The 279,195-nt window shown below is 40.2% G+C and overlaps 3 protein-coding genes across 6 annotated transcripts; 2 read left to right on the top strand and 1 right to left on the bottom strand.

Moving 5' to 3' along the window:
• Positions 1-2,012: 2,012 nt before the first annotated feature.
• On the top strand, positions 2,013-234,403 carry LOC131688597 (lachesin). Of its 2 annotated transcripts, none has more exons than XM_058972958.1 (10): positions 2,013-2,814; positions 37,889-38,317; positions 115,160-115,269; positions 126,617-126,802; positions 162,279-162,379; positions 184,771-184,862; positions 194,675-194,803; positions 197,861-197,980; positions 198,094-198,264; positions 216,024-234,403. In XM_058972958.1, exons 2-10 carry the CDS (start codon positions 38,242-38,244, stop codon positions 216,638-216,640), a joined length of 1,602 nt encoding a protein of 533 aa, XP_058828941.1. In that variant the 5' UTR covers positions 2,013-2,814; positions 37,889-38,241; the 3' UTR covers positions 216,641-234,403. The 2 variants fall into 2 exon arrangements, with proteins under 2 accessions (XP_058828941.1, XP_058828947.1); XM_058972964.1 differs by having other exon boundaries at positions 198,097-198,264.
• On the bottom strand, positions 128,563-131,779 carry LOC131688588 (scoloptoxin SSD14-like). The gene is made up of 4 exons (XM_058972946.1): positions 131,604-131,779; positions 130,755-131,543; positions 130,273-130,695; positions 128,563-130,215 (listed from the first exon to the last, which is right to left on the bottom strand). The coding sequence occupies exons 1-4, from the start codon at positions 131,606-131,608 to the stop codon at positions 129,708-129,710; spliced, it is 1,725 nt and encodes a 574-aa protein (XP_058828929.1). The 5' UTR covers positions 131,609-131,779; the 3' UTR covers positions 128,563-129,707.
• Positions 234,404-261,739: 27,336 nt separating the features above from the next.
• Positions 261,740-264,556, top strand: LOC131688608 (dynein regulatory complex subunit 4). 3 transcript variants are annotated; one of them, XM_058972977.1, is made up of 5 exons: positions 261,740-262,061; positions 262,122-262,238; positions 262,646-262,670; positions 263,126-264,160; positions 264,222-264,556. In XM_058972977.1, exons 2-5 carry the CDS (start codon positions 262,236-262,238, stop codon positions 264,515-264,517), a joined length of 1,359 nt encoding a protein of 452 aa, XP_058828960.1. In that variant the 5' UTR covers positions 261,740-262,061; positions 262,122-262,235; the 3' UTR covers positions 264,518-264,556. The 3 variants fall into 3 exon arrangements, with proteins under 3 accessions (XP_058828960.1, XP_058828978.1, XP_058828969.1); XM_058972995.1 differs by having other exon boundaries at positions 261,740-262,038; XM_058972986.1 differs by lacking the exon at positions 261,740-262,061 and having other exon boundaries at positions 262,076-262,238.
• The last annotated feature ends 14,639 nt before the right edge of the window (positions 264,557-279,195 follow it).

The following is a 279,195-nucleotide window of genomic DNA, read 5'->3' on the forward strand; positions in this document are numbered from 1 at the left end:
GTCCGGGCACTGCAAAGTCAAAAACCCATTGAGTCGGACATGTCTAGCTATCGCTCGTTACATTTCGATAACGCATTTTTTTAGCCTTGTTCCATAGAGAGCTCATCGATGTCTTTTTCGATAAAACATCGACAAACCGGCGCCAATAGTCCCTTTCTACGCATAAAGCGAACTTTTGAACTTGCTGTTTAAACCGAGTATCGGAAAAAGACACTGAAAATACTTACTGATTGAGACTCGAACAAAAGATGACTCATTCATGAGATAAATGATGCCAGGATGGTTCAATCTCACTTTTTAATTAAAATGGTTTCTTGGCGCTTACCTATGTTAATGTGATTCATAATTCTTTCGAAGACACCAAATCCACCCTATTGACATGTTTTGAGATATTTACTATTGAAACGTAGGTCAGAGTGGGACATTTGCAGTATTGACAGAACAAAAAAATTGTTGAATTTATTGAACTCTTCTATCTTAAAATAATAATTTTTTTATTAAAAAATCTTTGCTAGTTACTCAGTCTTATTTTGCATTACCGCGGATCGAATATTTCAAATGACGTCAGCAAAATCAAACGTGGGGGTTCTATTCAATCGAACTATATTCGTTGGAAAAAACAAACTGCCGTAATGCAGTTTTCAACCAATCACATTAAGTGCGAATTTTTTATAGGATTGCTTTTTCAATTTCAGTGAAATAGCGATTTGCACATGCATTTGCCATACTAATTTCCGTGTAAACTTTAAACGCTATGCGCAAATCCGGGAAGCAACCAATCTCCCTTAAAATTTGAACATTCATTTTTGTCCAAATAATGAACTCAAAAAGTGCTGCGTTTGGGAAAATGGCATAGGACTAGCCACTGGAATGGTTGACTCAACTTTTTATATTTGATCCATCGTACCAAAAAGGCAAACAGACAGATGAACGTTGTCATTGAAGACATGACTAGTCAAAGCAGACCCGTCGTAGGTTACTCGATAGGAGTCTGATTGAGAATAAGTGTTCATCGCATCTAGTAATGATACCGAACACAATTGCTCGTATTCAAGTATCTAAACCAGCCAAGAGACCTTGAAACGACCACGTCAGTGCTTCAGACAAGTCTTCGACGATCAAACTAGCCTCAGTGACCACACCGTCGATCTCCACCTCTCGTGAAGGTACATATACTCTAACATAAAGAGCTGATCGCAAATCACCGCGTTTGCTTGCTTCAAATCAAGCGAACGCAAATTTTGTTTGGTCTAATCTGAACCGTTGGGTTTCGGCTGAATATCGTTTTATCCTTTGCAATTTATATTACATAAAGTGATTTAACTTGGAGCCGGAATAGGACCATCCAAAAACCAGTCGTTCCTTCTTGGTAAGCCTTGTCACGACACTGGCTGGGGAAGATGTGGTTTGCGTTTACGCACTTTCGCTGTTAAGGAATTCGGATACGATGATGGTATCACAGTACTTTCGCCAACAAAGGTCCTACCAAAAACTGATTGCAACATAGCAGTACATGATTTCATATGCAAAAACGATGATTTGCAACCCACAGTACTTTTCAGCGATACTAACAAAGTTAAAGGGATACAGTGTCAAATTACAAATTGAGAGGATATTAAGTGGCACTCCTTGTAAAACGCTTTGAATCTTTGAACTATATTCCTTCTGAAATGAGATAAGTCGGGTAGAAAATTTGCTCAGTTTTTCAATGAATTCTTGCAAATAAAGATAAATAATCCATCCAAATTTTGTCACTGCTTCAAAACTTCAAAAAAGCTACCAATAAATCAAATCACAGCTAACCCGGCTCCGAAACCTAGCAACCCTGCCAGACATCAACAACACGAAGCTCGCTACCACACGCTGTCTCTCTCGGAAGCTCTCCGAAAGCGAACACCCTTCGCCGTTCGGCTACCATTCGTAAGCTTCCGCTCGCATCTGTTTCGTCTCGGCTACGTACAGCAGCGAGGTTGTGCTTCGAACAAACCAACCGCAGATGCAATGCCGGTTGCCTACCCTGCAAGCGTCGGACGGATAACCCGTCAGTAGTTGTTGAGTTGGCAGCGTTGATACCCAACCGGGATTTTGGGGCAGACCGCGCGCGTTCGGATGCTATTACTGTGTTCTAGTTCACAGGAACTGCTGTGGAAAGCCAGTTTCAGTTTCGTTACTTGACGTCGTTTAGATCTTGCTGGGATCGTGTGAGTGCGTGTGTGTTGTTGATAGTGTCTAGCTTTTTCCAATGGCCGATCGCAGTAAGCTGTGAGGAAAAGCTAGTGTAAAATATACTGAACAGAAGAAAGAAAAAAAAACTGACAGCCAAATGGTGCAACCGTGCGCTCCTCTAAAACAACAAGAAATAACAAGCAGTAAAAGTGCATTTTTCACTGTCAGCTCAGTGAAATGCGAAGAGTGAGGGTGCGAAATCCGAAGTGCTTATCAAGCTACATCGCATCCTAGTTGAATCCGTTGATAAGGGATGATGATGTTGTTTTTTTTCCTGTGCTGTTGATGATTATTACTTTATAATGGAGAAGTGGTGAGGAATTTCCGTGTGCCGGTTGTGAAACAACAGGAAAAAAAGTGACGTCGAGTCGGAAGAAAAATGAATTATTGGACGAAGAAGTGAAAATAAGTTGTTTCTGTGTTACCGGGGATTCGGTCCGAAAACAAAACACGAAAAAAAGAATAATAAGTTGCCAAACAAGCAGCTGTTCTGTGCCCCGGTGTGGTGCTTCTTCTGTTGCTCAATATTATTAAGTGGAGGAAGGAAAGCGGCTGCGAGAACGACGAGAAACGACGACCGAACAACCGGTGAGAAAAGCGAAGTAAATCAGAAAGTGGAAAAGCGTGAAAACAGTTTGCCATCCCGATCGTGTGTGTGTCGGGTGGGTTTATTGGGGGGTGAGAGACTAGAGCCGGGAAACACGCGGATGAGTTTCAATTGTTGTACGTGAGCAATAGGAAAAATTTATTTCATCGTTCTTTGTGATTTTTTTTTGGTTTTGTTCCATATTGTTGTTGCTCCCTGCCCCGCCGGGCAGAACGTTCGCGTTCTGAGTAATAAATGAAATTTGATATTGTATCATCAATCTTAATCACAAAGAAATTATGATTCTGCTTGGCTGTGGTGCGATGTAGTTGCAGTTGCTCAGGTAGGGGTCTAGCATGTTTTCCGCTGATGGAGTTCATTTTTTACCGAAGCACTGGCAGGACGATTTTTTTAAACTGTAGCCAATGTTAACGTTTTGCATGTATCGAAAGCGAAACAGATCCACTACGGTTATGATGAATGTCGACTTCTTAGAATTTCTTTGTGTCTAGAAAAAAAATCCTCAAAAAACCTGTTTCTTCCTAGGACGCAAATTGGATAAAATCTCATTTGTTTCCTAATTTTAATAAATCGAACTTTCTTGTTTTGACTTCGGCCCATCAGTAGCGGACAGACCGACTTGGTTGCTAGCTAGACACTAACTTCAAAAATTGCACCCTATTTGTGTTCCTCATTCTTTTGACATTGATTTTCTCATCGCCACATTTTCAATTACGCTTTGGTCTTATCGGTAAACCTGAACTTTTGTTCTTTCGGGATATCTGTCTTACCTAGTCATTAAATCATGCACATAAGTTATGTGATTGTTTTGGATTTAGTGGCGACCAAGTCGGTCTGTCAGGTACTGATGAATCACAATGGTTCCACTGCAGCAGATTTTATATTTAAGAATTCTTCACATTCAGTAATTGAAATACACTGAGATTAAAATTTTCGGACAAACGCTAATGCTGATTTCGCTTTTGGATTCGAGTTGCTTTAGGATCGATCTAGCGTTTAGAAAATCCATATAAAATGAATCTAGAGTGACTCGAATCTGACAACGAAATCAGATAAGTTCTAGCGAAGATCAGTGCAAATATTTTTTTAAATAGTTACCTATAATGATTCCATTTATTTTTACAATATCCACGAGCTGCTAGAACAGGGAATATTTCTAAAACTATTTGTAGCATATGAAATTGAACTTGCAACAAATACGGGCTTATAGTGAAGTAAGATATTCAGAAATATCAAATAATTTGTCTTTGCGAACATCTTTACCGAAGATCAAACATCTCTATTTATCGTATACCCGAAGTTATTGACCGTTGTTTGTGAATGACCCCTTAAAAGCTTTTACTCGACATAACTTCTTATATATCGTAGATAACGCTTCAGCATGTTCAAGGAAGTTGTTTGTCTTATCAAGATACATATCTTTCCAGAAGAGAGCATCGGCCAATCTCTTCCGACTTAGAAGTTATTGGGTAACTTTTGGTAAAATTAGTAAAAGTTTTAAAAGCATTAACAGAATTAATAGAATTCAATAGAGTTTGCTTGTTTCTCGTTGTCTCCAGTAGAGTTATAAATGATTAGAAACAAATTTCGTTTTTCAAAAAATGTCAAATATCTTCGAAAATACTCGGGATAAGAAAAATTATGCGTTAATAAAAATTGTGTATTTTGACGATTGAAATAACTTTGTAGACTATATGAAACCTGTAGGAATGCTGATAAAAAAGATATTTAAAAAAATATTCCTCCAAATATAACGTGCTATAACTTCTTAAGCATTTAAAAAAGAGACTTTTCCAAAGACGTTAGATAATTTTTTTTCTCAAAAAAAAATTGTTGAAAAATCTCACTTATAGGAGGATTAATCACGAAAATCATAGCAGCAAATGATAAACCTTTCTATTTTTGCTGAGTAGTGCGAAAACACTACTGACGTAAACTCAGCCGTTTTCCCGTTAACAACCAATCATTTGAAACTTTATTTTTCAAAATATGCCCAATTACTTTGAAAATACAGGAGATAAGTAATTGTTGTAATACATAAAGCTTTTCATTTTGATAATTCAAAGATTTTTACTGAACTTCTCGAACTTGTAAGAATGTTATTTCAAAAGTTATAATAATGAATTGGCTTTAAAGGGTGCAATAATGTCGAAGATATTAAATATAAAGACTTTGTGTCTTCAGTAAAGTTGTTGGCAGAGGCTTGCTCTGCAACTTTGCCGAAAACATAATTTTAAAATATGCACTTGCAAAGAATGTTGCCACATATATCTCACTTTTAGGGAGATTAATCTTTAAAATAACAGCACCATACGAAAGGGCTTATAGTGTCGACAAATTCCTCCGAAGACGTTATTGATCCAAATTCAACGATTTAGGCGTAATTAATAGATTTTGGCAAAAAAAACACTGTACAGTGGTGCTAATGTCGGTTCATATTCGTATTTTTCCCAAAAAAGAAAAATATTTAAATTTCTAACGAAATTTTTTCACGTAATTCCGAGTCATGTTCTAACAAATTTTGGGGAATATTCCCAAAATATTAGCGTAGTTTTCGAGAAACTCTCTAAAGTACCGTGCAAAACAGCCGAGCTACGTGCCAGTACACAACCAAACAATATTAGTAACTCATCAAAAAAACAGAAAGGAGTCTGAAAACTAGTCGCGTAGTCGCAAAACCCGAGCAAATTCTCATGGGTTTAAACACCATACAACCCCACAAAAATACCATGAATATGGTCCGCGCCAAATTTTACAACCATCAAAACACCATGAAATGGTCTGCAAAACCCATAAACACACCGGAATATGGTGTTTGAATGGGATCTTTCGGACCATAGTGATGGTGTTTTCATGGGTTGAACCCATTCCAGACACTATCAAAACACCATGCAGTGGGGGTGAATTTGGACCATGACCATGGGGGCATTATGGGCTTCTCGTTTGTTCGGGAAGCCATGTTTATTTGCTTAAAATGCTCGCCCGATTCCATCCTTTGTTATTCTAGGTCAAGGCACTGTTATCACACCCAAACAACATTAGTTACATATGAAAATCAGATTGATGTGTGTCATTCTACCGTGAAACGTTCAAGTAGCATAAAACTGTGAATCTTCCAACCGTGGTAAATTTTGATGTTTATGGCTCCTTTAACTATTGTCTATTTTTAACGGTAAATTTGCAATTGGTTTACATAAGTCCAGTCCAGTAAGTTTGCATTCAGACTTCTTCAGAATCACGACACTTGGACGAAGAACATATTGAAATAAATTTGCTGTCTAAAAACGTGTTTCGATTTCATTTTCTCATCAACAAATAAAACTTCTTCTCTCACGGAACATCGCAAATTAGAAATCGTTTAGTGTATTCATAAACGTTGCTTCCAATTTCCGGCTGATTCACAAAGAATACTCGAACTGTACTCAGCATACTGAATAGTAGCCATCTGATAGCAAAGTTTGCAACATTCAATTAGCGCATTCTGACTGCAGAATATTACAAACGTGCTTGGACAAATTCATTAAATATTTTACATTTTCGGATTCGCGACCGATCAAAAAGTTTGCAAGCTACGCCAATGCTGTTAGACATGTTTGGATGCGACCAGTCTTGTGCTTTAACCAATCAAAAAATGTTAAAGCTGAGTTCTTCGAACTGAGTTCGCCATGCGACTACTAATTTTGCGTCTCACGTATGACACTCCACTCTCAAGTGGTATTAGTGAGTTTACCGTTTCCACGACCCCTTTGGAAATGTTGAAAATTACCCGAAGATTCTGATCGCAAATTCATGTTGGTAGAGATCTGAGTTCGTAAATTTGCGATTACGATGTGTTACGGTATTTAACGTGTAGTTTAAATGACCAAAGCAGATGTATTTATTATCCGATATCGGCGGTCTAGATAGTTCGTTAGACACGGGTCAATTCGCCAACTTATGCATTGTACTGTCGGAGCAGCGAGTCTTATCTAACACCTCTTCCTTCCAGATCGTACAAATGTTCACCTAAAAATATGTTCCACTCGTTTTTTCGCGTTTTCTTCCCATTTTGACTACTCATTTGAATTGACGTAAAAGGCAACGAACTCGTTTAAATTTAAGAAATCTAATTCGTGTTTTTGATGCCAAATGGCTAAGAAATTAATGAAACGCCATGATTTGGTGCCACCTTAATTTTTTTTTGAAGAATGTCGCCACATTATGTTGAAATTTTCAAAATAAAATTCATCGTTTTCAGATTTGGTATCAGATTCAAAACATACATTGAACAAGGGAAATGTGTAATTTTGAATCTCTGCACACAACGGAGGTGCGGTTTCACTTAACTTCGGATACCCCTGATTTAAGTATGATGTTGATGTAGCAGTACGGAAATGTTGTTATTTTTAGAAACGACAAACATGGTTTGTAGATCTTGCTTTCGACAATTATATTCGAGTGGTAGATGCGAAGACAGCCCGCAGTATTCCATCGTTCATTACCCTTGGCCATGGTACTCATGCTCAGACAACTCCATTCACTAATAAGAATCAGATCGCTACGGGTAAATTTTGTCAGCATACTGGTCGATATGAAATCTCTTCCCTATCAGGCAGCTAAGGAGAACGTTGGGGACCACCAAACGGAACCAAGTAAAGCTATCTTCGATTGAAAAGTCCCTGGTAGAAAATTAGAATCGAAAATATTTATTTTTGTTTTAATATCATACAAATATGCATTGAATATTACTGTTCAGTTATCGCATTGAGCCGCATCAAGTAGATGGAATCTTTTTGAAAAAATGTCAGATTTTCCAAAACATGCATTTCTCGACTAACTTTGAATCCGTGGCGTAAAAGCCAACGGTCAAAAGTCCAGGTGTGCCGTTACCCGCCAACCATAGCTGTTGTGAATAGACAAAATTGCATTTAATTTTCATTTAAAACATTACTCACGTCAAAAAACTAGGAATATATGTAAATTCCCTCAACGGCTGAATTTACCGTTACTATCTGCCGATAGGCGTTGAGGGCAGACTTCAATATGCGTCCCCATAGCTCTATCCACCACCAAAGTCTGGCGATGTCTGAGCTAGCTAACGGGACGCAAACGGTGACAATAATATCTCAAGCCTGAACGCTAAAAATAGATAACGAGTGAGTTCTGTCTGAGAAGGGGCGATGACGATTTACTTATGAAAGGTATTTGGGGGTAGATGGGACTATTGGTATGTATTGGGGCTGTGGCGGTGGTCACTTTGATCATTTTGGTGATTTTTTTTACATTGGACATGTTTCTAAAACCTTAAAAAAAAGGCAAAAAAAACATGATTCACGTCAAAAACGAAGAATATATGACACAAATAGTGTCTCCGTTTCGAGAGTTGGCGTCAGTCCGGCGCTAGCTTAGTCATGTCACTAAGTTGATGTCGGATTCTGATGAGACGAAGTCGAAACATAAAATCCATAACTAATTTAGTTGTAGGGTTTGTGCCCTCTACGCCCAAATGTGGTTTTAACCTATTTTCTAGTTAGTGGTGAAACAAGAGCTTTTACATAAATTACTTACTAGGAATGCTTACTTTTACCGATGATATCTCAGTTGTTAACTAATCGAATTCAAATATTTCTTCACCACTAGAATTAAATTGCAATGGATGCCAGCCACAATGTCAGGAAAAACCGAAATTTCACAAAATTTTCAAAGTGATTTATTTATTATTTGATTTTTGCGGAAATATTAAATTTCATTCTTCCAGAAATTGCTGCTGGCATTAATAAAAATCGATTGGCAATGATGATGTTATAGCAATGCTCAACTGGCTGCATATAGCACTAACTGCAAAAACAGGGAACGGATCCATAAACAGAGTCATTTATGCGCAATCCTACGGGGCAGACAATCTGTTCCCTATGTTTAGTTCCAGCCAATTTCCACTGTTACTTCAGACACTGGCTGCTGGTTTGTGCCAGATAACAACAGAATAAAGCCGCAGAATTGTGTGAACAGTGAGAGAATTCCTATCCTGTGACTAGATGCTGGCGACCTACAACATCTAGTCCAAGTTGTAGTTTGAATGAGACCCTGATGGTCCTTCTCAACTCAGTGGCATTTGATGTCTATATAATAAAAGAAAAAATAAAAATAAAATGCATCAAATGGATACAATGACTACATATTATAAAATATAAATAACGAGTTCAATAAAAATAATGTAAGAAAACAACAAAATACTCCTTTGTACGTGGTCTGAACAATGGTGCTCCGTTGTGATAAGGTGTTTGAGATATAAAAACACGAAAAAGTAAAAAAAAAATAAAGCCAATCCTGAGAATTTTTCGTCACCTCATTTTGGTGCTCACTAACACATTTACACTTACAATTTCTATATGGTAAAGGTCATTGACAAACAAGAGAAATATAATTTGCTCTAGGAGGCTTCCCTGAGCAAGTCCTTGTAATGATTTTTCAATGTGATCATAGTCAGATTAAGGATTGGGAAAGTATAGCTGTATGAAAAATGAATTTAAAATCGTATGAGACAGTTGATTAGTCGGAACATATCTATATTCGCCACTAATTAGCATTGCTTTGGAGTTTTGGTATATTACTACAGTGCAGAACTGGGGACATTGTCAAAATCGGGATATATTTTTTCCATTTTTTTTTAATAAACCCAAGTTGTGAAAATATTATTTTTTAGTTCCCAGACATAGCCCCATAGCTATTTCTGATTATTTAGTAAAAATTTCCTTCCCTTGAGTGGGTCTTACAGTGCCAAATTGGGTTTGTTCGGTTTTGTTTGCATATTAGATATTGCTTGCTAGGCAGATTTAAAATTAAATTTAATTTTTCACAGTAGTCCTCAGTTATCGCAGTTTCGAATCAGTTCTATATTTTTGTAGCAGCTGGCGTCAAACCCTCCAAAATGCACCTTTTTCTGGTCTCCCGCGGGAAGCTACAAGCTACGAAATTATTTGAAGTTATTTGAAAAATATTTTAAAAAATCTGTAATTTCACTCATAAATTCTACCAATCCATTGATATGCATCATTAATGTTAATTTTGGAGGGCGCAATTCTTCAATTATGGATCCTTAATGCACCCAATAAATAGTCATTTTAAGTAATTTTTTTCCACTTCACATTTTGAAAAAGAATCATGAAATTACTCACTTAAAGTCATATAAAAAAGTGATCATATAAAACCTGAGCATTTAAAAAAATCTATTCTCTTTTCATTTCCCACAATTTATCCAGAAGTTGTTTCTGTGTAAATTGCGGGAATACAACTTGCGGGCTCACCATCTGTTTGTGGATTTCAAGGCAGCGTACGATCCCGTGAAACGGTAATGCTTGAATATGTCTTTGTCGCAGGTAATATTTGAATGTGTCCTTTCCACAGCTCTAATTAAGCTGAATTCGTATGCTGTTGGATTATGTCGAAATCAAGCACCAAAATAGCTGGAGAGGTATCCGTCTCGTAAGTGGCGTTAGATGGATTGAGACAGCGTGATGCATTCTCTAACACAAATTTTTAACTCGATCGGTGAAACTATATTTTTGCGCCCACGGTTTAAAGTTTACATGGGATTTTGTATGGGAAAAAAGTCTTTTGCAAATTAATTCTTCCAAGAGTCTCCCGTTATCTCCTAAAAATAAACAGATGTCTGATTTTTTTAAGAAATTTGTCAAGGAAACAAAGTCTAGAAGACTGCAAAACGATATGATGCTTGTGGAAAAAGTTATTAAGCAAAAACCGATTGATGCCCTGAAGATTGATGAAAATTTCACTTTTCATAGCATCACTGCTTCTGACGGTTTTATTATATACAAAAATTTTAACTTTCTTTTATTATGTACAAAAGAAGCCTCAATTTATAACTCAAAACCTTGCGAAGTGGCCAAATAGTATAGATAAACGATTTAGATACGTTAAGAGAGGATTAAAACAAAATTGCGTATAATTGGACAACCAACAGCAGTGGTGCTAGAAAAAATGAATATTTTTTCAATCGTCAGAGCATCAATTGGTTTTTGCTTAATAACTTTTTCCATAAGCATCAGATCGTTTCGTGGTTTTTGAGACTTTTTTTCTTTGTTAAATTTCCTATACAAGCCACATAACGATTTATTTTTAGGAAGCAATGGGCGACTCCTGGATGAATTATTTTGTAAAAGTTAACTTTCCCATACAAAATCCCATGTAAACTTTAAACAGTGGGCGCAAAAATATAGTTTCACCGATCGAGCTAAGAATTTGCACAGTTGTTCTAGGACCCAAATGGTACCTAAAAAGTTGCTCGGAGCTGGAACCTATTTTTTGTCCCACCCTAGTGGTCACATATTCATTTTTGAAAAGTAGAAAAATGATGAAAAACATTTGCGTCTAAGGCATGGGTCTCTAAAACTTACGATGAAAAGTTCTATTGAAGAAAATTAAACATTAAATTTCGTAAATATTGATCCATATCCCGAAATTCTGCATACATAGATCTCGCATATCTTCAACAATATATTCCGATATGATGGAACTGAACGCTGGTCGGTTCTATTTCTGTGATGTACACCTTTTCAACAATCATCACAAATGGATGGTCGAACCTTGCTGTGTTTGATGTCCATTACTGCAGTACAGAACAGTGGTATAATATTGAACTACACAATTTTTGCTAACATGCATTGAAATAACGCTCCTTTGCTTGTATTTCAAGAAAACATTCCACACGGGATTCGAGCATCCGGATAACTGTTCTTTGTATATTTTTGTAGTCTATATTGTGCACAAATTTGACGATGCCATGAGTAACGCAGAAGCACTTAAACCAAGTTTTTTGTCTTTATACATGAAGACATATGTGTTCAGTAGCTTACTGAGATTTGTCAGAGGTTTAATGGAGTTATTTTTTTTTTACTCGACAACGAATTAGACTGACGTGAAATATGCAATTAATATCTCGCAATACAATTACGTTTTGTGGCACTTCTAATTGAGAAAGTAAATGACAATCTTTTTCACCTCCATCGAGAGCCTCCGGTGGCTGTGCACTCGTGCCGAAAATTACATTTAAATGAAGTAGTCTTCTTGAAACGTAAAGTTCTTTTTTTAGCTTGAAAATTCAAGCTTACTTTTTACCGAACTCAACGTACTTCAACCGCACACACCCACACAGGAAACCATCGTCTGGCTTCTTACCGTAGGTCCATTGAGCTGGACTGGACTGTTTGCCGGTTACGATTCGAACCCTAGAAAATTGCAGTGCGGGGTAACAAAATGCACCAAGGAAAGAGCAACGTGACCCGAGAGGTAATTAATAGTAAAATGATGTGCGATGAAGTGTTTAGTGTTAGTGAAAATTCACCGAACTGTCTTGTTAAATTTTTGACTTGAGGGGATACTGCAATATTTTTTATTATATCGCATAATTTAAAAAAATGGATAGGTAGTGTTTGTGACATAACCGGAGTTTCGTGACTATACTTCGGGATGGTACTTCGAATCTAATGACATTCAACGGAATCATTGCATAAACTAAAATATGATAGTCAGTCCACGGAGACGGCCGCATTTTATTAATTGTCGTCGCTTTCGGTGTTGATAGGCAGCCTCCCGAAAAGAGTGCATCCGACAAGCTTGAAAAGCAGCACTGGACTAAAATCACAATGCTTTCTGTTCAAGATTTGTGGCTCGATGCCCAAAATTACCGGGAACCAGTTACGAACGAACTTCGTGCGAATGTTTTAAGATCGATTTTTTCCTTCTGTATGCTATCTTTCTACAATCGGCAAAAATAATGAAATTGACACAAATTATTCTAATCGCAATTCACCAGCCGCGCACAGCTCACAAATAGTTCTTTTTCAGTATTGTACAGTCCTTTGAGGAGTTTCTCCGTTCGCTCCAAACAGCTCCATACGAATGATGCTAGAAACAAATCTGTAGCGGAAGTATATTAATAACTTTTCATCATTTTAGTTTTCGGATGGTGCCCTATATTGAAGTCTCGGATCGAGATGTGCTGGAAACTTTTACTTTTACCGAGTAGTTTTCCAAATACTTTTCAAAGCACAAATTTTTCGTTATTAATGCATGTCATACAAACTCCAAAATCCAATACAATCTTTCTAAACATATTTTTGACAAATTGACTAATTCTATAACAAAAGGCGGCCAACTCCGTTTGCTTCAATACTGATGAGACGAAGTCGTAACTTAAATTCCACATCTACTTCCACTCGGGACTCACATTCCTTCGAACTAAACTTGTCGTGGGGAGACGCACTACTGCCGATGCTGATAGCAAGAGTACCTTTTTTCTCGACCTACCTATACGAGAAGAAGAGTGATGCACTTTGCATACCTGACCGATTGGTGGCTGGAGGAGTTGAAGTCCTTCCGAGAGAGAGAGAGAGAGAGAGAGAGAGAGAGAGAGAGAGAGAGAGTGTACAACCAGCCGCACAGTCTGAGATGGTGCTGGTTGAGGTGTGGACTCGTAAATAATTCATTGCACGTCACGTGAGATTTCCACCGAACCGGAATGGGAGCAGAAGTTCCAAGTCTGGATTTTTGGGATGCATTTCGGCTGCTTGCTATATTTGCCGAGGCGGGCCGCGGAGGTGTACGGATGCGACCGGGGAGAGAAAGATTTATTGTTTCGAGAAAGTTTTCCCTTTCTGAAATCTTCGAAGAATTCCTAATGAAATGCTGACAAGCTTCGGTTCGTTCGTCTATGGGGAACTTAAACATCTACCATAAGCATTTCAGGAACTCACGAAAAAAAATATTAAATTGCCTTCGCAGCATCATCATCAAAATCGATCGCTTTCGAAAGCGTTCAACGCCACTTGCCCCATCATTAGGCCAATAATAGCAGGACCATAAACATAATCGATTCGAGTTGAGGGAAATTTTGTGCTGCCTTTCGTTGATACAGTCTCTAGCCTGGTGCAGAAACGCACTTGCCTTTCCCGCGAGAATTTCGCCAGCCTGCGAAAGAAATAAAATCACTCATCTACGCGGCAATAAAAGTGGAAACTTTTCCCCTATTCAGCGCGATTCTCTTCCGTTGCTGCAATAGAGAACTGTGTTAGGGTTGGGATGCTTGAGACAAACTGACTGAAAACCCAGACCTTGGTCGCGTCTGGTTCATAATAAAAATAAAAGTTTTCCTAAAGCCCCCCCAGCCTTCTAAAAGCGTGAAACTACAACTGGTAGGAATGGGTAAACTTCTGTTTGCGTTAAAGCGACAGACATTCACGCTAACACCCACACATTCCGATCTACGGCAGTTTAATTGTCATAAATCATAGCGGGGGTGCGCTGGTCATTCAGCGGATGGACTTGAGAGTACGGAAGAATTCCAATGTCATGGTTTCGGAGTTGTTCTGTGTGTTCTAAAGTCGTGTCGGAAATATTCTTCCTGGTTGGAAACCACACAAGCAATTCAGAATGTCTGTTAGTTTTTAGTTTTAACTTTCATTGATTAGCGAATATGGCAATTAAACGTGCGCCAATTTGCCGATTTTGCAAATCGCTTGACAGATTACTTACTTTTATTACAATTTGAATACATTAGAGTGACAAGAAACCCATCCTTGAGACGATTTCCAGTTTCATCAACAATATCTGCTCCAAATTGGTAACATGTTTTCAACAAAGTTGTTTCAAATAACATTCTCAACAAGTTTGATGAGGACATCAAGTCTCCAATTATTTTTGGGAGTGTTATTTCTGCACAATTAGTAAAGATGCAGAACTAACGCTTCAGCAATTATGGATTAACTCTTTAAAAATAGTTGAAGACTTGATGTCTTCATCAAAGTTGTTGAGAATGTTATTTGAGACAACTTTGTTGAAGACATGTTACAAATTTGAAGCCAATACTCCTGAAATCGATTCAAGAATGGATCGATGGTGGTCACTCTTTTCGTGACACTCTAATTGTTTCTTAATTATGTTGACTTGAAAAATTACTTTTGAACATTCATTTCAAACTAAATGAAAAAATAGTGTTAATCAAAAGTATCATTTAAAAAAAATGGGTTGAGATTAGAACATAGAAAATAAACTGCACTAACAAATACTATAACCCACTTTACCATTTAACGCACAGTGTTCAGTATCTTCCGCAAAACTACATGCTGCTGCCCAACCAGCAATTTGTGCTCAACCAACTTCGATTGAAGTCAACGACCGTAACGATAGAGAATGGATTGACTTAAGTAGCAGCGGGCGAAGCTACAAATGGTTGCCCGTTAGGAAAACCCACCATAAACCATCCAATATATCATCGTGACGAGAATCTTTGTCATATTTCGTACATGGTGAAACTGTGTGCGACTTTGGATGTGATTTTCATGTGATTTTTCCCCACCCAATTTTATCACTAAAACAATTTATTATGCAAGAAAGTAGTCAAAGTCGTAGCTTTCATTAAAAATGGGTTTCATGTTGTGATCTGATAAACAAAATTTGACTTAAGAGATACTAACACTTACAATTTTAATTAAACAAAATCAATTTTCCCAGGCATCACCCAATCTCATTTGATTAAAAAAATGTCATAACACATGAACCAATAGAAATAGAAATTTTGTCTGTTCAGTAAATTTTGTTTAACTGCCTTGTTCGAAAATCTTTGGAAACATTTTTGTCTTCCCAAATACGATTTTGAGACCGTAGTGTGATAAAATTACACTGGCTTAAAAAAATTAATGTTTATCATCGGTTGTAAAGGTCTATTCCTAAATTCGTTTATTTGACACGGCGCGATCAAGCGTAAGCTTAGCTGAGCCGGCCGGTATTTTATTCACTGTATATATATAATTAACAAAAACGTAAAAACGTTTGTGTGTTTATTCTGGGTACGCATGTTTAAAGTTGGAAGTTCTTATTTGTTTCTTTCTCTTACAGGTCGCTTTGCAAATACCTGTTTATTGGCATTTATTGTGCTGGTTGTTGGTTTGGAGACACTAGACCAATTGCTGTTATTTCGTTGTTGGTACAGGAAAATAGTTTCGATCAGTTATTGATTGGGCAATTTATTGTGTTTCATCGACATCTGTTGAAAACAGTTTTTTTGTTCTGGTTGTAGTGGGTTGTTTTTTTTCATGACATCGGAGCATTGTTTTCCGAAATGTACCCTTTGGTTATTGAACTGGCACGTAGGATTCTGACCAGGGTAGGTGCATAGTGGAATTAAATGGTAGAAAAACATATGTAAAGTAGGTGCTTAGTGTTATTTACCAATCACAACTTAACAACACGAACGCCGTTGAGAGCACCATTGAAAAATTTTCCTGCAGTATCGTGTGTAACGGATTCCACTTCTCTGTATTTTGAGAAGAATTTTACAATATGTTCTGGTCTAATACGCGGCGCTAGTTCGTGTAGGCGAATGTTTATGTTTTAAATGTTACCTATACACAGTTTCTCACGTGGTGTAACTGTATGTATATCACTTCCTTGAGATTAAGATCTCTTTTCGCTTTTAGTAACAATCCAGCAGTACATGACTGTAGGTCAAAGAGGGTTTTGTAGGGGGTCCTCTCATATAATTGTGGCAAAAAGTACCTAATGTTTAATAATTTTTTTGAAGCAGTAAAATGAATTAGACATGTGCGCTATTCTGCAAAATATTTATTAAGGTGTCATCTATAAAATAAAAATTTTCGAGCGTAGGTGTCAAAAATGGCGTCCAAAATGGCGGCTTTCACAGAACAAGATTTTTCGAATCTGCGGGCATTCTCGTTTTTGAACCACTCAACCAATCTACATCAGGTTTCGCCCGCCTAAAAGAAGACAGCACTCTCGGGCGCTGTAACCTACAAAATCACAATATTTTAATCATTAACGAAAAATCATGCGAAAAACGATACTTTATTTTCAAGTGGCCGTCATTTTGTTTCTATATCGATTTTTTTCAGGTTTTTTTTAGGTTGGGGCGCCTCTACGGAATGTAATCTTCAAGATTGTTTTGGTTTGCTGCTTGTAGACGACGAATTGTGACCTGTATCTTGACTGCAGGTGAGGTCGGTTTTCAAAACTCCTTTTGTTGGAGCCGCCATTTTTGACACCTTGCACTCGAAATTTTTTATTTTGTGGATGAAACCCTAATAAACATTTGGCAGAATAGCGCACATGTCTAAGTCATTTTACTTGTTCAAAAAAAAAATAAACATTAGGTACTTTTTGCGCAATTATATAAGAGGACGACCTTAAAGTCAATCGAAATTATATTTTCCCGTTTTACTGGCAATTTCGTTTTTTGTGGCGGTTCCATTTCACTGCGCAGCCGGAGGCGACTATATAAAACTGTTCTTCGCTATTAATATATTAAGATCCCTCTTCTCGGACCTCCAGAAACCTGTTCACTACCCCCTTTATTTTCCGTCGACCACTGTCCGCACTATGTGCGTATCACCGTCCAGAGAGAACCCTAGATATCAGCCCATCAACACATATACCGGAATTAACGGCTTTATTTCCCTTCCAAAGGAAGACGTGAACACAGATTTTTCACCTCAGAAAATTTCAACAACCTACTGGGGTGATTGGCGGTCACTGAAGCACCGGTGCCGTCGTTTATCTGTAAGTTGTTGCTTTGCCGCGATGCGTGGGGCTCTGCAGCAAAACATTTCGGCTTAGTACAGTGGGTTTCAAATATTGTGTACCTGTCCTTCCGTTCATTTGTAGAAGGTAAAAGTAAAGTTTAAGCTGACGGAAGTTTTATGCAGTTCCATCATATACGACATTCCATAACGTGCAATGATTTAACAAAGTAAAACTACACGTCCTGCTTCCGCATACTTCCGAAAATCATCATCTTTCCTGGTTAGAATGCAAAGTAAAATTTGTTGACGTAAATTTGCCTTCAACAAACGTAAATTTCGATGCTTTTGCAAGCTAGCACAATATTGCGACAAAAGTTTTATAATTAGCCTACGATACAGTCCAAAATAGCAATGGACATTATATCGCATTTTATCGATTTTTTTAAATCAGAAAATTCGTTGTCAAGCATCGAACCGGAGAAGATCGGATGAATTAAATAAATTCTTTCAGGTAAAACGTCGGATTTTGGAAAAAGTCGTGATGTCCTTTAGTGTATGAACGAGGGGGGAGGATTACCCAAGTAACAATTTAAGTTTTGTAGCACGCTAGAAGTGCAATTTAAGTTTTATGAGCGGCTATAAAACTCCCATAAAACCTCAATTGTTACTAGGGTAGGTATCCTTGGTGAAAAAAATAACATACCCATGTCACGTCATCATGTCTCTTCAGTCCATTTTCAAACAATTATTCAACATTATTTTTCTGAATTTTTATTGTGAAATATTAAAAAAACTTCAGGAGGCACCTCGAAAAAATGCGTTTACACCACATCTTTAAATCACCAGGATCAATCGTTCTGAAATGTTGCACAGTTCTTCGTCACATCATTGCCCAAGTAAGCTTTTTAACAAATTTTTTGGCATTTTTTATTTGTTTTTGTGGTTTTATAGATTCTATTTATTTAATTCCTTTTATTCATTTTATTCATGTTAATCATTCTATTAAATTGATACATTTTATTGATTTTTGTCATTGTGTTCATTCTATTCTTTTTATTAATTTAATTGATTTTATTGGTTTTTATTCATTTTATTTTCATTATTCATTGTATTCATTCAGTTCATTTTATTGAGTTGTCCACTTCGTGCATTTTATTTAGTTTCTTCACTTTATTCATGTTATTAATTCTGTCCAGTTATTACTTTTATTCATTTTATCCAATTTGTTAATTTGACTCAACACAATTTATTTTTTAATTTTATAACGCTTTTTTTAATATTGTTTAATTTTCAATTGAATGAGCTGCGCTAATTTGGTTAATTTATTTTATTAATTTGATTTTTATTGATCATCAACTAATTTTTTGAAATTGTTTTTTTGCGCTTTAATATTTTTTTAATTTAATTTGCTTTATAAATTTTCTATAATTTATTCAGTTTATTAGAGGTTTTATGTGTGCAGTACTCGAAACTGGGGCCATCCTACCTCGAAATGGGGGAAAGCATATCTCACTTTTAGGGAGTTTAATCATTAAAATACTTAACACCATGTGAAAGGGCTTGTAATGTCCACAAATTCTTCCGAAGATGTCATTGACCCAAATTTAACGATTTAGGCGTAATCAATAGATGATTTTGACGTAAAAAACCTGTTTATATCAGTAAATGCTTGTTGAAATTGAAATTCTGCAGACACTCAGATCGATAGATTTTCGCATTTATAGCTCCGGTAGTGTAAAATGGTAGGTTTCTAAACGCAGGCACATATTGCTTGCCACGTCTAAATTTTTTGCTTGCGTCATTCCCTACGACAGCAGTGCTATATTGTGGACCTGGAAAAGTCTCTCTGCTTTTTATAGGTCGCTGGATCATTCTGAGGCTCGTTGCTCACCAAATCACGTATCGAGATTGATTTATTCTTTCTAATTGGAGATGGCTCTTGATTCAGTTTTAAGTTTGTCAAAAATCCGGATATTATCAGATCATCACCAGATTTTTTCTCTCAGAATTTTTTTATTTAACAGGGATCGTTGATGAACATACCCAAGATCAGTTGTCGTAAGTGCCTTTCTGGAGTAAAACATTTGGGGAAAGTTCCATGCCTTCAGCTGGACCAATTAAAAAAATATGCTCACACCTATTAGACAACATGGCTACATGGCTGGGAACCCTAGCGACATAAGGGAACCCAATCTCTGTTAGAATCCGAACCGTACACCGAAAATTTTATATCAGACTCACGGTTCGCGCGACCATTCAAGAACACACAAATAAATTACAAAATCATGTCAGCGTACAAACGTTAGAGCCCCTCGCGAATTCCCAAGCAACCTACGCCCACGAACTCGCAAACATGATTACACCCCGGTGATAAGGTGAACGTCTCAGCACTCATAAACTTACCAACGCGATCTCAAGCGTCAACCTACAAACTCCCGCGCTCGCGCCATCATGAGTCAGGATCGTCCGGAAGTCTCTATCCTCGGTACCAACAGTCTAGGTCCATGTTAATTAATAAAAAATAAAATTGAAAAAGTAAGAAGAAAATAACTCCCATATCCACTAGACAAAACGTTCCATGGCGACATGACCGGGAACTCTAGTGATATGGGGTAGCTCACTCCCTGTCAGAATGTGATCCGTACACCGAAAACTAAATATCAGAATGACGGTCCGCGAATATATGACTGGCCGCAGGGTTTCAAAATCGAATTTATACACGTGAAGTCACATACACGTCAACATACGAACGCTTAAGCCCTTCGCGATCATCTACGCACACCTATGCCCGCGATTGCGCAAACTTGTTAACACTCCGGTAATTATGTGAACGTTTTAGTACTTACGAAGTTACACACGTGGTCTCAAACGCGAACCCGCAAACGCGCGATCATGAATCGGTCACGTCCGGAAATCTGTAGCCTTCATTCTAGCAATTTAAGTCCATACATTCAGTTGGACCAATCGAAAAAATAGAGCTCATATCCACTAGACCACACGTTCTACGGCGACATGACTGGGAACTCTAATGATATGGATGAACCCACTTTCATCTGGAAACTGAACCGTACACAGAAAACTAAGTATCATATTCACGGTCCGCGCGCGATCATTCTAGAACACACGCGAATATGCGAAAGGCACACGGTTATGAAATAGAATTTATACACGCGAAGTTACATACACGTCAGCACACGCGCCATACAAACACACACGCGATCGAACACGATAACGTACAAATGCTCGCGCCCTTAGCGATGATACACGCGATCGCGAGTCCCTACGCCCGCACATACCTGAACCGTACAATGAATATCACATTCAGAATCACGGCCCGCTACAATTGGCCTAAAGCAGTGTTTTAGTGGGCGCGATTCACCTGTCTCGTCTGCAAATTGTAGTATGTGATTCTGACGGGGAACCCTTCCGAGAACATAGCTCTACAGCGCCAGTAGGACAACCGTCGAAAATAAAAAAAATGAAAGGATTTACTCGAATTCTACTTGGTTCGTCCGCCAGAGCCCAGCATACTACCAACTATCAATTTTCATATGAAGCTGATAAAATCGGGGGCTGATAAAATCGGGTCTCCACTATATCTCGCTTTTAGGAAGATTAAAAATCTCAATACAATATGAAAGGGATTGTAATGTCCTCTAATTCCTCCGAAGACGTCTTTGATCCAAATTTAACGATTTAGGTGTAAATAAATCGCACGATTTAAAAAAAACAATGTTCTCTGGTGCAAACGACACTGAATAAAATCAACATGATCAAGAAAAAATGGCGTTGGGATTACTAACTAATACTTACAGTACTAAACTAAAAAAGTAATGATAATTTGATTATCGTATCCCAGAAATAATTGATCGCGTACTGGCTGTTTATTACAGGAAGGTCAAAAAGGGTTGGTCGAACCCGTAAGCAGAAACACTTGCGTGATTTCCGTGGGTGTAAATAATTCAAATTCTCATTAGATCTTCTGAAGTTTCCTTCAGTGACTCAGGCTGGCTACCTTCGTCCACAGTCATTTTGTATACACTAAAAACAGTCAGCACAAGAACATGTTTTTCTGACTAAAAATGACGCATGACGAATTTAGAAATTCACGCAGTAAAACTTTTGTTTCCTGTTGTAGTAATCGGTTCAAATCCCTTGTATATACATTCGAAAAAGAACCTCCACAATTTAATATTCAACACTTGTTCCACACTGACAGTCAGCTAGGGTTCCATACCAATCAGTAGATAAGCCGGGGGTTTCCAGTAACAACCAGTCAGTCAGTGTACTCTCATGATGAATTCAGTGAAAACAATCTCTGACTTTATCCTGTTCCTTCCCCGAACTCTGGCGACAAAAATGGCATTAACGAATTTAAATCCGTCGACGAATTGCGTCATCATATGGATGAAGAGTTAAGTCTCGTGTAATATTCTGAGTGGAAACAGCCTTCGAGTCAGGGTAAAATTTCAACTTAATTAAGATAATTCTATCATAACTCCGGTTCAAGACGACTTTAATATGTAATTGAAACTTTGCGACATATACACAACTGTTATAGTGTAGGATTTTTTCAGAGGACATTTGCCATATTTGCTATGTCTAGACTGAATCTCCAGTAATCTCAACCGTAACAGTAAATCCCATTTTAAAAATTGTTGTAAAATTTACTGGTCTCTAACTCAGGAGAAATAAAAAGGGCAAATTTTAATTACCTAGTAGTAGGTAATGGAATTTAAGCGTGTAGTCTATAAATGATCAGAAAACTCAGCATGCCACGAAATTAAAAAAAAACTCAGTTACATGCTCCGACATCCATTCGTGAACAATCAGTAGTGGACAAATGCCAGTTCAGGCAAACAACACAAATAAAAAACAATCACGCTGCAGTTCGTAGCAAAGTCATTAAAAATCTCATATCTCCATTCGACTCATCACTGTTCAACGAGAGAAGCAGCAGCAGCAGCAGCCCTAAAATCATGGCCCCATTAGCATTCAACAACACACGAAAAAAAAGAACAGAAAATTCCGTATTCATTGCCTTCCAGCAGTTGGTTGTTTTTTTCCTCCTGTCGCCGGTTCCACTTCTAAGGGACGCCATAAACACTTGAGGAAGGGTAATGTCACTTGATGAAAATATTCATACCACCATCGTCGTTGTCGTTGTCGACCCTCACGCGAACCTCGACCGGAATGAAGCTTTTTTTGGCATCAACACCCGGTTGCCCGCTGCATATGCGGATTAATTCCGATGTCCTGCTGCCGGAGAGAGAGGACCATTCCCGTTTCCCAATAATATGTCGGTCCGTCCGTCCGGGAGGTGGAGGTGAGGTAAGACTATCCTCATTTCCGAGGGAAGCTAGGACTTTATTGGACCGCAGCCAAATGGGATTTTCGGCTAGTTGCCCGACAACAGAACCAGCCTGGCCCATTCTACTCCCGTTGGATCTAGTCGTGAGTTACGATGGAAGTCGTTATTAATTAAAATTAAAATTGTCATTACCAGTCCTGATGCAGTTTAAGATGGTCCACTACGGAAGCGGACTGAAGATATTAGATTTTTCCTAGTTTGCATGCCAAATATTTTAACTGTTGTTTACATTCGAAATTATCACATCAATCTGCCAGTCTAAAATTCTATCCGCCCAACACAGAAAAAAAGTTAGCCTCCGAAACGAATTGAAGTCACTTGTTTGCCTGCGTCCTACCCTCCCCCCGATTTGGGTGGGAATCCCCGCCAAAAAGCGGGAGCAATACTCCACCTTCTTTTCGCCGCCCCCAACCAGCGGCCAACCAACAGCCAGCAACAGCAACCGGCAGCAGTTTGATTCCCGTGCGCTCTACTACGGCGGCGGCGGCTCTTACGAATTCTTTGCTTCCACTGCCTTTGCTCTCCGAGAGGCGCACGCTACACGTTCAGTCTGTTCGGGGGAGTCTATTCTATATAGCTTTTTCTTCCTTTCGCCCTTTTCGTCCTCGTCGTCGTCGTCGGTACACTTTTTCAAGTTCTCCCATTCCGGTTTGCTCACTCCCACAACCGTCATATCATCGACCGGATCCTGCCACGGGTTGAGTAGCTTTCTCCTTCCGTCTCCCACCTACACAACCACATATGGCACTCGTCTAGTGCTCTTAGTAGGCAAATACTTCTCTGTCGGCGGTGGTGCTACTAGCTATCTATATGGACATGTATAAGAACTCCCACGTTATGCCACTTTCAGGCTCAGAGAAAAAAAATCGAAAAGAGAAATAAAAGAAAAACTCGGAAAAGCGCGCTGACACTTTCGTGCTTCTCGTGTGACTAAATATTGAATCAGTGATGTGGTGTGGGATGGCGAGTAAAAGGAAACCGCCGAAACCGAACAGTCGTGGTTTGCCGCCCCTGAACGGTGACCCTTCTTTTCATATTGGATGAAACCGTTTTCATCATCTTCGATGAGATGGGTTTCATTGAAAATGGTGCTGCACATATTTCTTCAATGGAAAAAGGTCATCGTAATTTGCTCAACATTATCGATAAGGAGTATGTCCGTGCAATCTTTAATTTTCGAAAGAGGATGACGATTAGTGATTGATCATTTGTCCGGAAAAATACAAAAATTTGGGACCAAGATTTAAGATTCTTCTAACTGGTTTTTGCCTTTCTCCTATAGAAAGGCTATGCAATCGCTCTGAAAATCGACTTTTTAACCGAGGCCCGGAGGGCTGAGTCTCTTATATCATTCGACTCAGTTCGTCGAGTTGGGCAAATGTTTGTGCGTGTGTGTGCGTAGGTGACACATGTATGTGACCAAAAATATGCACATCGGTTACTCAGAGATGGCTGAACCGATTTTTTCAAACTTCAAATGAAAGGTACAATGTTCCCATAGGCTGCTATAATTTCATTTAAATCCGACTTCCGGTTCCGGAGTTACAGGTTGAAGAGTGGGGTCACGCATGAAATTCCCATATAAATCGGGATCAGCATAGTATCTGAAAGATGCAAAACTTCATAAAATGTGTTCGAAAATATTTGAGTTTATAGTTTCAGCTAACTGATACCCAATCAAACCCACGTTGACCACATTTGACAAATTCGGCGGAACCAGAAGCTTCGGGAAAGTGGTTATGTTCCTGAGTTGAATTCACATCTGCTTCTCAGAAGTGTCTGACTCGATTTTCACAAAATCAGTTTCAAATGAAAGCTGGAATATTTCTATTGGATGCTATTAAATTTCCTTTGAATAGGAGTTCTGGTTCCTGTGTTACGAGTTGAAGTAAGCGGCCACATGCGGTAATCAATATATGTATGAATGATGCAAACATAATTAAAATGAGTTACAAATTGCTTGAAATTGTGGGCCGACGCTCTTATACCATTCGACTCACTTCGTTGAGTTCGGAAAACATGCGTATTCGTATGTGTGTATTTCTGTGTGTGACCAACAATTGCGCATCGGTTACTCGGAGATGAGCGAACAGATTTTCTCAAAACAAGTCTCAAATGAAAGATATAATATACAGTTTGGCGTAGTATCGTCCCTCACTTACCCTAGCACTTCCACCTTTCATACCCCCCCCCCCTTGGCCACCCTCGCACCAGCATTAGAGCATTGCAAAAAAACACTCATTTTTGAAATCTCAAAGACTTCTTATTGTGACAAATAGGAAAGTAAACTCACATGCCAAATTTCATATCATTTGGACAATTTTAGACCTCCGCCCACTTTGCTTGAAGTTTTTGACATTGGTTTCATGGGAAAATACAGTATGTACTACATTTATACGTTCACCCTAATTTCTAAGATTTTTTTCTATTCAAACAAACTGCACCAATTTTTTAGTGTTTGTTTTGAAGCTTAATCAACGATGTTTCTCGAAATTTAGAAGTCCTGGTGCATTTTATTCGTTTGTTATGGTAGTTTAAGTGAAAAAAGTGATGTCCCATATTTATAAGTTCATCTTACTTTTTGCCTTTCTCATATAGAAAGGTTATGCAATCAATCTGAACATCGTCAACCTAATCCCGGTCTATCCCCGCATCACACACCATCCTTCCTTAAACCCATCTTTTCTCATCAATTAACCCCCCCCCCCAAGGAAAATTTCCTTGTTCCTCCTAAATAAACTTCCCTAGTAGGCCTGTAAAACTAGTGAAAAATTTGGTTTGAAATGATTTTGAGTTTGAGTACTACTTTAAATTTGAAACTAAGTTAAAATTTGTAAACAAGCTGAAACTTTTTGGTGGGGTCCTGAAACCGCTGCTGGGTTCAATTTTTTCAGCTACGACACATAGCTTCTCAAGTTCGTGGTTGTCGATCCATTGTGTGTATGTGCAATACGTACTAAATATGTAATGGACATTTCCACCATTATATTGAACATAACCAGCCATGGAAACGTACACGAAAAAAACCAGTCATAAATTCATGAACAAAAGGTTACGATTTCGTGTACTGAACCTTTTACGAAAACCATGACCACGTTCCTGAAATTATGAATAATAAATCTCGAATTCATGAAACTATTTGTGTTTTCAAAAAACTAGTTCGCCCCGAATATATACACGGTGTTACATTAGAATGTTTGGTTAGGGTACTGTTATTGTTCCCTGGACATGTTTAGTTTTTGTTGTGATTCTAGTTCATGGTTTGGGAATATACAGCCGACAGTCAAATGATGTTCATGATTTCAAGAGCTTATTCGCGATTCATGTGATTTTTGTGCTATCTTATTCATGAGTTTACTATCGCATTTTTCTGTAAGGATTAAAATTCATGATTTCAGGATCTTAGTCGCGATTTTTGTAATTTCTATTCACGTTATTGTGATATTTTAGATATGAGTGGAGTGATTCATGTTCATGATTTCAGGGTCTAAGTCACGATTTTTGTAACTGCTGTTCATGTTATCGTAATATTTTAGTCATATATAGAGTAATTCATGTTCATAATTTCAGGATATTTGTCATTATTTTCATAATTTCTCTTCAAGTTATCGTAATGTTTTAATTTAAAACTTTCTTCCAAATTGGCACGAAGAGTAATATAACCAATGTTCATGATATCAGCAGTTTTACCATCGTATTACCATATATTATATTAACGTATACACTCAGGTTTTTTTTTACGCGGGGGATACGAGCCGCGTAAATGAAAACCGCGTAAATGAAAACCGCGTAAATTTCAAAATCCGCGTAAATGAAAACCGCGTAAATTTCAAAATCCGCGTAAATGAAGACCACTTAAATTTAAGAATCCGCGATAAAGGGAACCTCATTGATGGATACCGCGTAAATTTCAAAATCCGCGTAAATGAAAACCGCGTAAATTTTAAAATCCGCGTAAATGAAAACCGCGTAAATTTCAAAATCCGCGTAAAAAAACCGCGTAAAAAATACCGCGCAAAAAAAACCGCGTAAAAAAAACTTGAGTGTATAACCATCGTAAATTCTCTTCGTTTAATTGTGATCTATTAATTGTTGGTTACTATCGATTCTTTTATTCGGAATAACGTCGTGCTCAATAAAATTACTAAATTACAACTTACAAACGTGACAATATGAACTGGATCATAAAAATATGACTGATTCGCAATATCTTGTTCTGTAAATTATATCATGCACAATATTTGGGATTCTCAGCGCAGTTTTCGTTTTCTATCCAGACATCACCATTAACCTTATCAAACGAATAACGATGTTGGAGGTCCTAATAGTTTTTTTATATCTAATGCTCGTGTCATAAAACAGTGCATGGAATAAAAATGATGCCACGAATAATTCTCCAAATTATGTGAAACAGTTCACAGGAAAATTTCATTATGTTGCATGAAATTGTAAATGATTAGCGATATCTTCTAAATACCACTAGGCATACTGAACCACTTCACGAATACATGAATAATATTTAATGATTTCGTGAACTATTTCACAAAAATGAAGGTGAGTTGTGACTTATACTAGATATCATGTACCAGTTCACGAATACATGAATTATATTGGATATTGGATCGTGACATATATTAGGAATCACGAACCAGTTCACGAATACATGAAAAATATTTGATGATTTTGTGAACTAATTCACGAGCACGGATATTGAATCGTACCTAATATATTAGAGATCATGAATTAGTTTACGATAATTAAATGGATTCAAGAATACAATTTTGAATTTCGCGAAATCGTTTACGAGAACATATCCAGAATATTTTAATTTTGTGAACTAAGGCTCCTATATCTATGGAAATCATCATGACCTTTTGTTTTATGAATAATGTTCATAAATTTACAGTTACATTACAGTTACAGTTTACATAACGTAAAAACTCGATTGTTCTAGGATTCATGGCACTTTATTCACGATTTTGGGAACCATTTTTTTCCGTGTAGTTTGGATTAATGAGAAAGGCACAATTGCATCGCTAGGTGGATTAAAACAGGTTTTTTCGGTTATTGCAACCGGTTTCGAGATGTTTGAGACTTTATAAACAGATCGGATTTAGGATAACTTTTGTCGTCTTAGCTTTACGCGAAATTGAGTCAGGTTGTAACCCTAACTACTGTCAAAATAAATGGACTGACAGCCGTTGGAGTTAGAACCTGACTCAGTTTCGGAGCCAGACCAAAACGGTATTAGTTGCATAGTATGCAACCTTTTTTCCTAAAGGAGAGTACATTGAATGTACCTAATTGCGCTTAAGGCACAAAACCTAACTTAAAGAAGTTTCGCGTTCTACTCGTCAGTAACTGATACCAACTTGCTGTCAGTTAGACGATATATCCAAATTAACACCAAATTGGCGTCAGTTGGACATTAAATCCAAACATGTTGTGTGAGCTGTTTGAAATAAACGTCTAACTGGCGCCAATTTGGTGTTAATTTGGATATATCGTCTAACTGACAGCAAGTTGGTGTCAGTTACTGACGAGTAGAACACGAAACATTCAAATCCAACGTCATTAGTGCTACTATTTAGTGCAACGATCAACAACTGGTCGGCGTTATGTCAGAACTGTTTAAGTCGAAAAAGCGAGATAATCTACCTCGCAGGTTGATGGGATTGACGGTATTGTAAGCATCATTAAACCACAATAGCTTCAATATAGTTATCTAAATTTAAGGACCTTCGCTCGTTTTAGTTTCTATTTGCACCAAGTTCTACTGCCAGAGATTAATTAGTTCTCATGTTAATAATCCACCAATCATGATGACTACGCAGGATTTCTTTTATATAAAAGCCCGCTTCAAGATGTTGATTACAATACGCCTCGGTAGTGGTGTATCGAGGAGGCCGGGAGGGCTGATGTGAGCCTTTTTTCAGTTCAATACTTTTCCTCTCTTTACCAGCTCACAACCAACAACAAATAGATAATTGAGAAGGGATGTGCTATGGCTACATGACTGGGAACTACAGTTGATACGAGAGAACTCACTCCCTTCTAGCATCTGAACCGCACACCGATATTAAGTATCAGATTCACGTTTCGGGCGATCGTTCAAGACCACACGCAAATATGTGAATGGTAACACGGTCACAGAATCGAGTGTATACACGCGTAGTCACATACAGGCTAGCACACGCGAAAAACACGCTAAACATACAAACGTTTGAGCCCCTCGCGATTGTCCAAGCAGCCTGCGCCCACGATCTCGTAAACATCTCGTAACACCCGGTGATAAGGTGAACGTCTCAGCACTCATAAGCCAGATGTGAACAGATGCATTTTCGCTACAATTTATGATGTCTGTCAGTCGGTTCAAATTCGTTAGTTGGACAGAGGCTGTGGTCCAACCAGCGAATCACGGCTGTTGTTGTCGTATTAATAAGCTAAGTCGCTTGGTTTTGATGAGATCAGCTGGGAACTGCTATCTGCAGAAGTATACGCATTGTTTGGTTTGAGTGGGACGATGGTCGATACTTCATGTTAACCACAAATGGGTGATATTTGATTAAATGGGACATTCTACAAGTTAGGGCAGGAACACGTACATTCAAATTAGCGTATTCTCAATGCTTGATGCTGTGAGCTTCAATTTTCCGGGATTCAAGAAATAAATTAGTGATTTCCTGAAAAATCCCGGGAAAACGCCAAAACGTTTTGAAATCAAATTGATTGAAAAGTTTGTAAAACCGATTGATTGCATGTATAATTGTGAAAAAAGAATTGTCAGATATCGATTTAAGGGACTACAAATTATTCAATCATGCGAGAACTCGTCATTAAGTTTATGCAACGTTAACATCTTTTGATCGATTTTTATATAATTTTTAACCTGGATTAGGGAAACACTATTACCAGGCCCGTGCGCAGAAAATTCTCAAGGAAGGGGATTGATTTTTCTTCGTTCCTTATATAAGAAGGGTACAGAAACTTTCAAAAGTTGAAGATTTTTTTCCAGGGCCCAGAAAACTTGGCTCAACAAATTGGGACAATGCCTGTTATCGGAAAGTGCCGGATTCTTGTTTTGGTGGTTAGTAGTAAGCCTACCGACTAAACCTAAACCTCTTGTTCTTCCCAATCCTTATTTTTCCAGGGCCACTATTAGGTATTACATCAGGAGGGATTCTGCTCTTGCTCTTCTTATTTTGTGTCAATCGTTCGAGTTTTTTCCATTAATGCTGTTTCTTGCTTGCTGTCCAACCCTCGTTGTTTAACCGATCTGCTCAGGTCAGCTGCAAACATCATTACCTACCGAGACGCGAACCGATCCAAAGATACCGAACATAACGACTTACATCTCTTTACAACCAACTCCGCAGAGTCTCTTATCTTTCTTGGCGATACCCGTTCCTATTTATCTGATAGCTGGTGCTGAGAGTTTCCGGACGGCGGAATTTCTCCCGATACCTATGCTATTTAGTTCTCAGTCACTCTGGTGCAGAGATCACTTACGGTGAAAATTCGAGTTCGTGTTGTTCGTTTGTTATTTTTCCTCATTAGCTACTGTTGCTAGCTCGATCGACTCACAACTGTTGTTAATATCGAAACTCGTAGAGACATGAACCGATCCGGCGAAGCCGACAAACTTGACTTACATTCTTGTACAGCCACCTTGGCAGGGTTTCTTCTAAGAATTGTTTCTAGACTGACCGAGCTCAAACGGTGTTGTATGTGTCAAAACTAATATAATATTTTTCCTGATCAGGAAGTTAAGAGATTTTCAAAAGTGATTCAAGACGATCATGAGAGGAGTTTGAACCTCCAAAGCCCTCCCTTTGCGCACGGGCCTGACTATTACGATTAAGACGTGTACGGTAGAGCTATAACCTTCCATCTCCAGAGCTAAAACTTTTTATTTCTATGGATGTAATAAATATATGTATACATAGATGCAGACAAATTGCTACAAATTCTACTGATCGATGAAAGCTGAATTGTATACCCACATGTGCACAGAAGATGTTGACCTCAACCTTCCTAGTCAACGAATTTAGCGCAAAGACTGCGATATCTCAAATGCTTGCACCAATTTAACAGCAACTGTAAATTTTTATTCAGTTCAAGCGAAATCTTATCCCTGACTATTGTTTCTCATATAAGTAACTACAATTGCGCTTTGTTACTAAATTAAAAAAAAAATGAGGGGTTAGTAAGATTCAGTAGTTCTTAGTGATTTTTAATGTGTATTAATGAAACCTCATACAAATCACTGTATAAGTATCGAATTGGATTTGTTTACAGTTATTTGAAAAACAAAATTATGTCAAAATAGTGGAAATTGACAGGACTATTGCTGTTGGACCAAAACTTTTCTTATTTTTATAGCGTTTGCGGTCTCTAAAATCAATGCACTGATGAGTGTTTTTTTCAAAATTTGTATTGGATCGAAAACTGTATTTTTCGTGCTCTGTTTTTGAAACAAAAATCAGTTGACTTTGTTGAGAAATTCGACAATCTAGCTTGTACTTCCATGTCATTTGAAAAAATGGAATTTTTTTTACCGAAATTTCCGTATCCCGGGAATGATTCCCAGGACTGATGAATTCCGCAAAAATTTTGAGATCCCGGGAAATAAATTCCCGGGGTGGAAGTTCTAGTTGGTATCTGGAACTGTGGCTTTCGGCTGGCATGGTTCATTTTCATGTTTTTATGGATGTTGTGTGGAAGGAGTGTCATATTGTTGTTACGCGTTGACGACTCTTTTAATCTTCAGTGTAAGGCTTGTTCACAGAAGAAGAGCAAGCCTTGTACCTGAGAGATAGCTAATTGTATTTTTGCTCGACCAACCAGTCATATATAGTAAGATTTTTTTTTTGTGGAAACCTTTAAAATACTTTTACTATTCTAGTAGCTCATTCGAGGGATTCGTTCGGGTAAAAAAATTGAAGGTCTTCATCCTAAACAGTCAAGAAAACTTAACAAACGACACTGAGGTCTCTGAGGTATTAAATATTAGATTTAAAATATTTGGCAGAAAGATGTGTCGACAACACATCACACTCCAACCTCCTCTTCTATCGTTTTACATTTTCTTCATTTAGAATTCCTAGCATCACGTGAACACGGATCTTGAAAAAGATGCAAGCATACCTGGCAATCTCATTTTCATAGGATTGTTTGCCATACAGATGCATTAAACAATATTCAGTAACGTATATCTGTAATAGAGTAGTGAGTGTAGGGCCAAGTTCCTTCTGGTACAGTCGTTATTCGCACTTTTTAACTGGACCGCTTTTAGTTGGACAATCCTTAAAACAGCCAACCCCGTGCTTCAGCAGATTCGCACAAACCAAACTCGTCTAGATGGCCGCGCCGTCGATCTCAAGTTCTTTTGTAGATACTTACATACACGCGATCTACCTTCGAAAAACGGTCATCGCTAGTAATGACATTTGTTCGTTTGTTTTAGACTAGTTACCTCGAAAGGTTTATTAGGGCGAATCTTTGATATTTCCGTCAGAGTCAAATAGCGTTGTTGTTTCTTTGACTCGGAAAAGAATAGCAAAGGGGCCGAATGAGGACTATAGATACAATTTCAAGCAAATGAATCGATTTTATTTCAACATCCGTTTAAGCGTGACGGAAATCCTAGCAATAAAAGGTCATTTTCGAACGGGCCTACAGAACAGAAACAGAAATGAAGGAAACGGAAAGAGGAATGAAAGAGGGCGGCATTCAAAGCGAGTGAGCTGGATTGGACAAGAAGCCAGTTTGACCTACGGTTGACCGTCGATTCGAACGGAAAAGTGGTCTAAATGGATCTCCGTACAGTGAGAAGGATCTCAAGCGTGTCGTCTAAGCTTTCAAGAGGAATCCCAATAGAATAGAGAGTACTGTGGCGCACAAGATGCCTTCAACCAAATCTTTTGCGCAAGATTCCAAAAACGTGTAGGACAACACATGTACAATATTCAAGAGGCGCAAAATCGCTATAAACGACAAAATACTGAAAGGACGAATCGAACGCGGAAGTTCTACACTCAACTGTTGATGAAACCGCATTGCCTTGTTATGGATAACGAGACTTATGTGAAAGCAAATTTCCGACAGTTTCCTTTTCTTTACAGCTCGTCATATGTTCGACATTCCTGAGGAAGCTGGATAGCAGAATATGTCTAAGTTTGCTAAAAAAAAATGCATGATTTGGCAGGCAATTTGCTCGTGTGGAAAAACAGCACCATGTTTGTGATAACCGAAACGGTCAAATAGGCTTGAAAAAAATGACTCCGTAATGACTTCCACTTCGGAGATCTCACGATGACTACGTATTTCTGGCCGAATTTAATCTCGTGCTATTACTCGCCAGGTGAAGTAGTGCAAGGCTGAGGAGGTTGATTTCGTACCAAAGGATCACAATCCTTCGAACACACCGGTATTACTGCCAATTGTGACATACTCGGCCATCATGAGGCAGTCTAAATGTGTAACGCCGGCCCTAAAAATAACGTAAGTGCCCTAAATACAGGGTGCGTCGAACATACGCATTGTTGTGCTTGAGTGTTACGTTAATTACAATCAAGTGTAAAAACTGCCTAACACAACAGTTCAGAAATTAACTTATCGCTACAATTTACTTCACATAATTCGGATCGTTAAACGAAGTCGTCAGGAAAGCGTCGAGGACAGCTTACCAAAGACCAAACGATAATAATCATTTATCACATTCGTAGCTTGGGTATGCAATTGAATTGGACACATTGGACAGTAGACGCACCAAAGCAAGCCCAGTATACTCCCCTTCCACTTGTCACACAATCCAAAATCACGCGTTGATCATTTCGGTTTGGGCTCCAATTCATGGCACATTAATTACAACCCATCAACATTTCCAGGCAGCACATGGCGAGTGTCACCGTTCACCACCACGAGGAACACGGACGCTGTATTAAGCAGAATTTTGAGCACAAGTTCTATACTATCAATATGGATATGGAACTTCACTGAGTAGCTCAAGCCATAGTTGACCGATCGTTATCTGTGAAATTGGGAAACCTATCAACATGTCGGGAGTCCCTCGGGGAAGCAATCTTAGACCTTTTCTTTTTTTCTTGTACATCAATGATGCATTTGCTTCCCAATGTGCGTTTAAAATGTTTAAAACTATTGATTGATTCTTGTAACTCTCGATAACAAACAACATTTATTATCAAAAAACAATTGAATTTATACATATCGTCTACCATTCCACTTATCTGTCATTGTACGATACTTAAACGATCAAGCATAAGATACAGGTCAAACTAGCAAACCAAGATAAAATGTTCATCTTTGTACAGATTCGTAAACTTTTCTGACTGGTATCGCCTTGCGTGCGACAGCTAGATTATTCTCATGACCAGTCTCAAAACCGATTCCATGACATGTCACGAGACCAACCGACACGAAGCTTGGAAGCTAACCAGTTTGAGATATGGCACATTTTCAGCAGAGCGTGAATGTACGGGTGGTTTGACAGGTCGCGAAAAATGTACACAGGTTCCAACTATGGCTGAGACCATGTTGATCAGATTATAAGTGCAATAGCGTTCACTAAATCATCGAGGCATTGTTCTGGTTTTGAAATCATGGGTGTAGTTGAGTGTAGATAATTGTGATTACATGTTCACTCTATGTGTATCATGGCGAGGGGCTCGAGCGATTGTAAGTTAACATATTCAATCATGAGTGCTTTTTTTATCTTGCGTGTTCTAGCGTGTAACTTCGCTTGTATAGATTTGGTTTTTTATTAACTGATGTGCCCGTTTGCAGTTTCGCGTGTGGTCTTGAATGATCGCGCGGACCGCGAATATGATACTGAATTTTCAGCATTGATTTCAGATGCTAGAAGAGAGTGTGTTCGCCCATATCACTAGTCTCCGGTCGTGGAGCCATAGAACGTGTTGTCTAGTGGATATGAGCGATTTTTTTTAGTCTAACTGGTTCTATGTTGCTAGGGCCGAGATTAGATACTTTTTTTTATTAGTTTTCATGATCGTGCGAACACGAGCGTTTGTAGGTTCATCTTTGAAACCCCGTGTTTGAAATTTAATAAGTACTATATATTATCTGTTATCTATTCATATCATATCATGTCGTCCCATGTACGAACTCCAACCAGAAATGACCCATAGTGTTATTAAGATCGTAACACTAGCCATGTAACATACTGTATACTAGGAATCGTTACATACTGACCGCTCTCTATCAAATGATATTCATATTCTCACTATTTTGTAGTAACCTGAAGTAGCAATCTTGAATTTCAAAATGGCGCTAATCATGAATTTTCGATGTTTACTGACCACCTCCTTTCAATGACTGATATTGATAATTCTCACCATTTTGTGGATCCTAAAGTCGCCATGTTGGATTTCAAAATGGCGGTAATGGTCAATTTTGGATGTGTGCTGACCACCCCCTTTAAATAATATTCATATTCTTGATGGTTTTCATTGATTTGTGATAAATAATTTCTGAAACCATTTTTATTTTTTTTTCGAGAGTTGTCCTACTGGAGCTGTAGGGCTAGGTTCTCGGAAGGGCTCCCCGTCAGAATCACATACTACAATTTGCAGACGAGACAGGCGAATGGCGCCCACTAAAACACTGCATTAGGCTAATTGTAGCGGGCCGTGATTCAGAATGTGATATTCATTATACGGCTCAGGTAGGGACTCGCGATCGCGTGTATCATCGCGAAGAGCTCGAGCATTTGTACGTTAACGTGTTCAATCGCGTGTGCGTTTGTATGTCGCGTGTGCTAACGTGTATGTAACTTCACATGTATAAATTCTATTTTATAACCGTGTGCCTTTCGCATATTCGCGTGTGTTCTTGGATAATCGCTTGGATAATGGATTACTGAAACTCATCTTAGGATAAAAATGGAATATTTTCCCTTTCAGAGCAGAAGTTGTATTTTTTAACCCATTTTTACACTAAGGTTTTTTTTATCCCATTTCTGCTCTGACTGGAACTTGAACCGTTTTTGTTCGCAGTGAATTCTTAAACCACTCTTGCCTTTCAAATAAGCGTCAATCCGGCGCTAGCTTAGTTCTGTCACTAAGTTAGTGTTGGATTCTGATGAGACTGATTCCATAACTAATTGAAATAAGCAGTGTTCAAAATGTCCAACCAAAGAACTTTTATAATTTTGACATCGTCGAAATTGAAGCTACCACAATCTACCAGTTAAGGCAAATTTCGATTGAAGATTTTATGAAAATGCCTTACGCGTCTTCGCGCCCCACAGAATAAAGCGAAAATATTTATGCAAATCTTCGTTCGTCGCCATATCACGTAACTTAATATTTTTAGACCCCACCAGTAGCAATTGGTTCAGACTTGGGCTGAAATGAAATGCCGCAGTCAGGGGAAAAAAATGCTGTTATGGCATTTCGCCATAGAAAATATAAACACAATAAAACCTAGTGGAAACGCGTCAAGACTGCAGCAGCAGCAGCTATCATCTTGTAGGATACCAAATGCCAACCGCCGTTGTCGTTGTCGTCGCGTTTCGTCGTCAGTTCCCAGTCGAGTAGTGATTTTTCTCCCGCACTTGTTTGCGGATGTGTCACCGCAACAACTTTTCTCATTCGGAAAATTGATATTTTATCTCGTTTGTCCCCACGGGCACCCATCTGTTGTTGGTGGTTGACCTTGGTGTGTGTTTGTTTGTGAGGGGGGGAAATTGCAGTTTGGTTTTTCACTCGACTTGTAGAGCTGTAGCAGATTTTTAAAACCAACCAATCCAACCAAAAGAACTAGTTCACACTTTGTGACTAGATTTTTTTTTCGCCGAGTGCAGAGATGTTTGTTACTCTCGTACTCTTCTCAGTCACAGTGGCAAATGGCAAGCTGAACCCATTCGTGAAACGAGGAACGTGTTTATTTTCTTTAATTAGATCATTTTCACCCTGATCACATACAACACTCTTCTACGACGAGGACGGCGACAGCAACGACGGAGGGGTAGTTCATGCTGGGACGGAAAAATAAATGAGCTAACACACTGGAGTTGGGCAAGAGAAAGTGATTTCATCGTTGAAATGCGAAGAAAATTGTTCGTCGAGACGTGTTGTGGTGTTTTTTATTGTTGGAACGGCAGGGAGTCGTGCAATAAGACCTTTCAGTCATTTCAGAATGGGTACGTTTGTTAGGCTACTGGCTGTTATGGTGAAGCTGCAGTATTGCTTCACGTATTGCATTGCAAATTAAAATAATTCAAATCAAATCTTTCGTTACTGAGATATGGTCGCTTAAAGCTTTTGGGTTCTTTCTTTTTTGTTTTCCGTTGCGCATTGCATAAAGACTTTAATTTACATTCTGCGACAAGATGATATTGTTAACCGGTAAATTTTTTGTCGTCTGCAGCTGTAAATTGCCTGCCAGATAATAAGTTTTTGTGCAATTATCTCAAATTAAAATATCGCTGTAATGAAAATCTACAATCAGTCTTATCCAGCTGAGGAAAAAGTACTACATTTTCAATTTCAATGATATCCACTCACATCCTTACACTCATGACATCGTTCTTCGAAGATATATTCTCGACTCAGCAGGGGATCTAAACCAGACATTTTACACATTACAGTACATTTTCCTAATCCAGTCTTACAAACCATGGAAACTCCCTCCCGCTTCCAGTGAATGCCAAGGTTCGAGTGGCACAAATTAAATCCAATAAAATTCACCACGCTCATCCATCCATTCATCCATCTCAGATCCGTAAGACACGACCAGCAGCAGAAATCCATTCCCAGCGTGAGTCGAACCAAAGGCACACTGACACACGCACGCACACACGCACCGAAAGAGATTGAGTGTGTGCCGACATAAATCAAAGCGAGCGAACGGGAAGTAGTAGTCGGTACCACCAAGAGCCATAAAACATATCACTCAAGAATTGTTCGCCGAATTTCCAGCGGGGCACCACCATCACCACATAATTTAATTGGATGGCTCCCCGTAGGGGAGTGCGCCCAACCACCAACCGACCACTTTGAAAATCACGGTCGCAATTCTCAAGATGTTTTCCGGTCTCTCCCCAGCCCCCTCCCAAAAAGCTTCACACTCTCTGTCTCTGATTCCTTTCCTTTCCTTCATCTCTCGTTTCAGGATCCTGGCGGCGTACAGTGTGGCAGCGGCGATAAATTTCGATTAGACAATCGGTGATCCCGCGGGAGGTAAAGCCAAGTGATTTAGTGCAGTAATCTCATAATTGAGGCTAGCATAGATGGGGAAAAAAGCGGTGTGAATTTCTGTGAAGAAACTGCGATGGAGTGACTCGGGCAGCTCAAGCGTGGAGCGAAATTAGATCAGTTCAAGTTAAGTTGAGAAGCCTAGTTTGCTAGTTGGACGTGCCTGGAAAGTGTTGATACACACGGGAATCCAGTTTCCTTCCGGGTCAGAGCAGACGCGCGGTAGTGACAGTGAGAGTTTTGAGTGGAGAAAAAGTTTAAAACCCCAAAATGAGCCCGTCACTCAGAATTAGTTTGACATCGTCGGCGGTGCTGGTGCTGGCCTCCTTGCTGAATCTGGTGGAAGGTAAGTGTTTTATGTTTGACAGTTTATGACTGCTTTAAAATTAGAATTTTAAACGGGGTCAGCGTTGCCAGAAATATGCTTTACTTGAAATAGTTCTGAACCATTCTGAAGTGGTTACTAGTAACAATGTTTTAATCAGTCTAAAATCAGTTTAAAACTTCATTGTTCGGCTAATGTCCAATTATGACCGTGGAGATTTGTAAAGAATAATAGTTATAACAGTTCAATTTTACTTGAGATTTGGCCAGGAATTTGAAGCTGCAGGTGAAAATAGCTTCCAAACGTGACTGTACCAAAAATGGCTCAAATAGGTTGGAGTTGTAACTCGAACATGCTGGAGAATCTTAAGTCCAGGAAAACTATTTTTATCTGTAGCTTAAAATTGCTTGCCTAATCTTGAGTTTCTGATAAAAGCCATTATCGTTAATAAACTTAAACTTCAAAGTTTTCTGGTACCGTGATCAGATGATTGTTTTATGGCATTCTGTTTCTCGTCCTTTCATTTCGATGTTTCTTGCCATTGACGAGAGAGTATAGATAAACTTATGATCGGGCAGGATATCTGTGGCCGTAGTCAAAAACTAAAAAAGTCAAAAAACATCCGTCCGTGACACAAGCAGATGTTCCCGGTAAGTTAAATTTCGTTGGAGAATTTGCATAAAATCAGGCAAATTTCATCTGAACTCGGACCGAGAGATTCCTTCTGATATTCAGAGATTGATTCTAGATGAGCTTCGACAGCATCGATTTTTCGGAAAATTTTATTTCGTCCACCTACGCAAATCTCCTGCCAGATCATGAGTTTTGTTATAAATGAACGCTTATCGTGGTCAGGTACATAAGTGCGTTTCGACTTCGTCTCATCAGAAACCGACACTAATTTTTTGTCGTAATAGATTAGCGCCGACTTGACGCAAATCCCTAAACCTAAAACACACTTTGTGTTTCAATCTAACGGCTGGTCAAACGTGATGTCTCCAAAAGTGAGGATAAAAAGTGGGTAAACACCAAAATTTCTCACAAGGACGAAAATTTTTGGTAAAACAAGTCTTTGCACTTGAGGGGCACAAATCCTTACTTTTTACATGGATGCGTTTCGGCTTCACTGTGTCTTATCGGCATAAACAGAACTTCTGCTCGGACGAGACATCACGTTTGACCAGCCGTTCGATTGAAACACAAAGTGTGTTTTAGTTTTAGGGATTTGCGTCAAGTCGGCGCTAATCTATTACGACAAAAAGTTAGTGTCGGTTTCTGATGAGACGAAGTCGAAACGCACCCATGTAAAAAGTAATGATTTGTGCCCTTCAAGTGCAAAGACTTGTTTTATCAAAAATTTTCGTCCTTGTGAGAAATTTTCGTGTTTACCCAATTTTTATCCTTAGGGTGAAATATAGCATAGCGGTCAGGTAGTTTTCACCTTACCCAGAAAGATAATTTCCGTCAAAAAAATGATCAAAGAACCGTAATTTGCCAGAATCGTGTACTTAGAGATGAGAATTTCACCTAGAAAACTTTCCTAATACCGCAGCAGCAAATCGCTTGCCAAACAATAGATTTCGGTCGCTTCAAAAAGGTTCCTAAATCAATGCATTTCTTCGAACTGTGGTCAAAAAAATTTTGATCAATAAGATGATTTTAGTGCACAGTACAAATGAAAAGTTTTCGGTGCTAATCAGCGTAGCCGAGTGGAGGTAGGAGAGGGACGCTTGATATTCTACCTCGGTTTAGTGCAAAAAAGAGATAGTCTGATTACACCTAAGTTTGAATGAGTGTAGTGTGGTAGTGTAGGTAGTGGTAGACCGGTGTAGTGCACTGTCACAAACGAAAATGCCGTAAAACTTCAACAAGTTCAAGACCTGTGTGATCTGAGACGTATAATATAACAAGCTCTTTAAAAATATTATTTTGTTGAATTTTACATTGGAAATAAAGATGGTCCGAAAATTCAGAACTCTTCTACGCAACCCGTATTAACAAGGTCGCATGGTACAAACAGTCAGATTCACAACGAAGAATAGGTATTCCATCCGTCACAAGCGCCAACAAAGACCATCCAGGGGCTAACTAACCATGGCTCGATATCACCATGACCTGGCCAGAAATCAGAACTTTTGTACTAACGGGACATCATGTAGCGTGGTCCCAGGTTATTTGCAGCTGAGCATTGAACAAAAGTAGTGTTATTTTTTGGATTAACTCTATGGTTGCGACCGAGTCGGTTGGACTGCACTGATGAGACGTCGTCCTAACGTTAGTTCTAATATAAGTGTCTATTTTGCCCTACTCTACAAAATGGTTTCAATCAATTTTCTCCCTTATGAAGAGATGTCATAGCAGAGAACAAAGAACCGTTATTGTTATTTCTGCTTCGAGTATCAGTTGGATCAAAATTTGGGACGAAAAAGAAGAAAAATTGAATCATATTCATATAAAACTTTTGTCCAGAAAATGTAAATTATGTGCTCGAAATATTTTTTTTTCAATTCGTGTATTTAACACGCTTTGATGCCTAAACTTAAAGGAGTCATGGGCGATTTAGATATTTATAGAAAATGAATCAAAAATAACATTTTCAATGTGTTACCATCGAATTCGTCGCATGCATTTATTTCATTATGTTTCCAGTACAAGTGGGAAACTGTTCGTCATAAGTACGCAGCGTGGTTTGAGAATAGACAAATCCAGGTTCCAGCGTAACGAAGGAAGGAACGGGGTGTTTTAATCGCATTCTCACTACTCTTACACCGTTGACCTGGGAAAAAAATCTTCCATGTAGTCTCTACTACCAGAACGAAAATAACGATATATTTGTCCCGTTTGTTTTGCGAACTTTTCGTGACGGAAGCCTTCGATGGATGGAAACAGACTCAAGTAATTGCCGGCGACATAAGTTTACCAAGTATTGGCGTTTGCTACGATTAATGTGTTAAAAGGACTGTTGTATGGTCCATTCACTAAAAAAGAGAGACATCATTGGTTTGGGACACTGATTTTTTTTAAACATTTAGATTTCGCAAAATTTTTACTCGGCAAAATAATTTGAAATATCACACTAAACAGGAACTAATTCGAATCAAGTTCTTCGTTTATCTGGACGATTATCTAGATAGGATTAAACAATGCTCTATCGTTGCTTATTACCATAGGTACGATTGCATATTCACAATTCAGAAAAGTGAGCTCCGTTATAAATGAAACATCGAGGAGCTTTTCTCCTAGCATACACAAAAGGTTCTGCGTGGTAAACATGCAGTTGCTCGTTCTTTGCCACCTTTCATGAGCATGCAGTGTATTCAAGAAAAATAAATTGCCAAGGGTTGTTTCCCTAAACAAATTTTTGACTACACCACTATATAATTTATCAGAAAAAACTATTTAATTTTACATTCCCTATTCTTTTGAAAGATTTAAAAAAAACTCTTGAAACGGTGACGAACAGATGCTGCAAAAAAATTGTCAATAGGCAGAACTCGAACTAAAAGATACAGCTTCAAGCCCTGCTTCTAGACAATTTTTGAACGACATTTCGCGTTTAAAATTTCCTTTTTTTCAGTTGTTCAGTTGTTGTAAAAAAGCTCCAACTAATCAGATACGTCCGAGGCCAATACCTTATTATTGGTCTAGGAAACTGTTTTCGTCTACAGCTGTACATTTCTTGCCAGACTATGAGTTTTTTGTATTATTTTATAAGTGCATGCAAAATAAATTTAACGTGGAATAACTTGTGACGCAGTCTGATTTAACATTCGTCCTGAAAGCTACTGCAAATATCTGGGCTGATATTGTTTTTTATAGCTTATGGTTCAACTAAGAAAGGATCGAGAAACCGTCATCTCTGAAAACGAATAAAACAGTTTTTTTCACACCGTTGGAAAATTTTTCGCAATCGATCAATTATGGCTGCTTTAGAAGCTTTCTCAGCTGAACATTATGCTGTGTAAATAAAGATTATACTACCAAAAACAAGTTTATCCCCGAAATTGAAGCTCTAGTAGGCGACACAGTCATACATTTCGCTGGAGTATATTGATACGTTTTTCTCAATTTGTTCGTGTCCGGTGTACATTTGTGTTGTTCTGCTTTTATTAGTTTACTATTATTGATATTTTTTTGTTTCTGTTTCGCATTTATTAATTCTAATTTTTTTAATCCTATCTATTTATCGCCACATACAGAAGAAATGAACATTACGTTAATCCCAACTGGTAAACTTATAGATGCAACTAGTCTTAACATTTTAGTCGCTCTCCATGCATGTCTATTGATGTCTTTCCGTTATTTCGTCGCGTCATTTACACAATTGGTAATCAAAGAAGGCGACTAAAATGCTGCTGCTTGACATAACTTAAGAATAAAAAAATTTATAGATATACTTTCTATTGATTAAATAATATGTAACTTGAAAGAGCGATCAAAATAACGTCAGTTAGTCCTATTGCTAATGTATACGTTTTTGTTAAATGAAAATTTTTTTAGTCAGTATGACATGTTATTAACTCGATAGCCAGAAAATTCGTTTATTGTTTAGGATGCTTGCGCATAGTGATGATGCAAACGTCCATCACCTAATTTGGAACAGTTGAGATATAATTTTGACAAGCATTGAATTGATGGAATACTTAAGCAATACAAATCTGAACCTACTCCATCTAGGAATTCACCCGATGTGGCAGGTAAGAGATGTTAGATGTAACCTTCTGCTCCGACAGCATTACGCCTAAGTTGGCAAATTAGCTCGTATCGAACCGTCGTTTTCTGATCATAAACAAATATTTGAACGTTTCGCTAGGTAGATATCATCACATATTGCAATCCCCAATTACAAACTGGAAATAATTCGTGGAGGGTTTGGCGACTAGTTTGTATGAGTATTTTCCAACGGTCTCATCTCCAAGTATTGACGATTTTTAGAGTGATCGCATAACCTTTCTATATGAGAAAGGCAAAAATGTACCAAGGTCCAAAAAAATCAATTTTTGTCAAACATTATTTTTTCGAGTTTACATCAAATCTCAATGTATTTTAAAGTCATTTGGCATCAAAAATACAAATTTGATTTTGAAAATTTTTCATTTCAGTTTATATGGGAATTTGCTGTGTGATTGCACTCTTCAACTCGTAACTCCGGAACCGGAAGTCCAATCGATAAAAAATTCAATAGCAGCCGATGGGAAGGTTGTACCTTTCATTTAAGACTTTGTGCAAATCGGTCCAACCATCTCTGAGAAACAGAGGTCACATTTTTTTCCACATACACACATACATACACACACAGACATTTTCCGATCTCGACGAACTCAGTCGATTGGCATATGACACTCGGCCCTCCGGGTCGGGATTAGATTGACGAATTTTAGAGTGAATGAGAAAGGCAAAAACATTTTTAGCAAATGTTAAAAGTTATGCATTTTTTGGTGAGCAGTTCTATGTTTCTCAGACAATAAATCAATTTTAACTTTGCTTCCTATTATATAAAGACCCTTATTACAGTACATCTCTACAAAAACGAGATCAATTTGAAAATAAATCTGAGGATTATGATTGATTACAGAACTCTGGAATTTTCTATTGGAATGTTTTCAGGCAGGAATTATATATTGATGCTATTAGACAACTGTGAAATCAAGATCAATAGATCAGTTACATATCAGGACCCCATTCCAAAAATTTATCAAAGGTCCTCATGATGTTTACAACAACAGGATATCAATGTACGGATCAGATAATTGTTATTGTAATATTGAATTAAATCAGTCTGCATCAATAAATTTTCAACTTCAATCCAATATTTTTTTTTTGGGTGTATGGTGTTAACCCCCAAAACCTTCTCTTGGCTACGCCGTTGCTTGGAGTTATTTATTTCGCTTTTCATTTTCCGATATGTTTCAGATCGATCCGATGGTCATAAGTTAGAAAGAACAGTCAGAAGGTTCGCACAAATGAACATTTTTGCACTGATAAGTTATCAAGTTCCTTCCAGACAACTTGGAAGTGTTCGGTGATTATTTCTAGCGGTTGTAGATAGAAAAATGAAATACAAAATTAGATTTATCGAAATAATGTTTGGCATATTTCAATGGACTATTACTATATTGAACAATAAATAGGCGACAAAGAGTAATCCACAAACAACAAGCCATAACTTTTAAAGTATTCTAAATAGATATTTGAAGTCTTCAGTAAAGTTATTCGCAAAAGTAAGAGCTACAAATTTGCTGAAGGCATCATTTCGATATAATCACTCCCAAGAAAATTTGTGAAAATATCTCACTCATAGGGGGATTAATCAGCAAAAGCACAATACCAAAAGAAAGGGCATATTACCTCCATTAAATTCTCCGAAGATACTTTTGACCTAAAATAAGCCGTTTCGGCGTTAATAATAGATTACATGTTTTTGGTCATATTTCTGGCAATGGGAAATGATAAAAATCTTTCGTCCGCATTTAATGTTAAATATCTCTTTTGATAATAGTCCGATTTCAACAATCTATAGCTTGTTCGAAAGGTATTCGTTAAAGCTGTCTAAAAACATATAAATTGTTAATCTATATTGGCAATTTCGGCAGATAAGTTCAAAAAACTGCAAAAAACGCCATTTTTACGCATTCAAACATTCATATCTTGGTAACTAAACATCAGAATCAAAAACAAATTAATAGCGTTCATACTGTTTTTTAGTTCTTTCATTTAAAATTGGTTTGGATAAGATCGGTTCAGCCATTGCTGAGAAACACGAATGAGAATTTGTCCGTTACATACACACACACAGACACACACAGACATTGTCCCAAATCGTCGAGCTGAGTCGATTGGTATGTAAGACTCGGCCCTCCGGGCCTCGGAAAAAATCTTGAAAGTTTGAGCGAATTCTATACATTTCTTTTATAAGAAATGTGAAACATATTTTTTTGTGGACTACTTTACTCCAAAACTGGAGAACAAAAATTGAGTTTGTAGTTCAATTTTTTGTTGGCTTTTAACAAAATCAAAATATTCATTGTTTCACTGTTTTGCTTTCGTCATAATAGAACGTAGTATTTGGAATATTATTCATGAATACTTTCAATCATTGTGAACTAGTTCACGATTCCTAATATATTATTCACGAATCAGTATCCGTGCTCGAAAAATAGTTCACAAGATCATAAATATTATTCATATATTCGTAAATTGCTCCGTGATTCCTAGCACATGATTCACGATCTATCTTGAGTACTTATAATATTTAGAAGTATCCCTAATCATTTTCAATTTTATGCAACTCTCTGCACATGGTCATAAAATTTTCACGTGAACTTTTTTACAAAGTTTAGATTTTTTTTGCATTAAATAATATAAAGTTATATCCAGCTATCTGCGGCTTATAATAGGTGCGAGCAGCAGTTATAAGATTAGGACCTCGAACGTAGTTATTCCCTTGATAAGGTGATGATGGTGTGATGTCCGGACAGAAAACGAAAGTTGTGCTAGGCAACCAAAATGCATTGTGGAGCCACAAATCATTTTTGTGATGTAGTTCACAGTACAACATACCGCGAATCAGTCACACTTTTATGATCCAGTTCATATTGTCACGTTATTCCGAGTTGAAAAACCTGTTTTAATCCACCTAGAGCTGCAATTGTGCCTTTCTCATTTCTCCAAACTATGATATAATAGCTGGTTCGTACAATATAACATTATGGAAATCTCTTTCATTCTTATTACACTTGGCAAGTACATATATAAGAGCACCTTTTTGCATTCATTGCGGTATCGGTTTGAATCGGAGTTTTCTATGTGATCGCACTCCACAACCCGTAACTCCGGAGCCGGAAGTCGGATGGAGATGGAATTTAATATCAGTTTCCGGGGACGCGACACCTTTCATTTGAGACTAAGTTGATCAAATCGGTCTAGCCATTTTAGAGAAACCAATATAACCGTTATTCTGAATTTGGATACTTCAGGATCCGTCGATGGTGGCCAGTGTGACCAAAGAGCCTTTGAATGACTGTTGGGGACCTAGATCTACAAATTCAACAGTTGTGCACATTTTGGAAAAAAATCATCTTCTTACATTCATCGCAGAATTCGTTAGAATCGGGATTTGCTGCGTGATCGTACGTATCACCCTGTAATTCAGGAACCAGAACTCGGATCCACACAAAATTCAACAGCAGCTGATGGACCTTTCATTTAAAATCAAGTTTGTCAAAATCGGTTCAGAAAATTCCGAGAAACCGATGTGGACAAATCAACAAATTTTGTTTTGTAACCATACTCTTCAACTCGTAATCCGGATCAAGATGTCGGTTGAAAATGAAATTCAATAGCAACCTAGGGAATATTATACCTTTCATTTGAATCTTAGTTTGTAAAAATCGGTTCAGCCATCTCAGAGAAACCGATGTGGACATTTTGTTAACAAATCCGCACATACACACATACATACATACATGCATACATACATACATACATACACACATACATACACACAGATATTTTGCGATCTCGGCGAATTGAGTCGAATGTTATATGAGACTCGGCCCTCCGGGCCTCGGTTAGAAAGTCAGTTTTTGGAGCAATTGCATAACCTTTCTATATAAGAAAGGCAAAAGAATAATATTTAATTAGCTTAATAAGCATGAGTTCAATCCATACTATGTAGCATAATGAGTTCAATGTTATCTTCATGTGATTATAATTTGGAAAGGTTGGTGGAATGGGTTTGAACATGTAGGGAATGGGGGGTTAGTAGAGTGGGAGTGGAGGATGCATCAGAAATCCTTCATCTTATTTTGGTATACGGGGTGGATGAAGGAAATGCGGGCGTGAGGGTAGTCCAAGAGGAGGGGAGTGATGAAGGAGGGAGGTGCAAGGGCAAGGCGGAGGGGGGGGGGGGGCGGCGACGCAATACTCAACTGCATATTTTGCCTTCCATTTGAGACTTGGTTTGAGAAAATCGGTTCAGTCATCACCGATGAACCGATGTGACTTTAATTGTGGAATATGCCCGAAATTCCGGACTTCCGGAATCGTCGATAGTGGACAATATATTCAAAGAATGTTTGATTGGCAATCAGTGATCTAGATCTGCGATTAGAAGTAATTTGGTGACCATTTCAATAGTTTTTAGCCTCTGAGGTATTACGATTGTACCGATTTATATGGAAAATTCCAGTGTATCCTTACTAACACCCCTGTAACTCCGGAAGCAAGAGTCAGAACCGAATGAAATTCAGCAGCAGTCAATGGCATTACTGTATCTTTCATTTGAAATCAAGTTTGTAAAAATCGGTAGTGAATTCGTTGTGGAATGGGTGTGATATTAGTTTAGGAACTTGGCGGGTTCCCCGGGGGTGTCATGAACCGTCATAGGTGGCCAATGTGGTCAAAGCTGCTTTGATTGATCATTAGTGATCCAGACCCGCAAACTAGAGTAATGTTACATCAATTTTGATATGTTTTACATCATTTGAACATCATGGTGGTACCAGTTTATATGGGAATTTGCTGTGTGACCGCACTTTTCAACCCGTAACTCCGGAACCGGAAGTCGGATCAACTAAAAATTCAATAGCAGCTTATGGGAACGTTATACCTTTCAGATGAAACTAAGTTTGCGAAAATCGGTTCAGCCATCTCTGAGAAAATTGTGTGAGTTTAAATGACACACACACATACACACACACACACACACACATACATACACACACACAGACATTTGCCGATCTCGACGAACTGAATCGAATGGTGTATGACACTCGCCCCCCGGGCCTTGGTTAAAAAGTCGATTTTTACAGTGATTGCATAGCCTTTCTTTATATGAGAAAGACAAAAAACGATAGTAATTAAAAATAGCATATCACCTTGAAGCGAATAGAAATTACGAATATCATGATAAAATTACTGATATCATGAACATGTGTCACATTACTCCACGTGTTGAATTTGAAAGTGAGTTCAAAAGTGAATAAAATATCACGATTTGGTGAATCTAAATAACGAAACTCGTGACTAAGATCATGCAGTCATGAACATAAATCGCGCTCAGCCAAAAAAAAAATCCGACAGTAAACTAATCAACAAAATATCATGATAACGTAATGAGAAATTACGAAAATCGTGACGAAGCTCCTGAAATCATGAACATTGTTTAACTGTCGGTTCATTTAGTAGATATAGTTTATACAAACCAACACGAATCATAGCAAAACTTTACATGTCCAGTGAACAATCATAGTAACCCAACCAAACATTGGAACGTAACGCCATGTCTATTTTTGGCGCGAACTGGCTTTTTGGAAACATAGCTTCATGAACTTAGTTATGATTTTCGTAAGTCATTCAGTTCACGAAATTTTTTCGCGTGAATTTAACAGCGGATTTTTTCCCTTGTGGGAACCTTGATCCTTAAAAATATTTAAAGACTGTTGAAAATATTGGCTAAGTTCAAGCGATGTGTCCTTTGCCATGTGTTCGGATACAACCCACAAGCAAGTATCTTTTCACATTTATAGTCTGTGCAACGAAATTTTCATCGAAAAATAGATTCTGATTTGCTTCTAAAATCGGTTTCGGTGGACAATCGCACCGTGTGAAATAACAAAAGGAAAACGAGAAAAAGAATCGCTGCACAGCCAAAATGAAAATTTAATTAAAGCTTCTTAGAATATGATAGGATTACCGTTATGAAATAGTCGGCTGCAGCCATCTGATCCGGGAACATTATCGCGAGTAAACACAACCGGTACCGGTACCTGCTTGCCGGTAAGTTTGAGGGGGGCGAGTCAATAAATTTACCACCAAAATTTGCATTTAAGAAACTATCCGAAAACGAGTCAAGCCTAATTAGAAAGCAGCATCGGAATCGCCATAAGCTTATGCTAGAAATTACTATCTGAAGCTGTAGTACAATTAGTCTAACCCTGAAATGTGATATCAAACTTTTGCTTAAATTATTGTTCAACCAGCCCTGTCGCCATTCATATCCGAGTAATTCTTTGAAATATCCAATAAAATATTTTATAACGTTTTCATAATTCAGCCAATCCAGTAAAACCTATAAAAATCTCCCTCAATCAATTCATTATCACCAATCTCGAAGACAACTAGACTGAAAGCAGTTGAATTGAAAACAAAATGCGATTCAACCACAGCTGAGAAACCATCAATATTCATGACAGTCCCCCATCCCCTCGCGGCACCCGATCCGACAGACAAGACTGGCCGGGCTAGATCCCATAGACAGACGAACCTTCCAATGAACGAGTCAAAGCGGTCGGCCGGGTGCGGGGATCAATTTCAATTGGACCCAGCAGAAGCAGCTAACACGATGCGAGTTTAACTTTTTGTCACCCACTCAACCGACCGGCTGGTCGGCGACCAACGGGTCAGGGGTCAGAGGTGGAACAAGCGCGCACAAGAAAAAGTCCTTAAAAAGTAATCCCGCTAACGGGATGGTGACAATGAGTCAGTGGTTCGAAGGCGATTGGGAATCTCGATGAGCAGGAAGCAGTAACGATTCAATCGAAGTACGAAATCGGTAAAGTTTTGATTGATACCAACATTTTTTTTATTGCTTCGAGTGACTATCTGTTTCTTTGCGGTGGTTGAAGTTTTTCTTTTTCTTTTCAGCCACTTACGAAGCAATTTTCCGCTTCGATGCGGCGATGAGTGATAAGGATTTGTTACCTAGGGCAGCTGCGGTTATAGTAGCAATTTTGCAAGTAAAAACTAACTTGACTTTTCTGATTGTTGCTCTTTCCCAGTACGACATGATTCGAAACAATATTTTTCCAACTTATGCTGATTTCGTTTTTAGAGCGGAGTCGCTCTAGGTTCGCTCTGAGCTGTCACTTTTGTATGGATTTTGTAAATATTAGAGCGAACCTAGGGCGACTCTGATCTAAAACCGAAATCGGCATTAGTTTATGTTTTGTGACCCTTCGTTTGAACCCGCATTTTTCAACCACAGTCCAAATATTGAAGCAAGCCGACCCAGCTATAGCTATTAACCCTTTTAGCACGTGCCGAAACGATTCAACTGATGCTTTATGGCAACTGGAAATCCTAAATCAAAACCTCTCCGGAAAAATTGTCATTAACATAAACCATTCACTGTTCGGAGCTCTTATCTTCTGACCGCGTTCAATCCACCCCACTCCCCAGTTTAAGGTTCGTACGACGCTACACTGGGCTGGTCCCGGCCGGGCCGGGTAAGGGCAAAGCGATACGAAATGGTGCCCCAAATGTTTCAATTAAAACTCATTTTCAACTGAATTTATGGAAAATGAAACGTTTTATCAGTTGTACCTACTTCCTGCAATCAACCCTCCTCCAGCAGCCTGAGTTCCATGGGAAGTGAGCGGAATTGCTGGTTCGTTTCGTTATTACGGAAGCATAGCGGTATTATTTTATATGAACGAGACGAGACGTAGAGAGAGAGAAGGGTTAAACGTTTGACTAAGGTTGCTATCGGATTGTTCGGTAATTAGATCAGGATTAACTGGCTTGGCGAATTTGTTTGCCGGGGTTTCGCTTTTGGGGGGATGTGATTGATGTTGGTGGAATATAAGTTGGATTTGATATGAAATTAAATTTGGTCCGAGTACTGTAGCCGGTTATGTTTGAATAGTCTCAGAACTATTATTATTACTTTATTATCCTCAGGCAGTCGCATTTAGGTAACCATCTGAAGCTTTAAGATAATTTCGTTTGAATCGCAGAATGTGGTACACTTAGTGCACTGGGTGATTATCGAATAAGTTAGCACAGGTTTTTTTTATCAATCGACTCAGTGAACGATTCCAGAAACGGTTTCCTAAATTTAATATTGAGTTGCAGAATTTTTCTATTAATTTCCGTTTTCCCTGTTGGCTGCAAAACGGTCCGCTCATTCAGAACAATGCGCATATTTCCCGCATATTCAACATCGAATTCATTTGGACTCTAATGTAATCTTCTTCTTTATTCTAATGTCACAATCCTGTTTCATGGGTTTTGGGTAATAACCAATGGAAAACAGATTGTTCATAAAGCAAAACTGAATCCATGTATAAGATTCCTAATGTTGTGAAATAATTAACGGACAAATATGAAGAACTTTAAAAAAAACATCGTACACTCGGCCCGAAAACTATATTCTGAAAACAATCAATAAAATCAGTAATCCACACCTGGTTTATGATAAGTGCTGTGCACTAGTTAATTAATAAAAAAACATGGTACTGAGTTCAGGTGGAATTCAGGACTTGAGGCTCCCAACAAAACCGAATAAAGTTAAAAATTATACAAGTATGCCGGCCTTACGAAACAATAGAAATAACCTGCGCAAAATTGTTTGCAGAAATAATTAGAAAGTACCCAAAATAAAAGCAAAAACTGTAGAGAGAATTGCAGTGAAACAGTAGATATAATTGCATAAGTTGCCACTCTGTGATTGACCACAACTAATTAAGATTGCAAAATGTTCACTGCAACAGCATGCTTGGAACTAATATCATGAAGCACATTGTGCAATCTATATTGATCCCTGCATATGCCGATCAATACCGACGCCGGCCACGTCCGAATGCACTCAGACAAGACTATGCGTATTCCCCACGCACATTAAATACGATATGGACTAGTTCCTTAGATGGCCAAATAAACACTGAACAAGCAAAGAAATTAGTTTGCTTATAGTTCAAAGAAATTGGCACCAAACTGCGAATACGTGTTCGCTTACAATGCTATCAAAGCAAAGACCGTTTAAAATTGCGTGCTACAGAAAATGAGCTACTGCTTATTTGCAATGTTAAACTATATAGAACAAAATTGGTCATACCATGTAAGTAGTTCATGTGTAGTAAAACAGTAGAAATAATAGTGGGAAAATTAATTGTCGAAAACTGTAAAAATAAAATAAATAATAGTAAAGGGAATTAGAGGAAAACTAAGCTCAAATTTCAAAAATGTTGCGCCATTAAAAGCTTAATAAATGGTAGAAAAATAACAACTCACGCAATGGCAAAACTAAGAGTAAAAATATCTGGTTAAGTTGAAACTATTTTGGCTAAGTAGTCTTGTGTTGTCGAAACAACTTAAGTTTTGAGTACTTCGACGTTTCGATGCAGAATGGCATCATCTTCAGGGGATAATCTAATTGATTGTTCTTTGGTCTAAAGACATTAGGCTTAAAGGGCTCTTAACAAGAAACGACCCAGTAGATTTGTCCTGAAACTGCTGAGTCAAGATCCCCGTGCATGTAGAAGATAATACAGTTGAGGTTCAGCGAGAACAGCGATTTTCGAAAAATTTTCATGAAATGAAGAGTTTCTCTTCGTTAATAATGATAAATGGATAAATTCGGGTTTCGAGTTGTAAGAATGATTCGGAACCCTGCCATCTGGCTCAGCCTCGTTCTCAGACCACGCTGTATACTTATGACAATCAGTCCCCCACGTGTCAGTACTTCTGAGTAAAATATGAAGAAATGGATTTTGTGAAGCCGGATAGGCTGGATAGTACACGCCATTCCTTCGTTCGTGTCCATTGGTCCACGCACATGCTCAAGCAGCACTATTTACGCACGAGGATGAAACCGCCATCTGTCGGAACTGTACAGACTGTTTTTTCGGAAAGCCTTGTGCGAGAGTAGCTGAAAAGTATCAGCTGCATGCTTGGGGTTTAAACATTAAAATATTTTTTCTAATTGTTGAACGCAATAAAGAAACCAATTTGGTTCACAAACTAATCAAGTAGTTCACCGAATGAAGCTAACCTGTTAAATGACGGTCAATTACACTGTGGTATTTTTCTCACACATCCTAAAGAGATACCTTTTAGTCTTTGCAATCTGTTTGCGAATGGTCCAATATACAATCCCTAAATTGAAATACATGGAGAAATTTAAACATTTTTGAAAAGTTCACTGCAACAGAAGTGTAAATTTGAAACGATAGCAAACTCACATACGGCAAAGATAATGATTGCTTCGTATTAGGGAAACTGTGGGAATCACAAAAAAACAAAATTTATTCGCTTTTATTTTTCATTTTATCGTCAGCAAACCAAAACTTTTGTGCTTGCAGATATCACTCAGGATCGACTGCTTAGCTGCTTTAGGCGTTCATATAACTTGTGTGACTGTTTGGTTTTAGTGTCTAACTGGGGCAAATTTCGGTGTCAGTTGTTGACGAGATGAATTCCGAAACAACAAATCCACCCTCATCTAGGTTAGGTGCTTCCATTTTTTGGCATACCAGATCTTCTCAAAATAAGTTTTGTGTGCAGGGGTATAGGTAATCTTTCCGGAAAATGGTTTTCCGAGGAAAAACACGTGCAACGACAGGAAAACAGTAGCAAAATAGTAGAGGAATTCCACGAAGATCCGTCCGAAAATAAACAAAATCTTGACCGACCATCTTAGATTCCTATGAAACTTTACACATTTCATCGACATGGAAGACTAAAAATTTTCCACAATCAGTAAGATTGTTTTGACACAATACCAATTCTTCAAAAGGGCGTAAACATTTCTACGCGCAATAATTTTAAAATTTGTTTGTTCGATTACTGTATTTTATACAGCAAAACTTTCTGAGAACGAGTTTCAGACAATGAACATTTATATACGAAAAAAATATACACTGAAAAAATGTGTTATTTTTCACAAAATCAAAAAAAAATTAATTTGAATTGTAAAAAAACCCATTATTTCTATTTTTTATATTTTGTCAATAAAAACCTCAAGAGAAAAGAAACATTTTGAATGTGATTGTATCATGGAGAACTTATCGGTAAATTTTTTTTCTAACAATTACTTTATACACGTTTTTTTAAATTTCATACTAATTGACATACAACACTCTAATTTTAATGCAGAATATAATTCTAAGTCTTATTTTAAATCAAAATGTATTTAACAAAAATCTTCCAAAATGCGATAGTTTTCGAGATATTTGGAATTTTGGTGCAACAAAAACAGTTAATTCGTGTGATTATGCTCTTTTTTAAAGTTATTCGCGTTAGCCTATCATAAAATGTCAAATATCTACTGTTTATCGTTTTAAGGACGTAAAAGAAACCTTTTCAGTGTATTTAGATCATGGAGAAGCTTTCAATAAAAAAAAGTTTTCCTAATAACAACTTTTGACACATTTTTATAATTCATACTATTTGCAGTCAAATATACGATTTTCTTTTTGAATATGATTCTAAAAGATATTTTAAATCAAAATGCTTATAACAAAAATTTTCTGAAATGTAGTAGTTTTCGAGATATTTCAAATTTCGTTTTAATAACACAATTCTTTTGTTTTCTTACGACCGTTTCAGAAGTTATTCGCGTTTCTCCATCAACAATAATAACTTTTTCAAAAGGCCCATAACATTTCCTGTAACTTTCTCTTTGACATCAAGGTGATATTGTAAACCATTTAAAAGCTATACGAAAACAATCAAAATACTATTCAACCATGATTATGATTAAACTAAATAGTTCGATCATATTTTTTCGTATAGCTTTCAAATGGTTTCCAATATCACCTTAATGTCAAAGAGAAAGTTACAGGAAATGTTATGAGCCTTTTGTAAAACTTATTATTGGTGATGGAGAAACGCGAATAACTTCTGAAACGGTCGTAAGAAAACAAAAGAATTGTGTTGTCAAAACAAAATTTGAAATATCTTGAAAACTATCGCATTTTGGAAAATTTTTGTTAAATACATGTTGATTTAAAGTAAGACTAAGAATTATATTCTGTAATAAAATAACAGTTTTGTATGTCAATTAGTATGAGATTTAAAAACATGTACCAAGTTATTGTTAGAAAAACTTTTTTACCGAGAGGTTCTCCATCATGTAATTACATTCAAAATATATCTTCTCTCTTTAGGTTTCTGTTCCTAAAATATAAAAAATTGGTTTTTTTCTGATTTGAATTTTTAACACAAATTTTTGTTTTTGTAAAAAATGACACAACATTTTTTTCGGTGCATATTTTTTTCGTACATAAATATTCATTCCCTGAAACTCGTTCTCAGAAAGTTTTGCTGTATAAAATACAGTAATCGAACAAAAAAATTGAAATTAATGCACGTAGAAATGCTCACGCCCTTTTGAAAAATTGCTCTTGTATCAAAATATTGCAATTGTTAGAGAAAACAAATGGAGATTCATAAACCGAACACAACTTCAAAGTTTCGTTCGAATCGACGATGGTCATATTTTGTGGTCGGCTGGTTTCTCATGGAATCCCTCAGTAGACTCAGTAATATGAAAAAGCATGAGGAAATAGTTTAAAAATAGTAAAAAATACTAAGTGTACGAAAAAGCAACAAAAGTAGTAAAAGGAATAAATAGATTAGTAAACGGAAATTTAGTAGTAAGAAATTTGTTAAAGTTATGGGCATAGGGGATGAAAACTGTAATTTAAATATAAGAATTAGGGCATCGCAAAAAAAACATTTTTTTGAATTCTCAAAGGCCCCCCCTCTCATATTGTGACATATGTCAAAGTAAGCTCAGACGCCAAATTTCACATCATTTGGACAATTTTAGACCCCCGCCCACTTCGCTTGAAATTTTTTGAAATTGGTACTCTGGGAAAATATGGAGGAAAAATACATTAAGTGCTATAACTTTTGAAGTAGCAATCAGAAAATTACAATTTATACCTCTTTTGAAAGGAAATAATCTTATTATTTGAATGGAATTAATTTGGCTTCTAGAAAAATACGGGAAAGTGGGGTACTGGGTCATTTTGGTCCCAAAATCCCATATTTTTAATGATTTTTCTGCTCCGTGATGCAAATCATACATATTTTGTAGTTTTTCTGATGTGAAAAAATCTCAGAAATCCAACGGAACCCTTTTGACCTTAGTCCGAATACGAGAAGTTGGGGTTATAGGGCTTTTTGTCATTCATATTAAATTTTATCATTTTCTCATGCATATATCTCTATTATTCTTCAATCAATTTTCATAAAATGTAGCTTGTTGAACGTGTAAAATTCTGAGGAATAAAACAAAAATAAAAACATTAGAGGTAAAATTCAGAAACATACAACTTTTTGATATTTACTCTACAAATCTATTTTTTCATTGTTCGTCCTAATACCTTAACTTCCCCTATTTTACCAGGAATGAATTTTTTCTCATGTGGTCCCTAAGCATATTTTACACTAAAAGTAGTAAATTAAATAAGAATTTTGTTGTTAAATGGAGTTAATATGTGCGATTTTATGATAAAAATGTGAAATCGACACTATATGTCAGATGATTTGATGTTCCTGAATTTTACCGGTAACGAATCTATTTTTGTTATAATCCTAAGGATATTTCACATTCAACAAGGTATAGTTTATGAAAATTGAGTGAAGAATAATAGAGATATATGCACGAGCAAATGATGAAGTTTAATATGAATGACAAAAGTCCATTTAACCCCAACTTCTCGTATTCGGACAAAGGTCAAAAAGGCTCCGATCGATTTTTGAGATATTTTCGCATTAGAAAAACTACAAAATATGTATGATTTTCAACACGGAGCAGAAAAATCATTAAAAGTATGGGATTTTGGGACCAAAATGACCCAGTTCCCCACTTTCCCGTATTTTTCTAGAAAAAAAATATCTCGATTCAAATGCTAAGATTATTTCCTTTCAAAAGAAGTATAAATTGTAATTTTCTGATTGCTACTTCAAATGTTATAGCATTTAATGTATTTTTCCTCCATATTTTCCCATAGCACCAATTTCAAAGAATTTCAAGCGAAGTGGGCGGGGGTCTAAAATTGTCCAAATGATGTGAAATTTGGCATCTGAGCTTACTTTAACATTTGTCACAATATGAGAGGGGGGCCTTCGAGAATTAAAAAAAAAAAAAAATTTGCGATACCCTAATAAGAATACACAGATATGCAACATTTTTCCCAAAGGAAAATAATGAATAAACCAGTTTTCGCATAAGGACACAACACCTAACTTAGAAAAGTTGGATTTGAATGTTTCGTGTTCCATTCCTCAGTAACTGACACTAACTTGCTGCCAGTTAGACGATACATCCAAACTAGCATCACAATAGGTACCTGCATAATAGCAGGCGTTTGATTCTCATTCCCAAAGACAGTACATTTCCCTGCACTCGTCAGCGATCCGGAGCTTCTATGCTTGGCTAACCGAGACATCATTTGGTACCAGCCAGTTGCTTTGGGTATGTACACATGTTGTGTGAACTTTTTGGATTTAGTGTCCAACTTGGGCCAATTTTGGTGTTAGATTGGATATATCGTCTAACTGGTGGAATATTTATGGATTTTAAAAGAAATTAAATTCGGTCGAAGTGCTGTAACGGATAGTTTTGTGAGGATTGGTGCTTGGCATTGTTTAGCTTAACGTAGTCCTCGTATCAATCTACTAGGGTAAAATCGATATGAAGTTTAAACTTATACTAATCTGTACAAGATGGAATGGATCCCATTGGACTGTTGGAACTCTTTCTGATCGAAATTGTTAATTGTTTAAAAACTTTCCACTCATTCAGAACAATGCGCATTTTCCCGCATAGTATGTTTCAATGATATGAATAAAATCTCAAGCATTGCAAGACTATCAACTCACACTTCGTTGATTATCATCACCACTTAAGGCATTCTTCAGTCTACCGGCCCAAAATTCACTCTTTTTCGAACAACCCGAAGAAAAGTTGAACAACATTGTTCAAGATTCCTTACTCATCCCCTGTCCTTCTCTCTTTCAAACATCCTGCCACAACCCGAAACCATAGTTATGAATATTAATACACTTCAACGTGCACCAACGGTAGTAGCAGCACCAGCATCGGATTCCAACCGGATTGTCTTCATGCTAGATTTCTCCTGGCCACTATTTGACCCATCGTCGTATCAGCCGACGACCACGGCGCACAACAAGTGGAGAAGAAAATAGCACAACGAAAATAATTGGATCCGAAATTGAAGATGGATTGCGCTCGTCGAAAAACTGAAAACTATACAGATTCTAGGGCGGTCAAAATTGCAAACAAATTGGTACCGGAAAAGAAGCCAGCCGTACGGCTGGATCAACGCTACCGGTTGTCTTGAAAAAATCTACACCCACCCTAAATAAATAAATAAGTTGGATTGCTACGCGGCGCGCACCATCGGAATGGAACTGTTGAACAGTTTCCCGTTCTTGTGGCAATTTCGAACAGTTTTAATTTTCTTCACTCTCCTCCTTAGTGCCATACCGAAATTAGCCTAGGGTTTTCCCTGTCGCGGATGTTTGCCACTGTAGACGATCGTTACTCACAGTTTCTATTCGGGTTTGGATTGCGCGGGAAGTGGTTTGCCTGTATCTGAAAGAGATAGTATTTCACTGATTTTTTCGTAACTAACTGGGAAAATGGATTTTTTTTACCCTACTCAAGGTTTATTGGTAATGCAAAAATGGAGCGTGTCCATGGCTGGATGCAGAAAGTAAACTGAATTGCTCTCTTACAGCCCATAGATCCCGGAAATAATTCAGCTTTCGGTTTTGCTTCTTTAGATTTTTCGCCGATCTACGAATCGTTGCTCGTAATTCTATAGGAATGGAAAGATGATTGCGTTCTCAGACGTTGCCTAGGGCTTTATCAACCGGGAATAGTAGGTTGCTATTTCAAGTGAAAAGATTGTGTTCTTATCCATTTGCTGATTGCGGTCATTCCAGATACTCCAAAGGGCAAAAAATAAATCATAAATGTTGTGGCCTGTTGTAGAATCAATCGTTAGGCATTTTTTTTTCAATTTGATTTGTAATCTGCATGGTTACAAATGAAACCAGGAGTAATTTCAATTCTTTGTTTGAAAACTTGTGGCTTCGAGTTAAGAATGATTCGGAACCCTACCATCTGGCTCAACCCGTTCTCAGACCACGCAGTGTACTTATGACAATCAGTCCCCCACGTGTCAGTACTACTGTCTCACAATATGGAGAAGTGAATTTTGTGATGCTTGATAGGTTGGATAGTACGGGCCATTCCTTCGTTCGTGTCCATTGGTCCACGAACAGGTAATGCTCAAGCAGCACTATTTACGCACGAGGATGAAACCGTCACCTGTCGAACTGTACAGATTATGTTTTTTTTCGGAAAGCCTTGTGGGAGAGTAGCTGAAAAGTGTCAGCTGCATTCTCGGGTTTTTAAACATTAAAATATTTATCTCTTTAGGATGTGTGAGAACTTAGCAAAATTCTGAGATTAGAGATAATAACTGGTTCGATCATTGATTGAGTTACTACAAAGTATTTGAGTTGCTAATTGTGGATTTTATTTCTCGCTACACCTCACTAAGCACTCAACAAATCGTCGCTGTTGTGCTATCTTATGACAAACGCCATTTTGGGGTAAACTGAATTAGATATGTAACATTACTACTCTGAAAATTCTCTACAAAATGGCGTTTTCAGAATTTTGAAATTTTGCTTGGTTACTGAGTTATAGCGAAAAAAGTGATGAGAAATTGTCAGTTTTTTGATTTAAATCACTGTATCTTGGGATTCGCTTAAGTAATGTAGAAGTTTTAGATGTTTTTATATGTAAAAATGTGTGAGGAACACAATGGCATAATGATTTTTGAAATAAAAATACATGTATTGCGAGAAATATGCAGTTTTACTTTTAAATTGGCAATATTTCATATTTGGCAACACTGTAATTAAAAATTACTATTTTTTCTAGATTGCTTGCTCAATTTCCTTCAAAATGCATCTCATCGATTGTTTCTAGGCCGAATAAAGCCGAAGATATTAATAAAAGTTAATAATTGATGGTTTTTTCTATGGAAAATTTTCCATGCACAATTATGACACGCCATACAAATTTTGCCATCAATACACACCTACGACACGTGTGAGTGCGACTTTTGTTTACATTTATAGTGAAAACTCGCAACATAGTCAACGGAACTTCATGATATTTGAGAGTTTAATACAGAATAGATTGAAGCATTAATTATCTTCTGTGAATTGTTTTTACCATTTATAAGTTTCAAGATATTCAATCTCAAACTTTAAAAATCGTTTTTCTCGAAATGTGCTAAATGGCGCTTGTCATAAGATAGCACAACAGCGACGAAATACCAATCGAGTAAGTTATACTACCTTTATCATCCAGGAGATGGAGAAAGAGCATCAAACGGACGCTATCTATACCGGTCTGTCTGCTGCATTTGATAAATTTAACCACGACATTGCAATAGCGAAATTTAAGCGTCTTGGTTTTCACGGAAAAAGGTTACATTCTTACCTGGTAGGTCGCGAAATGTCAGTGAAAATAGGTGACACTATCTTTGAATCAATCATCACTCCCTCAGGCGTACCCCAAGGACGCCACTTTGGGCCTCACTTATTCCTGATGTACATCAATTACGTTAATGAAGTTATACTTCAACATTTGTAGCCAAAGAAATGTCCGGTTTCTGAAACAGCAGCTTGATATTTTCGCAAATTAATGTCGCTCGTAAACGAAAACCCTATTTCATTTAACTATTCGCTGCAAGGAATCAGTTTGAGGCGAACAACCTGTATTAAAGATCTTGGTGTCATACTTGATAGCAAATTGCGTTTTAGAAATCGCCCTGGGTTGCTGCGGACCCCCACGGACAAACATCGATTTTGTATGCTATCAATATGTTATTTTCAGTTTGTTAGGAAACAAGACTTAAAATTTCAATCTGCACTCGGAAAATATATGTTTCTTCGCGGACTCCAGGTTGAGAATCACTGGCATAGGATCATGGTGTCTGTAAAGAACGTCGCTAGCTTCGTTGCAAAGAAAAGTTCTTTGACGTCGAACTCTTTATGTCGCATAAATGTTTCATATAAATAACATTGATAAACCGTGCAAATAGCAAGGTACCTAGATTACTTCCTTGTGGCACGCTTGAAATATTGGCGAACGAGTTCGAATATTCAGGTCCAATCATTACGAAAGGTCTTTAATTTTTCTGATACCATTCGAACCAGCATGTGCAGTTCGAGGAGATACCGAGCTTCTCGAGATTTTTCAGCAGTTTCGTATGCGGATTTGTATATATAACATCTGTTTGTGACCCAGAATCCACGTAATGCGTGCATCACGCAACAAAAGAATTGGTGGCTACGACAGGACATATACTAAGTAAGGTTTTACCCATGACAGCAGTAGAGCAAGTGACATCAGTCGAAACTTGTAAAAATGGTCGTTTGACATGACATCAGTTCCATCCTGTTTCTACTCGCCCAAGTTTGCCTTAATTGGTTTGGAAATGTTTTCCCGCATTGTAGCGATTTTTTTTTAAGTTCGGATTCAGCCTTTCGCTCACATTTTGTAGGAACTTTCCTTAACCTTCTGTCACTCGCGCTAGTGCACTGAGTGCACGCCGCTATAAAAACACAGCGAAATCGTCTTAGAGCACCATTCGTTCACTGAGCCATTTGCGCAACTTCCGGAGGGTTAATCTATGGTCTGTCCATGAAGTACTCGAACCAGTTCGAATATGTTCATGCAAGTACTATATTACTATAGAATTGCGCAGGTCATGTCTGGTGATGCCATATGGCAACACACGCTGGAATTGGATTAAATAATGTAACAATCAAGAACACGCCAGATAACCTTTATTAATCTCATTCGACACCAGTTTATCCGTAGCAAACCATAACGCGGGTGGCGTCGTGAAAACTGTCGAAAAGAGGCAGCTTAAAACTGCAGGAGTGTTTGTTATTTGTTTTATGGGTGGAAATATCAACTGCGGCGTGAAAGAATAGTATATGATACAAAGTAAGTACCGGACGCTAGTAATTTGATTTGTGGGAGGCTGATACAAGATATTTACTTTTGGTTTTTGGTGACTATTATTTTTATATGTGGGCCCATATAAACCAATCGAAATTTTGGCTGTCTGAATTTCGGCTCAAATGCCACGACTGATTCCGATTCCGGAATCGATTGCTTCATTTGAGTCGGCATTCCGGGCGGAAATCGGCCAGAATTCCGTCTCGAATTTCGGATGGGTTTTACAGGAAATACTAATAATTCCAAACATGTGGGAGTTTTAGTTTGTAATCCATATTAAACACTTTAGGCTCGGGTCGTGTTTCGCAAAATTAAATTTTTTGGGGTTCGGGTGCGAAAACATCAAGAATCTTTGTGCTACATGATCACTTGAGTTCCATTATGAAGAACCCTTGAGTTTCCAAACCAAAGAGCCTAGATCAAAAGCCTTGAGTTCCAAAAGCAAGGGTCTTCGTGTTCTAATGACCTAGACATTGCGATCCAATATCAATGATGAATAAATAACGTTAAATTACGAAGATAATTGAGTTCCAAGATCGAGCATAGCGTTCCATGGTACTATGTTATTATTTTACTCTTTTACTCTTTTACTCTTTTACTCTTTTATTCTTTTACTCGTTTACTCTATACAGCTCCCGTAGGACAACTCGAAAAAAATTCAACCATTATTTTCATTTAAATGCGGTTCACAGGGAAACTGCAATTGACCTGCACACCAAGAATCGATTGTGAAGTCTGTCGAAACAGCAGACTAAGTTTCGCAAAGAAATGTAGTGTTGGCTGTGTTTTTTTTTTGCAATTTCTCTATTTTTAGCACATGGATCAAAACAGGGACTGTTACGTCACATTCAGGCGAACATTTCAACAAAAAGTCTCGCTACCGGTAGTTGAGTGCTAAGCGTGACTGCCACACACCCCAGTGGGTCTAAGTTCAATCCCAACCGAGGTCGTTGGGTTTTTTTCTGAGGTGAAAAATCTGGGTCAGGTCTTCCTTCGGAAGGGAAGTAAAGCCGTTGGACCCGGTCCATATGTTGATGGGCGTCGGTGATTGGCACTCAGTGCGGACAGAGGCCGATGGAAAAAAGTGAGAAAAAAAAACAAAAAGTTCTCGGAAATATGTATAAATAATCCTGGTCCTCGGTTGCACACAATCAGCGAGAGCGGTTTACCGTGAAGCCGACGACCTGTTCCAGGTCCTCTGTTGATCGTAATTTCGGCTGGGCTCTCTTCCGGCATTCGCGCTACACAATTACGGACGCGCTGCACAATTACGGACATGATGTAGCTGTAAGCAGATTTCTTTCTCAAGATTTAGTTCGTAGACTGTAGGTTTAATACGAGTTTGCTTAAAATCATTTGAAAATGTCTTTTTCAATAGCAAGGAAACTCATTTTCTGTAGCTCTCTAATTTCATTGCGCACCCGAAGGTAACCAAACTACATGGTTTGTGAAGTGGATAAGCAACAAAGCGGTAGTTAGAATTGATTGTTCGCTTTACTGATAGCAATAGCGTAACACAGCAACACAAATTACTTAACAGTGTGAAACAAGTAACATTTTCCGATAAAGCGGTAATAGATTCAAAGCATTTACAGCTTATTCACACCCCCGCGAGTGAATGGAAATTGACCCGTTGATCACCTCAGTGCGAGCAATTAAAACTCCATCGCTAATTTCCGCTGCATCTGCATCAGCATCATCATAGGCGTAGATACATAAATAGCTTCAAATAACAAACAACAGGATAATTTAATGAACCGCTTCGAAATAATTTAGCATCCTTCGCCAACGCTCGAATCGTATCCCTCGTTTGGTCAATAAATCAAACCCCATACGGTTTCCTCGCTTGATCCGCTCTCCCGACGACACCGGCTCTCGGAATATTGTTGGGTGAATCAGCCAACGCACGGATATAGATGCGTAATTTAGCATATGTTCATGTTTTTCCTACTGGACCAGAATACATGGAGGCGGGTTCCGACTACGTTTGGATGGTCGGTCGAGAACAAACCGAAACAAAATTGTTCAATTCATAAATTCGAACTGAAGGAAAGCTGTGTGCAGCAGTGTTGTCAGATTTGATTCTTTTTCCGAGATGAGTTCTAGTTGGCGCATTGGTTTTAATGACCTGAAACAGTCTAACAGCATCAAATGGCATCCCTTCCCCCCATTGATTTAAAATCCACCAGCTGCCCAGCTCCTTTCCAAACGGCAAACGGTCACGCGGTCTGACGCGGTTGGTGGTGGGACGATTCTGGGAATAGGACACGGTTCGACCTTTCAACTATTTGGCTGCAATCGCAAACATTTGCTTGCACTGTTCGTTACACTGAGTCGGCAGTTGGAATGGCCCCATGCCGCTGATGAGCTGGCTGGAAAAGGGCAGTGCAATGCCGGCCGGGCGGCGGAAAGCTAAATTGCTGTGGCCTCTATCCCCGGAATGTCGTCTGCGTCGTTGTGGCCGCCGCACTTGTCCTCGGTAATTTCTCTCAATTAAAATGAAATCAATTTATCACCGGTTGTCCATGGAAAAGCGGTTTGTTTGCGATTGTGTGTGTGAGTGTGTGTGTATGGAAGTGGCACCATATCGCGCCGGACCTTCCGGTTTTCGTTTTCTCTTTCCGAATTGTGCTGATTCACCGCCATGCACGTGCGGCTGGTGGCGGTGCATAATTTCATACGTACCACAGTTGGTCCCGTAAACCGAGCGAGGTCCATGTTGATGCGGTGGAGTTTGTGGTTCTGTTGATAGTCTGGCGAAATGAACTGCGAGTTCGTTCGGGGGTGGGTGGTCACGCACTTTCGGTTTCAATAAACGATTTACCTTGGGCCGGCGATGGATTCCGTATCGATTCCAGGTGGAATTTTCTACAACGTTGTCCAAGACAACCGTCTAACTGATCTAAAAATACACCACCGCACCGTACTGACGACAACAACAACAACAACACGATTGACATCTCGACCGGGACGGTAGTCAATGCACACTGATCATGGTAACAGTAGGCGGTGCGAGCTATAGATAGACCATCGTCCGCACGTGGTTTGACGGGTCCGGCTAGACACGGTGATTTGATTGCTAGCCAAGGGGTTAAGGCACTGATTTTGCTTCTCGGGACGAACGGGACCCCTAACGAGCGAACAATTGCATTTGGCGGAGTATCAACTGGCGAAATCTGGCATTCGACGCTGGAGTATAATTGAGTTTATTCAACCTTTGTACTGGGTCACCGAATAGGCTTTTGAAGGTCGAGGTGAAACATTAGTTAGGAAATTCCATTAACCGTTTCAAATTTATTTCCAAGATAGAACGCAATGCAGTTAGGAAGACCAAAAAAGCCGATTCAATTTCGAAACAGTTGTCGATACTAGTTTATCTCCGTGCAACGATCTACCCAGTCCCCGGCCCCTTAATGGGCTATGAATAAAAATCAATAATTCTTTATCTGCATTTTTCGGTCCAACGGAACCATTTTCTTTCTCGCCGGAGCTAGGAATGTATCTGTGTGGCACAGATACCGACCATATAGACAGCAAAAATCAGAAACTGGACCATGTCCGGCCAACAGTGAACGGTTTTATCGTCGTTGCCCGTCCGCACCGGAAGAGATATTAGTGCAGCAGCAGTCCCTCTCTCTCTCTCTCTCTCTCTCTCTCTCTCTCTCTCTGTCCGATGTCGGACCAAACGCGAGGACCGACCACCGCCTGGACCGATGATAAATGAGCCTACGGCAGAAAGATGTACCCAAAAGCAGTACGCTATTTTGACAATGTGCCAAAAGCTGAGGCGGCGGCCAGAAGAAGTTGCGATGTTATCGGCTCTCACTCGGTTCCAGAGTGTGGCTTCACACCCCTTGCGATATCTTGGGTTTTTTTGCTATCGACCGACGTACTGACGCGACCGTTCTGCCATTCCACTCGTTGTCGATGCCGGTCCGGGATGTGTTACAATGGGAACGTCATAAGCAAAATTGCTGGCTTGAAATGCAGTGAAGCATTATGACTATGCTTCTAAGATCGGAGACCACATATCTTTCCCTTTTGTTCACAAAGATTTCTTAAGGTTCAAGTTACCTTTTTTAAGCATGTGTTAGAATTGAACGCTTGGTAGTGTGCGTAGGAAAATTTGTGTTCAGCTTTGCCACCGGATTATCCATTTAAACCTTTTTAAAACTCTAAAAGAAGAATATCAGTCGATTTATTAGATCATCACGATTCAATTCATGCAAAATACCTGCTGGAAAAACCATCGGCTTAGCTAAATGGTGCTTTTGAAAAAGTGGCTGTGGTTTTTTCATTGCGCAGTTGTGTTGCGTACCCCAGCTCGGTGTGGTAGTGTGATAAAAAATCACAGCCACTTTTTCAAAAGCACCATCCAGCTAAGCCGATGGTTTTTCCAGCAGGTATTTTGCATGAATTGAATCGTGATGATATAATAAATCGACTGATATTCTTCTTTTAGAGTTTTGAAATGGTTTAAATGGATAATCTGGTGGCAAAGCTGAACACAATTTTTCTTACGCATACTACCAAGCCTTGAGGTAACTTGAACCTTAACAAGAGTTTACAAACAACGGCAATGGATATTTTCGTAATAAAATCCTGGCATATGAATGACATACAATTTAATCATGTCAGTTTAGTTTTCGTTCAGTTTATTGCAAATTCTAAGACAAAATATTTTTAAGAATACTTCGCGATGTTTTCTGATTGGCTGAAGAATGTGGGTTAGTTTTGTTTTCCGAAGCAGAACAGCAACGTGGAAACACTTGATGACGTCTCATTCGATGGCCTCCATAGCTGCAGTTTCAGCTTTCAGATAACGATTACGGTACCTTTCTGGTTTACTTCCGAACCAAAACTAAGGCTTTCAGTATCGTTGCGATATCGTGAGATTTGACAAACGCGATACTTGCCCGTAAACGATGGAACTAACCTTCGATTAGATAAACTGAGAGTAACTGTGAGTGACCTTAAGCAGATAGACAAGATTATTTGCTGCAAGCATTTCTCGCATCTACGTAGCTGCAAATGCAGTTGAAATCGATGGAGTACTCACCCAAATGGATCTGCTGAAGTGTGGGGATCAGATTTTTAAAGACCACGTGATTCCGTCAGTGAATCGCGGAAGATTAGAAAAGAAGGTATCCTTAATCGGCCTCGTTTCCTATTACTTTGGCCGGATCGGCTTTGCCAAATTTTTTCCTATTGGATCGGATTTGTATACCAGTTCGTCTCTTTGTACCGCGAGTCACGAAAAATTAGGACATACAGCTACTCATTGCAGCAACAAGGCACGTGAATCATGCAGATGATTGTTGTAGCAGAGATGCTGAAAAGTGTCCTTAATGTGGGGAGACCCCGCATAACCTCTTGAAATCCCCGCGTACAAATTGCGCGGGGAAAAACTGAAGCGTTCTCTTGAGGAATGCTCCAAGCAAAAATACTAAAAAGAGTTGCACAACCGGCCACGTCTGATCTCTATGATTTCTTGTTCAATGTAGAGTGCGACCCTGAAGACCACATTGAAGGCACATTCCGATCAGAATGCAATGACAAAATTATAATTGAATGAAATTCTCGTAGTAAGCTGTGTTATACATTCGATCTCGTTAGTAGTTAAAATAATAGGAAATTATAATTCATTCTTCCTCTAAGCTTCCTCGTAAAGGCCCAAGGAAGTCCCTACAGAGGAGGAATTGAAGAAGTATCATGCTATATTTTTCCACAGTGGAGAAAAGTTTGGGTTAAAACTATTTTTTCTCAACTAAGGAGAGAATTGTTACAATTAAATTAGTTATGGAATTTGCGTTTTGAACTTCGACTCGTCAGAATCCGACACCAACTTAGTGCCAGGACTAAGCTAGCACCGGATTGACGCTAGCTCCAAAAACGGAGACACTAGTTGTGTTCCTGGCCAAACTCTTGGCGAAGCATGATGTCCCGTAATAAAAAGGGTTCACCCAAATTTTTCACCTCAGGGAGAATTTGAATTATTTCTTAGAAAAATTGTAGGAGCTGATCATACACCCTTCGCAGGCACAACTTTCTCGGTTGCACACAGTGAGTAAGGAGTCTCTTCCAGGTTTTTTTTTTCTAAACATATCTTTCACGGCATTCGAGCTACATGACCAGTCTACTGTAGTCTGCAGTACTTTATCAGCCTGCCAAAGTCGCCATGTTTGTACATTTGGTACAGCTCCAGATAATTTATGCGCCTGTGCACAGTGGTCGGAAACCCCAAAAACATGAGCTTAATTCACTAAAAGCCGGCCCATCGAATATATTCACAGGATGTCTTTGGACGAATTGTTTGTAAGAACATTCCCCACAACCTGCTAAAAATTAAAATGAGACATGGCTTACTGCAATACTACCTTCCACACCACGCTGTGATGAAACACTCGACAGCACCACTACAAAGCTTCGTACCGTATTCGACGTATCATGCCGCTCGAAGTCCGGTATCTCGCTGAACGATGTCCTGCTTCCTGGTCCCACAATCCAGGACATCCAGGACGATTGTCCTCCGTTTTCGAATCCATCAGTTCGTGATATCTACGGACATTGAAAAAATGTACCGGCAGATTTTGGTCCATGCCATCGACCAACCGTTACAGCGAATTCTCTGGCGCAACGATCCCGAGGCTCCACTGAAGAGCTACCAGCTCCGCACCGTCACCTACGGCACAAGCAGTGCTCCATTTTTGGCAAATAGGGTGCTTCAGAAGCTCGCCGATGATGAAGGGCAACATTTTCCGCTGGCGGAACCCGCTGTCCGCCACGACTTCTACGTCGACAATTCACTATCCGATTCTGACGATGCTGAATCTCTCGCCGTTACCTGCAACCAGCTCATTGCAATGCTCGCTTGCGCAGGACTTCCTCTCCGACAATGGTCTTCGAATTGTCAAGCTATTCTTGATACCATTCCGTTGGAGCTCCGAGAGACGGAAATTCTACTCGATTTGGACCACGAGTCTTCCGTGACTGCACTTGGCGTTCGTTGGGAGCCATCGACCGATTTTCTTTCGTTCAAGACGCCGAATTGGAAGGAATGCACGGTTCTGAACAAACGAACGATCCTCTCTCAGATCAGCAGTCTTTTCGACCCCTTAGGTTTGATTGGACCGACCATTGCAAAGGCAAAAATCATGCTGCAGAGTCTTTGGAAACTCCATCTCGACTGGGACACACCCGTGGCTAACGGATTCTCTCACGAATGGCAGGAATTTCACCAGAAGCTTTCAGAACTTGCCCACCTTCGAGTTTCTCGCCATGTGTTACGTCCGGGTTACGACCGCTTGATTCGCGGGTTCAGCGACGCTTCAGAGTCTGCATATGGCGCATGCATCTATCTCCGGTCAATACCTGCCGAGAGCCCTTGTACAGTTCGCCTGGTGATTTCTAAGTCCAAGGTCGCTCCGATGGGGACTCAAACCATTCCACGCCTCGAGCTATACGCAGCAACTCCTGTCCAGACTTCTGAAACAAGTTCAGGACAGCATCGACATCACCGCTACCACATATCTGTGGACCCATTCTTCCATCGTCTTGAACTGGATATCCGCAACTCCATCGACATGGAAAACGTTCGTAGCCAACCGAGTGGCTGAAATCCAAGAGCTGACATTCCACGCTGTTTGGAATCATGTGCCATCCGAAGACAATCCCGCCGATCTCGTTTCTCGAGGAATGGACCTCGATGAACTCCTCGCTAGTGCACTGTGGTGGAACGGACCGCAGTGGCTAAAACCAATATTCGCTCCTTGGCCAGCGAAGTACGTCGTCGTAGCGACCTCAAACTCAGACCAACCGGAGGTCCGACAGACTATTGCCCTTCCGGTCGTGAGCGTAGAACCGTCAGATATCGTCGATCGCTATTCCAATCTTCGTCAGCTACTTCGGATCGGCACACTTCTTCGGTGTTTCGCCGCTAACTGCCTTCACCGGAAGAATCACCAACCAATTCTTGTCGGTCCGTTGACGGCTCTTGACATTGATCGCACTCTCCTCAACCTTGTCCGTCGCATACAACAGCAGCACTTTGTCAAGGAGATAAGCCAACTGGAAACCGTCGGAAAAGTTCACCGCAAATCTATGCTACGGTATCTGCACCCGACACTCGTAGACGGCATTATTCGTGTCGGCGGCCGGCTTCACAATGCAGCAAAACCTGTCGACGGAAGACACCCGATCGTCCTCCCCAAACATCGTCTCACCGACATGATCGCCACGAGAGAACACCATAAGGCCGATGACAAGCTGAAGTGGAAAGCGAAGCGTTTGCGGACGCGTCTGAGCACTTTCCATAGTGTTTTACCACGTTCGCCCCGCTTTTGCGGGGCGAAGATTCGACAGCCGTAGAGGAAAGCCTGCGCATATCTACTGCGATAACGCCACGAACTTTGTTGGAGCACAGCGAGAACTGGAAGAACTGCGGAAGCTTTTCCGAACTCAATTTCACCAAGATGCCGTAGCAAACGAATGCGCAGACAACGGAATACAGTTCCACTTCATCCCACCTCGCTCTCCCACATTCGGTGGAATCTGGGAAGCCTGCGCAAAATCCTCGGAAATGCCCACCTAACCGAATCCGAGCTGCAAACCGCATTGATTCAGGTCGAGTCAATGCTAAACTCTCGCCCAATCACGCCGTTGCCGGACAATCCATCCGATGAGCTTGCTCTGACTCCAGGACATTTCCTGATTGGTCGTCCGTTGAATGCGGTACCTGATCCAGATTGCCGTGAAGTTCCTAAATCCAGGTTGTCTCGATGGGAACGAGTACAACAGCTGACTCAGCACTGCAAAATCGCTACCGCTGGACAGAAGCCATGGACAATCTAGCCGTTGGTTCCATCGTCGCTCTCAAAGATGAGAGAGCACCGCCGTTGAAATGGCCCCTGGGACGCGTGCTCAGCGTTCATCCCGGCCCTGACGGCCTTGTTCGTGTCGCCACCGTGAAGTCGACCTTCGGCATCGTTCAACGCGCCATCCCGAAGCTCTGCTTACTTCCGGTTGAAGTTGCGCCACCCAGCGTAGCACAGAGTCCCCGCACCAACTAGCAGCCCTGCGTCAACAACGCCAAATGAAGGCCCTTGCTCAGGGAACAGAGCCGCCGGACGAGATCCCGGCCCTTGCTCAGGGAACAGAGCCGCCGGACGAGATCCCGGCCCCTACTCGGGGAAATGAGTCGCCAGACGAGATCTTGGCCCAAGCTCGAGGGTATCGAGCGGTTCATGGTTCACCTGTAAAGAACCAAGCCTCGCCGTGTGGGTTCCTAGAACCCCCGGCTGGGACTTGACTCAAGTTAAGTACCCCATCCTAATTTGTCAAACCAACAGTTCGCGTGCAGATGTTCCTCCTTTACAGCACACCACTCCCGGACAGTATCCTGCAGTCGGACCCGACGCACCTCAAACAATCATCCTGGAAGCTGTAAGGAGGCCTGTACCGGCAAGACGAATCCAGATCTCCATATCCCGTTGAACGTCAGTCATCGCAAGAAGCTCGAACTTCCGCCGCTAATGCCCATTGACTTCCTTAAAATTTCATTGGCGGCCGGAATGTTCAATACTCACCTTTAATCCACAACATTGAACCTGAAATGAAAATGAAATTTTATGCAATGTACATACATACCTGTAAATATGACCTAGCCCTAAGAACAAATGAACTAATCCTAGAATAAGAAACGCTATGTAAAATACTTGCCGTAAAATTCGCACTCTAAACCCACTATGCGAGCATAAAGCGGAAATGGATTCTGCAACCACATTACAGCTGTCAAACAGCTATAGCATAACACACATAGACGAGTAATATAATCAAAGCATACAATAAACAGATCGTAAAACGCAATCGTTGGTGTCGGTCGCAAAAAAAAAGTTTTCGAGTTTTCTTTTTCGCGATATCCAAAGTTCCCTACAAACCCGTTTAACTCGCGCGCGATCTCCAGCGGAAAGTGCAGTGGAAGCAGAAGAAAGTCCTGGTCAAGCAGGTGAAAACAACGGCAAAAACTTTCTAAAAGATCCAGTAAGTAAGAAGAGAGAATACTGCCTGCTCGTTCATTTTGATTTGCGCTTTTCTCTATTATACGCAGTTAAAAATGGTTTAAAAAAATTTAAAATTCTTTAACAACTCGATTGAGTATTTTTACATACGGTCTTCAACAATATTATATGGTTTTGAAACCTCAACATTTGAACATCGTTTGCACGAAAAGTCACAGTGAAAAAAGTTATATTAAAAAAAAACTAAATTTGACTAACTTAATGTAACTAAAATAACCTTAAGTCTTACAAGTTCAAGTTGTTTAACAAAATTCTTTATTATGAACATTTCCAAAACTGTCGAAGACACCAATTTTCTACATCGTCAATATAAAAAGTTAATTAAGTTGCCTCATTTTAATTTTTATCTGATTGTAGGGAATATTCATACGAACAATTTCACCAAAGACACCCTGTGAATATATTCGATGGTTTGGCCTCTAGTGAATTAAGTTCACGTTTTTGGCATTTCCGACCACTGTGCTGTGCCATTTTACATTCTCGATTGTACTGTCGACTATTAAGTGCAGATTTTTTTTCACTCAAACATATCGAACTGTCAATGGTCTGTTCAGTACAACGATCATGGCACTTAGCCGTTCAGACCACCAGGGAGTGTCAGCAATTCGTATAGAAAAAGATTTGGGTGCTTTCGTAGGATACCGAACATTAGCTGACTACGCAAAATATTAGTAAACAGTTCTATTCGAAGCCGCAGTACGCTTTTTAGCTATGCCGCTTACATATTTTTCACATGCCATCAACAGTTGCCATGTACTTTATTTTGTCAGAGTTTATAATCAGTTCGGTTCTCGTAGCCTGCAGAGCGAGTAAAGGCGCTATAACCTAGGCTTATAAGCCAGGGCAAGGTGTAAATGCCTCTGTCCCATCCCAAAGGACCAAAGGAGTGACATTAACCTTCTTAGCAAAGTCACTCCCAACGATTTATTCCACATATCCCCTTCAAACTGAAACGGTCGGTACGGTTGTCCTCGTTTCTTCCTCCTTTAAGATTCAAAACAATTCGTTAATTAAATTATTCACTAAATGAATAATTTTATTGCCGTCTATTTTTGAAACATCTTCAAACCCAACTCTGCACAGTAGGCCTGGCCGTTTTAATATTTGCGACATATGAAAATATGCTTCAAATATTAATATTGACAAGAAAAACACTACAGAATAACTGCAGTGTTTTCCAGGATGCTTTTCAATACTGGCTGTGTAAGGGTTAGAATAGAAATCGAATAGAATAGAAAAGTTCGATTCTCGTAGCCTGCCTTTTAAAGGGCACTAATGCCTCTTCCGCTGCTCTGCGATTAACTTCAACGATGTCGATGTCGTCCGCGAAACCACCAAGCATATGCGACGCTATGTTGTGAACAATAGATTAGAGAGTGCATCGCTCTGCTTCAATCTCTCTCTCTAACGTCACAAATGAATCGAATGTCATTTCGACTCTTTTGATGTTTGATTTTGTCCACATCCAGGCGGACACGAATCAGTTTGATCAGTTTCAGTCCTGTTCAACCATTATCTACCACAGTTAGATTCGCTTAACTGAATCGTACTCTGCATTGAAATCCAGAAACAGGTTATAGAAACGTGTGTTTTATCAAATAGATATTCGAGCTATGAATGTCTGAGGAACCTATCACTTTCTTTCAGCTGGTCTCCGTCAAATGATAGAGTAACTCCACAATATGCACACATCACCTCACTCCGGAACCCATCGTTGCTCTTTTTCGTTTAGAATTACACCGTAATTACCAACCAGAAGAAATAAAGTACATAAAAGAGATAAACTTTCATCTTGTGGCGTCCGATGTGGCTTATAATTTTCTGTCAAAGAGGATAGACAAACTTGCATGCATTGTACACTCACCAACTGTCCCTTTTTTCCGGACTTTAGTTCTTCTGCTCGGCAAGATTCCGGGGGTTTGGTAAATGTGGAAAATTAATACTCTTGTCATTTCTCTGTCGCTCTTTCAGGCAGCAATTTTCGGTTGGTCATCTAGGAAGAAAAATCCGGTGGCCGGCTGGTGAAACAAGTCCATTCTCCATCCTTCAGCTGGACATTATCAATCATAGCAATTTTCCGCCGGTGTTATTCTTACCAAACAGTACAGATGGGGGTTGCGGAGGATTCTTTCACACACAGACACAGTGGTAACCGGTGGTGTCCGGTTTATATTACCTGTGTCGTTGGCTGTTCTGTTGTTTATTTAGACGAGTTGTGCTTGGCTGAGCATCAAAAGGCTAACTGAAAGGGTCTCATTAAAAAAAGTACTTGTCGTATTGTTTGCGGAATGTCGTTGATCTTGTGTTGTTTTGTTTCATATGTCATTTTAGGATAGACTTCGAATCCACCACGCCAGTTCTAGGTACAATTTTCTCCATCAGTCTTCTAAAATTTATAAATCGAATTTATTTCCACGAACATTGCCAGAGCCCAACATTTTATTGGCGCAAGCTTTCGATGCATGACCCCGGAAAGTAATAAATTTTCCTTCAACGAGACAGTCGCATCAATACGGTGCAATACGTTTATTGTCTGCCTCACATTCCCGCATCCCGTTGCTTCAAAACCATTACCAGATGTACGTACTATAACTATAGTAATGCAATGAAATGCGGAACCTAGTGGGGACTAGTTGGATGTCGCACAAATTAAGACACATTGAGTTTCGGGTAAATAATCTTGTTGAACATCCAAATACTGCAAAGTATGTAGGAATGTAGCCGCAGAGCACCCTTCGAGTTTTACGATTAAATTTACGAACATGGTGCCAAACTTCCTGCGCTTGGAGCTTTGAGCGTAGAGCAAGAGACAATGTTTTCCCACTTTCATCTGTATCTGCTAATGTTACAATCTGTTCCGAAACTATCCCGGATTGTGTTTTTGTCTGTCAGTTTTTGGCGCATTCTAACATAAGCCCTACTGATAGTCGTATGTCTTCACGTCAACTATGCGCTGTTGTGTGCAATGCAAATAAGCGTCTCATCGCACGGGAACGAGTTTTGTGTAAGTAGGCGGCGAATAATCAACTTGCCGCATCATTGAATTCCTCCTCCCGCCTGCTAGCGCTGGTAGTCAAAGCAAAATCACCATACCATCGATACAATTTATTGTGTTTGTAATCGTTTAGAAAAACGTGTGCACTCCCATCTTCCCTGCAGCATCCTTCGTCGGGATGTGCTCGATCGGATGGATTGTCGTAGATTGTAAGAGTCAAACTATATCACTATGTATGCAACAATCCCGGAGTACGGCCTGGCAGTGACCGAGAGCAGGCCAAGTTCGGTTGACATTTAAATTTCCATTATAATTTTATGCGGGTATGTACTGCCCATTAAAGCATAAGAGTCCCATGTGAATTTTTGTTAAAAGTTACCTACACCCAGGTTTTTTTACGCGGATTTTTATGCGCGGTTTTTTACGACGTTTTTTACGCGGTTTTTCCAATTAGCGCGGTTTTTTTAACGCGGATTTTCCAATTAACGCGGTTTTTTTTACGCGGATTTCCCAATTAACGCAGTTTCAAAATGGCACCTACTCTTCAAGACCATTCCAAAAATACCCATATTGTTGGGGTGCGGGCCATAAGGAATCTTCCAGACCCGTCTCTTCCATCTTTCCGAAAATCTTCTAAGTCTTTTGTATTCAAAAGGACGCGGATTTTCCCCCTCTCGCAGGTTGATGGGATTGACGGTATTGTAAACATCATCAAGCCACAATATATTCTATAGAGTTATCTAAATATAAGGACCTTCGCTCTTTTTAGTTTTTATTTGCACCAAGTTCTACTACTAGAGGTTAATTAGTTCTCATGTTAATAATCCACCAAACATTATGACTACTGAGGATTTGATTTATATAAGAAGCCCGCTTCAAGATGTTGATTACAATACGCCTCGTTAGTGGTGTGTCGAGGAGGCCGGGAGGGCTAATATGAGCCTTTTTTCTGTTCTATACCTTTCCTCTATTTACCAGCTCATAACCAACAATCAACCAGTAACAAATAGATAATTGAGAAAGGATGTGCTATGTGTGGTGATTGGCTATTCAAGTATTAGTAGTGTTTGAAGTACTAATGTATGTCTCATGTGATGATCATAACTTCAGTTGTATCTTGTACCTATCTGATCTATTACGTCTCTCATATATTGTCTTTTATTTCTTCTTTTCGAGTCCTATACTTCCATTATACACCCGCCTTCAACTGAATCAACAACGATGGTGATAGTGAACGTCTTAACACTCACACATTCTCAAACGCGGTCTCAGCGGGAACCTACAAAAATGCCATCGTGCACGCGATTACGAATCGGTCACGTCCGAAAGTATCCTTGATCCTAGAAGCCTAGGTCCATGCCTTCAGCTGGACCAATTAAGAAAATACGCCCATACCTATTAGACAACACGTCTCATGGCGACATGACCGGGAACCCTATCGATATAAACGATCCCACTCTCTGCCAGAATTCAAACCGCGCACTGAAAATTTAATATCAGACTCACGGTTCGCGCAACCATTCAAGAACATACGTTACAAAATCACGTCAGCGCACAAACGTTAGAGCCCCTCGCGATTTTCCAAGCAACCTACGAACTCGCAAACTTGATTACACCCCGGTGATAAGGTGAAAATCTCAGCACTCATAAACTTACCAACACGATCTCAAGTGTTAACCTACAAACTCCCGCGCTCGTGCCATCATGAATCGGGATCGTCCGGTAGTATCTATCCTCGGTACAAACAATCTAGGTCCTTGTTAATTATTAAAAAAATAATAAAATTGAAAAATAACTACCATATCCACTAGACAAAACGTTCCATGGCGACATGACCGGAAACTCTAGTGATATGGGGTAACTCTCTCCCTGTCAGAATGTGATCCGTACACCAAAAACTAAAGATCAGAATGACGGTCCGCGAATATATAAATCGCCGCAGGGCTTCAAAATCGAATTTATACACGCGAAGTCACATACACGCGAGCACACGGGACAAACACGTCAACATACGAACGCTTAAGCCCTTCGCGATCATCTACGCACACCTATGCCCGCGATCGCGTAAACTTGATAACACTGCGGCAATTGTGTGAACGTTTTAGTACTTACGAAGTTACAAACGCGATCTCAAACGCCAACCCGCAAATGCGCGATCATGAATCGGTCACGTCCGGAAATCTTTAACCTTTATTCTAGCAATTTAGGTCCATACATTCAGTTGGACCAATCAAAAAAAATAAAGCTCATATCCACTAGACCACGCGTTCTACGACGACATGATTGGGATCTCTAATGATATGGAAGAACCCACTTCCTTCTGGAATCTGAACCGTACACAAAAAATTAAGTATCAGATTCACGGTCCGCGCGCGATCATTCTAGAACACACGCGAATATGCGAAAGGCACACGGTTATGAAATAGAATTTATGCACGCGAAGTTACACGTTAGCACACGCGACATACAAACGCACACGCGATCGAGCACATTAACGTACAAATATTCGAGCCCTTCGCGATGATACACGCGATTCCGAGTCCCTACGCCCGCACATGCCTGAACCGTACAAAGAATATCACATTCAGAATCACGGCCCGCTACAATTGGCCTATTGCAGTGTTTTATTGGGCGACATTGCCTGTCTTGTCTGCAAATTGTAGTATGTGATTCTGACGGGGAGCCCTTCCGAGAACCTAGCTCTACAGCTCCAGTAGGACAACTCTCGAAAAAAAAAAAAAAAAGATATCTTACCGACCTCATTTTACATTTTTGGCTTGCCAAAAATCTGTACCATTTGCTCTTTTCAACAAAACTCTATTATCGAGTTTCTGTAATGGAGGCCCTATATTAGAAGATCAAATGTATTCTATATCAGCAAATCAACAGGACTTATTTAGAAAACAAAAAATAAATTAATATTACAATCCTTCCCAATTCTTGTACCCCGTTACTGCATGCTTATTACGACGTCCAAATCCACCTGATTTTGCAGTTCCGACCGTACACGTACACCAGGTGCACTGGAAGATCCCAAAACCATCCAGCAACCCGTCCGTTCCCTGGCGAGCTTCGTCGCCGCAAATCCTCTCCGGTGTTGCGAGTATTATTATAATTCTACTGCTTAATGAAAACTGAGCTGCTGCTGCTACCCGGTTTTTCCCACGACAGCGCCGCGCTAGAGGAGACTAATTTAGTTCATCGTTTTTTCGGCACCATCCGAATCGAGCCTAGAGCACATCGCACTGCCAACCAACCAGCCAGCCAGCCAGTCGGCTACGAACGGGACAAAAACCGTTTCAATTTAAGGGAAAATGTTGCGTTTTTAGTATTTTTTAATTTGTTCCGTTACACGTTCTGCTCTTCGTTTTTTTTCTTCTTCTTCTCGGCGCACTAACGACGGCTGTTGCTTCTTCGCCCGAGGGCGCGCCACGCCAATCCCGTGCGGTGGGATCGGATAGCGGACGGTCCCCCGGTCGGTGTGGACGTGGAGAAGTGGAAACGCTTTTACAACAATTAGTGCAATATGACTATCCCAGCACGGCTGTCTGCCTGCCAGCCTGCTTGCCTACTTGCTCGTTTTGCGCGGGGATTTTCGAGATATCGCAAACTTTTCCTTCGCCTGCTATGATCCAGTTTTTTTCCCGATTGGGGGAAGACGGTGTAACTGAATGGTGCACGATTTTAAGTTCTTTTTTTAAATTTTATGACGACGGTTGGAATATTTTTGTATGAATCTTTTATCAATACACTTTTGGATTAATAAATACAAGGTTCATGATCACATTAAAAAATTACAATCACATACCTAATTTTCACGAGTTACAAGGACTCTAAAAAATAGAAATTAGAATGAAAGTAAATTCAGCAATCAAAGATAAAAAAAACCTTCATAACTGAGATATCATCTTATTACTGACTACTGGAATGAACATGTAACATTGAATCCCAAAAATTTCAAAAAATGATTTCTTCACTAAAATCACTCGAACCTATAAATATGCAAGCCTCCAGCAATGCATACCAGCATCAGGTGGTTTCTAAACACTGTAAAGAACATATCGTGGCAGCTATTTCTTCCTCTTTGTGATATATTTGTTGCGATCGGATGGTTATCAACGCAAAAATATCGTCAAGTTGATGCTAAATTCGATGGTGGATAGCTGATCTCGGCTATTAAAGCCGCAATCATTCGTTTCAAGTGTCCTAAATCAGAATTTCGCTCCAACACGGAGCATCGCACTCACCCAACCAAAATAAGGAAGCCCACGCCGTCTGACCGCATCGGAACAAATGGTTTTAATTTCCCAAACTATTTTCAAACTGCCATTATAGCACTTTCTGATAGCTGGCAAAGAGGGCGGGGAAATCCGCGCCAACATATCAAGATTAAAATTTTAATGCCATAAAGCGGATACGCCATATCGCATCGCTGCTGTTGCTGCTGCTGCCATCGAAGCCATTTCCCACAGAGGCACATCAGTAATAGCTGGGAACGAAACGAAATGAATGAGAACGAACCAACCAAAAAAAAAAAAAAAGAACCAACTATACTTCGCGAACAGAAGGACGGAAATTTTAAAGGATTATCTCTTTTATATTGCCATGAAAAATAGCAGTTCGTTGATTTCTGATTACCATTACGGGCTCTGCGGGTGATTCACTCTTCGGTTGCTCCCAACTGCTGAAAACCTAATTTTATATGGCAACGACTGGCTGCTTGAATCCTTTCGCCGTCATCGTCGTCGTCGTCGTCGCTCGCAGAAATTCGCTAACAAGGTCCTTTCTGGATCTTGGCGAGTTACTAGTAACTAGAGTGGGGGAAAACCGATGATGATGAGTTCATGATAGCCTCCATCTCCTCCAACAACTGGATGTAGCTGTAAGAAACCGGGGAAACTTTGCTACCATCACTTGTTTCCATTTTTTTGTTGATTACGATTACGACGGGTTTGGCCGGATATTTTTGCTACGCTCGAACCATTCGGTGGGTAGGCAATCGAACCTTAATGTTTGTCGCAGCTGTTGCCGGTTGTTTTCTCCGGATGCGTTCATGGTTGGCGGAAAAGGAGAAAAATGTAGCAAATAAAAGAACTGTTGGGAGTTGAACGTTTTCGCGAGGATGTAGGTTTCCTTTTCCTTGTCATCAATCGTTGGATGTGGTGCTCCACGCGTTGGTTTCGTTCTATTTTTCTTATTCCCAAACAGGACCCAAACGAAAGTCAAAAATCGGATTTTTTAAACTTTAAAACATGAAGTTAGAAAACTCTCCGTCACACACGAAAAAAGTGTTTGATTATTTAAAATGTTCGATGAAATTATTTGTAATATTATTGTTTCACACTGCAGTAAAAGACTAAAAGACTAAAAGATTAAAAGACTAAAAGACTAAAAGACTAAAAGACTAAAAGACTAAAAGACTAAAAGACTAAAAGACTAAAAGACTAAAAGACTAAAAGACTAAAAGACTAAAAGACTAAAAGACTAAAAGACTAAAAGACTAAAAGACTAAAAGACTAAAAGACTAAAAGACTAAAAGACTAAAAGACTAAAAGACTAAAAGACTAAAAGACTAAAAGACTAAAAGACTAAAAGACTAAAAGACTAAAAGACTAAAAGACTAAAAGACTAAAAGACTAAAAGACTAAAAGACTAAAAGACTAAAAGACTAAAAGACTAAAAGACTAAAAGACTAAAAGACTAAAAGACTAAAAGACTAAAAGACTAAAAGACTAAAAGACTAAAAGACTAAAAGACTAAAAGACTAAAAGACTAAAAGACTAAAAGACTAAAAGACTAAAAGACTAAAAGACTAAAAGACTAAAAGACTAAAAGACTAAAAGACTAAAAGACTAAAAGACTAAAAGACTAAAAGACTAAAAGACTAAAAGACTAAAAGACTAAAAGACTAAAAGACTAAAAGACTAAAAGACTAAAAGACTAAAAGACTAAAAGACTAAAAGACTAAAAGACTAAAAGACTAAAAGACTAAAAGACTAAAAGACTAAAAGACTAAAAGACTAAAAGACTAAAAGACTAAAAGACTAAAAGACTAAAAGACTAAAAGACTAAAAGACTAAAAGACTAAAAGACTAAAAGACTAAAAGACTAAAAGACTAAAAGACTAAAAGACTAAAAGACTAAAAGACTAAAAGACTAAAAGACTAAAAGGCTAAAAGACTAAAAGACTAAAAGACTGAAAAACTAAAATACTAAAAGTGTCAATACTGGAAGTCTCAGGACGCCATGACCGGATACTCCAGTGATTTAAACTAACTCACTGTTTTCTAGGTTTTAACCATACACTCAAAATCATGGATTGCGCGAATATTCAAAAGCATACGGGAATATGCACACTAGACCTCTCCACATTTTGAAAAAGTTTTGAATTATATATCGGTCAGCTCAAATTTTTGTTCTAGGTGTGAATTTAAGAACTTTCGCCAAAAATGGCTTAATTTGGACATGATTTAGAGGTGTCTCCAATGCTATGTTTCCATAGAAAGATCACTTACACTCTGATTTTATGGGCCCTACATGCCCACATATCATCAAAGATTGTTCTTTACACGTATCTTAACATGTTATAACCTCGTCATATTTGAGTGAGCTACTTTAAGGGTGTCTCAGATTTGTCTTCCTTGGGATGCTTGCGTAGTGCCTGCTTCATAATTGCTCTGTATTTTTCGATGGGCCCTAGTTCCGGTGCGTTGGAGGAGTTCATGTCCTTCGGTACGAAAGTAACCCCATTGCCTACGTACCACTCCAGGTCAACATTTGAATAGTGGCACGTAGTTAGATCCGTCCAGAAGATCGTAGGACCTTCGTGTTGCTTCAACAGAGGAAGCAGACGCTTCTGCAGACACTCCTTAACCTTCCGGCAGTCGCGCTAGTGTACTGAGTGCGCGCTGCTCTGAAAATCTAGCGAAATCGTCCTAGGACACCAGAGGCTGTTCGTTCAGTGGACCATAGGCGAGTTCCGGAGGGTTAAGGTAGATATCGTCGTTTATAATCACGTACGCGCACTCCGTTAGCCGCATGAGTAGATCGCTTGCCAAATCATGTATTTATAGGAAAACTTTGAAAGTTTCCAGACGTAGGTCTGATCATCTTTGAGACAATGAGGCTTGGTCAGCTTCTGGGTGTACCGTTTTCGGGCTCGAGACTCCCCCACAGTATTTCGCCGTTCGTCACGATTTGGAGCCTTCTGCTCTTTGTACGTGCCTTTCGGCCCTTGGTTCTCTGAACGTAAGACTTGGACAGATTTTTTGGACACATCCATGACCGAAGCATTGGGATTCCGCTTAAGCGCTTTCACTACACGTTTGTGATCCTGATCACTAATAGAACATCCATTCTGACCGCATTTCTCCTTCCGTTCGATGCTCAGAGTTTGGTAGAAACGTTTAATCACACGACTCACCGTCGACTGCATGATTTCGAGTTGTTTTCCGATGTCCTGATGAGAGAGTTGCGCATTTCCCAGGTGCTTGCGCAAAATCAGTGTTCGCAACGTTGCTTTTTGGGTGACTTAATTTTTTCCAATTTTCGAAAAACTGACAGCGATAAAAATGCAGTGTAAACAATACACTTTAAACTGCTTCTACTCAAATTTTCAAGAAAAAATATCCAAAGGGTTATTTTCTACAGCGTTTTTTCGTGGCGCAATTTGATGTGGGGCACCCTTTACATAACCAAAACGAAGGTCTTGGATCATTGTAACGCATCCCAGAAGACATCATTGCTGTACGCTTTACCATTTTTGTATGAAAACTTTTTGTCTGTACTTTGACGTGGTTCGGGGGTTTTTCCACTAAGGGTACGCTGCAATTATATGCATATCTCTCCCATGTTCTATGAGATTCCCTATATACATGGGACGATTATGCTAATAACGGCAGTACGTTCTATATTACAGTTATTATATCACACAGAAACTTTGGCTACGACTACTTTCTTTTTAGTTAAGCTACATTGTGATCAAATTTTGTGATTGAGCGAGTAAAGGCGCTATAACCTAGGCTCATTAGCCAGGACAGGACTAAACACTTCTGTCTCATCCCATCCCAGGAACCTAGGACCAAAGGAGTGACATTAACCCTCTTAGCCAAGTCGCTTCCAACGAATTATCAAATCCCCATCAAATAGAAACGGTCGGTACGGTTGTCCACGTTTCTTCCTTATTCAAGGTTTGATTAAATTCTTCATTAAATGAATAATTTGATTGCCGCATAATTTTGAATCATCTTGACTTTGTGCGCTGCACAGTTGACCTGGTCGCATTAATGATTGTCGGCCCTATTCTGCGCGGCGTGTGACGTGAGGTGACTAAACTCACCTAACTTTACGTGACTTTTTTCGCTCGATTCTGAGAGTCGACTCGGGTGAGGTGAGATTCTCCATTGCGGTTAAATGGGCGCCTCACGTCACCCGAAGTGACTCTTCAGAATTGGATGAGAAAAGTCACGTAGAGTGAGGTGAGATTAGTCGTCTCACGTCACACGCCGCGCAGAATAAGGCCGTGTGTCACATATCATATGTACCACAAACATTAATATTGACAAGAAAAATTGCAGGCGAACTTCTGCAATTTTACAGGATCCCTGCATGCTTTGGCTGTCTATGCGTAGACTAGACTAGGCTAGATTGTGATCAAATTTAGTACTGAATTTAGCGACCTATATTACCCACTTATACCATGGTCGATCTAATCTACATGTAATGGGTTTGGGACTACACTCTCTCTCTCTCTCTTTGGTGATATCCTGGGCTTGGGACTCTTTTAAACTTGGGGTGTTCCATGCCAGGACTCCTGAAGATGACAATATACCAGATGATCCTCGGCCGCCCTTTACGATCGTTCATCATTCCCAAAGATGATAACGCTCCGGTGATAAAATGAACCATCAAGCGTTTATAAATTTACATTATGGTCCCAAACGTGAACTCACAAAGGCCCGTGTTCGCGCGACCACTGATCGGTCTTGTTCTGAAGACTCTACTCTCGTTCCTAGCAATATAGGTCCATGCATTCAGTTAGACGAATCAAAAAAATAATGCTCATATTCAGTAGACTACGACGTCCCATGGCAAAATGGCCAGTAACTTTAGTAACACGGAAAAACTCACTCTGTTCCAGCATCTGAACTACACACTGAAAAATAAGTACCAAATTCACAGTCCGTACTATCATTACCAAATCAAATTTATGCACGCGAAATTACATACGCTCTAGCACACGCCACATACAAACAACCACGCGATCGAACACATTAACATAAAAACGCTCGAGCCGCTCGCGATGATTCACAAAGACGAACATGCAATCGCGATAATCCACGCACAACTACTTTCAAGATTTCGCCATCACAACAACGCACCGATGATTTAGTGAACGCTACTACACTTATATTCTGACCGAAGCCGTCTCAAGCGCGAACAAATAAACGCTCGTTACCACGCGATCGTAAAGTCCATTCGACCGCACATCTGAACCCTGTGACCACTCAATATCACAATATCAATATCGTCTGCATTTGTAGTGAGTGATTCTGACGGGGAGCCCTTCCCGAGAATCCAGTGACTTACATTTGGCGTGAACTTGAACTCACAAATGCCCATGTCCGCGATATCATGGATCGGTCACGTCCTGACGTCTTTACTGTCGTTCCTAGGAATATAGGATCATGCATTCAGTTAGACCAATCAAAAAAATGTCACTCATATTCATTACGCTCAAAACACGTTTCATGGCGACATGACCGGGAACTCTGGTGTTATGGAGGAAGTTACTCTAGTTCTTCTAGAATGTGAACCGCACACTGAAAATTAAGTATCATAACACGTTAACATACAAACGCTTGCGGCCTTTGCGATGATACGCACATATCTGAACCGTACGATGAATATCAGCAGTGTTTTAGTGGATATATATATCCCGTCTCGTTTGTAATTGTAGTGTAGGACAACTCTTACTGACACTACTTTAGTTATTTACAATTGGTTTTTGTCTGCTGTTTTCCTATTTTATTTATTTTTACTAGTTTTGAACATTTTTTTATGATTTTTCCAATCATCAATCGTAATTTTTCACGTGGTCTACGGAATCGAAACAAACGTCCAACTGCTTCGAAGGTCCGCTGTCCCTAGTTCGGTTCTATAAGCTTTGTTTTTATTTACGAGACGTACTTTTATTGCGCTCGTAATTTTCACCAGTTTTACTGCATCAAGCGAGAAGGCTACCGGAAATAACAGGTACGAGGTAAGCCTGCCACATCCCGACACCGAAACGGATACTGATCTCCTTTCTTTTATTATTCGTGCCTAGGGGGTAAATGGATGGGGTGCGCACAATAATAGGAGGGTTTCGATTTCACCCCAAATCTAGTAGAGGCAAAATCCTGACCGAGAACGCGACTTTTGAGTTATCAAGGTGTCGGATTTCATGGCAAAAGTCGGAGACACGTGGTATCTATATTTGAACAGTTACATGCTCTGTTTGAAAATCGATTTCAAATATAATTATGCTACCTGATACCCGCGGATTTCGGATGCAAAGCTTTGACACAAGAATACTTTCGTGAAATCGTATTTCTGATGCGGCGGAATGTACCAACTGCTTCAAGGCACCAACCAAACATTCACTGAAACTCAAACTTTGAACGAAGAATTCTCATTAAAAGTTTGTGTTTGCTTCTCACAAAACATAACCTCGCCGGTTCAGTTTCGCACGGATCAGGAACATATGCACAAAAACCCGGCAACAAACAAAGCCGGATAAGCACCGGAATACTTTGCATTGATGACAAGACTCCTGCTTCCGAAAAACAAAACTCACAAAACATACGAACAGCAGTTTGTGTGACACATTTACGAATCTGCCAAGTCAGTGGCTTTTTTTATTCCAGTTCTCAATCTTGGCAAGCCATGACATGACTTGGCGATCCTGTTCGCCGGCAAACTAATTACCAGTAATCAACGTAACGTCGCTACCAATGCAATGTGTTGTGAGATTTCCACTTTCCTACCAGTCGGTAGTAACAATTGTACGTCCGTAACGAGTAAGTATCGATGAAACCGGTAAACCGTAACCCAGCAGCCATATAGGGTACAGTCCATCAATCTCCGTTTCGGTTGATTGAGTGCGTCCGAAGTGAAAACGATCTGCTTCCTCAACCCTCCTCACAACCCTGAATTTATTCGGGCGGTTGGAAGCTGGTTTGTGAAAAGTGTCTGCACAATCGAATGGTTTGGGGGGGGGGGGGGGAAATCGCAAAAAAAATGCTTTTCGCACTTGAAGCAAGTGAAATGCTAGCGCCAGCAACACAACACGTCTCTGTCCGAGCGAAAGAAATCAAGAAGAGAAATTGCAACCTAGCTGATCCGGAGCACATTTATTCCGTTTTTGGATGAAGGTGATTTGTGGGGGTTCAAGGGTGGGAAGAGGAATAAGAAATGCATGCACGCTGGATAGTTTGGATGGCTGACCATTTTGTGCTGATTGGTGAAGTGGCCTACTGAAGGTAACAAGAAATTGCCGGCACGTGTAACTGATCCGTTGTACTTTTCACATCACAGTTATTTCTTTAATTATAACAATTTTGTTTTTAAATTATTTTAACCATTACAAATCGAATTCTAGTGATATTCTACGTAAAAAAGCAAACTTAAAAATATAGGAAATTTCGTTTATCGCTGAATATTTCCTACGACGCCCTGGATCTTGGGTGCAACAAAATTATGGGGAAGCGTGGTTGTTTGAGAGTCGATTTCAAACTCAATTTCGGCGCTTGTCACTGTTCGTTCAACCTAAACATCACACGCGTTATAGTAATCTCCTAAAACGCAGATAGTATTGCTTCAGCTCTCCGCTGGACAGTAAATAAAACCATGTGACGACACAATAGCATCGGTATCTCAAAGCTAGACACTCTTCCGGTTTACGTAGCAGTAGCATTCAACAGTTTGTATGCCTCCATCCCAGTTCCCAGTTAGTTCAACCAGCTATCGCTTTCAACGGAGCGACTAAAAGCGCTGTGTACAAGCTTAAAGGATTTAGCCATCACGTCAATCGTCCGTCGTTTTCTATCTGGTTTCTCATTCTCACACACAAACTACGTCCGACCCATACCCACAACAGTCCGCCTACTCTCCACGAGAGGACAGTTTTACTGTTTCTGATGTGCCATCCTGGTTGCTTCTGGCATTCGACCGTATGTTCATTTGAATAAGAAACGATAATATGTAATAGTTCACCGCTGGCTGATTTTGCATTAATCGCAAAAATGGCACTCACAAATCATTTTTTTATGTATATTATCCATTTATGCGAATTGCATCAAATCTGATAGCATTAAACGGAGGCGTTGCTCGCTGGTATCATATTTACTGACTGGCTCTTGTGGTTGACTATCCTCTGCTTCATATACATGTATCAAAAGCTACACCGATGATGAGGACGACAACTGGCTGCTAGCCAGGACCAGGGTACGACGACGATGAAATGCCAGCGGCTAAAATGGCTTTCATTCATTCATTCACTCACGGCATTTGCACTGGCCAGCTATAACTACATATTTATGAATCGTATTATAATGCGCTTATGCGGGACACGTACTGCTAAGCTACCTGATTTAAAGCTGATTATTTTAAACACTCTCGGTTGGCAATTAGCAGATTTCCTGCATCATCTACTTCCGTCGATTACGAGTATGATGATGATGGTGATGATGATATCCTCTTCGCTGGGAATGAGAGACAGAGAGATAGAGAGTCGGTACTCGCGAATGGTGATGGATAGTTGCGCTAGAGAAGGTTGTGACTCGATTATGACCCTCATGAATATAAGCCGGAATAGATTACGCTGTCGTCGCTTTACTCGTTCTATTTACTGAGGCTACCATGAGATATATTAGCTTTGATATCTAGAAGCGCAATTTGGCATTTCTATTTGAATCTTTGTTATTACCTACATGAATTAAGCATGAATCAATTTAGTAGTCTTGACAACTTTAGCTAATTTGAGCTAACGGCTTGCACTTTTGAATGTGAGATGCATAAAGATCACGTGCACAAAAGCTCAGCATTTGACAAAACCACATTATGTCGTCATCCATGATGAGACTTTGCTAAAATAAGGTTTCCGACAGCTTCCTGGGCTCCTTTTTCACTCTCCGTCATAAGTTTGACAGCCCTTGCTAAGGTAGAAAGCGGAACATGTCTAAGTTCGTCAAAAAAAACATGATTTGGCAAGCAATTTGCTCATGTGGAAAGCGGAGCACCCCTCGTAACCGGAATGGTCGATGGGTGGGTGAACTAATGTACTTTAGAAAAGACCTCCAAAAGCGTCTACTTTCAATTCTAAGGTCTCACGAAGGCCCTACGTTTTTCTGGTCGGATTTAGCTTCGTGCCATATTATTCGAAAGATTTTGTGGAGTGGCGCAAGATTAAGAAGGTCAAATTCGTGCCGAAGCATCTCAATTCCTCAAACGGACCATAGCAGCGGCCAATTGTGAAATACTGAGCCATCAGAAGCATCCTAAGGAGGGAACACGAAAACAGAAATGAGAAAAAAGATGGATATTCACCACACAAAAGCAATTTGGCCCAAATGTTGTACAAGACCTTATAAGCAGTGTTAAGAAGGTACGTACATTTGGATATGGCTGTGAAGTTGAATTAAACCAACATGGAAAAAAGTGATATGTTTCATTTTATTTCCTGAAAGTTTGACGAACTTTTTTGTAGTTATGTAATTTGATCCCGTACTCCCTTTAATTGGACATTTATCAGCTTTCACAACATATCCACACCAAGAACACCTCAGGGCATGCTTATGACAATAATATTATTCGTAATGTCGTAATTGCAGTGAACATTAAATGAAACTATAAACATAAACTCCACCTTGAAAAGTCGCGAACAATATCAAGTAATTGGTGAAGTCATAAAAATCAAGTTAATGCTATGTTATGTAATCCTTTGGTATTTGGCAATTAGATTCGCTCAAAATTGGCACCTTAAAATTGAGTTTTACTTGAGGCACAAACAGAGCAAAAAAAGAAATGCAAAAAGGGTCTTAGAATGTACCGTTACATTTCTATAATCCTGGTATGGGTCATTGGAAAACCAATAGAGCTAACACCTACTGCGCCTCGAGACTAAGTTGTTTGCCTGGAGTTATCAGATCATACGCAGAAAGCCCACTCACATTCAATAATATGTAGTCGTGCTGCAGTTTTTCCAACTGGAACTATTGGAGTGTTAACCCATTCATTCCCATGTTGTTTGGGGACAACAACGTTTTTAAACAGCTACAACCTTTGATTAAGGCAAAATTTGCTCACAAAAACAAGTAAGGCTGATAAATGTGACTATTGCCTTTCATTGGAGTAATAACAGTTACAAGGATCAGCCTTAGAAGCGAAGTTATTGCATTTAGTCTGATTGAATTCCGATGAAGCAGTGCTGCCAGGGACAGTTTACCTTGACGACGGAAAATGATTTTTTTCATATATCTTCGTTATATTGCAATATTATTAAAAACTGATAAAACTTATCAATTTAGACTGTCTTTGGCTACATTTTCCACGCAATTTGCCTATTGTAAATATTCTAGGAGGATTGTATTAAGCATTTGAAGATAAAAATTGAGCAGCTTCTATTTTTCAAACCTTATGTGCACGAGAAAAAAGTTGGGCATGAAAGGATTCAATAAGCCATGTAAATGTGCACAAACGATTTTTTACTATGCATGACGCTAGAAGTCGGGCGAGACATGTTGTTTTGATTTTGTGTGATCGAGGCTACAACTATAAGAAGTTTTTTTTTATAAGAAAGGGTTGGTAATTAGAGGTGTGCGCCGCGCCGCCGATTTCAAGTAAAGGTCGGCGGCGCGCCGGCGTCACGCCGATGCGCTTACTATTTTTACATGCAATCGTCGGCGCGGCGCGGCGGCGTGTGGTGAAAGTGAAAAGTGGTGAAAGTGAAAAGTGGTGAAAGTGAAAAGTGGTGAAAGTGAAAAGTGGTGAAAGTGAAAAGTGGTGAAAGTGAAAAGTGGTGAAAGTGAAAAGTGGTGAAAGTGAAAAGTGGTGAAAGTGAAAAGTGGTGAAAGTGAAAAGTGGTGAAAGTGAAAAGTGGTGAAAGTGAAAAGTGGTGAAAGTGAAAAGTGGTGAAAGTGAAAAGTGGTGAAAGTGAAAAGTGGTGAAAGTGAAAAGTGGTGAAAGTGAAAAGTGGTGAAAGTGAAAAGTGGTGAAAGTGAAAAGTGGTGAAAGTGAAAAGTGGTGAAAGTGAAAAGTGGTGAAAGTGAAAAGTGGTGAAAGTGAAAAGTGGTGAAAGTGAAAAGTGGTGAAATTGAAAAGTGGTGAAATTGAAAAGTGGTGAAATTGAAAAGTGGTGAAATTGAAAAGTGGTGAAAGTGAAAAGTGGTGAAAGTGAAAAGTGGTGAAAGTGAAAAGTGGTGAAAGTGAAAAGTGGTGAAAGTGAAAAGTGGTGAAAGTGAAAAGTGGTGAAAGTGAAAAGTGGTGAAAGTGAAAAGTGGTGAAAGTGAAAAGTGGTGAAAGTGAAAAGTGGTGAAAGTGAAAAGTGGTGAAAGTGAAAAGTGGTGAAAGTGAAAAGTGGTGAAAGTGAAAAGTGGTGAAAGTGAAAAGTGGTGAAATTGAAAAGTGGTGAAAGTGAAAAGTGGTGAAAGTGAAAAGTGGTGAAAGTGAAAAGTGGTGAAAGTGAAAAGTGGTGAAAGTGAAAAGTGGTGAAAGTGAAAAGTGGTGAAAGTGAAAAGTTGTGAAAGTGAAAAGTGAAGAGTAAAGAGTAAAGAGTAAAGAGTAAAGAGTAAAGAGTAAAGAGTAAAGAGTAAAGAGTAAAGAGTAAAGAGTAAAGAGTAAAGAGTAAAGAGTAAAGAGTAAAGAGTAAAGAGTAAAGAGTAAAGAGTAAAGAGTAAAGAGTAAAGAGTAAAGAGTAAAGAGTAAAGAGTAAAGAGTAAAGAGTAAAGAGTAAAGAGTAAAGAGTAAAGAGTAAAGAGTAAAGAGTAAAGAGTAAAGAGTAAAGAGTAAAGAGTAAAGAGTAAAGAGTAAAGAGTAAAGAGTAAAGAGTAAAGAGTAAAGAGTAAAGAGTAAAGAGTAAAGAGTAAAGAGTAAAGAGTAAAGAGTAAAGAGTAAAGAGTAAAGAGTAAAGAGTAAAGAGTAAAGAGTAAAGAGTAAAGAGTAAAGAGTAAAGAGTAAAGAGTAAAGAGTAAAGAGTAAAGAGTAAAGAGTAAAGAGTAAAGAGTAAAGAGTAAAGAGTAAAGAGTAAAGAGTAAAGAGTAAAGAGTAAAGAGTAAAGAGTAAAGAGTAAAGAGTAAAGAGTAAAGAGTAAAGAGTAAAGAGTAAAGAGTAAAGAGTAAAGAGTAAAGAGTAAAGAGTAAAGAGTAAAGAGTAAAGAGTAAAGAGTAAAGAGTAAAGAGTAAAGAGTAAAGAGTAAAGAGTAAAGAGTAAAGAGTAAAGAGTAAAGAGTAAAGAGTAAAGAGTAAAGAGTAAAGAGTAAAGAGTAAAGAGTAAAGAGTAAAGAGTAAAGAGTAAAGAGTAAAGAGTAAAGAGTAAAGAGTAAAGAGTAAAGTAGATGCAGTATATTAGGTGCAGCATGCTTATAATTTTTGAAAATAAAGCCCTCACTTTTTTCCGATTTCTTATCGTGAAAATAGCGATGAGACAAATTTCTTCATCAATACTAGCTCAATCATCTCAATACGTACCGCGATATTTCACCTAATTACACAACAGTTCAGATAGTTTATTTGACACTGAACGTGCGTTAGCTTTGAGCTGCTGAGGTATTTGCGCTAGAATTTCTTTAAAACTATGGAAGCATTTTCTTAAAAATAAAGTGAAGAATAGAGAGTTACAATTTGATAATTCTCATTTTAAAGCGGATGGATTAAATTTACTTGAAACAAGTTAGAAGAAAAAAAACAGAAACAGGTATTTCAATTTTAGCCGTGGTGATTTGTCGATATAAGTTAGTCGTAGAAGCAAGAAGTGCTGCTCCAGCCAAGTATGGTGGCTATTATTATCGGGTCTTTTTGCATAAGACCGAACATTCGCGTTGTGGAACATTTGCTGAAGCTGAAAGTGGAGCTTAGGCTTACGAAAGCCGTGAGTTCCGTCATATCAGGCATTGAGTACTGAAAACGTTCAACAAATTGGCCTATGCGGAAAGATTTACTTTGTCTAACAACTTCAAATGGTCGATTGTGTGCGACAACGGTGTAATCAAAATCTCCATATATATGGATGATGGAAAAATTGAGGCTCGGTTACAAGATTTGGAACAGTAGTCATCAAAAATCCAGTAACATTTCGGGAAAAATTGAATCAATTACGAAGGACACTTGTTGGAACTGCATTAAAAAACACAATACGGTAGTACAATTACACAGAAGTCTTCACACATATCAAGGACAAACTAATGCCAGACGGCACCAATACAATTACCTTAACCACATACGATTGCCAAATTAGTAGCAAATATTCAGCTACTATTGGCAACTGCAAAAACTGCGTTTAGTGCCTCAAAATCAACAGCCAACACCATCAGTGAGGAAGCTCACCCTAGTGACTCGTACGGGTAAGGAGGTATAAAGAACACGATGATGACACGAAAGCGTAAGAAATTAACAAGCCCCCAAGCTGCAGTTGGCGAGGGAAAAAATTTCCCGCCACGTTAACAGGTCTCCACGCGCAATGGCTAGTCGTTCGCACGAGATCAGCCGGTTAACCATTTAAACGCACAAAAGTAAATTTCGTGCAAAAAATAAAAAAAAAATCTACTGATATACGAGTTCAATTACCCACAGAACTAATACACTCGTGAGTTATTAACTTTGCTGGTCTGAAGACACGTGCACAGTAGCAATAAGACTGACGGTTATGATTTTGTTCTTTCGGTTTAATCGGATGCCAATCACTGCTAAATCACATAGTTGTCAATCAATCATATAAGCAATGTTTGCTTCCGATTTTTGCTCTTATCCAACCGGCAGCAGCATTTTAGTCGCTTTCTATGGTTACCAATTGTTGTTCGTATTAATGACGTCAATAGGTAATCGCGGAGAGCGACTAAAATGTTGCGACTGATTGAATCTATAAGTCAATCAGTTAATATTAACGTTTCGAGTTCATGTCTTCAGTATGTGAAAGTCTCTCGTGCTTTTTTTTATTTGTTTTGGAATAGAGAGAGATGATCAGAAATCTGAGTGAAAAGAGAATCGATCATTTGAAATCGACTCAAAAGTGCATCTTCTATCTTCTTCCTACACTCAACATTTGGAATAATTTCAGATCACAACACCATCGAATATTTTTTAATGATTTATTTTTAAAATACCACCTAATATGTCGCGTGGAATATGAAGTTGAGGGTCTAAAGATTTGTGCTATTTAAATCATAGGTTCGCTGCAGATTTGCTGTATGATCACCATTGCGGTATTTAAAGGTAACAGACGGAGCGTTTCACCTGAGGACAGACTGTACGTGCAGACCGGTTTACTGAGCAGAACATTTATCAGGGCATTCAACCCGCCTATATCATAAAAAAACATCGAAAAAATTATTTGAATGTTTGTTCCAACCGTTATATTTATTTCCGATGGTTGGAGACTTGTTTGAAATATCGAAAAGCTCGATTCTGAAAAGGATTCGTGTTCGTGTCAAATCAGTTGACGGTAGGTGTTTGAAGGCAACGGACGGAGCGTCTATTGAAGGGACTGTATATCAAGAGTAGTACACTGAGGAGAAAATTTTTTAGGAGCTGTGATTTGGGTGACAGATTGTTGATTACGGTACATATCATTACATTTGAATTACCAGTCCAAATACTGTCACGACATTACGGTTATGTACCAGACATTACCCACCCTCCTTTTTCACAAACAATTTGAACAAAGATTCTTTCATGATCTGTTGCTGTTAAAGGTTTTTTTAAGCCATTCGCTATCGAGTAAAGGTAGGTGACTACACATTTGTTTCACTGACCCCTGACTCGTTTTTCAATATCTTACATCTCCTGTAATTTCTGTCTCTTCATTAGTATTCTTGAAGTTTTTTCTTCGCGCCCAAACAGATGGTAAAATGAATGTTCAAACAAAATTCTTTATCGGAGAATTCGGCTTTCTGTTTGAAATCATACCCTTTGAATTCAGTCGGACCATATCTAGACATCTTTCGAATCATGAATAGTCCGCTAAATATTGTAAAGATTTCGAATAAACCGACGCAAAAATATTCAGCGTTGACAGATCTTTCGAAAGTTCGCCGAGATAAGCTCTGAATTTTGATATTCTGTCCAAAAGTAAGCAAATGACATTACTGGTAACAAGTATGTCATGAAAAACGACCACGTCTACATGCCCGTCCACGAAGTTGAGATCGACGGTGTGGTCACCGAATCGAGTTGATAATTTGTAGCTCAATTGAAGCACAGGGTTGGCTATTTCGAGAAACCCTTGCTCCAGAGAGCGAGTCTCGATAGTCGACAGTAGATTCGATAGATTTCTTTTGTATTTTTTAAAATATTCAGTTCTTTGGATGAGCATCATAGTATCAAGGGACTATGTTTCGCTTCTAAATGTCAGCATCAGTCTCTTCCGTATTTCGTCGTGGTAGAAAGTAGTAAATGACACTCCCTAGTTAGGTAAGAATTCCACTACGGGATTGTGATATCAATTCTCATCGAATTATTTTCCCCGATCCTGAGCAGGGGTACGTTTTACTGTAACTCTTACCTTTCACGGAGGAGTGTACCCTAAATACACCCGGTCCCAACACGAAGTCACTTGTCATGTGGGGATGTGGCATAACATCATCTCACTTCATGTACCTCCGTCTTCTCTACCATATTCTTCAAAGGCCTGAAGCACGGATGATGGTGGTTGGATCTGAAAGAACTCCCAACAAAATCCCCACTATCTGGAAGAAACCGCCGTCGGCTGCTCCTTTGGGAGGAGACTGGTTTTCGTAAGTTTCTGTGTGTGTGTATGTTGTGATCCCGGAACGGAGCCGTATGCTCAACAGTGCTGATTTTCTTATGAAGCTTCCGTCACCCCGGTCGGTGTTCTTTGACGATTGCCTTTCACCGGTTGATTTGCTGCGATGGCTTCCTCCGCTTTGAGCATCAGTCAACGATGGAAAAGCGGAAGGTGTAGGTGTAAAGCTACAAGATTAAACCTGTTATTGTGTTCCGTGCGATGGTGAGAAGCGGTGATTTGTGTGGTGTGAAAATGATACATGAAAAGCATGTTGCATCCAGCTTAATCTCGGAATGTGGGAATGGAGGGTTTAAGAAGAAGTTTAGACATTTATGCGAGTTAAAACAGTTTATTTAAAATCACTATTACAAAGGTCACTAGCTCTAGTTCCACAACAACAAATCAAACACCCTAACCGCCGTTGTTCATATCTTTTAACCCAATCAATCAACGTCATTGCAAACAGACGGTGAAATCCCGCCGCCAAGTGTAAAGCTAAAATAAACGTGAAGACGGAAGCGAAAATCCTCGCTGTAAATATGAGTTTTCCCGCTTCCTACGTCATAAAAAAGAAGAAAAAACAACTAAAAGGATAAATATAAGAGAACAGTCAGTCAGTCAGTCGGACCAATATTCCCAATATCTACCATCTACAATATTGTACGACAGTATGACTTTGTTTCCGACTGACTTCCTTCCATCCGCTTGCTTCGTCATATTTTGTTACAAACGATGGCGGCTAGACGCTGACTCCATGGTAACTACAAACAGAATCTGACGTACAAACAATCTATTACCGTTTCCCAAACTCAGGAGTCGGGAGCTGTTGATTGTTTTTTTTTTTCTCTCGACAAGTCGTTCACGTCATTGACATTTTAGTACTTTTTTGTTTCATTTTTCATATGTTGATTTGAGTTGAATTTAAAAGCGAAAAGACGTCCGTCTGTCTAAAAATTTATTGGAATAGAGTGATTGGACTGCTTCTTCGATGAGGCGGCTTTCATCACGGAAACCTACCACAATCGTGTCATCAACGTTGCAGTCTTTGATTGGGAAAACAACATTCGCTCAACATGTTTTCATTTCAAGCAAACAACCAAGAATATTCTCATTGTTCATATTTATCGAACGCATTGAAAATTCCATCTGAGCATGCAACAAACTGCAACCGTTCCGATCCGGAAAACCAAACTCCTTCGAACTGCAAAAGTGCACAACGATAGCATCTGCCCGGGTGGGGGGAAGAAGCCGGTTCTGTCGTCGTCGTAGGTACAACACAATAATGCATCCAACTGTTGCCACACCACCCCAAGCGAAAGCCCAATTGTGAGCCTACCATGCCAAGTATAATTCAATTAAGACGCAGTGAAACGTTCAATTTCTGTTGTCATTGTGTGTTCATTAGACTGTTGTCTGTTGCGTACCCCCACACCGTCGGGATCCTCAAAATTCCCGGATATACCACATTCTATTGCCACAGAATTACCCCCACCAACCGATTCGATGGGGGAACTGGTTACCCACACTGACTGACTGACTGGAAGAGGACATTGTTTCGTCGTCTCATAGTCGAAGGGATGTGAAATCCTTCCGTTTTCTCCAACGTCACCGGTTTTTCACCAACCAACTACTGCAACTACTATTAGGAAGCCAATCGTCGCCCTGTGTCCTGTGTCGTATTTGTGGTTGATTTCGAACTTGTCTTTAAACGGTTCAATGCCTACTGCTCCGCAACGCCTACTACTACCGTACGTTCTCCAGCGAGAAGCGAGATTCAATCATCGATCGGTTCAAGAGTGACAACGGGTGCGTGTAGGCTATAGGGATCAAAACCGGTTGATGGACTGGGAGGTAGCGAGTGGGAAGGAACATGCCAACATTGTCTTTGAATGTGGCCTGCTGTAGATTGAGCTATTGAAACAAGTTGTCATTGTTGCTGACCGGAAGGGCAATCGAGCGTTGATGGGTCAGTTGCATATGGTTGGGCAGAGGAATTTTGCTGGTGTGTTGTGTAGGTTTCGAACAAGATTTCAGCTCAACTTGGTGAAGATTGGTGGTTGACAGAATGTGTCAATTCTTGTTCAGTGCTAGGCAGGAAATGCGGCGGGTTGGGTTAGGTTTGCTAAGGGTGCAATTTCGAGGAATTGTTTACATACGATATGGCATTCGTTGATACATCTCTAGCATCAATGAATAAATTAATCAATGTGTTGGCATTCGTTTTACCTGTTAATTAAATGAACGTTTTAGATCGTTTTCTATAGGTGAGACAGGGGGGCTGTCCAGACGCTTGAAACTACGAACAATGCCAGAATGGATACAATGTAATGCAGTTGTCCTTTATACCAGAGTTGGTTTGTTGAATAAAACCATAAATTCTGTATATGTTGTTTCAGGCGCTAAATTGCAGTAAAATTCCTATTTCAATAGTGTATACATGTAGAAAAATTGTTCTCAAATTCATGAATAAAGAATAGAAGTCATTTAAGTATAAAAGTCAGTGAACAGTGACTATTTTTTTCTCTTGGAATTGAGACCACCGTGCGCCGTCTATCTTAACGACGTTAACGGGAATGTACACTCGCCTTATAAGGTGGAAGCGTGGATCACTTACAATCGTGTTGATTTGTTTACGATCCGATAGGAGGACGAAAAGTTGATTCGCATTGACTTTTGTAATTACACATGCGCTGGCGGCGAAATTAGTAGTCAAATCTTGACGAATTCACGGTACACGTAAATTTTTTACGGTTGGGCCGAACCGATCACCTGGAGGAATGTGATATTATTTCATACATTTATTTGATCTTTTCATCTGACATGCATTGACCTACATGAAGTATTGTTGTAAGGGAAAAAACTCGTTTGAAGATAAAATTTTGAAGCAATCCTGAAATACGCTTAAAAACCGCACCATCTTCTCAAACTTTCTTCACGAATTACAATTACAAATTGAACTTTATTTTCTTTTCTGCTCCTATGTCCCTTTAGGATGCGGCATAAAGCTACATTTCCTGCATTTTTTGGAATTTATAATTTTTTGCACTAAACTTATCATTCTTATATATTTGTGATAAACTGTCCGCTTCAGTTTCTAGTATGTAGAAAAATAATTAAAAACGTGTAATTGATGGTGTGTATGTCCGTCATAAGAAAGGATTTTAGTGCAGTTATTGCTTATTTCGGGCCATATAAACGCACACGCGATCGAACACGTTAACGTACAAATGCTCGAGCTCTTCGCGATGATACACGCGATCGCGAGTCCCTACGCCTGCACATACCTGTACCGTACAATGAATATCACATTCAGAATCATGGCCCGCTACAATTGCCCTAATGCAGTGTTTTAATGGGCGACATTGCTTGTCTCGTCTGCAAATTGTAGTATGTGATTCTGACGGGGAGCCCTTCCGAGAACCTAGCTCTACAGCTCCAGTAGGACTACTCTCGAAAAAAAAGTTATTGCTTATTTCGGGCCGCTCAAAATATTTCATATTCTCGTCGCGAAATCAATCGATTTTTAAGTTGCAGCCTCTGATTGTTTATTGCTTTTAATGTTCTTTTTTCGAATGTTTTGTGTGATTTTCCTTTTGTTGGTTTTTCTTCTGAAAAAATATATCTAAATTAGGTATGGTTCTAGATATTTTTTTCGCTATTTGCCACTACGATATTCCTAGGACATATTTTTAGGAACCGAATGAGTCTTATAATGGCCGGGCGCCCAGCGCCTCTTAAAATCTTGAATCGCGCTCGATCTCGAATTTTGAAACCGACTAATATTCTCCCTCCTCCCGTGACGCTCGTGGAGTGCGCAATTGTGTATAGAACATCGTTATTCATTTGACAACTTTCATTGTGATGCCCGAAAAGAAACGAAAAATTGGCGCTAAGTGCTAAAATGCATTACAGATCCCACAGTAAGTGAAATAGTTCACATAACCACACAATACTGCCGATCGATTGCAATTTCATGACCCAGTTCTTTTGTAACGTCACTCAGTGTAAAAGTCATTATTAAGCCCAAGAACAACATATCACTGGAATACAAAGAAAAATTGCGAAAACCATAATCATGCCTTACATTTTACCACAGGTCAAATTCGATAGTAAACCCAGCAATAAAATACAACGGTAACGCAAAAAGAAATGACGAAAACTGCGATTCTTTCTCGGCATATCCGACATACAAACGCCCACGCGATAAAAAGAAGGCCCACAACAACATACAAACCCTCCAGCATTTCGCGATGATACAAACCCAGACGCAAACGGCGATCATTCGCGCCATACCTACGCACACGATCTCGCACTTACGAAGTAATAAACGCAGTATCAATTGCCAAATTTGAACGCCCGCTCTCGTACTGGTCCAGGAGCTTCCACTCTAAAAACGGAACTTATATACACTAGACAAAGAGTTTCAGGGGATTCAAGTGATATGAGTGATACTAAAATTAACAATCACGGTCCGCGCAAACATTCAGGAACCAACTTGGGCACTCGGTTATACCATCTCATTTAAACAAGCAAAATTTCCATGTGATTAAACTTTATAACGTACAAACGCTCAAGCCCTTCGCGGTCATTTACTATCACCTACGCCCACGATCGCGCAAACATGAAAACGCCCCGGTGCTTGAATGAACGGTTCACCCTTTCGAATTTATAAATGCGGTCTCATACGTGAACATATAAACGCTCGTTTCCACGCGAGTATGAAATTCCAATATCCCCACATCTGAACCGTGCACTCAATATCGCAATCAGAATCACGACCCGCTGCAATTGGCATTAAGCAGTGTTTTAGTGTTTGTTACATTTATCGTCTCATCTGCAATTTTAGTGAGTGATTCTGACAGGAAGCCCTCCGAAAAACAAACTTCAATTTGACTTCTCTAAAAAAAGGAAAATTCGGTAATAAGCTCAAGAATAAAATAAAATGTTACGAGAACGCGAAGAGAAATGGCAAGCTCTAAGTATTTTTATGCGTGGAGTAGTTTTGCGAAAACATAAATAATTCATGAATGCGTGCAAGGTTTATTAGTCGTGATTTCAGATGCTTTGTCCCGATTTTTTCATGAATTTTTATACCAATTTTTTCGTATGAGAGGAACACGGGCAATTGGTGAGGAAGACACAGGCAATTGGTGAGGGAACAAAAAACTAGCTCATTCAATGAGTTTCAACGTCGCAAATGCTTAGTGTGGAAGTTTACCGTGACGTAACTTTTTGACGGTTCTGACAGCATGAAGTAACAAGTTACTTTACGCTTGTACGGACATGCCGTAGACTCAGGTGATTCGCATTTCTAATGCCAGGATCTTGACTCCTACGGTAGCAAACAAAGGGTTAAGTCGCCGGTAAACTCTAAGCTTGCACACCCTTCCACGCTTTTCTAAAAACTTTCTCCCATCAACTCCTTGCTCTCCCTTGAGTACTATGGCTCTTAACATTGAAAAATATACTTCACCTTCCAGTCCCTTGCTAATTAAATGCCGTAACAACAGGAACATGGTTGGCAACAATTTTGACCAATAGGATATACCCACAGAGATGGAAAAAAACTGGAGAAACGAATACATAAGATAATCCTTAAAAAAACATTAGAGTTAACGGTTCAAGCACAACAAAAGGCGTGTTCAAAGTGAGCCCTCCAAGAAAAAGGTTCGAAAAAGATTAAAGAGAATCCAGAAGAGATCAAGGAGAGATCAGGAAAAATCACTAAACCAGAGTCCAAGAAAGCGAAATAGGAGTTTTAGAACAGTCCAAAGATAGTCCAATAAGTATTCAATAAGATTACAATTAGATTATAAAAAGAGCCCAAGATGGGTCTAAGAAGAGTTCAAAAAATACTAATAAAATTCTGAGAAGAACCTACAAAGAGTCTTAAACGAACATAAAAATGAAGATTTCAAGAAGTATCAAATAAGAGTGTTAGAAGATTCCAAGAAGAGTTTAAGAAGAGCAGGAAAAGAACTCAGAAAGATTCCAATGAAAGTTCAATAGAAGTTCATAATGATGTCAAGAATGGAACAAGAAATGTTTCCAAGAACACTCCAACTAAATAAGATAATAGGATAGGAACCCGAAAAAAGCTCAAGTCGAGTATAAAAATAATTTAAAAAAAATTCAAAGAGAGCCAACAAGAGTCTAGGAGGTGCGGAAGAAGAGTTCATCAGGAGAGCAATAAGATTCCAGGAGGAGACACTGTAAGATCCAACAGAAGCCCACGAGAAGTCCAAGAAGAATTCAAAGAGAGTCACATAAGCGTCATTGGAGCGTCCAATAAGATTTTTTAGAGATTCAAATGATAGTTCCAAAATAGCGGAAACAATTTCATGAACGATCCAGGAATGGTCCAGTCATTAGGAGTGCAACAAGAAGAGTCTAAGAAGAATCCAAGATGAATTTAAATATCTGGGAAGAGCCCAAGAAAAGATCAACATGACACCAAGAGGAGATTAAGAAGAGTTCATTAAAAGGCTAAGAAGTGCGGTGGGTGAGTTTTAATGAAGTTCATCAATTGCAATTATATTCTAAGAAGAGTCCAAGAAGGGTCTACGACAAGTTCAAGAGGAGTCCAAAGGATAAAATCATTAAAGTTCAATAGGATTCCAAAAAGACTCCAAGCAGTATCAATATAAGTTCGAGAAGAGTACAAAGAGTGTTGAAAAATGTTCAACAAAATTCTGAGATGGATCCAAAATAACCAAAGAGAGTTTCAAGAAAAGCCCAAGGAGCGAGAAGCTAGAGTGCAATAATATTTTAACAAAAGCAGAAGAGTGGTCCAATAATATTCCTGGAATGTCAAATGCTGCTTGGAATAAGATTCTAAACAGGATCCAAGAGAATTCAAAAAATGTTTAAAGAGAAGTCCAAAACGGAGCCCAATGATTTACAGAAGAGAGCACAAGATTCCAAGAACAGTTCCAGTAACTTGCCGCTCAATACACTTCCTGGCTCCTGGATCCCGGTTCTATAGTCTTGGTACCTGGATAGCAGTTCCAGGACCTTGGTTCCAGCACTCTGCTTCCAGGCTCCTGGTTCAAGGTTCATGTCTCCAGCATATTGATTTCACGATCTTGCCTTCGCGAGTCTGGCTCTTGGAACCAAGACACTGGCTCATGGATTTTGGCCCTAGGATATTTACTCAGGTATCTTAGCGCCAGAATCATGGCTCCAAGATACTGCCTCCACTATCCGGGATCCTGGCTTCAGGGTATTGGTTTCAGAATCCTACCTCCAGGATCCTGGCTTCAGGTTTCTGCCTCCAGGAATTTGGTTTCAGGGTCTTAGTTTTGAAATCCCAGGATCTTCACTCCAGGATTCTGCATCCATAATTCTGACTTCCAGGTAAATTGATAAGTACCAATTTTTCGTATTATTTCTTCTATCCTCCATACACTTGTGAACTATGTAGTAGTTATTTTTTTCAAATAAGCGCGGATGCTTATTCCGTGCGATGACGATTACCTCTTTGACTGGCCCAATTAAAGGCCGAATCGGGATAGTCAACCCATGATACCGGTTAGGTTTGCTGGTGAATCTCCATTCAAAAGATACCCAGAACCCCCGACCGTTTGCGGTCTTCTTCCGGCTCAAAATTAGAATCCATGAAAAATTTCTAAGGTCCTAACGGAACGCTTCTCGGCTGTGACTGAAATATCCAAGGTCCGCTCGAAAGCAACTGCTGACAAGCGCTAAGCAACGATTTTGCTTGCTGCGAGCTCGTTGCGATCCAGCAAGGGAAGTTGAAATCGATGGCGTAGTCTCCGATTATAGTTTGACGCGCGAGGATCTGCTGGAGTACGGGGTTGGCTGTTTTAAGGGCCCTTTACTTCAGCTGGTGAAGCTACTGGATTACATTAATTGTGGGGCTTAGAACTAATCAGAATCTTATCGGATGACCTTCGCTGGATCCACTAGGCCAAACTCTAATCTCTTGCACGAAATTCGTTTGCTCCATCCGTCTGTTTGTAGCGCGCGTCATGAACAGCCTTAATTGTAAACAGTTAGGCTAAACAGCCATCCATTGCAGCAATAAGGCCCGCTGTGGAAAGAGCGGCGAGAATTGTAAGAATATTTTTTGCAGTGAGAATGCTGAAAAGTGTCCTTACTGTGGGGAAAATCTCCATGATCTCTCGATATGTACTGTGTACAAACTGCGCGGAGATAAGCTAAAATGGTCTTTTAAGGAACGTTCCATCTTGTCATCGGCGGCTCTGATGACCCACAAGAGTTCTATGAAGAGGAGACACATTTTTCCGGCAAGGAATTTCGAGCACTTTCTAAAACACCAAAACTCCAAGTGTTCTTTTGTTTAATTTCGGGAATGATCTCTATGCTGGAATTAATAAATTCAGTGACACATTTTCATCTCTCAACATTTTTGATCCGCTTTAAAATCTTTTGATAACTTTTCTCTCTACAATAAGAGCACGTTGAAGCAGCTGACTACGAAATGGCCCCGATGCAGTGATCCTATCCTTCAACCCACAACTTGAAGTACGCGACATTCGAAACGAAAGAAGCATCGATGAGCAAAGTTTTAATTACTGTTTTTACTAAGGTTATGAACAACAAACTGGTCGGCAATCTACTCAGAAAACAGTTGCCTTATCAATTTACCCGCGAAGCACTAAATATTAGGATTTGAGCATGATCATATAACGCATCCCGCAAATGTTCAGGCTAGTTTTGCATTCTGACGAATCGACTTTGCGAACGAATGTGGTTCGATCGAATATGACACCCGTTTGATTTTACTGTAGTTGAAAAATAAGGTTGATTATGGTAAACAACAGGTGTAACATATGGGTGACGAAGATTCTAATTGCCTTCCTACACCACCGTCTGACCGTACAGCAACATGCTTCTCATTCGACTAGCAAGGATCGAATGATGCTCAACAATTCATACAAGCTTTGTACAACTTCCCAATATTCGATTAGGTCTCTTAGGTACTTCATACTGACGATTCTTCCTGAAATAGACTGAGACATTTCGGTTTCCCACGTAGCTTCCGAAAAGTTTTCTGCAAATTGGTTTTTGCGTTATTTATACTAGTCATATATACTTAGAAATTAATGTAACATTGGATCACATTTTTCCAACTAATTGGTGCAAACAGTTAACGAATTCATGGTTTCATCAGAAACCGACACTAACTTAGAGCCGCCCTAAGTTACCACCGGATTGACGCCAGCTCCAAAAACGGAGACACATTTTGTGTTCCTAAGTAAAGCGCGAGGTCCCGCGAGAAAAGGAGTTCTGATAAAGCTGAAGAGAACCAGTGAAATCTAATCTTGGTTCGGATTAGCAAGCCAATGCAATATGCATGATGCTATATTTCTCACTAAAAAGAAACACTCCGGCTCTAAGTTACTGTCGAATTCTGATGAGACGAAGTCAAAATAAAAATTCTATAAATTATCCAGTTCGTAATAACTTGTTCAAATAAACAAATCATCAGCAATGTAAAGTGCGGTAAAGGCTCTACACATTCCAAACGTGATATCGTTTAACATACTGTCACTTCCCTCCATTCCCGTTAGGCACGATTTCGTCCATTCTAAACTAACCGCGTTTCAAACATAAAACATTTTAAAAGACAAACACGTTTTTTTCCCCAGCGTGCGTCTAAATATTCCTCCCATCAGCAAGTTAACAACTTCGTACATGATGTTTGCCATCTTCTCAACAGATTTCCTAAATCCCAGCCAAATTCCTTTCGTTCCGAATTTACGACTTACAACAACGACGACGCGTACTGATTCCGGCGGCCACAGTCCAACCGACCGACCAACCAACTCGAACCGTTCCGTTTCGCCATTTCTCTATTCACGATGCTTGCCACCACTTTGTTCCGTTTTGTAGCTGCAATCTGCGGACAGGCAAACTTTTGTTTGTTTGTGTGTGTATGTGTGTTTGTGCCGATACCTACTTTCGTCGGTGTTTTATGCCTGCAGTTTGAATGGGGCAAAAAATCTTCTCTGAATGGGTACAAGTTGGCACTTACTCGTTGTTGGTCCTTTGTTTGATTTGGGTTGTTGGTAGACGTATTTCCGTTTGGAGTAGAAGGGAAAAAAACTAAAGAAGTCGATTGTGGTCCACTAGCAGTGCGATTCTGATTTTCACGAATTGTTGAATATTAGTACTGTTGACATGGACTAGGAAAATTTGTTAGTGCTGTGCTGAATCATCGACAAAAATGTCCAATCCGCAGTAAACAGTACCGCTGTCAAAAAAGTGATGTTAACTGTTTCGGTAAAGAACTCTGTCAGCGCCTACTGGGTTTTTTGCACGCTGTAGAAAAATCAATGGTTTTGAACTTTTTACCCAAAACTGCGGTACAGCGGAGCGGACTCATTCAAGCGACTTTCTGACATTTCTTCGCTGGGAGAAAAATTGCAAAACACTACAAAAGCCAGCGCGAACAAAAGTGTTGCTGGACACACTCGACCGTCACGTACCCCCGGTATGTACCTTCCTGAAACCGAGTGTTTAATTATTTGTTTGCTATTTCACTTTACTGCTGCCTTCCGGTGGAGAAAGATTTTTTTTTATTTCCACTTTGAGGTGGAAACCTATACAGTGTGAGAGATTGCATGTTTTTTTTTGTCTTCGCCGGAAACGTGTTCAGCCATTGCATTGTGTTTGGCCGGACTGGACTGGTTGTTTGAGAGGGAAAGTTTGGCTTGGGGTGTTGTGTTTGGACAAGCGTTAATCAATTTTTTTTCATTTTTTTTATTGAATCTTAATATTATTTTCTTTTTATTTTTAGATAATTTCTCGACATTTAAAGTTTCTCCACTAAAATAACGACGAGACGAAGTCACCCTTTTAGCAGCCAAATAAACCCTTTAAAAGAAAGGGTTCGAACCAAACTCCTCAAACACGCAGTCATCCATTCCCCCAAAATAGACCGAGCATCAGGTGCCACCAGGTTTATAAAAACATCCGGTAAAGTGCTCCCCGGAAAACCGGCAGGATTCTACTAACCAAAGCAATTCCACTTCGGAGTGAACAACAAAAAGGGACGCTGGCTGCGTGTTACACATCTATTTACCTCCTGCGACGACGCGTTCCTCCAACCAGCGCGATATTCGGACAAGGTAGAGGGGGATGGGAAACATAATTTATGCTGCAAACAGACAGGATGCTTGTTAGCGGAAATTAGCGTTTGGCGGTGGAGCGAATTTGGATCTTTTATGGCGGCGGGAACAATAGAAGAATATGTATTATTATTTCATTTACAAACGAACGGTACGAGAAGTAGAAGAGGGAATTTATTACAGCTCGAAGATTTGTTGGCATGGTAATCACATTGCGACGGCAATAACATGGGCTTATGAACGAGAATCGCCTGCTTGGTTCGAGTTGGAAAGATTTTCCTATTAACGACCGAACGAGATAGAAGAAAAAAGTACCAGCACCCACACGAAACGATCCTAACCAACCAACCAACCAACCGAAGAGGGTCCATAAATGATGAAGTGCGACATGTTGTTCTTTTCATTAACCGCCAGAAAGTGGTATTTTATAGACCATTCTCCGCAACGCAGACTGTGGCGCGGTTAGTCTTGGCAGACGCGAAATGTGAGTGCGACAAAGAGGGATGAATAACAAATGTCCGTCCGAATGTTCATCGTAAGTTCAGTACACTATCAAACGAGTCCCTTTCGTAGAGACCTAGAACCGATAGTAGCTCGAGAGTGTCACACTGGGGAAGAAAATGCTGTCAATACTATGATAACCACAATTCATGATGTAAGAAAAGAAAGGTGGAAACTTTTTTCGTTACTAATTCGGATGGATTTATGCTTGCGAAATGAAGATTCACCGTCCAATCCGAACAAAACATGGCAGTGTTTTCTTCTTTAAATCATCCTATTCAGTTGGAAAAAATGACAGTCGCACCCAGACTAATGTTTACACCTACGCACTACATCGTTATCATGAACGATATCCCCCAGAGTAAATATTCTGTATAATAACGCGACAATCAACCAGCTCGTAGTTGGTAACCGCCGTTCGACTGGAGCGCAGACAGACAGGAGAAACACATTTCGACATAGGATTCGGATTCCGAACGCGGCGGCAGGCAACAACCGCAGTGTGGCACCACCCGCGTGCGACAGAAATTTATGACGAAAAGCAGCATAAAAAATTATGTGCGCCTCGAAGTAGGTACATTATGGATTTTGCTGATGAACACACGACGGCTGCTGTCAACAAAAAAACTGGAGGATGTTTGTTGGCAGTTTCTGGTTTCCGTGGTTTATTTCTCACAGAGAAATTTAGATTTCCTATTAGTGAATATTTTGGTAGGACTTTCTATAGTTTGCGTAACCAGCGTCCAGTAGCCTACAGATCACGCGCAAAACTTGCTCTATACAAACCGCTGATACTCCCTGTTGCTCTGTACGGCTAAGATGTATGGGTTCTGAAGAGAGCAGACTATCGATTGCGTTTTAATGTGTTTGAATGGAGAGTTTTGTGTGCAATACAGCTACAAGATAAAATAGGACTTTACTTACTTGCGAGTCGGAGAATATGTACCCCGTATACAACGACATCTCATGAGTTAAGTTCAAGTACATGGAAAGTCCCTCAGAAAAAAGCAGAGATATTTAAACATATATTGGAAATACGGTATTTACCATGTCTACGCAAATTTAATAATTTCGCATTTTTTTTCAGATTAAGTTGAATCGCTAGCAGTGGATAACATCGTCACAATAGCAGAAAACGGTGACCCGTTAGTATAATGGATGCGAGGACGAATAATTGCAAAGGACGATCAAGTTAGGGACTCGGATATTTAAGCAAGTGTTGGCGTATATTCCAGACCGGCTGTAAAAATTTTGTATAGCAATGGATCAATAGAACAATGGAAACAATCATCATCAAAAATCAAATATCGAGAGAACACATCCAACATCGTCATCAAATTTAATCAATAGGCAGACAGAGAAAAACTCTAAAAACACGTCGATAAGAGTTTTCCAAAATGTGATCACAAAACTGTTCCTGATGTAGAAGCCATCAATCGAACAAGAAGCGGCATCGTTTCGTCAGTAAAAAAAACGACGAACAATTCCATGGACAAATTCAAATGTTACAGCAGGAGATTTCGTAATAGCTGCTACAGTTTAATCATGTACCGACGCTTTAATCATCGAAACTATAGAAGAAGGCGGACTATTTTTTGACCAGCATGGAACATGCTTATTGAAAAGAGAAACGTGGAGGACAAACATAAAAACAAACGTTTCACCAGAATAGCACATCGAACTCGTGAAAAAATTGAAATAAAATTTGAAAGAAATCACCGTAGGCTGGAGTTGCATTTTTCGGACCATTCGAATTCGAATAGGAAGTAGAAATATTGAGAAATTTCAGTGATTGTTTACATTTCTGCTCTTACGAAAATAGTATAAATAGAACTTAAAAAGAACTTACAGTGGAAATTTTATCGATTGGCACTCATGCGATATTTGGTCATATATAATAATACACTCTTCTGATCCGGAGTGGATATAAATCCAAAGCTAACAATTGGAATCCAGGTCATATTGAACCCAAATGGAAACTGAACTGTCGGTTCTGTTCGGAAAACAACTCGGGGGACACAATGAAAGGAAACACCCTAAACTCGAAATAGCAGATTTTTCGTAACAACAGCAGGGTACTGTGGAATGTACCCGAAGTATGGCTCACGATGAGGATAATGGTTTAAAATATGTACTTAAAACTACTTCGTCACGGACAATTGTGGTGTGAAAATAGTGAAGTCAATGCTGGATAAAGCTTGAACATTTTTATTTTCAATCGGTCTCTGAAATATTCGATATCTTGGGCTCCGATGGTGGTGTCGCCTCTCTGGTTTAGTGTAGGTGGGCAGGGACCTACACCAAACCAGAGGGGCGACACCACCAGCTGAACCCAAGATATCGAATATTTCGTCCTTTGCAAAGGAAAGCGTGGCATTTCACGGACCTCCGAATAACTCAGGGAAGTTCTACTACCTTATTTTCTAAATATGAACTGGCGATCAACGCAAATTTTAGGCATATTTCACCAAGTTAGGGGTTTTGAAAACTTAAGGGTTATTTCTAAGAATTTAGGGAACTTCAAGGGTATCACTAGAAAATTTAGAGCAATTCTATGTAACCCAGTGTAGTTCTAAAAACTTCAGGACCAAGAACCTAAGAATACCAGAATAGATCTGCAACCTCCCGTAAAGCTTTTCGGGCGTCAATGAAGCCCTAGCAATATCCAGAAACAACACGCTTTGTAATCTTTCGGATACCCTGCAATCTTCAGAGTACTTCAGTGCTCCAAACTTCAAGAAAGCCTTACGACCTTCTAGGAAGGCCAAATAATATCTGGCAAGTTCTAGTAGCTTTGAGGATTCCTTACGGAATACGGTGACGCTCTTTTCATTTCAGGTAACTTCCTCGAATTTTAGGAAGCCTCAAGGCAATTAGTGGCAATTACAGGGGAATGCTATGAAACTCAAATTCTACAAACTCTAGGACCGCTATCTCCTGGAGAGTTTTCCACACTCATGGTAGTTGAACAAACTCGTGTGTATTGATCCAAACTCCACGAAAGCTCTGCAAACATCAAGGAAGTTAAACAAATTTTGGATAAATTTTCGATTTGTGAGGATCAGGAAGATCTACAAGTATTCCATGCTTCAAGAAAGCCTTATGGCATTAAAAGAAACTCAAGCCATTTCTGGGAAGCTCTAACAGTTTTGAGATTTGTTTACGGAATCCTCCGTTGACGTCAGGTCATTTTCACAATGTTTTAGAAGCTTCATAGGTGTTATTACAAAATTCAGTGAAATTTTATGCAACTCAGTGTCGGTCGCCGAGCTTCAGGGCCTAGACCTTCAGAATAGTTGAACGAGTTGAAGTTCAGGTTAGGTCTACGAACTCCGATGAATCACTTTGAACTTCCTGGAAGTTCTACAATCATCAAGGAAGTATAACGAATGTCTGTAAATTCCTGTAGCCTATGAGAATTGCATTCTTCACAATCTACGAGAAGTTCTACAATCTTCAGTTAACTTCATAGATGCACTCCCAACTTCAAGAAAGACTCAAAACCTTATGAGAAATGCAAATAATTCCGGAGAAGTTCTAGCAGCATATAGAATTCTCTACGGGGACCTGTAATGCTCTATACATTTCAAGCAACTTATTTCAATTGTAGGAAGCCTCAAAGAGAATACTGCTAATTTCAGAGAAATTCCATGAAACTTAACCTTTACGAACTCTAGAACCTCCAACTTCTGGAGAATTCGATACGCATAGTAGTTAAATTAATTTCAGTGAAGTGCTCCCAACGCCACGAGAGCTCTACATACGTCAAGGAAGTCTAACGAAAATCGGGAAATTAGTACAAGCTTTCGGAACAGCACGCCTTTTCAAACTTCATGGAACTCCACTGTTCCAGACTGCAAGAAATGCTTGAAAGAAATCGTAATATCTGGGAAGTCCTGCACCTTTATGATTTTTACGGAATCCTGTGAAGTATTGTTGACGATAGGTAATTTCTATGAATTTTAGGAGACTTCAAGATAATTACTTATAAGAGATGAAGAAGAGTTCTACGAGCCTCAGTGTAGTTACACGAGCTTCAGGAACTGTGACGAGCTTCATGATAACTCTACAAACAACTGTGAAGTGATTAAAATTTAAATATAACTACAAATTTCAATAAAGTCCAACGCTTGTCAGAAAATGCATACAAGCTTTGCAAACCTTAAAAATTTTAGAAAGTTCTACACTTTTCAGAAAACTTCCAAAATGGCTCTGAACCACGAGAAAGTCTTGCGACTTTGAGAGAAATACAAAAGGCAGAAATACAATTCCTGGGAAGTCCTGGCTGCTTCAATGATTTTTTACTGATTGACTTCAGGTAATTTCTACGAATTTTAGGGGACCTTTCTATCACTACTCACTATTATCAAGAAGCGTTCCACGAACGTCAGTACGCAGAGCAACAGATGAGTTCCACTGGCTTCAACGTAATTCTACGAACTCAAGTACAGCACTCTGAACTCCCCGAAAGCTCTACAAACTTCCAGAAAGACTACCGACAATCGAAAATCTTCTACGAACTTTGGGACAAGTCCTACATGCTTCAAGAAAACCCATGATCTTCAGCGAATTTCATTAAAGTGTTCCAAATTACCGAACGACCTTAAGAGAAATAAAAAAAACTGGGAAGTCTTACAAGTTTAAAGAATTTTCCGTGGAATCCTGTTACCTTCAGGTAACGTCTATGAATTTTAGGGAACTCCAAAGGAATTACTACAAAGTTCCGGGGAGTTGTATGAACTCCAGGACCTAGAACTGCAGACCTTTAGGGTAATTCAACAATTTTCACTAACATTCATTAAAATTTTACAAACTTTAAGGATGTCTAAAGAATGGCAGGGAATTTCTACAAGATTCAAGAAGTCTTGCAATTTTCAGAAAACTTCAAAAAAGGGCTCTAAATTTCGAGAAAAACTTGCGACCTTGAAAGAAATACAAATAAATTCTGGGAAGTCCTAGCCGCTTAAATTTTAACTGCATCCTATGAGGTCTTATTGACTTCCACGAATCGTAGGAAATTTGCTAAGAAAAACTGCTAAGTAGAATTTCACGATCCTCAGTCTAGTTCTACGAAAGTCATACCTATAGCTACGGAAGAGATCTGTGAGTTGCAAAGTAATCCGGCACACTCCAGTAAAGTACACCGAACGTCACGCTCTACGCCAACGAAATCCAACGAAAGCTAGGAAATGACTACAAGTTTTTGGAACAGAATACCCTTCAAACTTCAGAAAGATTCATGATCCTCAGGGTACTTCAGTAAAGGGTTCCGAGTTACCGAATGACCTTGATAGGATTCGAAATAATTTCTAGGAAGTCTAAGCAGCCTCAAGAGTTTTCTATGGAGCTCTGGAAAGTCCTATTGTCTTCAGGTAGCTTCTACGAATTTTAGGGACCTCCAAGGTACTCACTACAAAGTTCGGAGGAATGCTACGGACTTAAGGACTTATAACAACAGAGGTGAATAATTCTGCAAACTTTAGTAAAGTGCTCCGGGTTTCATGAAGGCATTACAAAGAAGCCTAACGCATATAAGGAAACTTTTACGGCATATATTACAAACTTCAGGAAGTTCGAGGAAGACTTACGACCTTGAGAGGAACTCAAATAATTTCTAGAAAGTGCTAGCAGCTTCGAGAATTTTTTATGGAATAATGGGAAGTCCTACTGACTTCCAGTAATCTCGACGAATTTTAGGGAACTTCGAGGAAACTACTTCAAAATCCAGAAAACTTATGAATCTCGGTGGAGCTCTAGGAGCTTCAGAAGAATTTTTGCGAACATTAGAGTAGATCAATAAACTCCTTTCAAGTGCTTCGAAATTCATGAAAGTTCTACCACTTTCACTAAGTCCAAGGAATACCCTCAAATTCCCGCATGTTTTGGGATTAGAAACTTAAGACACGGTAAAAAGGGTTCGATTATTGTGGAGGATGCAGTAGGCGAATGAAAATATTTTAAGCAATCCAAGTGAAAAGTATAACTGACTTCTGGTAAATCTAAAGTGATGGGGATGAGTGATCGGTATTTCGCGGATGTCTTCGTTGACTTATTGAAATGTCAAATTGAATGCTTTTCTATTCAAGAAGTGAAAGGTGTTTTCAAAGTCTACAGCCTGCGAATGAGGGGCTTGTTCCGAAGTCGACGTCAGATTCAACTTTGAACAAATCTTTAAGGGGCCTCTCTCTTCCGGCAGTCGCACTAAATGCCTAGCCTACCGTAAACTGTCCTGCTTTATCAGTCCACCGATATCAGCATGAAACTACGAAAGAAGCCATTATGAATTACAAAAAATTACTTTTGCAATTAATGCAATAGTACTCTACTTTTGTAGCTCGAGCGGGGAAAAATGAACCAAACTAACCGCGCGTCTTAAAAATTTTAACTTCAGATAACTTTAAAAAGTGACTTAGTTATAGAATTTTCGTCTCATCAGAATCCGACACTAACTTAGTGATAAGACTAAACTGAGACGACCTTGAGAACAATTTGTGCTCATGAGCAAACCCCTAGTCAAGCGTGATATCCCGCAAGAAAACTCCGAGCTTCGAGAAAGAAAATCAGCACTCTGGGAGTAATCTACGAAATTTTTGGGGTTTAGCTAGGAGCTTAAACTATTTTCTACGGGGTTGTATGAAGAGGAAGGGAGGGGAAATTCTATGAAACTCAGTTGTGAAGTCAGGTTCTAGATCTTCAGAAGAATTCAATAAGCCCTAGGATAGGAAGCCTGGTGAATATCGCCACAATATGCCATATAGACTACAGGAAATCTTATATCCTTCAGGTAACTTCAGAAAGTCTTAAGCATGTCATGAGATTCAAATGAATTTAAGAAGAATTTACTAAACATGCGGGATGTAGTATTAGCTTTAGGAAACTCCCAAAAGCTTCAAGGAAGTTAAACGAAATTTAGTGAAGACTTCAAACTTCAGAAAAGTTCTTCATACTTTGAAGAGATCCTACAAATAAAAAAAAATCATGACAAATAATGGCATCGGTTCATTGAAATTGACGACGATAAATTTACAATTAAAATAATATAATAATGTAGGTAAATGCTTGACGGGAGCTATCGGAATGATTAATGTTAGAACTAGAAGTCGCTCGGTCATTGTGATTAAACCAGTCAAGTCGTTACAATCGAGTGACAAAACCCGAAAAAGACATTGATAACACCAGAAAACAATTGAACGAATTACCCAAAAGAACATTATAACCTAATTGGAAAATAATGAGGATGAGTGATCAGTATTCCACGGATGTCTTCGTTGAATTGTTGTTTCGAAAATCCAAGGCCTTTCTCTTCCGGCAGTCGCACTACATGCCCAGCACACTGCGATCTGTCGTAAAAACTACAAAAGAGGCCAACATAAATTGTGCTAAATTACTCTTGCATTTAATGTAAGGTTTTTCTGCTTCTGATTTGCGTGAATGAAAAAAAAAATGAACCGAACAATTGAACCATTCCCCGGATTACTACTGAAAAGTCGTCCGTAATTCATCCTCTTCCAAGTATGGCCTCTTTGGCACCGTGTGTGAATGATGACTTCCTTGATGTAACTATGTAGGTAGGTAGGTAGGTTTGCCGGGGATATTCAACTACAAAAGAAACCATTCGGAACGGCGGTGGGGAGAGGGCGCGGTGGTTTCGACAAAACTGATAGAGGAAGAATCAGCTTCCCTTTTTGCAGCGAGAAGCTAGAACTACACCGAACCTAACCCCTAACCTACTGCCGATGAGATGCCGTGTAAAAGTGCCAACAAGCGTGTTGGCTGTCTGCACTTTTCACAACGAGGGGCAACAGCAGCTAGCAAGGGCACGTTTACTGCTGCTACTGCTACTGGCTCTTCCATTATTACACATAAAAGTGCAGCTAAGCAGGGTTGGCGAAGTGCGACCGGCAGACGTTGCACATGATTTATTGCATCCTTTACAGGCTGGCAGCAACTAACGCGTGTTATGTTAAGCTGCTTCCGCCGATGCCGGTTTTGGCACAGGGAATGGGGGGAAGGGATGCAAAATGGTAAAGTTTTTCTTTCGCCGAAATATTCTTTATCTTGCGCTGGTTTCTTCGTGAAGAGGGAGAGAGAGATTGCACTTTAGGCAAAGTCGAACTTTTGTAATAGAATGTGACGTGCCTCGGCGAATGTGTGTGTGTGTGTGCGGCTTGCTTGGATAATTATTTGCATAGGTTAGCAATCTGTCAGGGGCAACTTTGTTGACAAATTCGTTGTAGGAATGTTGTCAATCACTTGCTGAATCATGTTATCATCGAAAAATTTTCAAATCCCCAGCTGAGTGCACCTCAAACAAGCAACCGACAACTAACAAGTATCCTTCTTCTTTCTTCTTTTTAATCAATTTTTCAGACGTGTCATCCTTCCAGCCGGATTTCGCCGAACCAATTATCAACATTTCGGTGGCCATCGGACGGGATGCGACATTCACCTGCCACGTACGCCATTTGGGTGGTTATCGGGTAAGTTTCGGGGGGGGGGGGGATGATCGGGATTATATTGTGTATCCGTTCATCATCTGCTTGCGGATCAGTGTTAAAACCTCGTACCGGAAGGTCTGATGTGTGGTCTATCCTAGTCATGACATACCTAGCTCGGTTACACGTCTTGTTGAAAGTATTTCGAACGTCAGCCTTTTGAGGTTAAATTTGAAAAATCAATTGCGAATAATAGGATCGCTATCGGGGGTTACATATTGTCCCAGAACTTGACCTTCTGTTTCGACAGAAGTCGCAGTTTGATTTTAGCATACAGCTCAATCAGGGTTAGTTTATCGATCCGATACAAATGTTCGATTAAAAAAATATATCCTTCATTTGACAAAATATATAAGAATTTTTCGCGTAGTCTCTTATAGTCCCGAAGGACGTCAACCGTCGAATAAACACTAATTGGGATTTGCTAGATTCCCTCGGACAGGACGAGCTCCGACGACATTGCTGACACTGTTCTCTAACAAGAATGACAGCAACAGCGGTAGGAAGAATGATGCCGCCACCCTTGTGTCCTTCTCGTCCCGACTCCAAATTTTGAGGTTATATACGTACGTGAGTGCATTGATGTATTTAGGTCGTGCTCTGATGTGAATAATATTAGCTGAATCGTGTAAAGAAGCTCTCTGGCGTTGGGCTTCTGATATCGATTCCTGGGTTAAAGAGTTTTGGAAGCACTCGGTTTTTCAACCTCAGTTCATCAGGAAACCTTACCGGTAAACAAAAGGCTGCAAGTTTTCAAGTTACCGATTTGACGTAATAAAGGAAAGAATTGCCGAAATTCAAAATTATGTAATCGGTTACACGATTTTACTAACACATTTGTACACGCAACACAAACAAGCACATACTCGCGATCAACCCGTTAACATACAAACGTTCGAGCCCGGCGCGATAATACAACCCCTGGTCACAAACTTGAATTTCACAAACAAAAAATTCCCACATGAATAGGTGAACGTTTTAGCTCCTACGAATGCATAAACGTACGCATTCATGAATCGGTCATGTCCGGAAGCCCCTGCTATTTGTCTTAGCAGCCTAGGTTCATGCCTTCAGTTGGACTATTCTCAAAAATAAAAAAATAAATGACGCCCATATAAACTAGACAACAAGTTTCACAACGTTATCTCCGGGCACTCTGGTGAGATGGCAGAACTTACTCTCTTCTAGCATATGAATCGTGCACTCAAAAATAAACATCAGAAACCCCGCCATCATGAATATTTACGAACGCAAAGGACTACACGGTTATACTATTGAATTTGTACACACAAAGTTATGTAAACGCCCATGCAATCAAACACGTTAACATACAAACGCTTGAGCCCTTCGCGATCATCCACATTCAATATCACGATTAGAATCACGACCCACTGCTATTGGCTTTAAGCATCGTTTTAGTGGGTGACCATTTCCGTCTAGTCTGAGTACCGGGTCTGGGTACCGAGTTCTACCAAGTTTCAACATTTTTCGATCTCAGAAAAAAGTTATGAGCTTTCATGTAAAACGTATGACAAATTCATGTAATCCCCATATAAAACTTCAATCACTTTGGAGCACGTGTTATGGTTATGGTCCAAATTTGCTAAAAATTTTTTTGATGCCTTGATTCATTTTCTGACCGGCAATGGACAAAATTTCAATAACGCAAAAAACTGCCACTCCAATATATACCGTAAAACATGTTTTAATCCGCCTAGTGGTGCAATTGCGCCTTTCTTTTCTTTAAACCATGGTTGGTTATGTTCAATATAATTGTGGAAATGTCTATTACATTCTTAGTACACCTTTCACCTATATACAATGGCCGGCCAGCCAGCTAGTAACAATTGAGGTTTTATGGTAGTTTTATAGCCACTCATAAAACTTAGATTGAACTTGTAGCATGCTATAAAGCTTCAATTGCTACTTGGGTTGGCATCATTCGATTGTTAAATTTTCCTTTATTCGCCCCATTGAACATTTTTTTTATAATCAAGAATCGTCGTAGGCGCCCAATGTGGTCAAAGCGACATTGGTTAGTCATTATTGATCCCATTTTAAAAAGTTTTGCATCATTTTGATATCATGGTGGTATCGGTTTATGTGGGAATTTTCTGTTTGGCCGCACTCTTCAACCCGTAACTCCGGAACCGGAGGTCCAATAAATAAAAAGTTCAATAGCAGCCGATGGAAGCCTGTTGTACCTGTCATTTGAGATTAAGTTTGTGCAAGTTGCTCTAGCCATCTTTGAGAAACAGAAGTGGCATTTTTTCCGCATACATATACATACACAGTCATTTTCCGATCTCGACGAACTGAGTCGAAAGGTACATGACACTCGGCCCCTCCGGGCCGGGATTAGTTTGCCAATGTTCAGAGTGCTTGCATAACCTTTCTATATAAGAGGCAAAAACAACTCAGTAAACAGCTCATGAGTGAAAGAAGGTAAAATCAATGAGATGTATTCAGTCGAATAGTAATCAGTTTCAGATAATGTAAAACAATAGGAAGAGCATCCTTAGTCTTAATTATCGTTTAAATTGAAATGCTAGATGATATTACCCAGCGACATTTTTTTGTAACAACATGGAAACTTTGGCCCAAACCCAGTGTGTCCATTAGACTGCCAATGAGAAATACGAATTTTTCAAAACTCATTCGGCCCATCCCTGAGTCGCTTTCATTTTCGTTTCCGGTCTCGTTTTGTTACACTTGTATGCAAACCTATACGCAACATTCTACGTAAAGTTGTACGAAAACCGCAACGTAAACTTATACGCGAACTTAAATGCAACTTGTACGTTAAGATGTACGCCAACTTGCATGTTAACTTCGGTTTAAACTATAACGCAAGCTTGTACGTAAAGTTGTATGTATATAAACTTGTATATAAACTGGAACGAAAAGTTGTGCGTAAACTAAATCGTAAACTTTTATGTAAACTTGTACGCAACTTGAAGGAAAACTTGCATGGAAACGTGTTCGCAAACTTGTACGTGCAGCTGTATGCAAACTTGTACGTACACTTGTGTTTGAACTTGAACGCAAACTTGTAAATAAATTTCTAAGCAAACTGGTACATGACCTGGAACACAAGTTGGCATGTAAACTTGTACGCAAATGTGAATGAAAATTTGTACACGAACCTACACACAAAACCTGCACATGTAAACTAGTACGTAAATTTTAACCCATTATTGCCCAACTTATTTTTCACACGCAGCACAAATTGAGTTTTCCGATTGGAAAAAAATGATGCGGTCATTCCAGTGAAATTAATTTCCTACTAAGAATAGCTGATATAATAAGGAACAACCAGTGAAAATTTCAGATTGATCGATTAATTAATTCCTGAGATATCGTGGTCGCCGCGAATGAACTTTTCAACAAAATACAATTCCGAGATAATCGAGTTTTATTGTCGGTGCAGCGAGTCAACGGTCTAGCGTATCAAACACTACGCACCGCCTACGAGTGGTCAATGGGTAGCGATCTATGAATCGCTGTAACTCAAGTTTTAGTATTCCAATCTTAATGAAATTTTGAGAAAATTTTCCTCAGCGTATGTAGTTTGAGAATATCTAATTTACAAAAATTCGATTTTTTTCATCATGACAAAAATGTGTAACCCCTTAAGGGAAAATTGAATGAAAACAAAACATAAACACCGGTTTAACCACTCTAACTTCTCTAAACGTATTCTGTAAGAGTATATGAACAATATTAACTCATTGATAATGCCTGTTCTGCGTTATTCCTTAAGTAATAGGAGTTATTCTTAGCACCTACTATATATAGTAGGTTGGGCAATAATGGGTTAAAATTTATTTGTACGCTAGCTTATACGTAAACTTGTTTGTACATTCGAGCGCAAAACCCCATCGCTCAACTAAAAGTCGCATGATTGGAAATCACACCATTCAAAATCGAACGCTTAAAAAAGTCACGACCATGAGTAAAAACTCTACGATTAAAATATCGTACGAAAAAAATCGAAAGAATAAAAATCACACGATTCAATATCACTCGATTCAAAATCGTTCGACCAAAAGTCGTTGGTTTAAAATCACATGTCTGAATCAGGGTTGCCCCATTCACAGATTTTTCTGTAATGCCACAGATTATTTTTCACAGATGACAGATTTTTGGAATTTTTATGAAAATTTCACAGATTTCCACAGATTTTTTTGGAAATTTCGTTCAGACATTCGCAGATTTTACTTCTGTTTTAGGCATCACAGCTGATAAAAAGATTTTTTTGTTTAAAACACTTTTCAATGTGGCATCTCAGGGCTGAGTATCGCACCATTGAAAATCGCTCGGTTTGATTTTCGTTTTCGTTCCTTCTAGAATTGTTATAATAGGATTATTCATGAAAAAAATAAGCTATTCTCATGATTTTTTAGAATCTGTCAGAAATAATTGTAGTACTTTCAATACCATGGGTGACTGGTGAACAGTGCGTCTAGTTATAAATGGTGTGTAAACTAGGCTCGAGGGACGAACCAAGTCAGTCTGGGATCTTATACATTTGAAGTAACATCAGATTTCACGACGCCACTCGCGTTACGGTTTGGTAAGGCCAAACCGATAACAGTAATTGGGTGGTAAATAGTGCAGGGATGGCGGCAATCAATGTGATGATCGGTTTCCCTGTCCAAGAGGTGGTGGATAGGTGCACACCAGAGCAGTATAATCGGATACTACTTATAAGAGGAGACTTTAACACTTAGGCCGTGGAATGGGGTAGCAGGCTGACCAACGCAAAAAGTTACAGCTTGTTGGAAGCCCTGTCGAAGCCGGATGCAAGGCTGTGCTACAAAGGTTTTCATGTCGGCGATTCTTTGATTATCAATTCTTGTTGTTTGCACTGGTTTCACGACACTCGAAACGAATCGTCGGGAGCGTAAATGCAATTGGTTTTTTTCGCTCTCTGAACGAAAAGTTCCCAAATAATTCGTTAGTGTTCAACCAACCTCATACTTGTGCAATACAATATCGAACCCCACAGTTACTATAGAGTTTTGAAGTTGTCAACAAAGTTACTCAAAAATAATTGCTCTGTAATTTACAGGAGGTTTCGATACACGTGTCTTTAATTGTTTAGGAGAAACTATTTTTATTTGAAAAATCTAGAAGACCTTCCAAATTTTGTTAACGTTAAAATGAAATATTGCGGAGAAGACACTGAATGTGTAGGGGGACCCGGGGCTATTGAGACCGTGGGGTAATTCGATATCTCGATATCTCAGAAAATCTGAGACTTTCTGACTGTCGTACATAATTTTTGACAGCTGAATCTAATGTTTTGGTTTTTTTAGAAAGGAGCGTTTAATTTTGTTGACATCCTCCAAACAAAAATCATAATAATCGTAAAACCATGATTAAAGTAACAAATATAAGCGAAAAAAATAAAAATTTTGGAAAGCTTGAGGCTCCAATTTTATAGAATGATTTTTGTTTGGGTAGAAACACAGATATTTTCGAGACGCTCACCACTTTGTGGGAAATGAGCGTACGGGGCAGAAGAAACTTGAAAATTGTGAGCGACACATATTTTTACTTGTTTTTGAATGTAAATTCAAGTGAATTGTGACGCTCCTTTATGCTACATCTTGCGAGATTGTAAATATCTTTAAGTGTCAGCTAATGAATCATAGTTTCGATAAATGAGAAAGGCACAATTGCACCAATAGGTGAATTAAAACAGGTTTTTCAAATGAATATCGGTCCTTTGAGTGGAAATTTGATCATGAACTTATACGAAAACTTACAGGTAAATTTGTGCATTAACTTGCATGCAAACTTGTATGAAATCGTAAACGAAAATTTGAATGTATACTCGGACGCCAACTAGATCGTCTAATGGTGAATATTTCCCAGTGTTCACAAGCTCCTATCTCATGCCTCCCCGTGCGTCCATTTCTGACATTTAATCTGTAGGCCGGCGTCTACTGGGTACTACCGCCATCTGCAGTAGTGCTTCAACACTACCACAGACAGAACTAAATACCTGTCACAGGTGATAGTTACGTGGGGTGACGAACAACAAAGTAACTCGACACGGCGCTGTTACACCGACGAGATAGGGAAATGGGTAGAAGCCCAACAAACCGCCTAGAAAATGCTATTTTACGAACAATTTGGAAGTACGTACGGATCGGAACAATCGGCAAAGACCCACGCGACGGAAAAAGGACTACGATTGGAAGCTTGGAACATAGAACTGGAAGTTGCTTTGCTTCTCCGGGTTCGACCGAATTCGGCGCGAAGAACTGCAAACTCGCAACTTCAAAGTCGTAGTTGTAAAGTCGCTATCACGTGGTTACATTCTTTCAACAAACGAGCAGGGAACCGGCTTTATAGTGCTGGGCAAGATGCGACATCGTGTGATCAAGTGGCAGACGATCAGCGGAAGGATGGGTGTAGTGGGAATCGTAGGTCGTTTCTTCAACTACTGCATCATCAACGTGCATTGCCGTCAGGAAGCGAGATCCTAGGACGAGAAAGATGCATTTTACGTGCTGTTGGAACGTGCCTACTGAAGAGTGGTAGTCTGAAGAACGTTCTACCGCGGAGGTAACTTCAAGGCCACCCGGAGATCACCTAATCAACAAAGCTAGAACCTAACGCAGTTCGAACATCGGTTTGGGCCACTATCTAGCAGCGGTATGCATGCGCTTAAAATTGTTGACGGTGTACAACGCTCGTCGAGCACGGACGACAAGGGTCAACATCGAGTAGCTAATAGACGTCATAGTACTCAAGGGAGAGCAAGGTGTTGAAAGGAGAAAGTTTAGAAAAGCGTGGAAGGATCATATATGCAAGCTTAGAGCTCACCGGCGACTTAACCCTTTGTCTGCTACCGTTGGGGTCAGGGTCTTTTGGCATTAGAAATGCGAATCACCTGAGTCTACGGCATGTCCGAACAAGTCCGAACAGGTCGGTTCCGACAGCATGAAGTAACAAGTTACTTTACGCTTGTTCGGACATGCCGTAGACTCAGGTGATTCGCATTTCTAATGCCAAAAGACCCTGACCCCTACGGTAGCAGACAAAGGGGTAAGTCGCCGGTGAGCTCTAAGCTTGCATATATGATCCTTCCACGCTTTTCTAAACTTTCTCCTTTCAACACCTTGCTCTCCCTTGAGTACTATGGCTCTAAATATTGAAAAATATACTTCACCTTCCAGTCCCTTGCTAATTAAATGCCGAAAAAACTGTTGACAAATTGACTCAATAGGTCGTTAACAAAAATGGTTAACAAAAAAAAAATGGTAAAAATAGCTAATAGACGATCGTGTTGCTAGGCGCGGCAACTCTCAAGGACGTACTAGATGCGAGAGCTTCGAATCAAGGAATTGACTAGTTTGATTACGAGTGCCAACAGTTAGTTGGAGAGAAGAATGTTGCAAGGACCAGGATGCTGCATCACCGTATGAGAACGAACGAGGAACGATACAGAAAAGCGCGCAATAAATAAAACTTGGTCTACCGATGCAAAACACACCTAAGTTTGAGGCGCTCGAGAGGTGCAAGCAGTACTATGACGAACATTTAAATGGCGCAGATGTAGACGAAGAGATTAGTGCAATAATCAGCCATGGGACGTGCGCAACCGACGACAGATTCCCAGCGGCGGATATACCTGAGATTTTGGAAGTGATCGGATGGTTGAGGAATAATGAAACCGCTGGCAACTATTAGGTGAGCTACTCAAACACGGAGGAGAGGTTTGGGCTAGGGTGCTCTACTAGCTGATTTCGAAGATGTGGAAGTAGAAGATTTCACTGGAGCATTGGGTGGAGGGAGTAGTATGCCAATATGCGATTGCTGGATTGGTACAACTTTGTCGGAGTATCAGAGAAACTCTCGAGTTCTTTTGAAGCTCGGAAATGGCTACGACAAGATTCTTGGGTTTTCTTGTCTTCTGTTCAGCATTACTTTGAAAGGTGAGGATCGACACGAGTGGTACGATGTTCCGGGAGTCTGTACAGCTTTTTGGCTTCGCTGGCGACATTGATATTGTGGTACGTAATCTTGAGACGATGGCGGAGACATACATCCGACTGAAGGTTGAAGCGAAGCAAATTGGACTGGTCGTAAATGCATCAAAGACAAAATACATGAGTGCAAGAGGTTTGACGAAAGAAACATTATACCTACCACCGACTATAAAAACAGATGGCGACGCTATCGCGCTCTTAGTGTTTCACAGCAGAAGTTGTCGCGAACGATCTACGGTAGGGTGCAGATGGAAGCCGAAATGTGGAGACAGCGTATGAACAACGAATCGCAGCAGTTGCTTGGAGAACTCGTTCGTGCAGCGAAAATTGGGCGGCTGTAGTGTGCTGGGCATATCGTAGAAATTCCGGACGACAACCCGGTAAAAATGGCTATCGATACTAATCTGACAGGTACAAGGAGAAGTGGAGCCAAGCAAACAAGTTGGATCAACCAGGTTTAAGCGGACCTGAGGAGTCTTCGTGCCCTTCGAGGTTGGCGACAAACAGTCATGAACCGAGTAAACTGGAGAGTAAGTTGAACACCAACTTGAACACAACCTTGTACACAAACTGGAGCATAAATGTACGCGAACTTGTACGCTGTAAGTAGAGGTACACCCACTACTTGGCTTCTTATATTTACCTGCTCGGCCAGACCCTTACTGACAGGGCGGCTTAGGTCAATGTACTTCTCAGGCGGCACCTTTGGCTGCCCTGTTTTGCTTCGCTTAACTTTTAGCTGTGAATGAGAGCTAGGCCAGTTCGGTGGATCCTTCACAGCATTGGCAAAAAGGCGTCTTCCGAATCCTTTATGCTTAGCCGGGGAAGCGAGTGGCTCCTGGACGATTGGCCTCCCTTTTCCGGCGACCCAACACCTAACTAACTGTTCCCGAACCACGGGCCAGCACCTTCGCGGTAATGTTCCTTGGTACACTCACGCGCGGGCTGGATTAGTTCAGCCACATCTTCAGTACCGATAAAATATCGGTACTGCAATGTTATTATTCCAAAAAACTAAAAAAATACCAGAGCGACATAAAATGTAAAAAATATACTTTTGTTGGTCAGCTTTTATATGCTTCAGTCAACCTTCTGATCTCGCCCGGAGCAGAAGCAAAAAATTACCATGTTGAAGCTATCAATAATCGAAGCAATCAATTTGTACTGCTTTGTTGCTTATCCACTGCACAAACAGTACAATATCGTTTCTTCGGCTAGGCAGTTAAATCAGAAAACCACAGAAATGAAATGTACCTCTACTACGAGAATTACCATAGCGACCGACTTTAAAAAAATTCGTCATAGACCAAATGTGCGCTTGGTGGAAAAGTTCCTAAAGGTGATAACGGCGATTGTCCGAACGGAAGTAGCTACAACGTGTGCGTAATGTGGTACTGCTAACATTAACCGTGGCTAGAAGCGCCATTGTGAAGTATTTCAAGCAACGCAACATCAAATACAATAACGTTTGAGCCAAGAATCATATCGAAGTAAGGAGAATTAAAATTCATTAGTTGGGGACGGGTATAGTGTAGTTGGTAAATCAATTGCCTGGTACGCAGTTCATCTGGGTTCGATTCCCAACCCCGCACATAGGGTTAGAGATTTTTCCAAAATAGATTTTTCTAACCCGAAAAGAGGCGAATGACAATAAGGTTAAAACAACTATAATCAAAATTTAAAAAAAAATTCACTCTAGTTGAAGAATTTTTTTTTGCTATGCATTTTCAATTCAGCAGTTCATGGTGTGTGAACCCAGCTGACGAAACATATTCCTTCTTACCTGGCTTCGAATGCTAATCACAAATAATCGAATAACGCTGATTACAAACTCAGATCAGAACCCAGCGTGCCCTATTCGGATCGATGTGGGGTACTAAATCGGCGTTCGTTCTTTTACAGATTAATTTTTAACAGCAAAATATATATAGGCGTGACTTAGGCCCGAAACTTATAATTTCAGCATACAATACATAATGGGAAACCATCCGAATGTTGCTTCTGGGATATTCAAAAAAACAAATCTATTTTTTGTTTTATTCATGCTAGTTCAAAATACATGATCTAAAGATAATTGTATTTGTTTTCGAATAAATGATTAAAATATCCAGTTACGTACATCGGGAGTTATATTCGTTAATCTTCTAATGCCAATTAGAATTAATTAGGTTAGGTTAATTATATTGCTCATCAAAAGCTTTGTATAGCACCGAAAATATTGCTAACTACTTTATTTCGACTATTTTCTCGAAAAAGCCCGATAAAAGTCGGCCGTATCCTTCCAGGCAGTTTTGTTTTCTTACGAGACGACACAACCAGATTATTGTGTTGATGTCTTCTTGAAGAATATAACAGTCATATGAGTAAGAGATTAGCTTGTAGATTTTTCAATCGTCGACGTTCATCGACTTTTAGCATTTTAAAAATAGACAGATGCCCTTAACGAAAAGCGTAAAGATAAGTGGTCCTAAGATACCACCTTGCGTTACTCTGGAGGTAATGCTTCGGTTCGGATTTGGATTGAACATGATCCCCGATCAAATCTAGGTCAATACCAAAAACCGCAAACATTTCAAAACTCGGCGAAATGATTTTTTATCCATAATACAACTAATTAGTATATTTGTTCCACATCCTGTTGAAAATGAAAAAAAGGGGGAAAGAAAATACATTTATATCAAATTAATTATTGCACAAGTAACTCAAGGTCTTCATTTTTTCCTAGAAGTTATTCGTAATGAATTCCGATTCATATTTTTTCCATTTTCATGCCATTAATTGATTCTATGTCACTTTGGAAATGTGTTTGACACAACCTACCCGTCTTTTATTGAGTTGTTTATTTTTCTATTTTCGTTACAGTGCCGAATCAAGATCCATATCATATTATTGATTCTAACATTTGTATTACTTTAATCCAACAGAGTATCATAAGTGGAGATTTATGGAAGACAAATTAACACACATCTGCAATCCTCATTCCTATGCCACTAAACTAACCACATTTAACTAACAGTGTTTATTTTCTCCTTCTCTTCAACATGCTGCCTCTAAACCTGAAATCGCTACCATCGCTGCCGTTTGTCTGTCCTCTGGGGCATTATCTCAACTACTAAATAACAAACCCTCACTGGCAAAATAAACATCAACTTCCACCGGAGAATGAATCCATCCCCCCTCCCCAAATAAACCTTTCGACCAAATTGACCGGAGACTGTAATCTGTGCTGTTAAATTCCATCTCCACAAACGAACCACATTCTCTTTATCACCCCGGTCCCGGTTTTACAACCCCGACAAAAAAAAAACCACAAACGAACGGGCCAGGTCGGCTGGGTCAAAGCGGACACCAAGGCAATCCAGGCGATCCACGAGAATGTCATCACCCACAATCCGCGCGTTTCGGTGTCCCACGCCGACCAGAACACCTGGAATCTGCACATTAAATCCGTCACCGAGGACGACCGGGGCGGTTACATGTGCCAGCTCAACACGGATCCGATGAAGAGTCAGGTAAGCGGGAGGGCATGTTAGTGGCTGTTAATGTATTGTGGTGGCGGTAGGATTTTTGACATTAAAAATGTCTTACTCCACTATCTGGGGCTAGGTGTCATTCTAAAATCTAAACTATCTCCCATGTAACGAAACTATGTAAGGTTTGCACGCTTATAACTCCGATATTACTAGATGGATTTTAATCATTCATACACCAACCGATTCAGAAACACCTAACTTAAATATTAGTAATAATTTAATATCTCCCCAATAAAAGTAGACTTTTGGAAATTGGTAAAATTAAAAAGTTCACGAAAAACGGAAAAATTACCATTCGTGAGGCAGATTTCTCAGACACAGCCGTCAAGAGAGGGCAGCTTAGTTGCTCAATGAAACACGAAAAGTCATAAATAGAAGCAACGCATGTCCGTTTAAATCAGTTGTTGCTCTTATCTCATACGAGCAACATCGTCTCCGGGCGATGCAATAAGCGCTATCGATTTTCGGTAACGTTGGCATTTGCACACACCTGGGCACTACAATAAGCGGTAGACGCTATGCATTTTCGGCAGCGGTGGCCGTGTGCGGATTTTTCGGGTACCAGCACGGTGTCACAAAATGATTTGCAAAGTGGGTGTGCGGGGTGGTTTAGATTTAATTCAATACGGTGTGTGCTGCTTAAGAGTGTTGCGTTTGAAAAAAATATATTTATTTTTATGCATGCGTGTGCGTTGTAACTTGTTAATCCATGTTTACAGCGCTTTGTAGCTGCGTAGGGTAAAGAGCCTATTGGTTTTCATGTTTCATATTTCGGTTATATGTTTTTTATCAGTAAGACATCTGACAACGTGCTTCTGTAGTTATTGCACTGTTCAGCAGCGTAGTATTTTATATAGGAGAGTACACTCAGGTTTTTTACGCGGATTTTGAAATTTACGCGGTTTTCATTACACGGCCTGTATCCTCTGCGTGAAAAATCTGAGTGTAATTGCATCGGAAACAATCACATTCCCAGCAGAACTTTTTGTTTTCTAATTTCAAACACTTTTGTTTCGTACTGCACACAACGGAAAATTTTAAAACAGAACTTACCGTCCCAGCAGCGGGTGTTCTTTTTCGATTCAAATTCAAGCCATGTCTTAAGCGTTACTGGACTTAAAATTGTTTTCCCAGTTTATCCAGTCAGAATATCTGTCCTACCCTATGTATTTAAAACACAGTTCTAATTGCGTTTTAAAGTATACAACAAATAGAACGGTTGGGTATACTAATTTAAATTTTAAAATAAATCTGTTTTAAATTATGAAACAAACCGCTGTACTGAAGATATAATTATGTCAGTCCTATTGCCACATAAAACACCTATATAACATAAAACTCTGCAGAATTGGTTTAATAATACAATGTTTACACTACAGAGTTATAACACGTTTTAATAATTAGCAACAAGAAAAATGTCACCAAGATAGCATAAAAACCCGTTTTAACTGGTAGTGCGAACGTTGCATAACAATGTAATTTATCAAATAATTTCATTTTTTCCACCACTAATCGATCAAGAAATACTTAAACTTAAGATTGTTTACTTAAGTTTATTAGTACATTATTGAAAATTTAAATGGAAAATGAAATTTCATATTTCATGGAGAATCTGTATATTACTTAAACTTAAGATTGTAACGTTACTTAAACTTAAGATTGTTTACTTAAGTTTATTAGTACATTATTGAAAATTTAAATGGAAAATGAAATTTCATATTTCATGGAGAATCTGTATTGTAACGTTGGCGGGCGTGGGCTTCCTCATCACAGCTCTCAATATGGAACTTTTCTTTTGAATATATTTTCTGGACAGACCAGCCTATTTTTACTAGATGGATCAGCCAAATAATGCCAATCACCTAGTGAGATACTTGATTAATTAATAGATTACCGTTAAAATAAATAAATTATTTTTTGATGGGGAGGGTATATAGCAAATTATAACATATGAAAACAGGCGAGTGAACAAGAACGTGAGTCGATATGTGTGATAGATAAAATTCATTTGCACGCTCTTGAAAAAAGCTACATTTTTAATGTCACCGTGGTCGTGTCCTGTACACAACCCTTTAATTTTTTTTTCCGATTTTTATGTTTGATCAACTCAGTCCAGGAAAAAAGCAAAATGCATTAACAAATTAGTTAATTTAAATTATACAAAATAGTTCTGGAGGTTTAGGTAAAAATTATTTGTTCTCCTCTTAGGAGAAAATTGTTTAAATCCATCTTTGCGCATTAAGGGCATAAAACCTATAACTAGTTATAAAATTTGCGTTTCGACTTCGTCTCATCAGAATTCGACACTAACTTAGTGACAGGGGACTTTTGGAGCTAGTGTTAATCTGGCGCTAGCTTAGTCCTGACACTAAATTAGTGTCGGATTCTGATGAAACGAAGTCGAAACACAAATTCCATAACTGAGCTGCTTGCAAAAACTTTTCTTTTCCTGAAAGGAGTAACGAAAGAAACCAGATTAATCTTAAAGCAGTGTTGCTAATATTCCAGACTTATATGCAATCATTTGTCACCGTCACGGTTTTCAATGTTTACTGATGCAATCTACGAAATTCAACGTCGTATTTACAAACTGTTATGGTATTTTCCTCAAGTTGAATTTATGTTTAATCTTGTTACATTTTTAGAAGATTTATAGGGGATATCTCCGTATTATCACCGTCACTAGATTCATCTTATCTTTAGCTTCCATGTGGTTGGGTAATTTAGCTTGTGTATTTCAACAGACATATTTCGTTTATCACTTTTTTTATCCATGTGCGTGACTCACGCACGATTTGAAAACAAATCTCAAAGAGAATCGCTGTCAAATGAAAAATTTTCTAATTAAATCTAATTATTATTCTAATCACTTAAAGCACCATCCCTAAACTTCAACAATCTCCACACTACCCGGCCTCCTCGGATCAAAGGAAGCCGCTACATGACCATCGCTATTTCGCGCTACCGCAGTCGTCGTAGCAACCCGACGTACCTCCTTCATCGAATGCCCCCTGGAAACAAGACCGGCAACAACGGACCCGGGCACAGTTCCTTCAAACTCCACCTCCATCGGAGCAAGCTGATGGTGCACCCTCGGTCCCTCCATCATCGTATTTAGATCCTGTCCGAACACCACCTGCCTTAAAACCAGCTGAAGGGTGGCGGTTGTGATTCGAGTTCCTCCGGCCCCGCCGGCGATTAACCGAACATCCCCGTTCCGATCGACGACAATCGTTGGAGACATCGACGAAAGGGGACGTTTCCCCGGAGCGATGTAGTTGGCCGGCGATGCCGGAACGCCAAAGATGTTGATTACACCCGGCGTGGAGAAATCGTCCATTTCACCGTTGAGAATGATCCCCGTTTGGGATGACATCAGATGGGCGCCGAAGCTGTGCACAATGAGTTAGAATAAATTGAAGAACTTGGGTTTATAAATCGGAACTTACTAATCGTTGATGGTACTGGTAACGGATACGGCGTCCCCGTTCGGTGCCAGCACCGAAACGTGAGCCGTCCCGTGGTCTTCCGGTGTTGTGAAATCTGCCCCGTAGAACTCGTAATCCGTGAAAGTGCAATCATCATCGATCTTGGATCGAATGTAGTCAGCGTAATCCTTGCTGGTCAGATTCCGAATAAGTTCCTCAATTCCTGCGACAAAAGATGGATCTCCAAGTCTGGTTCGTATTCCGTATGCATGCTTGAAGGACTCCACTAATCTATGCCACGTTTTAGGATCATCTAAATCTAGATGGTCGTAACCGCTGAGAACATTAAGCATATGGACAAGGATCGTGCCACCTCCTGGCAGAGCGGCGCTGTAGACCGTGTTTCCACGAAGTTCCGTCGACACCGGAGCCAGCCAACGAGGTCTAGGAATATTGAAATAATTGAGAAATCATTTTCGATTGAAACCAAAAAGACTACTCACTCGTAACTGTAAAAATCCTCTTCTGTGATCAGACTCCCGAACGCCTTCAAATCCTGCATCAGCATCGGCAGAAGTGTCCCTTCCTTTGAGTACAAAGCGTCGGCACCTTCCTCAGCTATAATTTCCAACGAACTAGCAAAATCCGGTCTCCTCACGCGATCCCCCTCCTTCCACACATCCCCCGTATCCGGATCCAGAAAAATCTCCCTCAGAGAAGGCGTATTAAGAATATCTTCTCTCGCGTCCTGCAACGCATCAGCCATGTACGGATTCACGATATGCCCCCTGTAGCACAACGCAATCGTCGGATCTATCAACCGCCTCCAAGGAAGTGTCCCATACCGCTGATGCAGCACCCAGTAACCCTTCAACGAACCAGGCGTAGCAATCGCCAAACCTCCATGAGCCGTTGCATTCCCATTCCCAACGAACATATCTTGCCAAACACCGTGGGCCGCAATCTCCCTCGCATCCAGTACGACCACCGATTCCGTGTCACGCTGATAAACCGTCGCCAGGAAACCTCCCCCTATCCCGGCACTCTCGGGACACGCAACTTCCTCGCAGATCATCATGGCGATGGCCGCATCCACAGCGGAACCCTTCTCGCGAAGAATCTGTCCACCGACTGAGGCGCACTCGTACCCGTTGGAAGCAACCGCCCCGGCCTGTTCGGGATCCCATTCGTGCTCGTGCAGGACGAAAATGACGGCGACCGACAGTATGGCTAGCCCAAGAAGCGTGCCAGCTGCCAGTAGCAGCATGTTTTTTCCCTTGTTGTTTGGGAATCTGTGAACGATAATTTGATTTGATTTTATATAGTCTTAGTAAAAGTTTATGTGTACTTACATCATTTTGCTGCAGTTCGATGTCTAAATATTTACCGACACTTGAACTCCTCCGCGCACTAATCTCGTGCAGCAGCTAGCTACTGGTCCCGCAACGATCAGATTAATTAAGTGCGCGCGGAGGCAAATTGTAAAAGTATCAAACAATCGTGCTCTCTCCGAGATACACGTTTTCACTCTCCGTCGCTCACTGTATTGAAACCGAGAGCGTAGTAGGCGCACCTTATCTCAGCTGTCCGGTTTGACTGGCTTTGTTTTCGACAAACGTACGGTGGCATGATGCGGGTGTGTCCCCATATGGCACGCCGTACAAGTTGTAATCGGTATTCTACTATTGAATTGATAATATAGAGACCAGTCAAGGCCTACTGAGTGATTTGATAACCGGTTGATGTAACTTGAGCTTGCGTACAATGTTGAATGGAATAGGGTGAGAACACGTGGTGGTCCCCTATGGCAGGGAATTACTGGCTCCTTCATTCATAATCAGTCCGATTCATCGCCGCCATCTAGATCAATTGTGCCAAATTACTCCAGACAAAGGAAACATTCGGCAATTCGGTCTAATTATAACACGCTCGTAGAGGCGTACTGCCAGTCAGTGACGTATACAATAGGCGACCGATGGACAGTGGGACGAGCGCTTTGAGAAGAGGAAAAATTTAAAAATTTGATTGGATTTTAGTGGAAATTGACATTTATTTTAAATTTTGACTTGTTGATTACATTTTTACCATTGCTAATATTAAAAACTTATCTGTTACGCCCCTACACAGTGTTTTTGTGCCAAAATCTATTGATTACGACGAATTTCGCGCCAACTCGAACAAATGTTGGCAGCACCCACTCAGATTTTAATGAAACTTTCTGTACATGAGAACTTTGTCACAAAAAGCCACTTTGCATACTTCGTTTTTCCAAAAATAATCTAGACTGTCTTTTGAAAAGGGTCAAACTTTTTTCACCAATTTCTAAAAATGACAAATCGTACAAAAAATGTTGTACGAGTGAGTTTTACAAAATTAGTCAAATTTTTGAATAAAAATATTGAAAAAATTCTTCACTTCTACACTGAAAAAATCTATTTTAAAAATTTAAGGTCGATTTACAAAAAAAACATCTTTGATGTGGATGGAATTTTGTTCCAAGATAGTTAATTATGTTCCCTACCTACCGTCAAAAATTCAAGTGCCCGCTTTCAAGAAAAAAAGTTATTTGAAAAAAACTTTTCCTTGTCCTGATTTTTTTAGTGTATTTTTATTCAGGGTCCATATCCCAGAGACCAGAATCCTGAGGAGAGAACCCAGACTCCAGAGTCCCGAGGAAAGAGACCAGAATCCAGAGTCGCAAGTCCTTGATCTAAAAAACTGAGGCGATTCTAGAGTCCAGCATCCGGAGTTCAGTGTTGAGAACGCAGAGTCCAGAGTCCATAGCGCAGCAAACAGAATCCAGAGTTTCGAAGACATAGCTCAGAGTCCAGAATCTAGAGTTCCGAGTGCAGAGTCCAGAGTAATAAACCTAGAGGCCAGAAACCAGAATCTAGGGTTCTTATCCCAAAATACTGAGCCCAGAGTCCTCAGCACATAATCCAGAGCCCAGAGCCCCTACCCCAAAATAGTGAGACCAGAGTTTAGATTCCAGTGTTCAGAGTCCAGAATCCAGAGTTCAGATTCGATAATCCTGAGCTTAGATTCCATAGCCCAGCGACCAGAACCCAGAGTCCCGAGGAGAGAGCCCGGAGTCCAGAATCCAGAGTCCCGAGTGCAGAGTGCATAGTCCAGAGTTTGAAGTCCAATTTCCACAAGCAAAACCCAGAGCCCATAGCTCAGAGACCACAGTCTACAGTCCAGAGTCCATAGCACAGAATCTCGAAACGAGACCTCACAATCCAGAGTTAATGCAGAGTACAGAGTCGAGAATCCTGGGTTCAGAGTCCTCAACCCAAACTACTGTGGCCAGAGTCCAGAGCCCTAAGACCAGAATCCAGAGCCCAAAGTACTTAACCCAAAATACAGAGTCAAGAGTTCAGACTCCAGAGGCCAGAATCCAGCGTCCATAACACAGAATTTCGAGGCGAGAGTCCAGAGTTCAGAACCCAGCGTGAAGAGAGCAGAATCCAGAGTTCAAAGTCCAGAATCTAGAAACATGGTTTTTCATCAGCTGCGTCTGGTTTTGTACTTCTAAATGACTTCTTCGGTATTCTGGTCGTCGCCAGAGTGTAGAATTGAAGTTGTGCATTCCAGCTCACGTGTTTGCTTAGCTGTACGACAATCACGTTTGCGCTTTGGAAGCATTTTTTTTAGAATTCCTTTTCTTTCTCTTTTTAGATGAAGTTTTTTCGATTATCTACTTCAACAACACCTTAAATTATTCTATTGTTAACTCACGCAAAATATCAGAAGCGTTTTTATTGATGACGTACACTTTCCTTTCACACGAGCCCGTAATATTTCGAATGGAACCTTAAATTGTTTAGAGGCTGATTGAATACTGGTGTCATCTTGAACAGATGCCATTGCGTTCTTTGTGTCCTCTTCACTTGGTTTTGGCGTTTTTGATACGAAATAACGCACAATTTTCCTGTCGAAATAATTCAAATTTACATCATAGTAGTGACTTATAATGCCCCCAACCGGCCGACCTATCGTGCCCCCAAGCGTATGTTTCATGTTAATGTCCGTACTTTTTTCAGAAACAAAGATATCGAAAAACCAACACAATACTCGTCTTCAGCATTAATTTTTACCTAAGAAAAAACTCACTTGACATCTTTTTACATTGAATAAATGTACTGAAATGAGGTTGAATGACAATGCGTTTTCGCAGAACTGTACGCAAAACATAAACGACGCCGTAGCTAATACAGCTGATCCACGGTAACAGCCGAAATGGCAGTCATCAACGCTCTTCTCCGCCGTGTATCTAATTCACGTAACACGAGCAATCTCTGCAATAGCATAGCAAAGATACGGCCATATACCAATTGTACCCTCATACCTATTTGACCTCGTTCTACCCTTCTTTAGAAGTTATAACTCGTTGTATTTGGATGACCCTCAAGAAATGTTTTAATATTTTTTTTATTATCATTCCTACAGATTTTATATCTTCTATAAATTTTTTCCCAATAGTCAAAATACACAAATTTTATTACCGCGTAATTTCTCTCATCTCAAGTATTTTCGAAGATATTGGACATTTTTTGAAGAATAATTTTTTTTTTTCAAATTATCTGGAGAAAATGAGAGACATGTGGAATCTATTGAGTTTTTTATTTGAAACTAGCGCTGGCTGTCACTTTTTTGCCGGTCTAGTGATCATGTCTGGTCAAATCTACAGTGCACGTCTGTAAGATACCGAACTACCTTCATTCAATTCCATCACCTACGAAAAGCTGTCCTGATAGTGTTTAACAGTTGGAAAGCTTAACTCTGCATAACAATGTGTAACAGGTCTCTGAGCATGACAATGTTAGCATTATGGCCCCTCTTTATATGGCCAATAACTAAATCGAGGCTACACGAGCTATTACCGCGTACTTTCGATAAGATTATTACATGTCGAAATACGAAGATCTGCAATACGATAAGTTATTGTTTCGCAGGTTATTTCCAGCGGCGTTCATGTTGTGAGAATGTGGGTGGCCAAACCTGCTCAATTTTACCTGATCCTACAATACCAAATCGGTTATATAATCTAATTTCAAACCACACTGTATACATATGCAAGACAGTCACCTATGTGCCAGTTCTGTAACAAGACGGCATACTACGAACCACCCTGTACAGAAGCCATTAAGAAAAAAAGGCAACTCAACAGCAAATCCAACACAGTTTCTCCACTAGCATCGACTGAATAACAAACAACCGTAGCAATTGCGCGTAGACAGGAACGCATGTCAAAACAATAAAACCTGCGCGGTTAATTTCCGACCACTATGCTGCGCTTATTACCTCCAAACAAATAGCCAGCACCGGGAACACTGCACTTTTAAAAAATACGGATGTACGGGTATGACCCGTAGGTAGAACAAACAATGAAGATCATCAAATTGTGAAAACCTATACTGAATTAACAGCGAGGATAGCAAGGATGAGAACGATAACCCGAGAGAAATTTGACTAATTGGACTTATCGTAGCTAGAGTCGGTGCTTGGTGTCTGGTCAAATCTACAGTGCACGTCTGTAGGATACCGGGCTTTGGTTGACTACAAATCTTAGAAAGTTCTTTTCGCAACCGTAAAACGCTATTTTATCTCATCGTTATCACACGTCACTAGTGTTCCAAGATATTTCAACTAGTACCGTACGGCATAATTTTGTAACTCGAAGCAAACACTGTTCAGGTTCCTCGTTCTATGCCAGCTAATATGTGCCTTACCCTGCCAGAGCTAGTTTGTAGTCACCCCATTGAAAGGACTGTGTGATTATACTGATCACGCAGTGGCTTGCTTCGTACAACTGATCACTCCCGACTTTCAGATGTCGACTTTACAGCTTACAATTACTTGAAAATTTTTCGAACATGATTCCTGATAAAGTTTCCCACTATCTTCCCAGGTTCCTTTCCGTCTAGGTTGCTCTCAGATCGCTCTTATGTCGCACAGTGGGGCAGGTTGCTACTTTGGACGAAAAAACCTCTAGCGCTCTAGGTATGTATCCTGGAAGATTGCTGACTTCGGCAAAGCATCTTGGGCAAATTTAAATAGTATTTGTATAAATTTGGTTTTTATCTAGATCAGTTTCTTTGTCAGGAGCGTTATATCAAAAAACTTTCTTCAGCAAAGTTGTTTCTCTTGATATTTTTAACACCTTCTCCAAATATACTTGTACTCCATAACCTATGTAGATGGCGCTACATGACATTTAAAAAATACTCGAGAAAACCGCCGAAAATTGCCGAATAATCAAAACTATGCAATAATAAAATTGGTTGCAAACCTGATAAATGTTATCATGATCTTTTACGGGTGTTTTCATCATAGATGTTGAAAAAAATAGGTTCTTCATAAATTTTAATAATTCACGACTCAGTAAATGCCGGTAGCTGAAGTTTTGTTTGTGACTAGTCGAGAGCATTACCTTTATAACTACGAAGAGAAAAAAGTGGGCCAAGCGGGGATTTTCTTGTACAGACATAAAAATAAGAAAAATATAAACTCTTAACGCTTATAAAGATTAAAATTTCAACCTACCACACATAAAATTTCAGCTGCCGCTGCACATTGAGTAAGGTTTGCGGAATTCGAAAACTGATTGTTTGTCGTTGAAATTGCCGCCATCTGCCGTTTCGTGAGTTATTATAAATTTTGTGGAACATATTTTTTTCTGATATGTATGGTGAAAACACCCATGAACTGTCACGATAACATTTATCACTATTTGCAACCTAATATATTACTGTACATACTTCAAGATTTAGAAATGAAAAAAAATCCAGAGAATTTTACACAAAAAATCATAACAAAAAAAAATTTCTCGTGTAATGTGATGTAGCGCCATCTACATAGGTTATGAAGTATACGTGTCTATGGTGTTCATGTAACAAATGTCAAAACAAACAATTTCACCGAAAAAAGTTTTATGATGCGATGCTTGTGTCAAAACATAGAACTGATCTAGATCAGTTCATACTTATCTAGATCAAAATCAAAATTATCAAAGCATTAGCTCATTTTTATCCAAGATACTTTGCTAAAGACAGAATACATACACGGTGCGCTAGATGTTTTGATCGCTGTAAGTAACATCCTACCCCACTGTGTGCCGTTTAGCCGCTGCAACATTCAGCTCCTTGTCAGGGTCACCTTATTTCTTCTTAAACCATCCACTGCGGGACAGACGTTGTTTTGAGCCGCTCCTAACATGGTGAACAGAGCAACTTCGGCTACCATCTGCTCCGTCAGCAGATACGACCAAAGATATCACTGAAGTTGATTAGCCGATCTTCAGTAAATGTGCTCGTCTCTCAGCTGGCATCGTAGGGAAGGTAAGGAATGGTGAGGGATAGAGGTGGATGACCAAACAGTGCACAGTGTGACGAGCCCGGACTTAAGTCCACATACGACGAAACATTAATTTTTGACAGCTTGTTGAAGGGCGAAAGGTCATTTTTTCGTAATTTATAGTAGTCGCGCATTTTAACAAATTAGATGCAAAATTGCTGAGCGTATTGGCAATCGAATTGCACAATAGTCTGGTTATTTCGTTCGGTATGGTGGCACATATTTGCTTTAGAAATCTGGTAGAGTATTAAATCAGATATAGTGCTGGAAAAAGAATTATTTGGAGGCTGGATGTCTTCAGTAAAGTTATTGCGAATGATATTTGAAAGATATGAAAAATCTATGTAAGCAGTATATCGGGATATAAAGCAATATTTACATTTTTAATATTTTTTTTTCAATTTAGTTTTATTAATATATTGCTTTCATCTAGCGAAGACATCAGTTACGAATATCAAACCGACAAAATATACCGTTAACCATTCGCGATATGTACATGTCCATTGTACCATAGAAATGCAAATACCGTTATTCCCGTTTCTGTGCTATAGAAGTCAAGTAACGCTCTTCTCGTTCCGACAAAGTGAGGATTGTATCGATCGAGATGACCTTCGGTGATAGTGAGGAGATTTCTTTGCGGCGTGTTTGCACTGCCGTAGTGGATTTTTGTAGTTCAAAATTTGGGTGGTCCAATACGAGAATTGAAGCGCTTACTGAAAGACAAGATGTGTCTCAAGCAAACGGAGTTTCTTTCTATTTATTTTAACCATGTACAACATGCGTCATTATGTTTAGTGTGTTAATGTTAATGTGTTAATCGAGGTAAGACTACATCATCTGTCTCTCTCTACAATCGATATTACTATTAATCAGTTCATGTCGATCATAAATAAAGGGACTTCTTTCCAGACATTAACAACGGTGTTCGACTGCTTAAAATGCGGCTAAAGCACCCGTTCTTCGTAACCCGGCGCCCTGGCTTTACCTGTGCCCAAAAAACGCTGTGTATTTATAATAGCTAGTCTTCTACCTGATAGTAATGCAAAAAATCTACGCACCACGGGAAACTCTGCGCATGATTGCCAAAGAAAAAGACAACTAAAGGGCGAACACGAAATTATTGCGACACATTCAACAGGGCATTATTTTTTTTACCATTGGGTAAAAATCAACCAAATTTTGCACACTTTCTCATTGATGTGTATTGTTTACATGCTGTCACACTCGAAGTCGTGGTTTTCGATTCAACGAAAATGGAGGTGAACCAACGCGAGTCGAGAGAACAAATTCTTTCCAAACACCTGGAATTTCCTGACCTGTCGCACAGGCAGTTGGGAAAAATGTTGAACATTCACCATTCAACCGTCTCCAGAGTGTTGAAGCGGTTCCAGGAGCGGTTGACGTTGGACCACGGCAAATGAGCTGGAAGAAAACCGGGACCGGAGAACAAAAACACCGAGGAAAGGTAAAGCGGATGATTAAAGCAAATCCCAACGTCTCAAGCCGTGATTTGGCTAAAAAGATCGGCATGTCGCAGAGCTACGTCCAGAATGCAAAGAAGAGAGCTGGACTACATACATACAAGGTACAGAACTTCCCAAACCGCGATGAGCGGCAACAATCGACGGCTAAAACTCGGGCACGGAAGCTCTACGAGAAGATGCTGACAAAATATGGCTGCTGGGTGATGGACAACGAAACGTATACAAAAGCCGATTTTAAGCAAATTCCGGGGTTGGAGTTTTTCACCGGCAAGAGCAAGTTCTATGTGGACGACAAATTTAAGAAGAAGAAAATGTCGAAGTTCGCCTCCAAATATCTCATTTGGCAGGCCATCTGCTCTTGCGGACTGAGGAGTGAGCCTTTCGTGACAAAGGGCACAGTAAATGGCGAGATCTACAAATCTGAGTGCCTCGAGAAGTGCCTTTTGCCGTTCTTGCAGCAGCACGACGAAGCTCCGCTATTTTGGCCAGATTTGGCATCATGCCACTATTCTAAAAGTGTCCCGGAGTGGTATGAGGCCAATTCTGTCCATTTTGTTCCAAAGGACATGAATCCGCCAAACTGTCCGGAGCTGCGTCCGGTGGAGCAGTACTGGGCAGTGATGAAGCGGGAACTTCGGAAGAGCAAGAAGACAGTCAAAGACGAGAAGGACATGTTAAGAAAATGGAAAAAAAAACTGAGAAACTGGTACCGGATGACACTGTAAAGACTTTGATGGAGGGCATCAAGCGAAAATGCGTTCAATTTTACACTCAAGGCTCCATCGATTAACTTTTCTTTTGATTTTTGAAGTAAATATATGTATAAAACTGCCGTAAAATTTTGGTTTGATTTTAAACATTATAAGAAAATTGTCATGACATTTTCGGTGTCGCAATAATTTCGTGTTCGCCCTTTATCGCGCATTTTCATAAAAAAATCAAGTCAATTTGTTGATTAGTTTTTGAGCTTTCGTGTTCGCTAATTTGAAAAATGCTGTTTGGAATCATCCATAAATGACGTAGCATTATATGGGGGATCGCTTATCGCTGGCAGTTTTTCGAAAATTGTTAACGCGGAATTTATTTGGATCTAGTGTCTAGCTAGCGGCAGCTGTTAGCTACTGACGAGGAGAATCCGAAACACAAATAATATGACTTAATTCGAAAATTGTTGCCGATAGATTGAAATCTGCGTATGTTATAGCAAATACGTGCCAGGAATGCATGGCTGCTTAAAACAAAAGAAGTTCTGCGTTACCACCGAGATTGCAGGAGGCTATTCTAGAGGCTCAATGGTAACAATCATGCGGATCAAAAAGAAGACGATTTTATTTGTCCACGACACGATACGCCCCCCTTAATTTTAAAGTACTTAAATTTACGTTTCGCTGTATTTCTTATTTTTTTTTCGTTTCACTGAATCGCACGCTGCCTTGAAATCCACAAAGAACTGTTTTATTTAGTCGTCCTGCTTGAAATCCGCTATTCAGAGAAATAAGCTGCAGTTACCAGGCGCAGTCTGCTAACAGAATATGGAAAGTATCTTAGCGTTATGCTTTGATAGTTATTATACTCGAGCTTACGATCCTACCTGTATATGGGGTATATTCGACCATCCGACCATTTTTTTTACTTTTTTACTTTGTCCTACTTGGTATATGACTCATTTCACCTGGCGGTCACTACTGTAACAGATTTCCATCCCCGTGGTTTCTTCTTCCTGGCCTTGTTCGTCTTATGAAACTTTCCCACGTTATTCCTCTACCGAACCCACTTCGTTCCTGTTATGATGTGTAGCCGTTGTAAGCATTCAGCTCCTAGCCTTCACGTTGATCCTGCCATTCTACTGATTCATATGTTGTGTTGACCGCCTCATGGTTCTACTGCCATGCTGCTCCCAGGTTATCTCGATTCGATCGACTAACTTTTTTGCATATAACTCGGCAACTGGAACGGTGATGTTAGATATGCTCAAAGTCAACTTTTGATCCTTGCAAACTGCAGACATCAATGACACCGTCGTTTGTCTATCAAAACATGGTAGATTTGGTGAACATGGTTCGGGTGATCGGGGCGTCATCGAACCGGACGCCAGGATCTACCGGAATCCTCAACAGCGGACCGACCTCAACAGCTTACCGGGTAGCTCGTGAGTAGGCTAGATTCGCCGTCGGGCACTAGCTTGAGTAGACCGCATCGAGTAGCGGGTCGTTGGGGCACCAGTGAACCGGTAGCTACGCTCCATCCAAAATCACTGAACAGACTGGCCCAGTAAGTAGGCTAGGTCCACCGCCAGGGACTAGATCAAGTAGATCGGGACAAAGCGGAGAGCTAAATGACTCACGGAAACGAACATCGGCATAGAGACAAATCTACCGCCGGGAAATTTACAGTAGAGAGAATTGGCTCACGAAACAGGCACCGGTACCGAGAGAAATTTCGCCCCCTAGGGATCTTTTAGTCGGAGTAGGGTGTGTTTACCGCCGCGGACTATAGATCGAGATAAGGCTGAGAGCTGAATGTCTCACGGAAACTGGAGCTAACTGGCCCATCAGTTCCGTTAATCATTACCCAATCTATTTTCGTCTTTAACGGGGCGACGCGGCGATATCTAGCGTCGTAATGTGACTACGCACTTGGATATTGCTGACGGGTCATCCTTCATCCGCTCGCTCCGGGACTGATGCTGTTGCGAGTCGCTCTTAGCATGGAAAACAGACGCCCTTCGCTACAGTTGCTCTCATCTCTGCTGTCGAGTTCCGTTTCGCCTGAGTTTTTTTTTGCGGTATAAGATGAGCGATCATTTGCTTTGAAGCAGAATATTTCCAATGTTTCAATATAGAGGTCCTATTTAAAAATTTTCGGCCGGTATGGTTTCCGACGAGTTTTTGAATTAGGGTTGTCACCTCCGGTCAGGCTTTCACCCGGAGATTTTTAATGACCTGGGATAGGCTTCTCAAGCAGCACGAATATATATTGAAACCAGATCTACCCGCTTAAATGAGACAAGTATAAACTCATTCATTCTTTCTGTAACTCGTCGAGGTATCAATTACTGAAATTGACTCACATTCACCGTTTATTTTTTTGTCAAAGCATAATGCGTACTACTAGTCCGAGCTTTTCTCATTGGTCTGTAAAATTTTCACGTTTGTGAACCGTTTAGTCGGTGTATATAGGAGTAAAATTTAAATTTTCCGGCTAACGACAATAAGAAACAAAAGCAGTGGCCACTCTCGCTGTGGAGAATAAGCCGAACAAATATTACCCTCTGCAACAGCTAACAGAATAAGTAGAGTGAAGCAGGCAGGAAAGCGGCAACATCTGAGAAGCATATTGCGATGTCTTCTGGAATTTTGCTAGGCTCAAATTCGGTTATTCAGCATTAAAGTCGCTAGGGAGTTTCAAACAAAGGCACGAAGGTTTTTTTCTCTGGTCAAAAGTTAACGACCGCTGCTAGCGCAGCCAACATTAGCAACAGACGAACTCGTTTGAAACAAACAAATTTAGTTAAAATTGTTCATCGCCTCACTAGACCCGGAGAAATCGATGTAAAATCCGGAGGCCCGGAGATCGTCTCTCAAAACCGGAGTTTCCGGTTTAAACCCGGAGGAGTGGCAACCCTATTTTGAACGTGAATAGTTACCGTTGCATTGAATAAAGTAAATAGATTTTTTGCGCTATCTGATCAAAAATATGCACAACAATTGTGTAACTCATTTTGCAGAATATACGATTTCCATAAATGGGCGAAATTAAATTGATTTTTTGAATGTAGCCATTCGCTGCTGTGTTCTTATTCGTTGTCTACTATTCGACTGGTGATTGAGCATTGAATTGCATTATTAGCACCGCCCCATTTGATGACTATGAACGTACTTACGCATAAAAGAAATTGTCTGTAAAAAATTCTTTACCTAATACAACAAGCATTTTGCATTGGTGCATATCAAGCAAAGGTTTTCCGCAAGCCGTTGATAACGAAAGCCGCAACCACAACCACAGGAGGAGACACCGCATCGTTGCGAGGCAGAAATCGCTGCACTGCGCAAAATTCGCCCACAAAGAACGTGCCTAAATTGTCTCACAACAAACAACAAACGAGCCTGTCCAAGACCATCCAATCATGTTTAATTGTAGGGGGCGGTTAAGCTTCATTAACTAATGCCCAAAAAATACAGGTGGGTAAAATGTGGAACATAAGCGGAGTGTCGTGACTCCATTCATGGCTGCTGATTCCATTAAAATGATCCACAACGGAATCGCACAATCTACTAGCCTGCTGACAGCTCCGCAGTATATAAGTTGATGAGCCTTGCATAAAAGCTCCGTCCGTCGCCTTCAAACGTCTAGCTTCGAATGATTTCGCAAATATTCAGGCCAAGTTTTACGGCTGAAATTTTGCAGTTTTTGCTTCAAATTGATGGCTCTGTCTGAGAAATACTTGTACATTTCTGTTTTCAGCCTCGTTTTGGGCTAGTTTTCTGAAAATCGGTTGCTACGTTATTTATGGAAGTCATACATGCTTCGTGTCTTACTTCAAAGTTGGGGACCATTTTTGTGTAATTCATTAACGTTCGAAAACTGTCACTTTTGTTTCCCGAACTTTTTAAAAGGGAACCCTACATTAAAAGAAAATAAAATGCCTTTTTGTCCTCAGCATTTATTTACTTAGGCTTCTAAAGAAAAAAAACTATCAATTACCCAGGTTTTTTTACGCGGTTTTTTTTGCGCGGTTTTTTTACGAGGTTTTTTACGCGGATTTTCCAATTAACGCGGTTTTTTTACGCGGATTTTCCAATTAACGCGTTTTTTTTACGCGAATTTTCCAATTAACGCGGTTTTTGCAAAAATATTCTAAGTCCTTTTGAATGCAAAAGACTTACTTTTTTCTGAAAAAAATTTCTAAGTCCTTTTAAATGCAAAGAACTTAGAAGAATTTTGGCTGTTTTTATTTTGCGCGGATTTCGCCATTAACACGGTTTTGGCAAAAAATATTCTAAGTCCTGTTGAATGCAAAAAACTTAGAAGATTTTCGGAAAGATGGAAGAGACGGGTCTGGAAGATTCCTTAAGGCCCGCACCCCAACAATATGGGTATTTTCGGAATGGTCTTGAAGAGTAGGTTCCAGAAATTGATTTTTGACGCCATTTTGAAATCAAAGATAGCGACTTCCGGTTTAGCGAAATTCGCTAAAACTCAATCAATATGGATATTTTCGGAATGGACTTGAAGAATAGGTGCCAGAAATTGATTTTTGGCGTTATTTTGAAATCCAAGATGGCGACTTCCGGTTCAGTGAAATTCGCTATAACCCAATCAATATGAGTGTTTTTGGAATGATCTTAACGAGTAGGTTCCAAAAATTGATTTTTGACGCTATTTTTAAATCGAAGATGGCGATTTCCGATTTCGCGAAATTCGCTCTAACCCAATCAATATTGGTATTTTTGGAAGTTGAAGTTGTAGTGCAAATAGTTCTAATTAAACAGTTGAATTTACTTAAATTTAAGCAATATGTTTAATTTGAATAAATTCAAACCCCCAACTCACACCACATACGTCTCTTTCTTCTCCCTCTCTTGCATTCCTGGATGAACACATAAAAATATTTTGCATTTTGCTGGTTTATGATTAGATCTTATATTTGAAGGTGATTTAGATGATTGCCAAATTTTTCATGTGGGAATTTCGGTAAACCAGAAGTCGCCATCTAGAATTTTAAAATGACGGCAAACATCGACGTTTGTCTGCTACTCGTCAAAACCATTCCGAAAATACCCATATTGATTAAGTTATAGCGAATTTAGCAAAACCGGAAGTCGCCATCTTTGATTTCAAAATGGCGTCAAAAATCAATTTCTGGCACCTACTCTTCAAGACCATTCCGAAAATATCCATATTGTTGGGGTGAGGGCCATAAGGAATCTTCCAGACCCGTCTCTTCCATCTTTCCGAAAATCTTCTAAGTCTGTTGCATTCAAAAGGACTTGAATATTTTTTGCAAAAACCGTGTTAATTGTGAAATCCGCGCAAAAAAAAAACTTCCAAAAATATTCTAAGTCTTTTGCTGAGAGTTTTTTTGCGCGGATTTTCAAATTAACGCGGTTTTTTACGCGGATTTTCCAATTAACGCGGTTTTTTTTATGCGGATTTTCGAATTAAAGCGATTTTTTACGCGGATTTTCCAATCAACGCGGTTTTTTTACGCGGTTTTTTTTACGCGGTACGTATCCCCCGCGTAAAAAAAACCTGGGTGTACTAAAATCGCGAGTGTACTTTGCTCGTCGTTTGATCAAACCTCAAAATCCAAACTCATTCAATTTAGAATTTCAAATAATGATCCTAGGATTTAATCGCAATCCTGTTATTTTAATAGACAACAATAATGCGGGGGTGGGCGTAGCGTAGTTGGTAAATCGATTGCCTTGTACGCAGCGCACCTGGGTTCGAGTCCCGACCCCGCACATAGGGTTAGAAATTTTTCTTAAGAGATTTTTCTAACCCGAAGAGGCGAATGACCTTAAGGTTAAAACCTCTATAATTGAAATAAAAAAAAATAATGCCTTATTTTGGTTTGATGGCCCCACCTTAAGATTACTTTTTAATAGCTTTCACTACTTTTTGAAAATTATAAACCTATTCTCTGAGGAGCCGCATTTCGATGAGTTCAGCCCCTGTTAAGGCTAACAGTGCTTTATAAGTACATATCGGAGCATGTTGTCTTAAGTTTTTGTCACAAAAAAGAACGCAACACATAAGTTCGAAATACCTATCAACAGATTACGTTAATAAAATATAAACAGCTAGGTGTTGAAGGTTGGGTGTCTTCACTAAAGTTGTTGAGAATGATATTTGAAACTACTGTGTTGAAGATATCTGTAGGAACTGAGACGGAGGGAAAGATCATTAAAATTGTTGGAGCGGAGAGAATGCACTGGAGAAAGGGGTCGAATGAAAAGAATCGGAAAAGGTTCGGCAGTTGTGTGATAGACTTTGAACGAGGAAGGTTGGCTGTTCGTACGTCCGGACACGACAATATCGAAGCTCTATGTATGCAGTATATGGAGATATAAACAATATTTAAGTTTTTTTTTCTTAAATGCATTTTTTTCGATATAACTTTATTATTCAGTTTTGGAGATTATATTAGGTGAAACTGTGCATTTTCGTTTTGATTTTATTTTATTTTAAATATGTTTGAAAGGGCAAACAAAACTTACGTTAATATACGCTATCACAGCTCTTATACCTAATTATAATACTTGAACACTTAACCCATGGCCTACTAGAATTCGAAATTATATATTTTCCTTCAGCAAAACTCCCAAATCGCACGGAAACCAACACAAACGCACCGCTCGAATCAACAGTCGCGTGGAGACAGCGCGGCACTAAATTAGGGATAATTAAATACTCTTGTAATTCTTTTAAAATGCTTCCATTATAATCTAACACAGCAAGAAACCGTACACCTCCCCACCCCCATCGCGAATATGGTGTTGTGTCTCAGCCCAGCAGAGTACACACCATCTGGAACAAAAATTCTATCCGCATTCGTGCTTCCACTCAGTGCTCTGACCCAACCCAGTTTCCCGAATCCGTGGTGAGCAGGATGGTGGGATGAAAAGCAGTAAATTTCGTTAAGTAAATCGCACTTAATTTGAGAAAGCATCGCTCCCATCACCAAACTGCCAGCAATTCTGGTTTTTTTGTGTGCTGCCAATGATGCCGGAAAAGAGCATTAATTGAATTGAAAACCATTTGACCAGACGCCCGCCGCCCCCCGGTACTCTTCTGTGTGTGTGTGTTCGATCGAATGGCCATCAATTCGCGCCAATCATCTACGCGGTGTGCTTTTTTTCTCTCTCCTCTGTAACAAGGATTTATTGACTCATATTTTTTATCTGCTCTTCTGGACGCGATCAATTAGGGTGAAAGTTGAGCGCGTTTGCTGCCATTTCGTAGAGGGTGTGTGTGTGTGAGAGTTGATTTGGAGTTTCGTCGATGGCAATTGAATTAGAGTCTAATTTGACTTAATTTTTCGAGAATGGCACTCTTCGGACCTGATGAAGCTCTGAAAGCAGTCACGGGGTGGAAGCTTAATTGAATACAATTTCCTACCAACATCCTGTCAATTAGTCAAAACACTTCCTGTCAGCAGCTGCCGGAAGTTCGTGGCATATTTCAAGAGCATGCATTCCAATTTCTATACACATACATACACTCGAACCAAGACAGCAGCTGGACCACTCTGCGATCAGGTCAGCTCCAACCTTCAGTCACGTGGGCGAGGGTAAATAATAAGTTTGCACTTTTTCCATTGTTTTCCACTATAATCGTGATCATTATTCCGAGACCAGCCAACAGCTGGCTGGTTGGCACACTTTGGCTCTAAACAGGATGAGGAAGTTATTTTTAAACATAATTAAGCACTACCGGGAGGAAATTATGATGCAGAACGTTCAGCGGACGATGGTCGTTTGTTTGCTAACTGCGCGCCAGGTTGTGCACTCGTGAGGCTGGCGATTAATAATAACCCCCGCGCCATCGCATCGTCGTATTGGTGGTGAACGAATGACGCGCGGATGTTTATTTTTGATAATGCAAAGGTACACTTACAATCCGTAGTTTTTTTTTGGCAGTTCAGCGTTCCCGGTGCTGGCTATTGGTTTGGAGGTAATAAGCGCAGCAAAGTAGCCGAAAATTTAGTGCGTAGGTTTTTTCGTTTCCTACACGGAAAAAATCCATTCATAAATTCATGAACAAAAGGTCACGATTTCGTGAACTGAACGATTTACGAAAACCGTGACCAAGTTCCTGAAATTATGAATAATAAATCTCGTATTCATGAAACTATTTGTGTTTTCTAATAACCAGTTCGTCCCGAATATATACAATGCGTTACATTAGAATGCTTGGTTGGGTTACTATTGTTGTTCCCTGGACATGTTTAGTTTTTGTTGTGATTCTTGTTCATGATTTGGGAATACACAGTCGACAGTCAAACGTTGTTCATGATTTCAAGAGCTTATTCGCAATTCTTGTGAATTCTCATGACGTTAGCGGGATTAAAGTTCATGATTTCAAGATCTTAGTCGCGATGTTCGTAATTTCCATTCACGTTATCGTGATATTTTAGTCATGAGTAGAGTGATTCATGTTCCTGATTTCAGGATCTTAGTCACGATTTTCGTAATTTCTGTCCATGTTATCATGATATTTTATTTTAGAGCTTACTTTCAAAGAGTAATGTAACTAATGTTCATGATACCAGCAGTTTTATTATGGTATTTGTAAACTCTCTTCGTATGATCGTGATCTATTATTTTTTGGTTACTAACGGTTTTTTACTCGGAATAACGTTACAATATGAACTGAATCATTAAAATAAAACTCGTTCGCGATATCTGGTTCTGTGAACTATATCACGCACACTATTTGGGGTTCTCAGTGCAGTTTTCGTTTTTTGTCCGGACATCACAATGAACCTTATAAAAATGAATAACGATGTTCAAGGTTCTAATAGTTTTTTTTTTATATTTTTTACCTGTTATTGATCGCTAGCAACTGGATATTTAATGAAAAAGTGCATGGAACAAAAATGATTCGACGAATAATACTCCAAATGTTGTGAATGGATTCACGTAAAAATTTCATTACCATGTTGCATGAAATTGTAAAAGATTAGGGTTATCTTCTAAATATCACAAGCACGCAAATAGATAATAGATAGATCGTAAATCATGTACTAGGAGTCATGAACCAGTTCTCGAAAACATGAATAATATTTTATGAATTCGTGAATTTTTTTTACAAAAGCGAATGATAAGTTGTGACTATTATACTAGGTATCATGAACCGGTTCACAAATACATAAATAATATTTCATGATTTCGTGAACTATTTCACGAGCACGGGTTTTGGATCGTGACTAATATATTAGGATTCATGAACCAGTTCACGAATTCATGATTAATATTTGATGATTTTGTGAACCATTTCACGAGCACGGATATTGTATCGTGACTAATAAATTAGGGATCATGAAGTAGTTCACGAGGATTGAAAGGATTCATGAATAAAATTTTTGTTAGTTTAGACTTAATTAATAATTGCAAAGTTTTCTGAAGCACCAGAAGCATTCAAGCGAAACATAAAATTTACTCGAATCTATGAATATGAGCGGTACACTTCATTTCAACGCCAATCCTGTTAGACAGACGGAATGAAGTGTGTCGCTGTTGCTGATCGCTTGCTTTTGCGTTCGTCGTCGTTCCACAAACTGAGGTTTTGAATTCAACAGAGCAAACAGATATCGTTAAAAAATATTGAAAACAGCAACAGTCCCAGGTTGCTTCCTTGTGGAACTCTTGAACTGTATGTTTGACAGTAAGTCAGTAACGTGAAGAACAACCCAATCGGTTAACCTTTGCTAGTAGCGGTTGATGATCCACTTCGTCGAAAGTTTTTCTTGAGTCTGTACAGACTGCGTTAATTTGTACTCCATTCTCACTTTGATGTAATGCGTTAGTGATATCTGATTTTTGCAAATAATCTATTATCCGTTAATCGCGTAATTTTCGAGGGCTTGATAATCAATTAAGATCAATAATCGATCAGGTAATAAATCTCAGTTTGTCAACCAAAAAAAGAGGTCGCTGGGTCGGTTGGCAAAGCTGTATCATCGTGCAACATGGCGCCAATCTATGTCGCCATTCACCTCTGATACAGAACTTCTATCGCTTCCCTCGCCGCGGTGTCAACCGAGATACAGGCCACTTTTTGCCGTTGCTGCTTAAACTCGGGACTGGGTTGGGTTCTATCCCCAACCGCTGTCAATTCGTTCACTTCGACAGGTTGACGGATTGGAGCCTGTCTCAGTTTCGTTTCGTGCGGGAGTGGCATTAGTGTGGTCGTATGCTGACAGGGAAGGGGGACAAACGAGGCGCGCGTTGAACTGCTAGTGTATCCGTCTTGCAGAGTGAAGCTTTCGGTACAGTTAATGGTTATTTTGGGCAACTCAAAACTATTTCTTGGTTTTCGTTTGTAGATTCGGTTTGTATACAACCCTCGATTAATATTTTTTCTCAATAAACAGTTGTTCGGAAATCAGCGCCAACAAGACTTCAAGTATCGATGATCACGGGTCAATACTTACGCCGCGTTGGTTTCAATGAATCTAATTTCAAGTTCCGTTATTGCTAACAAGCCCGTGTATCAGGTTAACGATCCTTTGTATTTCCCTTCCATGTTAGATATTTTCGTTCGTATACGTGTATTTCCTAAATTGGAAAATATTAAATTCTTTCCATGATTTATAACATCTCGCGCTATCAAAACTCTTTGTCTGTAGAACGTGACACTCGGTAGTTTTCAACCCAATAAATATATTGTAGGGAAGGAATAGTGAAATTTTTCTGAATTCTGTCGCCATCTGCTGTGTGGAGTTCAAATTGCTTTTGTTCAGAAAACATAGGATACTCTCGGTAGCCGGCTACCCAGAGTTTAAAAAGAACCAAAAACAAAACAAGATATTATCTTTTTCGAGTGATCGTGTACTCGAAAACCAACTAAACTACTATCTAATAAACCATGCTTTACAGGTCGCAAGCGATTGCTTGGAGCGAATCCTAGACTTTATACCCTTCCAAACCACCAACTCTGCGACACCTGTGGAAGAGTCTGATTAGTAGGTAGACATAGCTTCCGTTAAGTAGGTGGAGCATCATCACTTCCCGTCTACCTTATCCTTTATCCTTCCCCGTGAACGATAAAAATGGGGGCGACCGGCAATGATGGCTATCATACTGTTGAGATTTTAATATGAGTCGGATTGGTATGAATTCCTACTTACCACTTCCTAAGAAACTCTTATTGGATAATCAGCAGTCAAAATCATCGTCACAACGCAACGCGACGGAGATTGCCAGGTATAGCGCAGGGAAGCTACTTGGGACCGTTGATGTTTCTGCTTTACTTCAATGACGTGAATTTACTGCTGAAAACTTCTTGCCAATCCTGCACAGATGATCTCAAAGTAGTTTATCTCATCCGCTCAATTCAAGATTACCGTTTTTTTTTTTTTCAAAAAGCGCATGAAGCTTTCGCTGATGGTGGTATAGCAAAAACTGCGTGTATACAAATCCGAAAAAGTACTCGGTGATCGAATTCCCACGAAAGACTTTCTGGCGGAACTTTTTCTCCCAGACCACCAGTACTTCGTTGCTGCCGAAAATCTGTGGAGAAGGTACAGTCGATTACGAAGTAACGGGGGAAGGAATCCCCTTTCGACTTCCCCGGGTTTTTACTCGCCTGATATGGTCACCCTATCTCTAGTACTAGTTATCCTCACGGTCAAATCAAAACATCAATACTTGAATTTCAGTAATTGCTACAAATTGACACATTACCCACATTTTAATGAATGGTATTTTTGGAAAGATAGCGAAGAACAGCCAGTAGCCCCTTGAATCCCACCCAACAATTATCAATATGATCTCCGATAGCTGTGTTATCTCATGCGAATTATATTACGCTCCGAAAATGCCTTTACCCGTTGCCGTTGGCTCGTTAGATAATTTCAAGGTAGGCTTCAGTTGGATTCTGCGTGGCGAACACGTCAATATCAAGTCTCGATACTGATATTTCAGGCAATCGACAATTTCGTGTTCCTTCTACTGGCGACTGTGACGGATAGGTGAAGAGTATAGTCCCTCCGATTTGTCGATAGCCTAAGTATGATGTGAGTATAGATCCGGGGTTGCACTGTTAGTTTATACAACATTACAACGAAGTTTATTGAAAAAGATCTAGACTAATCGATTCTTTTATTTATTTATTGCATTTTCTACTGATTTTAAAAGATAAAAAAAAGCCTTTTATATAAATTAGTTATGGAATTTGCGTTTCGACTGCGTCTCATCAGTATCCGACACTAACTTAGTGACAGGACTAAGCTGGCGTCGGATTGACGCTAGCTCCAAAAAGTGGAGACACAATTTGTGCTCCTGAACAAACAATTATTAAACTAAACCTGCGTCTAGCTTAGTCCTGTCACTCAGTTAGTGTCGGATTCTGATGAGACGATGTCGAAGGCTGAAACAAATTTCTCTTTAATAGAGAAAATGTTTTACCTAAATTGCTCTCCACTAAGGAGAAATATTGGGTGATAACGAAAAGCTAAAAAAAACACAATCTTAATCCAAAAACAATCTTCATTTTTGCTTTGCTTATTTTAAAGTCTTCAATTAATGTATTACAACAAAACACATTACAAACATCTTGAAATGATTTCATTCCAAAGAAGGCTGCCAAAAGCTTATCGTTTTACAACAACAAATCCGAAATGAGTTTATCGCACTCCCCGCCAACTTGATTTAGCGTTTGATTGCCAGAAATAAACAGACTGTCAGACTGTTGGTGAATCCCATATTTACCGCCAGTGCCCACCTGAGGGTAATGACCATTTCGGCAATTTATTTCTCAGAAGTACAAACACTTTTATCCTTTTATCCGCAAACTGTTTTACAGCTTCAACCTAAGCAAAAAGGCACTCCTGCTGATATCGGCTTTGGCCACGGTTGTCGTCATCGCAATAACCTTGGGGCTGGTATTTGGCCTCCAACAACAATCAGAGGATGGTTCCGACCGGACGAATCTTCCCCTGCCCGGCGGTGCCGTTGTTTCCAACGGACCGGAATGTGCTGCCATCGGGGCTGGGATATTGCGGAAAAATGGTTCGGCTGTTGATGCGGCGATCGCTACCATGCTATGCGAAGAGGTAACCTGTCCGCAGAGTACCGGAATCGGGGGTGGATTCCTGGCAACGATCTACGAACGGGAATCGCGAGGTGTAATTTCTTTGGATGCTCGGGAAACTGCTCCCAAGGCTGCGACCGAAGATATGTTCGTGAATAATGCGGAAGCTGCGGTTGAGGGAGGGCTTGCGATGGCCACTCCTGGAGCTATTAGCGGATTCTGGGAAATGCACCAGCGGTACGGGAAACTGGAATGGAAGGAGCTTTTCGAACCGACGATTGATTTATGCCGGAAGGGGGTCCGAGTGACCGATTTTATGGCAAGCGCTATGCAGTCGGAACGGGTTCGGCTTCGGTCCATTCCGTCACTGCGGGAGGTATTCGTTAATCCGGAGACAGATGATGTGTGGCAAGTTGGTGATACGTTGAAGCGGGAAGTACTCGCTGATACGTTGGAAGTGATCGCGGACGAGAAGGTAGACTCGTTGCACGGGAAAAGTGGGTCGCTGCTGCCGAAACTGTTAGCTGATCTCCGGGAGTTTGGCAGCATCATAACGGCGGAAGATTTTTACAACTACAGGTAGGTCCTATAACTATAATCAAGATCAGTTTCAGTAATCATTTCAATTTAATTCCCAGACCTCGCTGGCTACCCTCAGCCGCCACCACAATCCGTCAGAACTACAGCGTATACAGCATGCCTCTACCGGGCAGTGGAACCATCGCAGTCTACATCCTCAACCTGTTGGATGGTTACGACGATCTGGACCCGGAGGATCCGATAACTTGGCATCGGGTCGCGGAGAGTTTTAAGCATGCCTATGGAGCTCGAACTCGCGTTGGAGATCCGGAATTTGTAACGGGAATTGAACTGTTGATCCGGAATCTAACCAGTAAACCGTACGCGGATGGTGTTCGGAAGAAAATTGAGGACGACAGGACGTTTACAGACTACGAATACTATGGGGCTGAATTCGCTGAACAGGAAGATCACGGAACGGCACACGTTTCGGTGCTGGCGCCCAATGGGGATGCAGTGGCGATCACTGGCACTATTAATACTTTGTAAGAGTTCATCTCTTTAATGCGCTTTTCTACCATTAATGTCATTCATTCAACAGCTTCGGTTGTAAACGAAGATCCCAATCGACGGGTATTATCTTGAACAACATCATGGACGACTTTTCGACTCCGGGGGTGATCAACTCGTTCGGAGTTCCTGCATCGCCAGCGAACTTCGTAGCACCGGGGAAGCGACCGCTGTCTTCAATGACTCCCACCATCGTGATCGATGGTCAAGGGGATGTCCGGATGGTTGTAGGGTCGTCCGGGGGAACACGGATTACAACGTCCACGGTGTTGATGGTACTTCGGAGTATTTTCTTCGGACAAGATTTAAACACAACGATGCTGGCACCGCGATTGCATCATCAGCTGGCACCGATGCGGGTTGATTTGGAGAGTAGTTTCGGGGCGAGGATTGTGGATTCGCTGGTGGAACGAGGTCATCTCGTACGGGAGGTGTCCGGGGGTATTGCTAGCATAACGGCGATTGCTAGGGAACGGGACGATAGCATCAGCGCTGCGTATGATCCTAACCGGGGTGGTAGCTTCGAGATAATACCTTAGAAATGGAATTGTGCATTTTTGTGTGTACGATCCGAACTCCTTGAAAGAGGTCTACGATCCTACTGAACACTAAGAATACTTCTTGACTGGGGCTTGAACATCCGAGCGAAGTGACGAAGATGTGAGTGACGGTGAAGTTTCGGAGGTCACGCCGAGTAGATGTAATCGCAACAGTCTTAAGAACGGAGAAGCAAACGGGCCGGGTTGTCTCACTGGTTATTCACAAAGTGGCTCCTCAAAACCTTCTCAAGTTTAAAGGGGTCTCAGAAGTTTGACCACTGTTTATCAGCAGCTTCGAACACACGACTGTTTACAGTTGGTTTCCAGGCTTAGAAAATTAGAAGCGTTTGCAGGACTGTCTACAGGGTGATACATTTGAGGCTATCAGAGGACGGCTAGCGCTACCGAATTCAGGGCGACAGCGGGGATCGTTGAAGCCTGTTCTGAAAAACGGAGAAGCTGCTCTGAATGCCAGATGAAGGCCTTGGAACAGCAATTGATGCTGAATTGAAGGGTATGTCGCGAACCACTGCCTGTAGTTTTCCTCTGAATTTCGTAGTAAATTCAAAGAAGCCAGGTATGGTGAGCCTGGTCTGAAATGTCGCATCATAAGTTATGGGAGTCGATTTGAACTGAGAGTTACTCAAAGATACGGATATTCTGATTCTACTTCCCAGATTCTATACTGCAATTTTCGGGAACGTCCAGTAGGCTTGGAGGTGACAACCAGACCTGGGTCAGATCTGCGGACGTGTAGGCGTAGCGATCTTTGTTCCGAGCGACGAAGCTCCGTCTGAAAGACGGATAGGTATTTGTTCCGAATACCTATCCGTCTTTCAATTTCATTGCTTTCGTTTCTCTTAGTCTCAAATTTGCCGAAAATAGCCAACAAAATCGATACAGTAGAACCTTGCGGCAATTAAAACATAGTAACACACTTTCTAAAAATTGCTGAATTGATTCCAGATGCAACATTACACGTTCAAACGAAAGAAGTTCCTTGTTCGACGATTAACAAGCGATCTTCTAATCCGTGGCACAGTAAGGAGTACAACGATGCATTCGCATAATTATACAAAGAATTTCGAACTTGAAAAACATATTTAAAAACTTGGCTCGAGTGAGCAACAAAAAAATACGACTATTGGCGCCAGTTTGTGGACGATTAATCGAAAGTGACATCGAAGGGTTCTCTTGGGAACATACGCCAAATACGCAATCGAAAAGGAACTAACGAGAACAGTTGGTTTGAAACGACTGGATTGTCTATCAGACACCCAGCGGGGCCACCGTAAAGACAAGGGGGCGAATGATTGCCTTTTGCTACCATGCACGAAATTTCAATCAGCTTACGCTAGAAAACAGCAGATGGCATGTTTATCCTTGAGTTTTAAGGGTTTTTTAAGAAGCTGGAAATCGGAATTTTCTCAAATATGGTCTTGTAAACTGAAAAAAAAATAATTTCAGTACCTTTCTCTTCAACAAACAGAACTTCTGTACTTACGGGTCCATTTACCCGTGAATATTAGAACTGCGCCCCAGAGTGTTTATCAAAGTTTCTCTCACCGACCTGTCAACGAAACGGTGCCAATAATCACGATTTTGGTTTCCATCAAGCTCTTCAATTTTGCTTCTAATGTCGCGTACGTTCTGAAGCAGTGGGGGGGGGGGGCTCCGATCTTCGTCGTATACTTCTATTTATTTATTTCGTCACAAAGATATAGAACACAAAAAATGCTTTTACAATGTTTACTTATATGCTATTCATTGCTTCTACGGTTTAAAGATGGTACGCGTTGGGAAATACTGTCGTGTATAAGATAAATCATTGCAAATTTGCGGTGTTGATGAGCATGCAGTGCAGCGTGCCTCATAAGATGGAAGAGGGAATGCGGTCCAAATGCGTTTAGAAAGTGCATTTAAGAGTAAATTGTTTTTGAACTGATTCAATGCGTTCTTCAAGCAGGGTGGTGCGTGGACTCAATATTTACCTCATAAAGAAATACCCGTGCTGTAGCGTGGAAGTTGAATTTCAGTAGGTGTTCTGTAATATCAAGAAGGCCTCGGTGTTTTCCCATTTGGTCTTAAAGTATTTACACTTATGAATTATTTATATCAAGGGCAGGTTAATAGGATGGAGATAATTAGCATTTTTTATCCCTAGAAGTGCACGGTGAGGCTCTTTTTTAGCTTGACGAATTATATCAAAATCGTCGAATTTCCGTTTTCCAACTATTATTTTTATTGTCGATGGGTCAAATGTACTATCCAAATGAAAAAAAAAACCGATCGTGGTTGCTTCCCACTATTTTCATGCATCGAGCCGAAAATCTTGAACAGAAAGAATTGTGATTTTAGTCGAATGCTACTAGTCAACCTCGTTGAATGCGTGAAGACTGTATATCAACACCGGGTGAGAACGCGACTATTAGGATCTAGAAGGATGTATTAACACCCGGAGTACCGTGGCGGTCAAGAAAGTGAGAACGATTACTTTGACCGTTCATATCTCAGCCATTACCTGATAGATTTTAAATCTGTCTTCACCACTGTGTATAGAATTTTCAATACTCTAAAGCACAAGTTTGATTCCCATTTTGTCGTCTTGAAAGACATTACTTTTAAAACTTTCGCTAATTTCATCAAAATTATCCAATAACTTTCAAGTCGCCCGAGATAGACCAATAATTTCTTCTGGAAAAATACGTTTATCGGCAAAACGAATAACTTTCCGGAACATGCTGATGTTTTATCTGCGATATTTAAGAAGTTATGTTAAAACAGTTTTCAAGGGGTCATCCACAAACAACGCGCTATAACATCAAGCGTACTATAATAGAGATTTTTCGTCTTCAGTCTTTTGAAGATTTCATCTTGTTTTTTTTCATATTTTTCACTAAATATCTCACTTTTAAGGTGATTAATCACTATAAATATATTGAAAAAATGAAGGTCTTGTACTTTCATAAAATATCCCAGAAGACATCATTATAGTCCGCTTTAGCATTTTCGCGTCAAAAATTTTAGTCACGTTTTTGGCGGAACAACCCACTGTGCAGTGAGGTAACCCTTTAAAATATCCTGAACATTAAGGTACACTAGGTTGTGAAATAAAAAAGATATTATTGATTCGAGTTATTATTTATATTCCACACATCGCTGAAGACAAAACCTTTACGAAAGAGTACCGTGTCTACGTGCCCGCCCACAAAGTTTAGATAAATGGCGTAGTCACCGATTCGAATTTTACATTCATTGATCTGTGGAACACATTTTACCCTCACAAATACAAGTTCGTCTATATGACCCAGTGTGAAAAGTGGGAAGGGAATCATGGCGATGGTTCTTTCAGTGGGAATGCTGAGAAGTGTTCTTACTGTGAGTTTTCGGCATGTCTCGCGAACAATATCAGTGCGAGGAGATACTAAAGTGCTCTCTTGAGGAGCGCTCTAAGCCAAACTTTTACTGAAATGCTAAGGAGAGCTACGCCATCGATCACTTTAGTTCTCTTGGATCAGGATCAGAAAAAGTGTGACTCTGACGATCCACAAGATGACATTCTACTGTCCTTAGAAGCTATAGGAAAAGGAAAGTTATTTCCTCAGCTGAAAAATCCTGTGGAGACTAAAAGGTATGTCTTTTGTGAACGCGTTATGTTTGATGATCCCTCAAGGGAAAGCTTTTGGTCTTTGTAAGGTATCTCAGATGCCATCTTTTCTTATGTAGCTTCTTCTAGCAGCAGAAAAATATGTCTACTCAAGGGGATTGTCACAGTCGCACTCTTCCTGTGCCAAGACAGTTTCATTACTTGTGATGATTGATGGCGTAGTTCTCTTTAGCATACATGGATATCCATGAAGGGACATGTTCTCACGTTGTTGGTACACGGGACATGTCGAGGCTTTATGTGGACGATCCCCACAGTATAGACCATTTTCAGCATTCCAACTGCAAGAGTCGTTCCATGATTTCTTCCACATTCGCCAGACCGGTGATTATTGGAATGCAATGGGTGGTTGTGCGGCCCAATTGCTTGATTTTAGTTGAGCAAAGTAGAACCGGCGAAGGTCGCCCGAAACGAGATTTAATGGACATGGGATTTAGTCTCATAATCATCAATTCAGCAGCGACACTGACTGAAGCAAGGGGTTCTCAAAAGAAGCAATCCTGCACTACAGCAGGTTTTCGCAATTCAAACTAGCATCGGTAACCACACCATCAATCTCGACTACGCGAGACGGTACATAGATATGGTAATGCTGACAAAAACGCTCATCGCATTTTGACTGGGAAATTTTTTGCACCGGCTTAGAGTGCTGGCTTCAGTAGCCAAACAATGATTTGTGGTACAGAAATGAAGAGAGGTACAGTTTGATGGAAATAAAATAGCGGTACTTGGCTTTATTTTACTGAATTAAAGCGGCAATACAAAAGCTCCAATTGATGCAAAAAGCGATACAACAAATCGGATACAGTTTCTTAACTGCTCGTGCAAAAGAATGCGAAAAAATAATTTTAAATAAGAAAAAAAACCAATCGCTTCGGTTATCCACCACGGTACAAGATAAATGACAGTTGAAAACTGAGAAGTGTTTTTGAGACTTGAGAAGTGAGCTGAAAAGTAAAATGTGAGCAGTGGAAAAGTGCGTGATGAGCATTGTGACATTAGACTGCCTAGAGAAATAATGAATTTTGGAAAACTCAACCGGCCCACCCTTGAGTCGATTCCTAGTCTCATCGGGAGTATTTGCACCAAATTTGAAGCAAATCGGACAATTCTAGCTACCGGACCAACGCGCCTGAAATTTGCATAGGATTTTTCGACAATTTCCGTGGAGAAACCCCTCTAGCTCGCATTGTCAACGCTAGGTGACACTGTGTGCATCGTCTTTTAACCGTAAGTGAAAATAAGACATATATTTTATTTGTCTACAACTTTGTCGAAGACTGCTAGTCAATCCGGCTTTGTTTAAAGAAGTTATTAAACTTTTAACGTAGTGATATCTGAGTCAGTTTTGCATGGGGCCTAACAGTGTATCAGTACTTGTTTCCCACGAACTATACATAGCACTTGAGGAAGATGTGCGTGCGGTGGATATTCGAGAATACTGAAGAATGACGGCACAAAATCGAGTAACCTGAAAGTAAAGTTATGATTCGGGAAGCACCCGTAGTAAAATCCAGGTAGATTCAATTTTCCTGATTATTTCAAAAACTTCGAACTACACCCAAAAATCTTAACACTGAGAAAATATTCGCATCCGAAAGTTGTAAGTTTTAAGAACCCGAACGCAAGAATTTCAACCATAAACCCGAACATTTTAGTTTTGCAGTCCCGGCCGGTCGAAAGTTGGAAAAACCATTCGTTTTTGCGCCGCCCTGTCATTTGGGGTCAGATAAAAAATAGAACCTGAATAGTGGGAAAACTAATCTTTTTTGTGATTAAATCACTTATCGGACGACATTGATATGTCATCACTGTACCAGATCCATCCGGGAGATGACCCAATCGTAGCACAGGGTGGTTGATAGCACATTCGGTCGGAAAGAAGTTGATGTGATATGGGGTAGATTATCACAGAAGGATGTTCTATTCTAACGATATTCTGTCTACCGATTCGTAGCCGAAACGCCAATGAAGCAACCATCAAGTATACGTTAGTAATTTTGCTTTCGACTAGGTTGTAACAAAATAAAAATTCGCCAGCAGCTCACCTGTATTCAATTCTAAACCTGCACAAAAGGTTAAAGTTTTTTTTTCTGATCCGAAGTAGAGGCAAATCCTAAGATTAAAACATCTACAATCGAAAAAATATGTCAGACAATCTACATTGATCCTCTACGACACCAGTTTGGTCTAACCAAACCATAACGTGGGTGGCGTCGTGAAAACTGCCGAATTGGAGTTGACCAAAACAAGTTGAGGAAACATGTGATGTCGCTAGAAGTATGTGTAATCCAAGGCTAACTTGGATCCGTAACCTAGCCATTCAACCTCGTTCTGCATCGTTTGAGTTATGGTAATATTAATCATCTTTTAACGTGTAACTCGGTACTTGCAACCAGTTGCACTACTGACTATGACCGAAATAACTGCTGATCAAATAGGCAATTTAAAGTGACCACTCTAGTTTGGAATGTACTTGTATTCCGGCACTGGTGTTCCACCGGATTATCATTAAAATGTTTTACACAAGTCATTTACACTTATTCGTTCGAACGTGCAAGTCTGTTCTCTGTGGTGTCGATATCGAACTAACGAAAACAATAAACACAGACCTCTTCCATTGTAGTAGTATCAAACTGTCGTGTGGGTAAAATAAAACCTTTAAACTTTTAATTAATAAAAGCTCGTCCGCAGTGATTGTGATTTTGTTTTAACAGTTTTTGCGTGTGTTGTGAATATGTGCCAACAGGTACGCTGGTTTCGTTGCTACAAGTAAAATTGAATTAAAACTTTTAAATGCAGTGAAATATTCTGCATAACTCCTACGTTGCAATCAAAATGATCGATTTTGATTATAAAGTAAGGTTTTGAACTGTGGTCGTTGATTATCTGAGACTGTTCCGATGGTTATGTCATTTTTTGCAAGAGATTGAAACTTATGCCATTTTTGCTTGACCCCGAAACTGTGGCAGTGGCTTTCAAGTGCAACCGCTGTCATCAGTTGATACATTTTGATTGCTGTATTGAGGTTAGAATCAGACTCAGTTTCGTTTGGAGCAAAAACCACAGTAGGCTGTTCTGCTATTGACGGTGAATTGTTGATTCTAAAGACACTGCGTCTCTAGTCTAGTCTAGTCTACACATACACAGCCAATACATGTAGGGATCCTGGAAAACTGCAGACGTTCGTCCACAATTTGTCTTGTCATTATTAATGTTTGTGGCACATATTGAATATGACACAAGCATTAAAGCGGCGTACAAAATAAAGATGATTCAAAATTATACGGCAATCAAATTATTCATTCAATGAATAATTTAATCAGCAGATAATTTTGAACCTTGAATAAGGAAGAAACGTGGACAACCGTACACAACCGGTTCAATTTGATGGGGGTTTGATAAATCGTTGGGAGTGACTTTGCTAAGAAGATTAATATCACTCCATTGGTCCTAGCCTCCTGGGATGCGATAGGAGTATTTAGCCTTGCCCTGGCTAATGAGCCAGGGTTATAGCGCCCTTACTCGCTCTTGATCCTAAAGACACTGCGTCTCTGTATAGAAACTAAACATTCTTCATTATTTTGTTTACCATTTAACTGTCAGTGTCAATCGAACACTAGAACTGTCAATACCCGCGTTCGAGAAGACTTCGAAGATTTTTTTTTCGTTCTCGATTGGAATTACACTGACAGATAAATGGTAACCAGAAAATTGAAAAGTCTTTATACAAAAAAACGTCAACCAACCCGCGAATTGTCAATCGAACCTATCGTAAAAAGACTAATTAGTGGATTTGAGCTTTTACTATCTTTAATTCTTCTCACCTCGGTAAGAAACTGTCACGATTCGATGACCACCCCCCTCTCTAGATATTACGGTTCGTTCTTCATTAATCCAGATGAACAACAACCCCTAAAAATGTGGACATTTTTTAACGTCCTCCGGTGCCCAGAGTCTCAGAGGCTCCCGGTTGCTATTACTCAGAATTCATTTCAACTTTTTCCGTTTTTACACTCGTTTCGGATTTTTTTTTGTGATTTGACGCTAGTGTCTTTTTATGCACCACTACAACTGTTTTTTTTCTTTTCTACCTTTGCTCATGCCTCTTCTTAACACTCTCATCCCCAGCTCGGCTATCTGGACGTGGTAATTCCGCCGGATTTCATCGCGGAAGACACCTCTTCGGACGTGATCGTACCCGAGGGAAGCTCCGTAAAGCTCACCTGCAGGTAAGTGGGATGATGGTAACCGACAATGGAGTGTTGGGTGCACGGTTAAAAAAAATTGGATTGATTTTGGGTTTAATTTATGCGCATTTTTGGCAACGTTTTTTTTTTGTTTTTTAATTGAGGTTATGTTTAGGGCTAAAAAACAATTCTTGTGTCATGATACAAACTCGACAAATTCGACCGATTCCTCAAATTAATTTTTATTAAAAAATGGATGAAATGGCTCGCTTCTATAAAAAATACTCAATACTCATAGACACTGTCAAGATTACAACAATGACTAACTGTATCTTTCCAAAAGAAGAAAGAAATTTGAGAGGCCATTCGTTCGTCTGGAATGACACTTGCTGATAATGATTGCTCCATTTGCGATAAGTGGCGTCACTCTCCTTACATACACTTTAAAGCTAAAATATAATTCATCGAATATGTTTGTTTTAATAAATGAAACTGTACTTACTACTAATGCTGATTTCGTTTTAGGATCTGAGTCAGGATAGGTTAGCTCGAGAGTTTTCAAAATCCATGAAGTTTCGAGAGAACCTCCCCTTAACTGAAGCCAAAAACGAATTCAGGTTAAAAACAATGATCTCGAACAGTAACATTAAAAAGGTCAAGTAGGCGGTGATGAAACACGTTTGACGTTTCATAATTTGTTTTTCTCATTCGAAACTGATGGACGGTAAGTTTCCCTATCCGTTTCAACAGTGCACCATCACACTGCACTTCCAGCTACCTTCCTGACCGAACCGACCTGACTCGGATGGGGTCCTCATGAATAGATGAAAACATATAATTTTTCAACCTGGTGTTCCGTTCGTGTCTGCCTGCACAGTGTTCGCCCGCTAGCCCGCACCCCGTCTGTGACGGGTGAAAATTATGGCTCTTCTCAAGCTTACAGGTCTTCACCGTTGTTGTTGTTGATGTTGTTCAATAGCACTTCTTGAAAAAAACGACGTTGAAGGCCAGTTTGGTTATGAACTGGCCAACGTCATATTTTTTCTCCTTTTCTAGCTTTTATGATAAATGAAAATAAAAATTTATACGACAAGAGAACTGCAGTGCGACTCGGTTGCCACCGCTAGACTGACTCGGTTCCAAGGTTATGTGCGGAACTAGGTTATGTTTGCAGTAGGCAACAAAAATGTTCAAAAATTCCCCTTGTGTCAATATACATTAATACTCAACTGAATTATCAACAGTTCCTAAAGTGGTAAATGGATAGACAGGCTAGAAATTAAAAATGTACAGTGGTTCCATTATCTCGTTATTCGCTGCTTTCAATTCGCACGGAGTCGTAACTTACTAACATCACAGATCGAAAAACGTGATTTGAATAATGTGAAGGGAATCTGAAAGTTTACGAAAAAAAATCCCAAAACATTTGAAAGCTGATGAAACGATTCGCCGTTGAATCCCGCCAGGCGGGCTTCATTACAGAAAATGTCACTTTTGTGACGTGTAAAATTTAGTCGCGAGCAGGGATGCCATTATGCCAGATTTATCTGGAACTGCCAGATTTTTTCGCAGCTTCCAGACAAAAAAAACAAACCTTTCATTCTGCCAGATTTTTAAATTACAGAATTTGCTACATCCACATTTTGGTAATCTGAGCAATATTTTCCCAAATTTAACAAAAATCGTTTGATACATGTTCTATTAAGACTAGAATGTATGTCAAATTTCGATGGCTTTGAGGTCGCCGCCAAGTGACAGATTTTGTCGCGAGTAGCGACGAGAGCAAGAACCGGTTGACGGACACTTGCTGTTGGTCAATTAAAGTGTTAGGCCCGTTAGTCTGTGCACACTGCCATTTCGCTGGCTGCGCAAAAAAAGGTTAGGTCACTTGCTTGCGTGCACGGTGAAGTGGTCTGATGGCCGCCTATTGCACTTGGATTCCCCCTCAACAACAGTCAAGTCGCATTTTCGTTTGGAGTATGATTTATCATTTTTCAATTTTTTTCACTTTCGCTGTTCTTTTTTTTTGCTCTCTTATGCTGAACGATTCGGAAAACGGAATCTATGATGATTTTCGTTCGGTAGTTCTGCCAGACAGTCGGCTGGTACACACTAGCCAGTAAGTCTGTCAGCCTATAGGTCTGTAATGGAATCTTCAAAGGAGCGTCTGGTCTGGTCTGGTCTGGAGTTTACTGGGTTCGTCGGTCCGATGGACGAGAGTGAAAATTGACATGGGCTTTGAACTCTGGTACCAAGGCGGAAAAAATTAAAGCTGTTTGACTAATAGTCACTGACCTTTGAACTATATTTCGTTTGAAACCGTTGTCAAATAGTGAACCAGTATCGTTTCGATGTAAACGGGTCTTTCAATCATGGTTGAACTAGTAAAGTGGTATACGATAAGGTAGAAATTTTTATGGAAAATGTTGGCAATATTGCTTAAATGGGAACAAGTCTCATCAGAAACTGGCCAATAATTGGCATGAAATCTTCCAGCAAATTTTCATGTCTTGTTGATCTGTATCGGAAATAAGCTATCTACATACATATACGTAATTGGGGATGGTCTCAATATGCTCATCATAGCATGCTGTGCGTTTGACGGTCATCTTGAGTTTGTTTACTTTTTTGTACTGATTAATTTCGTCATTTCAGGACTGTCGTGCGTTGGAATAGAAGTGAAAATTAACGTTTTGGACACATGACTAAGTGAAAAGGGTGTAACTGAGCGAAAATTTGCGAAGCACATCTAACGCGAGTGTAAAATCTGTCATTAACAAACTTAGGAAACACTATTAGTCGGATGAATTGCCAGGAAGAGGTGAAACATCCGGATCTTGCAACCCGAAACTAGACTAGAAAGTGATATGGATATCTCCTATTAGGAAGAATTAATCAATGTCGATACGTCATTTGGTCAATAAAGCAGGATCGTGTGTCGGAATGATCAAACGTAACGGAATAACCTGAAGACTCGAAAAAAACAAAAAATAGCCAAGCAAACAGAACAAACAAGTGCAAGGTAATGCAGCGAGGATCCGGAAACCACTCGCGAGTTTTACGGCGACTGGATGCATGCATTTTGATGGACGACGAGACCTATGTGAAAGAGGACTACCGGAACTATAAATGCTAAAATCTATCGATCTGACTGTCTGCAATAGAGGTTTCTGCCTTTATATGAGAAACGAAAGTTCCATCCACTGTTTTGGCTGGATTTAACATTGATGCACAACGCCGAAATGACTCTCAATTGGCTCATGGAATAAAGAATAGATTTCGTTTAAAGAGACATCAAATATGCAGGAAAATAAAAAAACGGGCTAAATCATTTAAACAAAAGTGATGAAACACTTGTCCTGAACCGGATAAGAAGTGCTTGATCAAAAATTTGAAAATTCATCATTCATCTGGTCTTCATAATGTTCAAGTTCAATATCGTACGGTGGAGGATCTAACATTTGTTTAAATTAAAGAAAAAATTTAATATAATTTGAAAGAAAAATGTGTGGATGCAATTTACAAAGTATAACCGCTCGAAATAACTTCTACTGTCTCTCGAACCACCTGTCAAATCGACTCTCTCCCAATCAAACTGATAACGGTTTCGTATCAATTCCGTTTTACAATTTAAGCTGACCAAAAATCTGTACCGATTGTTTTCTTTCGATAAATCGGCTTTTTGGTCCTTTTCAGGGCCACTAATTCAATGCGTGAAGGTATTCTATTTCAGCGGTCCTTGACCTTTTTCGTATCACGGACCCCTTTGAAATCATATTGGGTTACTGCAAACTCACACGGTTTAAAATCGATTTTGTATGCTGCAATATATTATATTCAGTCTATGTACGATAGAAAGCAACATATTTCGATTTTCATTTCGACAAGGTGTTCTGATACACGAACTGTTTCACGAGCCCTCAGGGGTCCTCGGACCTTAGGTTGAGAATCATCGTTCTATTTCATTACTTTGTGAATGTAGTTTGGCATTTTTCAACAAGACAAAGCATTGAATTGGGGCTCTTACGAGGCAGTCTAGGAGAGGAAATATTTCTCCTCTTCCGGGACGCCCCCGCAAAAACATAAGTAAGCATATTTTTTTTCTAAAGGAACAGTTGGCGATACATTCTTCAACATTCCTGCCAAACAGCGTTCCTTAAGTTTCTCCCCGCCCAGCTTATACGCAGGACACGGTATTAATTCACGAGGACTCTGCCCACAGTAAATACACTTTTCAGTAGTCTTACTGCAGGAATCATCCTTATATTCCTCACCTTATTTACTGCACCTTGGTTGCTACAGTGGTCTGCCGGCACTTCATGACGTGCAGTACCAACAAACGGACAGGTAGACGAAGACCCATCGCGACATTTTTAAAAATTTCGTTTCTTGAACAAAAACTTCTTTTTTCGTGTTAGAAAAATCTCTTTTAGAAATATCTCTAACTCTGTGCGGGGTTGCAAATCGAACCCAGATGAGCTGCTTGCAAGGAAATCAATTTATCAACTACACTATCCCGAGCAAATTCTCATGGATTCAGAAGCCATACAACCCCTTGGTAAGACCATGAATATGGTTCGTGCCAAGTTTCACAACCATCGAAACACCATCAAATGGTCTCAATAACCCACAAATACACCAAAATATGGTTTTTATATGGGATTTACCGGACCATGGTGATGGTGTTTTCATAGGTTGACCCCATTTAAATTACTACCAAAACACCATGCAGTGGTAAAATTGGACAATGACCATGGACTTTTCGTTTTCTCGGGATGTCCGATCCTACTTGACATATTCTCTTTTGCCGTTATTTATTACGGCAGAGTGCAATCGCTTGCAATCCACAATATTCACGCTTCGAATTAATGGTTTGTTAATTTGACCAGTAGGCCCTCACAAGTGAGACCCGTCTCAGATACTACACCATTTACTTCCACGTCACGTTCGGGGATATAAACCTTATAATCCGACGTACAGCGACCATCGCAGGAAAAATCGCATAAAACTTGCTTCATACTACAACACGCAGGTTAAACCAACTGGGCAACGGCAAATAATGGCACAAAAGCGCAAAGGACTCACTTTCAGCTGAACTTCGAAAAACATCCAGCAAAATCAAAACGTTGTGCTCCAATCAAAGGTTCGGAAATGAACGGGTTCGGTAATGTTTAGAATGTTGTTAATATCCACTTCTCGACATTAGATAATCCCATCTGTTCAGCACTACGTTGAATCTCTGGCTGCAATATGGGGGTTTTTAAAGTCCCAGAAATCGCTGGAAATTCCTGTCCCGATTATAAGGTTTCCAAGACGAGGAGCTACTTGCTTCGGATTTATAGTAGATCTTCCCTGAGTTATTATTTTATTTGGTGAAAAATCAAACGGACGCCCCTGGGCCTTCACAGGGAAGCTTAGGGGAGGAAACATTTTTCTTCCTAAAACTTCTAGGCACAGTAGACGATGCGCCTTCAATCGTGTCGTCAGGATCCCTCTCTTCATTAAGCAGTGGGAACCCAACGACCCGATTGAAGGCATTAAGCAAGTATTAATAGGAATTAGAAGTGGTCGTTGGCGCCTCTCTCTCTCTCTTAAGCTCTTTTGCAAAAGATCGCTCGGAGCGTCGATGAAGTGAATGCTTCTTCCCACAATTTGTACGCGGGACATACCGAAAGATCACGTGGAGTCTCCCCACAGTAGAAATATTTTTCAGCATTTCTACTGCAAAAATCATCCTCATGATTGTCGCCGCAATTACCACATCGTGGCTTGTTGCTACAATGGGTAGTTATATGCCCTATTATTTGCAACGAAGGCAGTAGGTGACCAGCGGTACAACAAACACAAACAGATAGACGAACCCAGTCCAAAAGGACGAAGTTCGACCCGGTGAAAGTCACCCGAATCGAGGCTGATGGAGAATAAGTGATTTTTTATTCTCTATGATTGTTGCTGAACGCGATAGTTTGCGCAATTTTCACTGACTTATGCAAAAGGTTTTCTGAAGGTGTCAAACACAAACATAAGCAGATCTTTACAATCAAACTCCATTTCGGTAACTACCCCATCAATCTCTACTTCTCTGACAGGGACGTAGACATTGCACTTCTTAGTAGAAAGCTTACAGCGAACAATCTGGTTTGATCGTTCTTGATCACAAACAAATACCTAGAACCTGGTCCAGATGGTCTGCTGACCATCGAGTTTGTGTCGAAGAGACTTATTGACATCAGTCCTGCCATCAAGTTAATCATTTGGGGATAAGTTCGAATCAACCTGCATTGAATCTGAGTGAACGTCAATCGTTGGAGATAGTTTCCTATCAGCCGACACTAACATGTGGGCCTGGCAGACTGCAAGAAAAAAGTTTTATGAGGAGGAACGGAAAATATATAGAAAAAAAATGAATGAGAATGGAAAACTTATACTGTGGAACAGTTGTAGCAACGAAACTCATCAAACACGTCTTTGGTGAGTCGTTGTCCAGCACCAGCAACTTTCCGGCGGCTGATGTATTTCAATTTGCCAAAATCAGAAGGGATTATCTTCTGGTTAGTCACAGACTTTTTTTTATTGATGTATGGTTTTTAATTTGTACTCCTGTTTGGGACTATCTTGACTCCTTACGAGGAAGTCTAAGTTGGATCTTTTCCCAACGCCAGTTTTCAAGCGGGACCGACCGTCAGTGGTCGCTTGTAATTCAGTGAACCATGGTCGCAAATTCCGAAGGTTTAAGCATATCTGCCTATGAACGTCTGGAACGCTCTTTGGTGGATCGCTTCAGTTTATCCGCGCACAGTACGTACGTTTCAGAAGCCAAAGGGGATGCGGATTCTCCCCACAGTAAGCACACTTCTCAGCAGTCGTCCTGCCCGCATCGTTCGCATGGCCTTCTCCAGCGGTAGTCTGTCCTAACTTTTTACAGTTGGAACAATTCATTACCTAAACGAACAAGATGGATGGACCCATTTCACGTTAACGTAGCTCGTTAAACCGGAACCGGCGAAAGTCACGCGAAACAAGTCTACGACTACACCGTCGATCTCAACATTGCGAACGGGAATGTAAACGCGATACTCCATTGTGAAGGGACTATTGCTAGCGATACCGTTGGCTTCTTTCAAGTCAGCCACGACTACGCGTAGGTTATCGGACTTGATCTTCTTAATCTCACGTAAAGCCCGAGTACCGTTTTGTCAGCTACCGCACTATAATTATACTGTTTATTAGTGTATTTTGAGGCCGGCAGTATATCACCATGTCACCAATGACCAGTCAAATCTGCCCAGGAACTGAGGAGAGGGGGAAGCCTCAGCGGCTTCCTTTTCGTTTGAATTTATTTGTACTGGACCTAAGAGTAGTCCTGAATATGGGTCTTCTCATGCGGAAACAATATGGTCGACAGCAATATTTAACTTGGGCAAAGAAGAAAAAAGAGTTTTGTTTTTTTTCTGTTGTATACAAAAAAGAACACAAAAAAGCAAAAGAGAGGTATGATGCATAGCTACGTGTTTCTTTTTCTGTCAAAAAAGAACTCAAAACGTTAATCCCTGCTTACTAACTTAAATATGCAACCAGTCGCAACATTTTAGTCGCTCTCTGTGATTGCTTTCATAGACATCAATTGGCAATCATATAGAGTGACTTAAATTCTGTTGTTGATTACAAAACGCCTTAATAGCGATCAATGGAGGAGATGCACGATTGTGACATATCTGATGTATTTTTTTTATTATTTTATGTGATGTTTCTTGTTTTGCTGTATCTTTCTGGGCGCAATTGAAAAAGATACTGGAATGAGTTAACGACCATACGGTTATAGAAACGCATTAGTACATGTAAAATTACAAACGCACTTACATACGCGACATAGGACAAGCACTCGATAAAAAGAACTCGCACAATAGCATACAAACGCTCAAGCTTTTCGCGATAATGCAACCCCGGTCGCAAGCACGATCATGCATGCATACTTACGATCTCGCAGTCATTAAAGGCGATTAAATAAACGTGTTAGTACTTACGAATTTATATTTGCGGTTTCAAGCGTCCACTTACAAGCGCCCACTCGCGTGATCATGAATTCCACTTCTCCAGGTGCTCCCACTCTAAAATACGGAACATCTAGGAACACTAGATAATGAGTTTCAGGGAACCACAGCAGTTGACTGGATGGGAGAGCTAACTTTCTTCCTTTATCTGAACCGTATACTCAATATTGAGTATCACCATTCAAAAGCTCACGAATATATACGCTAGCATACGTGACATACACGACACATTTGACGCTCACGGCATCAAACACGTTACCATAGAAACACTTGTTCCTTGCGCAATAAAGCAATTCTGGTCGCTTGCACCTGTGATACATAAAAACGATCCGATGATCAAGTCAATATGTTAACACTAACGAATTCATCAGCGTGGGCTCAAGTGCGATTATACTGACGTCCGCTCCCACGCGTTTATGATCACGTGCGGAAGCCCTTGATCCTAGCATCCCAGGTCTATGCATCCAATCTTCATCTAAAAAAAACAAACTCATATGCATTAGAAGTCTCAAGGAATGGCCTGATAGTTTAATGATATGAGGGAAAATACTGTGAACCGTGCACTCAAAACCACGGTTGGCGTGAACATTCAAAAACCTACGAGATTATGCAAGCGGTTACACGTGTATTTATATACGCGAAGTTACATAAAGGCGACACACACACATGCCCACGAGATCAACTCCGCCAACATATAAACGTTCGATTCCTGCGCGATAATACAACCCAAATCACCAGGCCCGCACGCGCGGAGGGGGGGGAGTTGGGGGTTCAAACCCTCCCCCCATGAGCGTTTTGAATTTCTTTTAAAAATTTATTATTTTCCTGTCCAGGAAAAAAATATACTGCAAACCGTTTGGACACATAAAATGTCATTTGAGTTCGGTCACTCTAGAAACAAGTCAATGAAGAAACCAAGGACGAAACTTTGCGAGGGTGGCTGGAAAGGGATGTATGCCAAGTTGGACGGCTTCTCTGAAGGATCGGTTAAGCTTCTATATAAGCAAAAATAGTGAGTATACAGCAGATGTCGGTCAGTGGGTTAACAACGGCAGTTAAGGAAGAAAAACACGAAATTGGAGAAAATCGGGGTATCGTTGTCTAGAGAAATTTTACCGCCGATGAATTATCCGTTAGAGTGGCAGCGAAATGGATCACAAAAATGAGTATCGGTATAAGGTGAAATACTGCCGCCAAGAAGTTCTCAGCACCAGCTAGCAGATACATAGGAACGACTAGCACCAAGAAGGATAAGAAACCCGGCGAAGGTGGTTGTAAACAGATGTAAATCTTTATGGTCGACACCCCCGGATCGGTTCATGTACCAACAGGGCACGATATTCGCAGCAGACCTGAGCAGGTGAGATATATCGCGAAGGTTTGACAGCAAGTAAGGAAAAGTAGCTATGGATAAAAACATGACGATTAACACAAAACAAAATAAGCAAGAACACAATCCTTACTAAAGCAGTACTTAACCGTTGCCCCGGCTGGATGAGGATTACGGGATACAAGAGGTTTAAGTTTAGTCGGTTGGCTTAACAACTACTACAGACCAATCCGAATCCACTACGAGCCAGCAGGCAACGCACAGTGGTCGGAAAACGTCACTAGAGGCCAAACCATTGAATATATTCATAGGGTATCTTTGGAGGAATTGTTCGTAAGAATATTCCCCACAATCTAATAAAATTTAAATTGAGGCATGGCTTACTATGATTGAACTAGAACTTTTTATACTGACAAAGTTGGTGTCTTCGACAAAGTTTTAGGAATGCTCATAATGAAGAATTTTGTTGAGAAACTTCAGCTTATAGGACTTAATGTTATCGATTTATAAAGCGTTTTCTGAGGCAAACCCCTTAAATTTAGCTTTTTAATATAGAGTTTTTCGCCTTGACTTTTCGTGCAAACGATGTTTAGACAAATGTTGAGGTATTAAAACCACATAATATTGTTGAAGACTGCATGTAAAAGTATTGTTGAACACTGCATATAAAAGTTTTACCTGAAATCGGCGGTGCGGCGCACGTCTCTTGTAAAAATACTCATTCGTTTTAGAAATATTGAAGAATTTTATTTTTTTTACACCAACTTCAACTGCGTATAAGAGAGAAAGGTGCAAACCAAAATGGACGAAAAGGCACTATTTTCAATGTCCGGACTACGCATAATAAAGGTAAGAAGGTTTTAAGCTCATTTTGTAATGTTTTCTTTACTTGGGTATTTGTACTTACAGTCTTCAACAATATTATGTGGTTTTAATGCCTCCACATTTGTCTGGAGCACGGTTTGCACGAAAAGTCATAGTAGAAAAAGTTATATTAAAAAAAACTAAATTTGAGAGTGTTGCCATAGAAAACGCTTTACAAATCGATAAAATTAAAAGCTATGCCTAATTTTAATTTTTATCAGGTTGTGGGGAATATTCTAACGAACAATTCGTCCAAAGATACCCTGTGCATATATTCGATGGTTTGGCCTCTAGTGAATTAAGTTCGCGTTTTTGGGGTTTTCGACCATGATGACTCCTTCTCGATAACAAACATTTACCCAATTTGTTGAGCAGAGTCGTTTGGTTCACAAGACTATGTCCAGGCCTCTGAAAAAATCTTCAAAGTTTGAGGGTTTCTGTACGTTTCTTTTAAAATAAACCTTAAAAAATCAATTTTCTGCGCACGGGCCTGCAGATCACAAACGCGAACATGCAATTTGGGTCATGCACGCCCGCGATGTCGCAAACATGAAAGTGTGCCTGTAATTAAGTGAAACATATGAACATATGTTTACATAAGTGTCTCAAACGCCGACATATAAACGCTCGCTTCCACGCGAGCATTAAATCTCCTCGTTACTACGTTGTTGCTGAAACACACCAGTATTATGTCTATATTATGTTCCACTGTTCTGGGCGAGTGGTTGACGAATTATGATAAATTGGAAGGTTTGTTCGACAAATACTAGGTGGCCCGTTTCAGCCCCAACCCTCCCACCGTGAAGTAACGACCCAGATGTGATAAACGAAAAACTTTTCAACCAGTTTTCCCTACCTTCATCTTTTTTTTCTTTTCTCTCGCAATAGATTGTACCTGCTCACCGTCAGTTAATATTTCATAATAAACACGTGTGTAACGGTGCTAAAGTGAAACTTTTGCATTCCTCCTGTCCCCCCTAGCCTCTTACCGATCAACTCTCACCGGACCAGAAAAATCTTCATAAAAGTAGCAACCATCCCGGTTTGGCAATTCCTTTGTTCCCACAGGGAAACAACTATAGGGAAAAAGTTCCTACCAACCTCCCACCCTGTGGAACCCCCCATCAACCAAGTAAACCAGTTGGACACCGTCCTCGTTTGGGAACGAACCGAGTCAATACGGATCGTGATGAAGTGAAAAGTGGAGTTTGGTTGCCAGTTCTCCCCCAGTTCGACGTCGGCGGCCGACCAGGTTCAGTACTCCCTTCCGAAAACTATTCCGGGTCTTTTTTATTCGGTACCCACACGAAGCTGGTGCGAAGAATATATTAGTGTTTGCAGATTTCGCTCACTACCTGGGGGAAATTTTCAGAGGAGCCGCGGGTCCGCGTGGCTGCACACTCCACTAAAGTCCTTCTTTTTCAATTCAACTTTTCGACTGGTTCCTGCTGCTTCCGCTACCGCTGCCGTGTGTTTGTGTTTGTCCGGGTGTGTGGTTCTGGTTTTAATATCCAGTTCTAGTCAAACACACGCGTACTTTTGCCGGTTTGACACCGGTTCCGGCGCTAGTAGGAGACAAAACCCAAAGAATCGTTTAGGTAGGTAGGATTCCTTCTCATCGCAATGCGGTGGGTGATTTTGGGAAACTTTTTTTCTTCTTCTGGCCTTTTTTTGTAACTGCTTGAAAATTCAAAGTTTTTTCTACCCCGCGTCAACCGCGTGGCCACTTTGCTTGCTGGGTTGAGAAACTGTTTGCCAAGAAGGTGGCGATTTTAAATTTAAGTTATGGCGGCAGTGGAGTATAAAACTGCCAGATTTAATCTTTCTTTTGAGCTTCTCTTAAGCCAGTTGATTCTGTTCTTTGAGTTTCTTTTTTTGGTTTGGTTTGGTTTTGCTGTCCAGCCAGTCGTTTAGTGCCGTTGTCTTTAGAGCGAGGATGGCGAGGGGAAAGTGGATGAAGCTGACACTCCAACGAGTGAGTGGTCTGGCGTTTTTCACACGTTTTATAACTCCGACTCACGGTCGTATAATTCAAACAAGGATCAGCCAAGCCGGACGGACTAAGGCAGGATGATAGCTCAGCGAGGGTTAGTTCATCTGGAAAATTTATCTATTGTGCTTTATATGATCCATAAAAGTGTTTCCGAAAGAGGGATGGGTAGTTTGTTCCGATTACTGCTTTTGGAGCAGGTCGATTGGGATGGCTAAACATGACAGTAGTTTTGTGCATAAGGCTTCCACTAAGATTTACTACTATTAGCTTGCTTTCTCTTTTGTTGCTCCAAACTCGCTTTTCCATTTTTCACCATTGCTTTTCTTAGAGTTCCACAAAAAGTGCCGCTGCGTCTTTTACAAATATATTAACGAATGGCGCATTGAAAAAATTGCTGTGTACATCCTCGTTTGCATTCAAGTCCTGACTAGGCGAATATCTCTTCATCAAAAAAAATCCTGCAAGAATAAACATTAACATTTTTATCGAAAGTAAAAATAATAAACAAACCACCAAGCTTACCACCTCATCAGAATGCCTACTTCGTTCGGTCAAAATTGAACAAAAAGGAACCGCACCGAGCAAAAAAAAAACATATTTAGTCAAAGCAACCCTGTAGTCACGTTCGACCCGGGTCCGTCATTCGTATTCCAGCATAAAAATAATAAATTCTATTATAAAACAAAGCTTAACAGAAAAAAATCTGTTCGAGAACCGGATCCAGTCAATTTCCCAAAAAAAAAAACTTATTTCCAAGCCGAAACATAAATATCCAGCTCATCCTTTCGTTCGCTTCGGATGGTTCTCCTTTGACCAGAGGAAGGGTGGGGTTCAAGTGTACAAAACTAGTCCCGAAACTGTTCGTTGGTTGGTTGGTTGGTTGGATGGCGCCCACATGGAATCCGCTCACGTCCGCTCGTTATTAGATCCTAGCTAGCTATTTAGCTCTCGGGTGAGGCTGACGATGGCGCGATGACGAGGCGCAACTTCCCCCTTGCACGCTGCAGTGCGCACAGTGCAGCAATAGCTTTGAATAAAATTTTTGGGGGCCGCCTGCTGTGATGAAGGGAGGTATATTGCTCAGTTTTTGTTTTGCTGTTATCATTTCAGGATAGTGTGTATGTAGAACACGATGAGTACACAACAAAAACTAAACACGTATCCGCATCACGAAGTGGCACTTTCCGGGGAAACGCTCATGCAAATTTTCGGGTCGTTTTAGGTTTAAGGTTTCACTGTAGTACCATTGGATCATATTTTCCCTACACGTATGAATGAAGTGATATCAATATGCACAGATTGTTTTAGCACCAATTAGACTGTTTGGGGTTGTGAAACTGAGAACGAACTTTTGAAACTTTACATTCATTCTACTAATTGAAAGGCTTTGAATACATCTAATCGGTTAATCACCCAGTAGCTTTTTTTTCTGTTTCTGTTCTGAAGTAGTTGTTCAAATTGGAGAGAGTTCCACAAGGTAGCACTCTAGGTCCGCTACTATTCTCGTTGTTCGTGAATGATGTGATCTTCATTCTAAACCGCGGTAGTAAGCTGTTCTTTGCGGATGTCTTGACATTTTTTAACGTGAAAAAAGCTGAATGAAGTAGAATAGTTACCTAAGTTAATCTGTTCATTCGATCGTTTTCCTCATCTTTTCCCTTTGAAATACAAGAAGTCTTCAAAAAAGTGTAATAAGCTATCTTTCTGTTCTTTCATAGAACTAAATATATAAAAATTAATAGTATTGTTCATTTAATAAAAAAAATTGAAAATATTTAATCAAATTTGAATGATTTTTTTAGGATGAAGTTGTCAAAACATTTTTCTTAAAACCCATAAAAAATTTCGGAGTTACGAATTTTACCATCGTGGCTGGCCTTAATACTAAGTTGAATGAGGTATTTAACCCAAATAATGTTCATGGCCACCCTCGTAAATCTCATTTCGATTCGTATTTCAAAATAGCGTCTGACATCGTTTTCCATCATCCACTCGTCAATCCTATTTCGAAAATAACCATAATGCTTTGGTTGTAGAAAATTTGGCCCAATCGGATGTCACCGTTTTGGATATTATAAATAGCGGTAGACATCTAACTCGTCAACATCATTCCGAAAATAGCCTTATTTTCAAAGTTATAGAGAATTTTGTTTAAAATGGTGTTAGACATTGATTTTTGTTATCTACTCGTCTATCCAATTTCGAAAGTTCCCATACTGTAAAGTACACCAGTCCGGGTTTTCATTTTGCTCAGTTCAGAAGCTAAAAATCACTCCAATCAATCAAATTTACCCGAGCACCGCTTTGTATTTTTGCAAAAGCAAAATTTGGCTCCTTCTACCTAGTATGTGAAACGTGGACAAACAATTAGTGACAATGCAAAACAAGTTTATACCCTGATGAGTTTAAGTTGTGTTGCTATTCGCTAAAGGTCCGGAATGTAGTATCGGTTTGTGAATTGGAGAATTTTTGAAGGTGAAAATGAAGTTCAACGTAGCAATTCCACCATCTACGTCATAAGTTACTGATTTTGTTTAAAAACAGTAGTTAAGCAGAATAATTTGCTTCGCCTAACAACTTGAAGCACGTCGTCGAATGCAATGACATGTTATACAGCATCCTAACTTATATAGATAATGGCAGTATTGACGTAAAGCTGCATGACCTGGCACCGCGTACCAATCCCGCCGCTATCAAATAACTCATGCCACAATACGGAGAAGGGGATTCCGTTAGGGAAAATTTTGAAGGATCTTCTTACCAGGTATTCGCAAAGCGTCCGACGAAAGCTATCCTTTCCTACTTGACCATCCAATGAAAATCAGTCCAAGGTATTGCATATACTCATCGAACATTGGTCATGCACCCAGGATAGATTTCTACGTGCCAATACTGTGGTTAGCCGTTTCACTATGGAAAACTTTGCGCAGAGGATGGGAAGGAAATTCCATCTGTTACGACCAAGACCGACACACAGTCGTCGTATGTTAAACTACAACCGGTTGTTAAACCATCGACTGCGAACACTAGCTCAACAACAACCATTGGACCTAAACCGACTGCTATCACGAACAGCGAAGTAAACCTGTAAACCAACACCACCAGCAAAGAATCAAATACCGATGCAGACGGATTCACAACAGCGATCCGGTAGCACAAGAAACTGATAAGAACATCCGACCGTGAGCAACACGAATGCTGTACCGATGGATGTGAACGAAAACGCGAGAGAAAACGGACCGAATGATCCGCAAGCTGCGGCTGACAATGCAGCTAATGTTTCACCGCCAAGGAAGAAGATCCCTCAAGCAAGCTGAGTCAACAAGATCCGATGCACGGGCCTTTTGAAACCTAATTTTTATTTATACATATAGTAAAAATCATAAAAAAAACCACGGCTCAGCTATGCTAACGCATTGAGCCATGTCAAATAAACAAAAAGGAAACAAAATTAAAGGTTTATTAAAATTAAAGAATTGGACCCAACCGGAAGTCGTCATATAAAATTTTCAAAATGGCGTCGGACATTGATTTCCGTCATCTACTCATCAAGCCTGAAGGGTGTATGGAATCAAATTGCATCACAAGAAAATGTTCTCAAAATTCATCCATCCATCCAATCTTTTTCAAACTATCAGGGAATAAAACTAAACATATTATCAATCTTTATCCATGTTAGGTTTAGGTTCAAATGCACGCACCTTCATCTTAACACTTCTCGAAAAGTCTTGTGCAAGGTTTCGGCCACCTTGTTTTTGTGTGGAAATCCATTTTTCCAGTTTGATGCTTCCGATTCTACTTCCTTAGGATGCTTCATGATGACCCAGTATTTCTCAATTTACCGCCCTTCCGGCGCATTCTATGGATTAAGATCATTTGGAACCACTGCAGAGCATCATTCGAGTAATGGCACGAGGCTAAATCTTGCCAGAAAAGTGTGGTGTCATCTATTGAAGGTAGTCTTGCAAATACACGACCTGAACAATTTTCATTTTTAAAATCATAGTAAGTTGTTTCAGTAATGCTTTCAAAAACGACGGCTTCGCAGTCAAAAATATTGACACGGAATGGAGGACGGCGACAGACTTTTACAAGAGAAACAGGAGATACAGTTATCGAACACTTATTACAAAATTCTTGGCTGACAAAGCAGAGGTCAAGGGGACGATTGTTGTTGATAAAATTCTCGCCATCTTAAGATCAGCCCTGGGCATCATTGAACTGAGGGGCCCCTTATTGTTGAGCAAATGTAAATAGATCCATTCGATGGAAGTGATCACATCAGTATACATTTTTAACCCTAGTTTTCTAGAACGAGACGCATTGTAAGTAAATTAGAAAGATAACAAAACATTTAAAAGTTTCAAATATCGTTAGCATTCTCCTGGCAGAATTGACACATGGTTATCTGCCCTGACAGTTACAGATAGTTGTTTAAGAATGTGAATGCCTTGGCTTAGAATAGAAACGATGGAGTAGGGTGAGTTGAACGTTTTGTGCACTCTTTGAATGCGACCAGCTCAGGAGAATTTATCTGAGTTTTACATATTTAAAAAAATAATGACATTCAACTATTTGACATTTTTACCAAACGAAACAAGAAATATTCCAGTCCTCTTGGTAAGGCAAAGTTTGATTTAAATTTAAAAACTGAAAATCAGATTAACCAATCTAAATGGCGTAAGCCATATCCATGTTAATTTCGTCCCTAACAAGGCGGCTGCTATTCGATTTTCTTAGGAAGTTTGGAATACTTATATTAGGATCTTAGTAGAGGTGCTAACATAAATGCATAAGCCTTTTGCAGCAACGAATCTCACGGGTGTGTTTTAGGCGTCAATCAATTTTATCGACATGCTGTAGCATGATCGTAACCGTCAGTCTGGTATTAAGCGTGACGATAGTAGGCGGTATTCGGTGAGCGAAATTCTGTCTCGTAATCAATTCCTTCACTGACAGAAAAATCCTTCTATGACTAGCAATCTAGAGAATCTGATGAATATGTTTGAACATTTTTCGTTGACGAAAAGTATATTGAAATTTTCAAAAAATGACACCTGTAAAAAGCACGTAAAAATGTTGCATTCGAGTGTATTCTACTTCACTTTCGTTGTGCACCTGATATTACCCAGCCATTTTTGTCGGAGGTAAAATGAAAAGCAATGCACCTTGTCCATATCATATTTAACATTTTTTTTATTGTTTCCATATTATTTTCTTTCTTGAATATAGCAGTGTATTCAGTGGGTGTCACAGGGCCTCCAAGCTCGTCTTTGAGGTCTGGTTATCTAATCTACTAGTGTAGCCACAATACTATGGCCAATGCGGTATTGAGTCTTATTCCAAGTAACATTTGAGGTTTTAAGGCCCTCTTGAAGAACCTCTGAAAACTTAGATTGTACTTGTAGCGTGCTATAAAACTTTAAATGCTGCTTGGGGTGAATGTTAACGATAACGGCGTCAAACATCGATTTACGTCATCTACTGGTTAACCACGCTGCGAAAATAAGCTTATTTACAGGGTTATAAAGCAGTTTGCCCAGTCGAAAGCAGTCTTTTTGGATTTTGAAATGGCTTTGGACATTGATGTCAATCATTTACACGTCAACTTCATTCCAAAAATAAGCCTATTTTGAGAATTCTGGAGAATTTTGCCCAATAGAAAATAGATATTTTGGATTTTAAAAGGGCGGAATTCCACGCGCACCTAACCTTAGACAGAACGTCATCACGGGCGCCATTTGGTTTTTTCGTCTTGAAAAAAATTGTAAAGAAAGACGAAAATATATGCATTTTGAGTTCTAAAACTTTTTCCTTCTATGTTTTTTCATTGGCCCATAAAAAATCTAAATTTTGCTTTCATTTTAGTCAATTGAATGAGAACCTCCCTTTAACTGCAGTTTTTTCGCCATGTCATTCACTGAACCATTGAAATTTCTCATGGAAACTTTAGCTGCTGGCTTGTGATCATTCACACTATACGATGATTCATTTTGGCCACTTTTGTTCTTCCTATCGAGAGTCAAACATTCGTTTTACCATTTCAAAACACGACTTATCGTAGAAAAAGATCCAATTTTTACGTAGCTGATGTTGTTCCGACTCCATTTTCGCGAAGGTTTGACAATTGCTAATGAAACTCACACAATGTAAACAGTACAGATTGAGCAAATTTAACCCATCATTTTAATATAAAATACCTTAAATATTTACAGAAATTTAGAAATGATGCAATTTGGTTCCTTAAACCCTTTACTATGAGTGGCTGTGTCCCATAAGTTGTAAAGAGACAGTTACATAAAGCGGACCAGGTGAAGGTCACCCGTTATGAGCCCGAGTTGACATATGTAGGTCCCGCCAGCTATTACTGATGCTGAAGAAAATCTACATTGGCTGAAGCATGGACTCCTTAAAACAGCCTAATCCATGTTTCAGCGGATCCACACAATTTAAATTCGAATCCGGTGAAACACACCATCTATCTCGACTTCTTGTACTGGTACGTGAACGCGATGTAAAAAGCCTATAGCTAGCCACGTTTTAGATAAGCTTCTTAGGGCGATTATTTGTATTTCTGCTATGAAATGCTTTTATCTATGACACATAACGGGATCACGAAGGGCCCGATGGAGAACCATTTTCACAATTTCATTCAAAAAGTCGATCATATTTCGACATTTATTTTATCTTTTGGGAAATATTTGTTAGAGCTAATTATTTTTGCACGGGTTTTAAGCCCAATGCAGGATAGTTGGAGACACAGAAATAAAAAAGGTAATATAGGGGTGGTACTTATCTTCGTTCGACGGTATCGTTCGGTGACACGTAAAGAAGAATCAGTCTTTTCTACTGCTCGAACGCCGGGTAAAATGTCAAAATCTATAAGTAGAGGAAAGCGTAAAAGAAAACCACGAAAGGAGAATAGAAAACGGCGCAATACGATGTAGTACTACACTGCACGATCTGGAAGGAGCGTCAGAGCGATTCGAGAGTCACCATAAGAATGTGTTCTCTGTAACATTGTATAGTTCAGAAAATTGGGGATTGGGGTAATTAATTTGTTGAAAAAGCAATAAAACCCCGAAGAACTCGGAAATTTCAAAATTGTAACATTCAAATTCTAGAAGCCAGCTCCGAATTTGAAATTGTTAATGTAGGAAACCAACCGGACTCTCGATGATTTTAATTTTTAGGCACTAAAGCTCGACACTTGGCTGGAAACAAAAATGATAGAATAACTCGAGCCGGAAGTAAAACCATATCTAAAACAAAGCAAAGCCTTGGCAATGCAATCCTTTTGCCTTCTGTTTCGATAAGCTTTGCAGCCGATTGGTTAGTGCACAGGACAATTTCAGAACTAGCTCTACTGACACTGAGAATCCTTCCAGGTTGATTCATTCATAAAATGAGCAAAATGAATAAAATAAATAAATAATACGCTTAAAGTAATTAAAATAAATAAAACAAACAAAATTCAAAAAGTGAATAAAAGGAATAAAAATTAAAAACAGGGTTTCGAGTTTTTGAAAAATTCATTTGAATTAGATTTTTTTGATCCGCGATCAAGTACGTACATAGAAACGCTTGTGCCATTCGCGATAATACAAATCTGGTAATGCATGCGAATACCTCTCTGCGGTTCTGAAAAAATGTTCCGATATCTTAGCGATCCCTCTGACGCACCTTTTCAATGTGTCGCTTCAGCAGCAAAAATTTCCCGATGATTGGAAGTTTTCAGTTATGTTTCCGGTACACCAGAAAAATGACAAAAGCAACATCGTGAACTACCGGGAAATCACTTCGCTGAGAGTTGAGTCAAAAATCTTCGAATCGCTTATCAACGAGGTGCTGTTTTTTGCTAGTAAACATTACATAAGCCCTTGTCAGCACGGATTCTTTCCTGGTCGATCGGTAGAGACGAATTTAGTTAGCTTCACATCGTTTTTTCATTGAAAACATATCCAGGAAACTCCAGGTGGACACGGTCTACACAGATCTTAAGGCTGCTTTCGACACAGTTGAGATACTGCTTGCAACGCTTGATAAACTAGGATGTACCTCGAGATTCTGCCACTGGCTTCGTGTCTGAATTCTTTTGTAATAATTCCGGAGTTCCCCAAGGTAGTACACTAGGTCCATTACTATGTTCATTGTTCGTGAATGATGCGCGCTTTGTTCTAATGCGTGGAGGGAAACTGTTTTTCGCCGATGACTTGAAGATATTTCTTGTGATAAGGAATGAAACCGATTGCCATGAGTTACAGTGTCTCATTGATACATTTTACAATTGGTGTCAAAGAAACATGTTGATCCTTTGTGTTACGAAATGTTTTGTCATCAGTTTTCATCGTACAAGAGACATGCTTAATTTTAACTACAACATTGCCGGAACTCAGCTGCAACGCGTTGGCCACGTAAAAGATCTAGATGTTATCCCGATCTCCTTGGACAAATCAACCTCTACGCCCCAACCCGTGTTCTTCGCCCTCGGACATTACTACACATCGAAATGCGAAACACCAACTACGCTGCTAATAGTCCGATTTTAGCGATGGTTCGTCGCTTCAACGAGCTTGCCGAGCACTTTGACCTCAATTATAGGTATTTCGATAGTTTTTAAAAAAGGGACCAACCCTTGAAAAAACCACCATCATGGTCCGGGAGATCCCAGGTAAAACCCCTATTTTAGTGTATTGATGGGATATTGAGATCATTTTATGCTGTTTTGATGGTTTCGAAATTTGGCACGTATCATATTTCTGGCCTTTCTAAGGGACTGTTTGATGTTAAAGCCCACGAAAATTGGCACGGGTGCCTATAAGAACGGCAAAATTGCAACGAAGTTTATAGACCAGCTACACCATTGCCAAGGGGTGTTTAAACGAGTAATCACCAAGCAATGCAAATAAGGGGGCATGTAGCGACCTTATTTCATCTCCATGCAATCGTTGGGTAATTTTGCCAAAATGTTCTAGAATTTTCTGGGTGTTGATTACGGTGCCAATAAAAATGGTCATCCTGCTTTTTCAAAACGGCTAGTGGGCAAATGCTTTAGCACCTCGAAGAAAGTTTCTGTGAGAAATTTAAGCTCAATCGGACATTATTGGGGGTGTCCCAAAGCAGTCAAAGTTCAAAAATTTTGACCCATGAAATCATCAAAAGGCGAACTGTTTAAAATATTACAAAAAGAATTTCTATTTTTGATGACCACTGTCTTAAAAATCATAGAAATGTCAAAATAATGTCATCTTTAGATTTTTTTTAATTTTCTGGCTCAAACCTGTCATAGCGTGCCAGTCAAAGGTTTTGCAATGAATTTTTTTTTGAAATAATGTTATATTATGTATATTGGACCTAACATTTATCGAATGGAACGGAAAACTATATATAGCTTAATGACCCAATTGTCACTTTTTTCGTATACATTACATCGTCACTCTAGTGCTGAGTGAAATATTTCCAACAAGGAAAATCTGAGAAAGATAATTATAGAGCAACAAGTATCTTCATCTCTTAACGAACATTGATTAAAGCTCCAAGAAGTAAGAACCGAGGTTAATTTTTTTATTTAATATCTAAAATTTTGGTTATTGATCTACCAAAAGCAAAAGCGGGGGCCAACATCAAGTTTCACATGTTAGGGGGCATGCAGCGACCTTAATTTATCTCTCTCTGCTACCGTCGAGTTATTTCACTAGGTTGTTCTTGATTTTTTTCTGGAAATTTTGTAGAAACAATAGTCACGATTTTGTTTCACAGAAAACGTTAGTTATAGGTTCTAGAATTTGGAGACCCCAAACTTATTAATGTTTGTGTTTCAACCGAGTAGAAATTTAAAGAAGCAAAGTATAAAATTCAAACATATATAAAATTCAAACATGTATTATGTTCGTGAGAAACATTAGTTGAACTTCCCAAAAGTGAGATCCGATTTATTACATTAGGAAAAATCTAACAAATTTGTTTCACTATGTACATAAGTGGTAAATTCTGTGAAATGTTGTGGTATTCCTTGTTTGAAATGACCTTTCCAATTTAGTTTAGTATATTTTTAAAATTGATCCAAAAATCAAAAATATCATGATTTAAAAACCGTTTTTAAGACTTATGACACATGAATTTTGTTAGTACTTGTCAGTAACATTGCACGATTCTGATTTTCCATTCTGATTTCCATTTCACGCACAACTTACAGAGCAAAAGGATACCCGGAACCAGTGGTGACGTGGCGTCGCGAGGATAGCACCGAAATCGTTCTCAAAGATTCAGCCGGCACCAAACAGGGCGGTAAGTTGAAACGGGAATGGAAATGCGTTTCCTGAATAGTAACACTTTGGTGAACAGTTTCCGTTTGCTGCCAAAAAAATCAGAGCTGTTTAACATAAATCCAAGTAGGTCAAGTGGGATAGGAAAAGGGTGATTCAACTTGTTTTTTTTTAAATCAATACACGCTGAACTGTTTGTGTTTAATATAGACCACAGTGAACATGTTTCATGTTCGAAGTATTAAGTGTTTAAAAATGATGAGTATACATTTGAACGAATACTGCCGTCTAAGTCAATATACCAGGAATATTTTTCAAATGTCCTCACATTTCATTAAAAAATCTTCATTTGTTTTTATTGATTTTGAGCAAGGATTCTACCAGAAACCAACTAAATTTCCGAATAAAATTAGCTTCAAAATGTAAAAAAAATGTCTTCACAATATTTCAAATATGTTCTAAATAAAGACATGTGTTCACATCTGGCAACCCCGCTCAGTAGCGCACTTTGCAAGATTATCCAACTTACCTAAGAGTTGAGTAGACCGTTTGTGTTTACGAGATGGGTGTCTCCTCTCTGTGACACTAGAATAAATCTGGAAAGGAAATTAGATTTAGTACACTGAAATAAATTTCGGGAAACCATTTTCTCACAGTTCTCACTAATCACTATCGATTCGATTTCATGTCTACTCTGCATCATGCCAATAAAAAAGCCAAACTTTGATTAAGATCCCTCCACTTAGTGCCTCAGCAATCAATATAATTTATGGCGCCCGAAGCCGTAAAGACGCCAGCTAGTATAGAATGACCAATTCGACACTTACGTGTCCGTCTCTCTTCCGATTTGTACAGTGATGGACAAAAAAGAAAGGATAATCTCAAAAAAGACAAGTTGCTATTAGAAAAACTCTAGTAAGAGAACTGCGGAGATAAAAAAAGGATTTTCGGCAACCTATGCCCCGGCATTGCATGGCAACACGTCCAATGTTATAAGGATAGGCAATGTTCGATTGGATTCGTTTTTTGACAGCTAAACGCGAATCCAATCGATCCACAATGGAGTCTCCGCAGTTCTCTTTCTAGAGTTTTTCTAGTTGCTATCATTCATTGGGTCAATTGTATGCAAATCAATTTAATGTTCATTGCGTTTTATAAGTAACACAATTTGTGGAACATTGAGGCACACTTCTGTCAACGTAAAAAGTGTCAACAAAGTGCAGCTAAATAATCATAGCAACCAGTGTTTTTGTTTTTTTGGAATCCATGGCACATTGTGGCACATTTGCGGCACAGGCTATCACGCTGTTTGTTTACAAGCACAATTCGATTTGTGCTAAGTGACTTACCCTTTGATATCAATTGTTACCTTTCTCAGCATATGGATGACGAGCACTGTTTTCCGTTTCTTGTTCCATAACTATTCTTTGTAGGCAGATTTTTTAGCGTTGATTGATTTTGACTGATCTGTCAAGTCTTTTACGGGATTCTACTATTCAGGATGACAATGATAATTTAAGCCCATTCCTGAACTTCGATAACTAGTTTAGGTTGATCCATACTCTCTGGTCCCGTAGTTTTCCAATTGTTACAAACACAAAAAATCGATTATACTAGAGCAAGAGCAGTATTTATTCCTGTGATTATCTTCTTTCGGCAGCTTCTCTACAAGTTTCTAACCAAAAACCGCTGTAAAATAGTCTTGATATTTTTTTTTTGTTAAGGACATTATTCAAGCGAGCCACAACATAGCTCCTACGCCGCACACATCCCTCTCCCCTGCCTAACCATGTATCTGACATGATCAAATAAAAAAATACGTTTTTCAATACTTTAACCTTGCCGGTGTACTACGAAACTTCTACTTGAGGAAGCTGAAATATTTTCCTATACATTCAACCCGAGTTTTTGACGGAATTCCATCTGTAGCTCTTATTTTGTGCGAAAATATCTTCCCTCTTCAGTTGGGATTTCTTCTCGAAACACTTATTTTTCTTCTTCTCATCTTCAGTGCACTTTTTCAAATGCACTTGAATCACACACCACTGCAAAAAACTCGCGAAACTTTAATTTTTTTTTTTTATTCAAATCGTTTATTTGATAAGGCACGTTGCGTTAGCTTAAAGGTGCCAATTTTGTTTTGTTTTACATTTTAAATTGCTTAAAACTAGGGGATTAAATATTGATTTTTTTAAAATGAAACTAATGCGATTTTATAGCTATCTTATATATCTACACAAGGGGATAATATTGTTTTCGTAAGATTAGGGGGGTCATTTAGTTTTTGTGGCAATATGGTTTGACATTTTTATCAGTGAGATTATTGGAGCAAATAATGTTTAATTAAGGGGGACAATTTTTTACGACTAACTTAAAACTAGGCATAACTAGAGGGCATGATTGAATTTTGTAAAGATTCGTAATTATAGTTATTTTTGTGGGTAGTAGAGTTGGGCAATTTCAACGAGATTATATGATATAATAGTTAAAACTAGAAGAGACAAGAAGAGCTAAATGCTTCGTGATGATATTGGGGGGGGGGGGGGGGGTAGGGGTGTTACTTCTGGGTATACGAGTCAGGGGAGGGAGGGTACACAAAGATGGCAGGGAGAGAAAATTATTTCAGTTTCAGGCATCGTGAGATCAACGGATGGATTACAAACTCGGGTGGCCTTCATCAGGGGAATCATGTACTGGGACGCCGGGTGGTCCTCCTCAAGATGGCAGGGGTTTTTCCAGACGATTTCGTAGTACGGCTCAGATGTGGATCGGCTACATTTCGAGTTAAGCGTGTTATGTTCGTGCCGTAGGTCCCGTGTTTGTTGGCTCATTCGATACAGATGGTTTGATACAGGTGGAAGAGCGTTCTGAGAATGATAAGGAGATAACAAGGGGCAGTTAGACTTGTATATTGATGGTTTTCACAAAGGTGTATATAAGGGACATATAGAGAACATCGCGGCTTGCCAGCACATCTCGAACCGGGACGTTGGTTGGTCTTCCTCGGGCCCGCAGGGTATCCATTAGCCGAGACCTGGCGGAACTGTACTCGGTGCACGCCCAGACAATGTGCTCGATGTCGTGATAGCCGTCGCCACAAGCGCAGATACCACTATCCACGAGCCCAATACGCCGGAGATGTGCATCCAGCGTGTAATGGTTTGCCATGAGTCGGGACATCACACGAATGAAGTCACGACCCACATCCATCCCCTTGAACCAAGGTTTCGTCGATACCTTAGGGATTATCGAATGTAGCCACCTTCCCAGCTCTCCACTGCTCCACGAAGTTTGCCAACTTTCGAGGGTTCTCTGATGAGTAATACTGAAAAATTCGCTGAAGCAAATTGGTCTTTCGTAAACGTCTCCTTCTAAGGCACCCACCTTAGCTAAGGAGTCTGCCTTCTCATTGCCCGGAATGGAGCAATGAGAAGGGACCCATACCAAGGTAATCTGGAAAGAGTTGTCAGATAAAGCACTCAGTAGCTCCCGTATTTTCCCCAAAAAATACGAGGAGTGCTTGCCTTGTTTCATCGAGCGAATAGCGTCAATGGAACTGAGGCTATCCGAAACGATGAAGTAATGGTCTGCGGGTAATGTTTCAATGACTCCAAGGGTATACTGAATGGCAGCTAGTTCTGCGGCGTAAACTGAAGCAGGGTCACTGAGTTTGTAGGAGGCGGTGAACTTTTGATTGAAAATACCGAAGCCAGTGGATCCTTCGAGGTTTGATCCGTCAGTATAAAACATCTTAGAACAGTCGACTTCTCGGAATTTATTATAAAAAATGTTTGGAACCACTTGTGGGCGTATGTGGTCCAGAATTCCACTAATCTCGTCTTTCATGGATGTGTCGAAGAAAACAGTAGATTCAGAAGTATTTATGAAATGCACACGGTTGGGATTGTAAGAAGAAGGGTTAATATTCTGCGCCATGTAGTCAAAGTACAGGGACATGAAACGGGTCTGAGAATTGAGCTCAACAAGCCTTTCGAAATTTTCAATCACGACCGGGTTCAAGATATCGCATTGAATGAGCAATCGATATGAGAGTTCCCAAAATCGATTTTTCAACGGGAGAACGCCCGACAGCACTTCGAGACTCATCGTATGGGTCGACTGCATGCACCCTAAGGCGATACGCAAACAACGATACTGAATTCTTTCGAGTTTGATGAAATGTATGTTCGCGGCGGAGCGAAAGCAGAAGCATCCGTATTCCATTACCGACAGTATCGTTGTTTGATACAACCTAATTAGGTCTCCTGGGTGGGCACCCCACCATGTTCCGGTTATTGTACGAAGAAAGTTGATCCTTTGTTGGCATTTCTGTTTCAGATACCGAATATGGCATCCCCAAGTACCTTTCGAGTCGAACCAGACCCCTAGATATTTTACTGTGAAGACCTGAGCGATAGTTTGACCCATTAATAGAAGCTGTAGTTGTGCTGGTTCACGCTTCCTTGAAAATACAACTAGCTCAGTTTTCTCCGTGGAGAATTCGATACCCAGCTTAATAGCCCAAGCAGACAAATTGTCCAGGGTATTCTGTAATGGTCCTTGTAGATCGACAGCTTTGGGTCCCGTAACAGACACCACACCATCGTCTGCAAGTTGCCTTAACGTGCAGGAATTGTCAAGACATTCATCAATGTCGTTGACATAGAAATTGTATAAAAGGGGGCTTAGACATGAGCCCTGGGGAAGGCCCATGTAGCTAAATCGTGATGTCGATAAGTCACCATGCGAAAAATGCATGTGCTTTTCCGACAACAAGTTTAGTAAAAAGTTGTTTAAAGTCGCTGAAAGACCATGCTGGTGCAGCTTCTCTGAAAGAATGTTGATCGAAACTGAATCAAAAGCCCCCTTAATATCTAGGAACACTGATGCCATCTGCTCTTTGCTAGCATAGGCCATTTGAATTTCAGTTGAGAGCAACGCAAGACAATCGTTCGTCCCTTTGCCTTTGCGAAAGCCAAATTGTGTATCTGACAGTAAGCCATTTGCTTCGACCCAATTGTCGAGGCGGGATAGGATCATTTTCTCGAACAACTTCCGGATACAGGATAGCATTGCGATCGGACGGTACGAATTGTGGTCGGAGGCTGGTTTTCCTGGTTTTTGGATGGCGATGACCTTCACTTGTCTCCAATCGAGTGGGACAATGTTAGCCTCGAGAAACTTATTAAATAAGTTCAACAAGCGTCTCTTGGCAGAGTCAGGCAGATTCTTCAACAAGTTGAATTTGATTCTGTCTGGCCCCGGAGCTTTATTGTTACACGACAAGAGAGCAAGTGAGAACTCCACCATCGAAAAAGGTGTTTCGTTCGCGCTATCGTGAGGAGACGCGGCGCGGTAAATCTTCTGTGCCGGGGCGGAATCCGGACAAACCTTCTTGGCGAAATCGAATATCCAACGGTTTGAATATTCCACGCTCTCATTAGTACTGTTTCGATTTCGCATACGTCGGGCTGTTCCCCAAAGAGTGCTCATCGATGTTTCTCTCGTTAATCCGTCGACGAACCGGCGCCAATAATCGCGTTTTTTGGCTTTCATCAAACTCTTCATTCGCTTGTCTAACGTCGCGTACTGTCGAAAACTGGCGGGTAACCCGTCGTTCCGGAAGGTCTTAAACGCGGCGGCCTTCTCTGCGTACACGTCTGAGCACTCTTTATCCCACCAGGGATTGGGAGAACGTTTTTGTATGTTCGCGCCGGGTACTGGCCTAGTCTGAGCTTGATTCGCGCTTGCGAGAATCAAGCCAGCCAAAAAGCTGTACTCTTCCTCCGGAGGAAGTTCTTGGGTAGATTCGATGTTGTCGGATATCGCGGCAGCATAGCTCTTCCAATCGATATTTCGTGTGAGGTCATACGAAATATTGATTGATTTCAATGGCCTTGAACCGTTATTGATTGAGACTACAATCGGCAGATGGTCGCTGCCGTGGGGATCAGGAATTACCTTCCACGTGCAATTTAACCGCAGCGATGTTGAGCAAAGGGACAAGTCTAAGGCGCTCGGGCGCGCTGGAGGAGCAGGAATCCGTGTCATTTCACCCGTATTTAAAATTGTCAAATTGAAGTTATCGCAAAGATCCTGAATTAAGGAAGACCGGTTATCATCATAGAGGCAACCCCATGCTGTACCGTGAGAGTTAAAGTCTCCTAAAACTAGTCGCGGTGCTGGCAGGGATTCTAAGATGTCTTGTAGCCGTCGGTGCCCAACCGCGGTGTTGGGGGGAATATATATGGAAGCTATGCAAAGGCTTTTGCCTTTGGTTGTTACTTGACAAGCGACAACTTCAATACCTGTTATCGAGGGAAGGTTAATTCTGTAGAAGGAATAGCACTTTTTGATCCCCAAAAGCACTCCTCCATAGGGGGTGTCTCGATCCAGGCGAATAATATTAAAGTCGTGGAAGTTGAGTTCTATGTCGGAAGTTAACCAAGTTTCACATAATGCAAATGCATCGCAACTCAAATTATTTATTAAAATTTTGAAGGAATCGATTTTCGGGATGATACTTCTGCAGTGATCAAATCCGTGACCTCGTTCGATGAGTTAGCCATCGAAGGATACAATCGCTGAGAGGAGGGGCCATTTAGCAGTCAACTGCTTCAAAAATGTTCTCACTGTAGGGAGAAAAGCTAACATAAGACTTTTAATAGGATCAGTAATATTGAAAGTTTTTATTATCCAGTCCACTATGTCCGAGAGTTTTATAATTCCAGTGCTGTGATTACTCTCGAACTGAAACAAAGGAACACTTGGGATTTTTGATGTTCCTGGAAGTGCTGGGAACTCCTTCTCTGAGCTTAATCCTCCGAGACCAGGAGCTAATTGCTTCGGTTTGGTTGCAACACTTCCAATAGATGTGACTTTCGGAGCCCCCTCAAGGGACACCTTCTGGCCTTTACAAGGAACTTTACGAGAGGAAGTGTTCCTCCTCTTCCTATAAATTCTAGGCACCCTAGTAGATGTTCCCTCTTGTGGGTTACCAGCCTCGCCCTCGTCAGGAGGCAAGTGAGTATAGATGTTTGCTGAGGATGGTGGCGTAGCATTCTTTAACATTTCTGCGAAAGAATGTTTGGATCGTCCCGCAAGGGAACGTTTCAGTTTATCCCCGCGTAGTTTGTACGCGGGACATGCCGAGATATCATGCAGACTCTCCGCACAGTAAGGACACTTTTCGGCTTGCTTACTGCACGAATCATCTAGATGATTCTCCCCGCATTTTCCACAGCGGGCCTTGTTGCTACAATGGGTGGCTGTGTGACCCAGTTGTTTACACTTTGTGCAATTCATGACCCGCGGCACAAACAGACGCACAGGCAGACGAACCTTGTGCAAGAGGACGAAATTTGGCAAAGCGGTACCAGCGAAGGTCACCCGATAAGAGTTTGATTGGGGGTACGTTTTTGAACCATCCCCCGCAACTACTACTGTTGAAAACAGTCAATCTGACAACACTGCTGATAGTAGTGTAGTATCCGGATACTCCCTAAACGATAACCGAAGCGGAGCTGAGTACCGTCCAGCAGAAACGTCAACTACACGAGAGAGTAAAGAGCAGAATGAGTGTGCAAACCTGTACTAGACACATGTACAGACGAAAAGAAGCGTTCGATCGAAGTGCGTGTGCTTACAAAGGCGGCATTTATTTAATCATTAATTTCTGGTAGTGCTACTCCCAACCGTTGGTAGAAATCCAGCGTGACCTAATAGTTGTGCCCGATAAAAACTAACCGCAGCTTATTTGCCGCGATAGAAAGACCAACCGGTAAGAAATTCGGTGTGATTGTGCAACAAAGCTACCACGAGTTTATGCTGCAGGGAACAATAAGATCTCGTAGGTCCCTTCTTTATGCCGCTGTTTGTTCGCCAACAGGTTTTAAGCTCGCTGCACTGTGACCTGAAGTCTGTCGATCGACCGCTGTACACATCCCGGTAAAACAATACAGATGCACCAATGCTGTGTGAAGTTGCATGGAATTAAAACTTAATGTGTTGACTGACCCACCACGCCGCACATATTCACCACACACTGTGAGTAAGTGTGTTGTTCGATGATTAAATGATCTCTAGATGCAATTAGATTATCTAGCAAAAACAAACGAATTTTGCAAATTTATACATTAGTTTAAGTTTCAAATATGAACATCTGTTCTTAATCCATTTGTTTTCCAAAATAGGAATCTGGAAACAGGCGGATTTGTTGAAAATTGTCGTTCGGAAGGTGAGAGAAGAAGCACTATAATGTGAGTTAATTATTGGATTTGTAAACCTATACTTAGTTTAATATGAATAAATTTCCAGTTTTGAAGCTGTTTATTATACAACAAAACTGCTATCAAAAGTGATTCTGCCGAAGTCCCGCAATTCTCAACAACTACTGAGTGCAAACGTTTGCACTCAAGTATTTTAACTGGCTGAAGTAAGCGGTCTCTGAATCGGCCAACCCCGTACTTCAGCAGATCCTCGCACGTCAAACTCTCATCGGTTACGACGCCTTCGGATTGTACTCTTACAGCCGGAATATACACGTTATAATCCCGCGTAAAGTGCTCACAGCAAGCAATATCGTTTGCCTGCTTTGAGTTGGCTAGCAACACCCTTATCTTGTCCGAGCGGACCTTTGAAATTTCGGTCACAGCCGAGAACCGTTCCGTCAGGTCTCTAGAAATCTGAAGAAGATTCAGTGATTTAGTCTTGGGCCGAAAGAAGACCACAAATGGACCAGTTGAGAGTTCTGGATAGCATTTGGGCCGGGGGGGAGCCTTAGAAGTTGAACCCGATTCAACTTCCATTTGACCATCCGGAGAGGGAACCATAGAAAACGTCAACGCACGGGGTCAGCGCCCGCGCAGACGGAAGAAAGCAATAAATGTGTTACAAAAGACAAAAACCACTTAGCTTTAAACTGGTGTCCAACGACGAACCGATCCAGCTTATACAGCTGGCTATTGTTTAATCCTCACACGCGAACAAAAGACTGAGGACCGAACCGAACTGGCAAAATAACCTTGAATGCGGATTAAAACTATTCTTTATCGCCTCACACAGCACTACGGACTAGAAAAAAACAACCTCTGTCTCGATGGAGAGCTCGAAAACGAATGAAACTTTAATTGTTTATTAACAAAACTTCAAATTTTCTGCCAATATACAGATGACCGAGGAAAAATGTCCGAAAACTCTCATTTGTGCGTTTGAATTTTCACTTCGAATTCCATTTTTTCTCAATGTAAACAAGCGCGTCGGTGCCTAGCAACAAGCGTGCGTTGCTGGCTTCCACATATCTTCACCTTAAAATGTCACTTCTGTAAGCGTATTTTTTCACGCCGCAAAGTTGGTAACACTCATTGGCACATCAATACTTGTGTCCGACGCTAGATGGCATTAACATAACAATTACTTGGAGGCTGCTGTCGCAAAAGATTCTACTACCGAAATGTTCCTATTATTTTGTCCGAAACTGTAGCTAGAGAAAGAGCCCTTCACTTCATGATAGAAGTGGATGATTTTTTGATTTATGACACTTTCACTCTCCTACGGCAGAGCGAACCAGTGGCACTGTTCCGGTTGTTATCATGTTCCAATTTTCTTCTCAAGCTGCTAAAAGAAAAATGGCAAATCGTACCTACCCTCCGTTTGATACGTGATTTCGACGACAGGCACGAACATTAACATCCCGTTGCTTCTCCGGTACTCTGCTTATCTACGACCAAACGGAATTGGATCCTGTGTACTAAATATATGACTATACCTAGCTGAATGTCGAAAGCAATTTGTCATCACCGTTGTTAGTCTTTCTGTTTTTTTTTTGATTCACAGTGAACTCTTACCGGGGCGAGGTGCTCAAGCTGACCAAGATCTCACGGAGCGAAATGGGGTCCTATCTGTGCATTGCGTCCAACGGAGTGCCCCCGTCGGTGTCCAAGCGGATTTCGCTGAGCATTCACTGTAAGTATCGGTAAAATTATTGTACTAAATTGCCGGCCGGTGACGAGTGCGAAGTTGCAATAAACAATTCGAATTTTGGTTATGTTACTAATATTCTAGAAATAGAACTGCGGAGACCCCATTTTGGATCGATTGGATTCGGGTTTAATTGTCAAAAAACGAATCCAATCGGAAACTGCCTATCCTTATAACATTGGACGTGTTGCCATACAATGCTGGGGCATACGTTGCCAAAAATGTTCTGTTTCCGCAGTTCCCTTTCTAGAGTTTTTCTAGGTTATGTATATGTTCATGTGTTAGCGACAGCAACAGGGACTATGTCCGGTTTGTACGGCTCACCTGGAGGGTACGAATGTTGGCGACAGCAACAGAGACAGCTCTGCTTAGTACGGGGCACTTGGCAAATGAGGAAAAAAAGACTGGTTCGACGTATAAACTATATTTACTTCTACTTCGACCACGTGTACAATTTTTGATGAAAATTTTCTTATACTCTTCAGAAAACGCCTCCTGCGATCAAGTCTACTATAAAGCATATCTTAGCTATAATCAGAATTTTTTTTTTGAATTCTCATGGCATACTAATTTCTAACATCAAGGAAAACGTTCATGGCTTATTTCTAGTTCAGAAAGAAAAGTAACGACTTATCAATTTTTTAAAAACCAAAATCTACGACTCGCTAGGCAACAGCAAACACATACCTGCCTTCAAAACGTAATTACTCCCAGGAATGCGCAGCTCGTGTTACAAAAATTAGTTCTTTCCGAAAACTCGACGGTTGGCAGACAAATCCCTCGCAGAACACCGCCACCAGCAACAATTCCGGTTGTAACTAGTTCACGTTCACGCGCTCTGTTCTACAGTTGTTGTGAACAACCATCGCCCTCTGAGTTCCACCGACACAATTTGAAAATTGTTCAACATCCCGATTCGAGCAAAAGTTTGCCCTTCTGTCAGAATAGTAGGCGCTGCAACAGTAGGCCACAGAAGGGAGCTAGGAAGTCAAAATTAATTACTTCTTTAGCTTGCCTTCTAGATTCAAGTTCTTTGAAGAAATTTACTAGAAATACAGGAATTTTTTGAGATCAAGTTGTAATATCAAGTTTTGTCGCACAGATGGCACTGTAATCTAACTTTTTCCTAGAGATTTGGTGTCTTTGGTGAAGTTGTTTATATTGAAATGACAAATCAATATTATTTCTTCAAAAGGGCTAAATACATATTTGTAAACAAACTTACTTCGCACATTATTAGGCAATCCATGAGACGTTTCTGATCAGCTGATTATTTCTTGTTTACTTCTTCTGACGTTACTCCAAGGGGTGCGACGTCCAACAGTATCGTTGATTCAGTCCAATATCAAACGAATCGGACTAACGAAAGATGCTTGTCGGACGAGTTTTCTGTTTGCAGGAGTAGACTTGTTGACAGAACCCACTGCTGAATTGTCAAACAAACGTATAATGGATTGCCTAATTCCGCTGTCGAGTTGAATTTCACGGGAAAATACACATCAATCAACATCCTTACCCTTGTTAGAACCAATTTCAAACGTTTTCTGGGTTTTAATTATAATAAATTAAAAAAAAATCAGCAAAACAAAAGTTTGTTTACAAATCTTTTTACCACCATTCTAAAGTTGATATGGAAATATGGCTGACGGAGACTTAAAAATTTCACAGCCTACTGAGTTCCAAGGAGCATTTATTTATTAGTATCTTTCTGGCTCGCATCCATGACCCACTGTGCCGCATGGTAGGAACAAAAACGCATCACATTTCACCCCTCGGCGGCGGCGGCAGCGGCGGCGCAGGTCAAAGTGTCAATGGCAATTGCCGGAATGTGTTTCCGCTTGGCGTATACCTACCTCCTATACGGGAATTGTTTACAGCTGGACATACATTATATAAAACCTCGGGCTCCGACGATGGGTTCCATAACAAATCCCGACTGGCGCATTTTTCGACCAACCGTCCGATGTGTATGTGTGTGTGTGCGTTGTGGAATCTAGGCAATGCAAAATACACTGGGGTGGAAGGGGTCTCCCGATTTGCATCCGAGTCACGGATGACTTGTTGACGTTTGCGAAGTAGTGAGCGAATAGGGCGCGCAACATCCGGCGTTGCTACGTTGCTTGGGTGCTGCAGGTGTAACTTTTCGTTGATTAAAGTGTGCCGAAACAACTGTTGAACTGATGTGTGACGGTGTGCGGTTTCGAAAATGCGATATTCATGGGTCCGTGATGTCTTCATATGGAAATGCCGACGTTGTGTAAGCGGCAAAACTATTCGACCGGATTGGTAATTTTGTGTCACTTGTTTGGGAATGGTATTCAAGTGGCCTACTAATCAGCGCAGGCGGTTTATTTCCTGTGTCAGTTACGTGTTATTAAAACTCACGGACTCTTTATTCTATCAGCAACAATCCAACAAAGTTTATCGAGCTCATTTTGTGAGGTTGTGTTTGGTTGGTGTAAACCCAATTTTTAAACTTTTAGCATTTCCAAAAATTATGCTTAAAGATCCTATTCTCTCACTTGTCTAGTCTAGTCTAGTCTACACATATACAGCCAATACATGCAGGGATCCTGGAAAATTGCAGACGATCGTCCACAATTTTTCTTGTCATTATTAATATTTGTGGCACATATTGAATATGATACAAGCATTAAAGCGGCCAGGTCAACTGTGCAGCGTACAAAATAAAGAAGGTTCAAAGTTATACGGGAATCAAATTATTCATTCAATGAATAATTTAATCAACGGGTTATTTTGAACCTTGAATAAGGAAGAAACGTGGACAACCGTACACAACCGTTTCAATTTGATGGGGGTTTGATAAATCGTTGGGAGTGACTTTGCTAAGAGGGTTAATGTCACTCCTTTGGTCCTAGGTTCCTGGGATGGGACAGAAGTATTTAGCCCTGCCCTAGCTAATGAGCCAGGGTTATAGCGCCCTTACTCGCTTTTAAAGATCCTATTCTTTCCCTTGTTTTAATTTACTGTGTAGCGAATATCAACCAAAATAATCGCTAATTTATCTCTTGCTATTTTCAGTTCATCCCGTGATTCAGGTGCCAAATCAACTGGTCGGTGCACCCCTCGGCACCGATGTGTCAATCGAGTGCCAGGTAGAAGCCTCACCAAAATCCATCAACTACTGGGTGAAAGATACAGGTAAGATTCTTATCAAACGTTTCGGCATCAGATCCAGTATTTTTATGGAACAATTTTGTTTTTCTTTCATCACCTTTGCAAATTTTCCGATTCGCTGAACCACTTGCACAAAGGAGAAATGATAGTGTCATCGCCCAAGTACCACGTGCAGGACGTTACCAAATCGTTGTACGAGACCAAAATGTCGATGACGGTCAGATCGTTCCAGAAGGAGGACGTCGGTTCCTATCGGTGCATCGCGAAGAACTCGCTCGGTGAAGTGGACAGCAGTATTCGGCTGTACGGTAAGAGCTTTTCAAAATTTTATATATAAATATTTTTTGGAGTCAATCATCTCAGAAATATTTCGATTAAAGTAGAAATCAGTTGAGGTTTCAAGAATTTTTCAAACTGACAGCAACGGTTGGTGTGTATATGATACACCGTTGATTTTCGCCGAACATACACTAGTAGCAATTGAGGTTTTATAATGGTTTTATTTACTACCACTCATAAAACTTATGCTGATTTCGTTTTTAGAGCGGAGTCGCTCTAGGTTCGCTCTGAGCTGTCACTTTTGTATGGATTTTGTAAATATTAGAGCGAACCTAGGGCAACTCTGATCCAAAACCGAAATCGGCATTAGATTGCACTTGTAGCAGGCTATAAAACTTTAATTGTTACTTGGGTGGTTGGATCTCGATTGGGTCTCTTCGACAACCACTCAGGTGAAACGCATTTCGAATATTATTCGGAATTCAGCTTGCATTCTGTCGGAATTTCGGTTCAAATGCAGCAATTGAGTCCGGGATTCTTGTTCTTGGAATTGGTTATAGCATTGAAGCCGAGATTCTGGCAGATATTAGCCACAATTTCGAATCAAAATACGCATTGTTCCTTCCAGAGACTTCCTTCCTCTTCCTTCCGGCTGCTAGCGGTGCGGACCTGTCTACGCCAGGCAATTACAACCCATTACATGCCTTGAATAAACAGTACATTTTCTTGCACTTCCAGCGATTCTCGAACTTATCCGAATACCTGACAGGCCACTGGATGGAAGAAGGATTCAACAACGGAACAAACAACCAAAGTAGACTGTGACGACTGAAATGCCACCGTCAAAAAAGTACACTATCATCAAACTGTGATCTGAATCCGATAGTTGGTAGTGCTTAGCCCGCAGCAATTTTCCACGATAATTCGGTAGTATGCAAGATTCCTGATTGAGATAAGAGAACTACCCAAGTAACAAGGAGGTTATATAGAGCGCCATAAGTGCAATCTAAGGTTTGAGAGCGACTTCAAGAGTTCCGTAAAACCACAATCATTAGTTGGGAGATCATTCGTTCCATACCCGAAATCCCAACTTGGCTCAACAGGATCAGGCATCGGGAGAGCGCTACTCTCCATAAATCTTGCCATTCGTTACCACAATCCAGTAACTACCCTGTCGACATGTAGCAGCCAATTCAGCTCTAGCCTCTTCCAGCGAGCACTGTCACTGTACTCCTACCCTGCCCGAAATGGTTTTAAAGAGTGTCTTGGTGTACTCCAAACCATTATAACCCGTAGTCACCCGATGTGACTTGCATCAAAGGAAACTCTTATTGGAAAGGATAACGATCTCTTTTAATGTTCGGTCATGAATAAATATAACTGTCTTCCGGTAACCTCTACCAAATCATCGGACTTTACATCAGGGCTGATTTTACGTCGACTTCGGTTCAGTTCGCCACTGACCTGAATACGCTTGCGAGAACGATCTCCATATCTTACAACTTACCTAGAAGATAGACTAATGCTGATTTTGGTTTTGAATTGGAGTCATTCTAGGTTCGTTCTGATGTTTACAACATCCATATGGAAATGACAGCTTCGAGCGTCGCGGGATTCAAATAAGAACAGCCACAAAATGGTCGAGACCTCAAAAAGTTACAATCAGTCAGGAATCAGTAGCGTCTGGCTCAAATGGCACGTTCCCCATGTTGATCGGAGATTTGTGCCTTGCCAAGAATCGTCTTTTCATCATTTTCCTGATGGGAAGAATTGGGGAAGTGGTAAGGTTAGGGGTAAGGAAAACAACGACACAGAACAATTAAAACAGAGCATTCTGTACCCCCGGAGTGATGCTGAACGATCTGCAGGTGCTACAACAGCAGGAATAAAACTTCCAACCCCCGGAGGGATTTAGAACCTCTACTCAAACAGTGAGCGGATATATCAACACCCCCGAGGGGATATTGAGATAACAGAACGACAACACCCCCGAAGAGATATTGTCATTCAAATACGGCTAAAAAACTATAGCTCTTTACCACACTGGGTTAGGAACAAAAGCATATCCTTAAATTTCAGCTCTCTGTACATAGGTTCATCTATGTATGGAGAACCAAAAATCCGGATGCGCAATTGCATTAATACAGGGCAATTGCATATCAAATGATATGATGTTCCGTAATCGGATTCACAAAGATCACATGAATAATACTCAGCGCGCTGAATAGTAGCCATGTGATAATTGAGTTTGCAATGTCCAGTCAGTGCCCTGACCAGAATACTGCAGTTGTGCTTGGAAAAATGCAACAAATTTCTTGACATTTTCGGACTCACATCCGGCAGAAAAGCCTTTGTTTGAACGCAAGTTTGCAAGCTACGCCAATGGGCGAATGCAGCCCAAGAGCGAATCTTGGGCTTTATCCAACTTATTGACAGTGGTAGAACTGGTTCTGGACCAACGAAATCAGTCGCAGCGCCAGCTCTAGCCATTCATTTCCAGTAATACCGGAATGACCGGGTACCCATAGAAGGTAGATAGCATTTGAAATGCTAAGTTCTTCGATTTGAGTTCGACATGCGATTACTAATTTCGATCTCGAATCTGCCGAACTAAGTGCTTTCAGGGCAGCCTGACTGTCAGAGCAAAAATAGATTCTTTTACCGCAAATTCCCTGTTGAAGTGCGGATTGTACGCCACACAGAATCGCAAAGATTTCTGCTTGAAATACGGTACAGTATCTACCAAGCGAATGAGATTGGTTTAATCTCATCTCATGACAATAGACACCAGCACCGGCTCGGCCCTCCAACAAAGAACCGTCCGTATAACAAACTACGTATTCTTCAAGTTGTCGCTCCATCCAGCCAGACAGCCATTCCTCACGAAGAGGAATTCTCACATTGAAAGTTTTAGAAGAAAAACTACATGTGAGTGTAAGGTCACTGGGAGCAAGTGTATATTCATCCCAAGTAACCATTTGGGGCCTCAGTCTTGTGTGGCTAGTTACACGATCTATTGGGTTACTGTTCCAGAGCCCAGCAACCTTAAGACGGTATGCACAAGAAAGTGCTTCTTGTTTCAGAAACACGTGTAGTGGTTTTATGTTCAAGAGTGCCTCGAGAGCAGCAGTAGGTGTTGTCGAGAACGCACCAGTCATCGCCATCAAGACCATCCTCTGAAGATGGTTTAACTTTGATTGGATTGTCAGGACTTCTCCCTTCTGCCACCAAACAAGGCACCCGTATGCCAGTATTGGTCTAACAATTGTTGTGTAGATCCACTGAATGTACTTGGGTTTAAGTCCCCAAGATTTGCCGAAAGCCCGTCTACATTGGCCAAAGGCCATGCAAGCTTTCTTGATCCTGAAATCGATGTGAGCTGTCCAATTAAGTTTTGAGTCGAGAATTACCCCAACGTACTTAACTTGATCTTCGACAATAATTTCAGAGTCAAAAAACTGCAATGGACGAGCTGCGGTTGTAATCCTTCGTTGCGTGAAAAGCACCATTGAGGTTTTATTTGGATTAACTGATAGTCCAACATGAAGACACCACCGCTCAACAACACATAAGGCTTGTTGCATCAAATCAAAAAGTATGTTAATGCAAATACCGGTGATCATTATATGATAACCATCGGCGAAACCATACGTCGGAAACCCAAGCTAATTTAGTTTTCTCAACAAGCTATCGGCGACAAGGTTCCATAGAAGTGGTGACAGCACACCACCTTGAGGACATCCGCAGACACTCAGTTTCCTCATCTCTACTTGTCTTAACGATGAGCACAGATGTCGGTTGCTAAGCATTGTGTGTATCCAGTTCGTGATATATGAAGGTACTCCATGATCTCGTGCTGCTTCCAAAATGGATTCGAAAGACACGTTGTCAAAAGCACCTTCAATATCGAGAAAAACTCCTAAACTTGATTGCTTTTGTGAAAAAGCCTTTTCAATGTTGTAGACAACATTGTGTAACAGGGTGGTAGTAGACTTCCCCCGCTGATATGCATGTTGCATTGCATGCAGCGGGTGCTCGCCCAAGCTACCATCCTGAATGTAGTGGTCGATTAAACGTTCCACTGATTTGAGAAGGAAGGAGGTCAGACTGATCGGTCTAAAGCTCTTTGCCTCCTCATAAGTGACGCGGCCACCTTTGGGAATGAATTTGACAGTTATTTTCATAACTGACATACTTCAACCCGCAGGATGCCACGCGGCCTCTAGGCTGGTTTTGTCCGGAGAAAGATAATAGAGTTGTCAACCTCCTAGTGGACCACAGCCAGTTACTGGGGAGTTCGCCCGGCTCTTCCCAGGCTCCGTTCGCCATTGAAAATATTTTAAACCCCCTCAACAATTTTACCCATAGCACGGGTCGCATGACACTATGGAATTGGGGTTCCCTGTTTGGTGTTACCACCGGAACAGGTAGTCCGTAGTGTAATTCTTAGCCGGTTAAAACAACCACTACCGACACTACACGGCTTATCTAGGCTGTTCGGAGAAAGAAGCTGACATTGATGGACAGCTCCCATAGATGGCCGAACAGCCATTCAAATAAGAACAGCCACAAAATGGTCGAGACCTCAAAAAGTTACAATACAGTGAATCTCAATGACGGACCAAAAAGCGCCAGCAGGAAGACCGAGATCGCGAAGCGATGGAGCAGCTGTACCGCGCTAAAGACACACGGAAATTCTACGAGAAGTTGAACCGCTCGCGCAGGGGCCACGTACCACAGGCCGACATGTGCAGAGATACAAACGGGAATCTTCTCACGGACCAGTGTGAGGTGATCCAGAGGTGGCGGCAGCTCTACGAAGAACACCTGAACGGCGATGCAGCAGACGACGAGGATGGCACGGTAACGCACCTGGGAGCACGCGCGGAAGACATTACACTACCGGCTCCGGATCTCCAAGAAATCCAGGAGGAGATCAGCCGGCTCAAAAATAATAAAGCCGCTGGGGTTGACCAAATACCAAGCGAGCTACTAAAACACGGTGGCGAGCCACTGGTTAAAGCGCTGCACTGGGTGATTACCAAGATTTGGGAGGAGGAGATTTTACCGGAGGAGTGGATGGAAGGTGTCGTGTGTCCTATCTACAAAAAGGGCGACAAGCTGGATTGCTGTAATTACCGAGCAATCACCCTGCTGAACGCCGCCTACAAGGTACTCTCCCAAATACTATGCCGTCGACTATCACCAATTGCAAGAGAGTTCGTGGGGCAGTGCCAGGCGGGTTTCATGAGCGAACGATCTACCACGGACCAGGTGTTCGCTCTTCGTCAAGTACTGCAGAAATGCCGCGAGTACAATGTGCCCACACATCATTTGTTCATCGACTTCAAAGCCGCATACGACACTATCGATCGAGATCAGCTATGGCAGATTATGCACGAGTACGGATTCCCGGACAAACTGACGCGATTAGTGAAGGCGACGATGGATCGGGTGATGTGCGTAGTACGTGTCTCAGGGACGCTCTCGAGTCCCTTCGAATCACGCAGAGGGTTACGACAAGGTGATGGTCTCTCGTGTCTGTTATTCAACATCGCGCTGGAAGGTGTAATAAGAAGAGCAGGGATCGACACGAGTGGTACGATTTTCACAAAGTCCGTTCAGCTACTTGGCTTCGCCGATGACGTTGATATTATTGCACGAAACTTTGAGAAGATGGAGGAAGCCTACATCAGACTGAAAAGAGAAGCCAAGCGCGTCGGACTTGCCATCAACACGTCGAAGACAAAGTACATGATAGGAAGAGGTTCACGAGAAGAAAATGAGAATCGCCCGCTTCGAGTTTGCATCGGTGGCGACGAAATCGAGGTGGTTGAAGAGTTCGTGTACTTGGGCTCACTGGTGACCGCCGACAATGATACCAGCAGAGAGATTCGTAGACGCATCGTGGCAGGAAATCGTGCTTACTTTGGCCTCCGCAAGACACTTCTGTCGAACAGAGTTCGCCGTCGCACGAAGTTGACCATCTACAAGACGCTGACTAGACCGGTAGTTCTCTACGGGCACGAGACCTGGACCATGCTCGTGGAGGACCAACGCGCACTTGGTGTCTTCGAACGGAAAGTGCTGCGTACCATCTACGGTGGAGTGCAGATGGAAGACGGCACATGGAGACGGCGAATGAACCATGAGTTGCATCAGCTGTTGGGGGAGCCGCCCATCTGCCATACCGCGAAAATCGGACGACTACGGTGGGCCGGGCACGTAGCCAGAATGTCGGACAATAGCCCGGTGAAAACGGTTCTCAATTGCAATCCGACCGGTACAAGAAGACGTGGCGCGCAGCGAGCACGATGGATCGACCAGGTGGAAGACGATTTGCGGACCCTTCGCAGACTGCGTGGCTGGCGACGCGCGGCCATGGACCGAGTGGAATGGAGGAATCTTTTGTATACGGCACAGGCCACTTCGGCCTTAATCTGTTAATTAATAAAAAAAACAATGACGGCAGCGCCACCTTTATCAGAAGGAGCTCCACTTCCATCGCATCAATTAACCGGTTCTGTAGACCATAAACTTGGACAGCGATCATTTCCTAATTTGAATATTGTCCTAGAAACCCGTCAAAGGTGTCGTTGCATCCTATACACCTGCGAATCAGCGAAGTGCCTCAAACCCCGCGTTGCAACGCTGGGACACTGACGTCGAGTCGGCAATCGAAACCCACCGTAATATGCTACTCTCAATTCGCGTTTCTCACGAAAGAGGGCCATTATAGTGATCCAAAAGCTGAGCTGGTTTTCCGGACGGAAACTCATGTGTATCGATGACCAAATTCTGGGAGAGAATCGTCGTATTCAAAGGCATGAGAAGACAGTAGTTTCACACATACAGCTACATCATACGAGACAAGTAGTACTAATAACGTTCAACTCCTTAGCCGAGGCAGAAGGCTTCGTAGCGAAGAAAAACATGCAACGTCGATTATGAAAACATCAAAACCAAGATCCTCGTGTATATGGATCTGACGGAAATTCGCCTCTACGATTTGGCACCTCGTACTAACACGGATTATATTAAAAGATTCAAGCCAAACTATGGAGAAGTTGAATCCGTCGCTAACGACGCTTGGAGAAACTTTTTTGCTGGCATTCTTAAGGTTTTAACTACATACAAAGAACCCTATGCACATACCTTGGGCGGACGCTCACGTGCCCGTTCTGTAAACAGACGGCACACTACGGTAAGCCATGCGCCAAAACAACTAAAGAAAATTCATCAATAACCAACATTACCAAGCAGCCTTCAACGTCTGCTGATACACAACAGACAGCCGGCCAAAACGGTATCCCCAAGCCAATAGTTAACGTACCTAGGGAAGAAATAAACAGGAAGATGGCTATACCAAAGTCACTCGAAAACACAAAAACAACCAAACATCTAACAGCGAAAATCAAAGCTCTAGCGACAATGAAACGGACGTAAACACAACCGAGGGAGAAGGCAGCCGGATTGATCAGCAAACGACAGATGCGATAAAGCTGACCAAAGAAAATTAACACGAGGAGCGGAAAGCAGTGCGCCTAGAATAGACGACAGAAAAAATATTCGTTTATTATTTTTTTCATGCATACATTGGAAATTGAATTGTATCTTTGAAATGCACATTATTTTCAAAAAAAGCGGATGACCCTCGCATTAAAGCCTAATTAAATAATAACAATAATAATAACAGCGGGTTTTTCTGCTCTGGTATGGAAGAATCTCAGCTTCCACACAGACTTAAGAAAATTTTGTAAACACCGCTCTCTGTCACAAAAAAAATCACTACATCAGACTGAATCACGATTTAAAAAAAATCGAATGGGCGCTGTGTCTCCAATTACGGACGAAATGCAACGTAAGCTGAATTCGAACTTTTCGACAGACCAGATTTCCGCCGCCTGCTGGATCCAAGCTAAAGTTATCATTTTCCCTTGGCCCGGATAGTACTTCGTCTGTGCTCTTGAAAAAAATGCATTTCCTGCCCAATGAAATCACTTCGTCGATTACTCGAATTGTCGCTATCAACTGCAACGTTTCCATCGCTGTGGAAATCAGCTTTCGTGTTTCCAGTTCACAAGAAAACGGGACAAGAAGAACATCGAAAATTAGCAATTAGTAAAATTGACAAACTCAATCACGACATCGCCATTTGCCAAATTAGTCTAACTGGAATTCATTGGCTTCAGTCTCAATATCTCGTCGACCGCAGGCTGAGTGCTAGAATAGGAAACTAACTTTGAAATGTTTGCGGCTACATCTGGCATCACGCAAGGAAGTCATTTTGGACCACTCGTCTTCTTACTTTACTTCAACGATATTAACTACAGACTGAGTGAACTAAGGTTGGCGCACGCGGTTGACCTCAATATCTTCCACTGGGTTAGGACTTTGGAGGACGCACATTTTCTGCAGTAACAATTCGATATCTTTAGCACTAAATTCAGCGATATTCAAATGCTTCTGAATACCGCAAGATGTTCTGCAATGATTTTTTCTAGGGAAAAGGAAACAATTAACTTCGACTACAATTTATCAGGATACCCCGACAAAGTTCCGTGAAGAAGTTTGGAGTTGTATTAGATTCTAAGCTCACTTTCAAACAGCACATCTCATATATTAGTAGTCAAGCATCACCTAACCTAGGGTATATCGGACTTCTAAATCATTCACGGATAGACACTGCTTGAAAAGTTTGTATTGTTCCCTAGTTCGGTCATTACTGGAGTATTGTTCGGCGATCTGGAACCAGCTATACACGAATTGCTGCGATCGAATTGAATGTATCCAACGCACGGTTCACGCTTTGCCCGAGAAAGTACCGACTTCACCTGATAAACTCCCGACAGCTGTTTGCACAGGGAATCCGGATCCACAACCTGCATCCTCGTTCCATTGAACATTGAAAACACAACCACAACGGAGGATCATATCTCCCAAACTGCTACGGTGCAACCTGGTTAGCACGTCTCGACGATGAAGAAACGAAGTGTTTTAACACGACACCAGACTACGATTTCGCTCAACCCAGTTGTCAAATTGAGACTTCAGAAAGACGGGTGAAAAAATCAAGCAATTTTTTACCCAAACTCAGGTGCCTGAAGAGTGCTAACCTTCATTAATGTCGAACAACCATGCCACTTCTCTCCAAAATCCAGTAACCCCCAGTAGCATTTCAATCAGCGTCGGGAACATCTACGACTACGGCGCAGTTCCCGTTTACTCTTACTATCAACCAATTCAGATTCAGTCCAGCGAGAATTGGCACGGTACTCTTCAGGGAGGATACCGATCCCTACCCTTGGTTCGGCCACAAATACGGCTTCCGGCAACATCTACCAAACCGTCACGCATCAATGTCCCGCAATCTCCTACCCAAGCAAGTGTACTTTCTTGCAAATGAATGTGGGGAACATCAGGAATAGCTAAGCAAGAACTTTGAACAACAGATTCTTGATTATGGTAAATTTAGCGCTCGCCATATATCGTGATAAGAACTGCGAAAGGAACAATACTGCCATTCTCAGCGACAGCAGGGCCACCTTTATCAAAGAGAGTTTGACTTTCATCGCATCCAGCAATCAACCCTGTAGTTAGGTCATAAATTTGGTCTCAGGAAATAGTGACCATTTCCTAATTCGACAGACAGGCTTCAGCTACATCACTACGGCCTCGTTGGTGATATTATCGTGTCATCCGATCAACTCCAACGAGCAACCCAGCGAAGAAAATGAAATATCAATTTATTAATACTTTGAGGCAACGGACGATATGGGAGAAGTAATTACTGTGTAAATCCTTGACTGTCGATTAATTGTATCCAGGCCCGATGAGAGGGGGGGGGGTCAGCCGGGGCAATTGCCCTGGGGCCCGGGTCGCGTTTGGGGGCCCGAATTTTTATCCGGAAGATGGGTGAAAACGTCTGGTATTCATAGAAGAGCAAGAAAAATAAGAATTGTAATTTCTTTGTAATTATTCACCCTATTAAATTGTCATATGATGAAAGCGGAGAAAAATTTGAAAGACATTTTAATCTAATAACTTGAGAATTCGAAATTGTGGATACCAGAGCTTTATTTTATATTTAACTTTTTTCCTTTTTTATTTCGACTATGTTAGTCACATTACTGGGTAGGGAAATTTATGAAAATTAGAGCCATAGTACTCAAGTGAGAGCAAGGATGTGAAGTAAACAGATCGGAAAACTAGAAGTGGCAGGGTCATTAGAACAGGCTTAATATCGTACGGGCTTAATCTTTGTCTTCTGTTAATGAGGGTAGAACTTAGGCAGTATAACTACGAATCACCCGAGTTCACTAACATGTGTCCTGGTATCGATAGACGTGTCCATCTTTACCGTGACAACCGACGATATATTTAACATTTGTTAAAACAAACGTTCTTAGAGGAGTTGTCTACTTTATGTACTAGGTCAATAAAACCGAGTTTTTTGTTTGAATTGGCAGAATACTTTACAAAACGTTCAGAAGCCAATTCAATGTATTTTCGAAGAGAACAGCGTCAAACAGAAATGCAAGCACACGGACATATCCGTCCTCTTCTGCGTTCGTTTCTTTACTGGTGGTACCGGTTGTTGGATTGCAGACACTGGGAGTATTTTATTGAGTGAATATTTGTTTCTGTAAGATCCACAAATCTTGGTTTTGAAGCTTTTTGTGGTTTGGCATAAGATAACGATGTGCTGTTAGCGGTTATAGTAGGCGGACTTTTCTTAGCTACTTCTGTACAATGTTTTAGGTGGTGCAGTGTTTTTTGGAGAATTTGCGCATAGGAATCTGCCCTGGGTGCATAACCGGTGTTGTCTGATGAGATGTTCCATGTTCGGTTAATATGCATAAAATGGTTTTGTAAAAAGGAATTAGTTTGTTCACAAGCATTCTCACCACAGGAAAAGGATTAGAATTACCCTGGAAAATGTTCCTCAATGTTATTAAATCCATTTCTCCGTACCTTGATATAAACTGTTTTTTTATTGCCATGTCAGGAGTGGGCAGAGATAAATCGTGTAAGCGCACCTGTTTAGAGCCGTTGTCTATATATACGGGGATGCTTTAGTTAACGTTGCCGCATTCGTTGGCGTGTTGTATGTTGTTTCGCGTAACGAATGACTGTGATTAATGTTTTATATGGTGCAATTGTAGGATATTAGCTCCTGCCACATTGAGCACCTTTTTCACTTTTAGTAATTGTTTCACTTCTCGAATAGCTGGTCTCAATGAACATTTCCAAAAAAACAATAGCAACACAATTTATCCACAGTGGGGCTAGTTTTTGCAGGGGATCTATGGCGGAACGATTTTAGCTTGGACTCCGGGAGGGATGAGAAGGTAGACTGACCTTAATTAACCGGTAATTGAAATAAATTTTTACTTGTATATTTGTATTTTTATAGCACGTTAAAATAATTTTTCGCCAAAAATGCTTTGTGTTAAGATGGAACACTAATTTTGGGCGTCGCTAGAGATGTTTGTGATATCCATAAGAAGCCAATTGCTATGTGCCAAATAAGGAAATCAAATCAGTTCAATTCAGTCACCAGTACTAGCAGTCGCTTGCCCGCTGTACTCGCAGTTGTTTTATTTGCGTTTAATTCCTTATTACTGCGTTCTGTGTCATTTTTGTCTATTACTGCATATTCCAACAGCGTATTAAAATCGACTTCTACATTAAAACGTCACATTCCTTTCCAAAAAAACCTTCATAAAAGCTATGATTAGAAAATTTTCTCGGTTGTTCTATATTTTTAATCCTACAACGGTTTTGTGGGGTACATTTGTACCCCAGAGCTATTTGCAATCCCTGTTATTCCGTTACGGTTTATTTTAACTGCAAGCAAACTTTATCATAAATCAATTTGATTATTAAACTTCCATTAAAGCTGGTGCAACCTATTTGTTTCACTTAAATAACCTAACAGTGCCTGCTTAAAATTTGTCTGGGGTACAAATGTACCCCACAAAACCGTTTACGTTAGTGTTTTATCATGTGTATATAATTCGGAAAATTTATTATATCTTTTTTATAAGCAAAATATCGATTCATAGTAACTTGCGTGAAATTGTATAGGCTTCAACACTGCTGAACAATTAAATCTGTTATTTGATTTAATAATGTTACTATAACAAAGTAACTAGAAAAGGCGCTTGGATCGTAATCGTATTTTTTGGTTTTGATGTCAAAATATGATTTGTATATAATATGTACTTCGCACCACTCAATTCCTTCTGTAGCCCAAGTTCTGGAACGTACAATGCACTGGTCTGTTCCTTCATCGCCTATTTTAACTTCGTTACTGCATATTGCTGTATATTTACTATTTGTATTGTATTTGTATTTGGTGTTCAAACAAGCATCGGAATAAATGCACTTTTTGGTCGGTTTTTGAATTATTTACTATTTGTTCAAAAGGCAATTTAATAATATTTACAACGCCGTATATATAGTAAAAATCGGTTAGAAGCTTCCGAAGTTATAGCAATATTAAGGTTAAAAAGGGATGTTGACGTATTTTTAGGACAAATTGTATAAAAATGAAAATGTGCATAAAAAATTTGCAAAGCACGATTATTTTTGAAAAGGCTGTTTTGATTGGCTTATTTTTGAATAAAACTATCTAATTTAATTATAAATTTAATAAAAACTAGGCATATTAGAGCGGTTTTAATTCTGGGGTACGAATGTACCCACAAAACCGTTTACGTATAGAAAAAGTTACGAAACCGTTGTAGGGTTAAACGAGAATTACGAGCTGAATTTGCTATCTTATTCTTGCTAACAACAAAAGCTAAAAACAGCTCCACCGCTACCAACAGATAAATCTACCCGTGTATCATTTTGTCTAAACCACAGAAGCAAAATATCGTAGAGGAGCCCGGGGCTAGTTGGCGGTTGAGGTAAGTTGGCGGAATCCCTTTTTCTCTGTTTCAATTAGACATATAGCGCTGGCTCTTCTTGTGTACCTCAAGTTAGGTAAAACCCGTTATCCAATGTGTTTTTGTTGCAAAACGATTTGTTTGGTGGAAGTTGTGGGTGATATTGTGTTTTCGAGTATACCACGTAAATGTTCTAAATTTTAAATGCTTTGCGTTATTTAGAGTGATTTTAAATCTATTTCCCGAATGATTATATTTTTCGATAGCGCGTGAAAAGAGCATCCGTATAGATATTACATCTATCCACAAACAAAAGTAATTTTTTAAATAATTTTTAATAAAATATGCGGTTGAGGCAAGTTGGCGGTGCTGCACGTGGGATAAGTTGGCGGTACTATTTACAGTGCAATAAAATCATGAAATATTTTTATTTCTGGAATTCACTCCAAAGTAAGAAAATCTTTTTCTTGTGTATCTCGCCAATGTAGGAGACATTTATTCCGGCCAATTGCATAAAAAATTTCTTTTGTATAGGGAAAAATTCTTTTGTATAGGGAGTACGCGTCAAAGTCAAAATTCCGGGGTATTGAAACTGAAATATAATAGCAAATGTCGGTTAATATACAGTTTTCTCGAAAAGACATTCAGCACGTTCCAAAAGGACCCTTGAAGTAATTGAATCTCCATTTGATTGCTTAGTTTTTGGCGTATACTCACATACCGCCAACTTACCCCGGGGCCGGGGTAAGTTAGCGGGTTTTCCGCGTCACATATTTTTGTCTCTAAAAATGGAGACAATGCATCAAACACTTTAAAAAAATCGGCGATAAAAATTGAAACCAAAAAACCCCGCCAACTAGCCCCAGTCTCCCCTACTTCAACCTACTGTGTCGAACGTGAATAAAAATGAATGACGATCAAAGCGGAAAATGGCCGTACTGTGGTCAAACTGTATTCCTGTTTACTTTTCGAGGTGTCCCTTAAAATCACCTGTTGGAGAAGTTAAAAATATCAAATTTGCAAATGGAGGTAAAGATGATCAATGTCTATACCTTACAATTTCATAGTTGGACATAGTGTACTGATTATTTTTCAGACTAATAATCAAGTAGAAGCGTTTATTGCGCAAAATTAAATATATCATTGAATGTGGCAACATGAAGTCAGTACCTCTGTATATATAAAGGCGATGACACAAACGTGGTGCGAATACACGGATTATCTCCATATACCTCTAATAAGGTTGTTAACCATTGTGTACATTTTTAACAGGGCAAAAGAGTACCCGGGAACCCGCTAATTGAAAAACTCGTAACCATAGCAATTTTAGCAACAGCAACATAGTTTGATATATGAATGAATATATACAAGTCCTCTAATCAAGATTCAAATAAGTAAGTTGAGAAGGGCCCGTCAGTAACACTAGCCTTGGGGCCCGCCGCCGCTCTCGACGGCCCTGATTGTATCCATCGGTTTGTTATGACAGTGGATTGATACGATTTCCTCTTCTAATTGTACAGACGGAATATTGTCATGTTCAACACGAGATTGAAGTGGAGTATTCTTAACAGTCTCCGTGAATGACAATGTCCGTGCAGGAGTGGAGTGCTCGTAAGGGAATGTTTCCAATATGTCGTCAACACAAATGCTTCGCTTCGGATCGTTCAAAAATCTGTTTGTCTTATAAACGTGCTTCTGAACAACACTTTGGATCTCCATGCGGAACATTAATTTGTCCTCAGCCTTCAATTTGCGTACGTGTGGTAACAAGCTCGTGAAAAAGGCTTCATCCTCATCGAAGGGAGCGCTGTTTTTTCTTGCCTTCTTTTCGAGCAGCTGTAGTTTGCGTGTCTCAATGTCGACCAGCTGCTGTTGAGCACCTCTCTTGGCATTCCCATTTGGTAGCTGAGACATGTTTTCCTCCAAACTACTAACCTCAGATGTATCCAAAAATTCGATAGACTCATTTGTCTCATCAATGCTTTGCTGCAAACAGTCATCTTCAAACAACTCCGTTCTTACGGGATCGCGAATCGAGAGATTTCCACCGGATTTACGTGCCGTCACTTGGGCTTTAAAGAAAAGCATTGAGTTGAAATGTGGCCAGGTGGTGTATGTTTCGTAATTTGATGGTCCTGCATCTCCACATTTTCCTTCTGGAATCTTTTTCAGCTCCTTTACAAAACAGTCCCGTAACGATTTCCATTTTTTTTCACCAATTCCACTGCAGATTTTTTAAAAATATTTGTGCTCGAATTTAAATCAATTACTTTCACTTACCTGTAACATCACCTACTTCCGTAGCAATATGCTGCCAAAGCTTATCAACCGTAAATTTGTTTCTGTATTGTTTTAATGTTTTGTCCCATAATGGTTTTCTCGAAAAAACAAGCGAAATCAAATTTTCGGTATCGATCTCCATTTTTCTTGTCAAACAATCTCTGCGTTTACACGCGTTGAAACACTTTACGAACTGCTTCGCCGCGCTGCTCGACGCTTAGCAACGCTTTTACTATAACAGGGTTCAGCACGTATGTTAAATGTTGATAGTTAAGACACAAACGCTTAGCTAACCGCAACCGCATCGCGCTCCGCGTAAACATGTCATCGGCCCTAGAAAAATTCTTTGCGATTTGCTTCGAGCGAATCTAGTCGTCCATGAAAATTTTCTAAGCCCACGTAAACAGTATTAGTGAACTGGCAAGCAAAGTGAGGTTAACTGTGTAAAGAACCTAGTAGATGTTTCCAGTCAAATGTAAAGATTACTTTTCTTATTTTTAATACAGCACAAATCAATCGTTCGGCAAACACACTCTCAAATACGTGCGGATCAGCGGGTGACAACAACCCTAACCTCAAAACCGTTAGTCACGGCCGAGAAGTATTCAATCGAAGCCTCGTTTGTGGAAACGGATCGCGGTGATAAGCTTGCTTGGCCTGGATATGCGAAAACCAACAAAGTGGAGTTGTGCGTGGTGAAATGTAAATTTTGCCGAAATTGGTATCATTTCTAGTGTAGCAGTGTTTTTGACACAGACACAATTCAATTGTCGGAGTTTGTGCTTTTTTCGTTCGGTGCGTTCAACCACCAGGCTCCATAGTTGGTCAATCGATTACATCTACAGCGAGACAAGCCCAGCTGGCCCTTCGTTTTCACCGTCTGGAGGAAGAAAAGAAGCTACAAGATCATTTCTATGAAGAACAGTTATTCCTAAAGGGGTTTAAGATTGATAAATTTCAGCCACTACGACATTCGTCGAGTGCCCACAGCAGCTACTTGTTCCGCGTTATCCGCGTATCCCCTGGACCATTTAGTGATAGTTGGGCGAAGTTGCTCTCTTAACATGTCCACTACCTGCTATATCTCTTACGTAGTGAAACTTGGGGATATCTTCGTGACGAGGTCTTCCCATGACTACTGCTTGGCGTCGTGGATTGACTTCCTAGTTCTTGTTCGCAATTCTTGGAAGCTGCGTTGTCTTTTCGTGTGTCCTCGCCTGGACACGCTTGTTTTCCTTCGTTTTTAACAGCTGCCTTGACCTACGGACGCTACTATGGATCAGCCTTAGCATTATCCATAGTCAGTCGTTCGTAAAGTATCCCGTTCGCTTGGTCGTACATCCATTGTTTCCGCTTCGTTGGAACATACAATCCGTTAATTGAAGCGCCTATAGAGAAATGATCGCTGTTGTGAGTATCCGAGAGCGTTCGTCAAATTATTTTTTGGGCCACTGTTCGATTGTGAGGTCGATTACTGATGTGGTGCCAGAGGTTGCATCAATCCGGATAAGCGTTCCGTCGGTAAGGATACCCAACTGTCAAAAGCTTTTCGGCAATGAATTGGTCCAGTACGGTTGATTTGTTGAATCCAGTAAATATGGTGCGCGTTGAGGTTGCCCAGTAAGAGTACCGAACTGTTCGAGGGGATCTCCCACTTTTGCTTGGCACTGAATACTGTCGTCGAGCGAATTGATCGAAAGATACATCATTCTGAATGGGAAGACCTACTCCGTGTTGCCAGTATCGACAACTATCGGTCTTCAGCACGTTCCTTACTCACTGATCATCTGCTTAGGCTCGCTAATTTTAGTTCGCAGGCCTCGAATGTTCCAATGGAGTGCATAGTACCTACTACCTCGACTGGCGAAAGTCGCAGACGAAGACGATGGTGAATGTGATATCCGGCGAATTCTTGCTGGCGTATTCCGTTGGTTCCAGGACGTGGTTCGGCTAATTTCAACCGCGAGATTGGTGCTCTGATACTACTGTTATTGCGGTGGAGAGCCAGAAGTATAGCAAGAGCTGGGAGGTAGGAATAGCCATCTTCCCCCGATCAATCCTTTCATTCTGGGAAGGTACTTTCGTCTCTTCTCCCTCAAACCGGTTTCTCGTACGATGCGTGCTGGTTACATCTATAACGGATGAAGCTGCAACAATCCGTTCGAAGAATGGGTGAAGTAGGACTGAACTGTGGGACGTCTAGCTCCAGTGCCATCCGTAACTTTTTTTTTTTGGTCTATAAAACAGTAGAAGCGAACTGTCAAAAATGGACACTCGAGCTCATTTGTGACGCCAGCGTATTCAATATCGTTGAAATAAATTTTTGAATACGCTGACGTCACAAATGAACTCGAGTGTCCATCTAGTCCTTGTTCGCTAGTTCTGTTTTCATGGACGCTGAAGAATTCTTTCCGATTTACTTCAAGCGAACTGAATCCTCAACCAAAGTTTTTCAAGCCCATCTAATCAGTACTAGTGGACTGTCAAAAAAGTGACGTTAAAGAGCTATAGTTTGGTTCAGAGCACGTACTTTAGCAAATATTTTAGCAACATCTTCAAACTGACATTACTCTAATCAAACTCCTCTCTCTTTCTTCTTCACCCCTCCATAGAAATCCCCGGTCCGAATCGCAAGCTGTACGGTCCCAAGTACGGAACGGACCAGAATGACATCGTCAAACCTGGTCAAGCCGCCGGCGGCGGCGGCGGTAAATCGAAACAATCCTACCCGCCAGACGACGAAGAGCAACAATACGGTGGCGGTTCAGCGGAAGATTTCGATGAGATCATTGACACGATGCAGCACCAACATCACCACCACCACCATCAGCAGCAGCAGCCCGGTGGCAGACCAACGTCCCGGTCACCGTTCGGTTCGCTGGACCATCCGAACAGCGTCAACGGGGAAAGGATCGGCGGCCGCGGTGGTAACGGAGCAACGTCCATCGGTGGCTCTAGTAGCAACGGTGGTGGTGCCGGCAGCAGCAGCAGCGCCAACAATAAAAATCTGATAGCACTGATGAATGATATTGGCACGAGAAAGCCGTTCGTTATACCGCCGGGCCGAGGAGCCGACGGTAGTCTGGAAGGTGGTAGCAATGGGGCACGACGGGGTGCACGCTTTGGTGCCGGCATTGCGGAACTTGCCGTTCCGGCTCGGCTGCTGCTGGTGGTCCTTCTGGGAGCCAGCTGGTTCGCGATTTACTGCCGACGGCATAGTTTAGTGTAAGGATGGTATCGCGCAGGTATGTGTGTGTGTGTGCCATCATAATAATAGGCTCTTAGGCTATAACGCGCTCTATTAATAGAGGTGCAACAGGGAACGACAAAGTGCGCTCTGAAAATTTAGAACAACGCAGGACGGGGACGAGTATTGTTCTTCTTTTGTTACCGAGCTATACTGCTAGTATGATAAATAGAGGAAAATATATCTTCAGGGGACAGTGTTAGAGGGGAAATGGGCAGGTTCGTTGTACATTGGATGTAAATTGGAGTAATAATTGCAGGATGTAAAGATTAGATATGTACATTGCAGATGCCAGCATACAAAAGGCTTAATAGTTGTTTCACCGTGTTTTTTGTTAAACGAACTTATGGTTGATGATCGTATCATAAATATTGAGTTGTGTTATTTGCCTGGAGAATTTATAATAGAAGATAAATGTCATCTATTTGGGTTAGTCAAACAGCTGCTACTGTTTCAACAAATTGTATAGCTTCTACAAACAGGTCAAGCCAGGGTACCGATCACTGAAGTTAATTGAATTAAGTAGCGTAAATAACCGTCGGTCACAAGGCCTGTAACGCAATTTCTAGGTGTCTTGGTGCGAAATTCTTTCAAATCATTACAACCAACAATCTACACGTGAACAAGGATCTCGAACCACGAGTCAATTAAACTGCAATACGGACCGCGTTCGGAGAATCGTGGTCAATGTTGTCAATTGCATTCAACAATACATTAAGAACTGCTTAGTACCGCAATGCGAATAAGTCCACAATTCAATTGAGACCAAATGAGTGACAAATCCACAAGATAAACTCTTCCCACTCGAGTAGATTTAATTCCCCTATCTTCCCAAACAACAAGCTGTTCATCGTTCAGGGAAACAATCCCAACAGGAAACAACGGCGGTGGTGGTGTGGAAAACAGAAACCACGGAAACCATCAAACGACACCTTTCAGGAAACATAACAAACCATCGCGTCGTCCTATCAGCGCGCAGAGCTTTGGTTTCAGCTCGTTAAAACAGTTGTCTTCTGTTTCGTGGTGTATGTTTGCTAGAAGCGAACGGGAGCGGGAGAAGACGGTGGTGCATTTCCAGGAAACGGAACTCCATCATTTTCCCCTGCCTTGTCTCTGCGGGTGGCTCTCCTCCACCCATTCACAATCCCAGTCGGTGTCTATAATAACAGACGCCGAGTCGTGTCACGCCGACAACGCAACAAACGGGAAGGTTGATATTAAATGGCACAATATGATATAATAATTATATTTTAATTATGAAGTCATTATCATCGAGCTTCTGGTAGGAGCTGCTTCCGAGAGTAATTTGCCGCCCCAACCATCCCCGTGCCGTGTGCTCAGTCGGTATTCCGAGAAGTGGCCGGATTTGCGTGAACAAGGTGGGAAACTTGAGTTAACTAACACTTTATGGTTTGCTTGAGTTCAGAGAGAGAGAGAAATTGATGATTGGATAATATCTGTTTAGTGAAGCGATCGTGCAGGTAGTGCTACGTGTAAGTTGATGCATATTAGGAGAATAAAGGACGAAGGTTATTCGGTTAAATTTGAATCTGAGAAACTTCCTTTATGACAATCGGAATAACTAACTTTTGAGGAAAACCATAATCCATAATTGAAGATAATTTGAACCCATTATTATACTACAACTTTTTCAATTTCTAAGGAAAAGGATTCCCTATGACAAGTTCGAGTTACTGGAAACCAGAAGTATAAAAATGCAGAAAAAGGAAAATTATCTTCCACTTAACACTCCATTGACTCGCGACCCCATTCCCCGGGATGAACAAGCGAGAGAACGCAGATACGATGTCATCGGATGAACCAACCGGTAAATATTCGTGTCTATATGATACTAGGAACTAGTATAATCGGCAAAAGATGCCTCCCCCCATCCCCCTTGCTCACCACCAACCACGCATCGATTGCCGCATCGAACAAAACTGAACTCAACCTGAAGGGGAACAGAAGCAGAGCGGGGCACAAAGAAATTATCTTCTCTGAACCGCAAAATAACAAAAGAGGGGCGAGAAAAGGACTGTCAGCTACCGCAGACCATAGACCGCAGCAGGATCCGTTTCTTTACGTTTACAGTGGTGGACAAAGTAATAAGACTACGGCATAGAAATACAAGGTTATTAATTTATTATTTCGAAGTGTGACATCTTGTAAGAACTCGGCGTAAAGATATTGGTCCAGATCAACCTGCATGTTGTTGTTGTAAACAGACGCACTGAACTTGAGTTTTCTGTGTCTCGTAGTATTTTTAATTGTCTGATTTACTTACCCGAATCACCCGATGGCGCTGTGTTGGTTTGACAAAAAATCATTGTCTAATTATCGATAAATAACGAATAGAAGATCAAAAGCAGAAGTTCGTAGGTATTTTCATTTTTCCACAAAAAATTCTCAAGTATTGCTTGATTTTCCGTCGAATCCAGGAGGTTTGATTTGTGTGTAATTCCCCACAAAAAAATTACGCGCCGTCTCCGCCATCTGCACGCGAGTAACGGAAGGTGTTTCACCCATTTCAATCTGGCGCATAGTGAGATAAGATCAAAAAGCGGGCATATGGCGGGTTGGCGGCAACCGTGAGTTCAACTCTCCCGTTAATGGAATTGAGAGAAGTGCATGCCGCGGGCATTGCGGATTGGGTTTTCGCCGTACTTGTACTCCTAGTATGCAGCGATCCACACTAGGCCTGTTGTCTAGTTCCATCAAGAACCTGTACTGGCTGTATGATGATTGTGCAGAAATCCGGTTCCGCTGGTCCTATCGTGGTCACAAAAAGCTATGGGAAGCTGTAGATAATCTAAACGCAGTCATCTCAAATCCCTCGAGCCGCATTGAGACTCACTTTCCGGCTAATTCTGGTTCTGTAGCTCAAAGGAGGCTACTTGTCAAGCGACTTCCGTGGGACCGCTCATTCCAAGTCGCGAGAATAATGTAAAAACTCGGGTCACTGTCACCGTTGTCTACGGTACTAGCGCCATTCAGCCGGGAATTAGAATACTTGCTGATAATCGGGATCAATTCTGAGTCTATCTGAGCCATCTCTACCCGAGCCATACAGGGGAGCAAATGATTGCTATGACCCAAGAATGCCTCGGAAAAAGCAACACCCTCCAAGCCATTTTGTTGGTCAAGAAGGATACCGATCTCACGAAACTCAGTTTCATTTCTTTCCGAGGTTAGCTTCCGAGCGAACTAAAGGAAACTGCACTCAAAGCGTCTACTCGGCCGACTAGAGTACTCGTTCGTGAATTTAATTTCGACCAGCCAAAGCTAGATAGATTTCGTTAATCGGATACCGGGATGCACCGCCGCTTGTATTGTGGAAACCCTCAATTTCTCCGCTACAGTCCAGCTATTGCAGCCAACGTTCGCCAGTCGATCCAGTCGTGTGTGCTGATGTGGAGAAAGAGTCTTCTAAACCTCCTACTGTTGCACGTATCCGGCATCCATTCTAAATAATTCAAGCGCTGAAATGTTCCCCGATTCCAGTTAATCGTTACTCGTCTCTTCCCTCACTTGGACGCACACTTGCCGCCAGTCGTAAGGAAACCCACTAGTCCCCCAATGACAGTCGAGCCTTTCCTGCCAGCGACCAGCAGACGTCCCGGTTTTGTTAGTGGAGTTGGGAAAAGAGGTCTTCCGCAAGCCTATCTCAGGCTAGTACCAATGCGTCTATGGGCTCTTTCTTGCCTCATAGCTTTTCTATTTCTAGCCTTGGTCAACGACGGGACAAGCTGCTGATATTGTACCAAAATGTAGCTGGTATCAACTCAGCCGGTGAGGAGTATCGCCTTGCAATCTTCGACAGGAGTTTTGACATCATTGTCTTCGTCGAAACGGGGTTGAACGATGAACCGTTTTCCAGTCAGATTTTCGGTACTGGAGGTGTTTCGTTGTAACCCTAGCAATAGCCGAAAATGCATCGGAGGTGGTGTGCAGTTAATACCTACTCGAGGGTAAGAATTGTCGAGAACATTTCTTGGATTTGCCTTGAGCTTGACGACCGAATGTTGCACTTGTGGGCGTTGTGCTAGCCATCGCAGTATCGCGTACCTATTTTTCTCCATCGATTGGGAAAATATTCTGGACTCGTCGATGTCGAAACCGCAAGGTCAAACTTTTCCCAGCGTTCTGGAGTACGCTATTGAAAGTCGGTTCCGAAGAAAGTTCATCTCCAACAAACCGGCAGTTTACCAAGTAACACATAATACAACTCACTGATGTAATAGTCTCAACCATACGTATGAACGAGCCAGTGTTCGACATTCAGCAAAATATTTAGTGTAATCTTGAGTCGTATCCCAAACGTTTCTGAAAATATGCGAATGAGCAACACAAAGAATCTGGACTGGCGTCGTCCATGGCTCTTAATAGGAACACAACTTCCACATGTACCTCTTTCGGTTCGGAAAAAATCGCAAATATGTTTACAGATGAGGCACTGCACTAAATCCGGGTGCTGTAGATATCGATACAACGATGATTACGAGCTTCCTGTCGGTGTAAGTCATCTCACAATCCGGAACCCGACACAGGTTCTCCTCCGCTATTCTTAAAAGGCACGTCGGAGCTTTGATTACTCCATATCTTTCGAGCATCTATTGCTAGAGCTATTTTTCCATCTTGCTGGAAATTCCCGAACATGTTCCCAGTCCATAAAAGAGGTTTTTATCGTACCGCGGAATAACTTTACTGAGTGGAACCTCTAGGCTCACTGTAAACAGTACCTAAGTGACGATCAATACAATTTCACGTCTGGACGGTCACCTGCGTGTATCCTGCTATGTTATATCCTACATAACAAACGCCGCGCTCAAACCGACGTTTTTACACTAACTGCCGCTTTCGATAAGATATACTGGAGAGATTTGGAATAAATTGTGGTTTCGATCCTACCCAACAGATAGAGAGACAGCGGTTGTCATAGGAGACTGTCAGGGCCTCACCTTCACGTCTACGTCTGGAATACCTCAAGGAAACCATTTGGGACCGTTGATGTTTCCGCTATACTTCAATGATGTATATCTAGTTATGAAGACTCCACGATTGTCCTTCGAGGACGATCTCAAGGTTTTTCATTTAATTTGTTCAATTGAAGATTGCAGATTTCTCAAACTTGCCCTTTGCTAATTGTTATTACACCAGAGCTTGAAAAAATTGATATCCTTGCGTGAACTTGAAAGAAAATAAAATTCAATTCATGCCCGCTGTGATGAATGAAATGTTTGGTTCGTTTACCTCGTCATTCGTTCTCCCGATGCAGCGCATTCAGGTTCGGACATGTTTGGTTTCAGAAGAAAACTGAATTTTGTTTATTTTCTACCTATCAGAAGGATTATAGAGCAAAAGTGCACCAGATTACGCAGTTTATTTATGCTCGAAAATGTAGAAGATGCCAACTTCTGCCTTCAAACTGTCCACATAACAACAAATGAATGATTTGGTTGGCGAAGGAATTTGTATTTCCTCTGCACTCAAGTATTCGATTCCGCATGAAATTTCAGTCGGTGAGGCGGTGAATGTGAATGTTTGTTTCGGTAAATACAAACAGAAATAAGTAATTGATTTTGAAATTTCGCAGCACTGCATAACTCCAACCGAAGTGCTTGCTAATAATATTTTTACAGAAGAAGGATTTGATTTATTTTGACAACCGTCTACTAGGAACAGAGATCTGTTATTAAATCTTATTCTCTACAAGTTTCTAACAAATTCACTGAAAATAGGCCTTTTATTCAGTTTTTGATATTTCTCAAAGTACCATAAAAAATCTAGCAAAGAACGAAAATCTTACCTGAGGCCTGTGCACTCAAAAAAAACGTAATAAGCTTTTCAAAAGTACAAGTACTAATATTTTACGTTGCATAATAGTCCTTTTCTGGCTAATATTTTTAGCGCCTGTATTATTGGCAGCACTGAAATTACAAGTCACTTCGAATCGTCTATCTGTCAAAGTTCACTCGAATGTTCACGACCATCCCACGATTTTTACCGGAAAACTGGAAAATTCGCCATAAAATGTCTTCGAACAAAGTAAACCAACGTGAAGATCAGAGAAGGCTTTGCGTTTTTGATATCATTCGTAAAGGAAAAGATGTATTGTTTGGACCACTCTCAGCCACAATAACGAAGCAGATGCGTAATTGGGCAACGTTGAAGATTATGCCACTTCCGGTGAAAATTTCAACGTGTCGACATGTTGGTTTTCACCGAGTGCTAGATAATTCGCTTTTTTCACCTTGATTGGGCGAATTACTCGTGCTGTGGTGGACCAATTTTGTGGCGCTGCGAGTTTATCGTCGGTTAGTCACAAAAAGTAAAGTCCATTGGACTATAAACGAAAATTAACTGGCAATATAGCTTTATATGCTGTGCCATTTTGGGCTTTGTTTCACAAACAAGCCAAACAGAAGCGAAGAAGAAGAAGAAGAAGAAGAAGATTACGCCAAATCTATTGGAGCTTTGTCAAGGAGAAAAGAACCTATGTACATTCAAGTTTTTTTTATGGACAAATATCCGAAAATGTTGATAATGCGTGCGATTTTTTTTCTAGCAAGCTGATATTCTAGTAAACAACTAATTGAAATATTGGGAAAAGTCAGACAACGCCAAGAAAACAGAAAATAGCAGGGGTCTTGAAGCTAGAACTAACGATAACTGCAACTGTCGACATACTATAGTCCACGACATTCTTGGTAAAGATTTGCTAGTCTTTGAGGGCATAAAAAAGTGTTATTTCGTGAAGTAATGAAATAATTAATGAGCTCTAAATTAATTATTTCATTACTTCACGAAATAACACTTTTTTATGCCGAAACGCTCTCATTGTTTTGACCGACACTGTATGTAGGGTGATTTATAGATTCCAACGGAAACGAATCCGAGTGAATCGTAAAACCCGTTGGCGCCGAACTATTAGCTGGCGGGAAGTGTGAACCAAGCCCGGTATGTGCGAATACGAGAAAAAGTGAGTGCTGCCTGCTAGTCTCCGCTAACATATTCTGATGGAAACTGGAGTTCTTTTTTATGGTTTAAGAACAAAGGAATGGAAGTAATACCCCAGTTGGGGTAGCTAATATGTAGTAGCGATTTAGATACAAAAAAAATCATGTATGGTCTAATAAATTTAATAGTTCCTGCATCAATAATTAGGTGGAGATACTTACGGGAGTTAACCGAATCTTACGAATGCTGGAGCTAATCGAGCATGATGTCACAGAATGAATTCATACTGAGCAGCTATCGCTATAGATAAGACATTTAGGCCAAAACAAAATGTATTTAAAAAGTTGTCTGTACTTTCAAATTGATAATCGTTGGAAACAAGTTTTTCACTATTATCGTCTGCGCAACTGTTTACTACATGAGTTTGACAGTTACACTCCAATTGCATTACATCGATCGCTGCGCCACCTAATGTTTCAGGCGGCTGCTTTATTCGGAATTGCAGTTGTGGATGTTTACACACATTTCGAATTGAGCCTGTTATCTGTGATCTAGCTTAGAATTCATCTCGTCAGTAACTGGAACTAACTTGGAGCCAGGTGTACGCTAAATCTTAACTAGCACCAATTAGACACTAAAACCAGAGTTTTTATGCTTATTTCCAGAGATATCACTCGGGATTAGCTAGTTTCCAGTCACATAAGTTGTGTGACTGTTTGGAGTTAGTTTTTAGCCGGTGCCGCTTTGGTGCTAATTTTGATTTAGCATCTATCCGATCCCACACTGGTTACCCTGGAGCGGCGGCTTAGAGGGTGTGACGCTGGTCTCGTAAGCCAGTCGTCATATGTTTTAGCCCGTATTAGGAGGGATCATCAGTGTTCGCAGGATCGTAGCCCTAGCCACGAAACGTCCTTTACATTAAGAATTGGCTGCGAAGTCGGTTAAAACAGAACGTGGAAATTCAGCAAAAGGATTATAGTACCAAAGTTTTGCTTTTGGTCCCAAGATGCTGCTAGTTACTGACGAGATAATGTTCTCTTGTTGTCCCATTTGCTACTTCCGCAGCAGTCCTTAGCGATTAAGTATGGGAAGTTAGCAAGGCACTTTTTTTTAAATCTCCCTAGCGACAAAGCGGCTAATCGCCGGATCAATACAGTGAACATCCCAGGGGAAACCTTTGTCCGCCCTGTTTTGTTCCCCATGGCGCGCAAAGAGTGAAGGATTGATAATTGCTCACTTTTTAAGATCTTTACCCTTTTTTAAAGAAAATTATAGAAACCTTCAAACAATGAATATTATTTCCGAGGCGTGAAAGCCCAAGCCTTGCGTACCAGTCGACTCTGCTCAACAAATTGGTTCAATGTCTGTTATCGAGAAGGATTGTTCAACAGACACCACTGTCTGCTGGCTCGTGGTAGAATCGGATTGTTAGTGCAGTAATTTGTAGTAGTTAAGCCTACCGACCAAACCTAAAGCTCTTGTTTATCTCAATCCTCATCCCTCCGGAGCCACTATTTCTGCTTCTATTCTTTTTGTTTTGTGTTAATCGTTCATGTTTTCTCCATTACTAGTTTTTCAGATTCTTCTTGGTGCTACTCGTTACTATTTATCCGCTAGCTGCTGCTGAGAATTTTTCGGCGGCGGTATTTCTCCCGATACCGAGGCCCGTTTTCGTGAACCATTTTGCAACTTCGACCGAGATATTACTAGCAGTGAAATTTCTCCTAATTACAATATCCTGATTTTCTTCGACTTCGTATTTTTCCTTAGCTCCCATTGCTAGCTCGCTGACCGTCCCTTATCGTGTAACTGGTCTACTCACAAATATTGCTAATATCGAAACATGTCCAAAGGTGAACCGACCTGGAGATGCGGACCAACTTGGCTTTCATCCCTTTCCAGCCATTCTCTCAAATCTAAACCCGTAATGGGAGGGGTTTGAACTGCCGAAAACCCTCCCCTTGCACACGGGTCTGCCTAGGGGAACGATAGTTTGGAAGTGGGAGGAAATCATATAAATACTATAAATACACTTTAGCTTTTGTTTGTTTTCTTTTTGAGAGAATGTAATTTAATGGAATCAAAAAATAGGAGACAGTTTCAAAATTGATTTTGATAAGAGAGGCCTATTTGATTGAGAGAGACATTTTTAGGAAGAGATAGAGGGTGAATAACGATGACAGAGAACTTGCAGTTTGTGGCAAACGACGTTAGTAAAAACCTTGGACTGCCAAGGCAGCACACAGTGGGATGTTGGGTGGTCCTACTCGGACCCGTAGCGAATCCTCCAGCAATCAATTCCGGTTGACGCAAATGCGCTCTGGTGCGAATCGGCACCACAAGAGATCACGTTGGGTGGTCTTGCTCTTGCCGGAAAGGAATTCATTAGCCGCGACATGGCAGAACTATACACGGTGCATGTCCAGACAATGTTTTCGATGTCGTGATAGCCGTTACCACAAACACAGACACCACCATACACGAACCCAATACGTCGGAGATGTCCATCGTATAACGGCTTGAGATGAGTCGGGACGTCGCACGAATGAATTCACGACCCAAATCCATCCCCTTGAATTAAAGTTTCGTCGATACCTTCGGAACTATCGAATGCTCCCCATTGCTTCACGAAGTTTGCCGATTATTCGAGAGTTCTCTGATGAGTAGTAGTAAAAAATTCGATCAAGCAAATTGGACTTTTATAAATGTCTGAATGGAACAATGAGAAAGGACCAAACCAAGCAAGGCATGGAAAAAATTCAGATAAAGCACTCAGTATTTCCCGTAAATTACGAAGAGTGCTTTTCATGTTTCAAGCTCCTATAACTTAGATTTGCTCAATTATTTACAGACTTTTTGAATATTTTTTATACACAATTCACCTAAACATTCATAGTATCTTGTTGGCGCAATATGCTGCTGCGTGTTGGGATTTTTTTTCCTTGGTGGTGAAGCATTAGGTGTCCGCCTCATCTTGGGAGTCAAGCGGCCTTCGCTCGCGTTATCGTACTCATCTCTGTCGTCATCGGCACTGCTTTCTTGCTGTTCACGATCGCGTGATTTTGTTTGAATTTTGTTCCTGTGGGTTGCTATTGCGTATCCGGCTTCTTACACACCATTTTTTTGTATTTTGCTTCAGCAAAATATTTTGCCGAAACTTTTCAGCAAAACTGGATTTGCTAAGAGATCAGCTTTGCAATTTTTGTTTTGCTGATTTTTAGTAAAGCCCATTATTTTGACGAAAATCAGCAAATCTATAGAATTTTAATGCTAAAACAATCAGTGAAAGAATGGCAAATTTGCTGAGTTCCAGCAAATCAAACTGACGGTTCAGCGAATTTTGACAGTTTTGAATTGCTGTAATTTCAGCGAAATATATTTTGCTGGAAGTATTGCTGATGTTTCAGCAAGGAAAAATTCAGCAAAATTTTGCTGTTATTCGGCAATCAAAATTTAGTGTGTAGGTTTCGCTGTTGATGGTGCTACTTGATGATTTTCAGATAGTAGGTGAGATTGTTGTTGAGTGAATATTAGTTCTTGTCAAATCCACAGATATTGGTTTAGCAGCCGTTTGTGGTTTTGGGTAAGATGATTGTGTGCTGCTTTTGGTTGAACCCGAACTTTCCCGACTAATTGACGCTCTTAAGCGGATTAATTGTAACATTCTGTAATAAGTCGTCGAAAAAGTTTTGATTTAATAATGTTTTTCTTAGCTACTTCTGTGCAAGATTCGCCGAAGGTGGGTTTTTTTGCAGAATTTAGCTTGGGTGCGTGACCAGTGTTGTCTGATGCAAGGTGCCTTTTTCCCAAACATGCGGGAAGTTCCTTCAAGTATCAGCTGTGGCGGAAAACACTTTTAATCTTGCCGTCAGGAGTACGTGGAACCATAGGCGAACTTCTCTGGTATCGTTCTCTATATGTACGCCGATGCTGATTTTGTCGTGTCCGCATTCGACGATGTGCTGTACGTTATTTCGCGAAACGAATGACTGTTTGAGGTGGTGCCCGTAGTGGACCTACTAATTGCTGTGTATCGACACTCATCACTATTTCACACAGTAGGTATATGTAACGTGTTTGTGCACTGGATAAAGAACAACGCGATAGATCAATTATTTGCTTGCTGCTCTGCTGTCTATAGCGAAGCGATATTTTCGTCCATTATGATGATGAAGATGATGGCTTTGAAACTATCATTGGGACCAGGTTTTTGTGGATTTTTAATATTAACATTTTCATGTCCAACTTTTTTCTAATGTATATATGGTTCCAAACTACTTTTGCATAAGATCGTCGGGGTCAAGAAACCTAAAAACTCTGTTTAGATAAAAAAATGTGCTACTCTCCCAGTGTTAGAAGCTGCTCAATTTTTACCTTCCGTTGCTCAATATATTTTTTATAAAATATTTACAATATTCCAAATGCTTGGAAAAGATAGTCGAAGACAGTCTAAATTGATTGGTTTTAACAATTTTCAATAATAGTCCAAGCCAACGATATTATCTTAAAATTTATTTTTTTACTGTCAGAGTTAGAGATGCAAACAGTGGCATTAACATCCCCTTGGCCAGCTTTCTGACATCTGTTAGTCGTTCCAACCTTAGATGGACAGACAACCAGCGAATTTCAACTTTAATCCATATTAAGTTTGTTAAAAATACCTTAGTTTTTGTCCGCAATTACAAATATCTGACCAGATCGGAAGTTTATAAAAAAATTATCAGTAAAAAATGAAGTTGAACTTGTTCGGAAACCGTGGCCATGGTCCTACTTTAGTGTTCGGTACAGTTGATTGCTGAAACTGGAAAAAATAATTACCTTCCCGCAGATAGATTCTACACCACAATCAGCGAAGAATTCAAATTATCGTTGGAGATATTTGCAATCTTCAATTGAACGGATGAAACGAAACATTTTGAGATCGTCTGTGAAAGATCGGAGAGGAGTCTTCAGCATTAAATATACGTTATTGAAGAAAAGCAGAACAATCAATAGTCCCACGTAGCTTCCCTGGGCTATTCCTGGCGTAGAAGTAAATGTGAGTGCCCGACAATCTCCTCAATCACAATTATCTTTCAATTAGTGGTGACGATTGAACCAGTGAATTGTCAATGCATGCAAGCAGGCTGTGCAAAGAAAAGAATGACAGCTCTATCACTTCTTTTACGGTGTCAGTACAGTTAACCTCACTTTTCTTGACAGTTCGCTTGTACTGTTTACATGGACTTAGAAAAAATTGTGGACGACTAGATTCGCTCGAAGCAAATCGTAAAAAAAAATTCTAAGTCCCTGTAAACAGTACAAGTGAACTGTCGAAAATGAACACTCAGTTCATTTGTGACATCCCCGTAAAGTATTCAATGGCGAAAGTAGTGAAGCAACTACTGATCAGCATTTAAGGACATTATACAAGCGAGCCACAACATAGCTCCTACGCAGCATACACCCCTCTCCCCTTCCGAACCATGTATCTGACATGAGCAAATATAAAATACGTTTTTCGATACACCAACCTTGTCGGTGTATCACGAAACTGCTACTTGAGGAGGCCAGAACATTTTCCTATACAATCAACCCGAGTTTTTGACGGAATTTCATCTGTAGCTCTTATTTTGTGCGAAAATATCACCCCTCTTCTATTGGGGTTTCTGTTCGAAACACACTTATTTTTCTTCTTCTCACTTTCAGTCCACTTTTTCAAATGCACTTTAATCATACACCCGCGAAACTTTAATTGTTTACTAACAAAACTTTCTGCCAATGTGCAGATGACCGAAGGAAAATGCCCGAAAACTCTCATTTGTGCGTTTGAATTTTCACTTCGAATTCAATTTTTGAAGTAGAATACTTCTAACGTTTCAATATGGGGTCCCGTTTCAAAAATTTCAGTTGAGAAATTTTCCCAGATTTGAAATGCAAATATCTTCCGTTCTACTGGACGAAATCGCAATATTTTTGCACTATCTGATCGGAAATTTGTGCACGTATTTCGTATTAAATTTCGGAATTAGTGCGACTACTATAAATAAACCAAAACAAGGATTTTTAGAAAATCCTTCGGAAACAGCGAGGAAAATGCGCAATTTGCAGCATATCCCACGCAGAGCCGTCAAAAAGGAGCATGTAAGCGTTTCATTACATACGGGAATGTTATATATACAGGTCACGCGAGCTTGTTTTGTATCAGTGGGTGCTCGCTTACCACACGAGCAACATGCTCGTCCGGACGGTACAATGAGCGGTATCATGTTTGCGTTCCCTACCAAGCGTCATCGCAAGGTTCTTCGTGATAAAATCCAGGGAATCACCAAATCCGCCATTCGGCGTCTGGCTCGTCGTGGTAATGTAAAATGCATTTCCGATTTAATCTACGAATGCTGATGGTGTGCAGGAAAATGTCATCCGAGATGCCGTGACCTATACTGAACACGCCAAGTGCAAAATCTCAATGAATGTCGTCTATACTCTGTAGCGGCAGGGACGCACATTGTATGGTAGAACTCACTTGTATCATTATAAAAAAGGTCCTTTTCAGGGCCACCAAACTCATTTCAAAGAATAAGTTTGCATTTTCTGTTTCATGGACTGTTTCTCCTTGGGGAGCAATTTGGGTTAAACCCTAAATTATGATTTATTTCAGTACGCAAATTGCAAATATGGTCAGAAACAAACTGGAGTGAAGTGGAAAACATTTTTACTAGGCGCATTCAAAAAAGGTTTCAATTCTCAAACATTTTACCAAGGTGCCGTATTACATTACTCTCTTTACCCTAAGTGTTCGATAATCTCTGTATTGGAAACACAATTTCAATTTTGTTCTTTATCAAAAATATGTGGTCGACCAACGAAGGGGTGGAGCTTCGAAGAACACATATTGAGGACAACACAAAAAAGGACGAGCTTACATTGTGCTGTAGTCAGGTATAAAAACTCAGCATGCTGTTGCTCACGCTCAGTTCGTTTACAGCATCGGCATGCAGCAGTTCGTTTGCAGCATCTCTCGCAAAATTCAAACTGCCGTCCGTTTGCTGCGGTCAGAAGAGTTGGCCAAGCACGCCGTCTCAGATGGCACCAAAACTGTTACCAAATACACCAGCTCCAAGTAAATTCCGAACACTGCCCAAACAAATGGCCCTTTTCAGGGCCATCAATTTATCGACAAAGAATGAAATTGAAGTTTTGTTATTACAAGCATCAGAAAGTGGCTTGTCAAGAGCGTTGAATGGTAAGTGAGCCACTTGTGAACAAGATCGTCGCTTTCAAGTAGAATGGCACAGGTTAGTGTAATGATTCAATTTACAAAAATCGAACGTTTTCTAACGTTTCGATATAGGTGGACCGTTTCAAAATTTTCGGCCAGAATGTTGCCTGTTTTTTTCTAAAAGTGAAAATCTGCTGTTGTACTGAATGAAAACCTTCAATTTTTGCGCTGATTGGAAATAGTTGTGACTAGTTGTGTAGAATGTAAAATTACTGAAAATAACAGATTTTGTGAAAGCAGTGGTTGGTCCGTACAATTCGATTCCAAGCGAGCCAGACTAGTTTTCGTTGGAAGGTCCATCTCTGACAATAGAAATAAACTATTTTATTTTGAATTCAACTACAACTTCCTTGAAAACAGCACAGCTAAAAAACTTTTGGGAAAAACGCGCAAACCTAAATTTTCCACTATAATAAAAACTAGTGCCCCCGCCGCACAGCATCATCAAGATAGATAGTAATTCAAGCCGGGAGGAAAGGGGGAGGGAGGTTGTAAGGCAATGGAAAATTTCATTTATAATAATAATACTTTATAATTGGCTGGTCCTGAAAAGAACTTGTTGGTTTGTGGTTCATTTTGGGTCACAATTTAGGCCCGCTCGATTTCTGATAGCTGTAAATTTTTCGCAGGGCGACAGTTTCTGTTCGGTAGCGATGAGGCTTCTTAACGCCAACCGTGACTGGGGCACTTTTACACGGCCTTCGTTGCCAACTGCTTGCGGGGAGCCTTTCCGCCGGTGGACTTACGAGCGGTTTGTTTGGTACAGGCCATGTAGCGAAAAATGCTGATCTGCTACTTCTCTGATGCTGGTAGTAGGACGACGGTCAAACGCTCGTTTTCGTGCCTTCATTCATAAAAGTTCAACAATATTTTCAAAGAATGTTGCAAATTGTCAACTTGATAATTCCAAACATACTCCAAATAAACTATGTGCTAAAGTCGATAAAATCGCATAGAAATTGCTTATTCCAGAGGAGAATTTACCGGTCTAAAGTGTATTCTACTTCACTCCGGTTATGTCTCTGACATTACCCACCCATCTTTTTCTCAATGTAAACAAACGCGTCGGTGCCTAGCAACAAGCGTGCGTTCCTGACTTCCACATATCTTCACCTTAATGAGTTCGGAACGACAGTTTGTGAACACGATATGACTCCAATCAATCATTAGAGCACACCTACGACGCGACCTGGCACTCCATGAAACATTCCGAATGAAACGGTGAGTTTTTTACCGCCTGTCATCAGTACATTGGGTTACCTTGGAAAAGTGTATAAATTAATTCGTCGTGCAAGTCTCAAATTGCCACTTGATGATGTCATTTCAAAACGACAGTTATATTTCTAATACATACGTGAAAACTTTACGTGGAGACGTCAGTTAAATATCAGTGATTCACTTAGATAGTAGAAAACACCCATGCATACAATTTGAGAGTTTTATTAAGACTTTCGATTCAAATACACACTACATTCCAAGAACCGATTCTTCCACCAGCTATCTTCAGCACCATTCATCATCTCCACTATCACCATCATCGCCGTCGCCGTCATCATCATCATCATACTCATTCTCACTATCCCCACCAGACGACATGACGACAACCCCTACATTACTGCAAAGGACCCGGTTCCCTCCTCCTCCCCCACACCAACAACAACGAGTATAGTGTCTCGGACCGACATCGGAGTGGCTGTCTCATCTTATTCAAATTAAATTAAATTTTAAAATTTTAAGCTCAGTGAATAGTGAAATTTAAAACGCCAACCAAAACTGTCTCTCTGGTCGGTGGCGGTGGTGGTCGTTGGCGATGGTAGACGCCGTTCCCTCTCCTAGACTAGCCCCATACCAACCCCATTACACAGTGAAGCGACGGATTGTAGTTATGAGGAATCAGATGGGGATGGGACGAAAAGAGAGATGAAACTACACCAGGCGGAAAATCGCACTATAGTGAGATGTGACATTATGCGAAATGAAAGTTATGAATTTGTCGCTTTGAAGCGAGTGAAGTTTTGCAACTAGATCCTGGAAGGAAATTGCAGCATAGTTTGAAGATTTGTCGTGATATGCTTGATGAGGCTGACGGTTGTCAAAATTAGTTCGATTATCTAGATATAGGTTGGATAATCGTGTGGGTATGTTCGTTCCGGAGGTATGTTCGTCAGAAAATGATATCCATTGTCGGAATTGTCCTATTTGTGTCTAAATAAAATTCAGTGCATCCTGCACTCTGACAAAAAGTTGTAGCAACCAAAGTCTTGGTGATACGCCATCTGTACGTCGAACTATTGCGTTATGACCCAATTCAGCGGTTCTAGTTGGTATTGACCCGCTTTGACAATTGCATTTGGAGGAAATCAAATCATTTTCACGAAGAATTTGGAGAAAAACGCCTTCCAGGCTCAAGGGAAGCGAAAAAAGTGAGAATTCAGAATGCGTACAATAGGCGAATCTCAATTAAATCTTTTAATTGCAAGGTTTACCCAAGTGTCATTACATATCACCCGTATAAGAAAAACAGTAGCAGCTGCTTGCTCCACCGACGAAGTAGGCCAGTCGAGCATCAGATGACAAGTGTGGAACAATCGACAGAAAGGAAGCAAATTTTTGAATAGACATCACGCCAACATAAGCTCATCAAAACAAATTACTCTCATGGAGTTAAAGTGCACATAATATTAATTAAAAGGTGACATTAGGATATAGTAAATTTGCAGCTAACATTATCGTTGAAGTATGTAAGTGAGAAAGCTTTATGTATATTGTTTTGATTTTCGATAAAACAGATATTCACAAGTTTAACATGCTGCACAGGTAAAGCTGAGATTAAGAATCATACATATAAACTTTGAAGATGATTACTGTAAAAAAATACAGAAAACCCCTAGGTAAAATTGGAGCAAATGATCAAATTCTGTGGAATCCACAAATCAGCAAATTTCACACTTGAAGGAATGAAAAGACTTTTATTCTATAGCAGGGGGAATGGGAAAATAGTACATGCCTAGTAAAATTTACTAGTCAAAACAAAGAAGAAAAGAAACTATATCATAACACGTGGAACAAAACTTATAATAAATTATTTCCAAATTGCCAAACATTACAAAAAAGGACACATTAAACTAAGCCTGCGCAATTCTTACTTTTACGAGTAAAAATCATGTAACCATACCGAATAATTATGAATTATAACCCGGACTACAAGCAGCCACTGGTGAGAGGCACAAAAAAACCCTTCGCATTTGAATTTCAAATATGTACACCTATACGCATAAAAACAAATTCGCGAGAGAAAAAAATCCAATTAGCCAACTCCCAACTGCACTGAACACCGTGGAGCGCGTAGTGGTCAAATGAATCTCGATTGCAGGGGGCGCGTATAGGGATTTATGACGGCTGCAAAACTATACACAGCCCAGCTACGGGTTGATTGCAAACCAAAAAAAAAGACAACAAAAAAACTAGAAGTTCAGCATTAATTGGAAGATTATTTAATAAAAACACTGTATAACAACGAGAGAGAGACACAGAAAAAAAAACGACTTTTGCACTTTTAACCAGTTTTGCTATGCCAACCCCCCCCCCCCCCCTCCAATTGGGAAAGCGTTTCGGAGCCCGGACGAATAAAAGTTATATAAATATCACAAATTGGTCCAATCAAAATGGCGATCGTCGAACGAGTCGTCAATTAAAACTGTGTTATCACCGTTATCTCGCCGTACGGGTTCTTTGCCACGGAACAAAAAAGGTAAGTAGGGTTTTTGCACGCATTCATTAGGCTTAACGGCGAGCGCTAATTGGGATGTGTCACGCAACCGATTGTTCATTTGCCTAATGCAGTTGTAATTGTCAAACCCACCAGAATTGCTTATTAATGAGTAGACACAATGTTTAAAAATGAGACGAATGCAATTAGCGTGTAGTTTTGACCATTCGTATTCTCGAGAAGAAAACTCAAAAACGTGATTTGGATGCTGCAGTATGAATATTTGTCCAACAATGATCGTCAGCGAGGACAAAATCGTTGTATTTTGTTGGATAAAGCTGTAAAGCAGCTTTCATCATCGACGATTTTACATGACACAGGGTTTTTTTTCTGGTACGACAGTGAGGTCCTGCCTCTTCTCCGTATTACACCGCACTGTTTTCCTTATGCGGGATCCTTCCACAAAATCCGCTGTCGTCATTACTTTCTTTTTTGAGATCATTTCACGCAATGCTTCCAAAATAAATTACCGAACAGCGTAATCTAATTTAAGTGTGTAAGTAGCGGTTTGACCACTACTCGGGTTCTTGATTGCCCGGCGGACCATTCATTCCAGGGCGGCCTAGGTGCCTCTACAGAATTTCGGATTTTCGTAACAAAAAGTAAACAAACAAACTAAATTTACTTACTTGATACTAGACAACAACTCGCTTCGTTGAATCTACGCCGAGTGAAGAATTCTCCACTGGACCCGGTCCTGGGCCAATCTCTTCCAGTCACCCTGGATATTGAGTGCTTTTAGGTCCTCTTCCACTGCAAACAGCCATCGTGTACGCGGCCTGCCACGGAGTCGTCGGCCTCTTCCCGGTTCTCTACTGAATATTATCTTCGCCTGTCGTTCTTCCGGCATTCGTGCCAGCCCACCGCAGCCTGCCGTTTTTTATTAGATATCCACTCCTTTATATACTTGGTATAACTCGTAATTCATGCGACGCCGCCAGATGCCATTTTCTTCTTTACCGCCGAGTATTGTTCGCAGTACCTTGCGTTCGAAGACACCGAACGCTCTACGTTCAACTGCCTTTAACGTCCACGTTTCATGGCCGTTCAAGGCAACCGGAACTATCAATGTCTTGTACAACGCGAATTTTGTCTTCGTCTGTAAACTTCTAGTTAGCTACAAAGTCCGTAAAAAGCCGTATTTGCAGCAAGACGCCTTTTCACCTCGCGGGTAACATCATCATCGCACGTCACTAGAATTCCAAGGTACACAAATTCTTCCATTACTTCAAATTTATAACCACCTAACACCACTTCACCACCAACATCACTATTGGACCAACGTATTCTTCCAGCTATCATGTACTTCGTCTTGCTGGTGTTGATTGTGAGACCAGTTCTTGCTGTCTTCCGTTTTTAAAAGGCACGAATGCCTCTTCCACGGCTCGGCGGTCGATGGTCCAATGATATCAATATCGTCCGCAAATCCTAGGAGCATATGCGACCGAGTGACGATGGTATCGTTCCTTTGCACGCCTGCTCTCCTGATGGCACCTTCAAGATTTCGATTTCGATCCATCCAGCGTTGCACGAATCAGCCTAATCAGTTTCGTCGGAAAACCATGTTCTACCACTATCTGCCATAACTCGTTTCTTTTCACTGAATCGTACGCCGCTTTGAAATCAATAAACAGAGGGGGGTCTGCAAGTTGTATTCCCGGAATTTATCTAGTATCTGTCGCAGGGTAAACATTTGATCCGTTGTTGATCGGTCTTCACGATAATCACCTTGGCATTCGCCGACGAAAGACTCCTCAAAGGGCCTCAATCTGTTGAACAGAATACGTGACATAATTTTGTACGCCGAATTGAGGAGCGATATTCCTCGATAATTGGCGCACTCCAGTCTGTGTCCCTCTAGCCAGTTAGCATTTCTTCTTCCCATACCTTCAAAAGAGTTCGGTGAAGTGTTTCGTGCAGCTGCTCACTACCGTGTTTGAGAAGTTCGTTTTTCTTTCTGCGGTGAATTCTTTTTTCAGCTCCTCATGCTTCCTTGTACCGCTCTCTCTGTTCTGACACTAACATCCGGCTTCTGGCAGCATTTTTCTCATCCGTCACTCTCTGGCACTCCTCATCGAACTAACCGTTTCTGGGTCGTCTCTGAGCAGCGCCTATTACTTCTCGCGCTGCTGTGCTCAACTAAATTTACCGACTTTTATTCTCCCACTCTCCACGACTGCTGCTGCTGGTGATTCACTGTTGCGGGCAGTTTCGTCCGACCGGCCGGGACAGTAATAGCCGAGTTCTCCTGATTTTCGTTGGCTGCTCCGGCAGCGGTCCTCGGCTTTTAGCTAGGGAGATGAGCTTTGCTAGCGACGTTGGCGACGAATCGCCGGATCGTTTACTCGCCGTAAACGATCCCGGAAGTCACCGCAGTAAATTTCCCAGGGGGAACCTTTGTCCGCTCTGCTTCGTTCTCCTTGGCAATTAACTGTGAAGGAAAGCTTGGTTCGTTTGACTGATCCTCCACCGTTACACGCGCACTTCACTTACTTACTTCACTGCAATAGTGGCGGAAAACTGTCTCGAAAAAAAAAACGGACCTCTGTTTAGTACCGTGGTTCATCACAAACTAACACGACCAAAACAAACACCAAAAAAACGCACCGTCGGATAGCTGTCATTACAATGATACAGCATAGTCAGACCACTTTTTCAGCGAAAGGAGAGCGGTAACCTAACTAAATCCTATGTTACGTATACACAAATGTTTAACTAAATTTTCTACACCTATCTTCACGCACATAACCGTTCACAAACGCGAAAATGAACAAAAATTTACAACTAAATGTGAACGGTATCGAACAGCGGTGAGCATAATTTTTAGTAAACAAGTACACTCTACGGAATGTCTACATAAAAAAGGGTATATTTCCACCCAGTGCTAAATTGTTACCCTGACGGGTTACAACTGGGTGTGATTTTATTTTTTTCAAGACGGAAGCGTTACGTACACTTTGAACCTTATTAATTTTCCTGTTACTAAACGAATTGCAAATATTTTAAACAGTAAACCAGTTTAAATAGTTCACAAACTACTTTTAATGTTAATCAACGTGTGTGAGACATAGAGCTGAAGCTGCATTGGAATAATTTGTGTGTTCCGTGCGAGGTAGTAGAGAATGCTGTTACCGAATTATTTTCTTGTGCCGTGCTAGTTGACATATTTATCAATTCTGGAAATTTAGAGGTGGCGGATCGACTTATTATTCTGTTTATCTCAGCCCTTTTCAGGATTCCACCATGAAGGAAGGAATAGTTTTGAATATTTTTCTTTACAGTGAAAAATTACATTTGATTGCAAAACTTTTGATCGTTGTTGAACAGTGGACTACCAATCAAATCACAGCCAATGATTTTTACAAAATCATTTTTATCGCAATTTATGGTAATTGTATCCTTTACATTACGCAATTGTTGGGAATATTTCCTACCAGATCGCGCAAAAATTTATTAATGCCTAGTGCCCCTATTATTGGCTTGAATCAAAACTCGTCGAAATGTCAATTGACGATAGGTTCATCCCGAGGTGTATACAGGTGTACACATTTTTTTTTTCTATGTGTGCATCAGCTGTCACTTTTTTCGGGCAAACAAGAAGAAATGAAGAAGAAAACAGAAGCACGTGGTCCCATACTTCATTCTGATTGGTTGGTGATGTAAACATTTCCATATTAAATTTGCAAAAGGGCGAATAAGATTTGTAAACAAACTTATTTTGATGGTTTCTCTTAATTTACTATAATTTCAAAGCAGAAAACAATTGAAATTACTTCTACGAAGGGTAAAAATTTACATTAACGCATATTTTTCATGAAATTCCACTCTGCAGCAGACTAATGAGCGAAACAAGTTTGTTTACAAAAAATACTTTCGCCCTTTTGACGAATTAATATTGATTTGCTCTTTTGCGATCCCGGACGCCATACTTATTTTTACCACGTGCTTACAAGCTTCGTTTCGATTGGTCGGTTTGTTGATTAAGTGCTTCGCGGTCCTGGGCCGCCATGATTAATTTCACTAGCAACAAACCAACACACTCAAACTTGACGAATGTGAACACCTATACTGTAATGCATTTCGGGTTCATCCGGAGTGTTCATTTGTGTTTACATTTTGCTAGCGTTGCCAATTTTATTTTGATTCCACCACCCAATGTGCCCACGTCACATCGCTTTTGTACTTGCTGTCCTTAAACTAGACACAGCCCCTATGTTTGAGTAAGCCGGCCAAACGAGTGGATCACAGGTTCGGTTGCTTCTTACGGTGGTTCAACGACCTCCTCACCTCCTAGGTCTCGGTTATGCGGCTAAGCCGCATCGAAATGATACCCCTTAAACAGAGGTTCCTGAAGGGTATCGGATGGTTACCGGAAGATCAATCGGAAATGAACCCGAATTCTGGCTGGTTCTGATTAGTATTCCGGCTCCATTTACCATAATGACAAAATATTACATGCCGTGTGCCTCGTAAGGGAATATGTTGCATTTATAGCGTACAATACAAGAAAATCTTTTTACCATTTGTGATGACTAAAACAAGTAAAATATCTGTGAAAATCTGTGATAAATTTCGAAAAAATCTGTGAAAAATCGCAATATTTCCAAAAATCTGTGAAAATCTGTGATTTTTTTTTATCAAATTGCCAAAAAGCTGTCATCTGTAAAAAAGAATCTGTGGTGAAAAATTATGAAAAAAAATCTGTGACATTCCAGAAAAATCTGTGAATATGGCAACCCTGCCTTAGACGGCCGTTGAGCTCACCGATTCGATTCAGAAATTTATTCAAAATATTTAAACTCACTATCACAATACTTTCCAAAATTCATTCATCAGATTGCAACATTTGATCAAAGACGATGCTTTAAATATAAAGACACGCGGATAGAAAAACAGTGAATTTGGCTGCACGGTTTACCAAGTTGTTTTGTCTGCTCGTTTTGGCAACTAGGAGTGTTGTGTACACGGAGACGAAAAACTACCTAAAATTGAGTTCCTTTGACTCAATCACATGGTATCGTGGGGGAACTTAAAATTAGGTAAACCGTGTTGAAGGTAGTTTCCATTTAACCACGGCAAAAATTACAACTCATTGATAGGTTTTTTATACTCAAATTTAAGTTGAATTTACCTAATTTTGAGTATACCCCAAACAACTCAAAAGTACGTTCCTCCACGGAAGACCTCGACTGAGTCGAATCTCTCGTTTTGTTTTTGACAACACTAATAAGTGCGAAAGCGACGCACAACTCAAAAGTTAAAAGAACTTATTCTGCAGGTTGTTTTATTTAACCGTGTAAACAGCGAGTGACTTGTTATTTTAATGAATGCTTGACAAATTTCTTTTGAGAAATATTTCGCAAAATACTCAATCATGCAACTCGAAAACGCATTGATTCACGTAACTGAGTCTGTGTAAATGTTTTTCGTTGCACTGGAGAGGATATATCGAAAATACAGTTGATGAGTACCCGGATAGAATTTTACAATAGCATTTACCCTACAAACAATCATAAAATAATAAATATTATAGTTATTACTGTTTCAACATTGTTCGATGCCAAGTTCTCACAGTAGATTTACAATAAAATTTCATGTAACAATAAATTTCACTGTTCAGCAAAAAACTGATACAGTGCATTCACATTAAATTTTACTGTTTTCGAGAAAAAAATGTATGAAGAAAAACTGATTTTTTTAATGTTAAGATACATAACCTCCCCCCTTTTTCACTGTAAAAGTCTATTTTACATTGAAATTTACTATAAAAACGTTAAAGTTTATTGTTTTTGTATTGTAGCATAACACTAAAACTTACTGTAAATTATTGTAAAAATACTGTACTGTCACAGTGAAAATCAAGGTTTTGTTACTGTACATTTCTATTCGGGTAATAGCGACATTGTCACATAGTTGGTAGTTTGCTGATGCCATTCAACATTAATATTTATGACGAATATCACGATAATAGGAAAAAAAACTAGTCGATAAGTTTATAATGTTCAGACTTCGCATCTACCAGTTATATAAAATGAGGGACTAGACAATCGAGCAATGGCTTTGTAATGTTTAAAATGTGTTTAAATTTTCTCGTACTTTATTTGCATCATTAAAGTTATTATGTATGTATATAAAGTTTACACGCTTCGTATGTAAACATAATTACATACATTTCTTTATATTTCAATCTCAATACTCCACAAAAGTTACTTCCAAAATTGGCCATATTTGTTTACATTGCTCGTTTGGAACCGTTGTTTTGGGTTAGATTGGAACTTTCGGCTTCAGTCTTCGCGCTTCTCTATACATTCAACTCTGCATTTGACAAGTCATTTGCTCGATTGTAAAGACACTGCCAGATAAATGGTAAACAAACGAGTCGAGTCTTTATCCAGAGAGAATCAGCGTCGTTAGAGCCAGCAGCATCCAGCCGTTAAGTTCAGCGGCAATAATTGACGTTTAAAAACAACTCGGCGGCTTCAGCTGCCAAACACTAACACTAATGAGTCCGATGAGAAGGCAATCATTTTCCAAAGAAAAAATGAAATTTTCAATTCAAATTCTTACGAGAATAGTTGTGTGGTTCTAATAAGTTTTTACAGTTTGCCGTTTCGGTGTCAGTAACAGTGCGGCTTCTTAACACGTCTTGTGGTGGAGGCAATTTGGAGAGCGCTTTTCGTTAACTACTGCTAGCGGGGAGCGTTCCTTCTAGGAACTAACGAGCGGATCACCAACGGCAAAATACTTGTGGCTTCTACGACGCTCAAACGTAAAATGGAGAACTTTTGATGTGGACAGTTGGTTTTACCTGTGTTAAAGATGCACCATTGTCAAATGGGAGGCGCTAATAATTAAATAAAATTTATGCTCGCTTGTTGAACAGCTAATGGTTGTTTTTACAAAATAATTTTTATTGTAATTTATAGTAATCGTATCCTCAATGGAATCTGTTACGCAATTGTTTAGAATATTCTCTAGCAAATTGGGTCATTAAGCTATATATAGTTTTCCGTTCCATTCGATAAATTCTAGGTCCAATATACATAATATAACATTATTTCAACAAAAATTTCGTTGTAATACGTAAAAACAATTTTTTTGTTTTTTAAAATAAATCTGATGTAAACTTGGCAACCATACATAGGAAAACTGTGGTCTGGCCTATCAAGACATTGAGTGTTGTTGAAAAAAACTATGCATTGGATGGTGTTTATGTCAAATAAAAATAACCCTGCGGGAAAACTGAGAAAACATGCCTTAATTTTTTCTGACAGGGCATCATTTGTCGTGAAATTCGATATGTCAAATGCTTCTGATAGTGTCAAATCCAGACTGTCAACATATTTCTTTATTTTAAATTTTAATATTATTTTCACGTTTCCTGAGTTGAAAAAAACATTGTTGCGATCACGAAAATCAGCTTTATCGATGTATGTAATAAAAAAAGTTTTTTTTTCCGCATTTAATGACCCAATTGCACAAAAATATATTTATCCTGTTCAGTACAGTGGCAATAATTGACGTTGAAAAACTAGGGGCAGGTGATGTTTGGGACACAACCGGGACTCGTTGAAGAAGTAGTATTCGTTGTTTTAGATAGTCTCAAAATGGTTTCCATTGGTTTTAAAAGAAAATTAATTTTAAATAACTTCCCATTGTAATTGACAGTTTTGAGAAATTATAAAACCATAAAATGAAAACTATAGCTACAAAAAAGTCATTCAACGTATCCGTAGCAGATATCTGGAATGCTAGCCATAGTGTATAGCAATAATGACTAACGGCAGCTAAAGATGATGCACAGTACTTACACACGCAAGTAATTTTCCGTTCCAAATTGTGCCTTTCGTCATTTCTCGTTGATTGCAGACAATGCACGACTAGGTCGAATGGAATTGGAACGGATTTCCTTCATCTACATCAACGGTCTATTGATACGAGAAGACAACGGAGCTATCCTCCGACTTAGCTTGCTAACATTGACGTTTGACTGTTTTATACTATGATACACAGCATTGGAATAGTTACCAAATTAGTGTCCTTTAGCTTTGATGAGAAACTGAGTCAGGTTCAAATCCTAACTCCTCTTAAAATCCGTATAAGTTTCGGGGTTTATCAAGTAAAATCGTTCCTATTCAAAAACCATTAAAGAATCTTAAAATTTTCTAACCTAAACATTTCTGATCCCAGCATGCTGCGACCTTTAAATCCCAACCTATCTCGGAATTGAAGAGCGGCAGTGTGTACCTTATCCTGAATCGCACCGCGGTCTGTCATCCATCCCACGGTTTTGAAATTCCGTGAAACGCGTGCATCGAATGGCTCAATCCTGGAAAACTTTTAATTGCGCTCTACATGTTCCAATATGCGCACCGGCTGCTACTGCTACTGCCTGTCTTTGTCAGCAGAAACATTTGGATTCAGCATTGCTCTGAGCCTGTCTCTTTTTCTGGTTACTGCTGGTGCTGCTGCTACTGCAAAAAAAAAAGACTGGAATGGAAAAACTTTCGCCACACAACAGCGTTGGCAGAAAGTACATTCATATTCCATTATCACTGTGAGATTTTACTTTCTGCATCCCCCTTCCAAACACCATTCCAGCAGCATACCCCCGTACCCAAATCTTTCACAAAGTATGTTTGTCTCCTATACTTTTCCTATTATTTTTTATTATCAGACAATATTTGATGACGCAGAATATCGGCGATGCAACGTAGACTAGTAGTACCGAGTAGTAGAGGACACCATCCAGCGATGTGCCTTATCAAACCAGCTTTTTTTTTTCAAGTTTCCGGTTTCCGGACGAAGCAGGCGGGTGCCAAAAAAATGAAAAAAAATAATGGAACGGGAAACCTCGTGTCATAATAAGACTGGTCAAAATCGAATTCAAAGTTTGCTTCCGAAAGGGGCCCCGCGCGAAGATGTTTCCATTTCGGTGGCTCTCCGTGTTATGTGGGGTGTCATGTAAGCATGTGTTACTTTTCGCTTTGACGTACGCTGGCGCGTGGGTGAAGGGAGGGGCAACGACTTTATCTAGTTATTTCCAAGCCATTGAGCTGAATTACTTTGGCACCGAGAGATGGTCGAGCTGTGAGATTGTCGAAGGAATAATGGCTGAAATTTCTAACGAGAAAAAGTGAAGAAGCCGTTAGCGGAAAAGTTGGTTTTATTCTAAATCTTGTAGCATATGGTGGGTTTGGGATAAGCCGCAATGAATAAGGCGAGAAACTGAGCCGAACGAGATTGAGCCTAAACCAAGGAGGTAGTTTACAGTAAATTTAAGTGAGGCTAGCAGAGTGAAATCCGAATGGGCCTTTTCTGTCAGTCTTGGTTTGGCAGCCCTGTCAGATTTCTGCGCGCATCCTGTCGGATTAATTGAACTAGGGCGAATTTGGTTTCGCTCGCGTTTTCTGGCAAATTTTGACAGGAACCGAGCAAAACCCTGGCATTACTCGGAAATAAACCGTGCAAAGATCCTGGCAATTCCTATCTGGTAGAATTTAGCACGAATCGAGCAAAACATCTGACAAAGATGTGGCAAGAAGCGTACAGAAATCCTGGCCGTACATTCCTGGCTGGATTTTGGCTAAAAGTGAGCAGCATCGGTTAGTTTAACCGCTTCTGTCAGAAACGGTTGTTGCATTTGAGCGAATTCTTTGCCAGAATTCTCGTACAAATCGCGCAAAATACTGCTATCCGCTTTCCACGGTGACCGGGAAATGCCCGGCAGACCCTTAAGGATATTATACAAGTGAGCCACAACATAGCTGCTACGCCACACACATCATCTCCCCTGCCTATAACCATGTATCAGACTAGAGCAAATATAAAAAGACGTTTTTCAATACACTAACCTTGCCGGTGTACGACGAAACTGCTATTTGAGGAAACTAGAACATTTTCCTATAAAATCAACCCGAGTTTTTGACGAAATGCCATCTGTAGCTCTTATTCTGTGTGAAAATATCACCCCTTTTCACTTGGGGTTTCTTTTCGAAACACTTATTTTTCTTCTTTTTATTTTCAGTGCACTTTTATCACACAGCACTGCAAAAAACACCTGCGAAACTTTAATCGTTTGCTAACAAAACTTCAAATTTTCTGTCAATATGCAGATGAACGAAGGAAAATGTCCGAAAATTCTCATTTGTGCGTTGGAATTTTCACTTCGAATTCCATTTTTTCTACATGTAAACAAGCGCGTCGGTGCCTAGCAACAAGCGTGCGTTCCTGGCTTCCACATATCTAAACCACAGAGAACAGACGTCAATCAGCATTCAACTTGTGTAAAAATCTCAAACGGTTTCGAAGGTAGTTGGGATATCAAAACTAGGTGCGCTACTGTCATGTTTTTTGTGGCTGAGTTCGACTGAATTGACAGCGGTTATGCCTCTACCCAGTCAAACTAGTCCAGAACCGGACTTCCAGTATGAACTTCCAGCTCAAATGCATGAACCGATTGATTCGGAATCGGTTGTTTTCTTTGAGCAAAATTCCATACTAAATCCATTCAGGATTTCGAACCGGTTCCGGAATGAGTTTGACGGATAGTTGGGATAAGTTGGTTTGGCGACGCTAGTGTTTATCGTATATTAATTCAAATGTTTACACACGTTTTTTTTAAAATATTTTGTTCTCTGTGTCTAAACCTTAATTGACAGTGTGACCAAGATTCCGCTACCGGAAATTCCAAATTTTCGTAGCCGCAAAACAAAGAAACAGGAAAACAAATTACTTTTACCGTTACCCTGAAAAAAAATTTCGCTCTGCCGCTACTGGCAGGTTGTCCTCATTTCGGGCATTCGGCACATTTGTGAGAATCCGTTCGGCACACCTCTTCCGTAGTCGGTTTTTTCTCACGCGCGAACTGGATTTTCGCACGGGCTGGTAACGTTCGTAAGACGTTTTTCTTTTTTCGTACTATCTCGCGACGTTCTCTCTTTCGAGGTAAGAATCGGTCACCCGTTCGCTGCGTCGGATAACCAACATAAACTCCGCATTCTACTACCGCCGTCGCTATCTGAATAGCGGATTCAGTACAAGTTTTCAAGAAGGATTGAGATCTAACTAAACCCCAACAATTATACACAAATATGTAACAGAATTTTCTACTTCTATCTAGACCTACCGAAACGTTCACAAGAGCAAAACACACAAGATTTAATGAAAATTGCCAGCACTCACGTGGAATATTGGTTAACATCAAAGAGAATAGTGAAAGAGACGCAGAGTGAAAATCAGTAAAACGGCAACACTCCCTTTACGATGATTTCAACACTAGAATTTGGCAACCGTTTCCAAAGGCAGCACTTTAAATGACTCCTATTATATTTTGAAAACAAACCTTTTGTCGATCGTTGAATTTGTATATCAAACGATGTGCATTTCGAAACAAAGAGATGAAATAATTCTAAAACTTGTTTTTACTCATACATAGACTCTAGAATGCACCTTACAATCACGATTGCACTAAATTCTGACGAAAATTCAAATTTTTTTTTGATAGATTTACAATACTTATCTCCTCCAACTCAGGCATGAGTAATGTTTATTTACATTGCACGATTGGTCTGCTCAATAAGGTATTTTTGGCTTCACACTATTCGTCTCTTTTCCTATTCTCTTTGGTTAACATTATGGTACCAAAACACACTCTACGGAGAGAGTAACCAAAAATAGGGAAATTTCCACCCAGTGCTACATTATTACCCTACCGGGTGACATAATATACATTCAGGATTGTAGACAGCTATGGCGGGTAGATTCGCAGTACCAATTCACTTGCTTCTTTGAATCAAGTGATTCAGTTAAAAAACGTCCAACCAACGAATCACAACTGTACTGAAGTCGCGTTTTACCCAAGTAACCAATAAGCATTATAACGCAACCTAACAGCTGTTTTAGATCTACATATAGGGTAGTCTTAAAGAACCGTTTCTGTGCACAGATTGACAGCCCGCTTTTGCGTTACTAATGGTATTATATAGCACCAGTGTACAAATGTCAAATTATAAAGCCTGATATTGGCGCTACACATGCTATTAGAAAGCTTCAATTTGCTGTCATTTTCCGCAACGTTTTTTAACGATTTCTTATGTTTCCTTTTCAGTACGATGAACAAAAAGGAAAAAAAAATAAATTACCTAATGTTTAGAACCGTAATTAACTTCCTTATAATGCATTGTAATGAATATCCGTAACGGAATTACGTTTTCACATGATATGAATATTGTTTTGCGAAAAATTCCTTTATAGTAAGTCTCGGACAGTGGTACCTTGCCTCGTCTTTCACGGCAAAACGAATAAACCCACATTACGCTACCATTATATCTGCTTTATATTCTATAATGACACTAAATGTCCCGGTCAAAAAAAATGCGGACGAACATGGTCAGGCGATTTAAACAGTTTGACGTTTAACTCAACTCGCCTGTGCTAATTGCCCCTAGGAACAAATGTAATTTGCGAATGCGATTTAAAGGCGATTTCAACACTTAGACAAATTTTCTGGCGGCTGAAAAAGACTTGGTTGTTTTTGCGTTTTTCATGTTTTTCATTCATGGCGGTTCATGTTTGGCTTAAGCTTAAAATAGTTTTTTTAAACAATTGGCGTGTTCTCGCTTGTATTTTGTTTGTCTAGTGCAAGTTGCTGGCAATTTGAAGGGCAATTAGCGCATCCGAGTTGGCAAATAGCCCCTCGTTAGCCAGCAACTTGCCCTTTTTGACTGGGAAGTGTTCTAGCAGCGACAAGTGTTGATCTCCCCCCAACTGTTCCGGAACCATACTGGATCGCAGCTGCGCTTTCCTTCCGTTTGACTGGCGGAGATAAAGAACAATAAAATTATGCACGTCAATGTCCAATGCAGTTGCAGGCTGTCGTTTCTCTAGCGAATTGTCCGGAAGGTGGTTGGAGATTGCGACATGGTGCCCAGGCCAGTGTACAGGCTGCAGTGTCGTAGGTGGTGAGATCCATCCTATTTATTTTGTTTTTTTTTTTCTATTTTATACTAAAATTTGCGGAAAAAATCACGCACGTTTTTTCACCTTTTGATATCTCCGTCATCTATGAAAACTGTTTCGGTTCCGAGCGTTTTCCTTAAGTAGATGATAGGACTATTATAAAATAAAAAACGCTTGTAAGGAAGTGGCCAGGTGTGTGGAGTTGAGCGGGTCTACGTCATTGTAGATCGCGGCGAAGTCTGATGTGACAGTGGATATGCTCAGTTCTGCAACTCCATCTACGATTTGTGCAGGTGTTCGTGCTATGCTATGCTATGTACATATTTGGTCTATCCACTCATTGAATGCTTACTAGAAGTATATCCATAAAAATGCATAAAAATTACAGCAGAAGAAAAGAGACCGGAATAGAAAGTATGCTAACTATGCATTTTTTCTCAGTGTACCTATCTTATGAGCTACGTTGCCCCCACTTCTCAGTGGCACCACTGGCAAGACCGATATAAAAACGTCAAAAATATTTTGTTTATCATTCCACGTTTCTTTACCTTACATTAAACACGTTTTCAAAGTGAATTAAGCTCTCGTCGGTTTGTCTTCGTTAGGTCATCTGAAATACCACTTCAGGTTTTGGGCCCAGGATGCGCTTTATCGGTTCCGTCAAGTGGAAGTGATATCGATGGAAGAGCAAAAACAAGATCGGGTTTTTCTGGTCGGTATTCGACGGCTCTAATTTTTACCGCATGGCGTTTCAGAATGCTCGTACTGTTGGAAGAGCATGAACTTGTGGAGTGCGTTCAGCGCTACGCTGCGGATGTTGATGAGCTGAAGGAAGATCCGGCCGATAGCCAGGTGGTTATGAATAGGAAATCAAAGGAACGCGAGAAAAGAGCCAAGAAGGACTGCACATGCAAATCCTTGCTTGCGGGGCGGATTCATGATTCGCAATTAGAGTACGTTCGAATGATGTATGGGATGCATTGCACCGAATGTTTGAATGCATTGCACAGTGTGGCGATCAGAATGCATCTGAAGCGGCAAATGCTCACTCTCCGTTATGAAACAGGCAGTTTGCAGCAACACTGTCTTTGCTTCAACAGACTGGTGCGTTAATACCGGGACACTGGTGCGATTCTGGATGAGCTTGATGTTGTGTTTCATCTTCTTCTAACTTTCGGATCATCTTATTCGGCGGTCGTCACGGCAATTGAAACGATGCCGGAAGATGTTCTCACTCTGGAGTTGGTTAAGTGTCGGCTTCTAGACGAAAAATGGAAGAGCATGGGCAGGGGAGTGTACAGTGAAAAGTGAATAAGCAGCTTTTGCTGGCTTTAAACAACAGCCAAAGAAGAGAAAAATAAAATGTTTTGGCTGTAAGCAAAACAGGGCCACAATTTGACAGAGTGTCCAGCAAAGAAGCAAGAAGGTGAAAAGAAGAAGCAAGTAAATGAAGCCAAAGCTCACGTAGCCGAACAACGTGAATTGTGTTTCGCTGGGTTCAGCAAGGGCAGTGTTTGATCTGACAGATCGGATAGAGTGAATTGGTACATCGACTCCGGTTGCTCCGACCATTTAGTAAATGACAAGTCGTTCTTTGAATTGAAAGAGCTGAAGCAGTCGGTGGGGATCGCGATCGCTAAGGATGGTGAAACGATCGTAGCAAAGCAAGCGGTAACGGTGAAGGTGACCTCTGTCGTGAATGGAAAGCAAATAAAGTGTTCCGTTAAAAATGTTCTGTACGTGTCAGAGCTTCGGTGTAACTTGTTCTCGGTGATGCGGTGTGATGAAGCTGTCAGCGGAAATATCTGGAGAACGTTCTAAAGCGTTTCAAAATGGAGGACTGTAAGCCGTGTTTAACGCACATTGAGAATCGTTTGAAGCTATACCGAAAGTTAATGATCAGAACCGAACCACGCAGCCGTTTCGAGAAGTTGTTGGTTGCTTGCGTATGCTTTTTTAACCACCAGACTGGAACAGCTTCAGTAAACTTCTACAGCCAGTTTCAGAGCTGCTCCAGCGATGCGCATTGGGTGCATTTGAAGAGGATAATACGTTATGTAAAAGGATCGCTTGATTTTGGTCTCGTCTTTCGTGCGAACGAATCAGCACTATTACTGGAAGTCTTTTCGGATGCTGACTGGGCCAATAATGCTTCCGATAGACGTTCTGTGAGTGGAGGTGTGTTCAAGGTGTTCGGATGCACAGTCAGTTGGCTCTGTACTGCGACCTGTCATAAGATGTGGTTGAAACTATTGAAAAAAACATTTTTTAGTTTGTTTACTTTTAGTACAATAACACATCCAAATCCATGCGACTTACACGACTCTATAGGTTGCCTCATCAGATCTACCATAGTTTGCAGACGAAACTTGGGATTGCAAGCTGCTAGCGGATTGCAAAAGTACCAAATTCTCCTGTGTGAAATGCTGTCCCGGTTAACAATAAGACGAGCGAGATATTTGCAGATACGTCATTTAGTAGGGCAATTGCCAGTTTGTTGGCTGAACTGATTTTGTTTTTTTTTTTAATTTGAAAGTCAGAAAGGAATAAATAAGGTTTAAAAATAATATGAGTGTACTCTCAACGATACCCACTAGCAATACATATGAAAAACTGACAATTTTTCCAAATTAAAGATCCCCATTATACACAAATATATTGTAGACAGCAATGGTGAGCAGTTTCACCGTACCGTTTCACTTGTTTCTCTTTGTTTAAATCAAACGGTTCAGTTAAAAAGTGTCCAACCAACGAGTCACAACTGTACATAAGTCACGTTTTACTTCTCGTGTTGTATGGAAAGGACATAGCACCACATTATACTAGACAAACAAGCAATTTTATTAAACATTTCGACAGAATAAAAAGTAATTAAAACCGTTAATAAAAAGGTGATCGTTTCTGTCGGAAACAGTTGTATTTTCCGGCATTTTGGTAGAGTTCTGCCAACCAGGCCCCTTGAGAATCTGCCAGTCATTTTTTCGCTGCCGAATCTCTGGGAGTTCTTCGAGCGGGTGGAGTTCAGAATGACTGTAAATGGAAACTGATTTAATATTTCTCAAGAAGTTGAAAATTTTTGTGGGGACAGGACCCTTTCAGGATCCGCCTCTGTTAGTCGTTAGTCACGACAAAACATTTCTTGGCTGAGAATGGGATGAATATAAAAAAGAAGAATAAATCTCATCCCACACAAATTTCGAAAACTACTCCATAACAATGGCAACTCGTACTTCTACAGAGAATCGTCAGCTGTTTCCATTGTTTTCCCACTGCGAATTGCTACGAATTCAGCAAATTTAAAGGATTTGAACCCTTTCCCCTCTAGTCAGTAACGCAGTAGGTCCCCACCGAAACCAGTCCTTGGGCCTAATATACGAATGGGCGCATAATTTGGTGCCAACAAATGGGATGCTTGTAGTTTATTGTTATTACTCGACATTACATAATTATAAGCGGAAATATCGGCCGGGAAGCAATTAATTAGCGTGGCAAGTAGGCGGCGACCAAATCATAAGGAAAATCTTCAGCCTATAGGAACACGAGAGCAGGGACGCGGCTGCTGCTTGGAATCGTTTTCTAAGGGCCGGGTGCGTGCGTTGCAGGTAGGGGAGCTCCACGAACGATAACGATTATTATTGCCTGGGAGGATAAACACGTGCTTGTCGTTAAAGGTTCGCTTAAGGCCATTACGGGTCGAGAGCCGTTCGATTCGATTTTTAACTATTCGTGGATGTAGCGAAGTAATTAATGCCTAATCACCGAGATGGTTGATTGGAATGGTTGTTCTTGTTTTGCGACTAGTTGAAACTGCTGTTCAAAGCAATAACTAAAACTAGTTGTTATGGAATAAAAATTTAAGCATAGCTACGAAATTTGTACATTATGACAAAAGTGCAATCCGTTTCCGAGTGTTTTTCTAACTTAAATGTTGATTAAATTTTTGCTATGTGATGTTTTTGGTCTTAACTGATACAGCTGGAATGACCTTTTTAATTTTGTGTATATAAATATCAAAGAAAACATGTTTTCAGCGTTGTGACCGGCACTTTTGCCGCTGCTCTCATCTATTTTCTTCCAAAAACTGAAGCTAGATTGCCTGTCACAACAACCAAGGCCTGCTTACCTATAGAATCGTTTTTCCCACACTATTGGGGCGGGTTGTTGGCGAATTATGGCAGAGTGCCAAGAACAATGTTTCAATAGGCTACCGCTAGCCGGCATGTATTTTCACTCGTCTAGTCGCCATTCCGTTTACTGGGTTAATTTGATTTTAATGCATAAAACAACCCACAGAATAAGTTCTTTTAATTTAAATGTAGGTAGTTTTGAGTTTTGCGTCTAGGGTTACCACCCCTCCGGATTTGACCTGGAGACTCCGGTTTTCGGAAGCGATCTTCGGGCTTCCGGGTTTAACTCCAATTTCTCCGGGTCTGGTGAGACGACGGATAACTATCACTTTTATGGTACTGAATTAATTTATTTCAAACGAGTTTTTCCGATAATACCGCTGACTGTTCCCTATCTGTTGGCCCGAAAGGAGAACTTTGCTGTTTTGTTGGAGCCACCTCGGGTGATTATCGCAGTGTGCTTGCCGTTGGCTGTCGTGAAGAGCAATACTCGTTCAGCTTATCTTGCGCAGCGAGAGTGGCTAGTGCTGGTGTATTCTATTCTACATCTATCTAAACTGAGAAAACTGTTCATAAATGCTCTCGGCTCGAGACGCGCGCTTCAGGTAGAAACTTTTTCTAGAGAACGTATTTCACGGCACTTTCCCAGAATGCTTCGCGTTGCACTGTACATGAGTACAGGTCTTGAGGACATAATTTACTGCTTGATCTGTGGAGGCATCGTGGACTAATTGTAAGTTATCAATCAATCGCAGAAAATGGCTTAAAACGAAAAAATTTGGGCAAAACTGTTAAAGGCCCATTTTTTCGGAATTGAACCTGAAAGTGGTTAAGAGCTAAAAAATCGATCTCAAAGTTTGAGATCGCACCATTATGTCAAACTTGAAGTTTTTTACCCGTGCGTAGGTCCCCCAATAAATCTAGTTCAATTTAGGTTCTTATTTTTAGTTTTGTGTTTCAGATCGATTCTGAGGCAGCAGATTGTACGCAGTTTTAGAATTCCACGCGCTCTTAACCCTAGACAGAACGTCACCACGGGCGCCATTCTGTTTTTTCGTCTTAAAAAAATGGTAAATGAAGACGAAAATAAAAGCCTTATGGATCCTAAAACTGTTTCCTTGTATTTTTTTTTTCTTTGGCCTTAAAAATTCCAAATTTTGCTTACTTTTTGGCCATTTGAATGAGAACCTTACTAAAAATCTCCGGGTGAAGGCCTCGTCAGAGGTGGCAACCCTATTTGCGTCGCTTTCGCACTTATGAGTGTTGTCAAAAACAAAGACAGAGAGATTCGACTCAGTCCGAGTCTACCATGGAATAAGGTACTTTTGAGTTGTTTGAAGTATACTCAAAATTAGGTAGATTCAACTTAAATTTAAGTAAATTTAACTCTAGGTTGAGTATAAAAAACCCCTCAATGAGTTGTGATTTTTGCCGTGATTAAAGGAAAACCACCTTCTACACGGTTTACCTAATTTTACCTTATTTCACGATACCCCAAGATTGAGTCAAAAGAGCTCAACTTTTGGTAGTTTTTCGTATCCGTGTAACCCTATTCTTTTGCTGGATTAACTGTCAAAGATGCTAACCTCGCTGGTGGAAACTATTGGCAAGTAAGAGCAATAGTGTCAAACGTTTCCGTAGAATATCAATTAAAAATCGTTCCGAAGTTTTTTGGGATGAAGATATACGTAGGAAAACAAGCATATTGTTCTTCTAAAACCCCAATTAAACTGCTAGCTTACAAATGATAAACTTTCATCATCAACAACATCACTGCTCAATTATGGTACAAGTCAAATAACACAAGCTCAGAGAAAATGGATTTTAAATCGCTCCCAATTAAGCTAAATTGCCAACCATCAACTTTTCGAAACTCACTTCTTCCCCTGACATTCGAAAATCCTGCAGGCATTTTGTACTAATATGAGAACGGATTTGTTATTTCGATCCTTTCTAGCCTGCCTGCCTGCCCTTCCTCTAGTTGATAACTCCTAAATAGCTTGGGAAACCCCCGGCACCTTTTCCGAACGGCTTCTCGTTAGCAGTTTAAGCTTTCACTTTTATCCACTCACTGACTGTTTCCCCGCATCAGTTGACCAGCTTATGGAATGGACTGCTGCTGCTACACGGAATCCCCTCTTTCCGAAAATTCCGTCTCACACATGTGTCAAGTACCACTTTCGCATCATCACATCGTCATCGTTCGCTCTCGAGGGGTTGGTTGAGTCCTGCGATGGGAAAAAAGTGTTGCCCCTGCCTGATAGGATGCTGCCGGACGACGACTGATCGGGGTTTTTCTCGGTCTGCGGTGGAATCACGAACAGCAAACAGGAAAACACACAAGGAAACACTGAAACCAACAATCGGATTTTCTTTGGAGCAACCCCACACACTCGTGTCCCGTTTAGTAATGTGCCCTGTCAATGCGGTGGTGACTGACCGGTCCCTTATAAGCTGAGCAAAACATGTGTTTTGCTCGCTTTGGAACCGGATGTTTTCTGTAGCTGTTTGGAAGCACGCTAGGAAAAAATCGTTCATCAAAGTTCGTCTATAATAGCGGAAATGGCTATTACTTAAATCATTTCGCTCACGTGGTGGATTGTTCGATGCAATCAATCACTCGCTGCATTTTTCAGTCAAAGTTTGCTCTTTAAATGTGCGCGATTCCTCTAACGCTAGGGATCTTTAGGGGCAGTTGGGTTCAATTACAATTCAATGACATTATAGAAAAAACTCATTTTGTCATTTTAGGACAAGAAATCTAAAATCCATGCAACCAAAATGTATGTAAGGTAATTTCTCACTACTCACACTCTAGGTAACTATGATTTTATTCGCTTAATTATAATAAACGTGTAATTTGCAAATGTCACTTGTGAATCCCCAGTCAAAAAGAGCAAGTTGCCGGCTAACGATAGGCTATTTGCTAACTCGCTAACTGTGCTAATAGCCCCTCAATTTGCCAGCAAATGGGGGGCTATCTTAAATGCAACATTTGGGCGGTTTGCACCGTCATTTTTTGCCGCCCAACGTGCTCTTAAGGGGGCGTTCCCCGGGATTCGGCGGAAAATCAAACAATGTTTAAGATTTTTTTGTGGAAAAACGCACTTCTGCTTTTGATTTTTTGCACGTTATTTATCGATAATTAGAAAATCTGTCTAAATATTGAAATTGCCTTTAAATCGCATCCGCAAATTGCATTTGTTCCGAAGGGCAATTAGCACAGGCGAGTTGAGTCAAACGTCAAAGTGTTTGAATCGCCTGACCATATCCGCCCGCTTTTTTTTTTACTGGATGAAGACATCATTTTTTCCATTCACAAAAAGGGCGAATAGACACTTAATTTGATTTTAATATTTTATCCATACTTATAGTTTTAAATTCAGAACCAACTTACCGTTAAAAGGGCATCAGTGTACCGCCATCGATTCATATGAAAAAAATGACAATTTTTTCCGAATTAAAGATATCAAATTTCTCACAGTGCTCCAGTGCTAAGACCAGCAAAGGCATCTTAAAGAACAAAGGACAAAAAGCTTACCCCAGCCAAGTGGATTGTGGACTTATTTTTTTGCACTCAATCCATCGAACAGCATGAGCCAAGTGCTATTCTCTTTCGAGACAGAAACAACATTATCGTTTTCAACCTTCTCGACGATCCGTATCAAATGGTTCGAAGTGAGCCCCTCTGCCTGCTGGTTAGTTAAGGGTTAGAATTTTCTCTCTGTTGCTGGTAATAATCTCTGACCGGATCATTGAGTTTTGGGTTGGGCATGAAATCAAAACGTTTGTTGTTTGTATTTGGTTTTGTATCATTTTTTCGTTGTTGTTACTGCTTTTCTTTATTGCAATGGGTCTTTTAAGTCGATGAAAAAGACATCAAAGATTATGGAGAATCGTCTGAGTATTCCGGCTAACCTTTTACAAATGTTTCGTTCATTTCGACTTGGATTTCGACGAGCCACAACAAAAAAAAAACATTTGATTGATTTAGGGATCCTAATTTTTGCTGCGTCGCACGTTTCAATGCCTCGAAGGGTGACTGACTGACTGGAAGGGCTTTGGCATAGCTTATTGCTTTTATGATATTGATTCTGTGCGCGATTTATGTTTTGGGACGATTATGATGAAACCGGATTCTCAAGAGAGCTGAACGGGTCGGCAGGGTGCTGCCATTTGTCATTTAAAATTAAATAAACATCTGACCTGACCAATTTGAATGATGCCACCATTTAAGTTGTAACCCTTTTACCTTTGAGCGTCTTAGTAATTTTAACTTTCTAATTACAGAGATGAGCGTCGGAAAGTCAATACCAACGCACAGAGAAAGTTGCAAAACTATCCCGCCTCGACTATCAGCGAAACATCGAGAAGGCAAACTACACTCGAAAAACAATTACTTATTATACTTTCACGGAAAAGTTTAACATTTCACTTTAAGAGTGAAACTGAAAGGGAGCGAAGGATTCTCGTGGCGGACTTCTAGATGAGGGCAACATTGATGCTGAAAATACTGTAGGGAAATACGAGCCACGCTTCCGGTGGATGGCGTGGAAGAACTTTCGCTAGAACAACGTTTAAAAACAACACTAACCACAAGCCGTCAGCAGTTATCTCACTTTTGATAGATGGCAAAAGTGGCGATGAAAATAGGCCAATCAAGCGCATTGTTTTAAGCTGCAAACGATGAATCCGATGAAACGCACTCCAATTGGGTACTTCATTCAGCCCAAGTTTGAAAAAAAGTTGATCACTAAAATACTTTATAAAACATTTGCATTTTTATATGAATTTCGTAAACATTAGAATGAACCTAGAATCGAATAGAATTCAAAAACAAATTCCATATTAAATTTGCAAAAGGGCGAATAAGATTTGTAAACAAACTTTTATTTTGATGATTTCTCTTAATTTACTATAATTCCAGAGCAGAAAACAATTTAAATTACTTCTACGAAGGGTAAAAATTTACATTAACGCATATTTTTCATCAAATTCCACTCTGCAGCAGACTAATGAGCGAAACAAATTTGTTTACAAAAAACACTTTCGCCCTTTTGACGAATTAGTATTGAATTCATAATTTGTGATAATTGACATTTGATTTATCTACGCACACTGAGATGTCGCATTTTTACACTCAGTCCAGAAACTGTTTGTTTGGTTCAAAATTCAGCGTGTAAATGGTCTGTTCCAAGTTTAAACGTCGAATCGGGTCGATACTAACCCAGCTGGCTGTCGAAGTCCAAGACTGTATAAATTCAGAACCAGCAGCAGATCTTTAATGAATTTAATGAATGCTGCTAAATCTACGCATTTTTCTTCTTCTCATGCTCAATTCAATTCTGGCCAAACCGCCAATTGCCGATTATTAGTGACAGCAGTAAACGAAAGAAAAAAAAAACTTTTCTCTTTTATAAAATGCCAACGTCCACTCTTGAGGAGTTACGGTTTGTCCGGAATTTTCTCTCAAAGTGAAATTTGACAGTATGCTTATTGGCCGTTTATAAAAAGCACGCGAGAATAGTTCATATGGTATGAACTAGGATAGGATCCGCCAGCTCTGTCTTCTGTTTTTGAACCAATTCTGAACCAGCTCGTGATTGGACGAAAGTGACATAGGCAAACCTTCGGCTTGGAAACTAAAAGTACCAAAGGGCTGCTTGGAAGTGTTGTCATATTGTGATATCAAACATAAAACGACGATTGTTAACCGTGTTGATTTTTTTGTTTTCTCGAGATACCGCTTTCTTTCTATAACATCCGTCTGTAATTATGAAGTGCAGGCATTATTTGGCAGACGAAATCAAACATATTATCCAGAACTGAAATTCCCGAGAGATCCGGTAGCGCGGTTATCGTGGATTCTGTTCTGTGTGCGGAGTAATGCGGAAATGCCTCTTTTCGAAATCAACAGGCTGTGTAGCGTAAGTATGAAAATATTTTGAACATCATGTAAAAATTGTCTTTGTTCCAGTACCGAGTAAATTGGAAGTACTGAGCAAACAGGGAGAAAGTTATCCCGGAAGTCGCTTCTTGTTCTTCCTTTGGTATTATCGATACAGTTGAATTTTACAGTTTTCAACTGAATCGATCATCGGTGTAAATAGGAGAGTGTATTTTCTACTGCTGTTTTCTGCGAAACAATCACATGTAAAAACCTATACATTCCTCCAAAACAAAAATTAAACCTTGCAGAAAAGTAGTTTTAGAATATTTAAAATAAATCCGAACAGAGAAAATTATTCTTGTGACAGAGGTTGCTTGACTCAGAAAGCAACTTACAAAAATGAAGAGGCGTGAAGATATTTTTCGTAATGTCCAACAACGAATATATATTATTTTGTTTTGCTGTATTCCGATGGAAAAAACGTTATGATCGTTTAAATGCGGATATAAAGACTAAATCTTTGATTTTTCCATGAAATTGGTACATAATATAGAATATTTTAATCAGAACAAATATACGACCGAAACAAAACAAATATTTTGGCAACATTGGTCGAGTGGGGGTATGTCGTTTTCAACAGGGATTAGTAAAATATAAGAAGAAGCCAGCTGGCGGATCCTATCCTAGGGTATGAACAGAATTGAAAATGCATTTAGCAATATAACCTTGATGGTACCACACTTCTATTAATATAATGTACTAGCTAATACCCATCGCGGGTTGCTGCGACTTTCATCGAAATAGGAGGAAAACACAATTTGTTCTGAAGCGCCATCTGGCGGGCAGATAATCTCCAACCAATAGAACACAAACACGCTCCATAACAAACGCCTACTACGTACAATTTTTTACGGCAATTGGTTAAGCCGTTTGGGAGTCTATAAATCCTATACATACAAACATTGACTTTTATATATAGATAGATAGATAGATGACTCTCCTATAGGCTTCAATTGAGATTATTTGACAGAATCTTATCAGTATCACTTTGTTGTGCAAAACATCACCTTCAGAATATATGTTTCCCTGCTTCTGTTCATTGTTTTCAACAGAATTCATACTTCACATCAAGTAACACCAACGAAAGTTAAATCGATTATTCACAAAACTTCAACTCTTCTTATACAGCGTAGATTGCTAAAAAACGCTGGCAAACTCGTATTTGTGCGTTTAAATTGTCGCTTCGAACTCCAATTTTCAACTGTGTAAACAATCGCGACGATGACTATTCAGCTTTTTGCTTGGTGGCTGCGTTATCCAATGAGCACTCTATTTTGACAAGTTGTCTGTACAGTGTCAACTTTGACATCTCGTCAGCATGGTCAATTTTGACAAGCGGTTCCATCAGCCTTAACCCTTTATAGAGTTCTATGCAAATGATTTTACTCACACTACTTGGGAGCTTGTTTTCCTCCACCTGTCATATGGAAAACTGTCAGACAATTTAAACGTTTGAAATCGCTTTCCTAAAGTATCTATAATGGTGTTTAAATGCTCTGTGTCAATGTGAAACTTATTCCGGAGACTAAAATACCGGTTGGGTTCGATCCACCATGCTAATATGCTATTTTTTCGATTTGTTTTCCTCCAGCTATCAATAGTTATGACAGGTGAAGGAAAACAAATCGTTGAACACACAAATACAGTTACAGATTGTCAAGTACACTATAAGGCCCAAAGTTGGGGGATGTTAATGGATGTTATATTAATAGAAACACGGTTCTTTCACTTAGTTTAGAATATATTTACATTTATGTCGTAATAAAAACTGTTTCGAAAATATACTTGGTACCGCCGTTCGAAAACGGCAGTCTTCGTCATGGTTGATGTATTTCCAACGAGATTGGTGGAAATATAAAGACAAATCGAGCTGGATCGGAAATTCAGAAAGAAATTAAGGTGAGTTACTGGTTATTACCTGATTAACAGTAAATGACCCCTGGATTCTGAGGATAAGTTGAAAAATGAGGTCACAGATTACAGACCTTCATTTATTCATTTAATTTTTTTTGCAATTTTTACCATTCAAACTAAATTTTCGGATTAAAAATAGCTGTTTTTAAAAATTTACATTACCAAATTAAAGGGTCTAGAGCATTTTTTTTTCAAAATCGGGCTAATTTTATTGTCCAAAAGGAAATCGCCGTATTTTGACACAACCGATTCTAGTTAGAATCGGTTGTGTCATTGGAGTCGAAATACGAACTGGAACCAGCCAAAATTCCAGTTCATTTCCGGCTGAACTTTGCTGGGGAATCACGACTGTACTATGTACCTGGAAATGACACTCCATTCTAATTTATCCTCACTTATTTTATAAAGCAGATCAAGATTTGTGCGCCCTCCTACCCAGTAAGGTTCAGCTGGAAATGAACTGAAATTCTGGCTGGTTTCAGCCGGTACTGCGGCTCCAGTGACACAACCGATTCTAACTAGAATCGGTTGTGTCACTGGAGCCGGAATATGAACTGGAACCAGCCAGAATGCCGATTCATTTCCGGCTGAGCTTAACTGGGTAAGTTTGGCATACCTGACGGGGGCCAACCGCACGCTACGGGCTTGATAACTAATGCCATTTATGCAATTGTTTCCAAGAAAAAATCAACCGTAAGATGAGCTGGAATGCTGGCTGGTTCTAGTTGGTATTCCGGCTCCGGTGACACAATCGTTTCTAATTAGAATCGGTTGTATCACTGAAGCCGGTATACGAACTAGAACCAGCCAGAGCTACGGTTCGTTTACGGCTGAACTTTACTCATTTGCTACACGTGTTTGACAACTGCACTCCAACTACATGTAGCATCGATCACTGCGCCACCTACAAACGTGCGCCAAACGTGCTTTTGACGTTTCGAAATTTAAGTTGCGGATGTTGACACATATTTTGGATTGAGCCTAACCGTTTGTTATCTGTGGTACGCCGTTTTGTATTTTTCTTAATTGTTTTGTTGTTTTTTCAGTAAATCGCGTTTTATATTGGACTGTTTCCTCCGAGCCTGCCCGAAACCACGTCAGTAAGCAGGATCGTAGCTCAAGCCCTAAGATTGTCCTGTACACTAAGAATCGGTTGCGAAGTGTGTCGAAGGATAAAGGTCCAGTTTCGCTACGAAAGGTAGTTATCAAGGCGTTCCTTTTTTTGGTTGATGATAATTTATCATAAAAAGCCGTATTTTTTATATGATCAAAAAGGGGAGAGAGTACCAGTCGAGGAATTGCACCAACTATGAGTTTCCATGCTTCGATAAATCCAGTTGAAAATTATCAGCATCCAAGGACTATCGATTTACACATTTCTTTGGACCAGTCGTATCTCCACATAAAACAGATCATGATCTCATAAAATATTTCATACCTGAACTGCATTCTACCCTTAACAACAGTTCACTAACTAGGAGAAGTACTAAACTAAATATTTGTACTCCTGTCATGTTTTGCAAGTAACCATTATCGTCAAGCAGAAATATGCTGGAGACAGAAGAAGCAGCGCCGGCTCCGAAGCTATTTATTTACAGAGCCATTCGTTCGCTGGAAACATTCGACCGAGAAGACGCCACGATGCGATGCGGCAATAACAGTTGCCATTTATCTCAATTGATGATTGTTTTATGTTGCCTCGTGTATATATAGAGGTACACCGACATAATGCTTTTGTCTTATTGCTTACAGCGTCCGAACAGCATACATATTATTGCTAACGGGTAGAGTCCTACCCGAGTTCATCCCAGACCACAATCAATTAAGGTGTATTTAATGGTTACATTAAGTATCGATGAACGGTCGATTATTGATTGTGTTTTGTTACACTCCATCGGTTCTATTAGAAGAGAAACAGCAAGCTTATATCCAATCAAATAATAAACACTGTCGCGATGATCGCCAAGTACACGTTCCCACAACCAAAAGGCGCAACAGGCGCTGAGCAAAACAAAGCGCGCGCTGCAGCAAGGACGCTCGGAAAGGCACACATTCTCACGCACACACATAGCGACCGAAATGCGCGTCCATGACAACGTGTCTCCTCGAAACGGTTTTATCAATAAACGCACGACGATGACACTCGGTTAGCCGGGAGTGTTTAGTTTGTCAATTTGTTTCTGTACTCTTGCGAGTTAGCTAAGTGCTTTTCTCCGTACCGTCCGACGTTATAGTTCAGTGAGTTCAGCTTACCACCTCCCCGGCGGGGAAAATCAAGTTGTCACATCCGGCCGTGACATCGCCTCTGAAGTGCAGAGGAACGTTTCGGCTCGTGAATGAATACAACAATCGCATAAATTGGCTCTAATATTCGTGTGATTTATTTATTAATCTTTTTTCGGCCGCTGGCCAGTCGATCGATACGGGTCGGAGTCCAATTAAGTGTGCAGCAGTTTTTATTCTGGGTTATGTCCTGAATTGAGATATGTGTTGAAATATGTGACATTTTTTTTTTTCAATTGCAGACGCAGTGACAACGCGGAAAGCCATTACGGGACGACGCGAATGAAAAATATAATTGAGGACCAATAAAAAATTCTAAATTATAAATAGTTTTTCAGCGTTTTCAGAGTTTTAAAATGGTAAGGTTTATTGCTTTTTTGGGCAGTTTTGTTGTTTCATTTTTTGTGTTCTGGATTTGAAATACAATAACACTACACTGCGTGCAATTTGCTATTACAGTCGTGATTCGCTGGTTGGGCCACACCTCCATCCAACTAACCAATTTGATTAACCAGATGTCAAAAACTCCAAAGAAGACGTTAGTAGTGTAATTGCATCTATTCACATCTCTAATAATTGTCAGATTGATTGTCAAAGTAAATTTGACATAAGATTTTGACATTCAGATGCTTTTTAGTTGGACAATGGTCCAACTAGTGGAGGTCCAACGAAAAAGCGGTCCAGTTAAAAAGTGTCCAACCAGCGAATCACGACTGTATCACATTTGAAACTATACACTGCAATAATTATTTGTTTACTTCTGCAGGGACCCAAAAAAGGCAAAGGAAGCAGTAAGTAGATTTTCCACTTGTATAGGACCCAGTGTACGCGAATTTAACTTGCAGACAAATGTTTATTCAAATATCTTTCTTTTGCCGCAAATCAACGGAAACAAGGAATGCATTCCATAAAAAAGATACAATCGATAGAGTGGTGAATACAAATTTCATCGGTGGTGAATATAAATGTCAAACAGCGATCGCTCTTATTATCACCACTTCCCATCCATTACGTTCACCGTCGCATTTATGATCACTGTGAACAAGGATGATGTTCGCCGCAAATATATTTCGTCGATAATTAAATTAAAATATAAGTAGTTGGTGAACGGAACTTTTCTACCAATACTAATATGTGGTAGATTGAAAGATATTTGAATAAACATTTTTATGCAAGTCAACTTCACGTTTACTGCGGGACTGTACACCCAAACTCACCAGCCGCTCCTATCCCCTCCCCATTCCAGCGGTCATCGATGGTGTCGACACGTCCAGCATGTCCCGGGAGCAGCTGGAGCAGTTTGCGCTCCGGCTGCGGAACGAGATGGAACGGGAACGCGAGGAGCGTAACTTCTTCCAGCTGGAACGGGACAAGCTGCGTACGTTCTGGGAGATTACGCGGAAGCAGCTGGAGGAGGCGAAAGCGGTGATTCGCAGTAAGGAGCGCGATGTCGAGGTGGCCCAGGAGCTGGCCGATCAGGATACGAAGAATGTGATGCAGGAGATGAAGCATCTGCAGTACGAGCATCAGTCGCACGTTGGTGAAATGAAGGCGGAGATGATGACGCAGCTAAAGATGTCACAGGAGGATCATGCCATGCAGGAGCGGGATCTGTTGAATGATAAGCGGGAGCTGCGGAGGTTGCTTAGGGAGCAGGAGGAGAATGGGGAGCTTGAGGTTCAACAGCTGAAACTGAAGCATAGTGAACTACTCAGCCAGGAGCGGTCACAGTTCAAGAAAGAGATCGAAGCGATGACGAAGCTGTACGAGCAGAAACTGCAAAGTTACAAGGAGGAAGCAGAAATTCGGCACGAGATGGAGCTGTCAGAAGTAGAAGAACGTAAGAATGCTCAAATCTCCGAACTGATTCAGACGAACGAGGATGCCTACAAGGAGATGAAGGGCTATTATAATGACATCACATTGAACAATTTGGCGCTTATCAATAGCATGAAAGAACAGATGGAAGAGATGAGAATTCAAGTTGATAAGGATATGAAGAATCACGCGGAGGTGATGGCGGAGAACCGCAAACTAGTAGAACCATTGAAGCAAGCACGAACCGAGTTGATTGAACTGCGCAAGAAGCTGCAGTACTACGACCGCGACAAGGCTACCCTGAATCGAGTCAAGACACGACTTAGCAGCACGCAGAAGCAGCTAAGCAGCTTGAAGCTCGAATCGGACGTACTGCAGATGCGATGCGAGAAGCTGGCCGAAGAGCGCGATCAGCTGAAGAGCATGTTTGAGAAGTCGATTCTTGAGTTGCAGCAAAAGTCCGGTATTTAGTGCTTGTAAAATTTTAGCTTACTGTTTAATGTTGATACTTTTTTGACATTTAGGCTTAAAGAACTCCCTCCTGGAGCGTAAATTGGAGTACATCGAAAAGCAAACCGAACAACGCGAGGCTATTCTCGGTGAAGTCCTATCACTAGCGGGAATCGAACCGCAGTCTTTGAGCATTCGAATCGAGAAATTGCTGGTTCAGAAAAACGACAAAATTCAGGATTTGCGGTACGAGTTTGCCAGAGTGAGCAAAATGTATGACGATCTGCTGTCGCTGATAGAGTCCAAGTTGTCCAAATTCGGAATCACGCTGAAAGATCTGGAGCTGAGCAATTTGCAGATGGATAAGTAGTAATAAATTATAATAGATTTTTCAATTTTGTTTTCGCATGACCACGATCAATAAACATTCATAATTTGTAGTATTCGTGGTTAATCGTAAAAATGGACGGATGACAAATATGCACGCACTAGGCATTTCACGTGGGTTCGCTATGCCGTTTTAGCAGATGTTACCCGCGTGGAACGGTTCCAGCTTATTATCATCTTTTTACACTGGCCAATGTCAGTGATTGGAATATTACGTTCAAACAAACGAAAAACCAACTGATACAGGAACCTCTCATAAAAAGAATTCCTACAAAAGCAACTGACAGCAGGAAGAACAAAAAAAACTCATTTGCCGTAGATTTCGAAGACATTGCATTTGCAGTCCGTCAGTTTCAGCCAAACTTTTCCCATGATGAGATTCGGAATTGCACACAGAATAATGTTTGTGCCTTGCATTCCGAGGGCAAGCCATACAAAAAAAAACCGTGGGGTAGTTTCACTGCCCCGACATCCATCACGGACGACGACCGACCAGGAGGCGATGGGGTTGATGCTCGCATCGGCCCTATTCTTCTTTATCATCCCCACTCTGCTGGCTTGATGGTTGGCTGTTGGTTATAGCTTCGCTGCGGCTGCGATTCAGAAGGTGGGATAGCCATAGAGTTCTACACTCCATTATTCCGGAATCGTGGCAGCCCATCCTGATTGTTTGTCGGAATATGAAGAGAGGACAAATATCAAAAAAGTTATAATTTAAATTTAACAAGATGTTTGACTTCGAAATGTAGTTTGTCCTTTCCCGGATAAACGAGCTGGTGACGGTGCGGGCAGATTGTTGGATGGCAGCGGAAAGCAGCAAACCAGAACAGAGCCAGAGAAACAATCTATGCCGAAGGACATTGTCGTCTTGCGTTCTGGCCACACGAAGATGGGAATGTCACCGGAGCCGGGCTGGTTGATGGAGAAATTTATTCGTTCTGTGCCAGGCTGTTCGGTGTACGGACGGACCCAACCAAGCAGAACAATGCATTTCTTGGTGCATTCTGCATTTCGATTCCTGTGTGGTACCTACAGCAAACGTTGAATTGTTGCGTAGCAGTCCGTGACTGAGAAGAGGGTTGCTTTGATTTCTAATAATCTCCGAATGGGTGTGTTGCTTTCGGAATATGCATGACAGATTGTGTGCAGTTTTCGGAATTTTAACCCTAGCAACGATGAATGCATTGTCAGCAGCCACTGGCAACACTGCCCCATAGATCGATGGCCAATATATGACTAACATTAATAAATCGGAGAGCGATAATTCATTGTAAAAGATTGCTAAGAGGCAAGCATCGAATCGAAGCTTGTTTGCATCAGCAAAGTCTCAGAATTCAATTTTGCCTTTGCCAGAGCGCACACACACACACACGGACCAAAGCCCGTCTGTCGTTCGCATGGGACATGGACTCAAACATGATAAGATATGTTGGACACGTTTTCTTGGGAAAATACAATTTGCCTAGCTGACTGCCTGTTTGCCAGTTGATATAGAATTGGCTGCATACAGCATCATAAACTGTGCCGCACACAGCCCGGGGGATGAGGGGTTTGGCAGCACTTGTCAAAATATTGAAATGGCAGACATCTTGGAGTCCCACATCTGCCAATGAAACATTCTTGCCTATACATATATATAAAGGAACGTGCCTCGGTGGAAAGTAGGTTGGTTACGGCTGCCACCTTTAAGGCGGAAGGGACTTCACTTTGTCATCATGTTTAATTTGTATTGTGCCCTTTTCTGGGTTAATTAATGTAATTTCTTGTCTTGTCCGTCCGAGTAGGGTTCACCTTCCGTGTAAAGAGTGATTAATGGAGTGGTGAATGGATTGCATCAACGACATCGCACTCTAATTGAGTTGGACTTGAGTTTTAATAATTTTAGATGATATGTCAGGGCCTGCTTGGAATGTCGCGCGTTCAACTTTTTTCTGCTCTAATCAGCGTTTATTGGGGCACAAAAAACACAAACAAATACAAATGTATGCTGTCAAATACCACATTATTTGGATTGAAGTTTTTCTGGGGAAAATATGAGTAAGAAATAAATGCATTTTATTCTATAACTTGCAGTCAAAAGGTTCTGATCTATTCCGTGGCGGTCAAGTTGATTACATCATACTGATGAGTCGAACACGGAACGTTAGTCTTTCACTAACATTACAGTCCTAGTTTGCTGGTTGAACCATCAGCTCTGCCCTACTAAAAATTTAGATTTGCTTAATCTCGTTTTAAATAATTTTCAAATAAGTTTCATGTTCTAATAGCGGCTAAAGCAGCTTTCAAATTTCATCAAAGCTTAAGGAGCTTGAAAGTTCTCTAAGAATTTCAAATGAACTTTACAGTGTGTTTTAAGTATTATCCGAATCTTGGCTGCTTGGGTCAGTACAAAATCCATATGAGTGCTGAGTCTTAGTGGAATGACTGGTTCGAGGTGAACTCTCCAAAAGGTGACATGCGAGAAAAATTAGCTAGGAGTCGAATGCTTACAGTGGTTACACTTCAGTTTAGAGAATGGTAAATAATACTTCATCGGTATAACAAAGGTCATTGCTGCGAACAGATACTTGAACCCAGCACTAGTCATGCTCAACGATCGGAAAGGAAATCTGTTCAGTGTTAACAGATCGTCAGGAATAATGAGAACTTTGAGTTTGAGTGGACAAACGAGTAGAGAAAGCCTAAACAGAATAAGACGTCGTTGATTAGACGAGGTACTTGGTATGACTGGTGGGACGTACGGAATCCATGTTGAAGTCGGGATCAAACAGGTTTATGGAGCACTGTGTGATCGGGGTGACTTGGGTGAAAGAACGGACTGGTTGAAAGGTCTCATATGTTCTATCTACAAAAACGGGCCGTAAACTCGAGTGTACTATCTATCGATGTAACACGAACTGAAATACTCAAAATACCGCCTATTGGGTTCTCTCAATTAATTAAGTGCACGCTGATTGTTGTTATGTAAATTTCTTTTTTGAAATTCAGAATACAAAATACAAAAAATCTCATGAATAAGCTTGAGAAGTCCATGATTATGGGTCTTGCGGGTTTTTAAGAATTTCAGTCCTAGGTACTACTTGCACGTCTTGCCAAAACAACACGAAACAATTGTGTTTCGTCAGAAAAGCAGCAAGTGGTTTTATAAACATTTCTTGAAATAAATATCAGGTGTCATTCATAATAGATTCTACTTCTCCATATTGTGACATGATTCGTTTGATGTAATCACAGATAACAGACGTTTAGGCTCGATTTGAATCGTGTGTAAATACCCGCTGCTGAAATTCCGAATAAATCAGACATCTGAAACATGTTTGGCAAACGTTTGCAGATGGCGCAGTGATCACTACAATGCAGTTAGAGTGCAGCTGTCAAACACGTGTAGCAAACAGTTGCGCAGATGGCAATAGTGAAACACGGATTTTCAACGTATATCAATTTGAAAGTTCTAGCCTAAACGTCTGTTATCTGTGATGTAATCTTTCCTAGTGCGCGGGCCAAATCATGGATACGCTTGTCCACCATGTCGTTTTCCATATGCAAGGGGATCTTGAGTCTGGTGTAATTGAATTCGACTTCGTGTTGCATGTTGTTCTTTGCAATGAAGTTTTCGGCCTGTGCTAAGCTTCTAAACGTGATCAAAACACAGTTTTTTACGTGATGTAGCTAAATGTACGTAACTTCAGCGAGATTAAGCTCCATTTTAACTTTAACTAATTGTTCCACTTCCTGAACTGTGGGTCTAACACGAGTTTTATTAAAGTCGATCGAAATCTTGTTATCCCGTAGCACGGGCACTTTTGTTTCATTTGGCAAACTCATTTCACTCCGCAGCCGGGGGCAACGATACAACTTGTTTGTGCACTGATATAGAACAAAAGCTGGCTTGATTCTCTGGTGCCTGCTATAGCGTAGCGATTTTTTCTCTCGTGTACCGCTAATAGTGCTTTTGCCGAGTTTTACCTATGGCTTGAAGAAGTCCAATCGGCTGGATGTTGTTGACTCGAATCAAACTATCAAGGTAAACTTGTCGAAAGTAAACAAAGTTCATTTCATATCGTCAACCTGGCGCCCAGGTGCTGAAATTCAACGGGGTGCTGGAGCGTTGCCAGAAAATTATTTCCAGATCAAATTTTACTACACTTCCCAGTTAAGCTCAGCCGGAATGCTGGCTGGTTTTAACTCGTATTCCGGCTCCGGTGACACAACCGATTCTAGTTAGAATGTTTAAGGGGCGGCATTTCGACCATAACCGAGGCCTAGGAACCGAAGCGGCGCAAAGCCGCTGAGGATCCGCCGGGCGAGGTGGCCACCGACCCGCCGGCGGAAGCAAGCGAACTTGCGATCCACTCGTTTGCCCGGCTATCCCTAGTTTAAATCCGACTGAGCGGTAGCGAAGTCGGACAGCACTCGCAAAAGCGGTGTGGCGTAGCGGCCAATAAGCATACTGTCAAATTTCACTTTGAGAGAAAATTCCGGACAAACCGTAACTCGCTAAGAGTGGACGTTGGCATTTTATAAAAGAGAAAAGTTTTCTCTTTCGTTTACTGCTCCTACTAATAATCGGCGATTGATGGTTTGGCCAGAATTTCTTCTCAAAGTGAATTTTGACAGAATGCTTATTAGCCCTTTTCAAAAAGCATGCGTGATATGTTGGTTAATTTAGCTCTATATGATTTTATTGTAATACACTGAATCAAAACGCTACACAACTTTGAAACAATTTAGTAGCAGAACCAGACATGAATTAAATTGTACAAACACATTTTCACTGAAGTCACCTACCGGTCATTACTACAAATTAATAACCACTGGCATCATAGTTAATCGCTTAGTAGGCAGATCGTCGTACAACCACAGCAGGACAAACTGAACATGTTAAGCGCTGTTAATTGGTTGGAGGTACATTGAAAGCAACGGCCCAGTAATGTCGTTTTCGACTAAGAACCTAGAAACTAATCCAGGTTACTTGCTTCAAACAAACGTTTTTAATGGAACTGAGTTACCCAGCCAACATTTTGATTCACTTTAATAAGTTGCAATTTGATTAACTGAACTTTTAAACGATATAAATTGATTGTATAAAATGCACAGATCCCTTCTATGTGAACAAAAGTGGAGGCCATATACGTACAACAAATCGGTATAGTAGAACTATGTGATTTACGACGAATTTTGATCTCATCAGAAGCATTATACAATCATCTAGCTTATCTGTTTATATATGATCGACTTTACAATCACACATAAAGGTTTATGCATCTTAAGGTCCCCAATGTGGTAACAAGGAGTATTTTTTTAAAAATAACATGAAAATAAAAAATCAGGATGAAATTTCTATAATTCTGTTATAAGACATAGTTACGCCCACTATGTTTTTCATGGGTGAGTTTGGGGAGTTACTGGAACATCAATTATTAAATTACCTGCTACGATTTACTTTCACAGTTTCGAACCTGAGATCTTCGTATTCCCAGCATAGCCGCTATGTACTCACCTATTTTTGCACTGTCAAGCAACGATTATATTTGATCATTTTTATCGCTTTGTGATTACGATCTAAAAATACCATAATCCAACCTAAATATGGCCCTCCAACGATACCTTCTATACCTGTCAAATCCCCAGCAAACCAGCAATCGTATATGAAAGTTTACAATAAATTACAAATAATGACAGACTAAATCAAAATTGCAAATAGTGAAAGCAAAAATTATGTTTTGTTGTAAAAAGTTCACATAAAATGCAAATCTGTGATCCAAATACAATTTTGACTTGAAGTTATTTATTAGTCCACTACAACTTAAAACAAAATTGTACATGCGGAAATTTTGAAACATTGTATAGAAATTAATTTGCAATTGGATTAAACTGCAAAATCGTTCAAAAAAATAGTCACCTCCATATAGCACTACGCAAATTCTCCGTCAGACTAGTTCAATATTTGAGCAATAAAAAATGGCTTGAGTAAAGAATGTAGGTTTTGATTTGACAGGTATAGAAGGTATCGTTGGAGGGCCATATTTAGGTTGGATTATGGTATTTTTAGATCGTAATCACAAAGCGATAAAAATGATCAAATATAATCGTTGCTTGACAGTGCAAAAATAGGTGAGTACATAGCGGCTATGCTGGGAATACGAAGATCTCAGGTTCGAAACTGTGAAAGTAAATCGTAGCAGGTAATTTAATAATTGATGTTCCAGTAACTCCCCAAACTCACCCATGAAAAACATAGTGGGCGTAACTATGTCTTATAACAGAATTATAGAAATTTCATCCTGATTTTTTATTTTCATGTTATTTTTAAAAAAATACTCCTTGTTACCACATTGGGGACCTTAAGATGCATAAACCTTTATGTGTGATTGTAAAGTCGATCATATATAAACAGATAAGCTAGATGATTGTATAATGCTTCTGATGAGATCAAAATTCGTCGTAAATCACATAGTTCTACTATACCGATTTGTTGTACGTATATGGCCTCCACTTTTGTTCACATAGAAGGGATCTGTGCATTTTATACAATCAATTTATATCGTTTAAAAGTTCAGTTAATCAAATTGCAACTTATTAAAGTGAATCAAAATGTTGGCTGGGTCAAAACCTACATTCTTTACTCAAGCCATTTTTTATTGCTCAAATATTGAACTAGTCTGACGGAGAATTTGCGTAGTGCTATATGGAGGTGACTATTTTTTTGAACGATTTTGCAGTTTAATCCAATTGCAAATTAATTTCTATACAATGTTTCAAAATTTCCGCATGTACAATTTTGTTTTAAGTTGTAGTGGACTAATAAATAACTTCAAGTCAAAATTGTATTTGGATCACAGATTTGCATTTTATGTGAACTTTTTACAACAAAACATAATTTTTGCTTTCACTATTTGCAATTTTGATTTAGTCTGTCATTATTTGTAATTTATTGTAAACTTTCATATACGATTGCTGGTTTGCTGGGTAGATTCTGGCAAAACAGCGGTGATGTGAGCGTACCCAAAATGTATTTCAGATTAGAACCCAACTCGATTTTCAGTTAAGTGACGCATAACCTAGATTCGAAACTGGCTTCAAACGATTTGACAGCAATTAGGTCCGAAGCTGAGTTAGTTTCTGCCTCGAACGAAAACGGATGACTTCCGACTTCACCATGGATGATGTGGATTGTCTGCTGGCAAAATGCAAGACTAATATGAATAGCGTCAACTGTTTAGTGAATTGAGCATATACTAAAAAAATATTTGACCCTTTGCTACATTCTACATACAAAATAATTAGTTAATATAGTTGATCTGTAATTCTTTAATCTATTCAGAAATTTTGCAATGACAGCACGCTTCAATACTACATTCAAGCTTCGATCGAAGCAGTCTCTGGTTAGTACTAGACCAAAGGGTTACTGCCTCCTCTTCAGTCAAGTCTCGTAGCAAAGTAGGATGATATTTTTTCCACAACAGCACCGACTCACAGCAAACACAACAATGAAGTGTCAGAGAAAAGCGTTGAAAACTTCTTGCATCCACAATATTCTCACCGATTTTCCGGTTTCCTCTCCGTCTCCATCAACCATCACAAGCGCATCAAATAGGACTCTTACCGCAGTAGAGGGAAAATCCACCATCTGACATGGATGCAGCTAGGGGAGTAAGAAATATCCGGAAACACAGAGAACCGGAGACCATCCGCTGCGACAACATTTCTCTGTGGCGCAAACTTCCGAAACAGTTAATTCATGTAAATTAAAATCATTTTGTCGCTTTAATTGAAATATTTAATTAGCAGCAAACCGCATTAAAATGCGATATCATATTTCAACTCCGCAGTTCTGTGCTGCACGGTTGTTTCGGTTTCTTCCGTCTTGCTGGGAAACCGAATGATTGAATGAGTGATTCCATGCTGCAAAGTCGAGTTCCAAGTAGCTGTTGTATAGCTAACTACATAGCTAGGAGGAATGAGGTCGGCAGTGTTCTTCAATATAAGCTCTGTGGCAGCTGAGTAATGGATAACTAAACGCAACGTATTCAGGAACGTGGTTTTCCCAGGATTGGGTTGAGTGCTTCGTTGAAGGGGTAGTAGCATTTGTTATTGTACAGTTTTAAACTTAAATAATTCCTCGGTGATTGGTATGCAACCATAATCGTCGATGAACACTACTCGGTTGGCGATATTCTGACTTCCAGTGACAAATTGTAGCGAAGCCCGTGTGCATTGATAATTAGCTGGCAGCATAAGTTTACCAACACCCCCAGGGCATCGGATGTTGTGGCGTGAGTACATTATTCGTTTCGCCACACTGATAGTGGTAACAGACTGTCGCGCTTTGAAAAAAAAACTATCGTTTTGAAAAAGATGAGAGCGGCCGGAAATACTTTAATATGGTTTTTAAATCCATAATAGTGATTTTCAATTGATTGAAAGATTAAATGCTTTTCTAATTACATACAGAGTTCAACTTTTTAAATGCTGCAATAAATTTTACCAACAATAGAAAATTCAGAACGATTTAAGGTGAAGATATGTGGAAGCAACGTTGCTAGGCACCGACTCGTTTGTTTACATTAGGAAAAACTGAAATCTGAAGTGAAAATTCAAACGTACAAATGAGAGTTTCTGAACATTTTCCTTTGGTCATCTGCACATTGGCAGAAAATTTGAAGTTTTGTTAGTAAACGATTAAAGTTTCGCGAGTGTTTTTGCAGTGGTGTATGAAAAAAGAGCATTTGAAAAAGTGCAATGAAAACGAGAAGAAGAGTGTTTCGAAAAGAAACCCCAAGTGAAGAGGGGTGATATTTTCGCACAAAATAGGAGCTACAGATAGCATTCCGTCAAAAACTCGGGTTGATTGTATAAAAAAATGTTCTGGCCTCCTCAAGTAGCAGTTTCGTGATACACCGGCAAGGTTGGTGTATTGAAAAACGTATTTTATATTTGCTCATGTCAGATACATGGTTAGGCAGGGGAGAGGGGTGTGTGTGGCGTAGGAGCTATGTTGTGGCTCGCATGTATAATGTCCTTAAATTGGTTTTCAACGAAAATCTGAATTACTTAATTATGTTTTCAGCCATAGGGGTTAGATGTCATCAAGCCATACATATTATGTTGTTTTGGTATTTTTCGTTGCTGCTTTAAAAAATACGTAGTCAACGGTTTTGTACATACGGATAAATTATTTTGTAAACTTGAATTTTGATCCACACATCATACATTCAATAACCTTAATCCCCCATTCCTTTTCGTTCGGTTAACTGTCAAAAAGCTAACCCCTGCGACTGAAACCGCTGTCATCTAACACTGATAGTGTCAAGGACGTGTTTACAAAAAAATTCAAAAAATCGATACATTTACAAATGTGTGATCTTTGGTGTATGCAATTATTCTTCATTTAATGACCAAATTGAAGCGCCAAATAGAACATATCGTCTCTTTGTCTAGTCTCTTACCACTAACCAGCTCGGCATATAACCGATACAACCGAAGCAGCTAATAAAACTTCGAGAAGAAAATTACATATATATGAAATAAAGATAATGTTTTCCTTCTGTTCTGTTTGCTACTTTACGACTATTGGAAATATGAAATGGCTCGTTCCTCGGCTAGTAGACCATCAGACAGCAGAGCAGCAGTCGAATCGGATCGGCATCCACCTAACTACCTACATATGTCTCTCCGACTGTTTGGGGCGGCTGCTGTGTGTGTTCGCTTACCGATATGGTGGTTGGTGCGAAAAATACCCCGAAACGAGACGATCCGATTGGCACGGGGCAGAATAATGGAATGGTCCATAATGCATTTTTCCGATGGCTGGAAAATGAAGTGAGAAGAAAAGTGAAACTGGTACTATTTTTTGCCAGATCTTCTCGGTGGGTGGGCTGATGCTGCCGCTAGCAGCTTTGCCCACAGTATGTCCGCAGCAGTATCTATGCCGACTGATGTTGGTGGGACGGAAAATGAAATCAAGATAATGTGATAAATTATTGGCTTTCTGGAAGTGGCTCCGCACATCGGAGCGACAGGAACCAGAGATAGGGATAGTTAGGTCGGACTTCGATGTTGGCTTGGCTGATTCGGAAGTTGCTAGGGGGTGGGCAGAGAGAGAGGTGGGAATGCAATTATTAGTCTGCTTTCGTTGGCAGAATGGTCGCCGAGTTTTTGCCCAGTAGCAGTTGACGATGCCAATTTGTGGGTCAGTGATCGGTTGAATGATACACCTCCGGCGGGGATATGACAATAGATGCACGAATTGGTGCCAAGTGAATGCGGGAAAAACGATTTTTCAACTTAACGAGAGCTGCATGAAATTTGTCAACTAAACATAAGTGGACAACTTCTTTGTGACGAATTGGGTCTTTAAAAGAAGAATAAAATTCCTCTTTTGTAACATAAACCGACAGAGCTCATATTTCTGAATATAACGATATATATGTTTAACCCTTAAAATTTTCGAAAAAAAAGTTAATTGATTTTCTACGACAATGTAAACACGTGCCCATTTGACACTATCGCTCTTCCTTGACAGTGAATTTAGCCACAAAGGTTAGCATTTTTGACAGTTATCCCAGCGAAAGGATAGGGACCAAGGTAGTTCAATGGAAAGTGTGGTCGTAATAATTAAATTTTAAAACATATTTATTAATTTTGCGTACAAAGAAGCGAAAAAATAGTTTGACTACGTACCTTCAACTTCAGCTGCATCGGAAAAAATAAAACCAGTATATGGGTTAATGACCCGAGTTTGAAATTGTGCATTATCAGGCCCCTGCTAGGCAGCAATTCAGGCCCACATATGTTGCCTACTGTCAAAGCACACTGTCTCCAATGGTGTTGATCTCGTTGCTGAAGCTGACTGGCGGAGAAAACCAACAAAGTAGCAGCACCAGCACTAGCGGTGCAATGCGTCGAGATTCTCTTACAGGCGACGTAAATAAAGCAGCGACAGTGGGTTGATTTTCACACGGATTTCAAGCAAGTAAAAGAATCATACGATTATTTTTGTCACGCAAAAACACAATTGAACGTTTTCACGAATGCCATTAGCTACACGGACTTGCTGTTCCAGCAAATTTGGTTGATCTACAAGCATCCGGCAGCCTCGGTTCTGCTTCTGACTTCGTAGGGGTCGTGTGCGAACGGAATCAAAGCAGCGGTCTGTTTTGAACCAAAATTCAGAACCACAAATTAATCACACCACTTGCAGCCAAAATAAAACTCACTATCAACAAATATAAGCTATTATACCTATTGAAACGATTAGAACATTCTGAAATCGTTCAAGCAAAACCCTTTTCTTCAACTATATCTGACTGTATAAGTTTATGTAAACATAACATGGTTGCTATACAACAACTGAAAATTAAATAAACAAAGAAGTGTTGCAGGAGAAGTTATTTTTTGTCCGTATCGAGGGGTGGCTCAATGTGCCGGTAACTGGCGGCAAATAACTCGAACCCTTTTTTTTTGCAATTTTGCATGAAGTGACTGGTCGTGTCGTTGGTCAAAGTGTGTATATCTCCCTCTTAGATATCTCCATAGCTGACAGATATGCCAGGTACTTTTTTCAAATGTCTGCAATAATAATTTTAAAAGTCTGGGAAGAACAAAAAATGTCAGGAAAGCTAGTGTAACCAAAAGCCTTTATATTTAAAAATCTGTAATTGTCTGCAACCAAACTAAAAAATCTGCAAATATCTGCAACCAAACTATAAAATCTGCAAATATTTGCGTCGTCGAAAAAATATTCAGCTTAAATTAAAAGTCTGCGAATTTGCAGACTTGTCTGCAAATCTGGCATCTCTGATAGCTGATGACACCCGGTCAAACCATTCGGAATTAGATTCGGAATCCCGAATGGAGTCAGTATGGATTCCAAATCAAAGGCAACAACCGATTCTGAGTCGGAATCGGTTGTTGCATTTGATTTGGAATCCATAATGACTCCATTAAGAAATCCGAAGCGGTTCCGGAATGAGTTTAACTGGGCAGGAGTGACACCCCTGGGCATTATCAACATCTCCCAGAAACTCATTCCGGAACCGGTTCGGATTTCTGAATGGAGCTAGGGGCAGATTACTCTAATGTGGTTTTCGTTTGAGGCGAAACTGAGTCAGTTCCTAACCCCAACTGCTGTCAGAATGTATGAACTGACAGCGGTTGGGGTTAGAACCTGACTCAGTTTCAGGTTCAAGCGAAATCGCCATAAGAATGTATAACAAATTTGCATCAAATTAGAAAAAATGCATTTAATTTCCATTTTTGCATCAGCTTGGCACTCCCTCGCAGAAAAGTTTGTTTATCAAACGTCCTACGCTGATCCACTTTGTTCGACGTTTTGTTAAATGTAGGGCTAGTTTTTCTGTAGGGTTTTGACGTCTTACACGCAACGCAAACCACATTGCAGGCAACGCAAAAACATTGCACGCAACGCAAAATACATTATGAATTTCTATTTTGATGGAAATAAATGCATTTAATTTCGCTGATTTTTAAAAATGCATCACAAGTGATCTGCCCCTAGGAATAGAGTCATTATGGATTCCAAATCAAATGCAACAACCGATTCCGACTCAGAATCGGTTGTTGCATTTGATTTGGAATCCATTTTGACTCCATTCAGGATTCCGAATCAAATTCCGAATGGTTTGACCGGGCTGGGGTGAATTATTAACGTATATGGGGAATGAAATTTGGACAACCCTTCTAGCATTTAAACAAAAATGTAACCCTGCGCAAGCACTATACCAAACGTCATACTCTAAACGCCATCGAAAAACTACCTAAAATTAAGTACTTTTCTCGCGTGTTTTTTTGTTTCCTCTCAAAGTGAATTTTGACAGTATGCTTATTGGCCCTTTTCAAAAAACACGCGCGTTTTGACTCACTCTCATGCCCACCCTCTAAGAACGGTTGGTTTCAAAATCGGGCAGTTAAACTCATTCCGGAACCGGTTCGGATTTCTGAATGGAGTCATCGATCCGACTGAGAATCGGTTGTTGCATTTGATTTGGAATCAATACTGACTCCATTCAGGATTCCGAATCAAATTCCGAATGGTTTGACCGGGTGGTATCGCGCAGGAAGGTAAAATTAGGTAAACCGTGTTGAAGGTAGTTTCCATTTAACTACGGCAAAAATCATAACTCAACCTTGAGTTTAATTTACTTAAATTTAAGTTGAATTTACCTAATTTTGAGTATACCCCAAAAAACTCAAAAGTACCTTACTGCACGGAAGACCTCGACTAAGTCGAATCTAGTTTTGTTTTTAACAACAACAATAAGTGCGAAAGCAACGCACTACTCAAAAGTACCTAAATTTACGTTAAAAGAACTTATTCTGTAGGTTGTTTTATTGTTGCACACATATTTTAAACATCCACTGTTGACTTCGACCCGCTAGAAGATACCATTAAAGCCGCTGAATCCCTCTGGATAAAAACTCGCCACCTCTATCTCATTCTTATTATTTACAGTTAATTTTTTCTAAGTCAATGTAAACAGTACAAGCGAACTGTCATAAGTGAGTACCCGAGTTCATTTGTGACGTCAACGTAAAGTATTAAGTTCTGTATGTTACTATGTTTTAATTGCCGCAAGGTTCTACTGTATCGATTTTATTGGCTATTTTCGGCAAATTTAAGACTGAGAGAAACGAAAGCAATGACATTGAAAGACGGATAGGTATTCTAGAGCGTATCAGTTATAAACTTAGAACGGAAAACTAGGACTAGGCAGGCTCATATGGAAATGATCGAAAGGGAAAAAAACTGGTGCCACGAACCTATGTGTACGCACACCGGGTACGTACATGGGGTTTGGTTGTGCAGGCGAACATGTGCACGTGTTTTGATTCGTACACGAAGTGTGGGTTTAATATGGGCACAGAACCAGAGCGAACATTCTGTACCATGTTCATCAGGGAAGATAGTATTTTATCTTGGAAATACTACTATATAAAAAAATTACAATTTTTCACATCTATCGAGTTGTGAAAAAATTTCAACAGATGAGCTTTTGGGCCAGCATAGGGTTATAAACCTGTTATAATAACTTTTTAGAAATTCTTCAAATCCGCGAAACAATACTCTTTTGTTTATACTTTATGTTATTAGAGTTTTTTGCTCGGGATTCTTTTCCGACCCTTTTCTTATTCAAAATTATATCATTTTCGGATTTCTCAGACCATTTTACCATTATATGATATATTTAGATACGTTGTTTCGTCGATTAATCAAATCGTAATACTTGATAAATTGAACTTTATAATTTCATATTTTCCCATATGTTCTATAATAGAATTGCTACTTTTAGCAAATTCAAAATCCCTAATAACAGATAACATCCTGCTGCTTCCAATTATTTTCCTGCTGTATACAAAACATGAAATGATTTTGCGGAAAATATAATTTTCTACTAAAATGTGAACCATTTTATGTGTTTCTAAAGGGAGAGTCTTTCGATCGTGTTTTAATTGTTCAAAGAATCCATAGAACAGTAATAGAATTTTAAATGAACAAAAAGTTCAATAGGAACCCCGAGCAAAAATATATTTCGAAGAAAAATATATTGAAGGTTTGTTTTGCGAATTTCAAGATACCTAATTACCAACGCGAAAGTGACTAAGTGATGTTTTCGAAGGTTTTCTTAACATAACAAGTCC

Source organism: Topomyia yanbarensis, chromosome 1 (assembly GCF_030247195.1).
Source record: "Topomyia yanbarensis strain Yona2022 chromosome 1, ASM3024719v1, whole genome shotgun sequence".
NCBI lineage: Eukaryota > Metazoa > Arthropoda > Insecta > Diptera > Culicidae > Topomyia > Topomyia yanbarensis.

Bases quoted from the DNA above. Each gene is read 5' to 3' on its own strand.
- LOC131688597 (XM_058972958.1), top strand. From the start codon at position 38,242: ATGAGCCCGTCACTCAGAATTAGTTTGACATCGTCGGCGGTGCTGGTG. The intron at 162,380-184,770 runs GTAAGTGGGATG...CACAACTTACAG, and splicing joins TCCGTAAAGCTCACCTGCAG to AGCAAAAGGATACCCGGAAC. The intron at 184,863-194,674 runs GTAAGTTGAAAC...TTTGATTCACAG, and splicing joins AGCCGGCACCAAACAGGGCG to TGAACTCTTACCGGGGCGAG.
- LOC131688588 (XM_058972946.1), bottom strand. The intron at 130,696-130,754 runs GTGAGTAGTCTT...CAATATTCCTAG, and splicing joins GAGGATTTTTACAGTTACGA to ACCTCGTTGGCTGGCTCCGG. The intron at 130,216-130,272 runs GTAAGTTCCGAT...CATTGTGCACAG, and splicing joins ACCAGTACCATCAACGATTA to CTTCGGCGCCCATCTGATGT.
- LOC131688608 (XM_058972977.1), top strand. The intron at 262,671-263,125 runs GTAAGTAGATTT...TCCCCATTCCAG, and splicing joins CAAAAAAGGCAAAGGAAGCA to CGGTCATCGATGGTGTCGAC. The intron at 264,161-264,221 runs GTATTTAGTGCT...TTTGACATTTAG, and splicing joins TGAGTTGCAGCAAAAGTCCG to GCTTAAAGAACTCCCTCCTG.